Here is a 263,007-nt window from a genome sequence, read left to right as displayed (position 1 = left end):
AAATGCAAGAAAATAATGAAAAAAGAGAATTAATAGCTTGATAAAAGGGGCACAAAATGTGGAAGAATGCCATTTAAAAAAAAGAGAGAATTGGCCAAATGGTAAAAGTGGTACAAAAACTCTCTAAAAATAATTCCTTAAAAATTAGAATTGGGCAAGTAGAAGCTAATGACTCCATGTGACAACAAGAAATAATAAAACAATGTCAAAAGAATAAGAAAAATAGAAGAAATGTGAATTACCTCTTCAGAAAAATAATTGACCAAAAAAAGTAGATCAGGAGAGATAATTTAAGGCATTATATTTCAAGAAATTATGAAGAAACTGCCCCAATATTTTAGAACCAGAAGATAATTGGAAGAATCTACCAATCATCTCTCAAAAGATACCAAAATGAAACCTCTCAAAAATTTTATAGCCAAATTCCATCACTCCCAAGTCAAGGAGAAAATATTGTGAATTGTCAGAAAGTTGCCATTCAAATATTATGGAGTCAAGATCACATAAGATTTAGCAACTTCCACATAAAAGGGGAAGAAAATTTGGAATAAAAAATTCCAAAAAACAAAGGAGCTAGAATTACAACCAAGAATCACCTACTCAGAAAAATTGAGTATAATCCCTTGGGGGGGGGGGGAATGGATATTTAATAAAATAGACATCTTTCAGATATTTTTGATGAAAAGGCCAGAGTTGACTAGGATATCTGACATTCAAAAATAATATTTAAGAGAAACATAAAAAGTATACATGAAAGAGAATTCATAAGGAAGTTAATAAAGTTGAACTGTTTATACTCCAATATAGGGAGATAACACATGTAACTCCTAAGAACTTTCTCATTATTAGGGCAGCTAGAAGAAGTCTACATAGAAAAGGATCATGGTTGAGTTGATTTTGTTGAGAAATGGAGTGAGAAAGTAGAAGGGAAGGAAGAGAAAAAATGAGGGCAATTATCATACATAAAAGAGATGAACAAGAAAGAGCTTTGTCTAGTGGAAGGAAAACTGAAGGAGTGGTGCTTGAACCTCACTCTTATTGGAATTGGTTCAAAGAAGGAAAAATGTGTGTGTGGGGTGGGGTACACAGTGGCTGGGTCTAAAAACTGCCTTACCCAACAGAGAAGTAGAAGGGAAAGGGAACAAGAGAAAAGGGGAGATGGTTGATAAAATGGAAGATTGATTAATGGAGACAATGGTCAGAAGCCAAATGGACTTTGGAAAGAGAACAGGATAAAAAAATAGAAAGAAGGATAAACAAAAGATAATAGAAGGAAGGAAAATACACAATATCTTAACAGTTCATGGAAATGGGAAGAACTCACCCATAAAACAGAAGCATAAAGAAGAATGAATTAAAAACTAGAAACCAATGATATGTTCTTTTCAAGCAACAAACTTGAAAGAGATAGTCATACAGAAAGTTAAAATAAGTAATTTGGGCAGAGTCAATTATTCTTAAACTGAGGTATAAAAAAGGGCAGGGATAGCAATCATGATCTCAGATGAAGCAAAACAAAAATAGACCTAAATAAAAGAAATAATCATGGAATCTACATTTTGCTCAACAGTACCATAGACCATGAAATAAGAACAATAGTAAATATGGTAGAGCATGCAAATTTTTTTAAATAATATTTTATTTTGGGGGCAGCTAGGTGGTGCAGTGAATAGAGCACTGGCCTTGGAGTCAGGAGTACCTGGGTTCAAATCCAGCCTCAGACACTTAATAATTACCTAGCTGTGTGGCCTTGGGCAAGCCACTTAACGCCATTGCCTTGAAAAATCTAAAAAAAATAATAATATTTTATTTTTCCAAATACATGTAAAGACAATTTTTAACATTTACTTAAAATTTTTTTGAGTATTGTATTTTCTTCCTCCACTTTTCCCCATCCCTAAAATGGTAAGCAATTTGATATAGGTTATATACAATTATATATACAATTATGAAAATTATATTTCCATATTAGTCATATTGTGAGAGAAGTGTCCAAAAGGAAAAAATATATAGAAAAAATGAAGTCAAAATAATATGCTTTCATCTGTATTCAGAGTATGTCAGTTCTTTCTCTAGATGTATTTTCCATCATGAGTTCTTTGGAATTTTCTTGGATCATTGCATTTTTGAGGAAAGCAAATTTATTCATACTTGATCATTAGAACATTCAAATTCATAAAGAAAAAACTAAATGAATTACAAGAGGAAATAGTAAAATTATGGTAGTGGGGAAACCTCAACTTTTCTTTTTCTTATTTATATAAATCCAACATTAAAATAAATGTGAAAGAAGTTAAGGAGAAGAATAGAATTTTAGAAAAGTTAGATAAATTAGAAAATTGAATGGGAAAGGTTAGAGCACTGGCCCTAGAGTCAGGAGGACCTGAGTTCAAATGTGACTCAGATACTTAATAATTACCTAACTGTGTGACCTTGGGCAACTTAATTAATCCCACTGCCTTGCAAAAACCAAAAAAAAAAAAAATTGAATGGGAATAGAGAGAAGTACTCTTTCTCAGCTATGTGTGACATCTTCATAAAAATTGAACATTAGGGCAAAAACCTTACTCACAAATGCAGAAAAGCAGAAATATTAGAGCTCTTTTCAGACCATAATGGAATAAAAATTACATTTAATAAAGGGCCTTAGAAGCATAGATTAAAAATTAATCAGAAACTAAATACTCTAATCCTAAAGAATGAATGAGTCAAAGAATAAATCATTGAAATAAATCAATAATTCCATTAAAGATAATGACAACAACGAGACAACATACTGAAATGTGTATGGTATAAAGCAATACTTAAGGTACTTCTAAACTCTTCTAAACTCTTACAAAGACAGAGAGAGAGTGAGAGAAAAAGAGTGAGCAGACCAACAATTTGGGCAAGCAGTTTAAAAAAAAGGAAAATAAATCAATTAAATGTTAAATTCTGAACATCAAAGGAGTCAGGAGAAAACCAATGAAGTAATAAGTACAATTAGGAACTGTTTTTGTATTAAAAAAAAAACAACAATGACATAGATAACCCATTGGTTAATTTGATAAAAAAAAAATCTCAAGTTATCAGTATCAAAACTGAAAAAGGTGAATGCACTACCAGTGAAGATGAAAGTAGAACAATTATTAGGAGCTATTTTTCTCAATTTCATACCAATAAAACTAGCAATTTATGTTTAATGGATGAATATCTAATATATACATATTAAATATCCATATATAAGGATCATGCATATATACATACATACATACACATAGATATATAGCCAGTCCAGACAGAAGAGGAAACAAATAACATTATCTTGGGAAAAAAAAGAAATTGAATAAGAGTTTTTGCAAGGCAATGGGGTTAAGTGACTTGCCGAAGGTCACACAGCTAGGTAATTATTAGGTGTCTGAGGTCACATTTGAACTTAAGTCCTCCTGTCTCCAGGGCTGGTGTTCTATCTACTCACCTGTTCTATCTGCACCACCTAGCTGCCCCAAATTCTACCAAAATTTAAAGAAGAATTAATTTCCTATACAATATAAATTATTTGAAAAAATAGGTAAAGAGCTACCAGATTCTTACTATGAAACAAATATGACTCGCAAATGATGCCGTTATCACATTTGAAGATGACTCAGATTTAGAAAGGACGACTAATATATTTGGATAGTTCAGAAGCCAAAGGGGACATTGGGATTAGAATATAGGGATAAATTCAATAAGATAAAATTTATTGAAGATATTTAGTATACTTAAGCTAAATATGAATTTACAATGTAATAAGAACCTAAACATCTTAGAGTTAAAAAGACAGTGGATCTTCCTGCTCCTTTGTAGAATATAGAGGTTCACAGGTCTGGGCCCATCATAAAATGTTAGATTTTTTTCTCCAGTTGACTTTGCTGAATTTCTTTTCTCACTTTCCTTTTTTCTTTCTTTTAAAAATAATTCTTTTTCATGAAGGATGACTCTTTGGAAAGGGAAAGGGAAGAACACAAGACAAAATTTAATTCCTATAAAAACAAAAATATAAATCAATTTTTGAAAATAAGGCTTTGTATCTAGAACTAAGGAGGTAATTGTCTACTTGTACTCTGCCCTGATCACACATTATATAGAATATGGTTTCCAGTTCTTGGCATCACAGATTAGGAAGAATATTGAAAAGTTGGGAAGTGCCCAAAGGAACACCACTAGAATCATGGGGGGGGGGGCTTGACTTCATGTCATATAAATATGTAGTGGTGGGAGGAGACATGATAACTTGTCTCCAAGTACTTAAAAAGGCAGCCACATGGAAGAGGCACTAGACTAATTTTTGGTCCCAGAGGGAAAAATAGAAGCAATATATAGAGATTGCAAAGAAGTGATTGGAACCTGGGATAAAAGGAAATTCTTAAAAATACTGCTGCCATTCAGTCATTTCTTTCTTTTTTTTACCCATTTGGATTTTTTTTTTTTTGGCAAGACAATAGAGTGATTTGTCATTTTCTTCTCTAGCTCATTTTACAGATGAGGAGATTGAGGCAAACAGAGTTAAGTAGGGGCAGCTAGGTGGTGCAGTGGATAGAACACTGGCCCTGGAGTCAGGAGGACCAGAGTTCAAATCTGGCCTCAGACACTTAATAATTACCTAGCTGTGTGACCTTGGGCAAGACATTTAACCCCATTGCCTTGCAGACACCCCCCCCCCAAAAAAAAACTAACTTGCCAAGGTCAAACAGCTACTAAGTGTCTGAGGCTGAACTTTAACATAGGAACAGGAGTCTTCTTGACTCTATCCAACTCTGCCATTTAGCTACTCCTTAACAATGAGTTTTCCAAATGTAGACTGGGCTTCCTCAGAAGGTAATGGGTGCTCCTCACTAGGGATCAACAAACACTTGGGCCACAAGAACCCTTTAAGGGGGTATTTAGATTCTTCTTCAGTCCCATGTTAAAACTGATAGACTCTGAGGTCACGTCTCAGATTCTTTGATTAGTCTAATTTCCTAATTTTAGAGTAGAGGCAGTCTTCAGAGTAAGTGTCTTGACTGAGATGACCTTGCTAGTGAGAGGAAGAACCAGTACAGTATTTGGGCTCAGATCTCCAGCCTCTATGTCCTCTGACTCTTAGAGTCAATAGACATTGATTAAGTACCTACTAAGGACCATGCACTAGGAATACAAGTGCAAAAAAAAAATGATCGTTTCTGCCCTCAAAGAACTTACAGTCTAATGGGGGGAGGAGGGATGGAGAGAAAACCAAAGAAACCTAAAAGTTGGAGAGGGGGAGTTATCCAGCTTGATGGCATACGGAGATAGTTCTGGGTATCCTCCTTAAATGGAGAATCTTGGAGCTCATATCTTTGCCCTCCAATCAGAGGGGCAGAGAGTATTGATGAGATGTGAATACCAAAGTTGATTTGATCTTGCAGGATGGTGTAGTTCCTGGGGCATGATGAAGAAGTCCAAGTAAGTGCAGATGGGTAGGATAAAAAAGCCTAGTGTTTTTTCCAGTAAAATTAGTTTCCTGGTTCACCCACAGTTCACTGACCTACTTACTACAAGAGACAGAAGTTGAGCAATCCACAGAGTCATAGGGTGTCAGAACTCCTCTAATCGTTTCATTTACCAGAGGAAGAATCTGGGACTCAGTGGAGATAAGGGAGTTACCCACAGTCATCCAGCAAGATCCCATTTGAACTCAGCTCTTCTGATTCCCAGACCAAGATGCCTTAAGTAACCAAGTCTTGGACAAGGAGAGAAAGTAAGGGGTAATATCGCCTGAAGTTCTAGACAGGACAAGAGCAGCACCTCCACATGGTGTGTGGAAATAGCTAAGGAACCCAGGGAAGGGCTGGATCTGAAGTTGTTTTTATTGGCCTGAGAGACGCTCTGAAAGGATTCTTCCTGCCTGACTCAGTTGATATAGAAACACCTGAGCATGGGGGGAGGCAGAGTCCGGTCACTGCAGGACTCTCATTATTTTCCCAGCCAAAAAGAGGAGGTGGCACAAGGAATTCCAACCGTTGCCTTAAAAATTGATTGTAAACCAGCCCTCAGGCAAGACCCAGTGGAGGAAACAGGAAGAGAAGATTCTAGCCCCATCTCAGCCACTGGCATGTGCATTGGGCAAGTCAGCATTCCTTTTTGTACTTCAGTTTTCTCTTCCACAAATGGTGGAGATGATACTTGTACCACCTTAGGAACTCCTTGAATATAGTGATAGTTTTTGCATTCCTTTGTATCTACAGAGTACCAGCCTTGTAGTCAAAAGGTCTCTCACTAGTTGTGTGATCTTGGGCAAGTCACTTAATACTGATTGCCTCACATCCTCACAGGGCTATCTCCAATCATCCTGATTCATATCTGGATGAGAAATTGAGACTGGTGACTTAGCACAACTCTTCCTCACTCAAATCCAATTCATGTGCTTGTCATGGCATCACCTCCCTGATGTCATAGTCTTCTTCAAAAATGAAAGACAAACATCATCACTATGTGTCAACACTATGCTAAATATTTTCCTTTTTACAAGTATTATTTTATTTGACATCAATCTTGTTCAGTGCTATTATTCTATCCATTTTTTCTGTTGAGAAAACCAAGTTAAACATAATTTAAGGATCTTGCCCAAGGTTATATAATACAAAGTGTCTAACACTGAATTTGAACTCATCTTTCTGATTCCAGGTTTATGTTCTACCCATTGTGCTGCGAGCTGTCTCAAATTAATAATTTTTTTTTGCTTACTACCTGCCTCATACGGCTACTGTGCAAATTAAATGAGATGATATATGTATAGCAGGTAACTAGTCAATGAGAATCCAATTCTTGGAGCATGCCCCTAGGATGAGCATGTTTGTGGATCTTCCTAATAAGGTAGGATGGAGAGGGTCAGGACTTCTTTTTGGAGCCTAGGACTGAAACCCTATTGACCATGCTCCTCTTTATATATGTAAAGGACTATGTAAACTTCTAATTATTTTTTCATTATATATATTACATATCACACATATATTTATATATATATTACATATGAGATGATGTTTGTCCTTGAAGAAGACCATGACACCAGGAAGGTTATGACAAGCACATATACTGGATTTGAGTGAGGGAGTTGCTGTGCTCAGTCACCAGCCTCAATTTCTCCTCCAGAGTCATCTGGATCTAGTGGCTATATAAGAATCAGGATGACTGGAGATAGCCCTGGGTGCAAAGCTATCTGGTTTAAGTGACTTGCCCAAGGTCACACAGCTATTATCACAAGTGTCTGAGGCCAGATTTCAACTCCTGTCCTTTTGGCTTCAAAGTCAATGCTCTATCCACTGCACCACCTAGCTGCTATTATATATGTAATACACTATGTAAACTATTAATTATTATTATAATATTATATGTATATTACCATATAAACTTATTTGTTTTATTAATTACATCTGTAATGCAAACTCTTAATTACTATATAAATTCCAGTTATAATAATGGTTACAAATAACATTTATTTTTTAAAAATATATTTATGTTTTATTTCCAGTTATAAATAACATATTTATATTTTGCTTTTAAGGTTCAAGAAGCATTTTCCTTATTACTCCGTAAAAAAGAGCATGCATTTTATAGATGAGGGCATAAGTCTTAATTAACAGCAAAGCCAGGATTATGATTCAGATAGTCTAATTTTAAGGCTGACCCCCCCCCCCATTATCCCACATTGTAATTATAATATGTCAAGAATCAGTGATTTCATTAATTGGGATTCCTTCTATTAAAGTAACTCAAGGCCCAACTCTAACTCACTAAATATGACTGAGATAGCTGCTGAAGCACAGAGAGGCTGAGTGATTTACCCTTGGATACCCAGATAAAGAGTAAGGGAGACAGGACTGGAATCCAGATTTCCCAGACATTCAGGTCAGCCAACTCTTCATTATGCTGTGCTATTTGGTTATTGTTGCTGCTATCCTGGCCATATTTACAGTTTCATTAGGATGTTTTGACACATACAAAGGCATTCAGCAAGAATGGCCTATTCTGCCTAATTCTTCTATTAGCTACTGATAGGGAAAAAAGAATTAAGGTCTAGATTAATTAAGACTCAAGACTCTTAGTCTAAAGAGAATGAAGAGCATAAACCTGAGAGCTGCAATGTGGTATAGACAAGAAGGAATTCAGAGACGAGAGAAGTCATTGAAGGTTAGAGTAAATATGGGGGGTAGGGGTGATAAGGGGGGATGGGAGGATGTGGGGGGGTTGAGCTGGGCATTGAACGAATCAGAGAGGCAGAAAGGACATGAAGGGAAATTCCAAGAAGGGAGAATGCTGTAAGGCAGGAATATGCAAGGCCCATGTCAGGGATAGTGAAAACATTTTCATCTGAGATCAGAGTAAATATAGAGGGTACTTGGGAGTTTATCTAGGGAGGACAAGACAGACTTTGGAGGGCCTCAGATACAGAGGATCATGGAATGATTAAGATTTTAGCATTAGCATCTGTTATGAATCAGATGAAAAGCAGAAGCTAAGTCTCAGATTTAAAAAGACATGAGTTTGAGTTCTACTTTTTGTATATACTGGCTACTTGATTCTAGGTAAATTATTTAACCTCTTACTGCTCTCAGACAACTCTTTAAGACTCTTAGATTGCAGATTAGTCACTTTTGTACTGGTGGAGGAATATTTCTTTCCAGGAGATCCAGATACCAACTAAATCAACAGACTAATAAAAAAAAATGGCAGTCATTCTGCTAGGGATTGGAAATAAATAGAGGAAAAAAATAGTCCCTGATCTCAGCTTAAATTTTAGTGTGGGGAAGAAGGTATGTAGAAAATCAGAAACTGAGATGAGAGGAAAAGTGAATAATCTTCTAGGCAAGGGGGTACCTTCACATATTTAGGCAATGTCATATAATGGAAAGTACATTCATGGCATTGAAGGACAGGAAAACAGGACTAGAGTTCCAACTGCTTCATAGGTGACTGATCATGGGCAAGTTGATCCTCTCTCCTTGATAAAACAGGAGATTGGACTAAATATTCTCTACGGTCCATTTCAACTTGAAAATTCTAGGTAATCAGGATAGTATTGTGCATATTAACAGCAGCATTGTATGATTATCAACTATGATAGACTTAGCTCTTCCCAAAAATATAGTGATCAAAGAAAATTCCAAAAGACTTGTGATGGAAAATACCATCCACATCTAGAAAATGAACTAAGGAATCTGATTGCAAAACAAAGCCTGCTATTTTCACCTTTTCAAATAGGGTTTTTTGTTTTTGTTTTTTCTTTCTCATGATTTTTTCTCTTTTGGTCTGGTTCTTCTTTAGCAACATGACTAATATGAAAATATGTTTAATACAACTGGCCAAATATAACCTATATCAGATTACTTGATGTATTAGGGAGGGAAAGGGAAAGAAGGAAGGGTGAAACATTTGGGGCCCAAAATCTTGCAAAAAGAAATGGAGAAAACTGTCTTTACAAGTAATTGAAAAAATAAAAGAAAAAGAAAATTTTAGGTTCTGAGATTTATTTGCTTGGTTGAATGCTTATTTTTAGGCACCTAAATGGTTCAGTGATTGAACTGATAGAAATTCCTGACTTGGCGTCAAGAAGACCCAAATTCAAATCCTGTCTCAGACTTTTACAAGTCACTTAACTTCTCTCAGTCTCATCTGTAAGATGGGGACAATACTATAATTATAGCACCTACTTCTCAGGAATCATATTTATGCATATTTGTGTGTAAACTAGTTTTTATCATTTAAAGTGGAGAAGTTACAGTGATTTTGTTTTACAAATATCAAACTGGTGATATGTACAGAATAGATTGGAAAGAAGAGGGAGAAACTGGCTGAAGGGGAAAAAACAGGAGCAAGCAACAGACTGAGAAAGATATGGAGATATCAAAAGAGAGAGTAGGAGGAAAGGAGAGAGAGACAACCAGAGGAGACAGAGAGGGTATGGATGGGGGAAAGAAGGAATTTCTTACTTTCAAGTCATCATATTTAATAGCTATAGCCTATGTATATACAGCAAAACTCTTCCCGTTGATCTCTAGATCCTTCACAGTTTTGATTTTTCTGAGGTTCTATTTTTCCAAAAGATCTTCAGAAGGGAGAGAGAGAAAAGAAGGAAGAGGGGAGAGGAAGTGGAAAAAAGGACAGGAAAGATTGAAAAGAAGCAAGCTGAGAGAGATGGACAGAGAAACACAAAGGTAGGCAAAGAGATAAAAGTGGGGGACTTTTTTTGGACAGCAAAATAAACAAACAAAAAAGGAGTGTACTAAAGGGACAATATAGTGGGTTAAAATCTCAGACTTATTATTTATGAAAGAATACATTGCAGATTTCTAGAAAACAAGTTTCAGTCTTGCATCATTGAGCAAGGAAGGCAGTAATATAATCACCTCCTGAAGTTACAGGACAGATGAGGCCAACTCTACTTGGCCTCAGTTCCTTGAGCCAGGTCAGACAGTCAAAGAGCTTAGCTATTAGTCATTAGTCACTTTGAATGTAGCCTGGAATAGGAAGAAAAGAAGAGAGAGAGCCAGAGAAATTAGAGAGGGCTACTTCCCTGTGGAGGGGGTGGAGATTAGGTAAGGGGAAGTCAGACTGACTCTCTCTCTCTCTCTCTCTCTCTCTCTCTCTCTCTCTCTCTCTGACTATCTCTCTTTCTCTCTCTCCCTCTCTTTCTGTCTGACTGTCTCTCTCCTCTACCTTTTCCTTCCTTTTGGGACACACACACACACACACACACACACACACACACACACACACTCACATGCACATACACACACAAATATGTTGTACTACACAAACATATATATGTTGTAATGTCAGTGCACACACCTTTGAACAAATATCAGTCAATAATCTGGTTGAAGGAATAGATGGCATGCTAATCACACCTGCCATTTATACAAAACTGATAGAGATGGGTCATAATCAGGATTCAAGAAAACTAGAATGGTGTGAAAAAACTAATAAGATAAAATATAATAGCACAGGGTGGCTAGGTTGTGCAGTGGATAGAGCACTGGCCCTGGAGTCAGGAGTCACCTGAGTTCAAATTCGGCCTCGGACACTTAATCATTACCTAGCTGTGTGGTCTTGGGCAAGCCACTTAATCCCTGTTATTTGTCACTGTGTGACCTCAGTAAATTCATTGCTTACTAGTTATCGCCAATTGAATGTGCCATAGTCATCTAAAATTTAATATGGCCCAAACAGATCCTACTATCTCCCCCCGCCTTTTTTTGTTCTGTTGAGGACACTAGGGCAGTAAGCTAGGATAGAGCACTGGCCTTGGAATCATGAGGACAGGAGTGAGAATGCAGCCTCCGACACTTAGTAGCTGTGTGATCTTACTTAACCCGGATTGCCTGTCCTCCAGGACCTCTCCAGTTACCTTGATTGATTTCTGTCCACTGGACCCAGATATCTCCGGAGGAGAAAGTGAGGCTGGTGACTTGGCATAACCCCCCCCCACTCAAATCCAATTCAAGTGCTTATCATGGCATTGTCTTAGGAAATGAAGGAAATGGACAGCCTTGATGGAAGCAACTCCTCTCGACAGTCCAGAGAACTATGACAGCTGCATTTGACTGGTTAGGGGCTATATTATCCCCAACCAGAGGAAGAAAAACAAAACAAAACACACAGAAAAAAAACAACCCTTTCGAATCTGATGAACACTTTATAAAAATTATCTCTTATGGAATCTTTCCCTTAATCCTAATTGCTCGTGCCAAAAATTATTAATTTGAAAATGTTTAACAATATATGTATGTAAAATGCCAAAAAGGGGAAGTGAAGGACAAACTTGAGGGCATTACCATCTTTCCAGTCACTTAAAAGTGAATCTTGACTCTTTTCTCCCTTTTCCCTTCATATCCAGTTTCAAAGTCTCTGATTCCAGCTCCACTCACATTCAGTCCTTTCTCTCAATTCATATAGCCACTGACCTCATCTAGCTCTCTTCTCTTGTTCTCTAAACTAATGCAATAATCTCCTAATCAATCTCCCTATATCCAACCTTTCCCCCTTTCAATCCATGACCTGCCAAATAAAGTATGAGTCAGATCATATTCTTTCTCTGCTTACAAAATTATAATGGCTTGCTTTTACATCTAATTTAACATTCAAGTTTTAGTTTTTGAAGTCTTCCACAAATTGATCCCACCCAGTTTTTCTAGGTTTATTTCACTTTACTATTGACTTCTTTAACCTGGTCTTACTAGTTTTAGGTAAGATGGCATAATGGATAGAGTACCAGCCCTAAAGTCAGGAGGACCTGAATTCAAATCTGTCCTCAGATACTTGGTAGTTGTGTGACCCTGAGGAAGTCACTTAACCCTGATTGCCATGCAGCCAGGACTATCTCCAAACATCCTGATTCATATCTAGCCACTGGATCCAGATGACTCTGGAGGAGAAAGTGAGACTGGTGACTTAACACGGCCTCACTCACTCAAATCCAATTCACTTGCTTATCATGGCATCACCCCAATGTCATAGTCTTCTTTGAGAATGAAAGACAAATACCATCATCAATGAAGGAATGAATGATTTTTATCTTCTGAGCTTGGTCTCTCTGATTATAGTCAGGCTCCAATTAGTATGAATAATAAATCCCCCTGAAGTGGTCAAATATATTTGAATTGTATTATTTATAGTTATAATAATGTAAAATATGGTAATTAGTTCCAGAACAAAGGAACATTGTACATTTAAATAATGCGATCATATTAAGGGATACAATATTTGCGCTAATTAGGACCCTACAATAAGTGATGGATTGGATTAAATGATGTTTGGTCTTGTCTAGTTCAAAGTCCTATAAACTTATGATCCTTTGGCAAAGTGGTGGCAATGTGGCTCAATTGAAAACAACCTGTATATTTTAATATACAATACTGACTACCCTGACTCCCACTGCTATATTTCACCATTCCTCCATGGTTCTCATGGTTCTTTCTGCAAATGCCAGAACCCACAGACGGGTCTTCCTCAAGTCTAGGTCAGGGTCCTTGGAACTCCAGTTTCATTTAAGTATTAACAGTTGGATTAGGGGCAGCGAGGTGGCTCAGCGGATAAAGCACAAGCCCTGGAGTCAGGAATACCTGAGTTCAAATCCAGCCTCAGACATTTCATAATTACCTAGCTGTGTGGCCTTGGGCAAGCCACTTAACCCCATTGCCTTGCAAAAAAACTAAAACAAACAAACAAACAAACAAAAAAAACAGTTGGATTAGTTTTGACAAAGAAATATTTACTTCTCCAGGTAAAATAATAAATATGCAAATAACTTAACTCAGTTCTAACAAAACAAAGTTCCATTTCCAAGTCCTGGGCATCCTTGCTTCCCTGCTGGTTTGGATACATCATTCATCCTGGAATCTTGACTCTAAGATCATCATAACTAGAACTCTCTGGTGGGATTTATTGCTGGCACCTAAAACTAAGGACAAATAGAATGGAATAGAAACAAATATCCCTAGACCCATATTTTAGAATCTGAAGGATCTTTACTGTTTAGCTTCAGGAGAAAAGAGAGAGATGTTCTCAATCTGACCAGTTTTAAAGATGCAGTCTGTTCTAGCTAGGTAGTTGACCTCAAAGGAAGCTAACTCCACCCATGTGGTACTTAATATATGCTGGGGATACTGTGGAAGTTGGCCAAGTAGAGTGTCTCTCTTAGGGAATCTGGGCATGAGCAAATCATTACAAAGAAGTTATAAGTTCAGTAATGTGACATGGAAGCTAAATATCCTATTGTGATATTTAATATATTGAAAGATTTATGATTTCATTCATAGATGTACTTCTTTTATTTTTTAAAGACTAAGTCTCCCTTTTCCAACCAGGCTAGAAGTAGAGAAAAGCTACTCTTGGCCTGATCCAAGTAGTGATTACCAAAGAAGATTTGACCTGTTCTATTTCTAATCTAGCCCATACACTTCTTTAGGCAATCTGATATCCCATCCTCATGTCCCTTTGGGCTTACCATACTGATGCTGAATTTAGTACAGATACCCCATTGGCAAAACCCATTGCAGTTCACAGTTACCCCTTCAGTTCAAAAGATCCCTCAGTCAACAACAAGTCAACAAAACATTTAATATATACTAATATTTATGGTACTAAGGATAAAGAAGACAAATGTTGCTAAATTATTTTTCAGTCATGTCTGATTCTTCATGCCCTCATTTAGGGTTTCTTGGCAAAGATCCATTTTTTGAGTAACTTTAGAGAATCATTTTTTGGCAAATTACAAAACTTTGCCATTTCTTTCTATAATTCATTTTACAAATGAGGAAACTGGGTCAAATAAGGTGAAGTGACTTGCTAAGGCACTAAGAGTCTGAGGTCAGATCTGAATTCAGGAAGAAGAGTTTTCTTGACTCTAAGCACAGCACTCTGCAAGTGTATGCATATGTGTATGTGTACATGCATATGTATACACATATACATAAACTTGTGTATATATAATATATGTTTCTATGGGCATAATATATAATTTTCACTAAGTTCCTTTGCTTTTACCTAGATAGACAGATAAGTAAATGGGTTGGTAGAGGAGTGGATGGATGGATGGATGGATGGATAGATGGATAAATAGATCATTTATTAAGTGCTAACTATGTTCCAGATACTATTTAATGAGACACTGTCACACCTATTAAAGTAGCTTACATCTTTTCTGGAGAAGGGAATGGGGATGTCAAGCTAAGGTATGTTGTGCACCATTTTGGAAATTAATTTGACTCATAACTGGGCACTAGGATTTTAATTGATGTTTCCAGGATTCAGTTTATCAGGCCTAGAGCCAACCCATGCTGAGCTGTTTACTGTCGAAAATAAACTGAAGAGTTCAGGGAAGCAGGCAAGGACAGTTTCAATAATGATTTATTCGAGCACGAGGACTAGATTCTTTTTTTTAATCAAGATTTTCATGGAGTTCAATGATTTAAATTGTTTTTTCTCTCCTTGACCTGTTTTCCAAATCATTTTTTTTCAGTGTAAAATCTTTTGATTTTGATCTAATATTTCTTGTTGCGTCATGAAGTCAGTGCTTTCTATTTAGTTGATTTTAGTTTTAGGAAATTCATTTCTTGGGTACAGTTTCTACTTCCTCTTCTAAGGTCCTTTTTTCCCCTTTCAGTTCTTTCCTCAAGAGATTTTATTTCATTAAAAAAAAACCTCTTGCTTCATTGTTTTTTAGATATTAGTGTAATACTTATGGAAAATACTTTTCCTCCTTTGTGTCTTTGGAGTTAGATTTGCAGTAATGATGATACTGGTTGGTGTTTTCTTTGATTTACTTCTCTCTCCAGCTTTAGTCCATGAATTGGGGCTTTGTGCCCAAGACAGATTTATCCTGTTTGTCCTTGGATCCCCTGGGTTCTTGCTGTGTTCTCTATCTCCAAGGTCAGAACCCCTTGGCTCATTAATATTCAGAGCAATGGTTCTTTAGGGCCTTCTTTGAGGTGTAGGACAAGGTCCTGAGCCCTTTCAATCCTAATCAGCATTGTGCTGAGCCTTCCACCTAGGTCTTCCTCTGGGTGCCTTCTGCTCTTTGGCCTTTGGGCACAGACTTGCAGGAAACATTTGCCCTTTCTGGTTGCCCCAATTCTCTCTTTGCTTGAATTACCCATAGGCTTCTGGATGACCTTTTGAGCAAATTAGAGGTGGAAGATAACATTTGCTATAATTTCTTGATGGATTATTTGACCATTAGTCCATTTGGTGTGAAGGGAGTAGATGTCTGGGAGCTGGGCAGTATGCTTCCTGGTTAGGTAGTCATCTTGGCAGGAAGTCATCTCTCTCTTTCATTAGAAAGTATTCTTTTTTTAATTTAATTTTTTCAATTGATATTTTATTTTTCCAATTACATGCTATAAAAGTTTTTCAACATGCATCCACATATATATATATGCATATTTTAAGTTCCATAATTTTCTTCCACCTTCCTGGCAGTGAACAGTCAGGTAATTATTGTACATACACATTTGTATTTAGCATGTTTACAGATTAGTCATTTTTGGGATGAGGAATTAGGATTAAGGGAAAAGAAAGAAAACCATGAGATAGGAAAGAAATACATAAGAGGAAATTTTTAAAAAGTGAATGTAGTGTTCATTCAGATTCTGTAGGGTTTTTTTTTGTTGTTGTTGTTTTTGTTTTTCTTCCTCTGGATGAGGATAGCATTGTTCATAGCCATTCTCCTAGGGTTGTTCTAGCTCCTTGAACTGCTGAGAGGAGTTGCATCCATCAAGGCTGATCAACTCACAATGTTGCTGTTAATGTGTACAACATTCTCTTGGTTCCACTCCCTTCGCTCAGCATCAGATCCTGTAAGTCATTCCATGCTTCTCTAGAGTCTGACCATTCATGTTTTCTTACAGAACAGTAGTACTCCACAGAATTCATAAACCATAACTTGTTCAGACTTCCCCAATTGATGGGCATACTCTCAATTTACAACTGTTTACTGCTACAAAAAACCTACTATGAATATTTTAGAATATGTGGAACTTTTCCCATTTTTATGATTTCTTCTGGATATAGGCCTAGTATTATTATTATTATTGCTGGATCAAAGGATATAGTCAGTTTTATTGCTCTTTGAGCATAATTCCATATTGTTCTCCAGAATGGTTAGATCAGTTCACAACTCCACCCTCAATGCATTAATGTTCTAGTTCTCCCACAACCTTTCCAACATTGATCATTTTCCCTTTTTTTGTCATCTTAGTCAATCTGATAGGTGTGAGGTGGAACCTCATAGTTATTTAAATTTGAATAGAAAGCAAATTCTTTTAGGGCATGGATGTTTGCTTTTTTACTGAATTCCCAATGCCTATCACAGCCCCCTATATATAGAATTTACTTTAAATATTTTCTAAATGAATATGACAATTGTTATAAGATTAAAGACATTTGTGGTATGTGAATTATAATGAAATATTACTTTGAAGAAATGATGAATACAAAGAATTTAGAAAAACATGGGAAGATTATTTGAACTAGTATAGAAGGGATCCAAGAAACGATACATACACTGTATACATAATGTATATAGTTAGATGTTGTGCATGTCCATATGGAGGTATCCATATGGGAGATGGCTAGGATTTGCTTCTGTGAGAAGGCCCACTGTGCTACCTGTAGGTGGGAATAGCCTCTTTTCATTGGCTGTGTCTTTAAAACTATACAACTGGAATGGTTGAGCTCTTCGATCACAGCTCAAACACCATGAATTGAGCAGATACTAGGGCTTGATATGAAAGGCTACCTTGGTTCTCTCCCATTTAAGCCCTGAGGTCTTGGTTTGTTTATTGTTTTCAGTTCTAAGTTCAGACCATAGAGTCCTTGGACCAGGGAGCTCAAATCATGGTGATGGTGGAGGAAGTATTCAAGGCCAGATGTTGTTTCTAACTCATTCAAGAAACTCTGAGAAGTCAGCATATCAGGTGACAGTTCTAAAACTGTATTAAAAAAAACCCTCAAAAATATTGGGTTAAAATAAAAATGACAGAAAATATAGATTTTAAGTTTTATTCTCTAAGATCTTACTTCTAGATCTTAAGGTGAAGGCCATTATGGTAATGACCACACCTTCATTTGGGAAAGATTTTTATTTTTTTTACACAGAAACAGAGAATAGGGAAAATCATTAATCTCCTTTGTGGCCTAACCATGAAAGTTGCACAATATCTCCACCCAAAATTACTCCTCAAAGACTATCATTCTTGTATTTTACTATCTGATCTCTTATTGTTTCTTCCTGTGGGACACCCATCCTGACAATTATCCTCCTGAGTTTGTAAGTAATACAGTGAAAGATAATCAGGAGTCTTAATGTCTTACTTACAGATATGTGACTCTCTAAAGAAATCAATCTCAGGGCAGTTAGGTGGGACAGTGGATAGAGCACTGACCCTGGAGTGACCTGAGTTCAAATCTAACCTCAGATACTTAATAATTGCCTAACTGTGTGACCTTGGGCAAGTCACTTAGCCCCATTGACCTAAGTAAAATAAAAAAAAAAAGAAATCGATCTTTTACCAGGATCTATAGTTTTGAGAAATTATTATGTTTTGATGTAGGATACAAGGCTTTGGAACTGGAACTTGATGGGTCTATGTAATATGCTGTACTTTGTTGTTCAGTCCTTCAATTTCAGTCATAATCCAACTCTTCATGACCCCATTTAGGGTTTTCTTGGCAAAGGTACAGGAGTGGTTTGCCCTTTCCTTTTAGATAAGAAAACTGAGGCAATAGAGTTAAATGATTTGCCCAGGGCCACACAGCTAGTGATCATTTAAGGCTAAATTTGAACTCATGAAGATGAGTCTTCCTGAGTATCCACTGCGGTACCACCATGCTATACAGGATGTGAGTTAACTTGTAAATCACCTCTACCTTCCCAGAAACACAGAGGCAGTATAAGGGGGAATTGTACTTCCCAGGTGCTGGGATGTGTGTTATATGTTGAAAATTATTTTGCAGTTAATATTCCTTTGTAAATGCTTATCTGACTGTTAAGTGGCTAACTGGAACTAGGGTGCAAGAGACCCTAATATTGAGTGAACATAGTTGGTGAGGGTTTGAGCCAAAGGCCGTTATTACATTCTGCCAGATCTTCCTTAAGGTGCCAGAGAGCCCTGCGCGAGGAATGAAATATAATGTATCGTGCCTTCGGGATGTGGGAGCCAGGGTAGTTATTCTAACAGATATAATAACGCAAGTAGAACAAAAAATGAAACACTATAACAATAATAACTAAGGTTGGTCCCAGAAAAGAATTGAGAAAAGGTAACTCCTTCCCCTCTTTGCAAAGATACAGAACTGTGGAAGGAAAATGCTGCATATACTGTGAAAACTTGAACATAGTGTTTTGGTTGTTTTTATTGAAGTTTTTCCTCTTCCTTAAAAGCCTTTGTTAAAAGAATAGAGGGCTGAATGGGAGAGGAGGAGAGAGAGAGATTTGGAAATGAAAATGATTTAAAAAAAACTAAAGAGACCAATGAATTTTTCAATAGTTTGTTGAATTATAGCTAGGCAACAGGCAAGAGCTGCCTGGGTGTTCTCATTCCCTATTTGGGCTGCCTGTAGACATGCTTTCAGTGAGGAATAAAGCAGGCAGTAGCCCCAGGGAGGAGATTTTCCTCCACAGAAGAACCATTTGTGAGAGGGGGCTGGGTGGGAGCAGGGAGAGGGAGGATTGAGTTACAAACAATTTGCACATTCTTTTCCCAGCCAGGAGATGCTTACTTAACTAGCTGACCTGTAAGGCCTGGTGTTGGTCTGTGGCAGCCACCTCACAAACCTTTCCTTTCATAAATGTAGACTTTTGGCAGTTTCTTCCCACCCTACTCTGCCTCATCTCAGAACACCTTGGCTTGACTATTTCCTGAATTACCCATGAAGGACTGTTGGTGAATACAACACACACACACACACACACACACACACACACACACACACAAAGAGACCACAAACACAGACTCATGGATGCACACAGACACATGCTAGGTACACACATAGAATCCATCTCAGACCCATCTCAGGCCTCCTTAACTTGATTGACCATTCCCTGAGCTACTTGTAAAGGACTAAGTTTATGAATACACAAAGTCAGACAAATATACACAACACATAGAGTCTCACAATTATACACAGATAACACATGTGTTCAGATACCCAGTCACAGATGTTCTCAGAGACAGAGGGACCTCCCCTCCCCCATCTCCTTCTGGTTTGAAGCTCCAAATGCCTTGGAATAGTATTTGCAAATAGGACCTCTTCCTTTGCTCCTGTTTTAGGTCACCAGGATTAATTCTCTACACCTGGTTGGCTCAGAAGGACTTATCTGAAGTGTGTTCATGTATGCATGCATGCGTGCATGTGTGTGTGTGTGTGTGTATGTGTGTAAAAGACAAAGAGTAAAAGTATTGCTCTGTGTTCCCTCTCTTTCCAACTCTCCTCCCCATTCCTTTTATTAATTTGAGACCCAGTAGAATAGAGTATAGAAAAACTGTTGTGAAACAAGACACAATCTTCCTGAAGGGAATGCCAAAGCTCACCACATTCTGTCTCTTCTTCTCTCCCATCAGATGCTGTCATTGATCTTAGGAAGAATATGAACCACAGGACTAGAGGATAAAATGTTCTGGGTATCAAAAAAAGGGAAGAGTGTAGATTCTTTAAACTCTTTCCCAGGAGCATGATTCTGATTTCTGGCAATGACAGAGAAAGGTTTGGTCAGGAACATTTAGAAATGAATGTAGTGATCACTAGCAGCCAGTATAGTTTTATCAAGAAAAGATCATCCCAGACTTACCAATCTTCGTTCCTTTTGGGGATAATATGAAAAAACTAGTGAATGAGGAAAATTCTATATGGACACTGATTCAGGAGGCAACTGATAAAAGTCTTTCAAGGTATATTTAAGGACAAGATTGAGACTTGAGATCTGGGTGACAAATCATGAAATGATGTGAAATTAGATAGTGAAACACTTCCTGGGGAGCTGTCCTTGAGTTTTGTATGGTTCAATCTTTTCATCAATGACTTGGATGCAGGCATTGAAGACATGGTTGTAAATCCACAAATGACACAAAGGCGAAAGGAATAGAATAGTTAACATGTTAAACAAGTGAAATGAAGTTCAAAAACACTGGATAGGTTTGTATGATGAATCAAATCTAACAAGAAGGAATTGAACATTAATAAATGTATAAACATGGAAAGACTTGCACAAAATAATAAAGAGCAAAATGGGCAGAATCAAGAGATAGTAACAGCAATAGTGTTTTAAGAATGACTTGGAGAGAATAAGTTATTATTACCTATTCCCAAATTAACTATAAAGGATATATGAAGAAAGGTGCTTCCTTTCTTCTATTTCTTCAGAGAAAGAATAGTAGTATGTACAGAATAATTTTACATGTATAATATACATTTACCTATTTGTGTCTATTGGTAACTATTTCTAGGGCAGAGTGGGGGAGGTAAGAAAAAATAAATTTGCATGATTATTTTATTGTATATTAGAAAGGAATAGCAAGTTGCATGTAGTAGATTTACAGTTGTATTTACAATCATTCTTTTATTGTCCTGTGTTATGGAAATGCTTGTTTTATTCCTTAAATTAAAAATACAAAAAAACCTATATTTGAATTTTTTAAAAAAATTTAAACACACAAGTACAAATGGGAAGAATCCATGGCTAGACAGCAGTTCTAGAGTCAAGGATTCTAATGATCTGGAAATTAAATAGAAATCAACAGAGCAATGAAGAATTTTTAAAAGCCCAACATCCTAGAGCAATTATATTATAGTAAATGTAACCAAAATAAAGGCCATGAATAATAGCACAAAGTTCTGAACCTGTAGTTCCAAAGCCCTGGATTAAAATCCTATGTTTGCCATATTATGGCCATGTGACTATGAACAATTTACACCAATGAACTTCATTATCCTCATCCCTACAAATGGAAAAGCAGTATTTGTAGTACCTTTCTTATGAGATTGTTGTAAGACTCCATTTAATATATTAAAAACTCATTATAAACCACATAAAATTTTTACATAGATGAGAAGTGGGCATATTTGGTCAATAGTTGTTAATGTTATTTTTTGCCATCTTTTTGGTAATAGGAAAGTTTATGTATTCTATAAATGTCAACTTTTTATTATTTTATAATTCCATTATATTCTGCTCTGGTCAGACCACATGGGAATACTGTGTAAAGCCACAAGGGAATATTACGTAAAGTTCTAGTAGCACATTTGAGGAGACATGTTTACAGCAGTAAGTTAACAAATGTTTAACAATTATTCTCAAAAATATGTACCCAAAACAGTTTTAAGTACTATTGTCATTCCCCCCATCATTTTCTTAAGGTGAGACAATCAATAAAATAATAAACCAAGACCCAATTTGAAGATTTACCTATTCCCAAGGTGTAATTGTTCACACTGAAAATTTAACAACCTGCTCTCTGATTCCTGCTACACTGGCTCCAATCCACACCTGAACTGAGAACCTCAAGTGTGTCCAGCAAGGCAACCAAGATAACAAGGGAACTTGAAATTGTGTCATATGAGAAACAGTAGAAGAAAATGGAAATGTTTATTCTGGAGAAAAAAAATATCTTAGGAGAGATATGATAGTTGTCTTTTAAGTATTTGAAGGACTATAACAGATCTATGTTCTCATCACCCTTCTAGTAAGGTAGAGGTACCATATCCTGACTGTTCATTCTGTGCCATACTTGCCCATATCATCACATGATTCCCAATAAGAAGTCTATAGATTCTCTTGACATCACAAGAGTCTCAGTGGAGCACATAATCTGTCCATCAACTATCTTTCACTCTTACCATGTGACCAACTAGTCAGTCAGTCTATAAACATTTATTAAGCTCCTTAAGCGAAGGAGTTTCAAAAAGAGGTAAAAAACAGTCCTGCCCTCATGGAATTCATAGTCTAATGGTAGAGACAGCAAAAGAACTCTACAAGCTACAGGCAGGACAAATTGGAGATAAACTACAAAGGAAAGACTTCAGCTTTCTTTTTTCATTTGTTCATTTCTTGAATGACAACCTCTTTTCTACTTCCTCTTTGTAATTCCTTGTTTGGGACCCATGTGGAAGCTGACCATGTCCATCATGTCCATCTTCATTGCTCTTTGGGTGATCCTCAATTTCAGTTCCTGAGAGCTTGAAACATTCCATGACTTTCAGACATACAATGACATTGGAAGATTATCCGTTGAAAATATATAGACCTTTGTTTTAGGGAGAAAGTTGGGATTGTTAAAAAGAACTTTGTAATATCCCAAGGTCAACCTGACTGTTCTTCTGTTGGAACCAAAGTGTGGATTGTTCCATTTAACTATAAGTCATAGCCCTTGATCAATCCATTTGATATTTTTTGTGGGGATAGTTAGACCAAATCCTTGAAAGTGATTATGCATCCTATATAGGAGACTTTGCAATATTCTGGAGTATGATTCAATTAATATCAGGAGTACCTCCTCAGAAGGAAATCTGCACTATATCTCCTTCATGACATAGAAAATACCTTCCATGAGTCTATAGCTTTCTATGTTTTTTCCTCGTTTGAGATTAATGATCAGAGAGTTGTTGCCCAAGACTAATTCTGTTGTTTTTTCTTTCAAATAATCTTGGGTAATTTTGACATAGAAGACATCTTGTAGGATAATTATAACAATAACTATCATTTATATGGCATTTAAGGTTCACAAAGCATTTTTGCAAAGATGTATAATCTAATTTGATCTTCCTGACAGCCCTGGGACAATGGAGCTACTATTAAATCCCATTTTACCATTGAGAAAACTGAAGGAAAGAGTTTAACTGACTTGCTCAGAATCACACAGCTATTATGTGTCTTAAGATTGCACTTGAGGGGCCGCTAGGTGGCGCAGTGGATAGAGCATTGGCCTTGGAGTCAGGAGTACCTGAGTTCAGATCTGACCTCAGACACTTAATATAATTACCTAGCTGTGTGGCCTTGGAGCAAGTCACTTAACCCCATTGCCTTGCAAAAAAAAAAAATCTTAAAAAAAAGATTACACTTGAACTCCAAGTTTAACATGCTATGACTTAGTCCAACTTGCTGCCTCTAAAGCATAGCCTTTAAGGTAAAATGTTTTTCTACAGAATCAAATGTATTTGAACATAATCAATAAACAACAGGTTCAGCACTATCATGTACTGTCCAAATCTTTCAGGCACTGGTAAAAGTAGAGATGTTTTCTGTGGGATGTCATTGGTCAAGACTGATTGTTCCTTTCTAATGCCTCCTTCAAGAATGCCCTCAATGTATTTGCTGATTCTTCTCCTAATAGTTATATGTAGAAGAAAAAATTACTCTGTGGGTTTTTAATTTATTGATGTTGTCTTAATATTTTTGATAATTATATTTAATATTTTGTCCATGCTTTGGGTATCTTCCCTTCCTTTGAATACTTTATGAACCCATTCCTTGACATTGCCATAATTGTGTTGGTACCTCTGGCCTTAGAACGTTTTTGTCTTGTTTGTATTTAGTCCAGTCACATTGCTTTTCTCATCTCTGTTGTCTCAAGGGCTATTTCCCTGTCCTCCATCAGCACATCTGGGTCCTGAGATATTAGTCGTGTGGTTGTGCCATTCTTTTTGCTGACTGGAAGAGGCTGTAACAGTCTTTACAGATCTTTTATCTGCTTGTTACTCTAGTTTTTACTATTATTCTGAAAATTCTTAATAATTAAAGACATTCACAATATAGAATGCATTATGTCTTTTATTGATGATTTTCAAGATGTAGCTGAGTAACCCATGGTGTCAAACTCAAAGCAATAGAGTCATTAATACAGAAATAAGGATCCCCTACCAGTTGCGTAGTAACTTAAATTTAGAAAGTAATGTTAGTTTGGACAGTTAGGCAGGGCCTGGAGTCAGGAAGACTCCTCTTTATGAATTCAAATGGTGTCCAACACTCATAGTTGTGTGATTCTGGGCAAATCACTTACCACTGTTTGCCTCAGTTTCCTCATCTGTAAAATGAACTGGAGGAGGAAACAGTATACTCCAGAATCTTTGCCAAGGAAACTCAAAATAAAGTCAGACATGACTGAATAAAAGCAATGTTATCTACCTTTTTATTGTATTTTTACCTCTCTTCTTAAATATTTCCCAATTACATTATAATATGGTTCCACTCCTTGATTGTTTTGGGGAGTGTTGTGGATCATATGGGATCAACTAGGAACATGTTTATTACCTTTGTTTATCATTAGCATTCTTGTTCAGGCTTGAGCTGATCTCTGAGGTCACTTTTTTTTTTTTTGGTTTTGTGGGACAATGAGGTGAAATTACTTCCCAAGGTCACACAGCTAGCATCAAGGGTATGATGCTAGATTAGAACTCAGGGCCTCCTGACTCAGAGTTGTTGCTCTCTCTACTGCCCACCTAGCTGCCCCTGAGGTCACTTATAAGGCTGAAGTTGTGTGATTCTGAGAAAAGTTGAGAGTCTGAGTTGCAAGCCTTCTGATGATTCTTTCCACTAGAAAGGAAATTCTTGATTCACCCTATACATAGTCCCTGGTACTGTTCAAAGTGCTTTTTATAAACTATTAATCTTCACAACAACCCTTTGAGGCAGGTTATTATTATCATCCCCATTTTGTAGGTGAAAAAAGTAAGGTAAATAGAGGTAAAGTGACTTGCTCACCATCACCCAATTAGTAAGTCTCTGAGGGCAGATTTGAACTAAGATCCCTTCAGATTTTAAATTTAGGGAGAATGGATTTTTTCTTTTTAAAGTAGAATGTCTTAGGGGCAAAGGACACAAGCAGAGAATTATGAGAAATCTGAAAAGAGGTAAGATCAAATTTATTAGGTGCTTGGGAGCAAGCAGGAATAGGGACAGTGAGATGGCACAGTAGAAAGAGTACCAAGGTAGGAATTAGGAAGATGTGAATTCAAATTTAACTTCAGACACTTGTTAGCTGTATGTCCTTAGGCAAGTCACTTAATCCTGTTTGCCTCAGTTTCTTCATTTGGAAGTTGAGCAAGAGATGGAAATGGAAAACTACTCCAATATCTTTGCCAAGAAAAACTCTATACGGGGTCTCAAAGAGTTGGACAGGGCTGGAAAGAAACAAAAAAAGACCAAACATAGAGTTGGGGTAGGGGTCAGGGATAATTCCATGGAAGCCACTGGAACCTAATCTGGACCCTAAAGGAAGAGAAGTATTTCAACTGATGGAAAGGTGGAGGTAGTGCCTCCCAATAGTGGCAGAAGTCCTTTCCAAATGCATTCAGGCCGGAAGAGGTCAAAGAATAGGAAGAGAAGAAGGAAGGAACTTGTTTGGAGGTAATTGGAAAAGAAAACCTGGAATAAGCCATTTATTGAGCAAAAAGTATCCATTTACAAGACAAAGGATACAAAGAAAAAAGTATGCTCCTCCTTGTTCTGGTTCTAACAAAAATGAATCAAGCAGGGCTTTGACCCCGGGCACTAAGATTTAAAGGATATCACTAAGAACTTAAATTCTAGAAATACCAGGGAACTGCCTAGTTCTCGTTTGCTTTTAGACTGGCCCTGATAGCACAGATATCAGGAGCTTCCAAAGAGAAAACTCCCCCTCCAGTTACTGAGTTACCACTGGTGGTGGGAAGGCAGGGAGAGTTGGCACTGAGATCTTAGTTACCAGAAATAATTACTTTGTTGCTGTTATTGTTGTTGTTGCTGGGGCAGCTAGGTGGCACAACGAAGAGAACATGGGTTCTGAAGTTGGAAGACTCACTTTCCTGAGTTCAAATCTGGCCCAGACATTAGGCGTGTGACCCTGGCCAAGACACTTGTTATGTGACCCTGGGGAAGGCACTTAACCCTGTCTGCCTCAGTTTCCTTAGCTGTAAAATGAGCTGCAGAAGGAAATGGCAAACCACTCCAGTGCCTTTGCTAAGATAATCTCAAATGAGGTCATGGAGAGTCAGACACAAATGAACATGACCAAAAAATCCCCCAAACTGTTATATCACAATGTAAAAAGAGAATTTAAGACACCAGCCCCTGGAATCAGAGACTTTCAATACTTAGTATAGGTTTGGGAGGTGGGCAGAGACTGGAGAGAAAGAAGGCTTCTTATTTTAACTTATTTCTACTCTTTGTGACTTCATTTGGGTTTTCTTGGCAAAGATACTGGAGTGGTTTGCCATTTTCTTCTCCAGTTCACTTGACAGATGGGGAAACTGAGGCAAACGGGGTAACTTGCCCAGGGTCACATAGCTTGCTAAGTATATAAGGTCATATTTGAATTTCAGCATCAGACATCTACCCACTGTACCACCAAGATGCTCAATATCTTCATTTAAATTTGACTTAAAAAAATTAAATGTCCAGGTTTCTTGCCCTCAGACTGTTTTTGTACAGATTACCCCAAAGGCCCCAAAGACTAGTTTTGACTCTACCTAACCCTCAAGGAATTTACATTCTACTGGGGAATACAGCATGCGAACAGTAAATAGAAAGAGCTCTGAATTTGTCATCAGAAAATCTAGATCTGAATTCCATCCCTGAATATATTAGTCATATCATTTACTGCAAATAGTCTTCCCTCTTTGGATCTTGATTTTCTCCTTTGTAAATATAGGCAGGTAGACTTCAAGACAAAAAGCTGAGAGTAGTAGCTTTTATAATGGATGACAGAATTCAAAAAGATTTTTTAAGGTTAGAACAATGGGCCAAGTTGAAATTGAATTGGAATAAACATGGTCTTATACTTGGGTTCAAAAAAAATTTAATGTCACAAAGATAAGATGAGAGAATAGTAGTTCCACTAAAAAAGATCTGGGTTTGGGGGGAGAAAAAGTTGGGTTTTGTTCATTTATTTTAATCAATACTAAATATTGCATCCATACTAGGAAGCTAATTCAATGCCATGAAGATAGGCATAGTCCAGAAAGAGGGAAGTAACAGTCCTGCTGTAATCTGCTCTGGTCAAACTGCATCTGAGGGGGGCCAGAGGTGGGGTGGAAATCTGGGAACATTTTAGGAAGGACTGTAATGTTGTGTTCCAGAACCACCACCTCTGAGGTTATGTGGACCAAGATCAAGCTTAGAGACTTCTTAAAAATTCCTCTTTAGCTCTTGCTTCTTCTAGGGTTTCCATTGAGGGAAAGTCTCTGAATTAGAACATTGTATATGAAGCAAAAAAACACCTGGGTTTACATTCCTTTGCTGATGTTTACTAGTTGTGTGACCTTGGGCAAGTCATTTAACTTTTCTTAGAATCTGTTTTCCCTAACTGTAAAGGGAAGGAGGTGGTAATAATGGGTTATAAATCCCAGAATGGTAAGGATCAAATATATTATTTGTAAAATGTCTTGCAAATCTGAAACCCTCTAATAATAATAGCTAGCATTTATATAGTCCTAGTATGCCCTAAGTTTTTTAACAAACATTATTTCATTTGACCCTCATAACCTGATATAGTGATTATCCCCATTTCATAGATGAGGAAACTTAGGCAAGGGGAGATTAGGAGACTTACCCAAGGTCACACAGGATCTGAAGCTAGATATGAAGTCTGGTCTTCCTGACTTCAGACCCATTGCTCTGTCCACTGTGCCACCTAGTGCCTCGTATTACTAACTTACCCATAACCAGGGTGGATAAGAATATCAAGAGGGAAATCCAACTGATAAAGGGTCTCAAGTTCAAGCCATCTTGGGTGATGATGATGATGATGATGATGATGATGATGATGATGATGATTATTCATGCTTGAAGAGTACCAAAAATGACATCACGATATTGGGGTCAAGGTTCAGTGTGTCCTACTGTGTGTAATCAGATCAGTATGAGCTCGGAAGGCTCTACCACAGGTTGAGCACAAATAGTCTGTATGAACACTTAGAATAGCTGTATGATGATCTATTGAAGGATCTGGGGATGCCAGATGTGAGAGCTGTAAGTATTTGAATGTCTGTCGCACAAAAGAGGGATTGATTTATTTTGCAAGACTTGGGGTGGAGTGGGAGGAGAACTAGGACCAGTGGGCAGAAGTTGGAGAATGAGAATATAAGCTAGACATCAGAAAATACTACCTAACTACTGGAGTTGTTCAAAAGTAGAATGGGCTGCCTCTCTGCTTCCTGTCTTGGGCAGCACCAACAGCTGGTGGTGGGGCTGGGCTGGGGACCACAGGCAGGCACAGGCACTTTTCTCAGTGGTGGATGGGTTCCCCTAACCAGAAAGCTTCATACTCTAGTTCATACTGTTTGGAAATGTTACATTGGGGATGTATATCTAGAACAGATAGACTATACTAGAAGGCCTCTGTGTGATCCTGAGCAAGTCAGTTATCCCCATTGTCTTGCAAAAAACCAACCAATCAAAAAAAGATCCTCTGAGCCTGTTTCCTCCATGGAAATGGTGATCATATTTCTAAACTTATCTTCCTCCAAGTATGGTTCTGGTTATACTGGTGAAGTACTTTTGTAAACCTTAAAGCTATAGATTTGGACTCATTCCTAATATTATAGGAAGTCCTGACCTAGACTATAAGCTTCCTCAGGGATGGGTCCTATCTATGTTTTCATCTCTCCCAAAGTAGTCATTGAACCTTTTCTGTGGTTAGAACTTGATATGACTGCTGAAGTGAATTGAATATAGGTGAAAAGCTGGGGCAAAGAAAGATGATGGTTCTGATGTAGGCAGGCAAGATTGGGGCTGAGGGGAGAAGGCCATACTCTAAAGTGCCCAAGAATCCCTTGTTCTCCAATTTCTGAATCTGAAGCTGTGTGTGTGTGTGTATTGTTGGGGGGGAGGGCAGTGACAGGGAGGTGATGGGCCAGGGCTGTGGCTTCTGGAGGCCCCAAGTTAGGGGGTTGATCTCATCAGGATCAGGATTGGTTGTTGGGAGACTAAAGAGAGAGAGGGGAGGGAGGCGCCAAGCCAGCTGTCTTTAAAGCATGATTCTATTAGGAGCTTAGGGGACTACCTCTCTGCTTCCTGAGGGACCCTGTCTTGGGCAGTACCAACAGCTGTGGTGGTGGGGCCAGGCTTGGGGTCTGCAGGCAGGCAGACTTCTCCTGGGCCACACAAGAAAAATCAGCCAGACAAGCGAAGACCTTTATTTTCCACACCCCACCCTGCTGAAGCCCCAAGGATAAATTGGCCATGTATTTATAGATACAGAGACACAAACAGATATTGGAGGCATAAAAAAATAATGCCAAGATCTATTTCTCTAACTTTAAGGTTTACAAATATACTTCACCAGTATAACCAGAACCAAACTTGGAGGAAGACAAGTTTAGAAATATGCTCACCATTTCCAAGGAGGAAACAGGTTCAGAGAATCTTTTTAAATTTATTTCTTATTTTTTGCAAGACAATGAAGTTTGCCCAAGATCCTATAGTTAAGTATTAAGTATCTGATCTGTATTTGAACTCAGATCCTCCTGATTCAGGGCTGGTGCTCCATCTACCTAAATACCCTTGACTCAGGGAATCTAAATGTCTCCTTAAAGGTCATAAAGTTAGTACTTGTTGGGTCTGGACACTTGAAACCCAGGTCTTCTGAGGACTCTAACTCCTAGATCCTTTCCTCATAATGTTCTATAGATATACCTGGCAGCCTGTGAATTCACATACACCCAATAGACACGCAGACACAAACTCCCAAGGAAATATAGCCCAGAGGAATGGACACCCAGCAAAAGCACAGCCCCCAAGAATCCTGCTAATAAACATGAGCTCATGATTTATTTATTCAGTTCAGAAATATTAATTAAGCAATTACTATATCTCAGAGCCGGTTTATAAGAGGAGCACTGGGACTCCTGAACAGGAACAACCTCATAAAAACACTCAAAAAGGTGCAAACGCTCCTCTTGTGCTGTTAATTCCTTTCCATTGTTGGCCCCTGTCTGCCTGGGCTGGGGTTTAACTGAGGATGGATGGGGCTGGCTCTGGTCCTCATCAGAGAGAATGGGGGAGGCAGCTCCTTCTGGTGGCCACAGTAGTAACTGCAGCTGGAGTTTCCACCGGGGCTTTAGAGTTGGGAAAGCGTGTGTGTGTGTGTGTGTGTGTGTGTGTGTGTGTGTGTGTGTGTGTGTGTGTGTGTGTGTGTGTGTGTGTGTGTCTGTATCTGTGTGTCTGTGTGTGTGTATGTGTGTGTCTGTGTGGTGCATTGTCACCCCACCCCCCTAAACAACACAACACACACACACACACACACACACACACACACACCCCAATCATCCATCATTAGCCTCCCAAGCTGGGGCTTCCAGAAAACTGAGGCCAAAGCCTAGGTTCCTAGATCTATCACTTCCTTTTCACTGCCTTCCCCGACACTCACACCGCTGCAGCAGATCTAGTCTTCAGAGATTTACCTGGAGCCCAGAAAGAAGGGATTTTTTTAAAAAAGGGATTCTTGACTTGGTGGGGTTTTAGAGTATGTATTTTTTCACCCTCACTCTTCCCTGCCCCCCACCCCTTTCCTGCCAGCCACCATAGGAATCTTTGTCCCTCCTGCTCTGTCCTGGTCTTCCTTGCCCCTTCTCTACAACTTGGAGTTGCCTGGTCCCAATGACTTGCCCATCTTCAGGCTCTCTCAGCTTTCTTTTTTCTCTCTCTCCCCAGTTCTCATAAATACATATAGAAAAATAATACAGAAAATTGCGTATTAAAACTATATGTACAGCGGTGACTAGGTGGCACAGTGGATAAAGCACCGGTCCTGGAGTCAGGAGTACCTGGGTTCAAATCTGGTCTCAGACACTTAATAATTACCTAGCTGTGTGGCCTTGGGCAAGCTACTTAACCCCCCATTTGCCTTGTGAAAACCCTAAAAAAAAACAACTATATGTACTGTGAATTTTTTTTCACATTTTCTTCTTATTTTATGTAGAGTCCCTATTCTGGACTCTTATGTTGAGTCCCAGTTCTAGATTCCTTCATTCTTCTCCAGGAGAGCATTGGAGATGCGGGAGACAAGTACTCCATCAAGATCTCCAAGTGTTCCGTTAACTCACCAAAACACCAGTGCCTTTCTAGTCTCTAATTCACTCCCACTCCCATGGCACTTAGTAAGATAAGACTCTGGTGTTCAGGGACACCAGGTGAACAAAATTCACAATGCTCCCATACACAACAATTCCAAGCAATTTTATTTTTCCAGTTACATGCAAAGGTAGTTTTCAGCATTTGTCCATTTGCAAGTTCCACATTTTTCTACCACCCTTCCTTTCCTCCCTCCTCCCCATGGCAGCAAACAATCTGATTAAAAGTTGTACACATACAATAGGGTTTGACATATTTTCATATTATATACTATGCAATTTAGATAAAAATTCCAGCTTCTATAATCTACCACTAGTGTGACTCCTGGGTTCTAGTGGGGTCTTCAAACATATAATATTTGCTTCTAATATTATTTCTTAGCTACTACAAAATTGATATAAAGTAATGATTTTTGATTGAACATGTACAACATATATCAAATTACTCTCTATTATGTGGAGGGAAAGGGAAAGGTAGGAAGTAGATAAAGTAGAATTCAAAAATTTACAAAAAGATGAAAGTTAAAAACTATCTTTGCATGTAATTGAAAAAGTAATATTAACAAAAAAGTAATGACTATTTTTTGGCATGTAATTGGAAAAATAAAATAAAATAACATTAACAAAAAAAGTAATCATTTTATTTTTTTTGGCAAGGCATTCACATTTAAGTGACTAACCCAGAGTCACACAGCTACTAAGTGTCAAGTATCTGAGTTCACATTTGAACTCAGGTCCTCCTGACACCTGGGCCAGTGCTTTGTCCACCTAGTTGCCCTGTGAAGTAATGATTTTAAAACAAAACAACAAATACACCAGAATCTAAAGGAGTAATGTACACAGTATGCACCCTGGGAAAATGCCTTCTTATTGCAGAAATGTTGCCAGAATTAAAACAATTCTGGAATTTGCTCTTTGAAAAATGCTTTTAATTATTAAACACAGCAGAAAATCGATGATTACTTCAGGGTCAGCACCTTGTGTTGAAATAGATAAGACTTAAAAAATAACCATCTCTCAACAGGCCAGGGTTATTGTGCTAATGCAGAGACAGCTCTTTCTGTGAGTGTGAATACTTTTCCCAGGCCCTCCCAGATGGTGTGACTTTCTCATTAGTAAGGAATGGGTTTCCTTTAAAACCAGACAAATAATACTGTACCTCCTACCTAGGTTATTAATAACCTTGCCCATGACCAAGGCTGCTGTTTTTGTTATCCTGGATCCACCTTTTGGGGAAATGAGTCCCCAACCCCCCCTTCCTAAGAATGAATAATGACTTCCAAATAATAATTCCAAATAACTTTCCTAATAATGAAACAGCCTGGAGTGACAGAAAGATTATTTATTTAACATTTCCTGCGGGAAAAAGTTACCCTCGCCCCCAAAGAGAAGAGCCCCGTATAGCAACAATATATGATCTTATCAATTAGGGCTGTCCAAAATGTGACTACTAGCCATATGTGGCCCACCTGTGGGTTTACTAAATGCTTTAGTAAAGAAAGCAGAGCTGTCACAGAACTCTCACTAAAACGACAAATCAAAATATTGTCTATTGTTTCAATAAAAACGTTTAAAAGTAAGGTTGGACATCTCTGTTAGATATGGTTTGAAAATCTTTTCCCCTCCCTTCTGAGCCAGGTATTGGTTCCAGTCATCCGGGGTACAATCTAATCAATAGGTCCAATCCATATCACCCCTTAATATGTTCTCCCCTCCCTTGTCATGTGAAACACATTATGCTGATGAACCTCAATTGTCACAGAGCATGTGTAAGTTAATATGCATGAAGTTTATTAAGCATGCATCCTTGTGAAAGGTCAGAGACCCTTGTTGACACCCAATTAGTTTGAGTTGGGTTTAGGCACGGACATTTTCAAGTTGGACTTAGAAAATTCTTTCAATTCAGTGATTGGTCAAGGTCATTTCTTTTATCACCTTTCTTTTTGTGTTATTTCCACATTCCTGCACTTATGCTTTTGTCTTTTGGTCTAATCAATAGCCCAGAGACCTCTGCCTTTGTGATGTACTGTTCGGATAGTTACCTGGGAAATCCTAACTGACAACATCCTCTCACATCCTGTGGAAACCTAACACAATAATTTCTCACACACTGCTCTGGGAACTTATAAAATGTATCTTAATTATCAATAATTTTCCCTTTCATTCAACTCTTAACCCCCCACCTTGCCAGAAAGGATTCCACTAATTATAAAAATCTTTCTCTTTCTCTTTCATTTGTTTCTCTCTCTCCTCTCTGTCCCTCCCCCCCCCATAAGCTTTACCTCCTGTGGTCCCTCTTTGTGCCACCATTTATAAAAGGACACACACACACACAGAACAGCAATTCAATGATTATTTACTTTATTTTTAGGATAAATAGTTTCTTTTGTTATCCATAATTTTCTTAGTCTAAAAATGAAATAACAAAAAGTTAGCTTCATCCAGAGTTTCATTCTCCAAGATCTTACTCCATCTATGGGTGGATGGTATCATTGAAGAAACCAACCAAGAGCTTAATGAGGAAACACTATTTATAGAAATCTCACAAAGGATCATAAAATTTTGGCAGTCAACTAATCAGGTTACACATTAGCATATAAAGGTCACTGATTACTTTGTGATTCTCTAACCCATCCATATGGTCTGTTCTATGTCAGAATTAACAAAGATCCAATTAGTCCAGAACTACTGTCTCCTCTTCTGACTTGATATTTTATATTATAAATTTAATATAGACATATAAAACATTGAGATTTCTCCCTTTCCAAAATGTAAGCATAGAATAAGTGTAAGAATTTATTCAGTCTCTTAGAGAGATAATCAGGGAAGTTTCCTATCTTCTCAGGATGGCCATTATTCTGATTGCTTACACAACTGTGAAAGCCTAATTGCAGGTGCAATTAGAGGACAACTAGGCTGTTTCACACAGAGCCTGGCTTCAGATCTATAATTGGAGAAACACACACCTTGAGGAGGGCAGAGCTAACATTTATATTTACAAAACCCAATTAGAGGCTGATTTTTTATAAGTAATATAGGATTAAAAATATAATACTTAAGACACTTTTAAAATAATAGAAAAACAGAAAGGTAAAAGCAATTAAAGATTGAACATATAGGCTAATTGATCTCCCAAGGATGTGAGAAAAAGAGATGGGAATGAAACAAAGGAGGTAAAATTAAGAAATCACTAGTTTTCTGTTCAGCATCATAGAAATGGTGTCAGACACTCTGTACTGCCCATTTACACACCTTTATGTAACACTCCAATACAGTCTTTATTTTTTTGTCTCAGCTTTTGTTCCTCAGCTAGTTTTTGTTCCAGGGGTGGTGGTGGCAACAGCAATGACTCCACCAGGAGGTCCCTCTTCTCTCAATTTCCCTCCATGCACGTGTCCATCTCCTGTTTGCCTCTAGTTCCACAAAGATTTCTTTTTTTCTCCCTTAGGAATAGGGAGGGTCTATTCCATCAGTCACAAAGTAAGTTCCAAAGGCTCCCCACAGGATAGGGTAGAGGACTATCTTCCTTCCTATTGCTTCAGAAGGCAATCCTCCCAGTCCCCCAGGCTCACAGTCCAGGAGTCATCCTGGGTTCCTCATTATCTCTCACCTCTCTATAGTCACACTGTTGCCAAGGCCTAGTGATTTCACCTTTTCAACATCTCTCAAATAAGCCCCCTTCTTTCCTCTGACACTGCCACCACTTTGGGGCAGGTTTCATCCCTTTATTCCTGTATTATTGCAATAGTCTTCCTCAAGTATTTCTGTAATCTAATCCATTCTCCATTCAGTCACTGAAGTGATTTTTCCTGAAATGTAAGTCTGATCTTGGTTCAATCTTTCTTTCCCTGGTCAACAAGGCAAAGTCAGGAAAAGAAAAGTCAGAAAGCCTATTATCACACCAGGACAGTAGCAGTAGAGTGCTACTGGTCTGAATTTCAAACTGTTTTTATAGACAGGAGTAAACAGCTTCCATATGAAAACAAAAGTTTATTGATTAGTACAGGTGGGGAACAGCTAGGTGGCACAGGGGGTAGATACCATCTATTCAGTGGCTTCCGAATACCTCCAGGAACAAAATATTAAATTCTCTTTTGGAATTCAATGTCTTTCAAGCCCCCTCCTACTTTTCCAGTCTTCTTTCACCTTGGAATTGATTGCATAACAATGGATACTCTTAGGACCTCATTGGAGAGGGTGCTGTGCACTATGAGCAAGGTAGACTGGAAGTTGCTCAAAGGAAACATAAGATACACAAATTTAGGGAATTCATCCCAAGTATTCACATGGACTATTTGAGCCCAATCTGTGGTAGAACATTTGAGCTTGTATTGGTCTGATCAGACAGACTGTAATTTGTCTCCAACATAGTAATGTCATTTTGGTCTTCTTCAGTAATGAAGAACAAGAACCAATACTATCTCCAGCATTTTTTTGAACTTCTTGACCAAGCTGCTGACTTGGTTTTCTCTCTCATTTCTCTTCCTAATTTTTCCTCTACCTCCATTATCTGATTTTCAGAATCTTTTTTTTTTTTTGAGCTCTGTTATAGTCTGAACCCAACTCCTATATTTCTTGGAGGTTTTAAATGCAGAAGCTTGAACTTTGTCATCTTCTCAGTGTGTGTTTTGATCCTCCATGGGACCAAGGTAATTGTCTATAGTCAGGTTCCTTTTTTCTATTCACTCATTTCCTCAGCCTGTGTCCTAATTTTGGGGTACTTCCCAAGCTTTTGAGTGTTATTGGGACACCCCTGGAAGGATTTCAGTTCTTTCAAGGTCTTATTGGAGGCTTTGACTACCCATCCTGGCCTGTGCTCTGGTCTGTGAATGACCACAAACACATCCCTCTGCCTTGGAGCTGTGAGGAGGATCCCTGCTCGACTGTGGCAGTATGGGGGCCCAGACTGTGACCAGGGTCTGAATATGGACAAAGCATCAACGTCCTGTCCCAGGGATAGTGGAGAGACCTCGATAGTCTCCGCTGGCCCCCTTACCTTTCGGGGTCAGGTGCTCTCGAAGCAGCTGCTGGCATCTATCTCCCTGCTGGGCAGCTCTGTGGGCCTGCGTCCCTTTCTTGGGATCTGATGGCCATGGCTGGGCTGAGTGCCACACTGGTTCCCACTCACTCTGGCAGAGGTTCCTCCCCATTCTTCCAAGTTGTGCTTGGTGTTCCCTGGGTTGGCAGGTCAGGAAACTGCTCCCCAGGGACACAGGCACCCTGTTCCCAGAAGGCTGGAGCTCCTTTGCTCCAGTGTTGTGAGCCTGGCTGCGTTGCCACCTCTTCCAACTCCATGGAACAGAGCCTTCCCATGATTTTCCAGGTTACCTTGAGCTGGAGAATTGCCTCACTTCATCTTTCTGTTGGTTCTGTCTCTTGAAAACTTAAAGTGGTAATTTTAAAGGGTTTTTTTTTTAATTTTAAAGGTTTTTTGAAATATTTTGGAGAAAGCTCCTTGGAAAGCCTGCTCTTGTGCCGCCAGCGTGGTCCCTCCCTCAAGAAGACTTAAAACAAAAGAAGAGGAAGAGAAAACTACCTACAAGTATTTGCCAATAACTCCCAGTCTAGGGAGTTGCAGACAATAACTAATAAAAAAAATAATAATAACAATAATCTTTTATATAGTGTTTTAAGTTTTTTGAAGTGCTTTACAGATTTCTTATTTAATTCTCACAACATTTCTGGGAAATGTGTACTTTTATCATCCCCATTTTACAGATGAGAAAACTGAGACAAACAGAAGGGAAATGACTTATGCAGGGTCACACAGCTAGTAAATGTCTGGAGGCAGCATTTGAATTTGGATCTTCTTCATTCCGAGTTCAATATTCTTCCCCTGAACCACCAGTTTCCTTCCATCTAAGCTTTATGTCTTTCTTAGTCACTTAGCCCAGTGTACACAGGACCAGGGACAGAAAACCCTTGGCTGATTGAAGCCTCCCCTACAACTCTGGTCTCAGGTAGTTCCCAGAGTTGTCTGTAGGTGGCAGCAATGCTCTACAATGAATTTTCATTCCGAAAGTCTGGGGCATTCACTGTGAAGTACAGGGATGAGACTGGGGGCCCTGGTCATGCCAGACACTGAATTTTCTTTTTCCCTTCCCAGACACTTTGTTAATGTATCTCCTAGTCGTTTAAAGTCCTAATGGACCTTAAAGATCAATTATTTCAACTTTATAATTTTACAGATGAGGAAACTGACATCCAGAGGGAGGAAGTGATTGAACTGCAAACACACTGTGAATTCATGGCAAAAGAACTGAGGTCTTCTGGCTCCTCGCCAGGGCTCTTTCTTTAAAAAGGGCTGCTTTGACCCTGTTTATGATTATAAAGAATTGGAAATTAAGTGAATGTTCGTCAATTGGGGAATGGCTTAGCAAACTGTGGTACATGTATGTCATAGAACACTATTATTCTATTAGAAACCAGGAGGGATGGGAATTCAGGGAAGCCTGGTGGGATTTGCATGAACTGATGCTGAGTGAGATGAGCAGAACCAGAAAAACACTGTACACCCTAACAGCAACATGGGGGTGATGATCAACCTTGATGGACTTGGTCATTCCATCAGTGCAATATTTGGGCACAATTTTGGGATATTTGCAATGGAGAATACCATCTGTATCCAGAGAAAGAATTGTGGAGTTTAAACAAAAACCAAAGACTATTACCTCTAATTTTTTTTTTCAAAAAAGGTATCATATAACTTTGCTATTTCTTATATCTTATATCTTTTCCTTAAGGATATGATTTCTCTTTCAACTCATTCAATTTTAATCAATGTATAGCATGGATACAATGTAAAGACTATCAGAATACCTTCTGTGGGGGTGGAGGAAAGGAAGCAAGATAGGGGGGAATGTAAATTCAAAAAATAATTTAAAAAAGCAAAAAAAAAGGGCTGCTTTGGACATGAAGTTGGGAAGATCTGAGTTTGAATCTTGATTCAGACATATTTACTATGTGACCCTGGGTGAATCACTTGTTTATCTCAGCCTCAGTTTCCTCATCTGTATAATGAGAATCTTTGCATTTAAATCACAAAGTTGTATCAAATGAGATAACCATTAAATCAGGGGTGTCCAACCTTTTAACTCTTCTGAGTTGCACTGCCCAGCAAAACATTTATTAAGGTTGCATATGTGGCCCTTGACAAGTTTTTGTTGGGTAATGAGGTCCAGAAGTTTGGACACCCATGCTTTAAATGGTCTTGATCATCCCCCCTTTTTTTAATGGCAATGGGGTTAAGTGACTTGCCCAAGGTCACACAGTTAGGTAATTATTAAGTGTCTGAGGTCACATTTGAACTCAAATGCTCCTGACTCCAGGGCTAGTGCTCTATCCAATGAGCCATCTAGCTACCCCATGCCCTTTGGATGCTTCTCACCAAACTATCTCTTATGATAATGAAAAACAGGCAAAAGAAGTTGATACCATGACCATCATCAAAAACACAGAGCATAATCTCTTCTGAGACCACAGCATTCGTCAAGGAACTGGGAGTGTCTAACTTGCGGACATGAAGATTAATAGGATGGGCGCAGCTAGGTGGCCTGGTGAATAGAGCACTAGCCCTGGAGGCAGAAGGACCTGAGTTCAAATTTGACCTCAGACACTTAATAATTATCTACCTGTATGACCTTGGACAAGTCACTTAACACCATTACCTTACAAAAAAACAAAAAATAAAGAAAAAAAAGAAAAGCAGAAAGGAAAATATTATCCATATTCATAGTCTGAATGCAGATCAAAGTATCTATTTCACTTTATTTTTTTCCCATTGGATTGTTTCTTCTTTTACAACATGACTCATATGGAAATATAATTTATATGACTGTACATATATAAGCTATATAAAATTGTTTGCCATTTTAGGAAGGGGAGAAGAGGAAAGGGAGAGCAAGGATGGAAGGGAGAAAAATCCAAAACTCAGAAATTTTAAAAAATGAATGTTAAAAATTGTCTTTATATATAATTATTAAAAATCTATTTAAAAAATAAAAGAAAAAAGAAAAGCACGAAGGTTTTGTTTGAGAGTTTTGAAGGGTTATCCTGTGGAAGGAATAAACTTGTTCTTCTTGGGTTTAGAGAGCGGCCCAGAAGGTAGATTTTGGCTCAACATGAAAAAGGCAATAATGTAATTTCATTGGCATTCTTCAATTCTCTTGTGTGGAAACACCCTTCTTACCAATGCCCATTGGCACCATCTCTAAAACTTAAGTCTTTTTGCCTTTTGCCTAGAGTAGGGGCAGGGAACCTCTGGCCTGCATAAGGTTCTCGAAATCTTTTGGTCTGGTGCTGCCAAGGCAATCATAGGCAGGACTCACAATTTAATAAATCTAGGAGCTTTTTATGGTTGGGGGTTTTTTAATTGATAATTTTATGTGGTCTTGGAATTATGTTATGAGTATCCAAATGACCCTTGACAGAAAAAAGTTTCCCCACTCTAAGCCTGATATGTGACTTTGGGTAAATCATTTCTCAGGTCTCAATTTCCTCATTGATAAATTGAGGGAATGGAATAAGGCCAGTATTTCTTAGAGAGGGTACCACAGCACAGCATAGGAGTGTGTTCAGCTAGATTCTCTTAGAATTGTAAGCAACTTATATTTACAATTGTATGAATTTTCCTAACTCTAGTATTCAAAGAATAAAATGTTGTGCTATGAAGTTTTTTTTGATAACCACTAGATGAGGTGAGCAGTCCCCTAGAGTATCTTCCAGTTCTAAATTGATAATTCTTAAATCATCTTAGCTAGTTTGGAGGTATAGACAATTGAGTGCTGGGCTTGGAGTTAGGGAGAACTGAGTTTGACTCCTGCCTCATACTTTCCTGTGTGTCATGAGACTCATACTTACCTCTCAGGATTATTGGGAAGATCCAATGAACTCACATATTTAAAAACCTTTGTGAACCTTTATATGTTATATCAAGATGGTTATGGGTATTATTTAAGTTTGGACCCACTTTCTTCTTGTACATGGTGTGTATTTGTGAGAGAGTGTATCTCAAATTTGGGGAGTGGTTTGTAACTGTTTTCACAATTCTTTTTAGTAAATGCTTTTTAATTTTTTAAAACTGAGTTAAATGAGTTAATTGATAGATGGTTAATAAGAAACACACCAATGGAGGCTTGTGAGTTTTGAGAGCAGCCAGCTGTAGGTATTCTTGACTTGAGATAGTGGTTACCTCCTGGTGCAAATGTAAGTTGGGAAAATGCCCACAAGGGAGTATTACATATATAAAGATGAAGACCCCATTAGATCATAAGTTCCTTGAAATAAGGAACTGTTTTTTGCTTTTCTTTATATCCCAACACTTAGCACAGTTGTGGACTTGACTTGAAACCCAACATGCAGGGGAGGACAGTCTTGGGGAGTAGAGCCACTAAGAATTGACAGCACTGTTCTCTAACCTCTATAGACCCTATGTTTCAGTCGGTTTCCAAAAAATTGTATTTTCCCTGTGGACAGCCCCATCACTCTTCTCCTCTTCTTACACTGCCTTTCCCCCTGACTGCTCCCTTCAGAAACAGTTCAGTCTAGGGGATCTCTCTCCTTGGGTGGATCAAAGAAGCCTGCACAGTCACAATGAAGCCTCATTGACTGCTCACACTGCTTTATCAACCCAGTATGGGAGGGCAGATAGTCATCTAGGGCTAGTTTGTATGGTGGGGTGGTGGTGGTGAAGATAGCACCATAATGGGGAAATATACATGTACAAAAATATAGGGATAAACAATAAATACAACGCAGTTTGGGAGGGAGAGTGTGGGCAGTAGAAGATGGAGAGGTGAGTCATGGAGAAGGTAGCTTTTGAACTGAGTCATCCATAAAATGAGGATAATTTTATCTTCTACTTTCTGCATAGATTTGTTTTGAACATTAAATAAATTTTATGATGTATGTGAAAGTGATTTCTAAACTATAAAGTACTGTACCTACTCAAACATTGTGAGGATTATCTAGAACCCCATTCCCCGAAACATACATTATCTATTCCCTAGATTAGAGGTGTCAGCAGCCTGTACATGCAACTACACTCCCTAGTGCAGCCTTATCTAGGTTAAAATGGAATTAGGAGATACTTAACAAAATAAATAAAAATATAATAGAGCATAAATAATAAAAATGTGGTTTTCTAGATCAATATGTGGCCTTTAGGTTTATTGCCTACTTTTGTTGGAATTTGACACCACTGCCCTAAATCTCTTTCCCCACTCCCATCTTTTACTCCCTTTCCCTGCATCTTTTCTTTCCAAATCATACCATTTCTATCCCTCAGCTCCATTTCAGATTTTATTACTTATACAGTACAACTATCCATAAGCTGTTTTCTTTCTTTTTTCTAACATGATGACTATTTTCAGGTATACTCTTCCATAGAGTTCTAATTTGAAACAAAGAAAAATACTTTAGCAAAACTTGACATTGACCACTCTGTCCCTCACCCAAAACTGACCACCTCATGTTTCCTCATCTTTTTTTCAAGGACCAAGAATGACCATTAAAACTTTATAACATCCAGCTTCACCTTAGTGTTCTTTTAATTTAAATTGTTGTAGTCCCTGTGTTTACAAATTCCAAAGTTTCTATGAAATTTCTCATAGTCGTAATTTCCTAAAGCACAGTATTTCATTACATTCATCACAATTTGTCCAGTCCTTGACCTAAATGATAAGCACCCATTCCCCCTGACCCCCTCCCCTGTCTTCTCTATTTCCATCCCTGGAGCTAACCTCTTTTCACTCTGTGTTGACTTACTAGCCTTCCTTTCCATTTCAATTCCACAATACTCAATCCTTGTACTTCCTTTCCCATCTTTATCTCCTGGGCTTATCTTTTACTAATCTCTCCCTCCCTACCCAAACTCTTTTAGGATCTACCACCTTCCTGGGGTCCCATAATCTCTGCCTACTCTTTTCATAAACTTATGTTCCTTTCATAATTCCCATCCCTGGCTTTTTACCTCCCCTAATTCCTTGGGACCATTTCTATGTCTATTCTTAGGACTCTCATCAAACCCTGGCTTCAACCCTTTTAGACTTTTGAGCTTATGCTCCTGAATTGAATCTTCAGTCATCTTTTGAAGAAAACTGGAATTTCAAGGGTGCAAGAAAATTTTGGGCATGGGGGAACACTTATTGAAAGGTTATGACAATTGGAGATAGTGTGTTATCTTCAGGGAAAGAAGAGTGCATGGCAATGTAATTAGAAATGACTAAGAGTTTTCAGTAGTCAAGATAATGGAGACATTTAAATACTAGGGTTTTGTTTTATTTCTTAGTGGCAACAGGGAGTTGAAGATTTTTTGAGAAGAGGTATGAAAGGGTCAGATCTTTGTTTTAAGAATATCAATTTGGCAGTGATGTGGAGAATGGAGAGAGGAGAAATTATAAAGCAAGGAGCCAATAAGGAGACTAATGGAATAGTCCAAGTGAAAGAGAATAAGAATGAACTTGGGAAAGACTATGTGAATGAAGAGAATGAGAAAGATATCTGATATATGAACCAAGATAGAGAGTGCACAAAATCTAGCAACTGATTTGAGATGGGGAATAGGGAAGAAGGAAGAGTAAAGGATCACTCCAAAGTTGTCTGAAACCTTAGCATCTAAAAGAATGGTGGTGTCCTCAAGGAAATAAGAAGGAAAAGGATGGGTTTGAAAAGAAATAGATTCTATTTTGTCAAGTTTGAGGCATCCATGTGGAGATGTCCAGTAGACAGTCAAGTCATAGCAGTGCTTTATTCAATTCAGGAAGCATTTATTTAGCTCCTATTGTTTTTAATACCTTTTGCTCAATTTGTTGCTGTTGAGTTTTTGGGTTTTTTTGCAAGGCAGAGGGGTTAAAGTGACTTGCCTAAGGTCACCCAGCTAGGGTTATTAAGTGACTGAGGTCAAATTTGAACTCAAGTCCTCCTGACTCCAGGGCTGATGCTCTATGTTGTTAATTTGTTTCCTTGGAAACTTATTACCAGAACTCTGTAGCAATGGTTCGAGGGACAAAAATTCCCCCTGGTATTATATAAAACTAAGCACCATCATATCCATGTTTATATTTCTTCAATGAAGTAAGATAAAGGGAACATCATTGAACATCTTATTTAAAACAAAACTTTAATAATCCAACCATAACAAGATGCTTCATGTAGGAATGTAGCATAACAAGTAGATTAGATAAAAAATACACCAACATAAATTTATAGGAAAACAATTTTAGCTCTTGGCAAAATAAGGAATAGGTAACCTGTACTTTTGTGATCAACCAGCAGTTGCTGCTTCCCTGTAAAGGCAAGTGTTCTTTATAAACAAATATAATAAAAATCACCTGAAACAAAAAAAGATAATTGATTTAGTACTAATGGATGATAAAATTGTCTAAAGGTAATCTTGGAACAGAGGCTCTGGGTTATTAAGGATTCATTCTTTCTACTAGCTGGAAAGAAGAGTGTGCTGGTAGGACACAGAATATCAAGGTCACAAGCAATGTAAGCAGTGTTCTAGCCCAACTTCTTATTTTCTAGATGAGATTTACATGTCTATAATTGACAAGTGGACTTGAGCCCTCCTGGGATGAATATTGTAAAGATGTGACCCTGGTGGGAGCCCTATTTATGCGTTTTGTAATCTTCAGGTGTACTTAGTGCTTCAATTTCCTTCTTGAACTAAAAATGTTCATCCTGCTACTCTTTCACTCTTTTTGTTGCCATTAGTGTTTCTAAACTTGAAAGTCTACTGACACTTTTGTGAATGCGTGAAACAATAGCTTTGGAACTCATTTAGCTCTTCTGAACAAGGGAAAAGGAACACATGAGAGTTTAAACATTTTCAGTAAAGCAAGCTGGGATCTGGCTATACCTCTACCGAGTGACCTTGGGTAAGTCCTTTCCCTTCCTCATAAGTTTCCTTATTTGTAAAATGATGAGGTCGAACTAAACAATTTCTAAAGGCTCCTTCCAAGTCTGACAGTTGATGAGCTCTCATGACCGGAAGTCATAATATTAATTGTTGAAATGAACAGTGCAGCAGTTCTAAGATCTGTTTCTGGTCCATAATTGAATTTCTAGAATCAAGCTCCATACTCTGTGGCATTCCTCTTAGCTAATATTTTCTATATTAGCTGCCACTACAATCTAGTGTCATCATATGTAGTAAGTTAAGGGTACTGGTTTTGTATTGCATATCATCTGTTTTTGTTTGTCTTGTTTAACTGCCCTTTCCCCTTTTCTCTTTTTTATTTTGTTACAAGGGATGGCTATTTGAGTAGGGATGCAAAGGAAGGGAATTAATCAGAAATGAATGTGACATAAAAACAGATAGCCAGCAGGGCTAAAAATTTTTTTTCTAAGACTCAACGCTTAGGCTTGAAACCCAGTGCTGGCATTTATTAGGAAACTGAAAAAGGTATTTTCTTTGAGTCTGTTTTCTCACCTGTAAAACAGGGATAATACTACTTTAACTTTCTCTTAGAAAGTAGCTTTGTAAATCTTTTCTTTTAATTTAAGGGGCAATGGGGTTAAATGACTCGCCCAGGGTCACACAGGCAATTATTAAATGTCTGAGACCACATTTGAACTCAAGTCCTCCTGACTCAGGCAGGAAAAAAGAGTCTATGGCAGACACCCAGAATGTCATGGAGCAGATAAGCAAATATTGTTGAGGTAGCTATGAGGTCTCAAGAAGCTTTTCTTCACCTACTCCTCCTGCAGAGCCTCTTGTCCATGTTTCCTTCTTGAAAACTGTGTCATTGGTTTAATCAGAGGACCAGACACATTTACTCGTTTCAGGCAGCAAATGTTTGATTAATGTGCCAACTCAAAACAGCAGCTGTGTGTGGTACTGAATCCTACAGGAACAATGGTTAGGGGAAAGGGAATATTAAGAATGAATGATTTTCATTTTAGGAAATAGGAAACCCCAGAGCAGGGGGAAAATGGATTACATTAAGGCATTGATATTGTGCAAAACACAAGGCAGAGGTAGATGCAAAAAAAAAGAGCTATTTTACTCCTTCACTGACTCGAGTTTGAGATTTTCAAGGAGGTGGCATTACTAGTTAGAACTGAACATCTTCTGTCATGCAAAAACCTGTGGTTATGGAGATGATTAATGCTGTAAACTCAGATTGGAAGAATAATGTAAGTGACCAGGTCCTGCAGCCAGTATCACACCTGGCTCAGCTCACCTCTGCCAATTACTCGGATGACTTGGGCAAGGCTCACCTGAGCCAAGACTCATTCTGTCTATATACTTGCAATGTCTACTTCAGAGTTTCTATGGGGAGAGTCTTTTTGTAAACTAGAACTTTGTCAATATGAGCTATTATTTGTTTCATGAGGAACTATAGTCTTTCTATTCTGGGAGGCAGTAATGAACTTGGTTCAAGTCTGATACAAAACTTGCACACTCTTTGGCAGGGGCAAATCACATCATTTCTTCTCTAAAACAGGGATTCATATTCAAAGTACAGAGGATGATATCAGAAAAACAAGAATTAAGAAGGTCATCAGAGAGACAAAGGATAGAAAAAAAAGGAGTTGAGCCAGTCATGAAGGCAATATATATCTATACTTATATGCATATATATATAGACCCTATGAACTCCATTGGTATAAATGTCAAGAGATCTAGAAGCCTCAATAGGATGGATTGTTAATCTTCTAATCTTTGCTGTTACCTAACAAGATAACATCCACCCCAAAGAATAGGCACTACTCTATAAATGGGGTTGTGATGCGATAAAAGGCTTTGTGGCCCTTAAAGTATTATAAAACTGGGAGCCAATATTGTTTCAAAGTCAAATACGGAGGTCTTTTGAAAAAAAATCCCAGAACTACTGAATATATTGACTGCCATCTAAAGTCATTGTTGATCAAAAAGAGCCAAAATGGGTAAACCAATGTGGTGTATGGAATGAGGAAGGGCATAGTGGTGCTGAAGCAGGAAGAATTTGTTTTCTCTCTCTCTGTAGTAGTCACTACCAAACTTTTAGTAGCTCGGGGATGGATATTGGACTTCAAGTCCAAACCATATTGGAGAATGTTGAAAACATCACATTTCTGCAGGTGGAGGTGGTGTTTGGTGACCCTTCCTGATTCTGAAAAACCTCACACATTTTGGAAATTCAAGTCCATAAAAGTCAATTTTGGCATAGAAATTATGTTAAGCCTAGAAAATAGCTCTTTGAATATCCCTATGATGGTTTTTATGTTTTGGTGGTGACATGTGCATCTGGGCTCCTCATCCATTGATGGGAGTCATTCATAGTGGGCCTCTTAGCATATGAACAAAAAGATATTTTACTCAACAAGACATGGGTTTTTAAGTACTGGGGTGCTATGGATCATGCAAATAATCTCCCTGAAAGCTCTACTTACGCCTAGAAAAAGAACTTAATCTTGCTGAAATATGGAAGCACATATAGTATAGTATAGCAGTTAAGGTGCTGGGCTTGGCGTCAGGCAGCAAGACAAGTTCAAATTTTATCTCTGACACTATCTACTTGCATGTTATCTAAGTCATTAAATCTCTAAGTGAACCAGACAACATCTTAGGACTTATCCTATGATCCTATTAAGTTGGACAGGTTGGGATCTGAACTGGCGAAAGGAATTGCCACAGTAGAAGTTTACCATGATGGTATAAACCATCACTCTGCCATGTATTCATATAGGGACCAGGACTTCATGAAAGTGAATAGGTTCTCCTATCAAAGCTGATAAATTTTTCTATGCTTTAGTTTCTACTAAGAATAAGATGATGGTATTTAGGAAATTAGTTGCAAAAGCTAAAAAATTCTCCACCAGGAAGTCAGTCTTAGGATGTTGTTAAATGGATAAAAGGCTGGTTGGGAAGCCCTTTAGTTGGGAAGTACTCCATGTCTTTCCATCTTGAATTGCTAGATCTCTTGTTTTCCCAGCATAACCTAGCTGAAATGATTACCTCAATACCAGAAGTGACATTAGAGGAAGGTTTTAATGTAGGATTATCATATTTTGATTGTCTTCGTGACATAATGGGTTCTTCACTCTCCTCAAATTCCATGATATGGACAGTGCCTTGATGAGGAATCCTTCCTTGGTCTTGGTTTCCAGATCATACCTATACATACACAATAGTCTCTAGCTCTCTGCTTTAAGCCTTTCTGGCTTGGTTGGACTGGTCAGAATCTCTGGGGAACCTGGAGTCCTTTTAACAATATGGTGAAAAATCAGTGGAGTCATGGGATTTAGGGGTGCTAAACACAACACAGCCAGAGGCACAAACTGATGTGGAAAATAACAAGACAACCTCCTACAGCCACAGGCTTTAATCTTTCCTTTATTCCCATTAATCCAAAGGTCTCTTAACAATCCTTAGACAGAGGCAGTCAGACAGAGAGATAGAGGTGAGTAAGATGGATGGGAAGAGATAGAGGTAGTGGGAGAGAGAACAGTCAGAGACAGAGGAGCCACAGAGAGAGGAGGAGGGAGAGAATGAGAGAGAAAAAGAGAGACAGAGACAGAGACAGAGACATACATACATACAGACAGACAACAGACAGCTCTAAGGACAACACTGTCCCATTGTGTATGACCAGAGATGATAAGCAGATTATATGGAATGGCATCACTTAGGCTATCTATAAACAACTCCATAATGTTAAGATCACAGTCTGAAGGCCTGGACTTGAATGTTGGTTTTTTCTTATGAGTAGCTGGGAGTAATAGGGTTTCTATTACCAGCATTTCCCTGTCAAAGCTTCTTCCCCCCTCATCCCCTCTCATCATGGGTTAGGCTTAGGCACCAACTTCTCTCCTTCAACAGGAATGACCTTTCCCTAAAAGGAGACAAAGTGACCTCTGGTAACTGATTTGCTCCAGCTTCCCTTATCTGATCACCTAAAGACAAAAAAAAGTCTCAGTCACAGGCAGTGACTTTGACTTGGTGGATTTATGAAGACCAAGAGTTATCCTATTCTTCATCATATTCTGACCTGATGAAGAGACACATTTCCATATGGAGATTAGAGTCACATCCTGTGAAGTGCTGCTGTATCCTTGTTGCATATCCCTGCTGTTAGGGCAAGTAAACCCTTTGTTAACAGGAGGATGACCAGGCGAATCAATTGATGCAAAAATTTTATTATTATTTTACTTTGAAATAAAAATTTTCATATTATATTTATTTTGCTTTATTGATTAAAAAAATGTTCTGCATCAATTGCAGCAACTTGGTCCTTGAAGTATTCTGAAATTCCAGTACTTCTAGTGTTGATTGTTCAGTAACTTCTGAGTGCATTTCAATCTTAAAGCATGCTTTAATTAAGAGAGTGCTGGCATTTGAGTCACTTCAGGTAGTGGGTAACACTGGGAATATCACTCGAGTCTCAGTTTGATCCTCTGTAAAACAGGGAAAATGCTATTTACATTGCTTACCTAATTCAGTCATTTTAGCTTGCAATGGGTCAGGCTAGGCACTGGAGATGCAAATGATGGCTACTGAATGGTTCTTGCTGTTGTTTATAGCATTTGAGATTTTCTATGATCATGAGAGGTTGTGTATCATGGAGGCAGAGGAGACACAGTCTAAGTGTCCTCTCAAAATCTCCAAAGGATGAGATCTCTATAAGCTGAAGGATTCAGAGGAAGCTTCATGGAGGAACTGCACAATCAATAGATGGTGAAAGGGTGAAGGGGGGAGAGTGGGGGAGAGAGGGAGAGGGAGGGGGGGGCTTAGAGGATCATCCCCTTGTAGATTGGAAACTGCTATGTAAACTGAATTACCAGTAAACTGGTAAGTTTATGAAGGTTCTCATTGTTTCCTTGATCACAGATATATAACACTGTTATGTACAGAAGAGAGAAGAGAGTGTAGAGAAATGTTAGATGATCACATTTATATGGTGCTTTACTACTTACAAAATATTTTCCTCAAAAACTCTGAAAGTTAAGTAGTGTAATCATTATTTCCATTAAACAGAAATGAATACTGAGGCTAAGAGAATGAATATGATCTGTCCAAGGTGACATTGCTAATAACTGGCAGATCCATTTTTTTTACTCTTAAGTCCAAAGCTCTTCTCAAGGACAGATCCATGAATTAGCCATATGCTTAGCTGAAGATGGGTTGGAAGAGGTAATTTTCAGAGTTCCTAGAAAGAGCAAGAGAAGTGACTTGTGGTAAGTGGAATTCTTCAACATCCCAGTCTCTTAAGGCACAGAGAACCAGAACCAATGCTTCCTCTTACATTCAAGTTTTGGTCTCCTGAAAGGAAAATGAACAAAATCTAGACAAGACTCATAACCTGTTGATGAACTGGACCAAGAGAAGTAAAGCAGCATTGATGTGCTGAAGGGCAGAAAATGAGAGCCACTGGGATGGGAAAATAAAAATTTTAAAAGCAATAAAAGGTCAACCAATAAAACATTTAAAATTAGTTCCAAAAAACCTGAAACAGGTTTATTTTTAAATTTGTGTTAAGGTCACTTTTTAATACTGTAAAAATGGTCAATATCTTTAACAACTAGATTGCATAAGAGAAACTAGAACATATTCTTTCTGGGAGTAACAGCTTGAACTAACAAAGGAAATACCACAGAGGAAGCAAGCATGTTAACATTCATTTGCTAACACTCTTTTAGGCAAAGGTGCCATGGCAGGTGAGCCTTCTGCTGATTTTGGATGTCACATCTTCAAATCCACTTTAGAACAAGCTGCCTGGGGACAGAGCATAACCGTGTCTGAGATATCAATTTCTGTTGAATTCAGAGCTGCCCAGGGCTGTTCTCAAGCTTGTGGCCTATATTTCTCAGATACAAAGAGGAGCAGACACATGGTGGTGTTTTCCACACAACAGTCTTATAATTTCACCCCTTGCAAACTTCATTGTGAATCTCAATATCTTTTAAAGAATTTACAATTATGGAATACTTTGAAAAGTCAATGTATGTCAAGTTTCTGGAACTGAAAATAATGCGTGTACAGGAATATAATTGGACAGAGCAGAGGCAGACTTGCTCCACATTTGATTAGAACATAAACAGGATGCACAAATGAAGAGGATCTACAAAGATTAGAAGGAGCTGGAGGCAACAGTTGTGGGGACTTGTTAGAAATATCATCTTTAATTAGTTTGAAGAAGAATAATAAATCCCCGTCCAAAATTCCAGTTCCCACCCTGATTTACTGGGCTTTGTTTGGCACACCCTCCTCAGAGGTTTCAGAAAATGTCTTGTCTAGTATCATGAATTGGTTCCTTGAAAACAGAGTAAAAGGTGAAACCACATTCCCAAGGGTTATGGAAAGGTCACTAACATTGCTGGGGTTAAGTACTGTAGAGGAATGTCAGATAACTGATTTGTGACTTGGGCCACAGGCCAAAATAACATGATAATGGGTGTCCCCAATGTTATGGTGGATGCTGGCTGTGATGTGATTAGCAGTACAGTGACTCTGTGACCCAGTATGGGTCAGGGATATGCGGAAAGAGCCTGTATAATGGGCTGTAGGGGGTGAAGTGATGGATGTCAGAGACTGTAGTGGCAGGACTGGGCTAGTATGTGTGGCTCCCAATGAGAGCAGGGACAACATGTGCCACCTTCTAGTCATGAGGCAGAGTTGAACCCAATCCTGTGGTTGGACCCTTTCACCTTGGCAACAATTTTTTAAGTTTCCTTCAGTAAATATCTGAATGAAGAGTGATGTAGCTAAGTATTATATTCACTATTAGGTATCTAGATAAATACCTAGCCTGGCTTCACCCCAACCAACAATTTCCATCATTCAACTGCATATTAATTTAAAATCATAGAGAAAATGACATATTTTCAGATTCAGCCCACATCAAAGAGGAAAAAAGTCACTGTCCAGTGACCACTGGACTAGTTCATTAAAGAAACCCAATTTCTGCAGCACTTCAATATTCTACATGAACATTATATTGTGTCCCTTTAGACATCATAAGGGAGAAAGAGACACACTAAATACTCAGTAAGTCCACTTCTCACTCTGTTTCTGGCCTGGTGGCATTGGTCAGATGCTCATCTTTTCACCACAATACATTATTTAAAATGGAAGCTTGAAGAATCTTGGGATGATTTTCCCAAGGCAATGAGGCCACTAGTGGGCAGTTGTGCTTTCTTCCTGGAACCCTTTGCTCATAAGTGCTTCTTGGGTGGCTCCACCAGGATCACAGGCCATATCCCGAATAAAAACTAGTCAGGGAAGTGAGGAGAAAAAAGAAAAATAGTTTTTTAATACAAGACCTAGAAAACTGTGACTTAGAACATCCTAGTCTAGAACATCAAGGGATCCTGAGTGAATCTTAAGAAACAAGCTGTAGTTGAGAGCAATGGTCTGTCTGGAGAGCAGCCTTGCTGGGATGCCACTGTCTCCAGCCAGGGTAGATGTATATGAAGCTTCTATTCTTATTGTTGGACCCAAAGCTAAAGGGCATTCTTGTATTCAAATGCAGACAGAAAAGAGCTTACCTTCACCTTTGGTCTATACCTCAGGTAAAGTGTCCTTGTATATAAGCTGAAAAGGAAAGAAAGGGACATTTTAGAGTCAGAATTACAGAAAAATCTCAATTCAAAAGACACCTCAGAGGTTAGCACTGCTACTTTACTTCCCATATGATTTTTGGACAAAACCCCTTTCCTCTTTTATAACTTAATCCAATCTATAGCTGAACAGCCCTCTATAACAGCCCTCCCAAATAATCATTTAGTCTTTGAAAACCTCAAGAGATGGGAAATGCCCTGCTTCATGGGGCACAATCCTTTCCATTTCCAGACAGTTCTAGTTGTCAGGAAATTTCAGTTCTGATAGGAAATTTTTCTTTATAGTGAGTTGATATCTATTTTTCAAAAAGTATCCCCATATGAACATATAGAAGTATATGCCAAATTAACTCAAAGGTGATTTTAGAGGAGAGAGGCTGAGAGTAGGAACAAGGATCAGGAGAAGCCTCAGGTAGAAAGTGGCATTATGCTGAGCTCTGAAGGTAGCTGGGCACAAGTGAGGATGAATTCTATTTGAGGTACAGTGGTACAGCTTATGCAAAAGCATGGAGAGGAGAGATTGTATTTTGTGCATGAAGAATAGTAAGAAAGTCTGTTTGATTGGTAGACTTTAGGCAAATTGTCAAAAACTTTAAATTAAAGAGGGATTTGTATCTGATTTTAGTGGTCAAAGGGGAGCTCGCTGAGTAGGGGAGGAAGATCAGTTTGGTGGATCAGTGTAGAGGATGGGCCAGACAGGAGAAACTTGAGGCAGGGAAACTAATTAGAAAGAACTGTAATTGTCTGGGTGAGAAGTGCCCTGAATCAGAATAGGGTGGTGGATTGTGTGAATGGAGAAAAGCGTGAGATGTGAGGGAAGAATCAATAATAAGACTTGGCAACTGATGTTTATGTGGAATGTGGGAATGTAAGATATCAAGGATAATTCTCAAGCTGTAAATTTGGGTAACTAGAAAGATGAATGGTGAGGCCCTTGATAGAAATCAACCCAGGCAATCAGAAGTGGATGGAGATAAATATACCAAATTATATGATTACATTTTGTAGTTAAGTCATTTTCAGTTGGGACTGACTTTTTGTGACCTCATTTGGGATTCTCAAGGCAAAGATACTGGAGTGGCTTGCCATTTCTTCTTATCATTTTGCAGATGAGAAAATGGAAGCAAACAGGGTTAATTGACTTGATAACATTACAAAGGCACAAAATCAACTATTTCTAAATCACCATTTCCATTATTTCACTCCTCTGTGCTAAAAAAGTCCAGTGATTTTCTTTTGCTTCTAGGTTAAAATACAAATTCTGTCATTTAAAGTCTTGGGTGTAATTGTATTCACTATACTGAGGATTCTTCATAACCCCAACGTTAAACTTAGGGCCAAGGTCAAAGCCCACAATGTTTAATGAAGAATGACTCAAATATCTTGCTATTTGGCCCCAATTTATCTTTCAAGCATGATTTCCCATTTTTCTCCTTTATGCATTCTTTGTTCCAACATAACTGGGCTCCTTGCTCTTTCTATCTCCATGCTTCTAGCCAGATTTCCCTCCATGTTGGGAACACTCTCCTTTTTCATTTTTCATCCTTGGAATCTCTAGTTCAGCTTGAGGCTTGCGTTATTTTCTTCACAAGTTTTTTCCTGATCCTCTAGTGGACAGTATTCTCTTCCACAAATATAATTTTGCACATATTTTGGTGTTGATTTCTCTGTGTACATGCTGTAGGGGCATTTTCATGTTTGGGTTGTTATCACCAGTGCCTGAAGATACTGGTCTGCACTGGATATTGGATGAATTAAAGTGAATTTAAAGGAACAAGCTGTTATGTGAAGTTTGATGGAAAATATGAAGAAGGTCATTAGAGCACTGGAATTGAAGTTAAGAGTCCAGGAACAGACACAAAGCTGTGTGATTATGGGCAAAGCTCCCGCTCTTTGTTTCCTCCTCACTCCTGGGCTTTTTGGGAATGATTTCAAGCTCTTTTCCTCATGTTCCCCCACATTCTGCTGTGTTTCTTTGGAAAGTTGGTCCCCATGTATGGAGCATTTGTGCTTGCCTTTGTGCAAGAAAACTTTGGCTTCAAGTTGTGTGTCTGAGCTGTTCAGAGCAGTTAACTTGAATGCCTGCTGCCTAATAAGAGAAGTTTACCACAAACACCAAGTACAGGTTACAACAGGGAGACATTGAAAGTAATTTTCCTATGAATTCAAAGTAGAATTGAAAAACTTTGTTGAGCTCTACATCTTAGAGTTGTTTTGAAGATGCTGTTAAGTGCGGCAAGCCATCAAGTGAAGGTGCCCCAAGACTAAACAACCCCATCTGTGCCCCCAATGTGCTTGTCCTCACTTGAGAACCTCAAATTATCTTCAAAGAGGGCCCAACTATTGCTAGCTACCACTGATGCCTCCAGTGCCATCTCCAAGAAAGCACTGAGGGGGAAGAGTACTTTTTCCACCTTGGAAAAAGATACAGAAATTGGTCTTCATGTAAAAGAGTGCACTGTACCTCTCTGGTGCACCTAATGTATGTTGTGGCATTTCAAACATCTGGGTCTGTGTCCACACCCTTTGTGGATTCCCTCATCATACAGAGCAGGGCTTTGTATGTATTAGGTGCTTAATGTGTGCTTCGTGAACTGGAACTGAATGAAGTTCACCATAAATGTATGTGTTATAGGAATCAAGGCAACCTGATATCTACTTTATCATCCTTTCCATATTCTTGGTGTGTCCTCTGAGTGAGACTATGAACATTTGAGATAAAGTGCTCAGTCCTTCCTCTTCCCTTTCCATGTTAACTTTGAGCCAGACTTTAGACACAACTAGTAAACAGCTGAGTCGGGTACTCGGGTTTTCTGACTGTATAAAGAATCACGGACTTACAGTGAATCAGAGTTAGAGGGATCATGGGATTGTAAATTAAAAGACAGAAGCAATGTTAAGATATTTTGTTCAATCACCATCTTTTATAAATGAGGATACCAGGACTCAGGAGGATAATAGAAGTAAGCAGCAGCATCAGGATGCTAGTCTTCCCACTGGGGAAGCTAGGTGGTACAGTGGCTTGAGTACTGGGTCTGGAGTCACGAAAATTCATGCTCCTGAGTTCAAATTGACTTTAGACTGTGTAACCCTAGGCAAATCACTTAACCCTATTGGCCTCAGTTTCCTCATCTGTAAAATATACTTGAGGAGATGGCAAACCCCAAGAAAACCCCAATTGTGGCAAAGAGTTGGAAATTGAGGGGATGCCTATCAATTGGGGAATGGCTGAACAAGTTGATGTATATGAATATAATGGAATACTATTGTTCTATAAGAAACAATGAGAAGATGGATTTCAGAAAAACCTGAAAAAGCCTTGCATGAACTGATGCTGAGTGAAGTGAGCAGAAGTAGAACACTGCAGATGGTAACAGCTACTCTGTGTGATAATCAACTAGGATAGACTAAGCTCTTCTTAGCAACACAGTGATCAAAGACAATTCCAAACGTCTTGTGATGGAAAATGCCATCCCCATCCAGAGAATGAACTATGGAGTCTGAATGCAGATAGAAGTATACTATTTTTGCTTTTAAATTTTTTTTTGCTTTTTTTTTTCTTGTGGTTTTCCCCTTTTGTTCTGATTCTTCTTTCACAACATGGCTAATTAGGAAATATATTTAACATGATTGGTCATGGATAACCCATATCAGATTGCTTGCTGTCTTGGGAAGTGGGGAGGGAAAGGAAGAGAAAAAAAATCTGGAGCTCAAAATTTTCAAAATGAATGTTGATGATGCTGAGCTAAGGGAGCAGAACCAAGAGAACACTGCATGTATTGTATAACAATAACAATTGATCAACTATGATGGATGCAGCTCCTCTTAGAAGTTCAGAGGTCTAGGACAACCCTAGGGGACCTGTTATGGACAATGCCATCTACATATCCAGAGGAGAACAGCAACAAAAAATCATAGAATGTGAATGGATACTAAGTTCACTTAAAAAAAAAAAAAACTTCTCTTATGTTTTTCCTTCCTATCCCACGGTTAGGAAAATGATTAATATGCAAATATGTTAACCACAAAGGTATATGGACAATTTTTATCGGACTATTTGCCACGGAGGGGAAGATGGTGAAGGGAGAGTAGTAGAAAAATGTACAATTTATAAATATGCAAATGGATGAGTATTGAAAAACTTTTACAACACTTAATTGGAAAAAATAAAATATCAATTAAAAAAGGATGTTGAAAACCATCTTTATATATAATTGGGAAAAAAGTACTGTTAAGATGAAAAAAAAAAGAAAACTCTAAATAGGGTCACAGGAGTTGGACACAATTGAACAATAAAAGTCTTTTTTTTCCCCTGTGCAAGACTGCTTCTGAAACGTGATCCATAATAATCAGACTTGTGGTATTCCTGTGTATTGAAAGCAGTTAGTCTGCAGAAGATAAGGATTTCCTCTACCCTTCTGTGATGAAGACTTATTTTTCATTTCCCCAAATCCTTGAAGTCACCGGGGCTGGAAGGGGAAGAAGTGCTCACACTGAGGTTTTGGAGGAGGGAGTGGTGCTGACCATACAAGGGAGGGGAATACTGGTCTTTCCTCCCCTGGAAACTGAGAATACAAAAGCTGGAAGAGGTATTAGAACACAGACTACCACAGATGAAAGTAGCCTTAGGTGATAGAATGTGAGAACTGGAAAGGATCTTAGTGTTCCTAAAACCCTGTTCCTAAAACCCAGCCCTGACATTTTATGGAGGAGGAATTGGAGGACAGCAAATATGGGGAAGCAAGGAGCTTTGGGTTGGAAATGTTACATATGCTGCCACAAGTGTCAGATCTGTTGGTTATTCTTGCTTAGCTTTTTCTTTGCTAAAGGGGAGGATGACTGGAGGCATGAGGTAAGACATATCTTGAAGTGATTGTGATGTACAAAGAAAAATAACCTCAATAAGGAATTATAATGACAGAGGAAGAGAGAGTACAAGAAAGGCTAGGAAGAAAAAGATCCAAGTTTTACTTTTCAATTTTGAATCCCATTTCAAAGGGGATGGGACATAATTGTATTATGTAGACATACAGGATAGGGGAAAGTGAAGAGGGGGCGAGGGGAGAGAAAGTCCTCCAGGTCTTCGACTTACAAAGCTGAGGAAAGACTAACTAGGGTGGGAAACACCATGTAGCTATTTTAACCAGAAATTCCCTAATGCAGAAAAGAGGTATTTGGAGATGCACCAGCTCTTAGATGAACTGATTTCAAAAGTTTCTTCCATTCTCCTGGGAAACAGGGCCTCCTGTGTGGAACATGTCTCAACACTAATTAACTTCTGACTTGGAGGAAAATGTTGTTATTGAGACATGGGCTACTCAAAGCAGGAGATTAAAAGAAACTGTTTCCCAATTGAAACTGTTTACCAGAACACCCTGTTCCATCAAGCACACTGAGGCTACTGAGGCTATTTTTCCTAAGTATACAAAGGAAAGTTGGCCAACCCCCCCCCCAACCTTTCTAAATTGGAGTAGAGTAAAAATAATAGTGAGAACATTTTCAAAAATAAAGATTTTAGGATTAACTAGAACTTTTGAAATAGTCAGAAAAATGTATTTCCAAAATATTATTTACATTAATAGAATTAATTTATTGATAAAATTTTGTGAGGCAACAGGGAAAGTCTTGCTACCCCATTCTAAACTGGCCCAGTACTAGTCCATGGGATAAAAAGGCAAAAACTATCCTTATACTCAGGAAATCTGCATTCTAATTATAGGAGACAATGTTTAAACAAATAGGCACATACAGGATACATACAGAATAGATGAAAGTTAGCCTTAGAGGGGAAGTCTTACAGATGGGGATCTGGAAAGGACTTCCTACAGAAGGTGGCATTGAGATAAGTCGTGAAGGAAGCCTGGGATTCCAAGAGACAGAAGTGAGGAGGGAGAGCCTTTCAGGCCTGGAGCACTCCCAGTACAAAGGCGTGGTGATGGGAGATGGAGTAGGAGAGACAGCAAGCAGACTGGTTGGGTGGCAAGTAGAAAGTGTGGAGGGGACAGAATTTAAGAAGACTAGAAATGAGGCTGTAAGAGAGCAGGCTGTGAAAAGCTTTACATTTCAAACAAAAGACTATTTAATCCTGGAGGTAATACAGAACTACTGGAGTTTCCTGAGTAGGGTGTGGGTTAATCTGAGTGAGCCTAAGTGACTGGAAGGATGGTGGTGTTTGCTACAGTGGAAAGGAGTCTGGGAGAGGAGGGGTTTGGGGGACAGAGATAAGGACAAAGCAAATGAATCAATAAAATGTTAAGTAAGAACCTCTAAATTTGGTTCTTTGCCCAGAGTCAGCTTTAAAGAAGACTGTGAAGCAGATGAAGTTTACCAGCTTTCCTTGTCCCCTTTTAGTACCATTATTTTCTCTTCTCCTAAGCAGCTCAATGCTCTCCAAAAAACTTGGTTTGGTTTGTATCAAAGTTAAGAATACCAGACCTAGATTTGCCATTCCACCTAGATTCAGACTTCCAAGCCATTCCATCTTTGGCAATGACTAACCTTTTTTTGCTTCTAAGGTACCTCATTTATGCTAGGGATAATCTGATTTCCTAGTTTATGTAAAGTTATTAAAGGAAGCTAAGTAGCCAACCAAGACTAGGTAATTCAAATCAATCAATTCATCCTAAGCTTCTGCTCTCCAGGTGTTGTATTTGGGTTGAGGATTCAAAGTTCTGGTCCATAAACACTAGGCTCTATAGAGGAAATGCACCCACATCCACACTCAACTAATGCTATATTGATTATGGTTCCCCCCTTCCACACTTCCCCAATTTCTACTTCATACCTGAAAAGGATGTGAAGATAAGAGCCAAGGCCAGTAAGAATGTGCCACCAAGCATGTAACTGTGTAAAAATGCCCACAAAAGGTGGCACCTTTGTTCGAAAGTTCCTATTAGGAGGAAAAATGGAACAAACCAATTTTTGTATAACCACAAAAACATACAATTATAACACCTGCTGATACAGTTCTGGGACTACCAACATGTTTTTCATACATAGTAAAGTATGTAATTCTTTAGGGTTGCTACAGATTAGTAACATAAATGTTCAGGACTTTTGACACATTTTTTACTCCTGGAATGAAAAATGCATTAGTCTTATTCAATAGAGGACACAACTAAAGTAAAATACGACAACTTTTCTAGGATATTTCCATTAATTCATGAGAATAAGGCTTTATATTCCCTCAGATACCTTTGTATTTTCAACCTGGATCTTAGTTTTCAGACCAAACTACATATAATATAGACTAGAATCTGGATGCCAGAGTTTGCATTCTAATTCTGTGACCCCAGGCAGGTCATTTCTAGGGCCTCACATTCCTCCAGTACACATTGGAGCACAAATTTTTGCAGTACCTGTGCCTCAGGGTAGTTGTGATTACTCCTAAACTTTGGCCTACATTTAAATTAGGATTCTCCTTCTGTTTTTCTATCATTAAAACTGCTTTGATCTGCTGTTATATTTTCCTGGCAGATTTAGGGGAGGTGTTATTTTTTGTTTTTTTTTTCAAGGCAATGGGGTTAAGTGACTTGCCCAAGGCCACACAGCTAGGTAATTATTAAGTGTCTGAGACTGGATTTGAACTCAAGTACTCCTGACTCCAGGGCTGGTGCTCTATGTACCACTTAGTTGCCCTTCCTAGTGGATTTAGAGTAAAACATTTAAATGACATTATAAAACATGACAGATGTGTGGGTCAAAAATGTATATGCTGCATGATGATCAGGTTTCTTTAGTTCTCTGAAGCTTCCAAAGCCCTTTCCTCAGATCAGTTCTATGAGGTACAGGATACATATATCATATTTAAAATTACATATCAGGGCAGCTAGGTGGTGCAGTGGATAGAGCACCAGCCCTGGAGTCAGGAGTACCTGAGTTCAAATTCTGCCTCAGACACTTAATAATTACCTAGCTGTGTGGCCTTCGGTAAGCCACTTAACCCCATTGCCTTGAAAAAATAAATAAATAAAATTACATATCATTTCACATTTGCCATGCTTCTGGGGGAAAAAAAAACTAAGTTTTTCTTACCTCAGTGATTCACAAAAGATATTGTCTACATTCCAAAGGAAAAATCCCATTAAAAATATGCCTAAGGATGTATAACCCAGTCCTCTAAGCCATGGATATACCCTGTGGAAAGAAGGAAAAGCAAAATCTATCAGTCAAATCCACTCCTCAAAAATTATGAGTATCTCTGCAGTCTTCAGAATAAAGTATACATTTCTTAGTCTGGCATTTAAGGCTTTCTGCAATCTGGATTCAACTTATCTTTTTTTTTTTTTTAAGGTTTTTGGTGGCTTTCCTAACATCACACAGCTAAGTAATTATTAAGTGCCTGAGGCTGGATTTGAACTCAGGTACTCCTGATTCCAGGGCCTGTGCTCTATCCACTGTGCCACCTAGCCACTCCTCAACTTATCTTTAAAGCATTATCCCCATGGTCCATATGGATCTTTTCCCTCCCCCTCTAATCACTTAAGAGGAAGGGAGAGAATTCTGAAGTTTATGGAGTAAGAGGCATTAACAATGATCTTGAAAGAATGAGTGTGGATGTACCCGGGGCTAAGAGAGAGAAGGTCCCCTAGGCAGAGGAAACAGGATTAGAAAAAAAGGAGGCTGAAAATCATCAAACATGTTTGGTGAAGAACATGTTAAGTATACAGTGAGCCTGGAGAAGTGAGCTAGGCCCAAATTGTTGAAAGCCTCAACTGGACTATGTTCAGTAGGGAGGTACAAAATTCACTAAAAACCAACAACCAAAAAGTAACTCCTTAAACAGCAGAATTAACCAAATGGAAAAATAGGTACTAAAGCTCACTGAAGAAAATAATTCCTTAAAAATTAAAATTGGGCAAGTGATAGCTAATGACTTCATGAGACAACAAGAAACAATTTTTTTAATACCTAACACAACTTTAAAACTTGAAGATAGTAAGCTTTGGTCTGCATTTAAACTCCACAGTTCCTTCTTCAGATGAAAAAATAGAGGACAAATGTGAAGTTCAGAAAAGCAACTAATTTAGAAAACAGAGAGATAGTTTAAGATAGTTTAAGAATCCTGAAATTCATGATCAAAGAAGAGCTTAGACAGTATATTTCAAGACATCATATTACAAAGGAGTGGTGCCCTGATATCCAGTGGGTAAAATAGAAATTGAAAGAATGCACATATCATCTCCTAAAAGAGATCCCCAAATGAAAACAAGCAATATTATAATCAAATTCCAGAGCTTCAAAGAGATAATACTTCCAGAAGTCAGGAAAAAAAAACCAAGCCCAATCTCTTGGAGCCAATATTTAGCAACTTTCATGTTTTATAAGGGCAGAGGACTTGAAATATATACCAGAAGCAAAAGAGATAGGATTATAATCAAGAATCAACTACCCCAAAAGAGATGAGTATAATCGTTGAGGAAAAAGTGGATACTTATTGAAATATAGAACTTTGAAGTATTCCAGGTGACAAGATCAGACTGAATACAAAATCTGGCATACAAACAGAAGACTCAATATAAACATAAAGAGTGAAGAAAAGGGACTCAATAAAGTCAACTGTTTACAGTCCCATAAGGGAAGATGATACATGCAACTCCTAAGAATTTATTATTATTAGGGTAGTTAAAACATAAACAGAGGGCATAGATATGAATTGATTATGTTGGAATAATTTCTCCAAAACATGAAGGAGTAAGAAAGAGGGATGCAGTAGAAGAAGGGGGAAGAGAGAGGCAAAATGGGGAACATTTTCTCACATAAAAGAGACATGCAAGGAAGAGTTTTTTATAATGGAGAGAAAATGAAGGGTGGTGTTGGCAGGCAGTGCTTGAACCTTACTTTCATTGGAACTGACTCAAAAAGAGAATTACATATATGATCAGTTGGGATAGAACCCATTCAAGAGGGAAATGGGAAGAGAAAGGTCTAAGAGAAAGGAGGGAGGGATTGAGGGAGCAGGAGTCAGAAGTAAATAGACTTTTGGGAAGGGACAGGATAAAAAGAGAAAGGAAGAAAAAAGAAAATGGGATGAAGGGAAATACAATTAGTAATCATAACTATGATTGTAAATGGAATGAGCTCACCTATAAAATGAAATCAGATAGCAAAATGAATCAGAAACAAGAATCCAACAGTATGTTATTTACAAGCTGAAAGACATATTCACAGAGTTAAAATAAAGAGCTGGAGCAGAGTCTATCAATATACTTCAGCTAAAGTAAAAAAAAAAAGGCAGGGGTAGTAATCATGATCTTAGACAAAACAAAAGCAAAAATAGACCAAATTAAAGGACATAATCTGAGCAACTATATTTTTCTAAATGAAGTAATATCAACAATTTTTATAGTAAGTTTTTCTAATAAAGACCTCATTTCTCAAATACATACTGAGAATAGAACTGAGTCAAATTTATAAAAATAAATGCCATTTCCTAACTGATAGATGGTCAAAGGTTATTAATAGGTAGTTTTCATTAGAAGAAATCAAAACTATCTATAATCATGTAAAAATATTGTAAATTACTGTTGAATAGAATAATACAAATTAAAACAACTCTTACCAGAAGTGATAAATGCTGGAGGGAATGAGGGAAAAATAGGTACACTAATGAACTGTTGAAGTAGTGAACTGGTCCAACTATTCTGGAGAAGAATTTGGAACTAGGCCCAAAGGGTTATAAAACTATGAGTATCTTTTGACCAAGCAAATATATATATAAAACATTTTTATCAGTTTATTGTGGTGACAAAGAATTAGAAATTGGGAGCATATTTCTTGATTAGGAAATGGCTTAAGATGTGGCATATAATTGTAACGAAGTCTTTTAGTGCTGAAAGAAATAAGGTAAGTGGCTTCAGAAAAACAGCAAGACTGATGCAAAGTGAAATGAGAAGAACCAAGAGACCACAGTGCATAACTAGCAATGCTGCAATGACAATCAACTTAAAAGACTTAGCTACTCTGATTAAAACAATGTTCCAAGAGAATTCCAAAGGATTAATGATGAAAAATTGCTAAACACCTTCACAAAGAGAAAATGAACTCTAAGTGCTAACCAAAGCATAATTTTCTCACTTTTAAATTTTTTCTTGCTTTTTAAAAAATATAGATAATATAGAAATGTTTTGTATAATTTCACATGTATAATTGTTATATTGCTTGCCTTTTCAGTGGGTAGGGAAGGGTGGAAGGGAGAGAGAGAATTTGGAATTCAAAATTTTAAAAGATATAATGCTAAAAATAACTAAGTAATAATTTTTTTAAAAACTAAGGCAAAACAGATTTCAAATTCTAGCTCAGGAATTACCAGCTATATGAGCCTACACAAGTCACCTGAATCTAAAGTCAGTTTCCTCATCTGTAAAATGGGAATAATAAAACTCTTACCTAACATGATTATTGTGAAGGTTAAGCAAAAGAAGTCTGGTATAGAGGCATGAGATAGGAGTAGGGGTATATTCAATTATCAAGTCATCTTCTAGAGCAAGGCTGTCCAACCTTGCTTTTAAAAGTTTTTATTGAAACAATAAACAATATATTTTGATTTGCAATTTTAGTGAGAGCTCTGTGGTAGCTTGGCTTCATTCATTAAGTAAACCCACGGGGGATGCATCAAATCACACTGCAGGTGGCATGGCCACATTTTAGACAGCCCTGTTCTATAGCCAGTGTACTCTCCCACCCCCACCCCCCATAAAACAGTTAATAGTTCCTAAAACTTCTCATTTGTCTGAGTGTTAAATTTCATCCTTTAAAAGGTGGAAGATCCCAAAGAGGAAAATTCTTTTCTAGAAATGATGGGAACTTTAGTGGGAAGTGACTTTTCTCTCTTAGAATTTGTGATTTGGAAGAGGAGATAATCTAGGCATATTCTAACATCTAGTACCCCGAGATTTTGGGTTCCAATGGTTTAGAGGAAAACTGAGTAGGGGAAGTCACCCTAGGATACATGGGTGATTCTCAAGAATAGAATAATGAAAAAAATAGGAGGGAAACAATTCCAGTAAGAATGAAAATTGGATTTACCTGAAGAGACTGAAGTGGCAGAAATCTGTGACTTGTCTCATGCTGGTTTAACATTTCTATTAATGACTTGGATAAAGGCACAGATAGTATATTCATATTTTCAGATGATGTAAAGCTGGCAAGGATAACTAACATTAGCTGACAACATATCTTTGCAGGTTAGAACATGATGCTGAATCTGATTAGAAGATATTCAATAGGGTTAATTGACCTCTAGGAATAGGCACATTATACTGCCTATGTTGCACCCTGTTTAGGGCCCAACTGTATTCATTTCTGGGCACTGTAAGTCTAAGGACAAAAAAAAAGAGCAATCATGGTGGTAAAGAATTTTGAATCCATGGTGGCTGAGAAAAAGTTGAAGGATTTGAAGCTTTGTTTAGCTTGGAAAAAAAGAAGACTCCTGAGGGAAAGAGCCTGTCTTTAAATATTTGGAAACTTGGCATGTGGAAGAGGGATCAGATTTGTTCTGTTCAGTCCCAGAAGACAGAACCAAGAACAATGGTTGCAAGTTGCAAAGTCTTCAGGCTGGGCAACTGGACACACTTCCTAACAACTCAGGGAGTCTAAAAGTGGAGGGACTTCCTCTGGAGGAAAGAGCTCCTCTTCCATAGAAGATTGTAAGCAGAAGTGGAAGGATCACATATTGGTTGGATCAGTGAGGAGGTTTCTTTGGTTTGTGATTGCTGAGATACCTTCCAACTTTCTAGTTCTGTGATTTAGTGATATAAGGCCAGGAAGAACACTTTCAGTTTGGCGAGCAAGGAAGATAAATGGAGGAAATGGTGTAAACCAGGACTTGAAGGAAATATTAAATGGGTAGAGATATGAGAGAATTTTAGGCCCGGGGATGATCTGTGAATGTGCATGAAGGGAGGGAGGGAGAAAAATGTGGAACTCAAAAATCTTACCAAAAAAAAAAATGAATGTTGAAAACTATTTTTGCGTATCATTGGAAAAAGAAAAGAAAAGAAAAGCAAGTACATGGAGTCAATAAAAGGTAGAGTGAGATCAGGGATCACTTAACAGTTTAGTTGCGGGTAGACTGTGGAAAGAAATTACTGTAAAGTAAGACTCAAAGGGAAGAATGCACCCAGGTTGTGGAAGGCTTCTTCTGAGAGGCTAAGGAATTTGCATTTATCCCAAGGATAACAGAATTACTGCATGCTACAGTTAGGAAGGGACCCTGTGGGCCTTATATCTTTTACAATATCCACAATACAAAAAAATGAACAAGTAGTTTCCATGAGAAGGTCTCCAGTTAAAAAGAACCCACCACCTTCCATTTCACTTTTGGGCTGGTAGGACAAATATCCTTAGCTTGCACATAAAGTTAGTTCTTTTTGTCTTTCACATACTGTTAATTAATTTGTCTTTTGGTAAAACCAGAACAAGTTATTATTTAGTACAAAAAATGACAGTGGTGGCCTAGGAAAACATCTAGAAAACTATCAATTTTGTCAAAAATTATCAATGAGGAAATTAAGCCTGAAGGCCTCAGTTAAGTAACTAGGTTATAGTCACACAGCTAACTGGTATCAGAGGTAACACTTGAATCCAGGTCTTCAGAAATTCTAAGTTTGAATGTCCAGATACAAAGAGGTCATTAATTATTTGATATCAATATAGAAGTATATCTCTAATGAAGTTCTCCAGAGATCTGTGTATGCCTTGGTGTTATTTAACATTTTTTAAAAATCAGTGACTTGGATAAAGTCTTGAGAATATGCTCATGAAAGTTTTAGATAATTCTCACCAAAAGCTGGGAGAGAGAACAGACCAAATAAGAGTCAGAATCCAAAAAAAGATCTTGACAAGTTAGAACACTGGTTCAGTGGAATAGGATTTGACTCAATAAATTCAATTTGATAATATTCACTCAGTGGCAAACCCTTTACTAAGGGCTGGGAATACAAAGATACTCCCTGCCCTCAAGGAGCTCACAATTTAATGGGGGGAGGAAGGAATAACATGAAAATAAACATATACAAATAAAGCTTTATACAGCATAAATAGGAAAGATAAACATTAGTAGAGTTATCTCCAAATGTGGGTCTCCTTCAAGTCTCTGCCCCAGGTCCTCTTTATTTTTTCTATGACTTTAAGGCACAGAAACGATATTTATCATATCTGCAGAGGACACAAAGCTGGCACGAATAAGTAATACATAGGATGACAGAGTTCTCTAGATTTGAGAAGATCTTCACAGGCTCTTAAAGCATTATTACATTCTCCCTTAATGACCCCATCAGTTTCAATGACCCCTAAATTCATATGTCAAGTTCTAATCTCTCAAATGAACTCTAAATCTGCTTTAGCAACTGTTGCTACCAATAAAATAATGCTGATAGGTAATGTTATAATAATGTTTGTCCTTCATTTTCGAAGAAGATCATGACATCAGGAGGTGATATCATGACAAAGCACATGAACTGGATTTCAATGGGGGGGGGGTGCTGTGCTAAGTCACCAGCCTCACTTTCTCCTCCAGGGCCAACTGTCCAGTGACCAGATATGAATCAGGGTGACTGGAGATGACCCTGGATACAAGACAATCAAGGTTAAGTGATTTGTCCAAGGTCACATAGTTATTAAGGGTCAAATGTCTAAGGCTGAATTCAAACTCCCATCTTCTTGACTCTAGGGCCAGTGCTCTAACCACTGTACCACCTAGCTGCCCTGGAGTCGGGAGGACCTAAGTTCAAATCCAACCTCAGACACTTAATACTTATTTAGCTGTGTGATTTTGGGCTAGTCAGGTAATCCCAGTGTCTTGCCTTGCTGCTAGGTGATGCTGTTAAGAAGGCACTAGGTTCTGGAAGATCTCATTTCAGATCTTACTTTAGACATGAGTTAAATGATCCTGGACAAGTCACTTTACCTCTCTTACTCAGTTTCCCCATCTTTCAATGACGGGATTGGACGTGATGGTCTCCCAGGTTCCTTCTAGCTCTAAACCTATGATGCATGCCTATCATGATTTAGGACCCCATGGCCCCTTCTTTCCATTCATTCTTTGATTCATTACAATGTTAGTTCAGGTCCTCATCCACTCTCACCCATATTACTGTAATGATTTCTAATTCTCCCTGCCAACCCAGTCCATTTTACAACTGCTGCCAAAGTGATCTTCCTTTAGTGCAAGTCTGACTATGTGACTCACTACTCCATTAATTCTGGGGGTTTCCCTATCATTTCTAGGATTGCCTAGAAATTCCACTGTTGGTTTTTTCAAGTCCTGGACAGCTTGGTCCCACCTATCTCTCCAGCCTGCCTGTGCCTGCTCTCTGTGCATCAGCCACACTAGCTTCTTTTCTGTCCCTCACACTTCACTGTCCATATCTGTGCAGGTGCATCTGCCATTCCCTAAGCTTGGGAGGCCTGGCCCCCTTCCCTTCCTTTCTCCTCACCACCTCTTCCTTTAAGTAGCAGCTCAAGGACCAGCTTCTGCAGTCTGTAGGAAGCCTTTCTTAATCTCCTGAATGCTCCCTCCCTGACTTGTATGTAATGACATCATATTTATCTTTATTCACTTCAGATTGATGAAGTCGGTCGGTCATTATCTATGTGCTTGTTTGGTCCACCCTAATGAAATGTAAATTCCTGAGTCCTTTGTACTTGTATCTCCAGGCTTGACCACAATGACCAGTATCTAGTAGTAATTAATTAATGCTTGTTGATTGATGTTGTGCACGTCTAACTGCTTGCTCCAAAGGCATACATATAAAACAGAATTCATTATATTGTTCCCAAATCTCCTCCTCCTCCAAATCCTCCCCATTTTTGATGTGGAAACCCCCTCCTTCCAGGCTGGGGCATTATCCTCCCTCCCTTGGCTGCTGAACCTGGATGAGTCTTCCTCCTCTCCCTCTTGCATAGGCTACATCAAGTTTCCTCATCACCTCCCTGATTACAGACTGTTTTCCAATTTCATTGTTATCAAACTGATTATCTGCAAAACACAAATCTGACCATATCATTACCCTCCACAAAAAACTTGAAACTTAGTGATGTCATTAGGCTAAAATGCAAACTCCTCAGCCATCTATGAAAAACTTGTTCTAATACTCTCTTTCACGCACTATCTATTCCAAACTGGCTCCCCCAGTGTTCTTCCTATCTGACCATTTGTCTCCTGCTGACTCTGTTGTGCCTTGGAATACTGAAGAGCTTATGTCAATACCTGGAAAAGCCCTTTCCTGCTTAGAACTAGTTGGCTCCTCTAGGAAGCCTCTACCTTCCCTAACTAATAATGATCCTTTCTCCCTATTTCAATCACTTTGCATTACACCTTGTATTTACTGCATTATGTGAAGATGTAAATTCCTTGAGCTCAGGGACTGTCCTCCTCAGCATTTTGTTTTTGAATCCCCAGGTTCTTGGGTACTTAAAAAATGTCTACTGTTGAATAATTGTAATCTTTTAAAAAATCAACTTCATAAGTTGATGGGGGAGATTTTGTTAAACAGCAATCTGAAAAGGATCTAGAACTTTTAGCAGAATACAAGCTCAAAATAAATTAAAAGTATGATAGGCAACCAAAAAAGCTAATGCAATCTCAGGCTGCCTCAAGAAAAGTTTATTATCCAAGTTTAGAGAGGAGTGGGACAACTGCACTGGGCTTGAAGTCAGGAAGATTTGTCTTCATGAATTCAAATCTAGCCTCAGACACTCATTAGCTGTGTGATCCTGGGCAAGTCACTTAACCCTGTCTGCCTTAACTGTAAAATGAGCTAAAGAAGGAAATGGCAAGCCTCTCAGTAAATCTGCCAAAAAAAAACCAAACAAACAAACCTAAATGGGATTACGATTTAGACCCAACTGAAATAACTGAATACAACAGTAAGGTTCAATTATATTCCATCCTTATCAGACTACATGTGGAATACTGTGTTTCATTCAGGCAAGAAGGATGTCAATGATTTGGAAAGGGTTTAGAGCAAGTCAATCAAAATGATGAAGAGCTCTAAGTACATGTCAAATGAAGAGAGAGAGAAAGAAACCAGAAAGAAAGAACTGGAGACATTTAAAGATTAAGGAAGATTTAGATAACCTTCATCAAGTAAAATGTTATTTCACAGAAGAAAGAATAGACTTGTTCTACTTGGCCCCATATAACAAAGAGGCAAAATTAGGCTTGATTTAAGAACTTTCTTAATCATTAGAGCTTTCCCAAAGGCAGATGGGCTAGGAGGTGACAACTTTCCCTTCACCAGTGCTCTTGAAGTGGACAGTTTTTTTGGTATGATGTGAAGGGGATTCTTTCTCAGGCATGAGTTGGATCAGATGACTACCAAGATCCCTTCCAACTATAAAATTGTATGACTTTTGGAATAGGAAATTGAAGTTTCTATGAATAAAAATGTGAACTTATAAAAAACTATATTAAAAAGTTGTTTTCATTTGCACCACATCATGCATTGCATCTCTTCCAGTTATAACATTTAATGAGTAGAAGCATACATCATGTGTGTGCTCATCTATAAGCTATTAGCAGTTTGGAGTTATTGGAGTTACTTGAGAGTAGGAACCATATATATTTTTTTCAATTTAATTTAAACAAGTAGATATTAAGTGTCAAAAATTGGGGAGGCCCTGTGGTTGGTATAGGAGCTAGAAATAAAATTGTGAAAAAAAAACCCCAAAAAGGAAATTGTGACACAGCCTTTCCTCTCAAAGATTTAAACTATAATGGCGGAAAGTACAAATACACCAAAACCTCTACTATAGATGAGATGAATCTTGGTAGGTTTGGCCAAAGCAATATGAGAAATTTGAGGAGAGAGAGATAAATTACTTTCAGTTGGGGTTCGGTATGAAGAATGGGTAGGGAAGGCTTTATGCAGGCATATCCTGATTCAACAGATGGGGAAAAAGTTTGTGGCGGGGAGAAGAGTTCATTCTAGGAACAATGGATGACACTGAGTAAAGGAATAAACAAGGAAAGCTGGATGAGAACAGGGGATAGAGGTATAGGAAAACAGTATGAGATAAATTATCTTCATCTTCACATTCTATATAGAACTTAGCACTCAAATATTTGTTGAATGACTTTTTGTGTATGTATAAGTCCCCAGGTTTAAGAATGTAAATTATTATTTCAGGAGCAAAGTACAAATTTAAAATTTGTGCAAAATACAGCTTAAATATTTGTTGACACAATAGGAACCATGACAGATTTCAGGAGATCATTCTAATTCTATTTCTCTGAGAGCTCAGAGCTTTTAGGGCCTCATGCAAGGAAAGGTATTAGGGTCACCTCTCAGGACTGTTTGTTGTCAAGTCTTGATCAGTTCTGATAAACGTCCTGATATCTATACCTCTGAACTGAATATCTCTTTTCCTCAGATGCTGCAAAAATGGGGTGGGGAAGGATAGATTTCCTATTTTTTTCCAAGTTGTTTAAACCATATTTTTAGAATGGCTAGGGGAAGGAAACACAATCTAAGACATTGTAGACAAGCTCAGGCATAAGCAGAGTCATAAGATTACTAGACTAAAAGACCTTAAAGATCATATATAGTATGCTAGTGCCTAGGGGATCATCAGGAATGCCCAAGGAGCAATCAAATTGGGCATTCCACTCATTTTAGTAATAACACTGCTAGGTCTGTATCCCAAAGAGAGCACAAAAAAGGGAAAAAGGATTCACATATGTCTGGCACATATTAAGTGCAATTTAATTAATGGTTATTGATTTGAAATGGAATATTGTATGTGAGGATCAGCAAATAAGCCAGTGTCTGTCCACTGGGTCATCAGGTGCTTGAAAGGTAGGAAAGGGAAGGCTAGAGAGGGAGGAAGAGGCCAGGTGGTGAAAGCTTAAGGGATTCTATGGTGGTTTTTGTGGTGACTGGAAGCCACTGAAGTTTACTGAGCAGGGAAGTGTCACAGTCAGACCTGCAATTGAATCTCACTTAGGCAGTTGAGTGAAGATGGATGCCATGAAATTTCTGAAAGGATCCTGGAGGTTTAGTTGGTAATGTGTTCTTGCCAGTTCTGCCTCTTGTTAGCTGTGAGCAAGTAATTCTCTTTTCTGAGACTCAGTTTCCTCACTGGTAAAAATAAAAATCCTTTTCTAGCTAGAGCATTTTATAGTCTTTTTTTTTTAGGTTTTTGCAAGGCAGTGGGATTAAGTGACTTGCCCAAGGTCATGCAGTTAGGGAATTATTAAGTGTCTGAGGCCAGATTTAAATTCAGGTTTTCCTGACTTCAGGGTCAATGTTCTATCCATTGTGCCACCTAGCTGCCCCAGAGCATTCTATAGTCTAAGGCCCCTTGAGCTTCAATAACTGTGTTTTAAGTTTGCTGATGGGCAGGGACAGAGAGGTGTATTCATTAAACAAATGCCTTTCCCCCCCCTCCCCTTTTTGCATTTCTGTAGGCCTCAAGAACAACTCACTATGTTCATTAGTGAATTAGAAAAAGAAAACTGTTAAAGAACAGTCTTGGAATATAAGATTGTATGCAATGGTCATAATTCAGTCTACCTGGCAATATAGTGTTCATGATGTAAGACTCACCATGTAACAATATAAATAGAACGCAGTACTAGAGTGAAAACCAGTAGTCCATACATGACCTAGAGAAAGAGAAAATGTCATGTTAGTACCATTTTTAACAGTTTTTTAAAAAAGAGAATTTTTTTTAGTTATCAGAAAAAAATCATACTGGATTTGTTTTACCTCCTCTATCATTAAAAACCAAACAAAAATGAACTATTTTTCCTTTGCCAGAATCCTAAAAAACCAGATGTTTGCTCCCCTGTAGATCCATAAGTTAGTCAACAAACATTTGTAAGTGCCTCATATGTGCCAGACGCTGTGCTTAAACACTGGAGATTCCATTAGGAGACCAATAGGAAGAACTAATATTAGAAACCATATGTCAGTTTGATTACATTCACCTGCAATTTAAAGTACTTGGACTAGGTTAAAAATTTGCTTAAATGTGAAAGAGGATACAAGTTTGGTATATTACAATGAGACCTGAACTGGGATTCAGTTTGGCCTTGCCATTTACTCAATATGACTTTGTCTGTAAAATGTGGTTGCTGGGTCACATCCTTTCCCCACCAGGATCTATTCCAGCTCTAAGACTGTGATTCAGTTATCATAATCTTCCTTTCATCTTGGGTACCTGATTCTGGGAAGTGAATACATCTGATTCAATTCAATTTATAAGAGCATCTCCAGGGGTATGAGGTACAGAATAAAGGGAATGGCTTCTGCAGAAAATTGAAGAAAGCTGAAGCTGGAAGAGATCTTAAAGTGCATCTAGTCCAACTTCTTCATTCTATAAAGGTGGGAAACCAGCCTAGGGAGGAAAAGTGATTATCTGGGGTCACACAGTAATTTCCTGGTGCCTCCTGGACCAGGATCTAGAGCTCTGGGGTTATTTTAGGATTCTTCTTATGATGCTATGCCAGCTCCTGTAGAGATCATGAATGGACCAGTCTTGCTATGGTAGTGTTAAAGTTGAACCCTATGCCATTTTCTCTGACCTACCATGATCACAAGCCTCTCAAGTTTTCTGGTCAGTACATAGTATTTTATGCCTACAGTTCATACAGTTTACTTTCTACATTATTTCATGATCCTTAAAAGTGAGGAAAGAGCTTTATCTGGTCTGGATCTGATGTCATCTTGGAGCAGGGAACTCACAGCAAAGAATTTTCTCTATCAATACATCAGCACTTTCTTGGCAAATTAACACTCTAAGTCTAGAAGAGAGCAAAGTAGGCACTATAAAGTATTATTATCCTCATTTTACAGATGAGGAAATTAGCTGAGAGGGTAATTAACTCCTCTAGTCACACAGGTTTCCTACTGAAGGGCTGAGTTGAATACATGGCTCTTCCCAGGCCCAAACAGGTGCTCTTTCACTATGTATATCTGTCTTCCACTGAACAAAAAGTTCAGTGTCCTTCCCATAGGACAATAGCATTGAAAAGTCAGAGTTGGAATGAGGTGACATCTGCCACCAAGTTAAATTCTCTCATTTTATAAAGGAGGTAACTGAGACCCAGAGAGTTAAGTTATTCACTCAAGAAGACCTAGGTGATAAGTGTGAGGCAAAATTTAAACACCCTACTGTGACTCCAGAACCTGTGAACTTTGTCAGGTTCTAAGTCAATGCACTTGTTTCTCTTTGCTTAACAATAAAAACGCCAGAGGACAGCCTAGAAGAGACCTAAGAAAGGATAATGGTTGGGTTAGGAGAAGCCTTAAGAGCTCATCCAGTCCAATTTTTTCATTTTACAGAGGAAACTGAGATCCAGAGAGAAGTGGCCCTGTCAAAGTCATAGGGCAAGCCAGTGAGTTCCCTATATTCCTTTTTTTCTACACTCTTCTCTAAGATTACTAAACTCCTTGTTGGCCAGACTGATGATTTCTGTGTTTGTGTGCTGGCATACGATGAGTGCAGTTCAAAAACTAAATATTTTTGTAGTGGTTGGAGCTTAGGAACAGGAAAAAACATGTGAAAATAAAAATATGTCAAAATCCAGTTTTCCAATCAGATTCTTTTTTTCCATCCCTTCCAAATTTCCATCTAAAAAATCCAAGAAATCAGATGAAAGGACTCTAATTCCTAAGCTAGCACTAATAGTAGCTCACTCATTTATATTTCTATGGCACTGTTTGGTTTAATGGTGAAAGCCTTATTATCCCCATTTTATTATATATGAGGGAACTGAAGTGATATCCATAGTCATAGAGCTAATAAGTAGGAGAGATGGAACTCAGACTCAAGTTCTGTGATTCAGATACAGTGCTTTCTACCACATCAGCTGCCTTCCTTTGTTTAAAACATTTCATCCCATCTGTAGAGTCATGCTACTTACTAGCTATGTTTACTCTCTAGTTCCAATATATTACAAAGATGCCTTCTGGCAAATTCTTATTATAAAAAAAATTTCACCACCACAAAATCATTTGTAGTACCAGGGTCAAGGAAAGAGCACATACAAGAGTGGGGGGCTTTGTTCCTGGTGGTCACTTACTGCTCAAGTGACTTTAGCAAGTCTTTACTGGACCAATTAGCTCAATTTTAAACTCCCTTTTAGTTTTAAATCTATGATTCTTGCTCTGCCGGACTTCATTGGCTCATTGTGAGAGGATCTTGTGAGATGATGGTTAATAAAGTGCTCTAAAATGTACAAAAAACAACTGTCCACACTGGAATGTCTCCTGTGTCAAAAGGTACACAATACAATACTGGATTCACATTCTAAGAGGAATTTAAGCTTTACAAAGCATTTTCCATATAAAAGTCTACGGATACCATACATAATCATCCTTTAGGGTCTGTTATTTAAATAGATTTTTTTCTATATCACTTTTTTCTCAAATAGTTATCTATTGGCTACCTCTCATTCCACTCCCACCCCGCCCCCCTTGAGTAGCCTATATTATTTTTCATTCTTATGTTTCTTTCTTAGACAGAGATCAGAGATACAGCTCTATATAGTTTATAGTCTATTGTTGGGGATAAGGATAAATATACAACTACAATACAAAAGAAAATGTGTTAAGTTTAGAAGAGAAGTTCTAATTTCTGTGAATCAGAGGACAGAGAGAGAGATCAGTTTCAGTTTTGAGGGGGAAACATTTTCATAGAAAAGGTGGTATCTAAGTTGGGTCTTGAAGGAAGGAATTGCCCTGAAAGAGATAGAGGCAATTATTTCAGGGGGATGCTATAAGCAAAGGTCAGAAAGAACAGAACAAGAATAGGGGTGGAGTGGAGTGGCAATAGCTCAGTTTGGCTGAACTTTAGAATATTTGATAGGGAATAGTATGAAATAAGACTAGATAGAATGGCTGGAGACAGACTGTGGAAGGCCTGAGTCAGATGTTTGGTTATACTGATTTGGGAGATAATGAGGAATCAAATCAGTTTAATAGAGGAAGCAACATTATCATAGGGGTGAATATCATGAAGATTATAGAATAAAAGATTCTCAGAATGGGAGGGGTCCTGAGATAATCTAATTCAACCAGCTGTCTAAACTTTAAATTATTTGAACAATTGATGTGAAGGGGGAATTAGAGAGAGTAAATAAATTAGAACCAAGGTGACTAGTAAGGAGGTGTAATAATTACAATCTACTAAAGGAAAAAAAATAGGATCTAAATGTACGTGGTTGTACTGGGTCTGGAAGGGAAGCACTTGATGTGAGAAATGTTGTAGAAATAGAAATGTCAAAATTGACAACCGACTGAATATAAGATATATGAAGTTAATAGGTTATTAGAAAAGATACCTTGGTGAGCCTTAGTTTCGTCATCTGTCAAAATGGACACAATATTTGAACAAACTGCTTCACAGAATCACTGAGGAAAATATTTTGTAAATATAAAGATGGTATAAAAATGTATGTTCTGATCATGGAGTTAGAACAGAGACCCTGGAGCTTGGATCCATGTCCTTTAACTCCAAGTGATATTTCTTTCTTTTTCCTCATAATTCTTCATAAATTCATCTTATCTCTGGCTACAAAAATAGAAATCTGAAAAATATCTTTGTATTCCAAGATCCCCCCCGCCCCAGAAAATCAGTGTGAGGAAAAAGAGGACAGATATGTACATGCACAGGAGGGGTCTCAGAGATTATCCAATTGTGTGGGAGGCAGGGGGCAATCCCTACTAGCTGGCAGGAATAGAACAAGAACTATCCTTAAGAATTGACATGAGCAATATTGCAGAAGCTCCAGACCTGGACGTTGGAACCCTGGTACAAGAAAGGCGATGGTTACCTGATGACAGGGTGAGGTAGAGGGAGCAGAGAAGGTTTTTCTCAGATTTTGCTTTAGGGCAGCTGGAAGAAGAATTTTTAAGAGGGGACTGGAAAGGAAGGCTCCAAGAACAGGCATTTTCCTTAGCTCTCTGAGGTGCCACACTCTCATATCTCACCCTCTAAGGATAGAGGGGAAAAACACTTTATGTTCAATCCCTAACCTCAATGAAGTCTGCCTGTTTCATGCCTGGCTCTGCTGGGGTCCTCTGGTCTAGTAGCTTCTATCTCCTGGATCTCATTGCTGTCTCTTAGTGAGATGTCAGTGTTCTAAAAGGAGTACTCTGTGGGCACAGTGACCTTGAACACCTGATGTTTTCTTTTTCCTGAATTAGGAGCTACAGTTTCTTACCTGTCTGTTTTGAGAACTCAGAAGTCTAGACAGGACTACATAGTCAACCATTCTAAGCATAGAGTCTTCTAGGGTGGATCTCAGAGGAAATTTTACCTATAGAAGCAGCAGAATCTTGGGCAGGACTACATGTAATCCACTTTGAGAGGGAAGAGTTAAAGGCTTTCCCTAAGGGTATCCTTCATCAAAACTGTTTCATCCTTAATGTTCTGAGGAATGTGGCCCATGGATAACAAAAGCAGAGTCTGTAAGTACCTTATTTCCCAAGGGATCTTGGTAATTTCCTGGACAGATTACTGGATCTGGAAGAGGGGAAGGAGGGGAAGGGAAGGTATCCCGGACCAGAAACTTCTCTTCCTTTTCATCAATAGTTCTTTGATTCATTTCCCAGGAAGAGAATGGGTCCAGAGAGGAAACACTTAAAATCCAAATCCAATGCTTCCTTGTCAGGGACTCAATTGAAAGGTGGTATCATAAGATCTTTGGGGAAGAACTGGTAGATGCTCTTCACCTTGTCCTAATACATGGAGAACATTTCCCCTCAAATGTTTTCCTCCCCAACATTAAAGCTATCACTGTGGGATCAAAAGCTAAGACTGCAGCCACTGCCCCACTTCTTCACTGATACTTTCCCTGCTGTGGCCTCTGCTGCCACTTTTTGAACAGACCTGCCCATGGTACCAACTGTACAGGCTCCTGTGGATATAAGGAAGACAGGTTTTTGAAGCCATCAGCCTCTAGGCCTGACCTTCACCATAGCACAGTCTGCTATTTCTTCTCTGACATACTACATCCTTTGAAAAAGGGGGAAAAAACCTCTCACTTTTTATCTTTGTACTCAGCACTAAACACCAGACTATACAGGTAAGTTCTTAAAAATATTTGTTGAAAAAAGACTGTTAGAAATTAAAACCATAATAACAGAAATTCAGAAATGGAAAGATTTTCAGAAGCCATCCCCAACATGTCATCCAACTTTTGCTTGACGACTTTTGGGATTCATCCTCTCCCAAGACTGTACAATCCATTCTTGGAGAGATCATTTGTTAATGAAGTTTTCCCTTTTACTGAGCCTAAACTTGCTTAAATTTTCCCTGCACTCCTGTAGCTTTTCTACCATGTCCCAGAAAGCTTTGTGTCTTGGAAGATCACTTCAGCTCTGGAGCTCACAAATTCACTTCTCAAAGTAGCCTCTGCCCATGATAAGAAGGTGAAGGCTCCTTCCAGAACCTGGAGGATGCCTGGCCAGCCTGTACCCCTGGGCTCTGCCACACCTTCTCCCACCTGCATCCTTTTTGTTTTAGCACAGTGCTGAGCACACAGTGGGCACCTGATACATGCTGGTTGATTGTCTCTGCAACTTCCACTCACTGCTCTTCATTATGCTCTCTGGCCAGTCAGTGTGGGATACAAAGATAGGTGGAAAAATAATCCCTGCTGTCAAGGAACTTGTGATCTGATGGAGAGGGAGCATGCAAATAACAATGCATAAACATGCTAGAGACAAGACAACCAGCAGAGGGAAGATGCTAAAGTGAAGGAGGATAGAAAGGCTTCCTGTAGAAGCCAGGAAAGCAGGGATGAGGAGGGAGAGCCTTCCAGACAGGGAGGACAGCCAGAAAGAAGGTGGAGTTTCTTGTTCCAGGAATGGCAGGGAAGTTATGACATCCCAGAATACTGAAAAGGAGTAAGATGTAAGATGAGTAGAAAGGCATTAAGGGTCTTCTATAGTTTATTCTGGAGTAATAAGAAGCTACAGGCCTGTGCATAAGGAAAATTAATGTGACCACCATGTGGAGAATGGTCAGGAGAGGGGAAGGAGCTGAGACAGGGAGACCAATGAGCAGGTTGAAGTGATAAAGGCCTGCACCAGGGCGATGGAGTGTCAAGAGAGAAAGGGGCAAATAGGAGAGAGGTCACCAAGATAGAATGGCAGAACCTGATAGAAGAATATGGGGAGGAGTTGAGGGTGACCTCCAGGTTAGGAGTTGGAGTGACAAAGAAGGAAGTAAAGGCACAGGGAGCAGACAACCTTTTCAAGGAGTTAAGACATGAAAAAGAAGAGAGATGTAGGATGAAAATTAGTGGCAAAGAAAGGATCAAATGAGGGTTTTTTGAGGATGTCTATAGGCAGGAGGAAAACAGCAGTAGGCAAGAAGAGACTGAAGATAATTGAGAAAACACAGATGATGGGGGGAGACAATGCGCTAGAGAAGATAGAATAGAATGAGATCACTTGCCCATGTAGAGGCATGTATGTCTTAGCTGGAAGAAGAACCACATCTTCATGAGAAACAAGTGGTGATAGAGTAGATGAAGGCATCTGAATGATATGAGATGAGAATGAGGAGAAAAAAGGATCTGGTGAATAGCCTTAATTTTTTTCAATGAAATATGAAGCAAAATTCTCAGGAGAAATGATGGGGGAAGAGATAGAAATGAAAAAGTTTAGAAAAGTGGCTGTGAATGGAATAGTAAGTCAATTAGGGATATGTAAAAGTATTGCCATGCTGCAATGAAGGTCAAGTTGAGATAATGTAACTTAAATTTGTAGTGAAGAGTCAGTACAGCTTTCTTCAGGACCAAATGGGTAGGAGTAGGATAGATGGTAGGAGTAATGCAAGCCTGTGGGTTGGTAGGATAACATCTTTGAAGGGATTAAAGGGCAAGGGACTTGAGGGAAGAGGACTAAGTATAGGTCTCTGGGGTAGTCCACCACAGACCTCCAACTAAGTTGATATCAAATGTCCATGCACCACTTTCCTTCTACAGAAAAGAAAGTTAAGTTCCAGAGAGGACAAGTAACTTGAGAAGAACTGAATTGAATTAAAATTGAATTAGAAATTTGGAAGATATAATAAATTAGAAAATTAGAAGGTAAAACAAAAGGAGAGGAAATAATAACCTATAACATTATGTTTTGAAACAATCTTCCAGAGACAATGACAGTGGCTTTAGAAATTCATAAAGGTGTATTTTTCAATGGTGATACTTATCGCTGATCTAGGTGAGTCCCCTATTGAAATATTCAATTATTGATCTGATAAAGGGCTCTTCATAAGAGGCCTCACTAGTCTACTATACATCTTTTTTTTTTAGGGTTTTGCAAGGCAAATAGGGTTAAGTGGCTTGCCCAAGGCCACACAGCTAGGTAATTATTAAGTGTCTGAGACCAGATTTGAACCCAGGTACTCCTGACTCTAGGGCCGGTGCTTTATCCACTTCACCACCTAGCCACCCCTTACTATAAATTTATTACCAACTCCTATGTGTACTTTCTTTTTATGACACCTGGTGCTTGATGAATAATGTTCTTGGTAGTAATGTGACTAAGGACTGTCAAATTAAGTTGTACTTTAGAGGCCCCAAACTGAATAAGATATAGTAGGTTGTCAACCTGGAAATGGGCTAAAATTATTCTGAGGCCAAGGACATCAGTAGGCAAGACTTTTTGAAAGGAAGACCAAAACTCATACTATTTCACATAGCCATCGACAAAACAGCATGGTATCAACAATTTGTCTTGCAATACCTAAAGTAAAACTTCCAACAATAAGAGTTCATATTTGATAAGCCATATAGAAAAGGTATTGTGGTATGGGGAGAAGAATAAAGCTTTCAAGAGAGAGAGGATCTGGAGTTGAATCCTGATTCTGCCAAAGTGGATGAACAGATATAAAGATAAAATTTAACTGTGTTCAGGAGTCTGAATGCAAATCAAAACATTATTTTAAATTTTAAAATTTGCTTGATATTTTTTCCCCTCTTGTGGTATTTCCTCCACTTTATTCATCTTTTACAACTAATTTGGAAATATATTTAACATAGTCATACATATATATAAGATTATTTGTTGTCAAGGGGAGGGGGACGGGAAGAAGGGAGAGAGAAGAATATGGAACTCAAAATTTTATTTAAAATGAATGTATATATCTTTGCCTGTAATTGGAAAGAAAATTTAAAAATAAAGTGTTTAAAAATTTGTTAAATGTTTAATATGTATTGACATCAAACAGGAAGAATATGCTCATTAAAAGTATCATGTAGGATGTCTTATGCAAAATCCAAACTGAAGAGGGATTTCTTATAGATAGTGGCTGAGATGTTGCAGAATATGGTATTTGTGGGTCACAGTGGATTGAAAGTCTTCCTTAATGCAACAGCTGAAACTCAAAAAATCACCTAAGTAATTTATATGGGAAAAACATGGATGCAAAATATATGTTGCTCAAAAGACAACTTAGGGGCGGCTAGGTGGCGTAGTAGATAGAGCACCAGCCTTGGAGTCAGGAGTACCTGGGTTCAAATCTGGTCTCAGACACTTGGTAATTACCTAGCTGTGTGGCCTTGGGCAAACCACTTAACCCCATCTGCCTTGCAAAAAAAAAAAAAAACAAACTAAAAAAAAGAGACAACTTAACATTCAACACTTTGAATTAAGCCTATAGCCTTCCCAGTCTGCTCAGTTCTCATCTTTCTTCCTCCAATCCATTCTATGTAGGCTGCCAGATTAAAATGCATCACTCTGATCATATCACTTTTTGCTCAGTGATCTTTGGTAGTTTTCCACTGTCTTCTGGATAAATTGAACTATTTTCCATCTCCTAGCTATGTCTTACATTTTACACTTTTTTGATATCTCTGTCTTTGTTTACATCTTTGCCTGAACTCACATCATACCTGGTTGTGTCATCTCTTACCAGAAATCTTCCTTGTGTTTCCTGGTAGAAGTAATCCCTTTAAATGATCTCAATATTTTATGCTACATTTATTCTAATTTTTTTTATGATTACAGTGGACAGACAACTGACCTCAGGCCCTTCAGACAATGGTTGTATGGTCCAAGAAAAAGTCATTTAACCTTTTGCTGCCCCCAGGGAACTCTTTAAGACTAGAAGTGGAAGGGTAAGTATTGGCCTTCATTAGTAGAGGAAGATCTTCATTTAAGGTTACTCACACCAATGAAATCATAGGTGTGTTTGGTAAAAAACAAACAAACAAAACCACATTATGTTTAATGTATAAACTATCTATTTGGGTGCATATCCCTTCAGCCTCATTATATGGAAGCTCCTAGAAGGGAAGGATTGGGCTCTTCTTGTCCATGTTAAGCACATGCCCTGAACAAATAAACCCTTTAAAAATGTTTGATGCATGAAGGGAAGTTAAACATACAATTTCTGGAGCAAGGGAAGCCCTTATTGAGTGGTGGAAATATGTCTTGCTGATTCCTCATCTTCAGCCTGAAAGAATTGTCTGCAAGTATTGGTGGGGGTGAGGGTGGGGAATAAGCAATGATTATCTTGCAAAACATTTAATGTTTACCAAATTGTCACCTTAAATCCTTGAAAAGAACAAATTTGATCTATTCTGAAGTATATTTTATGCCTAAGTCTGGTTAAGGTTAGAAAAATAAGCTATAAAGTATTGCCTTATGGCCTTAACTTCATTAAAAAAATATCTTGAATTTGGGGAATCTTTAGAATCTCATAAATCCCAAAGCTAGGGAATCAACAGAAAAAACTTAATAGAGAAAGTGCGAAAACAAAGCTTAATGAGGCTACAGAAGATCTGGATTTTGCTATTGACTTGATGGTCCATGGGTCAAAGTTGCTTAGTGTGGTAGGCCTTATTTTTCTTTTTTTTTTAAGGTTTTTTTTTTGTAAGGCAATGGGGTTAAGTGGCTTGCCCAAGACCACACAGCTAGGTAATTATTAAATGTCTGAGGCCAGATTTGAACTCAGGTACTTCTGACTCCAGGGCTGGTGCTTTATCCACTGTGCCACCTAGCTGCCCCCTAGGCCTTATTTTTCTCTTCTGCAAAATTATACAAATGGACTAGAAGATCTCTTTAAGGCTCAAGAACTGTACTTTAGCATCAAAAATATCTAGATCTGAATCCTGTCTCTGATACTACCTATGTGATGAGTAAGTTACAGAATTTCAGTTAGAAAGCACAGTAGAGGCTTTCTTCAACTCATTCATAATGTGAAGATGATGATAGTGAACATTTTAAGGTGCTTTACAGGTGATATCTCCTTTGCTCCTCAAAACAGCTTTGAAAAGTAGGTATTATTATTATTATTATTATTATTATTATTATTATTATTATTATTATTTCCACTTGATGAGAAAACTTAGGCTAAGAAGGTGAGAACTGATCATACATTCCCTATTGAAGCCCTTTAGTGAAAGGAAGTTACTACCTTCTGCTTAGGGAGGTCCTTTCTCTTTTGAATAGTTCTAATCAGTAGAAACTTTTTCTTCATATCATACCGTCCTACCTAAATTGGTATTTTTGTAGATGCTTTTGGTTCTTTTATGGCAAACACCAAATCTAATCCCACTTCCTTATTAGAGTTCTTTAAACAGTTGAAAAGAGACACCATGTTCCCCTTAAGTCTTTTCTTCTCCGGCTAAATATCTTCAATATCTTCAACTGGCAAGAACTCAAAATCCTTCACCAGTCACTGAGCCTTCTGACCTCTCCAGGCTTGATCAATGTCATTCCTAGAAGGTGGTGCCACTCCTAATGAGGAATGAGCAGCAGAATATAGTAAATGGACTCTATTTTTCTTAGGCTGTCTAAGCTGGTCACTAACTAGACCTCTCTGAAGGTTCCATTAGCTAACTCATTCATCTTCAGTGATAGGTTCTTCTTCCCCTTTATGTTCAAATATCAAGCCTTTGTTTTGGCATTTAAAAGTCTGTAAAACTGAATCCCTTCCTGTATTTTATTCCTTTACGTGGATTCTATGACATAGTTCATTACACTATTTGTTTCCTCACCCATGATGCTAAGGCTCATGAAAACTGGAATTTTCTCTGCCTAGATATACTGTATTGCTTTTCTAGAAGGGAACCTGTTATATATATTTTGGGAAACTCTCGACATGAACCATACCTAAGTTTTGTATTAGAGATTTTCCATGAGTTTCTCTGGAGTGGGGATAATGTACCAGATATAAAGAGAAAGCCTGATCTCTTCCTCTTTGTGGTTAACTCAACACTGTGGCTTTTGGTAATCTACTATGGCACCATCTAGTTGCCTGACCTAGATGAATTACAATTCAATCAGTCAATCAATGGATAAGTCAATAAACATTTATTAATTACAGCTTTGTGTCAAACATTTTGGATCCAGAGACAAAAATGCTCTCAATGAGTTTATATTCTATGGGGTGGGAATGGAGGAGGAAAGTATGTACATGTGTGCACACACATATGGGTTCATGTGTACATATGAATATATGTACACATGCATATATATGTATATATATATATACATGTGTGTGTGAATACCAAAAATGTAGGTCATAATTATGACTGATTAGGTTCCTAACAATGGATTATTATAAAGTCACAAACTCACAGAGACCCTGCCCAAGTCCTTTCCCTTCTGTGGGTCTGTTTCCTCACCTATAAAAACAGGGAATTGGTCTAGACAGTTTCAAAGGACTCTTTAATTCTAATCTTCTGTTGTCAACTTTTCTCGTTTTCTTATTCTCCCATTCTCTGTTTTAAGAGCTCAAGTCAGTTCTAACATTGTGTTCTCAGGGCCTTTACTACCTTGACATTTACAATTGATTCTTTATTATACTGGAAATTTCTGGATTTCAAGAATAATTTCAGTCTTTCAATAACAGAGGGCTCTGCAGGACTACTTGCTTTTATATCATGAAAGCCAGATGATTAGAAGAATTTTAATTTGGAGGTTGTTGAGTAAACAGGACTTCCAAGATAATTCCACACTGCTGTTGATATTTAAAACTATAATTAGCAAGGCATAAAATCATGCCCTTAAAAGAATTAATTCATGTCTGTTCATGATTGCCAAGAGGGCTTGATCCCCCCTTCACTTACTTATGTCTTGATTCAACCTAGCCTTCTTTTCTGTAAATCCTTTTATAGGAATGAAAAAGAGCTTCTGTGTGTATAAAATTCATACATGAGGAAAACAACTTTGGGAGGGAGGGAAGTGACTCACCTCTCTAGAGTTAACCAACACATTTACAGCAGAACTAGCCTAACCTCTGATACTCTCTTCCTTGGATGGTACTGGTTCACTAAAAGGAATATGGAGAAGCCTAGAAGAATCAGAAGGCATCAGAAAAGGGAGCTTGGAAAATTCCAGGCTGGTTGTTTTCCCCCTGTAATTATTGGAAAGTCACTTTTTTTTCCCTCCAAGAGATTCAAGGAAAACAGCACAAAATAGAAATGGAAAGATTCTTTTCAAATGGCTCAAAGTTGTTATCTGCATTCTACAGAGATAATTGAATCCTGTCAGTTCTAACACCTTCTTTCTCAAAGTTGGTGAGAAGACTTCTAGAAAACTCCCACTGAGAAGATGTGCAGAGAAACACATGGTAGGAACACAACCAGGAGCTATCCCATGAGTTCTCATGCAAAAACCATGTCCTACCATACTGGGGATTTTGCTCAAGAAATTCAGTTCAATTTATTTGGTAGGATCATGAAACTGGAGAGTTGGAAGTGACTTCAGAGAGCATCTAGTTCAAGTGGCACCTAAGATTAAATCTCTCCCACAATCTCCTTTCTGAAAGGATTCATTCAGCTTTCTTTTGAAAGCTGGACTTGCCAAGTTATACATTAAAGGTCTGCTATGTCAAGGGCATTGAATCTCAAGGAGCTTAAAATTTAATACAGTTTGCACAAGGATATAAATAATTACAATATAAATTTGACACAAAGTAATTGGTGCCTCACACTGCTATCTATAATTAGATCTAGCTTCAGTCACATTTCACTTACTCTGCATCCATCCTCTTACCAGCTGCCTTGCCCACAAGTCCAGAAAACAAGACTTAAGTTTTTCTGCATTTAGAGAACCATAGAGTAAAGGAGTAGGCAGGAAGAGTCAGTCCATGGACCACCCAGAAGAGGGCAATTAGGATAGTGAAGAACTTCAAAACTGTTCTAGGTGAAGACTGACGTGGAAAGAGCACTAGATTTAGTTAGAAAGACTTGGGTTCAGATCTTGCCTTTGACAGTTATTATGTGGCTAAAGAATCTATAAAACATAGAACAGAATCTGTAAAATAGAGACAATATGGGATTGTTGTAGCAACTGATGGCATAGGGGAGAAACGCCTGACCAGGAGTCAGAAAGACCTGAGTTCAAATCTAATCCCAGGCACTGACCAGCTGTATGGCCCTAGTCAAGTTACTTAACCTCTGCTTCTATTTATCATTTATAAAAGGGAGATAAGGAGAGCAGCTCCTCTCAAGGCTGTTGTAAGGACCAGATGAGTTAATACTTGTAAAGGGCTTAACAAGTGCATGGAACTTCATAAATGCTTATTTCCTTTCTTCCTTGTTGGATCAAGTGAAGTTTATAAAGCAGTTTATACAATTTTTGCAAATTTTAAAGCACTAGATAAATTTCATATTATTTATAGTTGTAATTATTATTTAAAGCACTTGGGGATGTTTGAATCTAGAACAGAAGACTTAGCAAGGACATCTGAAGGAAGCAGATTCATTCTTCTTGGACTCAGAGGCCAAAACTAGAAGCAAAGGACAGAAGTTAAAGAAGACAATTTAGATCTTATATCAGTAAAAACAGTGAAATGAACTGCCTTGGGAAGTAGTGGGTTTTCTTTCCCTAGAGTTCTTTTACTTGGTGGTTTCTTATTCCAGTTTAGGGCTAGATGCTCTCTGAGGAACTTTCCAAACTGGAGAGTCTATGATGCTATGGTCCTGACCCTGAGCAGCCTCACTTTGACTAAGTTTTCTAATCTGTAAAGAAGTTAGAGGGTTGAACTATTTTAGCTTCATAGTTCTGAAATTCTATAATTTCATCGAAGAGATATTTATAAATGAGAAAACATATATACTTAGGTGGATATGAAAAATTACTCCCCAAATCCATTTTGACAATGTGATTTTCTACTATCAAGAAATAATATTATTTTAGTAAGTTCTGTATACCAAATAAGAACACATAGGCCCATTTATATAGAGATGAACATATTTTTCAGTAACACTGTTCTGGCTAAAAGTACCCTATTCTAATGGTTTCTCATTCCCAGTCCTGTTGAGTACTGCTTCATGCCAATCTTAGCAGTGTAAACCATTTGAGAAAAGAAAATTAAAATTAAATCAATTTCGCTGGACAATGCTGTGAGTTTTCATTTCAGCAACCACAGTAGAAAGATTTGCAGTTATAAATCACTTGGCACATTATTTTACTTGATTTACATCCCTGTGAGGATGGTAGGGTGGGGGATATCATCTCCATTTTATAGATGATTAAACAGTCTCAGAGAGGGAAAATGGATGCCCCGGCCTATGTGACTAGTGAGAAAGCCAGAAGGAGTGGAAGGAAATGAGGCCTGAGAGGTGATTTTTGATTTATTCAGGACTAACAAGCACTATGGATTAAACCAAAACTACTATTCAGTAGGGCTAGTTTCTTCTCTCATGAAGTGACTGGCTTCCTTTTGATTCTTTTACTCTATGAACTATTGTGATGCTGAAAAAAGCACAGGGGTTTCTACAGGGTGAAGGAAGTTCTCAGAGGAAAGGGGAGAAAGCTATGATTGGCTATGTTCCACAAAAAAGTCCTTGAGGGGGGTGGCTAGGTGGCATAGTAGATAAAGCACTGGCCTTGGAGTCAGGAGTACCTGGGTTTAAATCCGGCCTCAGACACTTATTGCCTAGCTGTGTGGCCTTGGGCAAGTCACTTAACCCCATTTGCCTTGCAAAAACCTTGAGAAAAAAAAAAAGAAGAAAAAAGTCCTTGAGGAAAATGTCATCTTTTTATCCCATTGTAGGCAGGGTTGTATCTATAAAATTCTAGTCAGTTGCCTATCTCCAGGGGAAAGATTTTTTCTGGCAGTTCATTTTACTATTTAATGAATTCTCAGAGATGTCACTCATCCTTCTCTTGTATCCTAAATATCAAATCAGACAACAAGGTTTACCTTTCTATTTCCTCCCTCCTCTGTTTGTATATTTGCCCAACTGGTGAGCTTGCCCCTAATGGCTCCACTCTTTTTTTTTTTAAATCAATCCAGCCAGGACACATGTCTGATTTAAGATCATAGATTTAAAGTTGTAAGGGACCAGAGAGACATAGCCCCTTATTATAGAAATGAGAAAATTGAGAACCTACAATGGTTAAGTGATGTGCCAAAGATCATATAGGCAGTATTAAATAGGGGTCTTCTCACTAGGTCTAATCATATCAATCCCCACTCTCTTGCAATAAACTCCAGTGGCTTCCTATTAGTCCAGATCAAATTCAAAATGCTCCATTTACCATTCTTAATCTAATCCCCCCTTCTACTTTCCTAGTCTTCTTATACCTTATTCCCAATACATACTCTTCAATCCAGTGATACTAGCCTTCTGGCTGTATAAACCCTGCTTCTCTTGGCTCTGAGAATTTTCTCTTGCTGTCCCTCCCCATGCCTGGAATGTTCTTCCTCTATTGATATGACTACTGACCTCCTTGACTTCCTTTAGATCCCAACAAAAATCACACTTTCTATAGGAAACCTTTCTAAATCCCTCTTAATTCTAATACATTTCCTCAATTAATCATTTTCTATTTATCTTGTATGTAGTAGCTTGCTTTGTATTTATTTGCAGGCATGTCATTTCTTTCAATAGACTGCAAATTCCTTTAAGACTGGTGCTTTCTTTTAGATTCTTTTAGTTTTCTTAGCACTTAGGGCAATGCTTGGCTCATAGTAAGAACTTAGTTAATATTTACTGACTGATTGAGATAGGGGTTTGGAGGTTTTGTATATCAATATTTAACCACCTATCTATAAGAAAGGAAAGCTATACCTAGCTGGTTTCTTTGATCATTTGTGGTATATTTTTATATAGCTAACATGATTTGATCATTAATTTAATCTATACCAGTCAGAATGATAGTCATTTGTTCCACTCAAAAAATTAAAGAATTTGATGGGATAAAGTACAAGAATTCTCTAAGAGTTCTTCAGAGTTCATCCGAAAATCAGTTTCTTTACAGTAGTAATATTATTTCCAGTGACATTTATCTCCAAAATGTTCACACTTTTGGTTCCAGAAAAGACAGCTTTGTTTCAGCCCTCCTCTTATTTGGGGGATTAATTGGAGGGATTCTTTATAGAACCATAGAATTTAGAACGGGACAACACTTAAAAGATAACATTCACACTTGTCAGGAGAGTTAAGGATTGATTAATGTTTTCTTTGGCCCAATTCTAAAAGTAATCTAAACAAGTAGTATTAAACTTTGTCATTCTCCAATAAAAAAAAAATTACACAATGAACAATGCCACTTTTCCAACCTTTTGATTGAATTTGCCAAGAAAAACTTTCAGACAGTTTTCCATTTAGCTGTGGCATCTCTTTATCTTCTGTTTTCATTTATATGGAGAATGTCAAAATGCCTCTGGCAGGAAGTGTGTCACCCTATATGTAGAGGACAAAATTCCCTGACTGACTCTAGTAAACAGGCGACTAATAACGAATGGCTAAAAATTGTGTCTTAGTGCTCCTGATCCCTGTTTCTGCCACTCTCTGTGGCAGAAGCAGAAGGGGATCACACAGTACTAGAGACCACTTTGTATTTTTGACTGTTTCCTGGGTTGCTAGGATCAAACCTATATCATCTGATGACAATCTTTCAGAGAATGAGTTTTTGAGTACATGTGAGGGCTAATCCTCACATGATGATGACAACCATGCCATCACTCTGCCCTGACTTGAAGCCTTTCTAGAATCAAAGGACCTATCAGAGCTGTACTGGCATGTGTTCCAAAAAGCCAAGGCATGGAAGGAAGAGTTTAGTGAGAAAAGGGATGCATACTGAATACTGATGGAAAGATGTCATGATTACAATGATTCTGAGAATGACAATTTGTATGGTTAACATATTACAGTTTTTTGTTTTCTCTTAAAATATATATGTGTGTATACACACACACACACACACACAGAGCTATTTGTTACAGGATCTCTAAGACATTTGTTTCTGATGGAATGAGAAGGCCCAATGGTCAGTCAGGTGTCTGATCCAGACACTAGCAGCTGTGGTCCCTTTCTAATTCCTGGCCTGGAGGTTCCTAAATAGAGATCTATTAGGATGTAGAGAGTTTCTCCTCTACAACATTTCTTAGAAGGTATTAATCCTGTCTCTGTCATAAAATTTGCAGTGAAAGGAAACTCATTGCCTTTGGAGGCAATTAATTCCACTTGTGGAAAACCCTAATTACTATGGACATATATAAAGTCAAAATCTTGACTTCTCAGCTCTCTAGAGCCAAGAAAAGCAGGTCAAATGTAGTGATAAACATCAGCCCTCCTCTACTATACCCCAATCTTCTCTTCTCCAACTCTACAGTTCCTTGAACCAATCCTGGTATGGCATAGTTTCCTATTCCCTCTCCATCTTGGATAAGATCTTCTGTGCTCCCAGTAAAGTAGGTTAGGGAGCCAGGTGGTGCTGGGTGAAAAATGGAAGAAGTCTTTACTGGCTACTCTCTTTCCTGAGGGGAACAGCTGGTATGAAAGCCTAATGGTGTCTAAGTTTCTGCTAAACTATTTAGGAACTCTAGATAGATGGAAAGGAGTTGGTGATTGTGGAAACTGCTTTTTACATAGGATGGTGAGAATCAGTTGAAAATAAACAAGAGTATCTCAAAAGCCTTTGTTCACTTTTAAGCTATTAAAGCTTAACTATTTTGGGGACATATTGCATATATTCAGGAAAGAAGTTGGTGGGAGGTACGTAGCAGTTGATGGCGCCTCCTTCCTTCCCCCCCTGCACTGTGGACTAGGGATGTTTATCAATCAATCAGTGAGCTTTTCAAAGCTCCTTGTATGTGTCAAACATTGTGCTAGGTGCTCCAAGTCATTCTTCAACTGCCACCAGGATACTGTCATTCTAATTTTCTGCCTAACAATCTTCAGTAGTTTTCTCCTTTCTGCAGAATTCAGAGCATTGAGTGCCAAGCACTATGCTAGGTCCTGGGTATACCAATAAAAGAACCAAAAAGTTCCTGTCCTTCAAGAGGCTTATCCTCTCCTCCTGTCAGGTTACAATTTATTGACAGCTAAGTAGATATGATACCACTGGAGGAAAAAGAATGCATCAGTAAAGGATTCACAGAAAAGATGGCCCCTGAGTTAAGCCTTGAAGGAACTAGGGATTCTAAGAGGTGGGGTGGGGAGGCAATGCATTCCAGACATGGGGAACAGCCTAGAGAAGGCAGCTGAGTATGGAGACAAAACAAATATAATAGATAAGGCTTCGCAAATGATTAGATATGGAAGATGTGAAAGAGAATTAATCAAAGATGCTAGCAGAAAGGGACAAAAGCAGTGTTGAATTTAGAATCAGAGGACTTTGGTTCTTCCATTTAATACCTGTGCTGCCTTGAGTGGTTATAACTTCCTCTAGGTTTCAATTCTTTAGCTATGAAAGAAGAATGTTGGACTAAATAACGTTTAAGTTTCCTTCAGCTTTAAATTCTTGATATTATGACTCTGGGATTATAAACCTAGATGACTGAAGGATGGTGGTAACAGAAATAATAGGTAATAATAGAAAGCAAAGTTGGAGGAAAGGAAATTTTAGGGCATAATGTGTTGAACATGAGATAATATAGGTAGAAATATCTTGTAGTTGATTTGGGATTGGAGCTCAGAAGAGGGAGTAGGGCTTACTCATAAAGATCTAATTTCTCTTGTATGTCCATATTAAGATATATATATATCATAGGCATCTTTCCCCTGAACTCCTAGTTCTAGATCACCAACTCTCTACTAGTTATGAAGATGATTTCTAAAAATATTATATTTTATATGTATTTGCATAAATAATATACAAATAAAATATGTACAGCAATCATATGCAAAGGGATGATCAGTGAACTCATGGGAGCTAGTAAGAAGCCTTGGGGGAAATGTCCATATTTGGGGGATAGGAAAGGATGATAATTTAGCAAAGGACATTGAGAAGAAACAATCAGACAGGTAAGGGACAAACCAGGTTAGAAAAGTGTAACAGAAGATTGAGTTTCTAGAAAGAAGATGAAGTCAACAGTATCAAAGTAGAGTTTTGGAGGGGTCAAACAGGATGAGGACTGAGAAAAGTTCAGTGGATTTCACAGATTTCATTCTCAATCAAGTCAAAAGTCAGATTTGAAAAATATTGAGAACTTGGTATGAAATAAAGAAATGGAGTCAATGAGTATTGACAAATCTAGAAGTTTCACTATGAAAGGGGAAAAGAGATACAGAATGACAACTTGAAGGGATGACAGGGTCAACTTAAGTTTGTTTTGTTTGTTTTTTGTTCAAACATCTTTGGGATTCAAGGATTCCATAATTTGAAACCCTCCTTTCTTTTTAGTCTAATCTTTTCCTTTCAGTCTTTTATTCCTTTCCTTATATTCAATATTCCCAGTAAACTATATTCCTACCTTCCTCCTTTTCAAATATGCCCTAGATTTTCCTAGCTCTGCTCCTCTGCTCATCTTATTTCTTATGCCTATGGAATACTATCCTTTCTCTTTGCCTGGTAAATATCTTAAAAGCACCAACCTTTAGAGAAGGGAGTGGGTCATGTTAGAAGAGTTGGATATATGTGACACAAGCACAAAAATAGACCATTCATCACTTGTTAAACATTTGACCACTTATACTAAGGGTAGGGCCACTTAATAGTGTTTATTTTTTTTATATTCCAAACTTAGCATAAAAGCTAACACATGCTATAACAAACTTGGAACTTCGTGGTAAGAAGCCAATAAAAGCTAAGCAAAATGTCCATACTGAGCTATCTTTGGTATGATGCTGAAATTTACAAAAATAGATGCAATTTTTTTATTTGCAAGAACTTCTGCCAAGTCTTCTTCAGTTCCTTCATAACTATTTTTGAGCATGATATATTAAATCGTTATGTCATTCATAACACAGCATTTCAGAATGGGAAGGGTCTCAGAAAACCTCTTGTCCAACTCCTTCATTTTACAAAAGAAGAAATTGACTCTGAGAGGAAACGGATCTCTTGACTGTTCTTTTCCAGTTGTGTATGTATGTATGTATGTATGTATGTCTTCCAGCCATCTCTTCTTTCATTTAGTTTCGATTACCTTACTGAGGGTCTGTCAGTGTCATATAACTGTCAAAACTTCCTCATTATCCCTTTGCCTTAGCCCCACTGAGAGGAACGAATGGGGTGGGCAGTTTCATTTCAGTAAACTAGAGCAAATTTATATATTATGTATAGATCTACATAATTAGAATTACAGAACACTGAAGCTAGTTAAAAATAGAGAGGATGATCTGTGGAATAGATTAGGTGCAACAGTCAAGTCAGACAAGTTCTAGTTCTCTCTGCAGAATTTGCTATTGTTGATAACTCATTTTTTCTTAGTTACTCTATTCTCTCTGGGTTTTCATGATTCTGTTCTCTCCTGATTTACATCCTACTGTGCTAGATCTTTAGCCATGTTAGACCTATAATGGCCGTTTAGGTTCTCATCTCTTCCCCTCCCAAACTATTTTGATTAGTAACCTCATGTGATCCCATGGAGTCAATTATTATTTCTATGTAAATGATATTTCAAATCTTCAACTGCTATTAAAGAATTCTAAATGGATGCTCCATAAACATCAAATCATTATGTCTAAAATAGAATCCATTATCTATTCCAAAGAAACCCCTCTCCTCTTCCAAAATTCCCTAATAGTGTCAAAGATACTATCACCACCCTCCCAATCATCCAAGCTGGACACCTTTGATTCTTTACTATCATCTTACATAATTAAACTTTTCCCAAGTCCTGTCAAATCTACATTCTCAACATCTTTTTTTTTTAGGTTTTTGCAAGGCAAATGGGGTTAAGTGGCTTGCCCAAGGCCACACAGCTAGGTAATTATTAAGTGTCTGACCGGATTTGAACCCAGGTACTCCTGACTCCAGGGCTGGTGTTTTATCCACTGCGCCACCTAGCTGCCCCTCAACAGCTCTTGTATTAACCCTTTTCTCTCCAGAGATATAGCTATTATTCCTGGGCAGATCTTTGTTACTTCACATTTAAACTATGATAATCGTGTGTCTGTGCTTCAAGTGTCTCCCAATTTCAGGCCCACTTCCACTCAGTTATTCAAACAACTGTAAAGATAAGCAACTCTGAAATATTAAGAACTCTATAATCAATGTAATTTCAGCCATCACTTCATGGGACAGAAGAAGAAATAAAATAACATAAAATGTCAGAACTAGGCCTTAATAGATCATCTAATTTTATTTAAGGTCATATAAGTTATAATAGTAGTTTCTATTTCTAAAGTGCTCTAATGTTCACAAATGCTTTTCTCACAATGGCTCTTAGAGTTGGTAATCAAAATTTTTCCATTTTGGAGATGAAGAAATTGAGGATTGAAAGTATAGTATCTTGACCCTTGTCACAGAACTAGTAGAAAACACTTGATCTGGAATTCCAATGAAGGCTTCCTAAGTCTAACTAGAACTATACCAACACTGTACCATGTAGGCCATTCAAGCCATAACAGGTAGAAAAGAGGTGTTATTATTCAGTTTTTATCTTATTTCATGCAACTGATTTCAGATGTCCCCATGTGGTTTGAAGTTTACATTGAAAAATGAATAAAATTTAGGATTTAAAATTTGACAGGATCTTGGAAAGCATTCCCGTGTTTTACAGATTAAGTCCAGAGAGAGGAAGTTAACTCAAGTAAAGTCACAGGTAGTAAGAAATAGACCTAGTATGCAAATTCAGGTCTTCTGATTCCAAATCCAAGGCATTTTCCCTTTACTCTCTCTATCTTCTATTCTTTTATCTTAATATTTTGAATTTTAATGTTTTTTTCAGCACTAACTTTATATTTTAAAAACTAACATTCTGTGCTCTAAAATTTCTTTCTGTTCTAATATTCCCTGTGCTGAGGTTTCTATTAGCTAACCCATTCTAGTTTCTAACATCTTATTTAGTTGGTTTTTAAACCTTTAATTCCTTATACTGAGTCTTCAGTTATTTTTCATAGTCTGACCACCAGATGGCACAGAGGATATAATGCTGGGCTTGGACTGAGTTCGAATCTGTAACCCTGGGCAACTCATTAAAACCTCTGTCTCAGTTTCCTCAACTGTAAAACAAGGATTACAAAAGTATTTATTGCCCAGCTATATACTGTGAAGATATATTGAGATATTTGTACAGTACAGACTGCTTAATAAATACTTATTCCTTAGCCCCTATTATTTCACATTCATATTTCTGACCTTGAGGAAAAAAAGACAATATAGTTAATGAAATGAGCAGGGGATTTGGAATTATTGTTAGAGAATCCTGAGTTTACATTCTAGTTCTTCAACTTAATACCTGGGTGGACCTAAAGTTATTTCCTTTCTTTGTCTTCTGTTTCCTAATCTGTAGAATGACAGGAGTGAATTTGATGATACTAAGACCCCTCTCAATCTAAAATCTATAGACTTTATGATTCTATACATCTTAAATAAATTCTAACAGTACAGACACAAAGCTAAAGAAAACCTATAAGCTCCATCAACATTTTCATGGATTGAATGAATTATCAAAGTTGAAAGGAGACTCGAATGGACATCTACTCTAAATATGTCAAAGCACCCAAGATTTGGGATCCTAGTCATACTATACAGCTTTTTGTCTCTTTGTTTCAAAAACATAACCAGATTTAAATACTAGAAGTACAAAAAGAAGAGGATTATAAACTTAATTAACATGCACCTTGAGTGTGAAATCATTTAATGTCGCATCATAATAATAATAATCTCTGTATTAGAAGTATGGTAAAGTTTAGTTTATTCCAATCCTTTCTATCTAATCTCTACTTGAAGAAAACTTATTCCACTTTCAGACATCTGTCTAATGGTTAGGATACTATTTTTAATAGAACAAAAAGAAAAGCAAATTTGGAGTCAAAAGACTTAAGAAATTCAGACTTTATTTGCATGACTTTGTTCAAGTCACCTGAACTCAATTTGCTCCCCTTACAATGGCCAAACCATTTTTCCTATCATGGGTTCTTGTGAGGAAAGAATTTTGCAAACTGTAAATGGTCATAGAAATGAGTTATTATTTCTTACAATAAGCTACCATCTGCTTTCTTGAAATTTCTTCTCCATTAGTCCTAATGCTGTCTTTAAGGAGTCACAAAGAACACTTCTAAATCTCCCTTCCCCACGAAGCTGTGATTCTTAAATTTTGTCTACTGAAGCAGAAAAACAGGACAAATCTCAAAGACTTTCTTTATGGCATGGTTTCCTGCCTTTGTTAATAAATAACCTCTCAGCTCAATAACTCACTCAAACACTTAAACTAGATAAAATCAGTTTTCAAGGCATTAAAATGAAATGTTTTCAAATTTTTCTTTCAGATCATGCTACCACATCAGATTTTGAATTGCAGACCACATCTTTTGAAATGGGAAAAATCTAAAGTTCTGATTGTCACTTACTCTATAATAGGATCACAGACAATTTGGGTCTCCTAAAAATGAAGGAGTTGGACTAAAGGGTTTTCAAAGTCCTTCCTAACTAATATTATGTGATTCTAGGAAGTGCTTGAAAAACTATTCTAATTGTCAGGAAGCTTTTTCTGTATCTTTCCAAAGCTGTCTCTCAGAGGCTTCCCCCATTGCTTGGAGGGCTTGCATCAGGGCAGACAACAAATCCCCAGAAGAATTCTTCAAACACTTGTGATTTTGCTGATCTTCTAAGTCTTTTCTTAAGGGTAAACATTTCCTAATCCTTCTACTGATCCTATTTGTGCATGCATTCAAGATCTAATCATATTCCAGTTTGTCAGTATCCTTCAAAACATGTGGTACCTAGACCTAAGCACAAACTATTTATGATCTGACCTGAGTAAAGGAAACTTAGGCAGTTCAACATTATTCCACAGGAAATGGATTTTCCCTCCAAGGCATCTGTTTTAAAACATTTCTTTCTTTGTTCTGTCAATAAACAGCACTTAAAATTGTTTAGATGTAATGGAAAGTACTCTTTGAATTGGAATTGGGTTTTGGTCCAGTCCCTACCCCTGCCCCTAACTCATTATGTGACTTTTGATAATTCACCCCCCTCTAATTTTTTTGTTTGTGTAAACTTAAAGAGTTGGTTTAGGTAATCTCTAAGGTCTCTTCTCTTGAGAAACTACAAAGTGGCACAGTGAATAGAGCTGGGACTGGAGTCAGAAAGATCCAAGTTCAAATCCAGCCTTAGAAAATTTATTAGCTGGTGTGACCCTGGGCAAATTATTTAGTCTCCCTTAAAAGTCTTTTATTCTCTAAGTTAAACAGTCCTTCAGTTTATTCTCACATAGTAGAATCTCAGGCCCTTTCCCATCCTTGCCATCTTCTTCTTCTGAATGCATTGCAGGGTGTCAAGTTCTCGCTAAAATGTAGTACCTAGAACTGAACACAGGACTACTGATGGGTGATTTCCCTAATTATGTTGTAATTATGTTCTTTCTTTATTCTTGTTGGAATATTTTTCCCCAACAGTTGCTTGTTGCTAGCTGTATTTCCCTCCCCCACCCCATTTATTCCATTTTCTCTCTCTCTCTCTCTCTCTCTTTCTCTCTCTCCTTTCACTCAGTCCCTCCTCAAAAGTGTATTGTATCTGACTACCCTCTCCCATCCCTTTTCTCTCCTGTTTTCCTCTAGGCTAAGATAGATTTCTATACCCAACTGAGTGTGTTTGTTATTTTCTCTCTGAGTCACTTCTGATAAGCATAAAGACTCACTCACTTCCCTCACGTTCCTCTTCTTCCAATCACTGAAAAAGCTTTTTTCTTACCTCTTTTATGTGAAATAACTTCCCCCATTCTACCTCTCCTTTCCTTTTCTCCCAGTAAATTCCTTTCTCCCCCATTAACTCCTTCTTTTAATTATCTTATCTTCAAATTCAACTCCTTCCTGTGCTTTGTCTATATAGGCTCCTTCTGACTGTCCTAATAAATGAGAAGGTTCATATAAGTTGCTAATATCATTTTCCCATGCAGAAATATAAGCAGTTCAACATCATTGATTAGCTTTCCCTGGTTCCCTTTTTTATGCTTAACTTGAGTCCTGTGTTTGAAGATCAAACTTTCTGTTCAGCTCTGGTCATTTCATCAGGAAGGTTTGAAAGTCTCTTATTCCCTTGCATGTCCATCTTTTCCCCTGAAAAAATATTTTCAGCTTTGCTGGGTAGTTGACTCTTGGTGTAATCCAAGCCCTTTTGCTTTCTGGAATATCATATTCCAAGTTATATGAGCCCTTAATGTAGAAGCTGCTAAATCTTGTCTTATCCTGTTTGTTCCACGACATTTGAATTGTTTCTTTCTAGTTGCTTTCAAGTTCTGAAATTTGACAATAATATTCCTAGCATTTTTTCATTTTGGGATCTCCTTCAGGAGGTGATCAGTGTATTCTTTCCATTTCTATTTTACCCTCTGCTTCTAGGATATCAAGACAATTTTCTTTAATATTTTCTTGAAAAATAACATCTAAGGCTTTTTTTTTTGGTCATGGCTTTCCTGCTTTCCAGGTCAGTTGTTTTTCCAATGAAATATTTCACATTTTCCTTTATTTTTTCATTCTTTTGGTTTTGTTTTATTGTTTCTTAATTTCTCACAAAATCATCAGCTTTCCTTAGCTCTTCTACTTTTTTTTAGTTCTTCTACTTTTGAAGGAATTTTCTTCAGAGAACTTTTGTATCTCCTTTTCCATTTGGCCAAGTCTGTTTTTTAAGGCATTCTTCTCCTCATTGGCTTTTTTCCATTTGACCCAAACTGGTTTTTAAGATGTTATTTTCTTCAGCTGCTGAAGGAATACTGGGTCCTAACTTTTCTTACAAAATCAAAAGAAGATCAGAAGGTTTTAACCAATAATTTCTGAACTGAGTGGCTCATATTTATAGAGGATTAGAGGTCATAGAATACCAAATTTAAAAGTTGGAAGGGACCTCATTGACTATCTAATCCAACCCCTAACCAAACTATAACATGGATCTACATATACATCACTTGTACGAGATTCTTCCTAGGATACTCTAGAGGAATATGAAACGAGATTAGTTTTTTTAGTCTTCATTTCCAGAGTGCTAAGACACTGTTTCTTCCAGCTTCTGCTTCTTGGCTTGATACTATAATAAATCACTCCAACTTGGCTGTATCATCTGTGAAGTAGGAATATGAGTTCTTGTACTAACTACTATTCAGTGCTGTTTCATGGGAAAGGACACTGGAAATTATAGTTATGTTCTATAAGCATGAGTTATCATTAATGATTAACATGAGTAAGTATAAGTAAAATAAAGGGAAGTGGACCAGTAAAATAGCAAGGGTGAAGGAAAAAAATGGACCCTCTAAATTCTATCCTGGTATCCATAAAACAATAATAGAATCAGGTCTCTTCTAAGACATTATGTAGATTCTTCAAGGAGAATGAAGAGAAAGACATGAAAAAGAATTGTCCAGGCTGAGAAGACTTAGATAGTTTGCTTTATGCACTGGTGAAAAAACAAAGAGACCTTGATCACTGATACAAGTAAATTTGGAAATCTTATTAATAATAAAATTTATACTCTTGAATATATTAGTGATTAAAAAATCACTCTTTGCTGGTAAGATATATATAAGTAAAAGGATGAGCTCATAGAACTATATTTCACTTTAAGAACATTTAATACACAAAAGATCAAACTTGCAGAACAAAAAGGTAAGGGAAAGAAAAATACACACACACACACACACACACACACACACACACACACACACTTTAAAATGATTCACTACAACATTCCTTTATCCAGAAGTTCTCCCTGTAACCTAGAATAAAAATTTCTCTTTTATAACTATTTTCATCACCATAATCATGATTATGATCAAGAACATAAGGAATAGGAATTCAGGCACTTACTGTGGTCAGATACTCTGCTAAGCATGGGAATACAAAGAGAGGCAGAAATAATTCCTGCTCTTGAGAGCTCACACTTAATGGGGAGACAACATGTAAATAATTATGTACTCCTAAGATATGTCTCTGAAGAGGCATTAGCAGTGGGAAGACATGTTGTAAAGGTAAAAAATGGCAACAGATTAGATATGAAGGGTGAATAAAGAGACAAGTCACAGATGATGTTAACATTGTGAATTTCAGTATATATATTTATATAGACATAAGTGGATGAAAAAGATAATTTAGGCTCATATTAAATAATCAAGTACTAAAAGGGAAGAAAAGACTTACCTGATGGAATATCGGCTCTTTAACTTTTAGGTAAACCTGCAAAGAGTTAAAAAAACATGCATTAATAGAGTTCATCATAAAACACCCAACAATCCAAACTTCATTCACACGCCACTCCATGTTTTATCTTACAAATGCTATTTATTTCCTCAATCCTGACTAGTCCAGATCATCTGAAAGAGTATTGATCCATGGGTCAAAAGATCTAAATTTGAGTTTTGGCTATCTGATTTAATTCATGACCTTAATAAAGAAGGCATTTCCCTTCTTTGGACTTAGTTTTACTAGCTCTACAATAGAAGAGAAAGACTATTTGTTTTATTTTGAATCAAAGAAAGGGTGGGAATTTGGCAATCTAGGTTTTAGCCTTTGTCCTGCCATTAATTTGCTGTGTGACCTTGAGCAAATAAATGTATCTTTATGATCTATTTTCTTCTTTGTAAAATAAGAGGGTTAGACTAGATGACCTCACAGCCCTGAACTGGTGATGCTGAGAAATTTGGTTTAACACAGTTTTTTTTTTATCAAGTATAAGCTGCCTGATGCTACTTTTGAAAAATGGTAAATCCATTCGCAGGGAAGCTAGGTATCAAAGACGATAAGAGTATCAAGCCTGGACTCAGATTCATCTTCCTGAGTTCCAATTTGGCTACAAACACTTACTAGTTGTGTCATCATGGGCAAGTCACTTAACTCTGTTTGCCTCAGTTTTTAAAATATGGTGAAGAAGGAAATGGCAAACTACCCCAGTGTCTTTGCCAAGAAAAATCCAAACAAAGAGTTGGACACAATTGAAATGACGGTTCAGCAACTAAAATCCATAACATACATGATCTTATTTCATTTACCATTTTGGTCACTCTTTTTTGCACAAGCTTTAGTTTGTTAATGTCTCCCCTAAAATGTGATACCCTAGATGAAGGTTAATGAGAGCTTATTTAGATGTCATGTGATCAGCATTGAAGAGGGTAGTCCTACACACTAGTTCTGCACACTAGTATTTTATCCATGTAAGAGTTATGTTAGTTTATTTTTCTGCCAGAGCACATAGTTGGCTCACAAAGAACCTGGAATGTGCTAAAACTGACTGATATAAGTGTTTTCCTGGCACTTGGATAACAGATCGATACCAAATTCATTCAGAAAAAGCATTTTTTTTGTAGATGGCAAGCTATAGTTGCTATAAATTCCCTGATCCTAGAGATATTTAGACAATGTAATAGCACTCATGCAATTCTTTTTAATTTTTTTTGGATTACTATTTTGCCCTTTAAGCCTGGAGGAAAATTATCATTAAAAAAAGGGTGATATGGATGAGAATTGTCTTTTTCCTCTTTACTCAGTGTATGATTTTGATGGTTTCCCTTTTTTGTTTGTTTCCCTCATGAGGGGGCAATACATCCTTTCTCTTATGCAATCTAGCCAATTCATACCTGAAGCAGAATTCTCTCTACAACTTACTCAATAGCTAGTCAGACATTCCCATCTTCGATAAACTATCTCCAGTAATAGGAAATCTATTACTTTCCAGAACACTTCTACACAGCTCATATGCTTAGAAAATTTTCCCCCCCTCCAAATCTACACTGACCTCAGCAGCTTTTTCTCCCTGCTCTTAATTTTGACTTGTGGAATAAGCAGTACAGGTGTAATCACTCTTCTATAAGAAGAGACCTCCCAATATCATGGCCATTAAAATCCTTCTGCCATCTTGGTTGTATCCTCTGGAGACCATAAATTTATTTATTTTTTTTCAGTGTTTTCTCTTTTTTATTTTTTTTTTGAATTTTACAATTTCCCCCCAATCTCACCCCCTCCCACCATAAAGCAGTCTGATAGTTTTTACATTTGGAGACTGTAATTTATTAAAGGCTCTCCTAAAACTGCCATCCAGAACAGAAAACAATATTCCAGGTGAGATCTAATGTTCCAATTTGGACTGTTATGTCTAATAGGAAGAAAGGAGAGGAAAAAAGTAAAGAAACAAGCATTTTGGTCTATTTTGTGTCTGGCACTGTGCTAAAATAAGCATTTTATGAATATCTCATTTTATTCTCACAACTAAGCTAGGAGACAGATGTTACTTTTTCCCCATTTTACAGCTGAGAAAACTAAGGCAAACAAGTTAAGTGACCTGCTACTCAGGAAGTCTCTGAACCCTGATTTGAATTCAGATCTGTGCTCTATCCACTGTACCTCAAAACTATCATATCTATCTATGTGGTCTAAGAGTGCAAAAGTTAATACCAGTTTATGGTCTCTGTTCTAGCACCTACTTTGTACCAGGAAAAAGGTATTGGAGGACTTTATAAAGGAAGTAGAGAGCATTTTCTCAATGCAAATTGACTTGTACTGGAAAACAAAGACTCAAAGTCTTAGAAAACAATTGCTACAGTTTCATCTTGATGATTACTAAGCCCATGGGATATCAGGGTTAGTATTTTCTTTGAAATGAAATATATCATTAAGTTTTATTTAAATATAACATTAAAAACAGTAACTTTCACTTAAACAGAACCTTATGCTTCTTAGATCTTATAAATGATTTCATTTGATCCAACCACCCTTTGAGGTTGACAAGACAAGTATTATCTCATTTTTACAGACTGAGGCCAGAGAAGGGAAATGACTTCTTCAGGACCATAGTTGGGAGATACAGCATTGCAGGATGTAGTTAGTGGTGGACAGTGGACTAGATTGGGAATCTGAATTCTGGGTTTAAATGACAGAGCAGTTATTTAAAAAAAAAACACCCTTTTTATTGATGCCTTCTGTCTTTTCATGGTTTTTATCTCAATTCTTTCTTCTAGGATGATAAAGGAAAACAAACTAAGGAAAATCTTGATATAATGACAATACGTCTTCAAAGATGGCACAGGTGAGAGAGCAAAAGGACTGGAATCTAAGTTCAAATCTAGCCTCAGATACTTAATAGCTTATGACCTCTGCAAGTCATTTAACTTGTCTGACTCAGTTTTCTCAACTGTAAAGTAAGAAAATCATAGCCCTTATTTCCTCAGTTATTATGAAGGTCAAATGAAATAAAATTTGTAGAGTGCTTTACCAATTTAAAGGTGTCATATCATATCATCATCATTATTTCTATCTATAACTTTGTTGAGTCATATGTCCACAAAAAAAGGATTACAGGGTCAGAGTATATACTTGATTTAGTGACTTTTTCTTGAATAATTCCAAGTTGAAGTTCAAAATGGTCAAAAGGCTTCACCACTCTCTTAAAACTGTAGTAGATGCCTGCCCTCTTATAATTTCTCAAATATTCTCTGGACTCATTTTTTGATTAACTTTGCTAATTTGTATAGTATGAGGTAAACTCTCAGACTTGTTTTAATTTTATTTATTTTCATGTTAATAATTAATAGTTGTAACTTCATATCTTCTGACTACTTATCTATTAGAGAATGACTCTTGGTGTTTGATATTTACTTCATATTCCTATATATTTTATATATCAGACTTTTATCAGAGATATTTAATGCAAATATTTTTCCTGCTCTATCAGTTCTCTTCCAAGTATGCAAAAGCATTTTGTATTTTGAAGTTAAAATTGTCTCTTGAATCGTTTGTGATTCCCTCTCCATTTATTTGGCACCTTTGTTGACTTTCCCTTTCTGAGACTTGGTTTTCTTCTCTATTAACTAAGGGAGTTGAACTTGAGTTCTAAGATTCCTTATGAATTTAAATCCTCTGATGCTGGGAGGGTTTCATTTAGTATTTGAACTTAAGTTATTTGACTATAAATCCAATGCTCTTTCCTCCACTGTACAAAATTTAGAATGATTCTTTTTCTTGCTACCAAAGATTTACTTTCACCCTCCCTTCCTTAAAAAAAAATAAAGAAGTGCTTTTATAAGATATTTCATTTAAAGCAAGAACTGCCATCTGCACAAGAAATAGCTTTTCATACTATGATCTCTCTAAGTTAGGTCTCTATCTTTGATCAGAAAGATGCATTTGATTGACCCAGTATGATGTGAAATTTGGGAAATGACAATGTTCCAACCTAAAATGGCATGAAAATTATTCATCCACATCTTTGTAGGACATAAAACAGGACTTACTGTAGTTACTATTAAGCTGAATAGCATTAATATAAAAATCAGGTGGTAATTGACTGTGTTCTTGGCCTTGAAACTTTCAAACCTAAAAAAGAAAAGAGGCAAATTTCAAAAAGCAGAATTATCATAATAAAAAGAATCGTGTTATTTTAGACTGCATTTAATAAGATTTGTGGTTATAAAAGAATATCTCTTTGGAAAATTATTTTATAGCATTCAAATAAATTGGGCTTAATAACCATTGATAAGATACAATGGACACACTAGGTTAGCAGACAATCAGGGAGGCAGGGAGTTTGAGCTTTGGGCAGAAAAGCACTACTTGTTCTAAGGACACTGCCTCTCTCATTCTCCATAAGCTTTGGATATAGGGAAGAAAAAGAGAAAAGGAAAGCCCAAAACTCAAGGATAATGTGCAATTAATGAGTCTTGATAGTATATGTGACCACAGAATCAAATGTGCTAACAAAAGGACAAATGGGAGAGCCCTCTAGCTCTAAAGTTATAAATTCTAGTTATTGGGGTGTCTGCATGTGTTTTCTCCTGTGCTATATATGTTCTGGAGCTGTAATATAAAACTGTGAAATGGAGAACAAAAAAGGTCTGGGCAGAAATGACTATCACAAGGTCAATGAGAATCCTTAGCTCAAATGCCACTTAGTACAGGAATTTTGTCCTAGCCCATACACTCCTGCTTCTGATGTCTTGCTCTCTCAAACTATTTCTGTCTATTTTGTGTATATCTACTATGTCCCTCATTGTTTGCATGTTTTCTTCCACATTGGACTGTGGGGTCTTTGGAGGCAGGGATTATAGTTCTGTCTTTCTGTGTATCCTCAGCACTTACCACAATGTCTGGCGCACAGCAGGCACTTAATAAATACTACTGATTTAATTTGTTGCCCTACTGGGGCAGATATCACAGGCTACTGACAAATTCGACTTAGATCAAAAAACCTGGGCTTTCTAGCTTTGTCACTGACTATGGGAAAGTCCTCAGGGCCTCAGTTTCTTGTGTTGCTAAATGAAACTACTGGATGCCCTGTGTAGAAAGAAAAAAGGGAGAGGAAAGAAAAGGAAAAAAGAAAAATAGGAAGAAAGAAACTTGTTGAGAAATATATACAAATTATAATAGGGTTGATGGAAAATAGCAGAGAGGAAGCACTGGAATTGAGAGGGGTTGGAAGAGATTTTTGTTTGGAATTTAAGGGAAAACAGGTATGTCAGTTGTCAGAGTGAAAGAGAGAGACTATTTCAGGAATGGGGAAATTTCAGAAAATTTTCAACTGGAGAAAATGCCTGGAGTGGAGAGATGGGGTATCTTGTTTGTGAAATAATAGGAAGGCTAGTGTCACTAGATCAAGAGTAAAGGAGTGAGAAGGATAAGAAAACTGTTGCGGGGGGGGGGGGGAGGTTATAAAGTTCCAATATTTCCCTGAGTAAACTTCATTTACAAAACCCATTAGCTAAGGAGTCATCTAGTCACTACTTGGAGACCTTCAACAAAGCAATTCCCATTGTAATATAAGACAGTCAGTACATTGTATAGCTATCGTTTGGATAGCCCTAATCACTAACACAGTGGAAGATGACACAGATGTTATTAGCAGTGATAGGACTGAAACTCATGTCTTATGATTCTAAATGCCTTACTCTTTTCAAAAACTTCCATCCCTTTATCAAAGCAATCAATGAAATATTTTGAAAAGGATTCCTTTCACTCAAAAGTGACTCTAAAATTTAGAAGCCTTCCCCAAATAAATCTTTGTATAGTGTCAAGCCCCATCTTCCCAGGCAATATTCTGCTCACTCTCCTTCATCCTTCTCATTTTCTAGCATCAATGGCCATCCAAAAATAGTGTCTAGGTTTCACATGCATACAACAATGAGGTTAGCATAATGGCTCTAACAGATTTTTAGTTTGGTAGTCTATAATAACTCTTCTCTCCCACACTTGCCTTTGGAGCCTCCCAAATACTGAACTAGTTCTGGCAATATATACATCAACTTCATCATCCATGTGCATATACCTGAAAAGTATATTGTCAAGGTAAGTGAACTGATCCACATTGTTCAAAATTTCTCCATTTGCTGTAGCATATGGTTTCATGTATGGATGGTGTAATGATAGTTGGTGGAGAACCTGTGTTTTCCTGGTGACTATTGTTAAGTCAAAATTAATACAAGCAGCAGAGAATGGATCCATATCCTCTTGCATCTCAGAGAGAGGTGAGGCAGACAATTTTTTGGATACTTTTCTTTTTTTCCTCACTTAATAGTTATTTTATTTTTCCAATTACATGTAAGGATAGTTTTCAACATTCAATTTAATAAGATTTTTTAAATGATTTTTTCTAATTTTTTGGGTGGTAATTATTAAGTGTCTGAGGCTGGATTTGAACTCAGGTCCTCCTGACTCCAGGGCTGAGCCACCTAGCTTCCTCCCACTTTGATGTGTATTTTTTATTGATGTTTTTAATAAGATTTTGAATTCCAAATTTTTCTCCCTTGCTCTCTCTTCTCCCTCCCAAAACAGCAAGCATTCTGATCTAGATTATACATTTACAATCATGTTAAACACATTTGTTGCAAAAGAAGAATCAGAAAAAAAGGGGGGAAACTATTAGAAAGAAAAAGAAAAACCAAAACAAAGTAAAAACAGTAAGCTTCACTCCGCATCCAGACTCCATAGTTCTTTTTCTGGATGGGAACAGCATTTTTCTGGATATGGATGAAGCTTCTGGAATTGTCTTGAATCATTATATTGCTGAGAAAAGCTAAGTTTATCATAGTTGTTCATTTCATAATGTTGCTTTTACTGGGTACAATGTGCTCCTGGTTCTGCTTACTTCACTCAACATCAGTTCATGTAAATCTTTCTAGGTTTTTTTGAAGTCATCCTGTTTACAACATTTCTTCCAGTACAACAGTAATTCATTTCATTCATACACCATAACTTGCTCTGCCATTCCCCAACTAATGGACACTCCCAGAATTTCTAATTCTTTATCACCACAAAAAGAGCTGCTTATTATTTCTTTGGGTAGGACACCTTTTCTGGTCCCTGTTTCATGCTAGGAGATGATCAGTACAATCCTTAAAAAAAAAAAAAGGATGCTCAGATACCTGGGGGTCTGTTAATTCAGTCCTGTGAGAAAATGACACTATGGCTTAGGCTGCCTGTATGCAGGGTTATGACTACAACTCTCAGTTTTATGATCCCAAAATGCATCTCTTGATGTTGAACTAGTTAGTGAGGAGCCTCTCTTCCCTTAGACATTTAGACACCCACAGTCAGTCTCCATGACCAGACTTGAAGCTTTTTCTGCTGGTTTGGCTCTCCCTTTATATATCCTTGATACTATAATACTATATATCATATATATATATATACATATATGTATATGTATATATATATATATATACACACACACAGACACACAGACACACAGATATATATTTTCATTCATATATATCATATAACACCTCCACATCATGATGAGGATGCTTTTTCACTTGCCTGCTACCACATAACTTTGAGGTAAGTGAAAATGGTAAAATGGTATGGATGATATCTTTTGACTTGCATATAAACCATGTTCAAGTGAGGCAGAGTTAGGTGAAATTGTTGGCTTCACTCTCTCTTCCAGAACAATCAAAGTCCAGTGGCAAGACAAAAGTCAAGACAACTGGCAATGGGTCAGGATGCAGTAGATGATGTTGGCATCTTTGTTGTCTAACCCAGCAACTTTTTCAATCACCTTCATGATTGTAAGAACAATCCGTTCTCATCCTTCTAATCTGATGGGGAAATCTTCATGTGCTTGGGATAGATAACCCCCTAACTCATCAATAGGTTATCTTAAACCTGGTTAAGTCCAGCTGCTGAAACAGTTTACCAGGGAGTGGCCACTGCTCATGCTATAGCTTCTTGGAGCCACAGGAGAGTTGGGTGACAAATGGATACCTAAGGTGGAAAGCAGTCCTAAAAGGGGCTTGGCAGCCTTACAGAAGAGGTATTAGTCTTTCTGAACACCCATATATCCTCAGAGCAGGAACAATGTTGAAAAAGTAGTATAGGGAGGAGTGACTGGAGATCTCAATGAGATGGAAAGAATAGGTTTAAGAGGGGGGAAGGCACAGAGAAAGAAAGATAGAAAGATGGGTCAAAAATTTGGTGAAATTCTGAGTAATCCCTTCAAAGAAAAGAAGAGAGGCAAAACAGCTTAGTAAGAAAATGTTAGCTATTTCCAATACCACAGATGCAGTATTTTAAACTAGGAAGGGAAGGATCAAGTGGATGTGTCTAGATACCTCAGGGCAATCAATTTTAAACCAACAATGACAACTCCTTTCTAAACTAGAACTATAATTTTGAGATAATATAAATTCATATTCAACAGGATTAATACTTTTACCAACAAAGTTCTTCTTCAGTTCCTCATCATGATGTGGAGATGATTCTGGGTTGTTAAAATTCAACCCAACTAAAAAATTTCAAGGCTGGCCATGGAGACTAACTGTGGGTCTACATGTCCAAGGGAAGAGAGGCTACTCACTAAAAAGCTCAACAACAGGAGATGCATTTTGGGGTCACATAAACTATGCTACAAACACTAAAGAAGTGTTTATAAACATGTTAGAAGCATTCATACAGGTATGGAGGTAATGAAAGCTCCATTAGTAACCATTTTACCATTTTTACTTACCTCAAAGTTATGTGGCAGCAGACAAGAACAAGGACATCATTGAAATCATATAGTAAAGTTATACAACTTTATCAGTTACAAATTAAGTATTATTTATTCAAGAACCCCAGAGTGAAATGAAAAGTAACCCCTACATGGTACAAATGTGCATGAAGCTTTGGAAAGGGCCATCCTCTTGGGCTCAAGGCTTAGCTCTCCTCATCTGATAACAGGAAGAGTGTATGCGTATCCTGTGGGAGCAGAGACAGTGTTGTGTAGTGTCCCAGTACTATCTTTAACTGTATGACCAGAAACAATTCTCTCATGTGTAACATCTGGATGATAATTTTTGCACTCCTGACCTCCAGAGGGGAAAAGCTTTAGAACATCTCATTACAAATCAAACTGCTGGGTCCTCTATCTTCTAAATGCAAATACTTACATGCAGTAGACAAATATACAACAGCTGTAGATCATGGGTAATTCATCCAATAGCTACAAAAGAAAAAGACAAAATTTTAAACCACAAAGTTATAATAATCATGTCAAAATGAAAATGATGACAAAAATAGAGAAATACCATCCCAAATTGACGTGTGTGTGTGTGTGTGTGTGTGAGAGAGAGAGAGAGAGAGAGAGAGAGACATAGTAAATGGAAGGCTACTTTAGGGAGGGATATATGGCTGTTAAACTGAACCCAGTAATCATCTCACTTTCCATTGAGGGTTTATACTATTTTTTAAAGGTGAGGATAAGCTTTTAAATAATCTTTATGGGGGGGTGCAGCTAGGTGGCGCTGTGGATTGAGCACTGGCCCCAAAGTTAGGAGGACCTGAGTTTAAATCCAACCTCAGATACTTAATAATAACCTAGCTGTGGGACTTTGGGCAAATCACTTAACCCCATTGCCTTGCAAAAAACAAACAAACAAACAAACCCCCCCAAAAACCAAACCTCTTAACAGTTCAGCAAATAAAAATTAAACAGCTATTACACACAAAACCCTGTTAAGTGTCAAATAAATCCTCACTTTCAAAGAATTACAATTTAAAAGGAAGATATATAATCCATAAATAACTGCAATACAACATGAAACTTAGGAAACAAGAGGAAGAAAGTGCTGTGCAAAGTTTGAGGAAAAAAATTATTTACTGAGAAGACCTGGGAAGACTTCATAGAGGATATCCCATTTGAGCAGGGTCTTGAAGAATGCTTAAGATTTGAATCAGTGGTCAATGTATACCATGGAAACAATGTAAAGACTGGCAGATTGCTTTCTGTGGGGGGTGGGGGGAGGGAGTAAGATTAGGGGAAAAATTGTAAAACTCAAAATAAATAAAATCTTTAAAAAAATATTTTAATCACTGGAGAGAAGAATGGAGGGAAAAAGCTTGAGCAAAAATTTAGAGTCAGGAGGACCCAGTTATATATGGGGGGAAGAAAGGTAGACTACTCTGGAACTTCAAGCCCAAGGAGAGGAATGTTTGCAATAAGAACAGAAAAGTAAGAAGGTATTTGGTTGTCAAAGAGTCGGAATAGAATTTAAGAGATTCATCTAGAACAGAGTCTCCAAACACACTGTTCACAATAATCCTGAATGCAGAACCAGATTAACATGTAATTGGGAGGTATTTAACAAAACAAAAAAAAAATGCAATGGAACACAGATAATACTAATGTGCTTTTCTAAGTCAGTATGCAGCTGGATACAGTTTTTATTTGCTTTTGACACCACTGATCCAGAATCTAAATTCTAGACAGGTTCTCAGTGTGCTCTGCCTTAAAGTCCCTTTTGGAAGGGTGTCTCAAAACTATTTCCAGAGGAAGAAATAATAATAATAATAAAATTTAAGCTCAGGCCTTTTGACTTTAAGTAATACAATGCTATAAAGAGCATGGAATACCAGGGGAGGGAGCAAGACCTTAATTCAATATGAAAAAAAAGAACTACTGAAGTGTTTTGAGCTATGTAGAAGGAAGATTAGTTATTAGATATTATGGGTGATTGGAATAGAGAGGAAATAGAGGCAGGCAGGCCTCTGAAAAGGCTACTATACAACTGTTTAAACAATGTTGAAAGGGACCTTAGAAATCAATTGTTGCTCAGGGAAAGCTAGGTATTATTGAGAGTCTATGCAATTAGATTAGAAAGGGAGTTATTATATAACAGTATTAATTTTATGTACCTAGAAAATGACTGGATCTAGGGAAATATGGCAATCTTGGGAGGAAAACTGTGTTCTTTACATCAGAGGTGTTTGCTTGACAAAACACATGGCTCTGCAATAATCTTCAGTATGCCAGAACCAGATTAAGACACAATTGCAAAATATTTAACAAAATAAAAACATAATAAAACAGAGAAAATCAATTTGTGGTTTTTCTAAGTTAAAATAAGGCCAGTTTAGTGGCTGCTGGTTTTGGGTTTTACAATGACCACAATGTCTTGTTAATTATGTCAGTAAAGAGAAATAGTTTTCCCTAAAAAGCAACTTTTAAAATAAGAGTTTAAAAATCACCTAAATGGCACTTAGATAGACACAATCTCCCAAAGCTTCATTTAATTATTAAAATGAAGTAGAAATAAAGAAATTATATAGGAAGTCATTATAACAATAAACAGACAATTACAAAAAAATGTAAGTTTTTGTTTTGTTTTAGTTACAGCAACTCATAAACCCACCTACAAAGGTGTAGTAATATTACTGAACATTTGCCCTAGGAGATGTTATCATGGGTTATTTCAAAATACTTAAGTGTACTTTTCTAAAATGCTATTTCCAGATTGTTACCTGGAAATGCAATGTCTCTGATGTGCTGCATGAAGAAATTGAAATGACATTAAAGAGGGGAGACACAGAAGACAGATTGGGCAAAAACACAAGAAATTCATGTTCAAAAATGTGAAAGCACTGGGAAACTGACTTTCAAGGTATCTGACCAAGGACTTGAAAATGAAATATTGGAAAAAATTTTAGATTACATTACTATTTAAATAGGTATTAGAGAGGATTTAAATAACTGTTAAATTTCATGACAACTGTTAGATCTCTATAAAATTATTTTAAGAATGACCTATATATTTATTGATGGAAATATGAAAAGGAAACAGGCATGAATGACTTCTGCTAGACAGTTTTTCTGTCACATGAATGACTGGAAAGGTGCAAAGATTATTGTTTATGATTTGCTAACTTAAATAAACCTCACCTCATTTTAACTCAATAGAGCAAAGATAGCCTTAAAAGCTTTTCAATAAAATGCTCTACCATTAAGATGATATAAGATTCTTTAATGAGACAAAATGTTGTTTATTGGGTCTATGATTATTATGATCATGTGAGGTACAGAATAGTGAGCTGTATTCAGATGAGGCATTTGCCATTATTATTACGGATGATGTCCCGTAGGAATTGTAAACAGAAGAGATATTCTTCGTAGAAGGTGAGGTCCTCCAGATGCTCCTATTTGTGAATGGCAATCTAGTCAACTCTCCAGGGCTACAAGTTGCAGAGGAGATGCTGACTGCACAGGTGGAGGGAGTTTCCTCACATACAGATTCCCTTTACCTAGGTCGGTTTCATCAAGGAACATTGCAGAGATTCTTTAATGAAATCTAGAAGGACTAGAAGCATTTAGTTTACCTTCACAGGAAAAACAAAACAAATCAAATAGATAAAGTGTGGCTACTGTCCATATTCATTCATGAAGCACCTGCAATGTACTAGGCACTATCCTGCCTTCTAAGAGCTTACATTCTAATAAAGGAGCCAACATATCTATGTGTATGTATACAAGATAAAGAATGAGCTGACACCAGCAGTTGGAGGGATCAGCAAAGATCGCTTATAGGTCACCTTTGAGATTAATCTTGAGGGAAACCACATATGCAGTTGGATGGGCAACCAAATGAGTCAGTCAATCAACACATATATTTGGACAGAAAATGCAGGTAGATAAATAATGGGCTGAGACATGAACTGGAGGAGAGTAGGTGAAATTCTATTAGGAACACTGAATATATTACTTTTAATGATCCCCATCTTCTCATAACAAACTACCTTTTTTAGACACCAGTACTTTTTGCATATTATATATGGCTATAAATCAAGGAATAACTATCTCTAAGAACCAAAATTGTGGGTGATCCCAAGTACAAACAGATAATTTACTGTGCACCAAAAGTGTAAGATCATTCAGGTCATATGATTAGAAAAGGTGGGAGATCTGTCATTAAATAAGGTCAAAGGATAACAAGGACAGACTAGAATTATGCATCCTTAACCCTGTGATATTTAAAGATCTGGAATAAATCTTCCAGTGATTGGGGCAGATTCTCTGTTGGATTTTAGGAAGGATATGGGCAAGGGTCTCATAATATAAAAGAGTATAGATGGGTTGCAATCAGTGTCACAGGAGAGGGCTTATGGATTCATTGAATAAAGAATACCCCTTCAAAGTAATTTTACAGTCATAAGGCTCACACTATCAATTCTTAGCAATACCAATGAGGTCAAATTTGCCTCATCCTTAGTCCTGTGTAGTCCCCTTCAGCATCACAATGATAAGAAGGAAACTGGCAGAAAAGGAAGAAGACTATGAATCACATGGTTTGTAGACTATTCATAAATTTTAATATGACTGTACTTTAAATGTGAGGTTCTTGTTTAATGACTGACAAGTGGGCATGCTTTTGGAGGAGTTGAATTTAGGAATTCTGACATTCATGCTATAAAACCAGAACAAAGAAGGAAGTGACAGCTAAATAGAAGGAAGAGTCACAGATACCTTTTGGAGGCACAGAAAGAAGTTAGTGTTTTTTAATATATATTCAAAGGCTACAGAAACATTTCATGGTATTTATAATATTGTGATGCAACATTGATGTTAAGAAATTACACAGTACAACATCATAAAGTACCAACATCAGTTGCTGTAGATTTGAGAAGCAGAAAAATTCTATAAAGAACTTAGTAATACCCTCAAATTAAATCAACATATACTCTAATATGGTGGGAAAGGTGAGGATGGTGAGAAGTAAAGAAAAAAAGCATAGTTCAGGTAAAAGGAGAGTCAAGTTAAAGACTTGTAGATTATTAAAAAAATCTCAAGCTTTTAAATCATAAACTTTTTTTGAGAAAAGAAATGATAACCATTCAAAACAGTGAGGACCAAAGAACACCCCAAGAAATGAAACTGGCATGTTAACTGATGGGAAAAGATTTGTTATTTATGTGGTGTTATATCCTGAATCAAGCTGTCTGTGTGTAGACTAACTTTTCAGAGTAAATATCAGAATTAGTAATAAAAGCAAAAAGAAAGAATAATGAAAAAATGGCATATAATTAAAACAATTCAATCCTGGAATAATTAGATAATTAGCAATAAGAAATACGAAATGGTCTCAGAAATTTACAATGTTCCAGTTTAAATACTTTTACAAACATATTGCAAACATAATGCCACCAAAAAGGGACACAGTTCAGGAAGGAAGAAGGAATAAAAGGAAGAAGGAAGGAAAACCATTTATATAAGGCCTATGTGTTTTACAAATATCATTTCATTTGAACCTCACAATATTCCTGGGAATTAGGTGTTGTTACCATCTCTATTTTATAATGGAGGAAACTGAAGGAGACAGAGGTTAAGTGACTTGCCTAGGGGGTCACACAGGAAGTTTTTGATGACAATTTGTTGACAATTTTGATGACAATTCCTGACTACAGATCTAAATGAGATCTCTACTCATTTTGATGCCCAGAAATTGCTTCAGTCAGTAAACAGCTGCCTTGCTCGCCAAGTAGAGAGAACTGGTGGCCAAAGGAAAAGCAGATTTAGAATAAATCTGAGGGGTCACTAGGTGGCACAGTGGCACTGACCCTGGAGTCAGGAAGACCTGAATTCAAATGTGACCTTAGATACTTAACAATTACCTAGGGATGTGATCTTGGGCAAGTCACTTAATTCCATTGCCTTGCCCCCCCAAAAAAGAGAGAGGGAGAATAAATTTGTTTGCAAAATTTTACAATGAAGGAAAAGTAGAATAAAGTAGTGAAGCATAAACTCAGTTTAAAGGAAGTTTTACAAATGATCCAAGTAAACTCATCTCAAAAGCACCAAAAAGCTGAAAACTGAAGTAAGTCAGCATGAGAAAAATGGCAAAGATCTACAAAGATTACTAAAACAAACTGATTTCACTTATAAAGGACAATGGAACCACCATACTTGGACCCTAATATTACAATCTACAGGGTAAGTAAAATAGTACTAAAAAAATGAACACAAGAAATGCAATTAGACTAGACTAAATATATACTGAGGAAAATCATGCTGGAGGAAATATAATTAAACAGTGGCTTTTTTTTTATCTTTCTGTTATCCTTGATTCCTGTATTTTTTAATGTCAAATTTTCTATGCATCTTTGGTCTTTTCATCAGGAATTTAATTAATTTAATTTCCCCTCTGTTAGATTATATTCAATTTTCCTGGGTAGGTTATTCTTAGTTGTAAGACTAGATTCTTTGCCTTCTGGACTATCATATTCTAAGTACTTAGCTCCTTTATCCCTGAGACTCCATAATACTTTAATTCTTTCTTTCTGGATACTTGAAGTATTTTTTCCTTGAATGAGTTCTGAATTTTTACCATAATATTCTTGAGAATTTTCATTTTGGAGTTTTCTTCAGGAAGTGACTTGTGGATTCTTTCAATTTCTACTTTGCCTTCTGGTTCTAAGAGATCTAGGAGTTTCATGATTTTTTTGGAAATATGAAGTTTAGGATCTATTTTTGGTCATAGCTATCAAGGTAGTCTAATGATTCTTAAATAACCTCTCCTTGATCTTTTTTCCAGGATAGTTATTTTTTCCCATGAAATATTTTCCATTTTCTTTTTTTCTTTTTGCAAAGCAATGGGGTTAAGTGACTTGCCCAAGGTAACACAGCTATGTAAGTATCTGAGGCCAGAATTGAACTCAGGTCCTTCTAACTCCAAGGCTGGTTCTCCATTCACTGCACCACCTAACTGTCTCAATATTTCTTATTTTCTTTTCTTTTTTTTTTCAATCTTTTGGCTTTTTTTTTGTTTGTTTTTTAGGTTTTGGCAAGGCAAACGGTGTTAAGTGGCTTGCCCAAGGCCACACAGCTAGGCAATTATTAAATGTCTGCGGCCAGATTTGAACTCTGGTACTCCTGACTCCAGGGTTTGTTTTAATATTTTTTGATGTCTCATGAAGTCATTAACTTCTATTAGTTAATTCTAATTTTTAAGGAGTTATTTTCTTCAGTAAGATTTTTCTACCTCATTTTCCAAGATATTACTTCTCCTCTCATATCTTCCTGTTTTCTCCCCTAATGTTCTCATTTGCTTATAGATTTTTTGATTCATTTTCTTCTTCTGGGTTTGTCTCTTGACCTTTCCTGTTGTCATTAAAAGCTCTCTATGATGGGAATTTTTTCTCATTCTACTATCCTACTTAACTTTAGACTTTATGTTAGTGCATACTTTGGGGGCGGAGGGGGGGTTGAGGTGGGAAAGGAAATGATTTGCTTGAGCTTTTGTCCTTTTATAACCTCCTGCTATGTTAACAGCTCAGGCTGGGAGACTGCAAGCTTTTAGTGCTATCGAAGTGATATGACCTGGGGTGAGGTCTGTGACCTCTGCAAGCTCCTGATTCAGATGTTTGTGTTGGCTTATCTCTGGTTAGGAATTCCTCAGTAGATTGCTATTGGATTAAGCCACTACTAGCTAATTATGAGGTTCTGTAAATTCAGAATAACTGAAACTACAGGTCCCCCTTTAATCTGAGTCTCTTGTTTGGTTTATTTCACTGCAGGCTTCAACAGTAGGTTTAACTTCAACTTTGAATTCCTATTCTGCTCTTGGGATCAGAGCCACACTGTGAATACTTGCTTCTTAAATTTATTTGTAGCTCAGTACATCTCCCTTGAGATCATCTCCACATCCAGACTGTGTGACCCAGAGCTATGTAGTTAGCAAAATACTTTCCAGATGGCACCTGCTTTTCCACTCCTAGCTTGTGAATCTCTTTTTGCCCCAGTTCTGCCCTGGAACCTAGTCTTAGACCTCTTTTAGCTCCTGAGTATTGGAATACTCTAGAAGCAGTATGCTCCTGTCAAATTCTGTCCTGTATTCATAGACCTCTCTTTCTGTTTCCCTAAGCCTCTCTGGGCCAGAAAAGTTACTCATTATAACATGTTCTTGGTTTTCTTCATCAGAATTAGGATTGGGTGCATTTTCTAGATCTTTGTGGAAGAGATTTAATGGGAAGGTATATTATATTGCTACTAAATACTCCATTATCTTGACTCTGCCTCCAGAGACACAACAGAAACCAAGGTGTTTTAGGATCAGTATGCAAAGAATCTCAGGGAAGAAGATAATAAATGAATAGAAAAAACTTTGCACCATATTTTACCAAAAAAAAAAGAGAAAATTAAGAACATTAGTAACTATTTAACTATACATTTATATCTAATAAATCAATAGGGCACAAGGTGGCTTTCAAAGTGATATCCACCAATTGACTGCTTGAGGGTAGGCACTGCTTTTTCCTTTGTTTCTTTAGTATCTAGAATAGTACCTTGCACATAATAGGCTCTAAATAAATGCTTGCTAATTGCCTGAAAGATGTTGATAATATAAGATCACATTATTTACTGTTTGATTATGAAAAAAGTATTTGATTTAGTAGTGCAAAAATGCTACTTTAAATAAGGCTAATTTTTTTAAGGTTTTTTTTTTTTTGCAAGGCAGTGGGGTTAAGTGGCTTGCCCAAGGCCATATATAGCTAGTTAATTATTTAGTGTCTGAGGCCAGATTTGAACTCAGGTACTCTTGATCCAGGGTCAGTGCTCTGTCCACTGTGCCACCTAGCCACCCCATAAATAAGGCTATTTTCTAAGAAAGTATCTCTTATCCATATACTTCAAATTCATTTAAGATTCCTTGAAAGATACAACAGAAATAAGCTTTTTCAATGACTTTGATCTTAAATATAAAGTAAAAACTAAAATAGGGGGCAGCTAGGTGTCACAATGGAGAGAGCACAGGTCCCGGAGTCAGGAGGACCTGAGTTCAAATCCGAACTCAGACACTTAATAATTATTTAGCTGTGTGACCTTAACCCCACTGGGGACCCTTAACCCCATTGCCTTGCAAAAATAAAAAAAAAAGAAGAAAAAAGAAAAAGTCTGGCCTGATCATCCCCACAGGAAAAGCCAAATAGATGAATTGCCTGTATTATCATCTACATTTGGATGGAAACCTGTAAAGCTTGTATATCAATATGCATAATTAAGACATATAGGACTGATGGATGTTAAGGTGGGCTCAGAGTTGAGCAGCAAACTATCTTTAGGAAATTACCCAGCATCTTTAAGGAGCATAAGCTTCTCACAGAAATAAAGACCTATCTTTTTATGCTACTACTCTATTCATGTTGTTGTGACATAAGAACATGGAATCCTGAGTGATTTTCATTGTTAAAGAGACCCTCCCCCCAAATTAATGAGCTCACAGACATCACTGAATATTTAAGGATGTAAGAGCATTTTTAGTTCACCTTGTTTGTAGATTTTATCATCTGTGTACTGGGTATTAATTTTTTCTTCCATTATAACTTTCTATGCTATCTAGCTTGGTGGATCTGTCTTATGTTTTTTTTCACTCCCTTTCTCTTCAGTTTTGAAAAATAATTAATAACTAAAATCACCCAGAGTAGAATGAAAAGTATGTAAGAGTTGAACTAATGGGAATTATAGCTAAGATTTTGTGATATTCATTCAATTTATTTAATTAAGAAAGCATTTAATGAGCTAATAATTATAAGTGAAAAAATTTCACATTATTTCATGATTAACAGAGTCTAATAGTGCCATTTCATTCACTTCAATTCTTTGAGTATAGGTAGGGTGTTTACTATTTCTATTTTATAGATGAGAAAATATTTATGTATTTTTGAATACTCGTAATGAGGTTAAAATTGAGGTTCACATTTTGGATGCTGTCAATTCAATGAACATTTATTAAGTGACTGTAATGGGCCAGGCAATGTCCTAAGTGCTGGGCTCAAAAAATGGCCAAAATAACAGCCCATGGAGGACCATGATGATACTAGGTGTATGCAACATATACTAGAAATTCAAGAAGGAACATGGATAGAGAGAAATCAATTGGGAGATTATCATAATAATTCAGGTCAAAGGTAAGGAGCCTAAAGCATAATAGTAATTTTATAGGAGGAAAAAAGGGGATGGATGCAAGAGATGGATTAGTAGCATCAACAAGATTTGATCATATTTGGGATATGGAATGAGATAGAAGGCAAAGTAAAGGATAACAATAAGGTTGTGAATAAGGTTAACAGGAGAGTGAAAAAGGGAGAATTCAAGAAGGAAGACATGCAATTCTAATTTGCACATTTTAAATTTCAAGTGCTAATAGAACAGTCAGATAGATATATCCAGCATACAACTGATGCTATGGGATTGGAGTTTTTGAGAAAGATTGGATGTAGAAATAAAGATTTGGATCAATTTTTAATATTAATGTCAAATGACTTAAGAACAGGGGACAGGGATGTTTTTAGTATTAAGAACTCCTGTGATATATCTATATCTATATATCTTACTGACATAAAAGTTGGCCCCTGGAGATTATTGAGTAGAGGAGTGACATAGATCTGCTTAAGGAAAATCAAATTGGCAGCTTTGAACTTTGAGGCATTTCTACATCTCTATTAGAACAAAGAACATAAAAAGTGAGAACCTGATGGAACCCAACAACATAGAATGTCAAAAGTGGGTTGGCCTTTGGAAATCAAAGAATACCAGAATTGGAAAGAATCTTAGACTGAACCAACTTTCTCCTACTCTGTGTTATGCACTAGGGGTAGGTACTGGGAATACAAAAACACAAAAGTGAAATTAGTCTCTGATATCAAAGAGCTTGTAGTCTAATTGAGAGAAACAAGATGTATATAGGTATAAGTATACAAAGTAGATACAAAGTAACCTAGAGCTAGTTAAAATTCCACCCCTTCCCCAACCCCCCCCCATTCTCTAGATGGTGAAATCCAGGTTGGGGGGGGGGAGTGACAAGATATCTCTTTACCTCCCTATCCAGAGCTCTAAACACAATAGCTACCACAAACTGGTTTGTGGAATTATCTAATTTGCTTTTCATCCCTTCCACTCTGTCAGTCTCACTTTTTCCAGAGATACAAATTCTCCAAAGAAGTTTCAACTGACAAGAAAACTTGGCTGCTGGAAGTGGAGGTTGCAAGGGGAGAGAGTGTGGAGATGCTTTTCCTTGGCTTCCCCAGGACTCACCACTGCTGTGCATTAAGGGAAATACAATGCCATCTAGTTGGCGTACTGACCTGCATTTCATACTGCAGAGTCATGTGGAAGCACCACGATCCCAATCCTACCACTGAAATTGAAACAAAGAAAAACAACAATTAGCATAAAATTTGAGTTGGATGAAAAGAGGATGTAGAGGGACTTGGGAACAAAGCAGGACACCATTACTAGGATTAGTTATTTTCAAAGAAAACAAATTTCATGTAGAACTTGAAATTTCTACTGTAATTAGTAATACGTTAATGGAATTTTTGTGAACAAAATACTCTTATCAGTTAACCCACTGGTTAAGATGAGTTCCTGAGTTAGGCCTAGTATAAAAGAGACCAGGTTGTGTGACGAGTACCAATGTAGAAACAATTTTGACCTTTTTGGCATGATGAGGCATTTCAACTGGTTTGTAAATCATACAATGAACCTTTCCTCAGTGACTTGAAGAGTGATGATTGGAATATATTCTAACTGGAGAAATAAGAAAGTGGATTGTTGGTATATTTATTTAACTGTAAATTGAAAGAAATATGTTGGTATATTTTTTCCCCATTTACAAAAATAAAGAGGTATGATGGTGTTTTGTTTTAACTGGAATAAGGAAGTGGGAAAATTGGTGTCAATGAATTTCAGAAGGATCAGTGTTAATTGGAAAATAAAGAAGTGGAATCTTTATTTTCTATGGTTTATATAACTTTATATATATATATATATATATATATATAAATCTATGGTTTATAGATTTTTTTCAAATGAAGAATGAAGGAAATGGAAAGACAGGAAGATTTCATTTGGAGAAATCACAAAGAGAAAATAAAGAGTGAAGTAGGATTTCACTGGAAGAAGTATGGCAGTTTTCTGACATTCAAAAAAGAAAGGTGTAAAAATTAAGAAAAAAGAAGAGAGATAGATCTGAACGACTCTGAAGGGAATAGAATGAGAATTTATGCCCTCATTCTACACTGCTTTCAAATTTTCTCTATAGCAACTGAACTTAGTAGCTACAATCCCTTTTAATTTGAAACACATGTAAAGTACTATGTCCATCATAAAAAATATATGGAGCATAAATCCCTGTCAACTCTTTCAATGCTCAGGAGAAATCTGCAAATCATATACAAACCTGACAAAATTAGGTAGTATAGAAATAACTGCTGATTAAATGTGCATTTCAAATTATATATTTTGCCATGAATTTCAATTCTGCATTTCCAGGGTCTGTTGGGTATCTCCATCTAAATGTCCTGAAAGCACTTTAAAGTCAACATATCTAAAATCAATCATTATATCCTTTCTCCAACAATCTGCTCCTCCCTGACATTTTCCTGTTTCTGTTAATGATTCCATCTATATGCTCCCAATTATTTAGGTTGAAATCTCCCTAAGCCTTTCCCTAACACCATACTGTCCTCTACCCTGGTTACCTTCTGAACTGAGGACTCCACCTCAGACTTAATCCAAAAAAGTAAGACCATTAGCCAAGAGCTTTTGTCTTCTATCATTCAGATGTCTTCTTCCACTATTTCCTCTTTCATACCTTTCTCATATACCTTTGATCACATCTCTTCCTATCTTGTTCACAGAGTGATTCCACTTTAATCCATTCTCTCTGTAATTTTCAATCTTTTTCTTCCCACTGGTCCCTTCTCTGATGCCTACTAATATGAGAGTATGTCTCTCTCTTAAAAAACCTCACTTGATCTGGTCACAGCTATCTATATCTGTACACTAGCTTTAGTTTTCCTCCACTTCTCTTTTTTAAAATAGTATTTTATTTTTTCCAATTACATGTAAAGACAATGTTCAACATTAATTTTTTGAAAGATTTTGAGTTCCAAATTTTTCTCTCTCCTTTCCTTCTCTTCTTCCCAAGATGGCAAGCAATCTGATACAAGTTATACGTGTGTAATAACATAAAACTTTCCCACATTAGTCATGTTGAGAAAGAAGAAACGGAACATAGGAAAAAATCATGAAAACAAAAACCAAAATAAATGAAAATAGTATGCTTCAATCTGCAAAAGTCAGACTCCATCATTTGTTTCTCTGGATATGGGCAGTACTTCAGTTAACCTCCTTGAGAAACTATCTATACTAGATGCCTCCAACTCCCTTTCCTTTGACTAGATTTTTTTTTAAAACTTCAGTTTCTTATTTTTTCCTGTTCCAAATGATTTTCCTTTCCCTTCCCCCATTCCATCACTTATTGAGAAGACAAGAAAAAGAAAAACTATTACAAATATGTTTAGACATACAAAGCAAATTTCTACATCATCCATGTTGGGAAAAAACTCAAAAAGAAGTTAATAGAAGAAAACACTTTAATCTGCATTCTAAGTCCATCAGTTCTCTTTCTGGAGATAGACACCATGTTTCATAATTAGTCCTTTCAAATTATGGTTAGTCAATGAGTGATTAGTTACCAATGCTTTCAAAGTTGATTATTTTTGCATTATTACTATTACTATATATTCTTCTGGTTCTGCTCTCATTTTTCATCAGTTCACACAAGCATTTTCTGGAACGATCCCATTATACTTTCTTACAGTCAAATAATATTCCATTACATTTAGTTACAATAACTTGTTAAGTCACTTCCCCATTGATGATGAGCATCCCCTCAATTCATACCCCCCAAAAGAGCTGCTATAAATATTTTTGTACATATGGGCCCTTTTCTTCTTTCTTTGATTTCTTTGGGATACACATCTAGTGGCAAGCTCAATGGATAAAAAGAGCATGTATAGCTAAATAGCAATTTGAGCAGAGTTCCAAATTGCTGTCCAGAATAGTTGGCCTAGTTCACTATTCCACCAACAGGGTATTCATGTACCTGTTCTCTCACATGCCCTTCACATTTGTCATTTAGCTAAACTGGTAAGTATGAAGTGGAACCTCAGAGTTAGTTTAATTCCTCTAATTATTAGTGATTTAGAGCATTTTCACATGCTTATAGGTTGCTCTGATTTCTTTCTCACAAAACTTCCTATTCCTAATCTTATTAGAATTTAAAATTTTTGCAACAATATTTATTTAAGAAACTGATCTATGATTCTTCTTCTGTTTTTATTTTTCTTGGTTTGAGTACCAAGTCCATTTGTGTCATAAAAGGAATCCTACTTACCTTTTTTCTTTCTTTTTTTGCTTTATGAATATTTATTTAATATTTTATTTTTCAATGTAAATGTACAATTTTTCAATGTTTGTTTTAAAATTTTGAGTTTCAAATTCTCTTCCTCCCTCCCAACCCCCTCCCCCACCTCTTTGCCTCTTTTTTCAAACTATTTAGTATTAGAATTCACTTCTAAGTCCATCTGATTTCTATGTTTTTTTTCCTTGTATATTTATCGTTTGTTCAATTGCTTTTTGTAAGAGAAGATTATGTAGGTAGTCTATGTTCTGTTCTGTTAATCTATGCAATTTTGTATTTTTGTAAAATATATATTTCCTTAAGATTGTCAGCTTTATTAATATATCTTTGGGCATAACAGCTTCTAATAATTTATTTTATTTCAATCAAACAGCTTCTAATGATTTCTTTTATTTCAATCAGTCAACATGTATTATCTTCTATCTTTCAAAGATTACAATCAAATTCATCTTTTTATTTTTCATTTTTATTACTGATCATTCTGTTCTCTTCTATTTTAAAATAAAATTAGACAATGGCATCTATTTTATTGGTTTTTTCCCTTTCAATCAAAACAACTCTAGTTTTATTTTAATTATTCATTTTTTTTAAACTTTCAGTTTTGTTACTCTCTCCTTTGATTTTTGGAATTCTATTTTGGTATTTTATTAGGGGCTTTTGATTTGTTGGTTTTCCATTTTTTTCTACCAATTCCTTGATCTGCTCTTTCTCTCATTTATTAAACAAAGTGTTTAGCAAAAAACATTTTTCTCCAAGTACTGCTTCAGCTATATTCCACAAATTTTATTGTTTCTATGATTTTTTTGACCCACTCCTTTAGGATTAAGTTTTTAGTTTCTAATTAATTTTCAATCTTTGCTTTAAAACTCATTTCCTGAATGCAATTTTTATTACATTATGGTCATAAAAAGATACATTTATTTAATTTTTTGCTTGATTTTTATGTAATAATCCTCGATTAATTTTTGTGAAGGTGCTGTGCACAGCAAAGAATAAATTGTTTTCTATACCCATTTAATATTCTACATTGGCAGCATATCTAACTTTTCTAAAATTCTGTTTATGTCCTTAAATTATTTCCTGTTTACTTTGTGGCTAGATTTAGTTTGAGAGCGACAGATTGAGGTTTTCCACTATTATAGCTTTATTATTTCTTTTTGTAACTCATTTGACTTTTAATTAGTTCTATTTTTTCTTCTGCTTTATCTGAGAACAAGATTATCCTATCTTCTTTTTTAATTAACTTCAGTTGGAACATTATAAATTCTGTTGTATGCATAGTTTTGTTTCAAGTGTTTCTTAATATATTGTTGGATACTGATTGCTAATCCATTCTAGTATCTTTTATTTTACATACAAGTTCATCACATTCACAATTATGACTGCTTACTTTACATTTTTCTAATCTTATTCACTATACTTATCCTCTTTTTTGCACTTGTCCCCTCTTTAAGATTCCATTTTTCTTCTTATCATTACCTTTCTTAATCTACTTTCCTTTTATTCTCTGCTCTTAACTTTATTCCTCTGACTTTTCTATTAAGATGAATTTCTATATTAAACTGTTTGTCTATATGTATTTTTCCCTCCTGGAACTAGTTCAGTTGAGAGAGGCAGGGATGTGTGGTCAGGGGAGGCAGAGGAGACAGATCTTCCCTGACATCACAAAAAGTAAAAAAAAAAAAAAGACAAAATAATACTAATATTTGTTCATTGATCTGTTATATATGTAATTTCTGTATGATTTCAGTCATTTTTCATAAACAAAAACAGCTGAATTTGCATATGTTAGGGTCAAAATCAGAGAAAGATGCGAGGTGAGGTAGTGGCAAGATTGCACTAACCCTCCCAAACTGAATTGAGCCTGTACAATAAGCACAAACCTGCTGCCATTTCCCTGCATGTCACTAACATAATGTTGTACTCCTTTTCATTATATAGGTTCATTTTTCGCAGTCTAGTTGACACATTTCACTTATGTGTATAAGATATTTAGTACTTATGATCTTGATTTTAATCACCTGAAAAACCACCAAGTGAAGCAATTAGATCTGCCTTATTGAAGGGGGTATACTGTGCATGTGCTACCTCTGTTAGGCTCAGACAGTACAAATCCTGACTCTGCTACTGCGCATGCTTTCCCCATCATGGACCTCACCACAAGTCACTGGAGTGAGGGTTAAGTGTTGACAACTCCCCCTACCCATTGCCCCTTCCACTAAACAAATTCTTCCTTATTATATAAGGTAACTTTCTCCATTCTTCCTTATCCCTCCCCTCCAGTGAATTCTTTTTCCCCTTTCATTCCATTCTTCTTTGATCATTTAAACATAAAAGAATCACACCTAGGCTTTCTGTCTAATTAGATTCCTTTTTAGAACCACAGTGATGATAAGATAAAATTCTGAGTGGTTACATATAGCATCTCCCCATATAATAATATAAATAATCTTTTTCAGTCCCTTATGAATTCAAATTCACATTTACCTTTATAAAATCTTTTGAATTCCATGGTTCAGTGTCTGATTTTCTATTCACTTTTGGTCTTTTAGTCAGAATCCCTGTAGGATTATACCATTTGCTGGGTAAGTTATTCTTGGTTGTATTCTTAGACCCTTTGCCTTCAGGAATATTACATTCAAGATCTCTGTTCCTTTATGTGGTTTGCTATTAAAGTACTTTAATTCTTTCTTTCTCATTCCATGCAGTATTTTCTCCTTGACCTGAAAGTTCTGGATTCTATGAATTTTCTGGGAACTTCCATTTTGTAGTTTCTTTGAGGAGGTGATTAGAAAATCCTTTCAATTTTTACTTTCCTCTGGTTTTAAGATAGCGGGAAATTTTTTCTTTATTTCTTTAAATATGTTATCTGGGCTGTTTTTCCGGTTCATGGCTTTCAAGCTAATTTCCAGGTCATTTGTTTTTCTTATCTGATTGAGAATTTTTCAGTCTTCTAATTTTGTTTTATTATTTCTTAATGTCTCATGGAATCATTAACTTTCATTTGGTCAATTCTAATTTTTAAGATGTTATTTTCTTCAGTAAATTACTTCTTTTACCTAGTTGTTAATTTTCTTTCTCATAACTTTCTTGGCTAGCTCTCATTTCTTTTTCCATTTTTTCCTCTACCATGCTTATTTGGTTTAAAATTTTTTTGTTGTTTTTATCTCTTCCTTTACTTCTTGCTTAAATCTTCTAGGAGTTATAGTTGGACTTCTGTTTAACTTGCATTTTTCTTTCAGGTTTTGCTTGTAGATAAGTTTTGATTCGTTGTCTTTTCTATTTGTGTCTTGAGCTTCCCTGTCACCAAAGTAGTTCTTTATAGTTGGGTTTCTTTTTTGTTTGCTCATTCTTCCAACCTATGTATTAATTTTGACTAAGGATTTTATTTTAATCTTGAACTCTACTCACTTCTGGAAGGGGTAGCATCTGGGCTTGCAAGTTCTGTGCTACCAAAGTAATGTGATCCAGAGAGATCGCGCCACTCTTCTCTTCTGATCTGAAATCTCTAAGTTTCTGCTCTGATTATGAGTCTTGTGGACAGCTGAATTTCAATAGATTATTGCTGAATTCAGTCACTGTTAGCTCAGGTTCAGAGTGACTGGATTGGATCCCCTTTGGTCTTGGTCTCTTGTCCAGACTTTTCCACTGCAAGTTTATATACTGAGCTAGATGGCACAATGGCCTAGAGTAAGGAAGACTCATCTTCATATGTTCAAATCTGGCCGCAGACACTCACTAGCTGGGTGACCCTGGGCAAGTCATTAACCCTGTTTGCCTCAATTTCCTCATCTGTAAAATGAGCTGGAGAAGGAATGTGACAAACCACTCCAGTATCTTTACCAAAAAAAAAAAAAAAACCAAATAGGGTCATGAAGAGTAGGACAAGACTGAAAAACAACAAAAAGGTTAGAACTGAATCACTGCTCTGCTACTGGGCTCAAGAGTCAAACAGTTTATTTTCTGGAATTTGTTTTATGCTCAGTATTCAGCCAGGGTCCCACATTGTGTCAAGACTGTTCCTGTCTGCCCTAGCTCTGTTACCCAGAATTCCTGCTCCTAGTGGTAGTTCAGGGGTCTCTTGAGCTTTCTTCTTGTCTGGTGCTGTATCTCGGGCTCCCTTTCAGACCCTGTGCTCTAGGATGCTACTGGTCTGTTGCTGCCACCACTGCCACTTTGCCTGCAAACCTTTCTGTTTGGCTTCCTAAGCTGCCCTGGGATGGGCAAATGATTCCCTTTTTATTGCTTTATCACTCAGAATTCACTCTAGCCTGTTTTCTAGATTGTTGTGGAGATACTATGTTGGGAGAGCTAGGCAAAAATAGTCCTTCCTACTTTGCCTCTCTCCCTCTAGATTCTAAACCCTGGATATGAAATCTAGTTTTCAAAAGACCTCATCATTCAAATGAAACTGCTCTCTGAAAGTTATCAATGATTTCTTGATTGTCAGATCTGATAGCCTTTTCCTTAATCTTCATCATTCTTGGCTCTGCAACAGCTTTTTATACTGCTGCTCACGATCTCCTAAATAATCTCCTCTAAGTTTTCATGATATTGTTTTCTTCTGGTTCTACTTCCATCTGTCTGGCTACTCCTCAATTTTCTTTGCTGGATCTTCATCTTCAGGTGACATCTACCAACCACGTGGCACTTCCAAAGTTCTGTCCCTAATTCTCATTTTCTTCCTTTATACTTTTTCACTTGGTGATCTCGTTAGCTGTTATAGGTCTATTTCTATTTCCCAGATGTATAGATATAGTCCAGGTCTCTCTCTTCTGAGCTCCAGTTCCACAACATCAAAAGCCTCCTAAACATCTCAAACTGGATTTCCTGCAGGAATCTCAAACTCATCATGTCCAAAACAGAGCTCATTCCCCCCACTGGAAAAAAAATCCTCCCTTTTTCTCAACTTCCCTGTTACTATCATCACCATCTTCCCAGTCATTCAAGTATCGTCCTTGACTTTCCCTGCATTTACTTACCAAATGACTATTAAATATTACCTATTTACCTACATAAAAATCTCTCCTATATATGTTCCCTTCTCTTCATTCACACAGTCACCATGTTAGTATAGGTCTTCATCACTTCTCACCTGGATTATACTACCCTTCTAAATTGTATTCCTTCTTTGATTATCTTCCCTTTCCCACTCCTGCTTTTCCCAAAGGGTGAGTTTTACCATGTTACATGACAATACCACCTTTGATCTTCAGGAACAAATATAAAATGCTCTTTTGGATATTTAAAACCATTCATAACCTAATTCCTTTATCCCCTTCCATTTTTCTACTTACTGCCCTAGTCCTGCTCTATGATCCTGCTGCACTGGGATACTTATTCATACATGAAGCCCTCTCCCAATTCTAGGTTGCTTCACTGGTGATACCCCAGGCCTGGGATGCTTTCCCTCCTCACCTCTGATTCCTAATGTCTGGTCTTTTTCAAGATTCAGCTCAAGGGGCGGCTAGGTGGCGCAGTGGATAGAGCACTGGCCTTGGAGTCAGGAGTACCTGAGTTCAAATCCGACCTCAGACACTTAATAATTACCTAGCCATGTGGCCTTGGGCAAGCCACTTAACCCCATTTGCCTTGAAAAAAAAATCTAAAAAAAAATCAAGACTCAGCTCAAACTCTTTATAGGGCCCTCCCCCCCACCTCCACCACGTAGGCCTTTCCTCTGAGATCACCATCAACTTTCCCTAGTATATCCATAGGTTTTCCTGGGTTGTCTCCCCATTAGAATGTGAACCTCTTGATGTCAAGCATTTTTTCCCTCCCTTTGTATCCCCATCACTTAAACACAGTGCCTCACACAGAATGACTGCTTAAAAAATGTCTGCTGCTTAACTCTCTGTTCCTCAGTTTGAGCCTCCTTTCTCCTACTTCTGTGCATTTGTGTGGGTCATCTAATATGCCAAAAAAATACCCTCAACAATTTTGCTTCTTGAGATCCTTCACTTCCTTCAAGGTTCAATTTATTGCTTTCCTCTCCATGACCATTTCTGATTTCTCTAGCTCAAATAGTTAATTTTCCCATCTTAAGTTTTCTTATTGTATTTTCAATTTTTTTCAGTCAGGAGATAACAGAGCCACTAGCTAGTCAACTGACTAGTCACTAACTAGTAATTGACCTCCCTAAACCTAGGTTTTCCCTTTTGCAAAATAACAGGTTTAGTTATAATCAGTCTTTAAGTTATCTTTCATGTGGCCATTCTATGTTCTAACATCCATTTTAGCTAACTTATTTTTTAATGATACAGTTTAATAAAAGAAATTTATAAGTAAATGAAATATTGATGCTCCAATTTTAAAAAGTCTAATATACTTTAATAATATCTATTTTTTTCTTCCAGAATTTGGGCAGTACATCAGCAACTGTACCCTAATGCGGTGAGGCTTATGGTACCTGCCATTTGAACTAGCAGGAGGCATTATGCAAAGCCTTAGGGGGTGAGAAGGAGTTGACTGGAAGGTAGGAAAAATTTTAGCAATCTGCTAAAACTAGAATGAAGAACTGCTTCTAGAAAGATGAAACAGAAAGAAAATCAAGTGAAACAGAAAAGGAAAGAAATTAAGTCATTATGTTTATCAGGCCTGTATCTTAGAGAAATAGGTATGTTCCAAAGACAAGGAAATCTTTCAAGTTGTCCAGTTAACAGTAACAAAGAAATGAAAGCAAACCACCAAAACAGCAATTGAGAAACTCTACCAAAGTCATTTAAATATGACTCATTTTAATAAGTGTAAGTTTATTTAAGTATCTTACAAAGAAAATGAAGCTATCATTTAAGGCTGAAATAAAATTTATCTTCAGAAGATTTTTAACATTTAAAAAATCATACTTAAGAAATCACCTTTACATTTAGACTTCTATATTTTATAAAAGTTAACTGAAATGCCTGAACTTAGAAGATTCAACAAGGATCATTTTAGTATTGACTTTAATTACAGAATATCACAACTGGAAGAAACCTCAGAATAAAGAATATCAGAATTAAAAAAGATTTAGAAAAAGAATCTCTGAACTGGAAGAGAACTAGGGATACAGTTACAGTTTTCCCTTCAATATCAGGAAAAACTTCCTAACTTTTAAAATTATCTAAAACATGGAATGTATTTATTGCTTTGAAATGTAGTACACTTCCTAGACAGATTTCTAGACATCTTCATGTGGAGATCAGATTACCACTGACTAGGAATGCTATAGAAGAAATTTCTACTTCAGGTAGGTTGGACTTTAAAGTCCCTGCCAGATGAAATTCTCCATTCTATTTCTGTGCTACAACAGGAACCACAGATAGAAAAAAAAAATCAGGCAATTAATTTTTTTTTTTAGTTTTTGCTAGGCAATGGGGTTAAATGGCTTGCCCAAGGCTACACAGCTGGGTAATTATTAAGTATCTGAGGCCGGATTTGAACTCAGGTACGCCTGACTCCAAGACTGGTGATCTAACCACTATGCAACCTAGCTGCCCAAAGCAATTCATTCTTTTTGGAGAGTATTAGAAGTCTGACTAACATTCTGAGTAATACTCTTGCTTGAAGCAACAGCAGAAGAACATCAACTTCACTTTCATTTCATTCAGAAGCATTTATGAAGTGACTCCAAAGTGCCAGGCACTAAACTAGCTGGTGAAACACATGCACCAAGACCCCAGATCTCTTACAAAGCATCACACCACTAATGTAAGACAGACTAGAAATCAGAGATGACAGCTCTTACAGACCTTGGGATTCTAAGACAGTTGGATCTTTGTGCAGGTGCTAGAGGAGGCTGGACCCCCTGGGAGATGCAGGAGCAAGTCACACAACTTTGGGAAGATTTTTCTGAAGAGGTAAGCTCTGAGTCAAACTTTGAAACAATGGCTATAGATAGTAAGAAGTGCAGAGAGTACAGAGGAAGGACAGAGAAGTCAGAATTTGGAACTTTTGTACAGGGAATATTTAATTTCATTTTGGTTTTCCATTTCAGTAATCATTTAGGCACCCCCTATGGTCAGAGCTTTGATGCTAGGAGAGATATATAGTTTAGATAAGACATGGCTCTTGTTTTCATTGAATTTAAAATCTTAAGAGAGGAATAAGACTTATCCCAGAAGACTATAATATACAACATAAAAAGTACATTAAAGAAATAAAGACAAAGTAGTGTATGAATCTGTAATGAGCAGGTGATCACTGACTAAAAGATCTAAAAGGCTTCAAGGAGGAAGAAGGCACTGAATTGGGTTTTAAATGTAGAAAAATTCAGTGGTGAGGGGGACATTCAAAAGCAAACTGGTATAGGAATTCTTAAAGCTTTAAATTAACAGATATATATGTATATACATATACATCATATATATGACATATACATGATACATATATATATATCTCACTTTAAGATTTACAAAGCATTTTGCTTATAACAAACAAAGTATCATGATCTTGTTCAATGAATGAGGAACCTTGGGGCTAGGTGAGAAAGTCATTTGTCTGAGGTCCCAGAGTTATTAAGTATTAGTGTCTCTTTTGATTATAAGTCCAGGAGCTTTCTTTCCTATTATGCTTCATTTGCTAAGACAGATGCCAGTTATATGCAAGGTTTTTCTGTCTGTATCTTTCCAACAAAGAGGGTGGGATCTGTTCTGCACTTTGGGCCAGTCAGGAAAAAAAACATCATCGAGGACTGAAGAGCAAGGAAGTGCTGGACATCCACAGGACTTGTATCAAGGACCACATCTTCTGTCTGGTTTTCAGGCCTCCATTCCCTTTGGAATCCACTTCTGACTCTCCAGACTTTTTTTCTTCACTGTGTCAACTAGATAGCTCCTCTCACTGCCTCTGCTTTTCAGCTCTCTTTTAAGTGTTGTCTTCCCTGTTGTATCATAAACTCCTAGAGGGTATTTGCTTGCATTTTTATTCTCACTGAGTGCTGAGACCCATTGCTGCTGCTGCTGTTCAGTTGTTCAGTCATGTCCCACTCCTCATGGCTCTGTGGACCATCACTCACCAATACTATCCAGAGCATGGGAATTAATGACGTGGTTTGTCATTTCCTTCTCCAGAGACAAACAGAGGTTAAATGACTTGCTCAGGTCAAACAATAGTAAAGGGTTGAGATTAGATTTAAACTCAGGTCTTCCTGACTCCAGGCCTGGAATTCTATAAGTTTATAAGTACTTGTTGACTTACTGACAACCTCAGGCCTTCACTCCAAGCTCCTCTTATTGCCTACTGTTGCTCAACAGTTACCTAATTCCTCTCCCCTTCATTTATACAAGATCCAGGGCCCAGGACTGCTGTGAGGATCTAATGAGATAATTATTGTAAAGGGCTTAGCCTGGGCCTGGCACATAGCTAGTTATTCTCATTATTATTCAAGGCTTCAAGGCCAGCTCTCCATCCATTAGGTCATACTGAAATTGTTCTTATATACTAAATGAATGATGTGGAGCTAGAGGACATGTTAGTCACTGTCCCTCTCTCTGGGCTGCAGGCTTTTATTAAAAAAAAACCTTATTTATTTTAACATGTTTTTATTTTTACATTGTGAGTTTCAAATTCTGTCCTTCCCTCTCAACTCTTCACCATCTACTGAAAAGGCAAATAATATATCAATTATGCATCTGAAATCATGAAAATATATCTTTATTAGTCATTGCAAAAAATGAGAAAATTAAACTTCAATTTGTACTCAAGAGTTAATTAGTTCTCTGAAGGTAAATAGCATTTATTTTTTATCGTGAGTCCTTTGGAATTATCTTGAATCACTGTCTTTATTGGAAATGTCAAGAATTTCCCAGTTATCATCATTACAGCATTGCTAGTATTCTACTTAATGATGTTCCAGTTCTTCCCACATCACATTGCATCAGTTCATATAGGTCTTTCTATGTTTTTCTGAATCCACCCTACTCAGCATTTCTTATAGCACAATAGCACTCCATTTCTATCATATGCCACAACTTGTTTAGTTATTCCCCATTTCATAAGCATTTCCTTCATATAGAGTTCTTTGCCACCACAAAAAGAGCTGATATAGATGTGTACATAAAGGTCATTTTCCTTTTATTTCTTTGGGATACAGGCCTGGTAGTTGTTTTCCTTTTCTTTTTTAAAAAATTTACTTTGTTAAATATTTTCTAATTATATATAAAAAGTTAGATAATCATTTAAAAAAATTTTTAAGTTCCAAATTCTTTCTGTCCCCCCTGCCTCTCTTCTCTCCCTGAGTATTTTGATATTCTACATGGGAAGTCATATGAAACATTTCCATATTAGCCAAGTTGCAAAAGAAAACACGAACAAAATAGAATAAAAATAGAGTTAAAAAAAAGTATGCTTCAATTTGCATTCAGTTTCATCAGTTTTCACTCTGGAGTTAGATAGCAGTTTTCATCATGGGTTCTTTGGAATTGTCTTGAGTCATTGTCTTGATCAGAGTAATTAAGTTTTTCACAGTTCATCACCCTTACAACATTGCTATTACTGTCCAGGGGAACACTGTACTCAATAATTGCAATACTGTACAATGATCAACTGGGAATGACTAAGGTATTCTCAGCAATACAAAAATTCAAGATAACTCTGAAGGACTCAAGATGAAAAATGCTATTCATCTCCAGAAGAACTACTCATGAATCTGAATCTGTACCTTTTATATTGTCTTTATTTTTCTTAAGGTTTTTTCTCTGCTTTTTTTAATGACATGACTAATGTAGAAATGTTTTGCATTATTGTACATGTACAACCTGTATCTGCTTGCCTTCTTGAAGAGGGGAAAGGAGAGGGAGAAATGGGAATTCAACATTTTTTTAAAAGATTAAAAATTTTTTTTACATGTAATTGGAAAAATAAAATATTAAAATAAAAAATTCTTGTTACTATGTACAGCATCTACCTGATTTTGCTCATTTCACTTTTTATAAGTTCTTATAATCTTGCTGTGTTTTTCTGAAACCCTCCTCCCTTGTCATTTCTTAGAGGATAATAGTATTCTATCACAATCATATACTAGAACTTATTCCCAATTCATTCTCAACTGCTGGGCATTCCCTCAATTTCTAATTCTTGGCCACTACAAAAAGAACTGCTAAAAATATTTTTGTTATAAATATGTCCATATCCATGTTCTTTGACCTCTTTGGGATATGTTATTTCTGGCAAATGTACACACAGTTTTATAACTCCTTGGGCCTAATTCCAATTTGTTCTCCAGAATGATTAGACTAGTTCACAATTTTACCAACAGTGCATTAGTATTCCTATTTTCTCACATTCTTTTCCACAAGATTCTCTCTCTCTCTCTTTTTTGTTTAAGTTTTTTTGCAAGGCAATGGGGTTAAGTGGCTTGCCCAAGGCCATACAGGTATGTACTTAATAAGTGTTTGAGGCCATATTTGAACTCAGGCCACCCTCCACAGGATTCTTAAGAACTTTTGACCACTTTGGGACTGTCTTTCTCTGTAAAATTCAGTCAGTGAGACTACCTATCCTCTCTATGAAGCAGGACTCAAGATCATCCTAACAGTGGGAGGAACTAGGTATGCATGCACAGCCTAGAGAAGGGAAAAGTAAAGATGGGCTGTCATCAAGTATCTGAAGGGTTACCATTTGAGATAGGAACTACATTTTTATGGGATAGGAATTAGATTTGTTCTTTTTGGCTCTAGATAGTTGATATAGGAAATCTACAAAGAGGTAAATTTTGGCTTGATATGAGAAAAAAATTTAATGATTAAAGCTCTACAAAAATGGAATAGGAGGCCAATAGACAATCTATCAGATATATTAAAGAAGGCATTCTTTTAATTTATTTCTTTTAAATTTAAGGCAATGGGGTGAAGTGACTTGCCCAAGGTCACACAGCTAGGCAATTATTATGTATCTGAGGCCAGATTTGAACTCAGGTACTCCTGACCCCAAGGCTGGTGCTCTATCCGCTGTGCCACCTAGCTGCCCCTAGAGGGGATCTTTGATCAAAAATGAGTCAGAATAGAGAGCCTTGGAAGGTCCTTTTACTAGAGATTGTGTGACCAGGTGATCTATCCCTAAGATTTCTGTCAGCAATGATTTTCTGATTATTTCTCCAAGTATTTTTCCTCAGGTGCTGAATGAGTGAAGTGTTGTTCACTGATTCAGTGATCAGAGGTCAGAATTAGATCAGAAAACCTCAAAAACTACCTCAGAAGGTTCTGACCACCACAGCACACCTTTATCTTTCATCATTAACAGTAACTGTTGCAATTTATAAAGGTTATTACTTTCTTATGCTCTGTGCTAAAGTTTCTTCAACACCTTCTCTGGACAGAGGAGCATAGCACATTAAGATCATCTCTGATTAGATTTATATTTGTCTGATTCAGTCAAGACAGTGGCTGATCATAAGTTACCATTAGACTGAAATTAATCAATTAAAGTTTCTCCATTTAAAAAATTTTCCAATAGTACTCATTCAGGAAATTACTAAGACTTTATTCCTTTATTCCTTCAATGCCTTCTTGCTTTGGTTTTAAATTATTAAGAGGCACCAAAATTTTTGCTGTTTCTTTTAGCTTTTAGATTTGTTTGTCTATTTTATAGTTTAATTTATTTTCCTGGTTGTTAGTTTCATTTATTCACTGAAGGGATGTTGGAAGAGGAGTTAGAAATGACTTCTGAGTAGAATCTGCAAATTGGAAGGGACCCTAGATCAAAGAAAATTAGCTGTTAAAAAAAGGAAGGGGCATTAGAAATGGAGCTTATACACAACTCCTGAGGACTAATCCAGAAAGAAGAGGTCACACACATCTATGTTGTGGCAAAGCAGAGACAAGAGCCTGAATCTCTGGATTTTCAAGGACTTTGGGGAAAATAAGTGACTACTTATCAGGGCTTCAAAGCCTTCAAAAGAAGGCCTGGAATATCTTTTTTAGTTTATATCCCCATTAAGACCATACCTACAAAGAACTATATGACTTTAGGACTGTTCCTTCAAACTATATTTTAGATTTTTTTTAGATTTTTTTTTCAAGGCAATGGGGTTAAGTGGCTTGCCCAAGGCCACACGGCTAGGTAATTACCAAATGTTTGAGGTCGGATCTGACTCCAAGGCCAGTTGCTCCATCCACTGCACCATCTAGCTGCCCCCCCAACTATATTTTAATAAATACTTGTGAAAAATTCTATTGACCTTGTTCTCTCAGAGGGGAAGCACTACGATTAAGGAGAATTGGCAAAGGATTTTTCTAGAAGGTGAGACTTTTTTCTGAGATTTTTAAAAATTTAATTTAATTTTATTAGTTTTTGCAAGGCAATGGGGTTAAGTGACTTGCCAAAGGTCACACAGCTAGGTAATTGTTAAGTGTCTGAGGTCAAATTTGAATTCAGGTTCTCCTGACTCCAGGGCTGGTACTCTATCCTCTTCACCATCTAGCTTTTACGTGAAATTTAAAGGAAGTAGAAGAAGTCAAGATGTGGAAGGACATGAAAAGTATGGGAGTCTGCCAGTGAAAACACTTGGAGTCATAAGCTGGAGCATCGGTCACTGAGGTCAGTATCACTGGATTATATATTATATGGAATAAGGTATAAGAATACTGGAAAGGTAAGAAGGGGCATGGTTATTAACCCAAACTGGATTTTATACTTGATCATGGAAGTAAAGGAAAACTACTGGAGTTTAATGAACAAGGAGGTGAGTCAGATCTGCATTTTCAGAAAATTAATTTGATAGCTAAATAGAAGATGGATTGGAGTTGGGAAAAGACTTGAGGCAGGGACATCAGCTAGCAAGCCACTGCAACATTCAAGGCCTGGGGTGATCATGGCCATGGTAGTGGTATAGAGGGAAAAGAGGATCATATTTGAGAGATGTTGCACAGGTACAAATAATACAATTTGACCACTGACTGAATATAGGCTGGGGGGAGAGGTAAGAGAAAGAGGAGTAAAGGATGACATGGAGGTTGTAAGCCTGGGTGACTAGGAAGATGATGGTACCTTGGATATCAGAAGAAAAATTAGAAAGAGGAGAGGAAAGATAAGTTTATTTTTTTAACATGTCCAAGATATACAAAAGGTAGGTGGATTTGAGAGATGAGAGATAAGAGATCAGGAGAGAGACTAAGGACAAGATCTGAGAAGTATCTGCACAGAGTTCAATGAAACCATGGAAAATAAAGGAATCACAAAGTGAAATAGTAGGGAAAAAATAGAAGAGGGTCCAGCATAGAGCTCTGAGAAGACCACCACTGTTAGTAAACATGACATGAAGATCATCAAAGGAGATGATGAAGGAATGAAATGGACACATGGAAGGAGAACCAAAAAAGAGTAGTGTCATGAAAATTTAGAAAATAGTATCAAGGAGAAGAGTGTGATCAAAAATGTCAAAGGCTGCAGAGTGGTCAAGAGGATGAGGAATAAGAAAAGCATTTTAGATTTGGCAATTAAGAGATCATTAATAATTATGGAGAGAAATTTCTGTTGATTAATGATATCAGAAGACGCTGCAAAAGAGTTGAGAATGAGAGGAAAGGTCATGGAGACAGACATCTGTTGTAGATGGCCTTCTCAATGAGATTTTACAGCAAAGGGAAGAGATATAGGATAAAAGCTACAAGGGAAAGAATAAATGAGGATTTTTTTAGGAGACAAGACCATTGTTGTAGGCAGTAAAAAAGTAGCTGGTATAATGGAAAAAATTAGAGTAAAAGAGTAGGAATCTTTGGGAGAAAATGAAGTAGAATGGGATCACTTGTACATGTAAAGGGGTTGGTTTTGGCATGTGAAACAGGAGTGAAGGAAAATAGAGTGGCAAAAACACCTGAGTGCTATGAGATGGAATAAAAGACAGAGATCTCAGTGAATGGTTTGTTTTTTTTAATGAAATATTAATTACAGTTCTTAGCTGATATGGTAGAGGGAGAATAAACTGTGGTTTGAAGAGAAAGAAATATCTGAAAGAGCTGTCCCATAAAGGAATAAAGGACTGTGAGTCTCCATCTGGGGGTCATGAGGTTGATAGACTGGCTCAGTTCAAATAGACTTCTTACGATAAGGCTGGACACCAAACTTAGTCAAGAACTGTTGCCACTTTTGGGGGATTTTTTTTTTGTGTGGATTGGGGGCTCCCTTTTTGAAACAGATTGGATTATTGCAATAGCCTCCTAATCATTTTCTCTGCCTGAAGTCTCTCTTCTTTTTCCTCCAAAACATTTTCCACAGAGCTACTGAAGTAATATTCTTCAAGTAAAGGTCTGATCATGTCTCTTTCCTTCTCAAAAAAAGCTCCAGTAGCTCCCTAATACATCCAGAATGTAATTTCCTAATCTGGCTCCAGTCTACCTTTCCAGTGTGATCACACATGATTCCCCTTCCTACACTATGGCTAAATTAGTCTCCTTGCTATTCTCTTTACACACATCACTATAACTCCCATTTCCTTGTCTTTACATGCCTGCAACTCACTTTCTCAAAAATTAAAGCTCAAGTGCTCCTTCCACATAAGACTTTTCTTTAGCCTCTCTCCCTGCCCCCTCATTCCTCTATCCCCCCCTTCCTTATTTATGTGCCTATTTGTATTTACTTATATGTGCAAATGTTCTTTTCCCAGTTAGAAAGCAAACTCCTTGGGGGGGGGGGTCTTTTGTTGCTGTACCTCCCAGCAGGTAGATAAGAGCCTTGTACATGGTAGATATATGCTTGTTGACTGATGTCCTTGAGACTTTTCCAGCTCAGAGTATATAATTATGTGGCTAAACCTAAAAGGAGACACAGTAGCTAGGAAAAAGTGTCTTACTGACCCAATTCCTCTGAAATTTTTATCTTGTTTGTTTATCTGAATACATGCCACAATTTTAAAGCTGGAATGGTATTAAATTATTTGGTAGTGACAGAGGACTTCTCAAGAAGGCTTCTGTGAGTCTTCTAAACTCAGGTTGTGCTGGGTCAGGGTCTGAAGGCCAGAAAAATGTCATTTTACTACCTTAGAAAGTACCTTAGAATACAGGTTTCTATCTATTAAAAAAAAACACAAACCAACAAAACACAAAACTCAAACAGACCATTCTATCTGTAAATCCATATTAGGGTTTCCATTTAGGCATATGAAAACATGAGCCTTAGATTCTCTTAATAGGTTCCCAATGCCAAAGTGTGACCATTTACTTTCATAGACTGAGAAACAAAAAGGACATGCCTAATGCTGTGGATGATCATTTTGTGGGAAGTTCCACCCATACCTGAAATACCCAAATATACCTGTAATAGCCAAATAGGAAGCTGTGTACCGCCTTTCCAGTCCATCTTTGACTGTCTGAATGGCACCATAGATTGGAGGTAGAATCATAATCAGGTTACTCAGTGTGTTCCCTGTAGCAGAAAGACCAAAGAAGAGATTTAAAATTAAATCAATAAAACATTATATAAAAATAATGATTCCTTCACCAAATGTATTCTATGGCTTTAGAGGGGATGGGATCTTATGGTCATACCACTAGTCATCTCAGAAATGAAAAGGACCTATCAGAACTCATCTAGTTTACTCTTTAACTGAAGCATGAATCCTTTTTGCAAAACCCTTGACAAATCATCATTAACCTATCACATTGCAGCTTGATAATATCCAATAAAAGAACTCTCTTCTTTACAATTTTGACTTTATCATTTAGGAAATGATCAAATTTAGGAAATTCCTGGCATAGAATTTCCTACACTGAAGTGGATCAGCAGTTCATCTCTAAATTATCTTATGGAGTTAAGTGAGACATTATGAGAAGTAACTTGTCCAGCCAGTACAGGAGAAATACAGAAATACAGAACTTCAATCCAGGTCTCCCTGATCCCAATTTCACTCCCTTATCTATTCTTCTCTACCCCTCTGCTCCACCAAGCCTATCCATAGTCATTTTTCAGTTCTTCCTAATTACAGTACTGGTAAGCAAGACTCCTCTTACAACATCCCTGACAACTGGCTATGTGGCTTCGACCTGGAAATTTCCAGGTTCTGGGGACTTGATGTTTGTTTGTCTTTCTTTCTTGAAGAAGACCATGACATCAAGGAGGTGATGCCATGACAAGTACATGAACTGGATTTGTGTGAGGGGATGCTGTGTAATGTCACCAGCCTCACTTTCTCCTCCAGAGCCATCTGGGTCCAGTAGCCAGATAGAAATGAGGACAACCAGTGATGGCCCTGGATGTGAGACAATCTGGGTTAAGTGTCTTGCCCAGGGTTACATAGTCAGTGCAGACCTCATATGAACTCAGGTCTTTTTAATTCTAGGTCCAGCAATATCTACTTCTCCAGTAGGTGCTTCAGAAGATAGCCCATTCCATGGAGATGGAGACCATCACCTTTTTCCAAGGTTAAATTGACTTTCTGTAGACATTTCCAAACATAATCCATTTGTCAGATAGTAAACTATAATTTTAAAGATAAGAAATGCTGATATTATATAATATTAAGAATTAAAAACTATTTTACCAGGAATTTCTTTTTTTTTAAATTGGTTTTTGCAAGGCAGGGGGTGGTTAAGTGATTTGGCCAAGGTCAAACTCAATAATATAACTGTCAGGATTAGGCTTTTCTTTTTTGATTATTATTCAAATAAAGTATAATGAAAGATTTCCTCACTCCCTTACCAACAATTTAAAGAACTCCTGGTTGAAATAAAGGATTTTGTCTGTCACTTGATTAAATGATTATAAAACAGCTAAAGATTCAGAATTAAAGAATCTACATTCAAATGCCTTCATGTAAGTGCTTTAATAAAGAGGAAAACTCTATTATAACTTGGATTGTTGAACCATTTTATTCATTACTAATTTGATACTTTAAAATTCACTTCAAGTGTAAATTTGACAGTTACTGTTATTGCCTTTCATTATCAAAGAAGACCATGACACCAGGAAGGTGATGCCCTGACAAAAACATGAGGGGGTACTGTCCTAAGTCACCAGCCTCACCTTCTCCTCCAGAGACTTCTGAGTCCAGTGGCCAGATATAAATCAGGACCACTGGAGATTGCCCTAGATGCAAGGTAGTCAGGGTTAAGTGGTAGTTAGTAAGTCATATATAAGACACCTATTATACCATATAATGATAGACATTCAAAGCTAAATAAGATGTTAAGACTCACTCTTTGACCTTAGTGGAATTAAAATTTGATGGGAGATTATCAAAATGAAGAACAATTTGATTTTAGGAAAACCACTACAAAAGATCTATGAAGAAAGCTGCTATTCATCTCAAGAAAGAACTGATAAATAGAAATATGCATAATATGGTTTTGTATGTATTTATGCACATATGCACACGTGTGTGTGTGTGTGTGTGTGTGTGAGAGAGAGAGAGAGAGAGAGAGAGAGAGAGAGAGAGAGAGAGAGAAAGAGAGAGAGAGAGAAACAGTGGCCTTCTCTAGTACAGCATGGGACAGGAGAGAAAAGTTTGGAAGTTAAAATGTATCAAAATTAAATTAAATTAAAATTTTAAAAATTAGGTGAAGGGGGAAAAGATAAGAACTCAAATAGCTGTAATGAAAAGACTGTTAAAAGTATACAAAAGAAACTCAAAATATTATGAAAGTTCAAAGGAAGAAAAGATTATTTCTGATTGGAGGGGAAGGATCAAGAAGTGGTATGATGCTGACAAGATAGTAAATAAATTTCCAGTAATTAGAAGTGTTCAAGCAGGGTCCAGATGATCCTTTGGCAGGGAAGTCATGTTACAGAAGGATGCAGGTGATTCTGGCCTGAGTAACCTTTGAGTTTCCTAACAATTCTAAGATTTATAATAAATAGTGTGACATAGTGGGAAGAGTACTGGATTAGGTAGGGATTTGGGGTATGATTTTGTGTGATAATTTCCCTACTTCTTAACCTCAATTTCATTTTCTGCAAAATGACAGAGTTTGGAGTATATTATTTCTATGACTGCCTTCTATCTCTACCAATTCTGTAGGCAGATATGGGGATACAAAGTATAACCTAAGACAAATCATTTCACTTCTCTGGGCCTCAGTTTCTTCAGCTGTAAAATGAGAGTATTGCTCTGGATGATCTCTAAGTTCCCTTTTAGTTCTAAATCCTATGATCCTATAAAAATGAGAAAAGCTGACATTGGAAAGAAGCAAGAGGAATTTCCTATATATGTAGAAATTTAGAAAAAAGATAAAGAGAGGGACAGCTAGGTGGTGTAGTGGATAGAGCACTGGCCCTGGAGTCAGGAGGACCTGAGTTCAAATCTGATCTCAGACACATAATAATTACTTAGTTATGTGATCTTGGTTAAGTCCACTTAACCCCACTGCCTTGCAAAAAACTTAAAAAAAAGATAAAGAGAACATGTGGTCCTCATGGATAGGAAGGAAAAGCTAATAATAGAGAAGTCCTTTGAAAGTCAAAGGTATTTAATCTCTTTTTCACTTCTGCCTCTACAGAATGGATAAAATGTGAATGGTTTATGAGAATAAACCTTGTTGTTCATAAGGAGAAAATAAAAACTCAAGGAAGCAGGAGACTGAGATGATGGGGAAGGCCAAAATAATAGGAAAAGAGCACAACAGTATATTAGTACAATGGGACAGAGCTATTCAGTAGAGTCTAGAGACCAACAACAAAGGGGAGAAATTTTACAATCACTTTTCTGAGGAAGCATTAAGGACAAGAGAAGGTCTTGAGCTCTGGAGAAAAGAGATGTTAAGCCCCTCTAAAAAAATTCAACAAAAACACAAAACCTTGCAAAAAAAATTGGTGAAAATTATCACATTGTTGGAAAACAAATGAATAAAATTATTTAAATTAATATTAAATTAAAATTAAAACCATTCAGCAAACAATAAAATTAAAATTGCATCATTTACAAAACTATTAAGTGCTAAGACTAACTCTACATACAAGTATATTTCACTACAGGTGACAAACATTTACTGCACGTCTAACATGTAGTTTGAGCTGGGTATACAAAGACAAAAAAACAGCATAAACTTCAAGAATTTACAATTAAGTACAGATGATTAACTACAAAATAAATAAGAATGTGATAAACCACAAAAATAGCCAAAAGTATTATGAGAAATTTAAGGAAACAAAGATTACTCCTAGCAGAGAAGGGAAAAAAGGGAAGATTTCCTAGAAGATATTGTGCTTGACTTGGATCTTCATGGATGGAAGAGAAGTCAAAGGGAAATTCATTCTCGGCAGTGGTGAAGGGGCCGAAAGGGGCAGGGACAATTGGTGTAACAAACTGGCCAACAAAGAATGTCCTAAGTGAAGCAATGTAAGATGAGGCCAGAAAGGTAGCCTGGGTCCTACCTAGGAAGAACCTTGAAAGCTGGACACGGGAGATGAAAGCCTCCCCTTTGGTCAGTGAGATGGCCCTGCAGATTTCAGAGCTGAGGAGGGACATTGCCTTGGCATTAAGATTATTAAAATGGTGGCTGCCATGGGAATTAGACTTTCATGTCTGTGTTGTGATGATAGCTTCCTAAGTTAAGTGGGAAAGTAAAGGAGTACTTAACATGAAAGTCTGGGAAGATATTAGCTCAAAAAAGTCAAACAATCAATTGGCCTAGCTCTGAAAAGGACATTGGCAAAATTTGGGGAAAGCAAGTTTAATTTTCTTCTGTGTCAAAGTAGTTAAGGAACTAGTTTTGGGTAGTGGTTTTTTAAATCAGTCAGCAGAGGGCAGCAAAAATCTGCTCTTGGAGGCAGGAAATCTAAGGATTCAGTTCAAGTTATAGAACATTCCCCAGTATGGTTAGGGGAAAAATCCCAGCTGTGGCAAATGAAAATGAAAAGTTGGATGTGAATAAATGAAAATTGGGAGTTTTGACAAGAAAGGGAAATAAGGGTCCAAAATCAAGGGCCTATTTGCAACTCATCAAACATGACTTCATCTCTTGCCATCTTCCCACTGGCTAACCATGCCTCCAATGTTGTGCCCCTTCACTTTAAATTCCTCAAGGTTCTGCTCAAATCCTACCTTCTGCAGGCCTTTCCTAGTCCCCTCCAGCTTCTAATACCTTTCGCTAACAGACTTCCTCCCTCTATCCTGGACAAGTGTTCTGTGCATCTTGATATTTATTTACATGTACCCTATAGGGATGGTTTTATATTCCTTGAAAGGAGGGACCCTTTTCTGTCTTCCTTTCTATCTCCACATTCATTATAGAACTTGGCACTTTTGGCAAACAAGCAGGATAAGGTGTTGCCTGAGATTCTGGAACCTCAGTCAGTGCCAGCTCTGCACCTGCAAGTACAAAGAGTCCAGGCTGAAACTAAGTTAGAGGCTCAGAGCCACAGAATCTTAAGCTTAAAGGGAACTTTGAGGTCATCTTGTCCAAGCCTTCCAGAGAATTTGAGCCAGTGAGGTTCCCATAACATGAACATCAGTCTAAGGACATAAGGGGTGATATTCTTTCTGATTCTTAAAAGGATGGACACATCTCAACTGACTGCTGATGTATGGCCTGTTCTGGAGGAGGTGATAAACTAGTTGAAGGGGATTTCCGCACTGGATAAGAGGCAGATCCTCTAAGGTCCCTTCCACATTGAGATTTTACAGTGCATACATAAAAAGATAAAGTTATAGCCAATAAATAGTAAAGGTGAAACAAGACACAGTATAAGAGTTCCAAGAATTTTCAAAAAGAAGGTATGGTGGGTTCAGACAGTTTAGGAAAGCTTTACAGAGGTAGTTTTCAATTGGACATTAAAAAGTTGGCTAAAATTTAGATAAGGAAGAGTATTTTAAAAAAAGACACTTCTGGGAGGAGGAAGAATAGTATAAATAAAGGAATAGTTCTGTTATGCTTCAGGTTAGGAGGAAAGCAGTAAAGGAGACCAATCTGGCTAAAAGTAAAAGGTTTATTTGCTGAAATATAGCAAACATTTCAAATTCATGTTGCATATTCATTTGAAGTTTATAGTACTGAAATATTTTCACTAATAGTATCAAAATCTTTTTTATCCACAAAGTTTCAGAAACATTACATTTTAATTTGAACAAAGGGGTGAAATCTCTACTTAATCTAACAAATCTTATTAACTACTAATCCTGTGCAAAAGATACAAAGACAAAAAAATGACAAGAGTCCTTAGTTCATAAAAACTAACAACTTTGAAGTGGGCAAAATGAATGAGAAATGTACACTAATAATTATAAAATAAGTACAATTAGATATATAGGAAAGACCAAGGGGAGTATATGAGATAATGAGAAGGGAGGGATCACTTTTAGCTTGGGCAATTGGGGAAGGCATCATGAAAGAGGTGACCCCTGAGGTGGGTTTTGAAGGGGAAGGATATATAAACAGGCAGAAATGTTAGGGGTTTCCCATAACATTTAGGTATTTAATAAGTGTTTGCTAAATTAGATACAGCTTTCCTCCTTTGTTCATTTAACAAATAATATAATTATTAAGATATGAAGAAGAAGAGATTTGGATTGTTGTTTAGTCATTTTCAGTCATGTCCAACTCTTCACAACTCCATTTGGGCTTTACTTGGCAGAGATTCTGGAATGGTTTTCCCTTTCCTTCTCCAACTCATTTTATAGACGAGGAAACTGAGGCAGTCAGGATTAAGGGACTTGCCCAGGGTCATACAACTGGTAAGTATCTAGATTGCAGATTTCAACTTAGGTTTTCCTGATTCTAAACCAGGCATTTCTATGTATTGCACCATCTAACTGCCCAGTACAAATTTAGATAAGTATAAGAGAAAACAGATGAGTAGGGAATGGCATGAGCAGAGGCAGGAACAGAGAAAACTGAATTGCTCTGTAAGGTTCTTGTTAAGTCCCCAGTTTGTGCTAAGACCTGGGACACAAAGAAAGGCAAACAGTCTCTGCCCTCAAGGAGCTCACAATCTAATAGGGGGAGACAGTAATGCAAACATCTAGAAATAAATAATTGGAGACTGAAGGAAGTCAGAAGATGGAAATGAGAAGAGAGAAAACTGAAGCATAGGGATCAGCCACAGAAAAAAACGGAGCTGGGAAATAGTGTTGAGGATCAGCAAAGAGGTTAGTGGCACAGGTTGTAGAGGATGTGGAGGTGAGTAGATTAGAAAGGTAGAAGAGTTTAGATCTGATTCTAGAGGTAAAAAGGAGTTACTGGAATTTACTGAATAGGGAGATGAAATCCTGAGATCAGACTTGAGCTCTTAGGAAGATCATCTGTATGAAAAATGGAGAAGAGTGAGGAAGGACTTGGGTCCACCAGCAGGGTACTGAGATAACCCAGGCAGGAAGTGATGAGGGTGTGCTGTATCAGAGAAGACAATAGGGCACATACACAGTAGAGGCTGAAAAGGCAGAACGCAATATACTGAATATGAGGGGATAAGACAAAAGTGAGTGAAGCTAAAGAAATCACCAAACAAAATACTATTGAGGGAGAATATCTAGGAGAAAGTCTGGAAGAAAGTCATGGTTAACAGATGTAATCTGTATGAAGATCTAACAAAGAAGACTGAAAGTGATCAGACAGTTAAGAGAAGAACCAAGCAAAAGCAGTGTCTCAAAAACTTAAAGAGGATAAGAGAATGAATGATGATATCAAAAGCTACAGAGGATAATTTTGGGGGGAGCAGTTTCAAATGAATGATGAAGATAGAAGCTGACCACAAAGGGTGTAGTTAAATAGGATGATAGGAGATAAAGGCAGAAGTTTAGCCCTGAAAGGGAGGAGAGATCTAAGATGATAGCTGATGGGATGGACACATCACATGAGGGCTTTTTGAGGATGAGGAGACAGGAGAGAAGAAGTAGTCATGGAGCGATGGAGGATTAGTGAGAGCCTGGATAGTAGAAACAATTAACTGGAGAAACCACAGTGGAATACCATCTATTGAATTGTGTGTGTAGAAGGGTTTTCCTCGACAAGGCAAAGACCACCAATGAAGGAAGGCTGGAAAGGTAAGCCTGAGCCAGATTATTAGAGGCCTTGAAAGGAGGAGTTTGTATTTATTTAATTCAGTGCACAATGAGAAAGTTACTGAAAGAGTTTGAGAGATGTGATATAAATTAGACCTATATATAAGGAAGATTACTTTGGCAGAAATTTGAAGGATAGAGTAGAGAGTAAAGTCCACACAAAGGCAGAAGATCAGTGGGGAGATTATTAAAATTAAGTTAAGAGATATTGAGGTTCTCAACTATGGTCAAGGCTGTGTGAAGAGAGAAGGGAATACAGAAATAATGCAGAGGAAGAAAATACAGGACTTGGAAACTAATGTGGAGAATGGGGAAGAAGAAATAAAAATGACTGAGATGTTTTAGTTTGAATGTCTGGAGGGGATGACAGTGACATCAACAGATCTGGTTTATGATCACCAAGAGTATAGTCAAGTGAGAGATTAGCTCAATCCCAAAGGAAGTCATCAACAATTCAAAATCAACCTTGAGTGAAATATATAGAATATTACTCCACAGGGATCAATTCAAGAGTTGAATTTATTGTAAGACCTTCAGATGACATGGATGAGGGAACTGAAAATATTTTCTAATTAACAGGTTACTGAACCTGTGGGAAAGATAAATGAATTTGCAAATGCTTTAGAAACATGGTTCTACACACTGCAAGGATTCAATCAGGGCAAATGGAAAAGCTTATACAAAAAAGTAATATAACAAATATAGGCAGGATGAGAATAAATAGGAACAAGTATGAGCATAAGATTACATAGCAAAGTTTTATCTGAGGATTATACCTGATAATAAGTTGAATATGAGTGAGAATTTGATCTCTTTCTTTGGAAAAACAAACATTCAACAAGATTCTATAAATATACTTCATTTTTAAAAAATAGTAACTTTTCTGGTATACTCTATATTTTTGTTCACATCCTATTCAAAGGATTTATCCATCTAGTACAGGGCCTTATATATATTTTTTTTCAGTCACCTCAATACCAAAATAGGCGGATAACTGAAGCAGGTACAACTATGTGGTCTGGGTAGCTGGCTAGATGAGATACTAATATAAAATAACTTTATTATGCTCATACACCACAATTTGTTTCGCTACTCCCCAACCAATTGGACATCTAATTTATTTCTACTTTTAAAAAGGCACTATATTTTCAAAGAAAAAAAGTGAAGCTGGAAAGTTTTCAGAAAAAGAATGCAGTAGCGGTGAGGCATAACAAGAGAAGCACTGGGCTAGAAGATAGGAGAACTGAGTTCAAGTTTCAGCTCTGCTACTGATTGTGTGATACTGTGGTAATTCATTACCTGTTACAGGACTCAGTTTCCTAATCTGTAAAAGAAAAGACCTGAGATCACTTCCACCTCTAATATTTTGTGAAGTGGAAAGAGCAATATTTTGAATTTAGATTAACTTTGGGGTGAAATCTGGCTCTAATTATCATGTGAATTTAATCAATTCTCTTAACCACTAGACTTGTTTTTTAATCTGAAAAATGATGAGAGTTTGGATTTGATCTCTAAAGCCCCTTTTAGCTCTAAATCCACTAACCCATGCTGGAACTTTCCTTTGAATCTAATAGTGTATGAGTTTTCTAAGATACCAAAGTGTAGAAAAGAACGTAAGAAGAAAATTGTGGTTGCTTAACTCTTAGTGAAGTGGGGTTCAGGAGGATTATCTAAATATGTAGAAGGGGTTTTTGTGCTTGTTCTGTTTGTTTTTAATAAGCAAGAACTTGTTCCCTTATTCATGGAAAACCAAAAAGGAATGGGTTTAAATTAAACTAAGGTGTTTTTCCCCCTAGGTCTTCACTCCTAGATTTGTCATCACTGAGTCTTCTATGAAAAGAATAGATGAGCAATAATTCTTGGGCAACTTGGTAGAGTTTAAAGAACACTAGCTGGAGTCAAATCAGAAGAGAAATTAGTTGTCATGGAATTTCAAATAGACCCACCCAATATTTTTTCTTTTACATCCCTAACAAATAATCAGTCAGTTGGTTGGTCAATAATTATAAAGTTTTCCAGTTAAAAAAAATATCATTATTTCTCACATGGCAGTCTCTTCTACTTTTGGACAGTTCTATTTGTTAGGAAACTTCTCTTTATATAAAATTGAAATCTATCTTGTAGTAGTTCTTCATTTGGGAGTTAAGCTGAATAAGTTTAATGCTCCTTTACAAAACAACCTTACAAATATTTGAAGAGCCCTGATATCCTCTGCATGTTTTGTTTCTATAGGTAATATATCCTCAGTTCCTTCAAGCATTTATTGCCATGGAAATTTTATATAGTCATGAATTGTGTAGAATCCATACCTCTCAGCAATCTCACCATATCACTTCTCTGCTCAAAAAACTTCAGTGACATCTTATTATCAATAGGACAAATGCAATTTCTTTTAACTGGTTGTTAACCTCTCCACATAGCTCTAAATTACCTAACTTTATTGCATAACATCCCCTGCACATAGTTCTCCACTCTTCATTAAGCCCTTCTTTCATTTCATTCTGACTCTCCCACCTGTACTGATATAAGCCATACTCTTTGCATGGAATGCACTCTCTTCTACATGAAGCCTATGGAGATTCTTTCCCTTCAAGGCGCATTTCAGGCATCACCTCTTCTATGAGATTTTCCCAGAAAACTAGAGTACTCTGGCTAGATATACTCCTTCCTCTTCCTGGAATTATGTACCACACTTACTTACTATGCATATCACTTCTAGTAAACTAATTATTTGAAGGAAAGAATGATACCACTTTCATCCATAGCCCAAGACCTAGCACAGAATCTTAAACAAAGTAGATGTTCAACAAACATGTGCCAAATGAGTGCATAAATTCTATACTATAATATTAAATACTCAGGTATTAAGGCATTCTAATAAAAATCATAATAAAATTTCATAGCAATTTTAATAAAAGAAAATAAAAGAGTACTTTTAAAATGCTTTATCCCTCAAATTTATTTTTCCTATATTTAGTAGTTCTACTTATATGATATACTTCTGCAGAAAAATGTTCACAACACTGCACAAGTGCAATGAATTTTTAATGGAGAGCATTATTTATTCAATATAACAAGAGATTCAAATGTACCAAAAGAAAGAGCAAAGTATTCATTAATCCAACAAATATTTATGTGCAAATTTATATGCATAGGCACTTAATACTATACAAAGATACTACATCCTGAGCAAGAATTTAATGACCGTAGGGACAAAGGTGATGTTTTCATTACTGTTGTCTAAAACAAAACAAGGGTTTCAGAAGAAATATGCAGATTTGGAAAGTGAATAGCAGATTAATAAGTGCTATCTGATATAAGGATGTGAATTTCTAAAACTACAACTTATATGCAACTTATATGACCAGGGATAAAATGCATCTATCAAAGACTGGTAAGGATATATTTTCTTGAGCTTTGTAAGTATAATTAAAAGGACTTTTAACTGGAAAGGAAAAAGGGGAAAGAGAAAGATGAGTGTGTGTCTATCCATTAAGTAAGATATCACAAAGTAGTTAAGACGGAAGAACAGAGATAACCAGACATTAAAAGTGCAATAAAGGAACCAGAAATAAAAATCATGATCTTCAGAAGTCTATACAGAATTGCATGAAGGGTAATAAGTGAGATAAACTAGAGATCCTAATGCAAAAATGCAAATTTGGTACCCAATATCAACGAGACTTGACAGTTCAGTAAGAAATACTCCAGTACTGTGATTTGATAAAACAATTCTGGAGAACGATTTGGAACTATGCTCAAAAGACTATAAAATTGTACATGTTATTTGTTTTTTATCTAACAATACCACAATCAGACCTGTATCCCAAAGAAATCATAAAAAGGGGGGGATGTACAAAATATTTAGCAGATCTTTTTGTGATGACAAAGAATTGAAAACTGAGGGGATGCCTATCAATTCGGGAATGGTTGAACAAGTTATAGCATAAGAATATGATGGAATACTATATTGTTCTGTAAGAAATTATGAGCAGGTGGATTTCAGAAAAACCTAGAAAGATTTATATGAACTGATGTTGAATGAAGTGAGCAGAACTAGGAGAACACTGTATGTAGTAACAGCAACACTGTGTGTTGATCAGCTATGATAGACTTAGCTCTTCTCAACAATGCAATGGCCAGTGAAAATTCCAAAAGACTTGTGATGGAAAGTGCCATTTCAATATCCAGAGAAAGTCTATGAAGTATGAATGCAGACTGAAGCATACTATTTCCACTTCTTAAAAATTGTTTTTTGTTTTTTCTTTCTTAATATTTTTCCCTTTTGTTCTGATTCTTCCTTCACAACATGATTAATAAGGAAGTTCTTGTAACATGATTGTACATGTATAATCTATATCAGATTACTTGCTGTTTTGGAGAAAGGGGAGGGAAGGAAAGGAAGGGAGGAAACAAGAAAAATGTAGAACTCAAAATCTTACAAAAAATGAATGGTGAAAGCTATCTTTATTTGTTATTGGAAAAATAAAATAAAATATGTTTGGAAAATAAGTCCTTATGTAAGGAAATATAAAAAGTAACAAAAAAGAAGAAATATAAAGGAACCTATTTGAAGAGTTAAGAAGAGACTGAAATATAAGAAATATCCTAATTGGAGTAAAGTACATCCTCCTTAGACAGAAAGAGGTGAAGATGAAGACAAACAGATCACAAGCCTGGTAAGAAAGAATGATTCAAGGGGCAGCTAGGTGGTGCAGTGGATAGAGCACTGGCCCTGGAGTCAGGAGTACCTGAGTTCAAATCCGGTCTCAGACACTTAATAATTACCTAGCTGTGTGGCCTTGGGCAAGCCACTTAACCCCATTGCCTTGCAAAAAAAAAAAAAAAAACTAAACTAAGAAAGCATGATTCAGTAGTGATAAAAGGCTTCAGTTATGTGTTGGAGTTTCAATTATCTGACAAAAAGCAGAGCAGCTAAAAATTTATTGGCTTATCAATTATAATTTAATTCTTCAAAAGGTGGTGGCACCAATGAAGGAAAACTTCATTTCTGGACCCAATTCTTACCAACAAAGATAACTGATTGTTGGAGTAGCAATGATGTGAACTTTGAGGACAGGGGAAAATAACTTCTTCATCTTAGCATCTGTGTGTTAGATTTTTGAGGAGTAAATTTAAAAAGGTTTAGAGAAAGGACAAAGCAGACTCATATGATGCAGACAGAAGTCTCAAGGAGTTTGGAAAGAATACAGCATAACGATTATTATCAGGGATGAGCAGATAAAGTACAAGTTTTGGGGGCAGCTAGGTGGCACAATGAACAGAGCACTGGCTTTGAAGTGAGAAGGACCTGAGTTCAAATGGGACTCAGACACTTAGTACTTACTTAGCTGTGTGACCTTGAGTAAGTCACTTAACCCCATTGTTCTACAAAAACAAAGAAACAAATAAAAAGATAAGGGAGTCATGGGTATATTTGAAATCAGCAGGGAAGCTGCCAGTAGAGAAAAGGAGACTGAAAATTATAGAGATGGTGGGCATGAGAAAAGAGACAATTTTCTGAAGATGTGAAGGGATAAAATCAAGGATGAATTTTCACAAAATTTTGTTGGCAAAGAAAAGGGCGATCTCTTCATGTGAGACAGGAATGAAAAAAAGAGATCATGAAGGCAAAATTGAGTGAGATGAGGAGGAAGAGAAAAGAGGTGAATGACCTTGATTTATTCAGCAAAGTATGAACCAAGGTCCACAGAAAGAGAGAATGCAGGGAGGGATACTACAGGAAGAGAAATGGAAAGATCTAAATGCCCCTGTGGTAAGTGGAATCATGAAACAGAGAGGTATAAAAGGTATTTATATCTATACATACATACATACATACATACATACATACATACATACATATATATATATATATCTTCATTTATATCTCTATCTCTCTCCTCTTGACTATTTTAATCATATCCCTAGTTTAAGCCTCTAGCCTAGTACAGAAGTCTAACTATAGTCTGTCTATTCAGCTACTTAAGATGATTTTCTAAACCACAGGCCTGTCCAAAGGCCCCTTCTCCACCAGTTCCCACCCCAGATCAGAGAACTTCTTCAGGGCCTCAATCACAACAACAAATTTACTAGAATTGATATAAAGTTTTATAAAGTACAAAACACTTTATAAATATGTTCTCATTTGATCTTCACTATTACCCTTAAGAGTGCTATGACTGGGGGCAGCTAGGTGCCATAGTGGATAAAGCACTGGCCTTGAAGTCAGGAGTACCTGGGTTCAAATTCGGTCTCAGACACTTAATAATTACCTAGCTGTGTGGCCTTGGGTAAGCCACTTAACCCCATTTGCCTTGCAAAAACCTAAAAAAAAAAAAAAGTGCTATGACTGTCTCCACTAAGAACAAAACTTCCTGCCTCTAGCACTCTATCCATTTCAACACCTAGTTGTCTGTAGGATACTCAATGCTTTGCATAATCTGATCCCTTCTTAAATCTTACACTTTTTGCAGTTGTTCAGCCATTTCTTTCATGCCTTTCACTTATTTTTCCTCATACTTTGAATGCTTTGCCCCTTTACCTCTGCTTCTTAGTTTCCCTGGATTCCTTCAGACTCAGTACGAATCCCACCCTCTGTAAGAACCCCTCAGCTAATTTCTTTCCCTTTGAGATTATTTTCATACTTTGTTGTCATTGTTCAGTTAGGTCTAATGCTTCATGACCCCATTTGAGATTTTCTTGGTAAAGATACTGGAGTGGTTTGCCATTTCCTTCTCAAGCTCATTTTCCAGATGGGGAAGCTAAGGCAAATAGGGTTAAGTAACTTCCCCAGGGTCACACAGTTAGTATCTGAGGCTGGATCTGAACTCAGGAAATGTCAGGCCTGACTCCAAGTCTAGTGTTCCATCTACTGAACTACCTGTCCACTTTCATACTCTTTCTCTGTATTTACATACATACATACACACACATACATAAAAGGTGTGTGCATATATGTATGCACTTATATATTTATGTTTTGTCTCCTCCAGTAGAATTCATGATCTTTGAGAACAGGGACTATTGCTGTTGTTTTTGTTTTTTACCTTTCTTTGTATCCACAGAACTAAATTCCTAAGAAATACTTGTTGAATGGTTGATAATAGTCAGGGTCCCGTTGAAATTATGTTGACCTAATCTTTTTGGTTTCATTCAGCAGCACATGAGTTAAGAGCAAAGGAAGAGAATGGTTAAGAGAATCTAAAGGCCAGGGTTTCTCAAAGTATGATCAGTTTGAGACAAAAGACCAAGGTGATAAAGGAAAATATAGAGTTGAACAAATTCATGGCAGGATTTAGATAGGGAGGGAAGAGAGCAGTCAGAGAATCAATAAGCATTTATTAATTGTCAACTATATACTAGACACTGTGCTAAGCATGAAAAAAACAAAAAAGAAGCAAATGACAGGCCTTGCCCTCAAGGAGCTCACAATCTAATGGGGAAACAATCAACAAATAAATATGTATAAACTATGTACAGATTAAATAAGAAATATTTACTGAGGGAAGGCACAGGAATTACAAGGGTTTGGGATAGGCTTCCTGCAGAATATGGAGGGTTAGATGAGAATAGAAGAAAGTCAGGAGGCGAGGATGACAAAGGAGAACATTCCACATAGGAAGGATGGCTAGAGAAAATGCCCAGAGCTAAGAGATAGAGGGTCACAGAATAGCAAAGAAGGCCTTTGTCAAAGCAGCAAAAAGTGTGGGGGAGGGTTGGTAGAGAGTGAGTTGTAAAGAGATTGATAAAGCAGAGGGATACTTCATGAGAGCAGGCCAGATAAGAGCGATTTGAATTATGTGAGGACAAAGAACAGGTTAGGAGTCAAAGGAGTCAAAGACAGAATGATAAAAGATTATGGTAAGTGTTTCAGAATTCATGAACTAGTCTATACTTAAAGGTAATGGCCTAATCAAGGCATGTACTTGTTCCTGGCACTATGTCTCAAAGGGTTCCCCAAGCCAGAAACACTCTCCTCCTCCACTCTTAATTACTTACTTCCCTGGTTCCCTTTAAGTTCAAACTAAACTCCCATTTTCTACAGGAAACCTTCCCTAACCTCTTTTAATTCTAGTGTATGTATTTGTTTGTCTGTAGTCTCCCCCATTATATCCTATGATTGATTAATCATATATGTCAGGTACTATGTAATGTGTTTGGAAGAGAAAAAAAAGTCAATGCCCCAAGGGGACTTATTTTCTGCTGGACTCAGACCAAAACTGGTTTATCACACTTCTCATTTTTATGAGCTCTGTTAGAGTATAGAATAGTCTATTTTAAATTTGATATCTATGATATCGTTTATAAAAAGAGGGCAGAGTCCAGATGTAAGGCAGGATTCCCCAGAAACTCCTTCCCCCCAAAAAACTCCAAAAGCCATCAAATTATGACACTAGTCAAAATTTAGGGGGCAGAATCCACAGAAAGACTGAGTGATACAGTTTCCCAGACCAACTTGGAAGTTCTGCAGGAAAGGTTTTTCACGGGGACCAGCCACATAGCGCAACACAACCTAGGGATCACCCGGAACAGCTTGAAGGGATGGTGAGAGAACTCTGCTGCACCAGAATGAATGTGGAGTGAGGAACACCAGCCTCAAAACAGTCCTGCAGTGAGAACTTTCAGCAGGAATAGGGGAAGCTAGCCTGCACCTCCAGAGCACAGAGCATCCAAGACAGTAAGGGAGTGGGGGGTGGGGGAGACTGCAGAAACTTCTCTGCTCTCCCTGGGGCAGGACTTAGCTGTTTACCCACACTCAGATCCAGGTTGCAGTTTGGGCTTCCATACTAAGGTAGCAGGGCCTCTCCTCACAGCTCCAGGGCAGAGGGGAACACCTGTGGCCATCTACATATCAAATTACAGGCAAGAGAGCATGAGACCTTGGAGCAATAAAAGTTCCAGAAGGGTGTCTCAAAAAAACCCCTAAAGCCCTTGGAAGTGTGGTAAATTAGTCTTAGGGTGAGGAAATGAGCAAAAAAAAAGAAAAAAGAAGAATCTGTTCATAGAAAATTAGATTCAGAAGATGACAAATTCGACACTTCTGTATCCAAAGCCTCTAAGAGAAATAGAAAATGGGTTCAAGCTATGGATGAACTCAAAAAAAAACTTTGAAAAGCAATTGGGAGGTGGAGGAAAAATTGGGAGGTGAAATGAGAGCGGTGCAGATAAATCATGAAAACCAAATCAGCAGCTTGGTGAAAGAAAAACAAAAAAAGTTGAAGAAAATAAAATGTTAAAAACCAGTTTAGGCCCAGTGGAAAAAGAAAAACAAAAGGCAAATGAGGAGAAGAATGCCTTAAAAAGCAGAATGGGGGGGGCGGGGTGGCTAGGTGGTGCAGTGGATAAAACACCGGCCCTGGAGTCAGGAGTACCTGGATTCAAATCAGGTCTCAGACACTTAATAATTACCTAGCTGTGTGGCCTTGGACAACCTACTTAACCTCATTTGCCTTACAAAAACCTGAAAAAAAAAAAGCAGAACTGGCCAGCTGGAAAAGGAGATAAAGTTCTCTGAAGAAAATAACTCCTTCAAATGCAAACTGGAACTAAAGGAAGCTGATGACTTTGTAAGAAATCAGGAAGAAATAAAACTCTTCCAATAAAGCCAAAAATTAGAAGAAAATGTGAAATAATATCACTGGAAAAACAACCAACCTCGAAAACAAATCTAGAAGAAATAATTTTAAAATTATTGGGCTACCTGAAAGTCATGACTAGGAAAAAAACCTAGACTTAATTTTTCAGGAAATAATACAGCAAAATTGCCCTGATATCCTAGAAGCAAAGGGTAAAATAGAAATTGAGGGAATTTTACTGGTCACCTCCTGAAAGAGATCCCAAAAGAAAAACTTCCAGGAATATTATAGCTAAATTCCAAAACTCCCAAGTCAAAAAGAAAATACTAAAAGCTGCCAGAATGGATCTGGCAGCATCTACATTAAGTGCTCATAGGGATTGGAGTATGATACTCTGGAAGGCAAAAGATCTTGGTTTGCAACTGAGAATCAACTACCCAGTAAAACTGAACATTCTCTTTTGGAGAAAAGATGGACTTTCAACAAAACAGAGGACTTTTTAATTTTCCTATTGAAATAACCAGAGCTGAACAAAAAGTTTGATCTTCAATCTCAGAACTATGGTGAACCATTGAGAGGGTGAATGAGAAGGACTAACTATGAGGAACTTAATGATGTTGAACTTCTTGTATTGCTGCATGGGAAGAAGATACTGATATTTCATATGAACTTTTTCATTTATAAGAGCTGTTAGAAGGAGCATATATAGACAGGATATAGGAAGGAGTGGAATATAATGGTATAATATAGTAAAAAGATGGAGTCAATGGGTGATAAAGGAAAGTACTGGGAGCAAGAGAAAGGAGAGAAGGAGGAGCTAAGGTATTTCACATAAGAGTCAAGAAAAAGCTTTTTCAATGGAGTGTAATGAGGGAAGGCAAGGAGGAATGAGTGAGCCTTCATTCTCATCAGGAATGGCTCAGAGAGGAAATAACATACACACTTAATAGGGTATAGAAATCTATTATACCCTAGATAAAAATGAGAAGAAAGGGATGAGATAATGGGGAATGAGGGAAGGGAAGGGGGGGAATAGGTGATAGAGGAGAGGGAAGATTATGAGAGAGGGTGCTCAGATATAACACACTTTTAGACAGGGCCAGGATGAAAGAATAGAATAAATGAGAGTAGGGAGGAATAGAGTAGAGGGAAATATAGCTAGTAATAGCAACTGTGGGAAAAATATTGAAGCAACTATGCTTTGGTGGACTTATGATAAAGAAGGACACTCACCCCCAAAGACAAAGCCATTGGAATCTGAACACAGACTGAAGTATATTTTTTTTCTCTCTCTTAATATTATTGAAGTTTCTCATCATCTTGGGGGTGGGGGAGGGGGGTTATGTTTACTCTTATAACAAGATTATTGTAATAATATAAAATAAATAAACCAAAAAAAAAAAGAATTCAAAGAGACAGAAAAAAACTACAAGGTTCCTCGAATCATAAACTGTCAAAAGATATGAACAGGCAGATGTCAGAGGAAGAAAACTGAGCTATCAATGGTCATCTAAAATGCTCTCTACAGAAATGTAAATTAGGGGCGGCTAGGTGGTGCAGTGGATAGAACACCGGCCTTGGAGTCAGGAGTACCTGAGTTCAAATCCAGCCTCAGACACTTAATAATTACCTAGCTATGTGGCCTTGGGCAAGCCACTTAACCCCATTGCCTTGCAAAAACTAAAATAAAAAAAAGTAAATTAAAATGACTCTGAGGCTCTGCCTCCCATCCACTAGATGGGCAAAACTGTCAAAAACTGAAAATGACAAATGCTACAGGGACAGCTGAAAAAGAGGAATGCTAATTACTTGTTGGTGGAACTGCCAACCAACTAGCCATTCTGGAAAACAATTTGAAATTATGCCCCAAATCTATTAAACTTATATTCCCTTTGACCCAGTTACAGTGCTAGTAGAGATAAAGATCAAAAAAAGGAGAGAAGGACTCAATGAGAATATTATTTATAGTAGTTCTTTTTTGTGGTAGCAAACATTTGGAAACTGAGAGAATGTTCATCAACTGGGAACTGGCTGAAGAAGTTATGGTATGAATGTGTAGAAATACTATTGTACTGTCAGAAATGATGAAAGGAATGGTTTCAGGGAAAAAAAACAACCTGAGAAAATATATATGAACTAACGTAAAGTGAACAAAATCAGGAGAAAAAATTATATCCTATCAACCATATTGTAAAGATTAAATAACTTTGAATGACTTAGGTCAGCATAATGACTAAGATGACTAGATGGCATTTGTCCTTCTGCCCTTCTTCTCAAAGAAGACCATGACATCAGGGAGGTAACATCGTGACAAGAACATGAATTAGATTTGAGTGAGGCACTTGTTCAGTCACCAGTCTCACTTTCTCCTCCAGAGCCACCTGGGTCCAGTGGCCAGATATGAATCAGGTTGACTAGAGATGGCCCTGGATGAGAGATAATCAGGGTTAAGTGTCCTGTCCGAGGTCACAGAGCTAGTAAGTGATAAGTATCGGAGACTGGATTTGAACTCTCGTCCTCCTGACTCCAAAGCCAGTGCTCAATCCACTGCACCACCTAGCTGCCCAGCGACTCAGCACAATTTTTAAGGACTCATGATGAAATGAACTAATCACTTCTAGAGAAAGAAATGCCAGACTCAGAGGAAATCGAAGCCCCCCCCATCTCTTTCTCCTCCTCTCTCAATCTCTCTTTCCTCTTTCTCTGACTCTTCTTTCTCTTTTCTTCTCACTCTCCCAGTCACTATCTTCTCTGTCTCTCTGTCTCTGTCTCTGTCTCTCTCTCTCTCATGGGCATGGATTTTATTTTCTTGTATTCTCAAGGAGTAAAGGAGGAGGAAGTGGGAGGGATAGAATTTGAAACTGAGAATAACATAAAACTGAATATTTAAGATTACATGAAAGTTTATAAAATAATAACTCTACAAATAATATATTCTTGTTCCTATAATGCTTACAAAGTATATAAACATGAGTTATTAAAATATAATGGTCCATAAAAGTATTACAATGAGCTTTAAAAGCAGATGTGAGAGAAACAGTCTCTAGATGGGCCTTCAGGGAAAGCTCCAGGGAGGAAATAGTATTTGGGTTGGGCTTTTCAGGGCTATGGAAAGATAAAATTCTAGTGGGGGGAGAATGAGGAAAGATAGTTTGAGGAGGTAAACTTAGGGGCAAGGTGTGCAATTCTGGAATGGGGAATAGCATAGGAAAATAATCAAATGTGGGAAAAAGTGTTAAGAAAAAGAGAAAAAATATGTGAAATGCATCTATCCATCCAGCTCCCAGTGCAGGGTGGTGTTAGCAGTTCCACTTTACTAAAGAGGTAGTGTGACATAAATATATAGGATTTAGAATCAGGACCCTACATCCACATCTCACTTCAGACTTAGCAGCAGTGTGATTCTGTGTAACTCACTTTATTTCTTTCTGAGCCTCAGTTTCTTCATTGTAAAGGGACGTGGTTTTAATAACATTCAATTCAAAGGGCTGTTTGAGAAGCAAATGAAATAATACATGAAAAGTACTTTGCAAACTCTATATAAATGTGAACTAAAATTTTTGGTCATGAGACTATGGATAAATCACTTTCCCTCCCAGCATCTCAATTTCCTCACCTATAAAATGCATATGGATTTGTATACAGCAATTTGGTCTGGGCAGTTTGGTAAGAGGCAAGGATCTACTAGTCAATCAATGAAATACTGAGTGCCCACTAAGCTATGCTCAGTTCTGCAAATTGTTTTTTTTTTTAATAATTAAATTGTTGTGACACTCACTAAATCTGCATTGGTCCTTTTCAAACTGACAAAAGGAACTTCATTCTTCTTGCCTATCAGCACATCCTTCCAGAGTTTCCCATATTTGAAAAGAATAGAATTATATGCCTGCAGCAAATAGCACTGAGATCTCCCATAGAGATTCCAATGAAAAATAAATGGGAAGAGCATATTCGATTTCACTCTGTGAACCTTAGGTCTGGGCAGGAATTTGCAATCTGCAGTTGAAATGCATAGTTTCACATCTGAGATCTAATCTGATCTTCCTAAGAACTCTATGAGGTACATATAGTGCAAGTATTATCACAATGGAGGCTCAGAGATGAGGGATTTTCTCAGTCACAAAGCTAATAACTGTTAGAAGCAGCACTGAAAACTGGAGCCTCAGATTTCAAGATAGGTCTTCCTGCTTTCCCAGTCTTCCATGAAGCTCAGGTGAGATGATAAAGGGAGGAAGCATGGCCTATCCAAAAGAGCTGAGTATTACTAAAAGCATTGAATCTATGTCTTGGTTCCTTCAGTTCTTTTCTCAGTGACAAGCAGTTATGCTTTCCAACCTTCAATTTCTTTATTTGTAAAATAATGACAATAATATCTGTTCTCAAGTCTGTTATAAGGAAAACACATATAAATGTAAAGTACTACAGAAATATGAATTATTATTGCTATTATTTGGAGAAGCATCAAAAGGTGGTGGAAAGAACCCTGGACTCAGAATTATTAGTCAGGACCTCAAATCCAGGTAGCTCTCCTAAGTACAAATGATGTGACCCATAGGCAAACCATCTGATCTTTGAGTCTCGGTTTTCTCATATGTAAAATAGAAATAACACACTTCTGATACCTCACCAGGTTGTTGCAAAGTTAAGTGTTCTAGGAATGTGAACTGTCATTATTTTTAATCATCTTTATAAACATGGGGGGGTGGTTTAGCAGAGTCACTATTATATTTACAGCAAGAGAGTTCACAAAGTCTTCTTAATCAGGAGCCTGCTGGTAAATGTTTACCAGCTCTCCCAGGATACACTTCTTAAGTTATCTGTATCTTTAACATTTTATCCATCACTTTCTTAAATCTAGACAATCAACAAAACATTGGATCATTGCCTCTTGGGGCAGTTTACAACATGATAATCAGCACTGTGACCCTGGGCCCATTCCCCTCCCCAGTCTTCTTCCTCTATGCTGCTCATCTCCCTCCTCACATCTTCGTTACATAAAGAGTGACTTGCCCATACAGTTTTATAGATCACAGGTGGTAAGTGGCAGAGTTGAGATTCAAACTCAGTGGCTGAGACTCCAGGAGCATCAGGATTTTCACTGAGCCATACTGCCTCTTCACCCTTCACTCCACACTCTTTTATGACAACATATTTATTAGAAAGAGTAGAAGATAGAATTCTAGGTCTTTTTCTGCCACTTTCTCGTAAACATTTTGTAACTCAGTTTCCTCTTCTGTAAAATGAGATTGGACTGTATTAGGATTTCTTAACTTTTCTTTAGGATTCTCTAATTCTCTGGAGAAGTCTAGGAATCCTTTCTCAAAATTATGATTTTTAAATTCAAATAGGTGAAGGAAACAAGTTGTATACTGAAATACAATTATTAAAATATTAAATAAATTCTTAAATTCCAGGCTAAAAACTCCTGGATAACATAATAATTATTCATACTTCTAAGTGCTCTATAATTTTCAAAAATTTTCTAAGGGAGGAGTTGCAAACAACTAAAATCAAAATGTTTATGTTTTACCCTCCCACCCAGTAAAATGGCAAAGATGACAAAAGAAGAGAATAGTTAATATTCAAGGATATATAGTAAAAAAGACAAGCATATTTATATGCTGGTGGAGATAAGAATTAGTCCAACCTTTATAGAAAGCAATTCTCTAGGCTGAGAGATAGATAGTCATAGACAGTCATAAGGTTGATAGAACAGAGAATATCATCAGCGTTTTATAAATGAGGATGTTAAAGTCATCAAATGACTTGCCCCTTACCATAATTAATAAGTGAATTAGAACTTAAACCCACAATTCCAAGTCCAGTGTGCTTTCTGTTATACACTGCTACTTCTCATATAGTGGTTAGAATGCTTTTGCTGCTGTCATTGTTCTTTCTCAAAGAAGACCATGACATTAGGGAGGGGATGCCATGACATACAAGTGAATTAGATTTAAGTAAAGTGGTGGTGGTGGCGGGGGGCTGTGCAAAGTCACCAGCCTCATTTTCTCCTCTGAAAGCATCTGGATATAATGATATGAATCACTATAAACTGGAGATGGCCCTGGATGCAGTTGACTGGGGCAACACTCATTTAATGATTAAGGCAGGTGAGAAAGAAATGAAGCAAGGAATGAATAGAATGCTAAAATAAATATAATGTGAATGGATGTGAATTTAGGAAGAAATTGGGTTCAAATTCCATCTCTGACACTAGCTTTGTGACCAGGGGCAAGGCACCTATTCACTGAGTCACAGTGGTTTACTCATGTGTAAAATGGGAATAAAATATTCAAATCATTTATTTTCACTCTTCTGCATCACTCATATTCAAATCAGATGCTAAGAATTATTGATTGTATCTCTACAACTCCTTTCATCCATCTTCTTTCTATCTCCTCACATGGCCACCACCACTCTAATTCAGATTTTCTTACTTGGACCACTGTACTTATTTCTTAATTTTCCCTTCTGCTTTAAGTTTCTTATCTCTCTAATCAATTCCACACATAGCAGCCAAGGTGGTATTCCTAATGCACACATCTGATCATGTCACTCTATATCTCAAGAAGCTCCAGGGATTCACAAGTTCCTTTGAGATCCAATATAGTCTGTCATGTTTTGAATTTAAACTTTATCTTTCTCCAGGTTACTCATCACTCCCCTTTATGCAATCTACCTTCCAGTTAAGCTGAGACATGTGGTGTTCCATTTCCCATCTCTAGACCTTTTTACAGGCTGGTCCTCTTTGCTGATATCTCAGAAACTAATTTTCTTTAAAACTTCAAAGCTCAGTTCAGATGCCATCCCTCCCATGAGCTCTTCCTGACCTCCCTCTGCTCACTGAGCTCCTGCCCTTGAGGGTATTTGGTATTTACTTTTCTTCTTTTGGGGGTGGGGGTGGGGGACAATGGGGCTAAGTGACTTGCCTCAGATCACATAGCTAGTAAATATCAAGTGTTTATGGCTGAATTTGAACTCAGATCCTTCTGACTCCCAGGGCCTCCTGGCTCCACTTTATCACCTAGCTGCCCCCCCTGCCCAGATATACTTTTAATTTACTTATAAGTACATATGTTATTTCCCCTAAAATCCAGGACAGTATGTATTTTTGTCTATAGTTCCCAGGCCCAGGATGATGCCTAGAATATAGTATGTGGACTGATATGATCAAACACTCCAGTCTACCCTTGCTTTCCTATCCCTCACAAATTGCTATGAGCATCATATAACCCAATATAAATAAAGCTATGCGAATGTCTATAAGAGTCAGCCTTAGTGTAGTGAAAAGTGGTTCAAGCCCGTTCTCTGACATACTGGCTAGGTGATGCATAGAATTGCAGAAATTTATAATTAGAAACAAATTCTATATCTTTTATGCTGTTGAATATTGTTAATGCTCTCTCTGCTCTTGAGATGTAACTAACTTCTATTGTAACATTGTTAGATGTAAAATTTGTACCCCCTCCTCATTCCTCCTTCACCCAGCTTCCAGGTTAACTTGGAGGTCACTCACCTTGGGACAGGAAGGGCCAAGCACCAGCCTACTACAGAAAACAAAAACAGGGACAATATTGCTCTCTTCTTGACTCAGCCTTCTACCCTGCCAGATAGCTTTCTCTCTTTCCTTCCTAGGCCATGTGCTCCCAGGTTAGACTCTGGTGGTTCACCATGGGCCCCCATTCTACGTGGCCTGGGCTGGTTATCTCTGTCTCTGTCTCTCTGTCTGTCTCTATCTCTGTCTCACTCAAACACCTCCTAGCTGATCCACTCTTTGGCCCAAATCAGCTCTGCTCCACTATTCTTTCTCTCTGTCTCTCCTTATCTTTCTCTCTGTCTGTCTCTATCTCCCAAGCAATCTCATCTGAACTTTTACTATTCACCTTGTCCTAAAGTGCTTGTTGACTCTCCTAGGAGAAGTTTTAACCTGTTTACTTTACAATATTTTACAATAAAATCCTAAGCAGTTTTGAAATCCCACTAGATCTCTTATCTTCATTTGCAACAACAGGATGACACTGGTCAAATCACCTAACAATTCTAAAAACTGTAAAGGCCAGTACTCATAGGAAGAGGGAGTTTCTCCATCTTAAACATGCATCTGATTTCTAATCGCTGAGAATTCCTTCCTATTATGTTCATCACAGTTCATTCACACTTGGTCATTCTATGTGATTCTTATTTGTGCTTTCCAAAAAAAAAAAAAAGTCTGTAACAGGAGAGTTCTAAAAGAGCTAGTTCTCCACCCCTTTGCCCAGCATTCCAGAGCTCCAGAGTCTTGTGGCTTCCCACCTTTCATTTCTCTTTCTTGCCAGATGACTGGCTCATCTTCTCATCTTGTCACACCATCCCTAAATTAAGCAGTTAGCACCTAATCCTTCTTCTTCCACATCCTCACTGATTGTATACTGCAAATTGTTCACAACAATTAAGGGATTTTTCACTGCCTTTTCTGTATGAGACTCTTTAAGTCATTTGGAGATGTTCTATCTCTTGCTGCCACTGAGCAACATGTTACTATTATACCGAGGAAAAAGAGGGGCATTTTTATCCAATTTCTCTGAAACAATCAGTCCAGTTCAGTATCCATCTATATTGCTTATCCTAGATATACACACTATTGAACAACTACTATAAAGTATATTGAGATCTGGGCAGTAGACATTTTTATCCAGTTGGTCTTTCTTGTGTGTATGAATGGGTCAACTTCCTTTGAATGATTACAGATTTTTTCCCTAGAAGACTGCAATATCCTGGATCTTCATGCAATCAGAACACTGTCACCTACAAACAAATAATTCATCCTTAATCTGAACACTACACTAGATATCTTTGATCACAGCAACAAATAAACTTTGGCAAACAATATCTTCTTCTTTTGCATCTTGCTTGATGCTTATTATCTAAGGGTCACTGGTCATTTTTATATTTTCCTAGGAGTCCTATGATTTTTTAAGCTTGGATCGGATGTACCCCTCCTGTAAAGCAGTATTCTGTTCTAGTCAAAGTTTTTTCCTAGTCGATAATAAGTGCAATGGTATCTTATGTTCGCCACATCTTTCAATTAATTGTAATATGATAAAGATGTAGTTTATTGTTATATATGTTTCAGAAAGTCTCCTTTTGCAGAAAAGGAGAGCAAAAAGAAAAACCCCAGTGCATAGTCTAATACTCTCATCAAGAATGCCAAACAGAGTGAGATAGCTGCCAAAGATTCATGAATAGATGACTTTCATAAAGATTTTTGGATAGGTGGGAGATTAGGCGTCTAGGTCAGTGGGTACTTGGTCACGTTTTGGGGGTAAATTAATAAGGCCCAAGTTTTTTTCTATTCCTTTAAGATACTCTATTTCTTGGTTCCCCCAATGACCTCATATTGCATCACCTCCAGTAAGGATTTCCTCTATATTTAATGTGATTCAGTCTGGATACTTTTCTTGTCTTTGTTCTCCTTGGTACTATTTCCATCCTTTAAAAGCTCCTCAGGGATTATGTTAGGGTCCAAATATAATAATTACATTGCTTTTGATGGAAAAAATAACTCATTAAATTGGTTTTGGCCAGTCTTTTTACATTTTTCTTCTGCTTGTAGTACTCCTTTCATTTTCATCCTTGAATGCCCATAGGACAACTTTGCTTAATTGGATATTTTACCAAGGTTTCTTTAAACTGGCTTTGCCCTCTGTTTCTTTCTGTTTTATGAGACAATATTGCTCATAATTGTCCATCATCCTCCTTCATAAAATTAACAAGGATGAGGTTATATCCTAACTCAATACTGCCTTGAGCAACTATCTCACTTATTCTGTCAGGTATGTCAAATGTTTGTTAACTAAAATGCATTCTGGGATTGTTCTTCTTGCTGTGCCAATTAACTTATACTGGTTAAACTTCTGGATGAAATTATTAGTACATGTCAATGTCATTTCTGTGGCTCACTTAACATTTTTGATTTTCAATTATCCGCTTACATAATTCAGGATTAAGTCTTTTTAACTATATGCCATATTTGTTTTCACTATTAATTCTCCCTTCTGGTCTTTATACAAATTCTGAACTTAGCTCTGCTGATTTGGTCTAATAGTATACAGACTCACAGATAACTGCCAAAGAAACAACTTAAGTCTTTTCCTATTCCTTAAAATACAATGTGTTTCATCCTCTGTGGCATTATTAAGTGCTTTTTATGTATATTGCCTACCCATTGCTTTTCTAAATATGAAAGGCTGAAGTTTCTGGGTAATCTTCAAGTGTCTGACCTCTCTCTTTTTTTTTCCCCCCTCTTAACAATATTTTCCCATTTTTTCTTCCTATTCTCACATTTTCTCTGACATCACCAAATATCAGAAAGTATGTTGATTTGATCTGGAAGATCCTATTACATTGTTTATGAAATTTCTCTATTATTTCTTTCTTAGCAATTGATGTGGATGCAGAAGCAGCTGACTTTTCTGGTTGCCTTCTTTACAAATATTTATTATTAATACTGCAGCATATAGTGAGGTTGGAAAAGGATAAAACCTAGTCTACAACTTCCTTCTTTGCTTCTCCAGTGAGAACATATGAGTAAAACTAAATGGATCTAACTGTAACTTTCTTCTTTCTTCTGGTTTCATTTATAGTAGGAATGTCAAGCTAGATATGATTTAGGTTCTCCAAAAATTAATCAATTTGTTGGTCACTGGACCACATTTAGAGGATCAAAAGTCAAGTAAAAATTTCTTGATGGTCTAAAAATAATGTGATTCTTAAACATCTTTTGTTCCCATTCCTGCCTCTTTATTGCTGCCACTGCAGAAGCAGAAAGGGGCACTACAAAGGACTGGAGGCTATTTGACATTTTTTCTTTGTTTCTTGGGTTTAGCTATGACTTAAAAAAAAATAGAATTCAACACTAGGTAGATTATTCTTGGTCAAGTACCTCTCTATTTACATAACTTGATTCTTGGAAAAGAGATCTGATCTGTCTTTGGGGCTCAAAGTTTTCTGGCATAATAGAAATGGTCAGAGTTTGTACTCCTTTTGAACCTTCAAGAATCCAGGGTTATCTCCACACTAAGATAAGACATTGGAGTAAGATTTGGTAGGGGAGGAATTCTCTTCACCAATGAAATCACAAGACTTATTTCTATCCTGATGATGACTGTGGTGGTAGCACTATCATCATCATCATCATCATCATCATCATCATCATCATCATCATCATCATCGATCACCAGATAATTTCTAAATTCTCCTCTAGTTCTGTGATTTTATATCTGTGGAATACTCAAATAAAACAAATTTGCTAGGACTAGAAATTGTCTTGCACTATACAAGAGATAATGGAGTCATTTGTTAAAAGTCTAAGTATCAAAACTTATACAACCTGATAGCCAACAACAATTTCATATATAACCTAGCTTCTGTAAGCTTGCTTTTCTGGAACTGAAAAATCAAATCACAGATGTGCAATGGCAAATGCAATATAAAAATAAATGAGAACATTCACTAAAGTCAGCTGCACATAGATCATGGAAACATCACAATGAATTCATAGTTAAATCTGCTGCTAACATATGCAGAAGGCAAGCAGCAGCACAGAGACAAGTGATCCAACCAAATAATCAAGGGATTGTGATGCATATTAATAAATTGTCAGATAAGAGGCACAAGCTGTAAAAAAAAAAGCTTAAAAGTGACCCACAGAGTTTCAGATCACAAAGTGTTCATCAGAATATTAAGAAAGCAGTAACTGAGGTAGCGATATGAGTTTAACAAACTGAGCCTACAAACTAGCAACTTACCTCACTCTAGTCACCTTTCTATTATTTTGTCTCTGTTGATAACTTTACCTCTCTTCTTGCCACCTGTTTCCATTTGTATGATATCATGTAAAAAATATTAAACATAGAGTCAGGAGACCTCTCTTCAAATTCCATCTTTTAGAGTTACGTAATCAGAGACCTTAGAAATCAACCTCTTCATGTTATAGATAAAGAAAGTGAGACCCAGAGGAAAGGGGAGTCATTTGCTCCATAGGAATTCAGAAAAGTCCATGGACTAGAACCAAAGTCAACTTCCCAATTCAATGTTTTTTTTTTACTACATTATAATGATGCCATCCCTTCTAACCAGGTTTGCCAATTCATTTCCCCCTACTTTGATCTCTAAAAGAATTAAAAAAGGTATAATGACTTTCAGGTTTGTTATTGCTTAGCAGCAGGCATTATTTCATGACCTCTTTGGCCTCCCACCTCCACCCCCCTCCAACATCTCTGTACTTTCTGATTGCTAACTGGAATTCTCTTAATACCTGATTAAATAACTGGATAAAGGCTTAAAATTTACCATCCAGTAAAAATAATACATTAAATAAACTCCTTCATTTCAAGTATAATCACTAAATTAGCATGGATGAATAAACTAGCGTTTTTTTTCCCTTCTGTTACTGCTTTTGAAGGGGTTAGAGGTTTCAAGGGTGAAAGGGGAGAAGTACATGATGTAAGATCAGATAATGTCAAATAACTTTTATTTCCTTTTTGTCAAGTTTACTAAACTGCTAGAACAGGGAAATGTTATAAAAGTTTAACCAAAATTTTAATGAGGTATTTGGTAAATCTTATGTTATTCTAGTGGAAAATATGGCAAGATGATACCTAGATGATAATACTTTTTTAAAGAAAGATTTTATTTATTTTGAATTTTATAATTTTCCCCCTAATCTTCCTTCCCTCCCTCCCCACCATGATAGTACTTTTAGTAGGACTTGGAAATAGAACAATAAGCAGTTAATGTTTCAATATCAACTTGGAATGAGTTCTCCAGTGGCTTGTCCCAGGAATGTGAGCTTGGTTTTCTGCTATTAAATTTTTATTAATAAACTGGATAAAAATAGAGATAACATGATTAAAATTTGCAGATGATAACAATAAATGGGACACAAATACAAAAATAAAGAAATCTCTACTCTCAAGGAACTTATATTCAATCAAGGGAAGATATATGCATCCATACTGTATCCATAATAAATTTTTAAAATTACAACATATAAAACAAGGTAGTTAGGAAAGGAGGACATTTAACAACTGAGATCAGGAAAAGCTTTCTGAAGGATGCTGTTTGAGTTTTATCTTGAAGAAAGTGAGAGATTCTATGAGGTCCAAGTGAAAAAGGGTTTACACTATCTTCTAGGCAGTGGGGGGACATTTCATGTAAAAGCTCAGAGAACAGAGGTGGAATATCAGTAGTGAAAAACAGAGAAGGTCAATTTGACAGTATTCTAGAAGTACCTCTATCCCACTGGACAACAGAATACAGAAAGATTCCATCAGATTAGACCACTCAGACAAATCTTAATACAATGAAATTTAATAGGGATGAATGTAAAGTCTTACACTTGAATTCAAAAAATTGATTTTACAAATACATAATGGAGAGGCATAGTTAGATGGCAGTCTATAAAAAGATATAGAGATTTGAGTGGATTGAAACAATAATGTGATATGGTAACCAAAAAAGCCTAATGTGACCTTAGGTGGAACTGAAAGGCACAACTTCCAGGCATAAGAAGGTGTTAGTTGCACAGTAGTCTGTTCTTATCAAAGAACATTCACTGCACTGTGTTCAATTCGGAGCATTATATTACCATTTTTTTTAACTTCTTACTATATAAGGATCTGCTGAAGGAACTAGGGAAGCTTCGTTTGAAGAAGAAAAGGTTTAGGGGGCACAAGACAATTGTCGTCAAGTATCAGATGCCTTGTCATGTGAAAGAAGGATTAGGCTCACATGACTACAGGATTGATTGTTTGGGTTGCACAGGATCTCAGAGAAAGCCCAGTTCAAATTTTACATAGGAGCAAACTAGCTTATTCTTCCTGGCCCCAGAAACTAAAATTAGGAGCAATGTTAAGTTATGAAAAAGGTAAATCTTTATATAAGGTGAAAATTCCAAACAATTAGAGCTATTCAAATATGAACTAGGAGATGATGGAATGGAGATATTCAAGTACTAATTCTCAATTCAAATCCCAGTCCTGTCACTTACTCCCTGAGTAATTAACATTAACCTCTCCAGGTTTGAGGTGTCTTACCTACAAGATAAGAATTTATCAACCATCTTTGGACTGATTCCAAAAACGATTATTCCCTTTTGAGATTTAAACCTGTATTTTATGATTCTATGGTTTAAAAGGTTGGCAAACTAAGATGAAAACAAATTCTCACTAACATGTGATCTACTGAACCAGATCCAAAGCGTGAAATGTGATGTCTGAAGCCGTAATAAGTGTCTGAAGTCTCTTAATAAAATTACTAATATTTCTTTCCAGGACAGAAAAGAAGAAATGAACTCTTCCAACATTGACTTCTATTTTCTAAGTCCCTTCCAGTTATATTAGTCTATATAATCTTATGGAGAAGAAATAGCTGCTTAGTATTTCAAAGCTAGGGCCACAATCGTTAAAGTTCATAAATTATAGGGTTCTTATTATAAAAGGAAACAAAAAGGAAGGCAAAGGGATTTTTTTTCTCATAGAGATCTATTTGTTTTATACTGACAAAGAGGCGGGCATCCCTTCCTGACATTTTGGTTTGTTTGTCTAGAACAGGAGCAGTTTCATTCAAACCAAGTTAGGGGGTATTTAAGAAGAGAAAATAGGGAAAACTGTTCGTGCTTTTTAATAGTTGCAGGAAAAGTCACCCATGAAGATTTCATGCATGCTTGCACATGGCAGAGAACCAAGTGGTCAAACACCTTTATACCTATTGATGAAATTTAATTCATTAAGCTCCTCTGAGAAGTTATTGCCTGTAATATTGCATAGGGAAAGAAATTAAACTTCAGTTAACCTGTAGAGTGTTACCCTACAGATTTTTCTAAGTCTACAAAAGGGTTCATGATAATTATCCTATTCAATAACAAAGCCAAAGTTCTATTAAATAAAAATAGGATAGTTTCTTCTAATACATTTACTACTACTATGAGGCACTTCAGTTCAAGGGTTTTAAAATACAAAAAGAGTATAAAACACTATTAAAGCTGGTAAAATCTTATCTCTGAGGGAATCAGGAAAGGTTTAATGGAGAACATGGGGTTGGACCTGCATCTTGAAGGACAGAGAGGATATCAACAGGCATATATAGGATATGCTGACTAAGCATGAAAGGACAATCTCATTTATCTATGACCTCTACCATAGTAAAGAGAAATAAAGAAGGAGCATTAAAGGTTCTAATTCCCTAGAATAATGGAAACTCCTGTGTATTTCTTATGCAATCTGAGTTTTTGTGGGCCTCATTAAAGGCCTCATTTTCTTGTACTACTGTATATTAAAATGAATGCATGCATCTTATCCCTCTACTAGATGATGAGCTCCATGAGGGGAAGGGGTAGTTTATTTAAGCATTTATATTCCCCCAGACTAGGCACACTATTGTCTACATATGTTTCTTGAATGAATGAAAGCAAAGCAGTATTGTAGAGTGTAAAAAAGCATTTTGTTTTGTAATTAGGGAATCTAGAGTGAATTGTCTGCTGTCTTCCAAATAGGTCCCATGGGTTCCTGCCTTGATGTTTTTGCTCATATTTCCTATTCCTAGAATGGCTTCCTCCATATCCTAACCATGCCTGTTGATATCCTCTTTGTCCTTCAAGATGCAGAACTAAGTCCATGTTCTCCATTAAGCTTTTCCTGATTCCCTCAGAGAAGAGACTTATCTGCTTTAATAATGTTTTATACTCTTCTTATAGTTTAACTTGTATTTAATTTGTGTTGTAATTTTATTTGTATTGTATTATAATTATGTTAAGTCACTTTTTTTTAGACAGTGAGCTCCTTATGAAAAAGGGCCAAGTCTGACTTAATCTAAACTTTGTTTCTACTTGGAGTTTCATGAACTTTGATGAACTAAATTGTGGTTTCTTATGGTTGCATCACTGATTTACTCACAATCACCTCATTAAAAAAACTCCATATAATGAAGCACTTTTGGAGATCCAAGAAAGGACATCTGGAACTAAAGACAGGTTCAAATCTCAGTTCTGCTAATTACTTCCAGCATAATAAGTCAAGTCACTTCCTGCTCTGGGCCTCTCTCTTCTCCAGTGTGAAATGAGGGAAATTAGGATAGATGCTCTCTTAGGTCCCTTCTAGCTCTAGGTTCTATAATACTGTAATTTAAAATATGAGACAAAGAGTGCTAGAATTGTGTGGTATTCTGATCATCTCCTTAAAAGAATCTCCTTATTTTTTATAAGAAAAACTCAGACCCATAAAAGGCAAATAACTTTCAAAATAAGGCATTAGATCAGGAAGACGGGAACAGAGGTATTCTGATTTTTAGTGTAATACTTTCCCCAGTATATCATTTAATATTTCTGAAACTGAGTGAAAAATACATTTCCTCCTCTGCACTTGGAGTCTGCTTTCATATTTAGTGAAAAAGGAAACATAAAAATATTTCCAAAATCTAATTCACAGTCAACATATCATATTTAATTACACTTACTATTATTACTTTTAAAAAAATCTTTACTACAAGCCTGTGGAGATGATCAAACCTTGGACCACACAAAGTCAAATATCCTGTCAGTCTGTAATTAAAGTTTTACCTCAGACTCATCTAAAGTGATTAACAAAGGGGCATGGGGCAGCTAGGTGGCACAGTAGATAGAGCACTGGTCCTGGAGTCAGGGGGACCTGAGTTCAAATCCAACCTCAGACACATAATAATTGCCTTGGGCAAGCCACTTAACCCCACCGCTTTAAATTAATTAATTAATTAAGAAAGGGGCAGAGTTCAGAGCAATTGTTTTACTCCTACAGATAATGGAGGTTTCAAGGGTAGTTGAAATGGACCCAGTCAGCCAGTGAGGCTCTCACCCTCTGGTGACACTTTCCAGTAACAAATGAAACAAGTCCCCTAGAACAGAAGAATCTCCTAAATAAAAAACCTTTTTTTTCCTCTCCTCCTAGCCGATTCCAAAATGAAATATGGAAGACAACAAATTTTCAGAGGTCCAGCATGAAGTTAAAACTTCTATTAATAAGGAGTATTATTATCATATGGTTTCTTTTTAAAGGAGTCTCTATTACTGAGCTCACTGGACACTAGAATAAAACAAAGTCATTAGAAATTATAAACTGAACTGAATTCAAGTCAGCTAAAGAGCTGAGAAGAGATTCAAGTTGCAAAGAGACTTCATTTGAATGCTTGCTAATTCATTTATAAAACACATTTAGAACACACCATGAAATACCCAAACTCTAATATTAAAATGTTGTTATATTCATAAATTCAACCATACACATTTTTTTTTAGTTTTTGCAAGACAAATGGAGTTAAGTGGCTTGCCCAAGGCCACACAGCTAGGTAATTACTAAGTGTCTGATGTCGGATTTGAACTTAGGTACTCCTGACTCCAGGGCCAATGCACTATTCACTGCACCACCTAGCGGCCCCTGAATAGGTAGTTGTAAAGGACAGTTCCTTTTTAAAATGGAATTATGCTAGATAAAAAAAAGTCCTCTATAAAATAAAAATAGGTTAAATTCATATTATATATAAAATTAATTTTTAAAAGATATAAGCTACAGTATTTAAAGGAAAACTATACAACTGCAATTTAAATTTGGGGACACTATTGTGAAAGAGAGCTAAAACGAAGGAAGAACAACAAATTCAGAGAAAACCTCAATACAGCAAGTTATTTTAAAATAAGCACTTGAGCAGATAGACACCTTGAGCAGAATATTAGAGAGTCTATGGTATAGTGGAAAAAACATACTTTTGAACTTGGAAGACTTCAAATGCTACACCTTATATACTACTACTATCTTCCTGATGACCTTGGTTTAAGTCAAATTTCTCCTTCCTGGCTTTCAATGTCTTCAGCTGGGCAATTAAGGGATAGACTAGGTGGCATCTGAGGCAACTAGAGGGTACAGTGGCTATAGGTCAGGGAGACTCATCTCCCTGAGTTCAGATCTGGCCTCAGACACTTAACTAGCTTAACCCTGTTTGCTTCAGTTCTTCTCCTATAAAATGAGCTGAAGAATGAAATCACGAATCATTTTGAAAAATCCTCACTTTGAAAACCCCAAATGGCATCACAAATGGAAATAGGACTGAACCAATTTAACAATTAACAAAATGGATTTTATTAACATTCTCTGTTCTTTGAATTATATGCTTGATTCTAAGGTCCCTTCTAGTTCTAATATTCTATATTCTTTGTTAGACCAGTCTATTTTTCCTTATTCCAGTGAAAACCTTAAGTGTCTGAGGCCAGATCTGAACTCAGGAAGATGAGTCTCCCTGACCTCTAGCCACTGCACTCCCTAGCGCCTCTTAGAAAGGAATCTGATACACTCCATTTCTGACCTGGGCAGGGAGGCAGTCTAGTCTTCACCATCACCCCTCCAGAGGATTGACCATATTGGTGTGGTGAGTCAGCCCACTACATCTCAGAACCTACTAGATTCAACCTCCTATCAGCATTGCATCACTGTACCTGGTGACCAAATAGGAAAACACAGATTGTATTTTCTCCTCCTAGTCCTGGTTCTACTATTCAGAGCCTTAATTCATTTTTCAATTACTCAGAAGAACTCTAAAGAATATTCCAAGGAGCAGTCAGTCAGTCAAAAAACTTTTATCAAGTGTCTACTGTATGCCAGTAGTGTGCTAAGTGTTGGGGATACAAATAAGGAAAAGGAAAACAGTCCCTTTCCTCAATGGCAGAAGGCAGGCTGGGGAACTGAGGAAGAAGGAGCCTTCATAGATGGGCTAGTGGAGCACAATAGGTAGGAAATAAAGGAGTGCTGCCTGGGAGCCCTCCAAGCAGGGACAGCAGGTACCTGTTGCATACTAGACACTATGAGGCAGTCAGGAATAAGTGGAAGTCCTAGTTCCTATTCAAGTCCTTAAGGTTCTGTCTCTTCATGAAGAAATGACTAAAGTTTTAGAGCAACATGCCAAAAAGAGAAAATTCAGTGCATACAAAGAGCTATGGAGATATAAACTAAAGGAATAAGAATTACAGAAGCTCTAACTTTAGAAAGTTTTCTTGAAAGTACATTTCATGTCACATTTTGGAAACAGGGCAAGTTGGTGGAAATAAAAGCATATTATTGTAGGTAGAGGGAATTACTAGGAATTCAGTAAACCTAATAAATTAAATTGGTGAAAGGATGGAGTAATGATTGCTTCCATTAATGAATGTGTAATGAACATCACATTATACATGACATGCTTATGACAATATTATCTATTCAGGGATGCATAGATCTTAGTACCTCAAAATCTCACAAGTAATCTAGTCTAGCAGTGGCTTATTGAGCACATATATATTTATATGTTGACTGGATAGGAATAGATTGAATTCACTTTTTTATTATTGGCTTTCATTTCCTAAATTTTCACGTCCATTTTTACTGCTCCAAGTTGCTACAATGGCTAAATAAGAAACACAGAAACCTGACATAGCATCAGGCTCTTTGAACTTCAGAGTACTTGTAAAACCTTCCAGTTCAATGAAGACCTATTACTGAACTCCAGAATTCTTGTTGCAGAGGTCAGTAAGACACAGTAGAATGGAATGAACCAGAAGTTGGGCAGAGGTGGCTTGAGTCCCTCATTGGCTTTCTGAACTAGGTCAAGTCACTTCTCTTCAGCAGGTCTACCAGCAATGACCATGTTGAGTGTCTGCACAAAGCTAAGGGATGAAGTGGTCATGTAAGGAGCAGCCAGGAGGCCAGTGGAGCTGGGTCCTAGAGTTCAGGAAGGCAAGTCAAGTAAAAGAAGACTGGAAAGGTTAGGACAAGACCAGGGAATGAAGAGCTTTAAGTGACAAACTGAAATTTGTTTTCCTCCTCCATAAAATGTTAGAATTGATCATCCATTGTGTAATCACTTTCAACTCCAAGCTCCTAGGTTCCTTAAGGAGAATTTCCTCTCATTCTATCACTTGGGTCACTACATTTAACAAAGTATTCTTTCTTTTAAACTAGTAAAAGTTTATGCTTGTAAAATGGTAAGGCAGTCATAATAAATCTGCTGACTCTGCTAAAGAGATTAGGTAAACTTCTTTTAACATGCAGGAGTCGTGAGTGGTTCATTGGTAACTTTAAAGGTGAACAGAGGAGGGCTATACAGAACTGTATTTGTTACTGGAATTGGGGGCCAAATACACACACACACACACACACACACACACACACACACACACACGTCTCAAAGAAAGAATGTCTTCTAGAGTAGAGTACCTGTGGCCTCTGAGGTCATGATAGGATAAATAAGTACTTTATGTGGAAAAGGAAAGCATATTGGGTTAAGTACTTAATGAAATTTCTTTCTTCCACTTAGATTAGAAGCAATCACATATAAGAGATTAAAATTTAAGTGAAAAAGTTAATGGCCAAACCATCTAAAATTAACAAAGATAGGCATGATCCAGCTGGTGACTTCAATATCACTTCAGTACCACCAGTGTCAGAGAATTCACTACTCTCCATGGCAGCCCATTTTACCATGGAATAGATGGAAACTGTCATGAAATGTTATTCTAATATAATCTAACCTACCTCCCAGAAAAATTTCCTCTTCCCCATACTCCATTTGCTTCTGTTTTTGCCCTCTGGGGCCCACATAACTGATTCATTTATTTCTGTGTTGCCAAGAAAAAAGAAAAAAACATCCTTTGTAGTTAAGATTTGGCATTTTGATAGGGATAGGATTAATTTTAATCATTAAATATTTTGATTTAATATTTCATTACACTTTGCAGAGTCCCAAATGTAGAAAAAGTTTTGTTACAGCTGACTCTATAAGCAGTTTAGAGACTTTTTTAAAAATTCGCTTCTTTTAAAATACATATTTCCACATAACCTGGACTCACTGTACAGTCTGACAAGTACAAGAGTTTAGATTTATTGTAAAGAAGTCATGCTGTTGTTGTTTAGTTGTTTTTCAGTCATGCCTGACTCTTTTAAGACTCTTTATGGGGTTTTCTTGGAAAAGATACTTGAATGATTTGATATTTCCTTCTCTAGTTCATTTTACAGAAGAGGAAAACTGAGACAAATAGAATTAAGTGACTTGTCCAAAGTCACTCAATTAATAAGTGTCTGAGGTCACATTTGAACTCAGGAAGATGAATGTATCTGACTCCAGGCCACCTCTAATTACTGTCACTTAGCTACCCCAATGGAAGCTTTAAATAAATTAAAAAATACACTTTCCAAAATACTCGATATTATTTTCAACAAAGCAAGTTAATACGCCCCTAATAATTTTAAAGTCAAAGATAATCTTTATGTTTCTCCTTTCTCTTAAAGGAAATCTGGGAATTCATCTCCTAAGCTGCTCTCCAACTATATCTACCTTCTCAAAGTCAGAACTACCTAAAGATATGCAGCTTATTCTGGAAGAAAGCTGTGAAGAAGGGCTAATGAGGCAGGAAACACTGATGGGGCCTGAAGAACAGACTGTGCTGAGCTATTCAGCTTTGCACTTGAGTTACAAGGCCTTCATTTTGGCCCAGTTTTAACAATTGTGTTGCACAAAATACTCTTGGTAAGTCATCTTAATTTCTGTTGGAGAAACAATTGTTACCAATCTCAAAAAAGTCCAAATGTTCCATATGTTCATGAAAACAAACAGATTTCTGTCTGCTAAGATAGATTTAGAGAAGACAATGACAAATAACAAAAATGCAGACAGAAGACTAATTCCAGGAGCCAAGATGGTGGAGTAAGCAGGATGTCACTATAAATCTTCCATATTCAACTCCAAACAATTATAAAATGGAGCCCCCCCAAAATTTTGAAACAGCAAACCAGAAAAAAAGATGGGATGAAATATAATATTTTTAGCCCAAAAAACTTGGAAGAACCTTAAGAAAGGTCTGTCTCACTTTGGTAAAAGGAGGGGAGTACAAAGTTAAAAGATAGGAAGCATCCCAGCAAGCCAGCAGCTAGTCGCACGCACCTCAGCCAAATAGCAAGAGACCCTGAGCCCTGGTGTGGTAAAAAAAGGCAAACACCAACATCAACAGACTCCAGCTCCAAGAACTGCCATGTGCTTCAGTGCAGTCCCAGGGAAACATAGAAACACCCCCATGGCCTCCACACAGGCCAGACACCACCACCAGGGCCAGACTCCTACAGCCTCCAGCAATGCCACCCCACCACCACACCCCCATTTTAAAAATGCAGAAAGGAAAAAATCATGCTGAATAATGCAGCACCAGAAAAGTACATGAACAGGGAGGGATAAACTGAAGTGACAAAGAAGTTAATCACCAAATGTTAGAGCTTTTTAGAGTCTTGGAGAACAGTTAGTCAAATCCTTTCATTTGATGCCAGGGAGGTTAAATGATTCTCATGCTCAACACCACACTATGAAACAGTATTAGGACTGGGAGGAGATTGTACAGGAGGAATGGCATAGGTGAAATGGGGCTGAATTTGGAGTCAGAGGACTCAAGACTAAATCTCATCCTGTGTAAACCCATGTACTGCTTTTGTGAACTTGGCTGGATCAACTAACTTAATATGGGCTTGAGTTTTCTCTATAAAATAAGGGAGTTAGACTAGACAATTTTTAATGTTTCACAAAGCCTCCATGGTTCAATGAACCTGTGAACATGGATATGCTCCCAGGGCTGGCAATGGACAAAAGTTTTAATTTTCAAAATACAGAAGGTGAATGACAATAAACTTGATTTAGGTTCCTGGAAAAAGACAATTATGTAAAATGGGCTATCCCATTTGGGAGGAAAGAAAACTGGACAAGGAGAGTCAAAAGAAATGTATTCTAGTACTGGCTTTGTTGCTAATTTGTTATGTGATTTTAGGCAAATTGTTTCTCTCCTTGGGGTCGCAACAACTTCATCTTAGATATTGGAAATTCCAGTTATGTGGTGTTTGAGGTTCCATACAGTTCAAACATTCAATCCTATGAGATAATACTATAAAGTACTCTGGAAAACCAGAAGAAATCTATGTGAGTTATTATTCTCTACAGTCCTCTGTTCTAACTTCTTTTAGCTCATACATTATAGCTGTTGTGAGGAAAGCTCTCTATAAACTGAAAAGCTTTATATAAATATGAATCACTATGTTCTGAGGTCCCTTTACAACTCTAACGTTCCATATTTTATGTTCTAACATGCTCCATACTAAGGTCTCTTACAGTTCTGGTATCTGTCCTAACATTCTAAAGGTTTATAACTCTTAGTTTTTCTAAAGACACTCACACATACTTTTTCATAGGACTACCAACCAGAAATATTTGGGAGGAAGAAGAAAATGCAAGAAAATGCCATGACAAAACTTACTTTAAAAAAGAATTTCATGTGATAAGACTATTTCAAACAGAAAAATATTTTAATCAACCATACATCATTTTAACCTCACTGTTTTATTTCCCTCTTATATCATGAAAATGGTAGAAGACACACAATTAAACTTCTCTTGGTTTATCACACAAAGAAACTCTTTAGAAATGCTTTCTGCCAATCCATAATCCCTCTAATTCTTCATTTTTGTTTGAGCTTTGGTTCCCAGAATCCTTTACTCCTAAGCCTGGCATGCTTCGCCACTCTGCAACCTTTCCCCTACTTTGCTGTTGCTGAGAGTTTCAAAATCACTCTTGATTTCTTAGCCACAAGGCATGGTTTTCCATTGCTCAGGCCATTGGGTGTAAATCCTTCAGAAAAGAGAGTGCAGAGTCACTGCTCCCTGCACAGAGCAGCCCTTAATTCATTCTGCTGTGGGACATCCTGACCTTTAGGTACCTAACCACTTGTTTCTTGAATAGACAGCTTGAGTTAGCCAAAGTGCTAATACACTCGTAGGCTTCATTATTAGAAGTCTAGTGTACAAAAGGAAGGAGATCCCACGACCCTCTGGCCTGCTTTTCATAAAAATAACTTAAGATAATCATGATTGCCAATTCTATGATCTCATCCAGAATACTCAGCCCAGTTCTGGGCTCTACATTTTAGGAAAGACATCGGAGAACAGGATGGCAGGGCAGATTTCAATTCAACTTTATAATTTTTAGAATTGTATAAAGTGAAATGGACAGAGTAAGCTGTCATTGGAATGTTTTAAAATGAAGGCTGGATAGTTGCTCATCAAAGCTATCAGGGTGGGAATATTGATCTGGCCAGCTGTTAAGGTTAAATAATCTCAGAGCTCTTCCAACTGAGAGATCCTAGGATTCCTTGATTGACCCAGAAAGCCTAAAGTTCTTTCTTTGACCTGAAGGCAACAATAAAGGAACTTCAGCCTTGTTAAAGTCAGAATTTAAGGTTAAGCAACTGCTCTCCCTCTCTCCTTTTCACTTTCCAGTTTTAACATTCTCAGTTACTTCCTTCCTTCCTATGTGACCCTGTACTTCACTTTGGGATTCCTTTTCCTCATCTGTAAAAATGAGGGGGTCAGGAAACAGGTGTGGACTGGAGGAGAGCCAGACACTCATGTAAGGGACTATTACTGTGCTGCAGGATAAGAAGAATAGTCAGAAGCTTGACAAGACTTGTACGACCTGCTGTAAAGTAAAGCACTCTGGACTAGGGAAATAATGTACACAATGACTAATGAAAGCTCCGAAAAATTCAAATTGAATACTGTCCAATTATAATGACCTAAAGAAGACATGGGAAAATAAATTTCCCTCCTTTTTAGGTGTAATTAACCTAGCTGGTGTGCTGTTAAAAGGAAAGGCTTCCTAGGTAGGGAGAGAGGAGGAAGATGTTCAGCAATGAAAATGAAAGTGAACTCTAAATGCTTTAAATGAAGGGTTTGGACTAGATGATTACCTTTACTAGATTACCTAGCCCTGATGCTCCCTAGAAAGTTCAGCACATTCCTGATCATTTTATGGTTTCTTTGGTCATTTACAGTTTAAAGAGTAAGTTCATACTTTTATTCATTTAATCCCTCTGTAATTCTATGAAGGAGACAAGAATAAGAATTATTACACTAGCTTTACAGAGGAGGAAAATGAGGCTCAGAAAATTTATATGCCCTTTGACCAAAGTCACATAGTAAATATAGAAGGTTAAGTATTCTGAACCCAGCATTCTAATACACCATGCTGCTTTCACAGATGAAGGGACAGCGTGGGAAAGGTATAAACAGAAGTTAGAGGGATACTGAACAAAGTCAGTTCAATAAATATTCATTAAGTACTTAATATTTATAATACACCATTCTAGTTACTGGGGATATAATGGCAAAAATGAAAAAAATCCCTGCCTTCAAAGAATATGTATACAGACAACTACAAAGTGGCATATGGAGAGAGCTGTAAAAATTTGTGAGATGAAAAATGGTTTCATAGATGAGGTGGCACCTGAAATGAGCTTTGAAGGAGACTAGGGATTCCAAGGCAGGACTGGAGAGGCAATGCACACTAGGAAAGGCAAACAAGCAGACATCTTCCTTTTCTTTTAATTTATGAACATTATTGAAGATCAAGACAAGGCATTCTAAAGCAACTTGTAAGTGATGAGGGTTTCAAAAGAAAAGAGAATATTAGAAAGTCAATCTCTTCACAGGCTGGAAACAATAGTATTAAAGTGATGTGTACTGTGACTAAACTGTACTTTTCTTCACAAGCATGGAAACTGTGCTGGGATAAAAGGACCTGACCCTGAGCACTAGGTACATCTGGGTCTCAGATTTCTGAATCTATATAATGAGAAGATTGAACTAGATGATATCTGGAGTAAAACAAAACCAAAACAAACCATGCGCTTCTAAAAATAAGACTAGGCAAAAAGTATTTAAATTCCCATTTTTGGAGAGACAGAGAGACAGGGCTAAAACTCAAATTATTCAGGGGAGTAAGAATTAGCAAAGATTAGATTCAAGTAAATCATGATTAAAGGCAGTTGCTCAGTACTAGCAATCACTGATCTCTAATTGGACTCTTACTTCCTTTAACCTTTGCAACCTGCTATTTTTTAAAAATTATTTATTTAAGGCAATGGGGGTTAAGCAACTTTCCCAAGATCACAGATTAAGGTAATTAATAAGCGTCTGAGGTCAAATTTGAACTCAGGTCCTCCTGACTTCAGGGCCAGTGCTCTATCCACTGTGCCACCTAGCTGCCTCTGCAACCTGCTCTTGCACACCCCCAACTTCTAAAGCTGTCTTTCATATCTTTCTCAGCTATGCAGAGAGCTCCCAGGGGTCTTTTTCTCTAGAGATGACCAAACTAGTACAATCAGCAAGAGGAAGCAAAGTGTGTTCTCAGCCAAGTAGATTTCATAAGAAATGAAGCTACTTCTTAGCTAGTACAGTCAACTTCCCAGGCCAAGTGCTCACTGGCCTTCACAATATTCTATCTCTGCAGTCCTGTGCTAGCACAGAAAAGGCTTTGTACCAGTTTGGAATTTGAATACTCTCCTCCAAGAGTCATGAACTTTTGCTGCTTCAGATTGTCTCTCCTCTGTCCCAAGAAGGCTGTCTTCCCCAAAAGATCTTTGAATAACTGAAATGCCTGTCTTTCTCACTGATAAAAATATTAAACCACACAAGTTAAAGAAAGATTCATGGGGCACTCCATTAGAGACATTCTGCCAAACCAACACTGATCAATTAATAAAGACACTTAGTAGTTGTATATCTACCAAAGTGCACTTTTTGTTTTAAATCATATCTCCAAATGTTTTCAACAAGAATAGTATGAGGGGGGCAGCTAGGTGGTACAGTGAATAGAGTATCATAGTCAGGAGGATCTGATTTCAAATCTGACCTTAGACAATAATTACCTAGCCTGTGTGAGCTTGGGCAAGTCACTTAACCCCATTGCGTTGCAAAAAAGAAAAAAAACTCAAAAACAAAACATAACAAAAAAGAATAGTATGAGACTTTATTAAATAGCTTGTAACAAATTTGTTTACTGAATGAGTGAATTACTGCAATAGTTAAATATTTGAAAGTATGCCTGCTGTTTTGTTAAGCTAATTAAAAATTTAAAAACACTGGTTAAATAAAACATACGTTTGTATTTGGTTATAGTTGCCATAGTATGTAATAACAAAAATAGGTCATTAATAGCTATTAGATTGGAGATCATGGACCTCCTAATGACTGAGTATCTGCTTTAGTTTTGGTAAGCAAAATAAGAAGATCATTATTTTTGAGTCACTGATTTGAACAGGTTGTGACATTCAGAATTAGAGAGCTAGATCACGTTAATATCATATAACAGCTATTCCCCAATTGATACAGAGTTCAAGACTATGAAGAGGAAGTTGTCAGAGAAAGAAATCAAAGATACAAACAATCATATGAAAAATGCTCTAAATTACTAATTAAAGAGATGAAAATTAAAATAATTCAGAGGAACTACCTCACATCCATTGGGTTGCCTAAGATGACAGAAAAAGAAAATGATAAATGCTGGAGAGAATGTGGAAATATAGCTACATACCAATGTCCTGTTGTTGGAGCTATGAACTAACAATCATTATGGAAAGCAATCTGAAACTATGCCCAAACAATTATTAAACTTTTCATACCCTTTGACCTATCACTACTAGGTCTATACCCCAAAAGATCAAAGAAGGAGGAAAAAAGTAAAAATTGTACAAAAATATTTATGGTAGCTCTTTTTTCACAGGGCAAAGAACTAGGAACTGAGAGCATGCTCATCAAGTGGGGAATAGTTGAACAAGTTGTGATATACGATTGTGACAGAATACTTTTATGCTATAAGAAATGAAGGGGATGGTTTCAGAAAAACAATGGGAAAACTTCTTTCAGCTAATGCAAAATGAAGAGAGCAGAACCAGGAAAACATTGTAAACACTAATAGTCGTATTGTAAAAATAATCAGCTTGGAAATACTCAGTTAACTCTGATCAATACAATGACTAACCACAATTCCAAAGAAGTCATGATGAAACATGTTATCTACCTCTAGATAGAGAACAGATGGACTCAAGAACAAAGTATATTTTCTTCTATTTTTTCTTGCTTACTTTTTAAAAAATATGACTAATGAGTAAATTTGTTTTGCATGTCTAAACATATTTGTAATGTGTTTTATTTTTCTTGCCTTTTCAATGGGTAGGGGGAGAGAAAGAAGGAAGGGAGAGAATTTGGAATTGAAAAATAAAATAAAATAGAACTTTTAAAAAAGATTATCTAATAGTTTCATTTTATAGAAAATGTTAGGAAGGTAAGCATGAGAGGTGATGTGAAATATTAGTGGTCACATAATATATAACGAGTGGGTAAAGCCAGGGCTTGAATATAGGTTACCTGTTCTTTCTGCTACACCACACTGCCTCTTTTAGATTAAAAATATTTTAAATTAAATTTTAAAAAAAACCCTGCCTCCTAATTTAAAGCAGTCATAAATGGAATACAAGATCAAACTTTCCAGCTTTTATTTGTGTCCTATTCTTGTAGTTCTAAAATGAGTGGCTCTCTGCGTATGCCAGAATCTCTGGGTCAAGTTCCCAAGAACAGGGGATGTATTTTTCTAGGGTGTTCATTGTCTGAGGGTTGGCTTTCAAGTGGCTGAGAAAAACTCCTTTAAAGATGACTAGAGGGAGTGGAGTAGGGCAGCCAAAGGGTGTAGGCGGGGGAAGCAAACAGAGGCTTCTCTGTGATCCAGTTATGGCAGCTGTGCTGCTGTTAAGCCCACACACAACTAAAACACTGCCCCGGGGTGGGGCACCTATAGTCATTACTGCAGCTGTGATTATTTTGGTTTGGTTTGGGGTTTTTGCCATCAATCCCACAATTAAAAAATGGAGCACATATTTTCAAAAAACTTAATTAAACCTGAAATTTATTGAAAGAAGTAACCAAAATGAGAAATGGAAGAAGGAAATCAGAGAATGCAGAATAGAAAAAGAAAATGAAGAAGCAACTAGTAAAAACAGATTAAAGAAAAGACAAAAGAGAGGAGATATAATGAGTGAACAATGAATCCATGACTAGTATTCAGTAGTAATTTTAAGTTAGCAAGCAGCATATTTCTGACCATTAGGTTGGACTCTCCTCTTTCAACAACTCCAACATCTACTACTTCATTTGTCGACCACTGTAATATTTCTTATACTGCTAAATTAGTATGGTTACTTTGATTACTATTTAATATTTCACACTTTATGCAAAGTTAAATAATTTTTAAATGATAATTCACACACAAAAAAGATAATTCACATGTTTTCTTGTCCTTTGAAAAGTCCTGTTCATGGCCTCATCATGGCATAGTGACCAGTGACTTGGGGTCTCGGATTTAAACACGAGGAGAGTGCAAGAAAAAAGCAAGTTAATTCATGTAAGAAAAGACACAGCTGGGGTAGCTAGGTGGTGCAATGGATAGAGCACTGGCCCTGGAGTCAGGAAGACCTGAGTTCAAATCCAAACTCAGATAGTTAATATTTGCCTAGCTGTGTGACCCAGGGCAAATTACTTCTCCATTGCCTTAAAAAAAAGAAAAAGAAGACACAGCTACAGAACAGAATAAAGCCCACTTTAGTAGGTATAAAGAAGTTCATGCTAGGCTGACCACTTAAGTGATAAATTCTTTCCATAGTTACTCAAGAAATAAAGAAAAATATAAAATAATCCTCAGTTCCCTTTACTTCTGTAATGAGAGTAATAGAAAATAGGATAGAGCGTGCTAAAAATCATAATTTTAGATCTATAAATTTTAGATTAGCAAAAATTAGCTGTTGGTTCTCTAAATGTGATAGCCTTGATTCAATGACTAGTAAGTAGACATATTAAAGACGAAAGAAAATCACATCAATCTTGACATTTTTGCTAAAAGTAAAACTAGAAAATACAAAAAGTTATTTAAATCAGGGGTGGGGAACCTTTTTTCTGTCAAGGACCATTTGGATAGTTACACTATCATTCACAGGTTATATGCAGCCAAATATTTACTTAATTCACTCCTAAAAAGCTCTGGATTTATTTTATTCTGAGTCACTGCCTACAGTTGCCCTGAAAACACCAGATCAATAAGGCCATGGACCAGAGGTTCCCAACCCCTGAAAAAAAGAACTCATAGGTCGTCCTTCAAGAGATATATAATGGAGTAAACTGTGTGTCCAGGAGCAATAAGAAATATCACTTCGTGGAAACATCATTAGTCATTTGGCATCAAAAAGCTTATGGTATTTGCAGAGGACCTATTATAGCTTATACATCAACATCCACTGCAGGGCTAAACAATTCTATGAAAAACAATTAAGACCTCCAAAATAAATTAACAGATACACTGATATTCAAGTGATTTCAAACTAGAAACTATAAATATAAATCAAGAATAAGGATCAAAAAATTTGCACTACAAGGAAACCTTACACCAATATATGATGAATGTCTTCTTCAAGAAAAGCATCATATAGGAGCCCGCTAGGTGGCACAGTGGATAGAGCACTGGCCCTGGAATCAGGAGTACCTGAGTTCAAATCCAGCCTCAAACACTTAATAATTACCTAGCTGTGTGGCCTTGGGCAAGCCACTTAACCCCATTGCACTGCAAAAAAAAAAAAAAAAAAAAACTAAAAAAAAGAAAAGCATCATAAAGATTTGCTAAATACAAACTTCAAAAAAATTTAGTTATATTTTAATAAATTAAAAAATTACTTTTTATTAATGTGGGGGGGGTTAGTCCTAAATTAGCTAAGTCACACCTCAACTTGTTAAAGGAAAGGTTAAAATCAGCATAAAACAAAAATAAAAATAAGGAATTATATAGCAAGCTATTAGACAATTCTATCCTGACCTATTTAAACAGGTTATTGATGAAAGAAAATGGAATATGAATGGAAGAAAGGATAAAAACAGACAATGGTAACAAAAATACCAAAAGAGCCCTTGTCAACACATACTTGATTTGTTTGCCAATAGCAAGCGGGCTTAGCATACAAACTCATAAGTAAAAATCTTGTGAGGAAAGATGATAGAAATCATGGACAGTAATTAAATCTGTGACTTATTTGGTACAGGGAATTCCTGGATAGCAAACTTCCCTCTTAAATGCAGGTCTACACTTTCCTATAACAGGATCATAGTCTTCTGTGTCAGAGGAAGGACTTGAATCCGTTTTCCTGACAGCATGCCTATCTCTATCCATTTGACCAAGCTACCTCATAAAACAAAGGGAAACAGCAGTTGGTAAAACTAATTTTAAAAAAGCATAGAAAGAAACTGGGAAGACCTTTATGAAGAGATATAGAATGAAATGAGTAGCATTAGTAAAAATTATAAAATGACAAATTATAGAGAAAAATAACTTTTAGGGCGGCTAGGTGGCGCAGTGGATAAAGCACCAGCCCTGGAGCCAGGAGTACCTGGGTTCAAATCCGGTCTCAGACACTTGATAATTACCTAGCTGTGTGGCCTTGGGTAAGCCACTTAACCCCATTTGCCTAGTAAAAACCTAAAAACAAAAAATAACTTTTAAAAGACTTTTGTTTTAGAAGTCTGATAATATAAGAATAAAACATTAAGTCCAAAAGTAAGAGGAATCCTCCACTCAACTCTTGACAGAGATAATGAACTTAAAATATAAAAAGTATTAAGAATTTTCAAACACAAAATTGAAAACGAGTTTTGATCATCTATGCAGATAAATAATTATTGAAGAATGTTTGAAATTTGTTAAATGGAGGTGGGGATAGTGAGAAGCACAGATTAGTAAAAATATAGTGAAATAAATAAAAATAAAAGATAGTTGTCTCAGAAGGGGTTAGGTAAAAGAAGTACACATTTATTAAGCCTCATTAAGTGCCAGGCACCAAGCTTTACAATTATTACCTCATTTGATCCTGACAACAATGCAGGGAGATAAATGTTATTAGTATTCATATTTTACAACTAAAAAAACTTAAACTCTGGCTCCAGACTCCGTACTGTATCTACTGCAGCATCTAGTTACCGAAGGATTCAGAAGGGAATGTAAAGACGTAAAAACAAAAATAAAATTTATTTTTAAAAAATATAGCTCAAATTTGAAACTATGCTCAAAGAACAAAAAAAAATGTATACTCTTTGATCCAACAATACCATGACTAGGTCTGTATGCCAAAGAGATCATAAAAAAGGGGAAAAGAGACTTGTACAAAAATATTTATATCAGTTCTTTCAGTAATGGCATAGAATTAGAAAGTGGGAGGATGGCTGAACAAATAATGCTATATGAATGTGATGGAGTATTACTGTTCTGTAAGAAAGCATGAACAGATAGATTTCAGAAAAACCTGGAAAAACTTCATTAATTGATGCAGAATAAAGCAGAACATTGTACATATCAACATGGCAACGTAGGTCCTTTTAACAGTTCAATAATCAAAGACAATTCTAAAAGACATGTGAGGGTAAATAACCATCTACATCTAGAGAAAAAACAATGGAATCTGAATAATACTATTTTCACTTTGAAAAGCTTGTTTTATGTATTCTTTCTTCCCCTGTAATTCTGAATCTTCTTTCACAACATGGCTAATACGGATGTATAACCTATATCAGATTACTTGATGTAATGGGGAGGGGGGAAAGAAAAGAAGGAGGTAGAAAAATATGGAATTCAAAAGCTTACAAAAAGTTGAATGTTGAAAATATTGTTGAATGTTGAAAATGAATGTTGAAAACTCTCTTTGCATAAAATTGGAAAAAATAAAACAACATTCAAAAAATATAGCTCAACAAGAGACCCAAATAAGCAAAATGATTCTGACAATTATCACAGATGAATATGGAAAGCAGGACAACAAAAATAAGAAAACTGGAAAAGATCTCCTAAGATTTTTAAAAATAATTTATTTTTAACAATCAAAGATCATCACCATTTTAGATATTTGGATGTAGTATGCATATATATGCATATGTGTGTGTGTGTATGTGTGTGTGTGGTGTATCAATATATATGATAGAAAAGACACTAAAAAGAAAATAGATGAAAAAAATATTTTTTAAAAGCTTGATCAAAATAAGAGAAGTTTTATACCAAACATAATTATAAGACTGAGGGATCTGTTCTCTACCTGAAGGAAGAGAAAATATCAAAGGCTTGAAAAAAATTTCAAATCTTATCAGTACTGAAAAGGAGCTTTGACAACTATGAACATATAAATCTACCATCATATAAATTCTGGTGAGAACCATCTAACCATGAAGTAAGGCCTTTTGAACATAAAATTCCACAACTGACTGAAAGATATGAAGATTCAAGACTGTAATGTGCTTATTTTGTTAATAATGAAATAGCATTTTTTTTTCTACAAAGTGTTTCTAACCCAAAATTGTTCAAATTTGCTGAAAGATAGAACAAGATCTATAGTCCTGTTTGAGGATCCTCCAATCATTAATAATAGATAAGGTATAAAACAAGGTATGGGTTGCCAAATGTTCCCCACTGTGACTGAGGAGAGAAAGCAGTTATTAAGTATTTTCCAGGCATTGTGCTGATTCAGTACAGAGTTCAAGCTGAAAACAAACTCCCTACAAATGGGGAAATCTGTATCAAGGCCCCACAACAACCCCAAATGAAAGGAGGTTTATTCCTTTAGAACAAGGATTCTTTTTTTAAATATAAACATTTAATTTGCTTCCCAATTATATACAATAGTAGTTTCTGCCTATCATTTTTGTAATGTTTTGAATTTTACAATTTTTTCCCAACCTCCCTTCCCTCCACACTAGCCCCCCATAGAAGGTTGTGTCCATGCTATACATTGATCAAATTTGAATGTGTTAAGAGAAAAATCATATCCTTGAGGAAAAAATAAAATATAAGAGATAGCAAAATTATATAGTACATAAGACTTTTTTTAAATTAAAGGTAATAGTCTTTGGTCTTTGTTTAAACTCCACAATTCTTTCTTTGGATACAGATGGTATTCTCCATCACAGATACCCTAAAATTGTCCCTGATTACTGCACTGATGGAATAGGAAAGTGCATTAAGGTTGATCATCACACCCATGTTGCTATTAGAGTGTACAGTGTTTCTCTGGCTCTGTTCATCTTGCTTAGCATCAGTTCATGCAAGTCTTTCCAGGTTTCTCTGAATTCCCTGACCTGATATTCTGGAGGAAAAGGGTAAATAGAAATTGAAAGAATTAACCAATCAGCTCCTGAAAGAGATTACAAAATAAAAACTACCAGGAATATTAAAGCCAAAAATGTCAAGGAGAAAGTGTTACAAGCAGCCAGGAAAAACACAACTCTTGTATTGTGGAGAAGCAGTCATGATTACACAAGATTTAGCAGCTTCTTCATTAAAGGATTATACGGCTTGGAATATGATTATAGAAGAGCTTAAATTACAACAAAGAATCAACTACCCATCAAAACTTATCATACTCCATCAGGGGAAAAGATGGACATTCAATGAAATAGGAGACTTTCAAACTTTCCTGATGAGAAGATCAGAATTAAACAAAAAAAGTCAAACATAAAAGGTTAACAGGAAAAGGAAATCATAAGAAACTTAATGATATTGAACTGTTTATCTTTTTATTATTAAAACAGTATATATATATATATATATATACATAGATATACATATGTGTATATATATAAACAGAGGGCACAGGTGTGAATCAAATATGAAGGGATGATAGCTAAAAAAATAAAATTAAGAGATGAAAGAGGAATGTACTGGAAGAAAGAGAAAGGGGGAGGCAAGAAAAATATTTCATAGTGGAGTGGACGAGGAGGAGGGAATGAGAAAAAGCTCGTTCATCAGAACTGGCTCAAAGACGGAATAATATACATACTCAATTGGATAGAGAAATCTATCTTACCCTATAGGAAAGTAGAAAGGAAAGGGGAAAAGAGAAAGGGGGAGGGCTAATCAGAAGTAAAATACTTTTGAGAAGGGACTTGGGTGAAAGGAGAGAGAAAATAAAATAAATGGGAAAGGGGGAACAAACGGGAACAGAGAATAAGATAGAAAGACAATTAGTAATAGTAACTGTGAAAAAAAATTTGAACCAAGTTTCTCTGATAAAGATCTCATTTCTAAGAGAAAAGAGTCAAATTCATAAAAATAAGAGCCATTCCTGAATTGATAAATGATCAAAAGATATGAACAGAGGTGGCTAGGTGATGCAGTGGATAGAGCACTGGCCCTGGAGTCAGGAGGACCTGGGTTCAAATCCAGCCTCAGACACTTAATAATTACCTGGTTGTGCGGCCTTGGGCAAGCCACTTAACCCTATTTGCCTTGCAAAAAAAAAAAAAGATATGAACAGTTTTCAAAAGATTATCAATGTTCTTTAGTCATATTAAAGAATGTAGTAACTCATTACTGAATGGAGCAATTCAAATTAAAACAATTCTGAGGTACTACCTTATTCCTACTAGGTTGGACAGCAAAACTGGAGGGGCTGTAGGGAAAATAGGCATTAATGCATTGTTGATGGAGTTGTGAATTTATTCAACCATTGTGTAGAGCAATTTGTAACTAAGCTCAAAGGGATATAAAAATCATGCCTACCCTAGCAATGCAACTACTTAATGTATTCCTTGATGTAAGGTCTGTATTCCAAAAGAAATGAAAAAACAAAAAGGGGGGGCGGCTAGGTGGCGTAGTGGATAAAGCACAGCCCTGGAGTTAGGAGTACCTGGGTTCAAATCCAGTCTCGGACACTTAATAATTACCTAGCTGTGTGGCCTTGGGCAAGCCACTTAACCCCATTTGCCTTACAAAAAAAAATATTTCAGAGGGAAAAAACAAAAAGGAAAAGGACCTATCTGTATAAAAATGTTTATAGCAACTCTTTTCTGGTGGCAAGGAATTAGAAACTGAGGCAATGCCCATTAGTTGGGGAATGGTGGAGCAAACTATGATATGTGATTATGTTGGAATACTATTCTGCTAAAAGGAATGCTGAGCTCTCAGAAAAATCTGGAAAGACTTACACGAACTGATGCAAAGTGAAATGTACTGTGTACAAAGGAACAGTAGTATTGTAGGCTGATCAACTGTGAATGACTATTTTTCTCTGAATACTGTGACCAAAGACAACTCTAAAGTACTTAGGTTAAAGAATGCTATCCATCCCCAGATAAAGAATTGATGGTGTCTGAATACAGATTGAAGCACACTTTTTTTAACTTTATTTTTCTTGAGGTTTCTGTTTTTTTTTGGGGGGGGTCTATGTTTTTGTTCTGAACATGACTATTGTGGTAATGTTTTGCATGACTACACATTTATAGCTTATATCAAATGTTAGTTTTCTCAGTGGGGGAGGCTATGGCAGGAGGAAGTTTAAAAACGAATGCTAAAAATTGTTTATACATGTATCTGGAGAAAAAATAAAACAAAGACAAAAAATAAAATAAAATTTTATGGGGCGGCTAGGTGGCATAGTGGATAAAGCACCGGCCCTGGAGTCAGGAGTACCTGGGTTCAAATCCGGTCTCGGACACTTAATAATTACCTAGCTGTGTGGCCTTGGGCAAGCCATGTAAACCCCGTTTGCCTTGCAAAAACCTAAAAAAAATAAAAAATAAAAAAAAATAAAATTTTATTATGTTGTGAAAGAATCAGAACAAAAAGGGGGAAAACACACACACACAAATATATTATATACACATCTTTCTCTGGATGTGGATGGTATTTTCCATCATAAGTCCTTCTGAACTGCTGAGGAGAATTAAGACTCTCCTCATAGCTGATCATCACACAATGTTGCTATTAATATGTACAATGTTCTCCTGGTTCTGCTCACTTCATTCAGCATCAATTCATGTAGGTTGTTCCAGGCTTTCCCAAAGTCCACTTGTTCATGAATTTAAAAAAAAATTTTTTTAGGTTTTTTTGCAAGGCAAACGGGGTTAAAGTGGCTTGCCCAAGGCCACACAGCTAGGTAATTATTAAGTGTCCGAGACCGGATTTGAACCCAGGTACTCCTGACTCCAGGGCCGGTGCTTTATCCACTACGCCACCTAGCCACCCCCATGATTTCTTACTGAACAATATTACTCCATCACATTCACATACCATAATAACAAAAATTATTTTTAAAAATTAAAAACTTGTTCTTTTTCAATTATTAAACCTTTAGTCAAATTGATTTAAAAGGAAGAAAAATTATAAGAATGTAAAACACAGTTACATGACAATAAAGTTGAGAGCACATGATAGCTTACTTAGAAAATCCTAGAATAAGCAAAGATGCTAAATAAGATAATTAATGACTTCAAAATTTCAGGCCACAGTGGCAATAATAGAAATGAAATTTATTCCAAGTAACTACAAAAATGCATAAAATATTTAGGCATTAATCTACCAAAGCTCACAAAATACTTATATAGTTTCATTTGCAAAATCCCTCTTTAAAAAAATTAAAGGACAGGGCAGCTAGGTGGCGTAGTGGATAAAGCACCGGCCCTGGAGTCAGGAGTAACTGGGTTCAAATCCGGTCTCGGACACTTAATAATTACCTAGCTGTGTGGCCTTGGGCAAGCCACTTAACCCCGTTTGCCTTGCAAAAACCTAATAAATAAATAAACAAACAAATAAATAAATAGTTAAATAAATAAATAAGATTAAAGAACAATTCAATAGCTAAAGGAATATTCAGTTCTCATGTCTAGGACATACCAATATAATAAAAATGTCAAAAATTAACTTACAATATTAATGCTATACAATCAAATTAACACAGTGATGGCCTGTGGAGTTAGATAAAACAATAACAAAAATTCATTTAGAAAAATAAAAGACTTAGAATATTGAGGGAAATAATGAAAAGAGGCAAGGATGAAGAAGGTATAGTATTTCTACAGACCTCAAACTACAGTATAAAGCAGTAACTATTAAAATCATTTGACACTGAATGAAAAAGAGAAGATCACTGAACAGACTGGGCAAAGAAGAATTAGAACCAATGGAATTCAGTAATTCAGTGTCTGATAAAGTAGAAAGTATAAATTATTTAGGAAAGAACTCCCTATCTGATGATAAATGCTGGGAAAATAGCCCAACACCTTATAACATATTTCACAAAACATTCTAAATGGATACAATGACCTTACTATTAAATATCATAAAAAAATTTAAAAAGTTATCATAAAAAAGTATTCTTAATCAAACAAGACATAGACAGAATCACCCCCCCCAAAAAAATAACTCATTGTATGAAACTGAGAAGCTGTTGTAAAAACAAAATGAATGCTTTTAGGATAAGAAGGAACCTGAGAGCCATAAACAATTAATAGAAATATGTAAGACCAAAGCAAACAATTCTTGAAAGAAAAACTGCAAATTATTAAGAACCACAAGAAAGAATGACCCAAATCAAAAATAAAGGAGAAATACAAATCAAAACAACCCTGGAGTTTCACCTCACAACTTGCTAGCAAAATTATCAAGCAGAGATGACAAAAGAAGGGAATAGTCAATACTGAAGGAGTTGTGGAAAGAGTGGTACACTATAGGTGGAGCTATGTATTGATGGTGGAATTATGAATAGGGGGAAAAATTATTGTGGAAAATAATTTGGAATTATACAAATTAAATAACATGTTCATATACCCTTTGACTCATGGATTCCACTACTAAATTATTCACCAAGGAGTTCACTGATAAGAAGGAAGCCCCCATAAACACTAAAATATTTCAAAGTATTGGAAACAAAGTGGATGCCCATCAACAGCATAATAGCTAAACATACTGTGGCACATTAATTTATGATGAATACAATGAACATAGAAGTATGTAAATATTTACATAAATCAATGAAGAATGAAATTAACAGAGTTAAGGGGGAAAAACATGACTACAATCATATAAACAGGAAGAGCAACATCAAAAGTGAATGCCGCTAAATTATAGGAATCAGTACAGCTCCAAAGAGCACTTTCTACACCTTTGTAAAGATGGGAAGCCCATGTACATAATGTCAGATTGTTTTACTCTCTTGATCAGTTTGTTAATTTCTTTCTTGTTTTTCCTTTAAAATATTATTTGTTAAATAGGAAGGTTATCTGGGAAGGAGAACGAAGAATGATAGGGAAAATTTTGGTGATGTATTAAAAACAAAAGCTAACAATAAGATTTATTTTTTAAAATTGTCACAAGACTTTAAAGTTGATTTCAGAGGTAAAAGGAATCAGTGGACTTTATTAAGAAGGGGCATGCCATGGTCAGACATATTTAAGGCAAGTCACTTTGACAGCTGAGAAGGAAATGTACTGGAATAGGGAAACTTAAAGACAAATGAGGAGTCTTTTGAAGTTCAGATGAGTAATGAGGGTGCCCTAAGGTAGTAGTTGGGTAAATAGAGAAAAGAAACATATAAAAGAGACGCTGTGAAGTAGAAAAAGACAAGATAAATTTTTGAAGTACTGAAGTACTTAAATGTTTTTCAGTCATGTCCAACTCTTCACAAATCCATTTGGAGTTTTCTTGGCAAAAATACTGGAGTGGTTTTCCATTTTCTTCTCCAGAACATTTTAAAGATGAGGAAACTGAGGAAAAAACAGGGTGAAGTCACTTGCCCAGAGTCACACAACAAACAAGTGTCTGAACTCAGGAAGAGGAGTCCTCCTGACTCTAAACCCAGCACTCTAATCACTGCCCCACCTAGTTGTCCTAGGAAGGACTTAACAGATTCCTTTCTACAGGACTCAAAATCTTAGTTAGTAACTCCTTTTCTTCCTCATTGACCACTGATGTAAAGACTCTAATAAGCTACAATATGATTCTTATTTTAGTCCTTGTTTTTTTTCTCTCGTGGGTGATCTCAATCTCACTCTTCAAATAACATTAAGTAAATACTATGTTTACTGATTTCACCTGTAAAACATCACTTGTTACCTTAGCATTCAAATTTCTTATCACAGAAATCCAGAGGCATCATGGGATGGTGGGTAGTACAGCTAGCCTTGAATAGCAGTGGACAGAAGGATGGCATTTAATTGAGGAAGCCCTGGGTTTAAGTCCTGCCAATGACACACACCAGCTGTGTGTTCATGGATAAGCCACTTTACTCCTCTCTGTCAAGTCTCTAAGACTCTAGGTTATAGACAAATTGCCTATGAGTTATTAGGACATTCCTCTATCCATGAAATGATGAATCCAATCTTGGCTCCCCTTCCCATATCCTTTCAGGGAGTGGGGACCTGTGACTTCACCCATACAATGCTCTTTTCTTCCAGATCTAGTGTTTGACAGTTTCTGAGCTGCCTGGAAACACTGTGAGATTATGGCCCAGAGTCACCAAGCCTGAACTCTGAATTCTTGATTCTTAGCCTGGCTTTCTAGCTGCAAATGCTGCTCCCACACATGTAGGAATGTGGATCTACTCTGAAGGATAGCTGACAAGGTAGCCATCCATCTTTGCTTGAGGATCTCAATGAGGGGGAATTCGTTGCCTCCCAATGGAACCTCTCTACTTCCTGGAGGCAGTCTAGGTCTCTTTTTGGAGAGCTCAAAATGTTAAATTTATCTTCACATCAAATCTGAACTTTTAGATATACTCTTACATTATTCTTAAGACATTAATTCACAGGGCAGCTAGGTGGTGCATTGTATCGATAGAGCACCTAGCTTTGTGACTTTAAGAAAGTCACTTAATACCATTACCTTGCAAAAAAAAAGATATTAATTCACCATTGATTAGTGAGGTTAGGTCTATCAGCTATTCTCCAAAGGCCCTCTGTGGGCTGGTTCTCACTAGCAGGCATGGAAGTGGCCTTGATGGTCTGTCTTCCTTGCGGAGCATGCTTAATCATGCCAGCTACTTCCAAAGCTAGAACTAGGCACCCTGCCCCTTCCTGTTTCTAAGCTCTCCTCCTCTTTGGGACTCTCCACAAAGTTGCTGTTTCCTTTTGAGGGATGCCTCTGAAATGATGGACAGGTACTGAGCACGATGAGCGAGCACGCCATTTTAGACTCCAACCACTTCCCCACACATACTTTGATGACTCATACTTCCTTACTCAGGGGATACTTTCCAGAATTTATTTAGTCCAAGTGGATAAGTCAAAATTATTTTGTATAAATATAATATATATATATAGTATAAAGATAATATATATAATACATATTTTGTATAAAGATAATATATATATATATATATTTTGTATAAAGATAATTTTGACAAAAAATACTAGAAAGCTCATTACTTCATTTTTTAAAAAGCCAAATAGGAGGTTCAAGAGATAAGAGAATGGACTTACGAGTCAGATCCTGCCTCAGACAGAAGTTGTGTGATTGTGGACAACTCCCTTCACCTCTCTGTGCCTTAGTTTCCTCACCTGTAAAATGAGGATTATAATACCTCTCTCTAAAGACTGTTTTGAGGATCAGATGATAACAAATATTATACACTTTACAAACTTTCCAAAGTGCTACCAAAACACTATTATTATTAGCTGTTACTAAATGACAATTTCTAGTTTATTACAGAGGAACTGCATTTCTATCCATTCTCCCTCCAGCCAAACATTAAGTACAGAAACAAATAGATGCATAATCAATGATATTAACTGATCCTCTGAAATTTCCATTCTAGATTTCTATAATTTGGGTCTTTCTTCTTAGGCAGGCTACTAGCTAAAACAGGGATAATCAGCCTTAATGCTCATAACAGATTTTTTGCATTAAATGAAACTTCAGCAGAACCTTTGAAGCACAATCTTTTAAAATCAAAATACAGAAAGAGATGCATAATGCAGATGGCATACAATAATAAGTTATATTTATGGAACATCTAACAGTTATAGAGAAATTTATATACATTATCTCATTTGACCTTATACTATCATTTTCTTTGAATGTGAAAATAAACCCAATGTAGCATAATGAAGAGAGTTTAAGTCAAAGCCCAGAGAACCTGGATTCAAATCTTGTTTCTGATATATTTAGATTTCTTGACCCCATCCTCTTGGTGCTTTAAACAGCTGACTATGATGAGTTGCAGAGAAAGTAATGGCATACACTGGTCTAGGAGTTCCTGATATCAATGAAAGCACAAATGCTTTCTCATCCCTTATGAAAAGAAACTGGTCTATGATAAGATCTATTAATGAGCATTAAAACTTTCTCTTGACACCAGTAATCAATGGAATGGGTGTCCCAGAAAGTTAGCCCCTGGGTGTTTGTAAGCAGTGTTGAGAAATATAGAGTATACAACATAAAGAACAGAATATTAAGGGAGAAAATGTTTACCCAAGTAATTAGTGGTATGAGTCAGAGAATAATTACTGACGCAGATGCTGAAGAAGTATGAGTCAGGGCATATAAACAGAGGGGAGATCAGGTTCAGATTCCCCAACGATTTGATGAATGTTTCACACATTCAGGTGTGGCTTCCCTATGAATTCCCTTCATCTGGACATTCATTTGAGATTAGGAAATCATAGATTTAAAATGGAAAGAGACTTATGACAGAATGAAATTACACAGAGTAAATAGGTATGGATGACCTTAATTGTACATAATAAATCACACTACATTATTTTTTCTCCAAAACTCTTCCTATCTTTCCTATTTCTATCAAGGCACCATTATCCTTCAATAGTCACTATTCACTCTTCTTCACCCTACACAAATCATAAGTTACCAAGCTTATCATTTTTGTCTTCACAACATCTATTCTTCTTCCCTCTACTCACAGTCATCATCCTTATTCAAGACTTCATCACCTCTGACCTGTACTACTGTAATAGAGAGGTGACAACTTGATATTCCTAAAAGACTGTTCTGACTATTTCACTTCCCTACTCATTAAAATTATAGTGAATACCCACATCTAGAATCAAATATCACTTCATATTTATCTCATCTTTTATAAACCTTGATTTTGTATAAGTTCTCCAATACACATAACTGCAGTTGCACAAGTAAATACACATATGCTATGATTGTGTTGTCAAAAATTTTTGGTCATAGACGTTGCCCACTTTAAAAAAATCTGGAAACTACTGAAGAAAGACATGAAGCTCTTTGGACCATATGGATCTATATTTTTCCTGGACACTGTTGTTGCCACTGATACAGACTAGTTCCCATGATGATATGACCTAGGGAGCTTCCCTATCAATGCATAACTTTGGAAGTTGTTTATATCCTCATTTCCATTATCCAGTAAAAGAGTTTGTTGTCACTACTGTTGTTTTCTAATCGCCTTGTTGACTTGATTTTACCCAAAGAACCAGTATACACTTCAGAATGGAAAAATAAAAAAGCCTGAATTCAGATTCTGGTCCCTGCCTTCAAATTCTCTGTTTGGGGATAGTGAATATTAAGAGATAGGTTCACCCAGTCTTCAATTACCTAATAAAGCTGAGTGTCTCCTAGGTCCTAGGGTCAATCACCATGAATCAGTTCTAACATTTAGGAACAATGATGACAAATCCCTGATAGGTGGTTATATAACTAGATGGTTCTGAATCCCCCTGTAGCATCTGTATGATAAAATGATGTGTATGTTGGGGAGAAGGAACTGTGTAGGCAAACTTATACTCAAAGCATTTAAGTATGTGAATGTGTAGGTGTCATGGAGACCAGGGATCATGTCATTTGAATATTAAAAAAATAATATTTTTAGTTCTTCACAACTTAAAAAGCATTTCTCACAACTCTACAAACTGAATATTTAGAGAAAGAATAGAGCCTAGAGAGCCCTTATATTATATCTAATCCAACCCCCTATGTTATACCATCATTTTACGGATGAGGAAATAGAGGTCCAGAGAGGTTAATCGACTTGCTGAGGTCCCATGTTCTGTCCTGATGGCAGCATTGGCATCTGAAATAATCTGAAATCAAATCAGTGATATTTCTACAAGGTCAGGCAACTCTTTTCATTGTTGTATTTCTCGTAATGCCACACTGGTTTCTCATATGTAATAGGTATTTGACAAGTCTGAATGACATCATTAGCACGTCCCTAACCACTTTCTCCACCTAGTTAATTTATGGTACCATAACAAAGAAATTAAGTACTAAAAGGAATCTCATAGGTAATTTATATGAATTTTATTTGAAAAGGAATACATTTATAGTAGTCATGACTGCCTCTAATTGGAGATCTGCAATAATGGGAAACTTACCATCTACCGGAATAACCTATTTTGCTTTAAGACAGTTCTAAATGTCAGGAAGCGTTTCCTTAGATCAAGGAAAATTCAGCTGTTTTGCAACTTGTGATCTGAAGACTTATTTGGTTATATCCCAACATCTAGATTTTCATCAATTTGAGTAGCTACCCATCTACCATGTTAACCAATTCTAATAGTCAGTTGTATTTCTGGGTCGGCCCTGAAAATTCTTCTATTAGTATTCCCCATCTGGTTTCAGATAGATAGTGCTTATATCAAGGAAAGCTTAATGAATTCTCATATTTTCTACTAGTTTGAATAGGAATTGAATGGGAATTGTATCTTATCAAAAGCTTTTTCTAACATCTATTGATATAATCAAATGATTTTTGTTGTTGTTACTCACATGGTCTATTAAATATATAATTTTCCTAATATTAAACCAACCCTGTATTTCTGCTATAAACTCAGCAAAATAGAAATCTTCCAAGCATTCCCAATGAAAAGACCAAGACTCAGAACAAGCGTAGGAGTCATGAGAAATATATAAAAAGGTAAATATGAGTAAGCAGTAATAAGGGACTAAACATGGATTAACTGTTTACTTTCTATTATGAGGACGGGATTCATGTAGGTACCTAAGAACTTTATCATTATCAGGGTTTATAGAGGGAGTTTAATTAGACAGAAGGCCTGGGAGTAGTTATGTTATGCTTTAATAACATTAAAGGAACAGAAAGGGAGAGGGAAGTTAAATACCTGATTGAGGGAAGAAGCAAGAAGTATAGAGAACATTATTTGAGATAATTGAGATGTGCAAGTACAAGTCTTTAAGAACAAGGAAGAATCACATATGAATAGAGTGCAGAGTAGAGAAGAGAAAGGAGGAAACTAGAAGAAGAATAGTTTTAAGGAAAGGCCTAGTCTTAAGCAAAAGAAACTCTAAGGAAGGTGTATTTTGAAGAAGAGCTTTAAAAAAAGAAAGAATGTTACTGAAGTCTAGATTAATGAAAGAGAAGACAGGCAGGGGAGCAGAAGCAGATTATACCAAATGTAGAACTGCTGCTGAACTCCTTTCTCTGTCACCACCCCCTTCTTAAAAAAGAGAAAAACTATGAGAATTGAGGAAATACACGATTAACAATCATAATTGTGAATGTGATTGAAATAAGCACACTCATAAGATGGAAGAGAATGGATAAGAAATCAAAATTAAACAATATGCTGAACACACTTAAAAGCACGTGGAGTTTAAAATAAGGGGCTGAAGCAAATCTGTAATCCATAATGGAGATGAATAAGACCCTTTCCAATGAGATGAGGGGTAAAACAAGGATGCTCATTATCACCAATATTGTCCAGTATAGTGTTAAAAATCTAGCTATAATAATGGGAATACAAAAAGAAATTGAGGAATTAAAAAGAAACATAATTATCATTTTTTGTAAGTAATTTAATAGTATACTTAGCCCTATAAAATCAATCAAAAATAATCAAAACAATTTAAAGTTGTAGACTAAAAACACCCTCATAGATCATTTATATTTGCTATTGCCAACAAAATCTGCAGGAAGAAATAGGGAAATTTCATTTACAATAACTACAGAAAATATAAACTATTTGAACATAAACACTCTTTACACAAACATAGTTAGATATAAATGACTGGATAAATATTAATTGCTTATGGATGGGCTGAACTAATATAATAAAAATGACAATACCTAAATTAATCCACTTATTCAATGCCATACAAACCAAACCATCAAAGGATTCCAGAGCTTGAAAAAAACAAAATTTCTCTGAAAGAATAAAAGTTAAGGAATAATAACAAGGAAATAAATGAAAAAAGAAAAGAAGCCTAGCAGTATCAAATTTCAAATTACACTACAAAACATAATCACTGAAACAATTTGGCACTGTTTAAGAAATAGGAAGGTTGATTAGAAGAATAGACTAGTTACACGATATAAAGAAGCAAACAACCATAGTAGCCTAGTAACAAACCGCAAAATCCTAGCTATTTGGGCAAAAGCTCAATTTCAGACAAAACTTGTTAGAAATACTGGAAAGAAGTCTTTCAGAAATAAGGCTTAAGAGTCCAGAGGTGGTGAACCTTTTTTCTGCCAAGGTCCATTTGGATATTTATAACATCATTCATGGACCATATAAAATTTTCAACTTAAAAATTAACCGCTAAACATTTAATCAATTCACCCCTAAAAAGCTTCTAGATTTATTGGATTTCAAGTCCCACCTGCAGCTACCATGGAGGTACCAGACCATATGATTTCTTGGGCCTTTTATGAACTATGGAGCAAACTTTCCCCACCCTGGTTTAGCTCAACATTTTACACTGAAAACCAAAATAAACTAAGAAAGACAGAGTTACAGAAAAGAAAATGGATAATTTTGATTTCATAAAATTAAAAAGTACCAACAAAATCAATGCAATTAAAATTAGGAGAGAAGCAGGTAAATGGAGAAAAAAATCTTTGCAGCAGGTTTCTGATAAAAATCTCATTTCTAAAATATATCAGGAACTGAATAAACTGTAGAAGGATAAGAACCATTTCCTAAATTATAACTGTTCAAAGTATGTGAACAAATAGTTTGGGGAAGAATTTCAAGCTATAAGTAGTCACATGAAAAATTCTCTAACTCACTAATAATCAGAGAAATGCAAACTAAAAGAAATCTAAGATCATCCCCTTCATACCTATCAAACTGGCAAAACTGATGAAAATAGAAAATGACAAGTGTTGGGAGTTCTGTGACTCCTGAAAACAGGTTTAAAAAGATTCAAGTATTACTGATGGAGTGTTTAATTTGTCCCATTACACTGGGAAGCACTTTTGAACTTTACCCAAAAAGTTATTAAACTTTAAATCCAGTGGTACCTTTACTAAGTCTAGACCTAAAAGTGATCAAAGAAAGAGAAATGTAAAAAAAAAAAAAATTATAGCAGCTCTTTTGACATGGGGAGGAATTAGAAATAGTCTCCCATTATTTGAGGAATGACTTGCATGATGAAATGTTGAGGATAATGGTTTCAGAGAAACCTGGTAAGACTTATTTGAACTGATACAGATTGAAGTGAGCAGAACCAAGAGAAAAAAAATTTATATAATATCAACACTATATTGTAAAGAAACTAACTTTGAAAGATTCAGGAATTCTACTTAATGCATTAACCAAACATGATTCCAGAGAACTTATGAAATAAACTATTAACCTTTTGAAAGAGAGGTGATGGACTCAAAATGCAAATTGACACTTTTTTGGACAGCCAATGTAGGATTTTGTTTTGTTTGACTATGCATATTTTATTTATTTATTTTTTTATCTTTTTTAGGTTTTTGCAAGGCAAATGGGGTTAAGGGGCTTACCCAAGGCCACACAGCTAGGTAATTATTAAGTGTCTGAGACCGGATTTGAACCCAGGTACTCCTGACTCCAAGGCCGGTGCTTCATCCACACCACCTAGCTGCCCCCAACTATGCATATTTTAATGGCAGAGAGGGTTTTGTTTTGTTTTTCTTGCTTTTATCGAAAAAGAGTGAATTTTTATTTTAAAAAATTACTTTTAAATTTTAAAAATCACTACTTGTTAACCTTTCTGTAATGAGCCTTCCTATATTTGTCTAGGTTCTATCATTGGTTATCAAACACATCGAAACTGCTCAAAGGTTCCTTTGTTTGGTAGGATCTGTCAGAGCTACTGTTACAAGAGCATTGTTTTTGAGAGTTCAATGACACCTTCAATATGATGATGAGGAACAGAAAGGTTTTGAATGGAGCTTTGAATATACTCAAAAGGCAATGATAATGAGGGAATATGTATACTAATTTGAAGCAAACAATTATGCTGAAGCAGTGAGAAGACTGTATATCACATAATAATAAATCCTCTAACAAATAAAGATATTAAGTAAATTAAATAAATTTGGGATTCTTTCAAGATTTGATGTTCTATGATAACCTTATAGTAATATAAATACATTATAGTATTTCTGCCAAATAACATCTGCACATTAATTCAACAAACCCCAATCTTCAGATTTTTAAAAATACCAAAGCATAAAACATTCATGAAACTTTCCTATCACTTCAAAGAAGACATGTTCAAAAACTCTGCTCTTATCTATCATGGGCTAGTCTGAGCTTGTATGGGATATAGGAAACAAGCTTCCATAGCAAAGTAGCAGAATCCAAGTAATTAGAGAAGATTCTCTTACTTTCTAGCCTCTAAACCAAACCTCTGTTAACTGGCACTGTTTTTGAGACAGCATATTTTCTTCAATAATGCAGATTACACCCCAATCATGCCTGCCTATCCTTTTTCCTGTTCTCCTATGTTTGCCAAAGTATTGGCAACTTGCTTGGACCTTGCTCATATACTCTTTTGACATTGCAGAATATCAATGGAATACATGGGCTGTCCATTAGTTTTCCCAACTTCTTTTCAATCATTCTATATTTGTCTAGCCTGAATTTTCCTGCCCTCAAAGTTAATGGCATGGAAAAGTGATGATGATGGTATTGGCTTATAGCTATAACCTTCTTCTGTTCAAAGATAAACAAGACAACAGGGAGCTCAGGAACCTTGGGTAGTGTGCCCTGCTTATATGGCTGTAAACACTTCTTCACACACTAAATTCTCACGGCAACTATGCCGCAAGATGATCTCAATTACATTTTATAATGAGTTATAGCCACTTTAATGCTTCCAACCTTTTTGGGTGTTCCTTATTTTCAATTCTTCAGAGGTCATCATATAATATAACTTACAGCTGTACAACATCACTTAAAAAGTGCTAATGTAAGACAGTGGTCTAGCTTTGTTGATTGCCCCCCAAAAGGTCAATATTTAAATTTATACCAGAACTCTAATTTGATAATACCAAAGAATTAAGTCACACTAGAAGAAGGGCTACAATGCACTGGGTGGATTGGATCCTCAATGTGGGATTTTTTGGAAGACATGAACAAGAATTTAATGGGATGAAGAGTAGTAGAAAAAACCACCAACATGAATTAGATTATCTTTCAAAGAATAGAATAAAGTGAAATCAACAAAGAAAACATTACTTCTTCCAGAAAGAAGCACAAATAGGACAGCTTTGAAAGGTAGAGGGTAAACTTATATACTTAAAAAAAAAAGAAAAGCAAGATATAAATAACAGAGACCTTCAGTGTCGTCTATAAATCTTTTTCTATTCTATAATGTAAATGATAATGGTGGTGGAATGGGAAAGGAAGCTAACTTTAAAATAATTTTTTTTAAGTTGCTTCTCAGGGGGTGGCTAGGTAGTACAGTAGATAGAGCACCAGCCCTGGAGTCAGGAGTACCTGAGTTCTTGGGCAAGCCACTTAACCCCATTTGCCTTTCAAAAACTTAAAAAAAAAAGTTGCTTCTCCGAACTTGATCTGAAACAAAGATTTTCTTAGAAGAAAAAATTATTTGAAGATTTCTCAGTTAAGTCCCAAAGACAGAAACATGTTGATTCTCTTCATTTAAGATGCAATCAAAATCCTAATAATAAGAGCTCATATTTCTATGGTTCTCTAAATTTTTTTAGGCTTTTGCAAAACAAAATTTCTATAGTTCTCTAATTTTAATAGAGTTTTCTTCCATACCTCAGAGAAGGCAGGGCAGTACCTGTCTCCGTTTTACAAAGAAAATAAAACCCAGAGAAATTAAGCGATTTGCCCAAGATTAAAGGATTACAAAGTGTCAGAACTGAAATTTCAATTCATGTATTTTGAACTCCAGTTTTTTTAAATGCAAATTTAAAGGAAAAATTATATTTTTCATATAAGAAACAAGAGCAGGATGCTCACCTTGCAGTAAAATTGCCTCCTTAAGGAGCAGCTAGGTGGCGCAGTAGATAGAGCACAGGCCCTGGAGTCAGGAGGACCTGAGTTCAAATCCAACCTCAGACACTTAATAATTGCCTAGCTGTGTGTCCCTGGGCAACTCACTTAACCCATTGCCTTGCAAAAAAAAACCCAAAACAAAAAAAATTGTTTCCTTACCACATTAAAAATCATTTTGAAATATTTAAGGGAATTATGTTTTATCAATAATGTTGCTGTGAAATAATAAGACATCCTTGAACCCCCTACAAATCCTCCCACAAAAAAAAAAAAACATAAGCCACTACATTGAGAAGTCCTAGCTTTGAGTCCTAGCTCTGCCACTAATTAACTTTATGACCACAGGCAAGTCATTTACCCTTTCTTAACTTCTGTTTCTTCATCTATAAAATGGGGGAAGCACCACCTGTCCTATGGCTACTGTGTGGATCAAATGCTATAATGTAAAAATACTTTTTATCTCCTCAAGTGCTCAAGAGAGGCAAACAAGTATAGCAGACATAGGACCAGTTTTGGCTTCAGGATGACATACTATTGTAAGTAAATCCAATAATCTCTGTTCTCCAGTTAATAGCTCTAAGAATAAGTTAGAGTTGAGTTGACAATCTCTATCAACTCTATTAGTTAAATCTTGAAGTTAAGTGAGTGTATATGTATCTCCTACAATTTACAGATCAACAATCTGTACAGATTACTGTGTGCCTGTCACTGTGATAAACACAAAGAAAAAGTCTCAAGGCTACATGGGTAAATCAAAATATAGAAGTTAAATGCAGAATAGATGGAATGTAACTTTAGAGGGGATGGCAGTAAAGACTGGGAGAACCAGGAAAGGACTTCTGAAAATGGTACTTGACCTAGTCTTAAAGGAAGAACTATAAGAAAAAAGTGTTATAGGAGATATTACTATTTGGGGATTTTTGTTACTTCATTTAATTTTTTGAGAGAAGATTTCCTGATTTCACCCAAGCTGAGAGTACAATAGTCACTAATAGTCACTAACTGACTAACCCTATTGATGATCAGTATGGGTCTTTCAAGCAGTCCCTTATCTTCAGGCCTCCTCAGGCAGCTAGATGGCTCTCAGGGTCTCAACATATTTGTGTTAGACTTTGTGAAGAAACCTGATAGACTTTTTTCCTAAGGTAACCCCGGACTCATGAGCTCAGCCTCCCAGTAGACAAGACCATAAGAATGCACCACCACCATCAAAGCTCTATTTGGGAGATTTTTACATCTAATTCGATTTTTTCAGATAAAAAAATCAAAATGTATGTATCAGTGAATTTCAGACCTATATGTATATCACAAATCCTAGCCAACAAGTTCACAAATAAATTCATGCTGGGAAAAATGGAGATAATTGTGCAAACCCATCAGTACTACTGGGGTGGGGAGAAGTACCTTAAAAGTATGACTAATAGTCAGTTAACAGCATCTCAGGATTATCTACAAAAGACAATACTCAACTGAAAGCAAAAATATGCTTTGGAAGAGAAAGCCTTGATGATAAGGTGATGGGTAAAACTCCATTACTAAATAACTTCTTATAAATTTATCTCTCTAAAGACTTTCTGATCTTGGCTTTCAAATTTCTATCAGAGTATCCTTAAGTTGACATGACCTCTTCCTCTTAATAACCTTGTGAAGTAGGAAGTGCAAACAGAAAAAGAATCAGATGCTGAAAGAAAAGTCACTAAGTGATGGGATCAGACTGAGGTGTGGCCCGACACCAGGTCCAACAATCTTTGTTATCATGGGCTACATTTTCCAACAATGTCCCATAACTTCTAATTCATGAAGAATTGAAGAAGAAGCATCTCTACATTCCTCCTTCTCAGAATCACACATTGAGAACATTAGAACTGGAAAGGCTCTTGGCACCTAGCCCACTGGAGTTGAAAGAGATCCAAGAGACAAGGCCTTTCCAGACAGAGGAGCTTACACTCCAGCTCTCAAAACTCTCAGATTTGAACTGAGGGCTTCTGATTGCTAGTTTTGGGCTTTTTCCCCACTCTGTATCAAGGCTACTTCTGTGAGGCTACTTAGTAGGGTCTTCTTTTGGAAAATGAATATTATAGTTCCTGGCACCTAGAGGGCTAAACAAACAAAGAGAAAGAAATAATCAGCACTAGGCTCAGACAAGTAGTAAAACCATCTTTCTTAAGCAACTATAGGCATATCTTGTTTTACTATGCTTTGCTTTATAGCACTTCATAGATATTGCGGCTTTCTTGTGTTTTCTATTTTTACAAACTGAAGATTTGTGGTAACTACATTGAGCAAATCAACATCATTTTTCTTAAAGCATGACCTCATATCATGTCTCTGTCACATTTTAATAATTCTCACAATATTTCAATTTTTAAAAATATTATTATATAACAATGATCTCAGATGTCACAATTGTAAATTATTTTGAGGTACCATAAACCACACTTGTATAAGACAGCAAATTTAACTGCTGTTGTATGTCTTCTGACTGCTCAAGTGACCAATATTGAAATCAGGTCAATTAATAACTCTACAGTGAACTCTAAGTGTTAAAGTGAAAAAATCTATGTAGAAAACTACATTACTGTCACATTTTTAAGAAATTGGCCAGTCACTCCAACCTTCAATACCACCACCCTAATCAATCAGCAAACCAGTAACATTGATCATTGCTTGGTGTGAGAAATACATACACAAATATTACATGTTTTGTGTAATAGCCTTCTGAATTTTGTATTTTACCTTTAGCAATATTTCTCACACCTGTTCCCTTCAGAGCAACTACATATGCTTTACCTCTCACCCAGTCTATTACAATCATTCGCTGAACCTAACTCTTCCCTTACTTTACTTTTTATTTCTCATTTCTCATGTATATGCTATCATAGTCATCTTCTTAAAACACATACCTATCACAGCAGTCTGCTCAAAACCTTTCCCTGGATCCCTCTTTCTTACTTCAAGGTCTGGGGCAGATATTATCTCACCCATTAAGCTTTCTCTAATTCGTTTTTAAATCTCTTGTATCAGTCTGTTTGGACCTTCTTGCACTTAACTTCATTTGTATTATGTCAAAAATCACACATTTAATCATTAATTGGAAGGTACCCTAGACCTCTGATATAAGTCACTTAACCTTTTTTAAGCTTCAGTGTTCTCACTTGTAGGATAGAATAATAATATTCGCACTGCCAACATCACAATGTTGGGAGAAAAGCACTTTGTAAACTTCAAAATGCTAGAGAAATATGAATTAATAACTGTCTCAGTCCTTTATTTTTTTAATTTTTTTTAAATTTATTTTTTATTCTCATTTTGTACAAATGTTTTTCTTTACATTAATAAGATATACTTGTTTACAAGTAAACAAAATACCCCTCCCCCCATTGAATATAGATAGACCTGCTTGGGCAAAAAAGTAAAGGGGGGAGAAAAAAATTAAAATTAAAAAAATAATAATAGTAATAATTGTAGGTATGGCCAGGTGGCACAATGGACAAGGCACCAGCCCTGGAGCCACGAGCACCCGAGTCCACATCCAGCCTCATAAACTCAATAATCACCCAGTCATGTGACATGCAAGCCACCCAATCCCCACTGCCCTGCAAAAACCAAAAAGAAGAAAAAAAAAAGACCCAAAATAAAATAAAATAGTAATAATAGTAGGGGTGGCTGGGTGGCCGACAGAGCATTGGCCCTTGAGCCAGGAGCACCTGGGTCCGAATCTGGCCCCAGACACCCAATGATCACCCTGCTATGTGGCCCCAGGCAGGCCACCCAGCCCCACTTGCCCTGTACCCTCCCCCAAATAATAATAACAAAAAATGTGTTTCAGTCTTTGTTCCAACACCATCCACTCTGTCGTGAGTGGATCACATTCTTTATGATAAGTCCATCACAAAAGTTACTTCCATATTTTTCCAACGTTGCCATTGTTGATTGCAACTCCCTCCTTTCTTATTTCTCCACTACCATGTACTATATTTTCTCTCTCCTTTCACTCTGACTCTGCTGTAGGGTTGTTAACTGGGTCAGCAGACAGATCCCTGGTCCTGGGGCCAAGAAGCCCTGAGCCCCCATACCACCCCTGAGGCCCAGAATCCACCTGGCCCTATGGTCCTGGGCAGGCCATCCAATCCCAGCCCCTTGCAAGAAGTAAAAAAAGAAGTGTGTTATATCTGACCACTGTCCCCCCATGGTCCATCCTCTCCTCCTTTATTCACATCCCCACCCCTTCCCCCTGCTCCCCGCTCCTTCTTACTCCAGATGCCTATACCCCATTGAGTATATATGCTGTTTCCTCTCCTAGCCATCTCTGATGAGAGCAAATGTTCCCTCATTCCCCCTTGCCTCCCCCCTTCCATATCATTGCAATAGCTCAATGTAATAAAAAAAAATCTTATTATGTGAAATAGCTTGGACTATTCCCCCTCTCCTTTTTCTTTCTCCCATTACATTTCCCTTTTTTTCTTATTGACTCAATTTTTACACTATATTTTATCTTCCAATTCAGCTTTCTCCTGTGTTTCAACTATAAAAGCTCCTTCTACCTGCTCTATTAACTGAGATGGTTCATATGAATATTATCAGTATCATTTTTCTATACATGCAGTTCATCCTCATTAAGTCCCTCATATTTCCCCCCTCTCCTCCAATCTCCATGCTTCACCTGAGTCCTGTATCTGAAGATCAAACCTTCTGTTCAGCTCTGGCCATTCCAAAAGGAACCTTTGAAATTCCCCTGGTTCATTGAAAGTCCATCTTTTTCCCTGGAAGAGGACATTCAGCCTTGCTGGGTAGTTCATTCTTGGCTGCATTCTAAGCTCTTTTGCCTTCCGGTATATTGTATTCCAAGCCCTACGAGCTTCCAATGTAGCTGCTGCTAAGTCCTGTGTGATCCTGACTGCAGCTCCATTATATTTGAACTGTGTCCTTCTGGCTGCTTGTAATATTTTCTCTTTGACTTGGGAGTTCTGGAACTTGGCTATAATATTCCTGGGGGTTGGTTTTTTGGGATCTCTTTCTCGGGGGGGATCGGTGGATTCTCTCCATTTCTATTTTGTCCTCTGCTTCTAGAACATCAGGGCAATTTTCCTGTAGTAATTCTTTGAAAATGATGTCAAGGCTCTTTTCCTGATCATGACTTTCAGGTATTCCAATAATTTTCAAATTATCTTTCCTAAATCTGTTTTCCCTATCAGTTGTTTTTTCAATGAGATATTTCACATTTTCTTCTAATTTTTCATTTTTTTAGTTTTAAAGTATTGATTCCTGATTTCTGTTAAATTCATCAATCTCCCTGAATTGTATTCTTTGTCTGAAGGATTTATTCTCCTCAGAGAGTTTTCTTATCTTTTTTCCATATGGCCAATTTTGCTTTTTAAAACATTCTTCTCAATAACTTTTTGAACTGTTTTATCCATTTGACCTAAGCTGGTTTTTAGCATGCTATTTTCTTCAGCATTTTTTTGGATTTCCTTGACTAAGCTGCTGACTTCATTTTCATGTTTTTCCTGCATCTCTCTCCTTTCTTTTCCCAGTTTTCCTTCTAACTCCCTCATTTGATTTTCAAAGTCTTTTTTGAGCTCTATCATAGCCTGAGCCCAATTTCTGTTTTTCTTGGAGTCTTTAGATGCAGGAGCTTGTGCTTCCTCATCTTCAGACTAGTTTGATCCTTCTTGGGCTCATTTGCAAAGTATTTCTCAATGGTCTTCCTCTTGTTTCTTTGTTTGTTCATTTTCCCAGCCTAAGCCTGTTTTTGGGGGGTGCTTCCTGAGCTTTTGGGACACTCCCACAAGGGTCTCAGTGTGTGAGGCTCTGTCCTCTGTGAATGACCATAAGCGCCCCCCTCTGCCACGGGGCTGAGGTGGGGGGGGGGGGGGCTGCTGTTCTATGGGGGGGCCTAGACTGCGATCAGGATCTGAATGTGGTCAGAGCTCCAGAGTCCTGTTCCAGAGGCAGGGGACAGAGCTCTGCCTGTCTCAGTCCTTTAAATCACTTTTATATTCTCTGCCCTCTCCTTTCCTCTGCCCTTTTCCAGTCTCTTTCACTCTCAAATACAGAAATAAAGTTAAGAGGAAAACAAACATGTAAATCAAGTGTGAAAATAACTCCTTGGTTATTATGCTATGTTACAAAGAAAGAGAAGTTTTAACTCTTAACTCCAGAGGTTAGAAACTTTGTGCTAAAACACTGTTAGCAAACTTCATTATTAGAATTCCTACACTCCTCAAATCAAATTCTTTCTCATTTCCTCATAAAGAAGAAAAGGCAAGATATTCTTACCTTCCAAAGATTTAGAATATGGATAACATTACCCTAAAACATTATGACAGTATCTTCAAAAATAACTAAGTGATGGAATGAGACTAATAATTGACCTTTGTAATCCTGTAAGTCAAAAATTAGACTAGAAACTAAAAATATCTTAGTATTATTTCCAAATCTGATCTCTCAAATGTTTTTATTTGAATGTTTTTATTTCACAGACTCATATGTGCTATGGGAGATCTTAAGAATTTTTAAGTCCAATTCTCTCATTTTGCAGATGAAGAAACTAAGCCCCCATGAGAGGAAGTGACCAGATCTATTTTTTCCATTTACCAGTCTTCTGATTTTGAGAAAGCCACTTACTTTCTTTGAGTCTATTTCCTTGACTGTAAAAAGCAGATAAATAAATCCAAATAATATCAATCCAATCAGGGTTGTGAAAAAAAATTTATAATTCTTAAAGAATTATATAAGTCTAATCATAGAATTATGGATTTGGTGCTCAAAGAGATTCTATAGTCCATTCGGTCCTACTCAATTCACAGATGAACAAATTGAGACACGTTTAGACTGATTTGTCCTAGCTCACATTCATAGAAAGGTAAGTCACGTTCCAAACCCAGGTCTTCTGACTCCAAATCTAAGACCCTTTCCACTGTACTGCACTATCAGTCTACATAACCAACTGCCTTCTGAACATTTCAGATTGAATAGGTGTGCTGTAGACATTTTAAATTCATTATGTCCAAAACATAACTCACATTTTTCCCAACTCCTATGTTTTCTTGAACTCCACACTCTCTCATTCCACATATTCAATAAGTTGTCAAATACAATTATAGATTGATTTCAGTTTTTGCCATGGGAAAGGCATTTCAAAGATGAAAAATATAAAATCTCATTACAGATTTTAGCATTGACAGATAAACATTTGCAGTTTATTTTAATGAATAAGAACAAGAACTTTGAACTGAAATGAATTGTTATCCTAAAAAAAGAGTTCCATTCTTCTCATTAGTAGATCTACATTATGAAAAGTGGTATTCAATTATTATTAATATATTTTGAATTTTGTCAATAAAAGGGTGGAAACCTTTCTCTCTTGTCGTTTAAGTAGCTACATAATATCCTTGATTTTGTCTTTTACTCTCAAAACCTAAAATATTTATATCTAATCTTTACAGATAAAGTTTGCAAACCCCTGAACTAGAAAAAGATGATTCACATGTCATTTTGCTCAGTTTAGCATAGGGAGGGAGCTCCCTGTTATCATTTCCTCATCAGCTTCATTTTGTTCTAGCTGGCTTTGCAGAGAGTGAAACTGCAGGCAATCATGAAACTATGCTATGGGGGATCAAGTAAGAACAAAGCCTGAAAAGCAGGGAAGGTAAAACAGAAGCATCTTAGTGATTAGAAAGACAGAAATAACTGGGAAAGGAGAGACAAGAATGAAAGAGTCAAAGATAAAACACAGGGCCAAATTTCTTAATAACAAACAAGGAGATAAGAGTTTGTGGAGAGCCTAAGAGAGGAGGAAGAATTGTAAGTCACATTTCCATAGTACTTTAGTGTTTCTGCACAACAATTCTGTTTGGTAGTAATACTTGAGACCATTTTACAGATGAGGAGGCTAAGAATCCAAGAGATTTTTTATCATTTGCTCTTCAATACATAATTAGTAAATGTGAAAATATGAAATGAGGTCTAATTCTTTCCACTATACCACACTGTTTTCCTTTACCTATTTATAAAGCAATTTATATTATCTCTCATTTGATCTTAACAACACTAAAAAGTAGAAAAGACTAAGATCATTATCTCCATTTTACAAATGACAAACTTAAGCCTAGAAGATGCATGGAGTAACCTATCCTAAATCACAATCATATTAAGAAGAATCGGGGGACAGTTAGGTGGCGCAGTGGATAAAGCACTGGCCTTGGAGTCAGGAGTACCTGGGTTCAAATCGGGTCTCAGACACTTAATGATTACCTAGCTGTGTGGCCTTGGGCAAGCCACTTAATCCCATTTGCCTTGCAAAAACCTAAAAAATAAAAAAAAGAACCCAGGAGGGGGTGTTTCAAATCTGTTCCACTTCTCCAGAGGTTCTGCTAATGACCCTCCGTGACTGCCATGGGATTTTATTTAGGAGAAACAATGGAATTCAAAGGGATCCACATTGTGTTCACAGATAGAAGGAGCTATATGACAAAAGTCTTGAGAGTCTGAATTTGAGCCTCAATAAGTATAAATGGGAAACTACTTATGTATCTTAGAAAACTTAAGTTGAACACCATGTGAGGTAGACAAGAGTGATAAAAGTAAAGATAAAAAAAAATCAGATGGTCAAAAAGATGGAGATATTTTTTTTTTTTTTTGCAAGGCAATGGGCCACACCACTAGGTAATTATTAAGTGTCTAAGGCTTCATTTGAACTCAGGTACTCCTGACTCCAGGACCAGGGGTCTCTCTACTGCACCACCTAGCCACCCAAGAGGGATAATTTTTAAAAATATTTCTGAATGTCTTTAGTTTTTATTCTAACAGAAGAAACACATATATAAGAAAAAATTATTACCTAATGCAGACAAAAGAGAAGGAAGCATCTTTAAACAGGAAATTAAGCTCATACTATGTGCTAACTGTAAATACTAAGAAAAATAGGGTGCAATTTGTATTAGAGAAACATTAGCTAGCAAACAAGTCTACAGGGATGCTGCCATGAACCCTAAGGTCAATACAGCTCAATACAGGAAAATGACAATGAAAGGAGTTTTTTTTTAAATTTTATTCAAAAGAGATTATAGACAGACTTGTACAGAGGCATCAACAAAATATTCCAATAAAACATTTCTCCTATAAGAAAAAGTAGGGGGAGTGAAAGGAAAACTTTTAAATGAAGCTGATGAAAGAGAAAAACACCTTGTTAATGAAAGGCTATATTATAAGCTACCTGACCAGAAGAATGGGTTAATCAATTCTGAAAGGAGTTCACAAGACTAGCACTGAGATTAGAGACAGAATTTAGGGGAAACTTCAACTACCTGGAAACCTGCTGAGGGTTTTCATTACTAAAAGCAGAGTAATTGATGAATTCTTTCTAGGTCTTGCTCCTAATTTCAGTCATCAGCTGCTGGAAGAAGTATGGGAAGCTTCTTACTTGTGACCAATAAAAAGGGAGTGATTTTTAAAAAGGGACTGCTGAACTGAGTAGAAATGCTGGAATGTTACTATTACCAAACATTCTTAAGAGTTTCCATTAGCTAAAGGGAGTAAAGCTTAGCACAATGATATGCAAACTGAAGAGCTAATTTCAGAGTTGTGTGACCCTGAGCAGGTCACCTAACCTCTGGTTTCATAATCCGTTAGTGAAGGAAATGGCAAATCACTCCAGTATCTTTGCCAAGAAAACCCCAAATGAGGTCATAAAAAGTCAGATGTGTCTAAAATGAGTGAACTACTTCCTGACTGCTGACACTGTCTAGTGTGCCACCTAGTGCCCTTTAATGAGTAAAGGCCTTTTTTCTTAAAGGAACTTCAAAGGGATAGAACAAAAATGGTTTACAACAAACTGAAACAAGAAGAATAAGATATTAAGACAGCACTCAATTAGATCAAGTTGCCAGACTAGTCAAACTAAATCCCAAGGTTTTGAGCACATGTGATTGCTGAGCCACTGACAGGAATTTCAGAAATATGGCAAACAGGAGATACCTCAGGAATAGAGATGAGGAAACACTTCCAATTTTCAAGAGAAAGGGAAAAGGGTAGATTCTTTAAACTTACCTTTCTGACCTGGAAAAAAAATTAAAGAAAAATTTTTTAATAGAATTGTGTTATGGTAAACAATGTTTACTATAGCCAACATTGATTTAAGACTCTTTTCTGACACGTGGATTAGGCAATCTTTGATCAAATTAAAAAGTTTTCTGAAATAATTCAGTAACAGTATAAAACTCATAACATTATAACATATTGGCCACTGAATAATACAACTGATAGACACACAGATCTCCAGAAACTGGATGGCTACAGATCAGCTATGCCCCAATGGGCTTCCTTCCTTCTTTTCTGCCTTTTTTCATGAGGTAATGGGATTAAGGGACTTGCCCAAGATCACACAGCTAATTAATATCAAGTATCTGAGGCTAGATTTGAACTCAGGTCCTCCTGACTCCTGGGCTGGTCCTCTATCCACTGCATCACTGAGCTGTTCCTTGATAGGCTTTAAAAAACAAAGTGACCCCTCTCTGAACCAACAGGCAATTAGGGATCAATTTAGGATTGAAATCTTTTAGATGGCAGCAAGGAAGGAAGGGTTTTCCTCTCTTCTCCCCTCCCCTAGCAGGATAATGGTACCCTTCAGAAGCACATGACCAGAGAAGACTCATGCCAGCATGATGCCTGACCTAAACCCTAACCTTTGGTATAGACAGTCTGGTAAATGGAGTTAGAATCTCACAGCTCAAGAGATGGCCAACTTCAGAGCCAAAATTCTAAGGGTGCAAAACTGGGCAGTTCCCATTAATATAGGGGCAAGGGTTCCCTTTCTTTTCCAAATAATTTAGCCACACCCTAACCAAGGACATTACCTGAGTCAGAAGTTGGAATTAATAGAGATGACAGCAAACTGGTAAAAGTAGATGACCTGCAGAAAGCAAACCCAGTGAACCTCTACAGCAACATAGCCTGCAAGGATGAGTAGTTCAATAAGTCCATAACAAAATCATGGCCACTCAAAAGCAATATGGGAATATGGAGTGTTCCTGTGCAGTGGATTTGTAAGGTTACCCTCCACACAGTTCTCATATGTAGGCCCCAATTATGCACAGTCTGTATCTAACAATTCTCCTACTGATAGTGTGTATGTTTGTGGGAGACTACTTACTAAGTTTATGATGGAAATATTCTATTGTAAATCTTCCTACTAATTCAGTAAATGCTTTTGCTTTCAGTTGACAATGTATTCTGGTCTAATATTAAAGGTGAATACATTGGTGAGGGTTCATGAGCTATATTTGAGGGAGGCAGGTTCACAGAATTCTTTTAACCAGGAGTAGTCCTTCAAAGTACCCAATTTATGAGCCTAAATAAGAGGTCATTTCAAACAAAATGACTTGCACGAAGGCATAGGTGACATACCTAGCAAATGCATGAACAAAATATGCATTAAAGAATAGCTAAGAAAATGACCAAAAAAAATGATTAAACTTGTTTAGTTTGTTTCTTACTTCAAACTGTTATAGAGGAATTTCTGTTTCAGGTATGGAATGGATTAGATAGCATATATAAGATCTTTTCCAACTTAAATTGTTTTCTTATGATTCTAAGATTTACATAGATTTTTATAATTCTAAGTTATACATAGTTTAGTGGAAAGAGCACTGAACTTGGAGTAAGGGGATCTGATTTCACTTTTATCTAAAATACTTACTAGTAATATATAACGATGGGCAGGCAAATCACTTCATTTGAGTTTGTTTCCTCAACAATAAAAATTTAAACTGCAAGACATTATATAAATAAGCTGTAGAACCCCAACACTGATTTAATAATAATCATAATTTGAACTCATATCCTCTAAATTCTCAAAAAGTTGTAAGAAAGTCATATCATCTTTGCCCACAGTACAAAAAATGGCAGCTTTAATTGATTTAATCATAGGTTTAGATCAATGTCTGTCCCTTTCAAAATTCAAGCTGAAAGAAAAAAATTAATTTTGCCCCACCAGTGAGGAAAAAATAAAATGTAATTCCTCCTTTGCAAGCAAAGAGAGACTATCCTTCATTTATACTCCAGATAGATAAGGTTTTTGTTTTTTCTTTTTCTTTTTTGCAAGACAATGGGGTTAAGTGACTTGCCCAAGATCACACAGCTAGGTAATTATTAAGTGTCTGAGATTAGATTTGAACTCAGGTCCTCCTGACTCACCACCTAGCTGCCCCCTCCAGATAGATAAGGTTTTAAGAAAACCTTGCAGTGGAATGTAAGAAGCATAATGAAGAACTTCCAGGTCATGTGACACCACACAGACTTGGATCCAAGCATATTCCTGAGGTTCCTCTTTGCCTAAGTCTTTTTGCAGGGTCGTAAAGAACTCTATACTATGGAAGTTTGTTCTGGCTTTGATAGTTCAGTGATGCAAAGCTCTGAACTGCCTATACTGGAGGATAGGTCAAATGTGAAAAACAGTCTTTGTATAAAATTTCTCTGATAAGAACTTAGGGTACAAGATATATAAGTAATTAATAAATATATATAATAAGACCAACAGTAATTCCCCAATAGATAAGTGGTTAGGAATATGAATAAATAGTTCTCAAAAGGATAACAATAGATAAATGCTCAAAGAATATAAATAGGTCTCAAAAAAATTAACTAGATGAAAAGAAATGTTCCAAATTACTAGAAGAGAAATGAAAAATAACCTGGAGACTTCCCCTCATACCACACAAATTAGCAAATATTACAAAAAATGACAACATTCAATATTGGCAGAGCTGCTAAATTATACATTTTAGAACCCAATTTGGAATTATGCAAATTATGCAAATAAAATAACTAAAATGCTCATTCCCTTTAATCCAAAGACCCCATTAGTGAGCTTATACCACAACGAACCCTTTGATGAAAAAAAGAGCCCCCAAATACTCCAAAATATTTATAGCAACACTTTTTGGGATAGCTAAAAATCATTAAAAAAAAAGCAGATGCTTATCAAATGGGAAACTGGCTAAATAAACTGTGGCATATGAATGTATGGAATACTACTGCAACTGTGATGAATACATAAACATGGAAAGATCTTTATGAACAAATGTAGAATAAAAGTATGCAGATAAAGAAAACAATATACACAGTTAATTTTTACTTAATTGTTTTTCAGTCAGGTTTAACTTTTCATGATTCCATTTAGGGTTTTCTTGTCAAAGATATTGGAAAGGTTTGTCATTTCCTTTTCTCCAGCTCATTTTACTGATAAAATGGAAACTGAGGAAGAGTTTAGTGACTTGACGAGGTTCACATCTCTAGTAAGTATCTGAGGCCAGATATGAACACAGGGAGTCTTCCTGACTCTTCACCCAGTACACACAGTACCACCTAGCTGCCCCATACACAATAACTACAACAATATAAATGGAAAGAATAAAATTTTAAAAATCAAAAGTAAATGTAACAGAATGATAAAGATCAAATTGGCCTCAAATGAAAAGATTTGAGGAGATACTCCCAAACTATTCCTTCAGGGAGATGGGGGAGGGGGGGGAAGAGGACCACAGGTATTACAAATTGCACATGTTTTCAGACTTTGTTCAATGTATTGATCAGTTATGCTGATTATTCCCCCCACCCTTTCCTCTCCAAAAAGCACTATTTGTCATGTGGGAGGAGAAACAGGAAGGATAAATATAAAATGAAATATTAAAAAAATTATTTAAAAAAGAGTAAAGAATGTTATTAAAGAAATGAATACAATATAAAAAAGATGATGAGTTGGTAACATAAGGAGAGAAAGGGATAAGCAAATGAGAGTCTGTGTACTTTCCAAAGGCATTCTTTTTACATCCTTGTGGCAAATTTATGGGAGGATATGGATGACATGTGTGACTGAAGATATGAAGGGAAAGGGAATGCCCACAGATCCATTTGAGTCCTGAAGTAGAATGTCAGTTCTTTCTTCAATAGATTTAGCTTCTTAATTAGAATCAGGCTCACATTAAAACTTCTTTGTGTTACCTGATCAAACACTGCTGGATGACAATGATAGCCCCTGGAGAAGAAAAAACAGCTCTGGGAAAAAAACACCTGAGAGTAAAAGTGAATTAAATCAAACTTCCACTAGAATGTCTGTTTCAGAGGAACACCTTAAAAAATCATCTTAAATCTTTTCTTCTCCCTCTTCTTCTGTCTTACTAAACCAAGACTGTCCCCTGATGACAGTGTCCTTGCCCAAACATTCTAGTACTGGCTGCCCCTTTACTCATTTATGGCTCACCAGTCTAGGTGGAGGAGTTGAAATATTCCCTGCTTCTCACGGTCATCCTCAGGTTTCCCACTTCCTCCATCTCTCAGTAACTTCTCTTCCTTTAAGGTTCATGCTATTCATATATTTATATCTACTAACCAATTAAAACTCTGATAGCTGCTTCCTTTGGTCCCCTAAGTCACTCCTTTTCCTTCCTCAATGAATTTGGAACCTAGCTCACAATTTTTTTTTTCTCTCCTCCCCAATTCCTGCCTTCATATTAGAGAACTTCAACAAACATATGGACTCTCCCTCAAATACCCTAATCATTCAGTTTCTCAACCTACTCTTCTCCCATGGGCTTCTCTTCTAACCCACCTCACCACACAAAGAAATGATTATACCCTTGGTCTTTCCATTCTATAAATGTAGCACTCCTATATTCAGGAATTCCGAAATCCCCTCATCCAACTATTATCTACTGCTTTTCACCTTTCTCTCTACCCTCCCTTGCAAAATTCTACTCTTTATCCACACCATACCTTTAATCCCTTGACCCCTTGATTCCCTCCCACATCAACTACCCTGCCCACTCTCTCCTCCCCCTCTTAACTCCTTGGTAAACCAATTCAACTATATAGTGTTCTCTTCAAATTTCTACATATTGAATCTTACCATATAGCTAATTATACTTAGCCAAGCCCCAGCCTTGAATCACCCTTCCACATGTGCAAACAAATGGAGAAGAAAATCGTACTACAATGCTGACTGGTTTGTACAACCTCAACTGGGCCCTCACTGCTGTTGGGCACTCCTATCAAACCTCCTTTATCAACTCACTATCCAAATCTCTACAATAGCTCTTCCAAATCTTTTCATCCTTCCTCAAACCTCCCATAGCTCTCGCTCTCACCTACTCTCAGCTGAGAAACGTGTGTCTTAGGTTTGAGGCCATTTACCATGAGTTTTATCTTCTCCACTGTTCCTCATCTCCTACCCCTCAAGCGCCTTCTACCACTATCTCCTTTACTACCTATGAAGTGCTCTTACTAAAGATCTCTATTTCCTCTAGAATCAAATATAAATTCCTCTGATTGGCATTTAAAGTCTTTCTCAACTTGGCTCCAACTAATTTTTCAGACTTATTACCCACTACTTCCTCTCATATTCATGCACTCTGCTATTCAGCCAAATTGGCCCCCTTTTGTCTTTACCCCCCACCCATATGCACCCTAGTTAAGTACCCTTCCCCCACCCATATGCACCCTATTCTAGTGCCTTGAGCATAGTAAATACCTGAAAAAGGTTTTTTGACTCTCATGTACTCCCCTTTTGTGCAGTTATAATATTTTAATTTGTATTTCATTTATCTGTGTACATATCAGCGTCTCTACATCTCTCACAGAAATAGATTTTAAGCTCCTGGAGGGATGAGACCTTTATGATAATTGTCTTTTGGTTCCCTCATATACTAGCAGAGCCTATTATCCATGAAAAAAATACATATATGAAATTTAGAAGTCATTTAGTCTATCCCCAACCTGAACAAGAAGCCTCACCCTCTTTATTTGACTTGAAGTCTTTAATGATGAAGAACTCACAATAGCATGCAACAGTGCATTTCTTATTTGGAGAGTTCAGATGATTACCAAGTTTTTCCTTCTACCATACTGAAAACTATCTCCATTTCCACTTATTTTTCTCTAACCCCCCGCCTTTGTAATCAAGCAGAAAAAAATACAATCCCCCTTTCATATGAAAGGTCTTTAAATATTTAAAAAGTGTTCAAGTTTTCCCCAGTATTTAATTTTCTTGGCTAAATTCTTTATGTGGCATGGTGTCTAGATCTCTCAGCATCCTAGGAACACCCTCAGTTTAGGAAAGTTCTTCCTCTTCAGAATATCCAAGAGTACTTTATTTGTATCTCTCCTTGACCTCCTCTCTCCCTCTACCTTGTCCTGACCATTTTATGTTACTTCATTGTAGAACAGAAGGTCTTTGAGGGCAGGGCTGTCACTTTTTAATCAATGTATTCCCAGTCCTTAGCACATTAAATTGCACTCTGGAGATATCAAATTAGGTTTGTAGGTTTTGAATCTGGCATATTTCCATCTTGCTAAAATCTTTCCTAAAATGTGGTGTCTGGTTTTGAAATGGAAACTGATAGGAAGGAAAGGTAAGCTTGGGAACTTGTTTTGGTGGCAAGTCCAGTTTCCCTTTCACCATCACGGAAAGTTCACAAAGTTGAGTGAGGCAGAAAAGTATATCTAAGGATAACTTCTGACTTTTTGCCACTCCATGTCTCTGTAATGTTTCACTTGCTATTTAGCAGTCTACTGAATTTTACCAACTTTTTCCATGCTTTTCCTTAAAAAAAAAAGATCCCTTGCCCCTTCTAAAACTCTGCAGGTACAGCCTTTTTCCTCTAACTGGGAGGCAGTTGATAGGGAGGAAGCATCCATGGTAGAAGCACCCATGGTGGGAAAAAAAAAGTGTTATTATTTGGGAGCATATTGTTACACGCTGAGAAAAAATGTATTTTATTCTTTAAGGCCTCATATGAGCCAACACAGTAAAATTTCATATTTTTTCAATAATTCATAAAGGACCACTGAAAGTCTGTCACCCTTGTACCTCCCAAGCCCTATCCAGTACTCTGGACTCTTGTGTTTAAATTTTAATTCTCCAGATGCCCATTATTTACTTAATCAAACAATCCCATATTCTTTCCTCTTACTACCTCAGAAGTTACTACAAGATCATGGTTCATATCAGTTAAATATCTTGGAAAGGTATTTGGGCAAGTACTCAAGTTCAGGTAGACATGAAAACAAAGTCAGTCTTCGGGTTGGTTTTAAGCTCCAAGATGCCCATGCATGTGCCCTCCATGTACAGAGATATAGCTTCTGATGGTTAGTGGAAGTATAAAGTTTACAAAAGGTCTGTCTAGATTATTATATTTAAATTATGGAAATAATATTTGAGATAAAAGATTGACAGAATGACAATCTGTCCTCCAATGCATCAGAGCAGAAACAATTTGGCCCAAGACTTGGTTTACAGATGAGGAGACTAAGGTCCACCATCTCAGAACATCTAAATCCTAAGCAGACAAACTGGAATTTCAGCCCACATCCTACATAGACAACATCAGTTCTTTTGAGTATCAACTGAATAAGTACTGACCAGGTTGATAAATAGTAAAGAGGAAAGTAACTATAAAACAGTCAATATTTAGTAAGTACATTTTATATAATGCATTCACTATAAGAATTGAAGAAAATAGAAATGTTAACTTCTCCAAAGATGTGGGGGCAGAGATGAAAAGGTGAGTGATATTTTCAAATATTAGAAAGGATATCATGATAAAGAAATTAGAAGTATTCCACCTGGCACCAGAGGGAAGAACTAGAAATAATTGGTATAAATTAAGGGGAGCCAAATTTTGTCTTCCCAACAATTAGAAGTGCATGCATGCCTCAAGACTCTTGCTTCCTGGAGGTCTGTGAGCAGCAGTCCAATGAGGACTTCTGGGAGGAGGTAATACAGAAAGCAATCACTCTTCAAAAAAAATCTCAGAATGTAATAGTTATAAGGAACATCAGATCATCAAGTCCAGTATGTACTAGGGTAGAGTCAGATTCCCTCCTACAGCTTCCTGCAGTCATCTAGCCTCAACTTTAAGTGATTAAAAAAAAAAACCTTACAATGTTCCTCAGCTAAACTACTTCACTTTTGGATAGTTTTATTAGGATAACTAAAAGCACTTTTAAGTTCCCAGATCACTTTTATATACGTTATCTTATTTAAGCCTTACAAAATCTTGTGACATAAATTGGTACAGGTATTATTATTCCCATTTCACAGATGAAGAAAGAAGTTCACAGAGGCTGAATTATTTGTCTATAATCTAACAGTGTGTAAAGTGAGTCAGAACTTCCTCATTTCAAGTCCAGTACTCTTCTACATGGAACGAAAACATCCTTTCTACATCCTTACTGCTCCCAGTTCTGGCCTCTGAGGCCAAGAAGAACATGTTGCAGAATCAAATCTAAACCTCTTCCATATAACAGGAAGGTTTTTTCCTCTTTGTTTCCTCAGAGTGTAGAATAGAGGGCCCTGTAGCTTTTCAAATACTTAAAAGATATCCATCATTTCCCCCCTTAGTCTTTTCTTTTCAAGGTCCAGTTCCTTTAGTCAATTCTTAGATGACATAGTCTTCACTTCCCTCATAGACTTCACTTCCCTCTCTTCCCATGCTGGTCGCCATCCTTTGAAAATGTTATAGTAAGTCAATGTCCTTCCTAAGATGTACTCAACACCTGAATGATTACAACCTCTCCATTTGAACATTATCTCTATAGTTACATTCCAAGAATGCATTTTGGAATTATACCTCCCTCAAAATTGACTAAAATGTCCACACCTTTTGAATCAGAGATCCCTCTGTCAAAGACTATCAAAATTTTTATAGCATACTTTCTCTGGTAGCAAAGAACTAGAAAACAAAGTAGACTGGGAAATGGCTAAACAAGTATGTGATGTAAATAATGTAATATTACTCTGATATAAGACAACCAACAGGAAGAATTCAAAGAAGTTAGAAAGACAGATACAAGGAATATATATGGAAAGAACAATGAAGCAAAACTGAATGCTGTTTGGCTCTAAAGGCTAAGAAAAGCAGTAAGAAAATGAATCTTTCATTAGAAAGGTGGGACTAAAGGTAGAATGTTGCATATGCTGTCAGTGTATTAGTTGGGTTTCTGGACAGTTTTTTTTAACCTATTAAATAAGGGAAAGTTTATTACTGGTTCATATAGGGATCAGGAAAGAAGAATATAATTAGTATGTGATATAAAAACAAAATGCATTTATTTATAAATTTTAAAAAATGGGTTGAGACAGAATCTATACCATAAATAAGAGAGTAAATAAATTCACTACAATACAATTTAACATTACGTGTTGGTGATTCACATGGAGTTGGCAGCACATAAAAATCACTTGATCTTTTTTAAAGGAACCCCATCATGGAGTTGTAAGGAAGAAAGGAAGGAAATAATTAAGCAATTATTATGTGTAAGGTACTGTGCTAAGCAGTTTTTACAAACATTAACTCACCTGGTCCTCATAACAACCCTGTGAAGTAGGTGCTATTTGTGATCTCCATTTTACTGATGAGGAAACTGAGACAGAAGAGAAGTGACTTTCCCGGGATCATATAACTAGTAGTAGTGAAACCGAACTGAACTCTGGTCTTCCTGACTCAAGTCAAGAAGCATAGGTTTATTTTGCACAATAACCCCTAAGTTTCCTTTCACCTCTGCTAATTTCTGAAGCAATTTTCATTCACATATGAATTACAACCCGAAAGACTACACAGGACAGTCCTGCTGTCTTACTACCACTTAATTTGAGCCCAAGGGTTAGGACACTTCTGCTTTTTCTAAGGCCATAGATTTGGTAACTCCTTGGAAGATATGTTCCTAGTTACCTAGATTATTACATTTTTACCCACAAAGAGGAAATATGATTGCCCTTATTTGGAAAGATCACTGGTTTTAGAATGAAAAGATCTGGGTTTGAGTTGATACTTTAAACTAAATGCCTATGATGGTACCAGAGGATACAAGTATAAAGAATGAAATAATCCCCATGAACTGATGAGGTTGCAATCTGACACTTTACAACTATGTGAGGTTGGACAAATCCCTTAGCTTCTCAGAGCTTTGATTTTCTTAGTTGCAAAATGGTGCTCACCACTTGTACTGTCTACCTCCTCACTTGAAGTACTTTCAACTCAAATCTCAAGTACTTTTATTATGTTCAAATACTATTTTGGAAAAGAGTAGCCTTTCTTAAGTAAATCATTTCACCTCAACATATTTATCTGTAAAGTGGGAATGATTTGTGCTAATTTTCATAAAGTTGTAAGGAAAGCTTCCATAAATCAGTTTAGAAAAGTGAGCTATTTAAGCCACTCCAGAAAAGCAAACATTCTAAATGGCATGTGATTAGTTTAGGAAATTAATGCTGCTTCTACTTGCAATGGTTTGCAAGATAGGAGAATGATAATTAGAACTGGGAGGAACATAGTCATTAGAGAGATGGCAATAAAAGGATAAGTGAAAATTGGCAACATTTTTTTTTCCCATATATACCAGAAGAACTATTAGCTCATTAAAAGGCTGATGAGGTCAAATGAAAGGGTTGGAACAGCTGGAGAGAACCTTGAAAAACATCTAGTCTTCATTTGACATAAGAGGAAACTGAGAGGTCAGCCTAGAGACAGGAAATGATTGGTCCAAGGTTCAAGGGCAGCCTACTTACTGTGATTCCTAATACACAGTATCCTACCTCAATAATAACACAGTTAAGAGCCTGTCACTGATTTTCATTTAAGGCAAGCATTCAAAAATCATCTTTAAGGAAATAATAAGAAAACAGAGGATTAATCTGGCATGCCAGAGTTTATGGCTTATAGCAATTTGTGGGGAAGGTATACATTGAATATACCTACTCTACTTTAATTCATAGACTCTTCCTTAAAATTCCACCTGTAGAATTTTGTTTCTACTGTGTTAACTTCTTTATGCTTCCATCATTTGCCCAGAACCTAAAAATCACACTTTCCTCACACTTTGCTAACTGGAGAGGAATGGGAGCTTTTGATCATTGTCCAATTTTTCCTTAGAACTTCTCAAGCTGAGCTCAGGATCCCTGCAAGGCATTAGATGGAAATACAAGTATTATTCATTATTCCTATTTATAAATGAGGTAGATGAAGGTCCAGAGAAGTAAGAAGAATGTCCTGAGATCAAATAGTTAGAAAATGGAAGAAAAAAGTTGAAATCTGAGGTCTTATAAATATTTTAAGTTCATTTTTCTATCTATTTGTCATCATGATGTAAGTTCTTTAAGGCATTCAATATTTTTTTAAAAAGTCTTATCTGTCCAAATTTCTTTATAAAGGGAGGGGAAGAATTGGAAATGTGACACTTCTATTATCTAAAATACTCAAGGTAACTTTGCAATGTAACATTATGTCACAAAGAGCTATGTGATATGTTCCAATAGAAGCCTGGTAAGCCACCTTTCAGATACGTCCCAGAGAGTTCTGTGGACATGAGTAGAAGGTTAAACTAGGTATTCTCTCAAGTCACTTCCAATTCTGAGAATCTAAGACTATTAAGCACATCTTACAATTTGTTTTTCTACTTAGCCCATCTTCCACACTTTTCTAGTTATCTCCACAGTATAAACTTCCATCTCTCTTTGAGAAAACTAATATTTCAGATGTACACATAGCTTTAAAAAAGTGTTAGAATTGGAAGGGAACCTAAATATTTTATAGTCGAAAGCTGTCATTTTACAGAAGTGGAATCAAGAACATGGTCAAGAGGCCAGGCCCATTAGGGGCAGCAGACCTGAAACTGAAATCCAGCTATCAAGCCCACATCTAAGGTCCTTCTACTCGCTTCCACACTCCCCTTACTTCATACAAAAAACATGACAATGGGAGGCTGCATAGTAAGTGATACTGCTGTTATTTTAGAGAAGGAAACTGTAATTAGTTCAGAGAGAAGAACTGTGACTGGCCAAGCAAGAACTCAAACCTAGATTTTCTGACTCCCAATAGTCTTTCCATCCCACCATGCTATATTCCTAAACCTAACCTTAACTTCCTCCAAATTAAAGTTTCCCCAGGATACTAGGGCAAAGTGCTTGCCTGTCTTTCAGTTTATCTTCTTAGTGAAAACTCAATAGATGCCTGCATAGTGTTTTCTAATTATGCAGAGAAACCAGGCCATTTGCCACCTTTAAGAGCTCTCTTTCACCCTCTCTCTCCCTCTTTTGTGGCACTCATGGAACATCTACTTAGCTACCTCCTTTGGTTCCAGCCCATGAACCAAGGTACTTGTTAGTATAATTTGCAATTGCTTCCTCTGACAAATATTGAATTTTCCAAGGTCATTTGTACAACCAACCAAAAGTTTTTTCCTCAGCTGTATTCAGTCTGATCCAATAATACTCTAACACTGCTGAATAAAATCTGATCCAAGACTCCAATACTGCACAAGCACAATTTTTAAAAACCTAAGTGATAACTTGGTCCTTTAAAAAAATACAGAAACTAATAGCATTTAGCTTAAAAATAGGCTTATAGGGCAAGAGATTGATGACTAGAAGATCCAGAAAGGCACTTTTTTTTTTCTTTGAGGTCAGAATGTTTGCCTAGAATGAATCCCTTTGCCTTTCTACTGAGAATAGGAGCCTTAGGGAGAATAGCAGGAATAATCAAAGAAGCTGAGGGATGAAGGGTGACCTTAAATGGGCAAAGATACAGGAGGGTCATGTATCCTGATAGAAGCTTGAAGGAAAAAGATAACCAAACAAATATGTCTAGTGCCCTCAAAACTGAACAAGATGGACCATGGAAGTAGTTGTGGAAGATTTTTCCCTTGGCCTTCTTGGGACAGACCAGAACTAATCACTGGAATGGAAAAGCAGAGTCTCACATCAACCTTTCCAGCCCACTTAAAGCATGGTCTGAGAGGAGCAGTGATCTTGACCATTGTGACCTGCATCCCCAAGGAAGAATAGAAAAGTGAGGTCATATCCTCAGATGGCCAAGGCACTTGGAAGGGCAGCTGAGTCAGGAATGGTTTCCTATGACCTTAGGGGCCTGAAATAATCAGGAAACCATAGTGATTGGGGGAGCAAGAAAGGAGGGTGAGTTGGTCTGGGCTAATTCAGGACATGGTCCAAGTGGGGCATAAAGATAATGGATGGAGATGGAAGGTTAGGCCTAGAAGAAATATCAAGAGCTCACAGCAGAGCCAGGTATGGATCCCGCCTTCTATCAAGTTAAGGAACACGGCTGTCCTCACCCTGATCAAAGGCCTGATCAAAACAGATAACTGAAGGCAGTAGAATGTATTGTGCCTTCATAACTGAACAGCTGGCAGAGAGGGGAGGGACGGAGCTGAGTGCTAGCAGTGCCTAAAGTAATCGTGTTGGGAGGAGAGAAATCTGCAATAAACTCATGGCAGCTTATTAATTAGATCTGCAAATAAGCTCATGTGAGAATTACTGGGAGATGAGTGGAGGGAGGGGAAGGGAAGTTTCATGGGAAATGATCCCCAGGCCCTTGAGAACCAGCAGTCAGTAGGGGTTGAGGAGGGCAGAGAAAGATCAATGCTGAATCTGCCTTGAGTAGATAGTAAATGATATTGAGAAAACAGAAGAAAAAAGAATAGGGTGTAAGGTGGTGGCTAGGTGGCGCAAGCGGATAGAGCACCAGCCCTGCAGTCAGGAGTACCTGAGTTCAAATCCAACCTCAGACATTTAATAATTACCTAGCCCTGTGGCCTTGGGCAAGCCACTTAAGCCCATTGCCTTGAAAAATCTAAAAAAAATAAAAAATGGGGTGTAAGGTTCATGGAGAAGAAGAGCAAAAACAAGCATCCCTTGCCCATGGGACCTGGTCACCAGCAGAGAGCTAAGGGTGGCAAGGGTGGCAGCACCTGGTACAAATATGCAGGGAACTGATTTTTGTTTGTCCCTGAGGGTGGAGTTGTGTACACAGACCTCTAGTCTTTCCAGGGTGTTAGGAAGGACCAAAGGCCCAGATTAGCCCAGTTGTCCGACTCTAAGGGTGTCCCCAAGGTTCAGGTCCTCCAGGGAGCCCGCTCATCTCTGTGCAGGGAATTCCCTCCTCTCCCATTCTCTCCCCCCGACCTTTACTACCCCTAGCCCTAGGGGATGGTATTGGGGGGCTCATTCATTCTCTCCCTCCCTTCCTCTGCCACCCCCAGGGTGGCTGCCCCCTTCTCTAGCTTACGCTGGCCCAGGGGCTGTTCCCCAAATTCTTGAGAGTCGGAGGATTCAGCCCCTCCTCTTTTTCTGGCAGCCCCGGCAAGTCCAGGGGTGCCAGGGAGCCCCAAGTCCTCCACTTCCCCCTTTCCCCGAGGCTGGGGAGGGGCTGGGTGTCCCACAACACCCCTTCCCCGGCCGGGGAGAAGGCAGTGGTCCCCATCTCCGCCTGCTGAGGAGGGGTCTGGCCCCGCTCGGGGCGGGCACCCCGCAGCTCGCACCCCCCGGCCTGTGCGGGAGGCCCCCGCTCCGGCGCATCGGGCCGCGGGGGCCGGGACGGATGGGGTCCCCGGGGCCGCCGCGCTGGGCCCCCCGGCCCCGGCCCCGCCACTCACAGAACTCGGCCACGTAGAAGGAGACGGCGTAGTTCTCCTCGCACCAGTCCAGGGTGGAGGTGGTGGGGCCCCAGTAGCCCACTCGGTCGGCCCCCAGCGGGGCCATGGCGCCGCTGCCTCCACGAGCCGAGCCGGGCTGGCCGCAGCCGTCACTCGGGCCGCCGGGCCCCGCCCCCGCCGCCGCCGCGGGCTGGGCCCCGCCCCGGGGGGGAGGGGCGGCCGGGGCGGGGCCGGGCGGAGGGGGCGGGGCCGGCGGCTCGCGGTTGCCGGGGGAACCGGGGACGGGAGGAGCGCGAATAGCGGGAGCCGAGGGGAAGGGCGCGGGGCGGGGCCGGATCCCGCGGGAAGTCAAGGCCGACTGCCCCGGGGCCGACCTTGACCGCCCTCCCCCAGGCTTGGGAGCGACCCCCGGGCAGGACCCCGAAGTGCGGCTGCCCGGAGCCGACGTCATGCGTGGCGGCCCGGGCCGCGAGCGGGCCCTGGGGCTGGGGGCGGCGCGGGGCTGCGGCGCCCAGGACCCCTGCAGGCCGGCCCGGCGGCCCCGCTGGGGGCTTCGCCGCCGCCGCCGCCTCCTGGACGGAGGGGAAACTGAGGCGAGCAGGGCGGCGCGATGGCGAATGTCTGCGGCCCGGGGGGAGGGGAGGCAGAGCAGAGCCAGTGGAGGCGCCGGGCCGGACCCCCCCGGGCCGGACCCTCCCAGGCCGGACCCCCCGGGCCGGACCCCCCGGACCCTCCCAGGCCGGACCCTCCCGGGCCGGACCCCCCCGGGCCGGACCCCCCCCGGACCCTCCCAGGCCGGACCCCCCAGGCCGGACCCCCCGGGCCGCACGCCGCCGTAGGATCTGCAGGGCCGGAGAAGGCAGCTTCTGCCCCAGAGAAGCCTATTGGGACAGAAGGACCCGTGCAGCTGGGTCCCTGGGGCCCGCGTTGGCACCTCTGCCCCGCAGGCTGGACTATTCCCTCTGGATCCAATTTTCACCAGTTGTAAAAAAGAAGGGGTTGGACTAGCACAGGAGTCCTCAACCTGGGATCCATAGACTCATTCCTGTTTGTTTGCTTGGGAATTAAATCATCTTTTTTCCCCAAATTACATGTAAAAACAACTTACTACATTTTTACTTATTTTGAGTTTTACAATTTCCCCCCCCCATCTCACTTTCCACCCCCCACCCCCCACAGAAGGCAGTTTGTTAGTCTTTACATCATTCCCATAGTCTGGATTTAATCTAAATTGAATGTGAGGAGAGAGAAGTCATATCCTTAAGGAAGAAACATAGTATGAGATATAGTAGAATTACATAATAAAACAACTTTTTTTTGAACTTTGAAGATTTTATTTACCTTGAGTTTTACAATTTTCCCCCAATCCTATTTCCCTCCCCCCACCTTCACAAAAGGCAATTTGCCTGTCTTTACGTTGTTTCCATGTTGTACATTGATCCAAATTGAGTGTGATGAGAGAAATCATATCCTTAAGGAAGAAACAACAAGTATAAGAGATAACGGGATCAGACAGTAAGATATAAGTTGTGTTATCTTTTGTTTTTTTAGGATTTTTGCAAGGCAATTGGGTTAAGTGGCTTGCCCAAGGCCACACAGCTAGGTAATTATTAAGTGTCTGAGGTCAAATTTGAACTCAGGTACTCCTGACTCCAGGGCCGGTGCTCTATCCACTGCACCACCTAACCACCCCAGTTTTTTTTTTTTCTAAATTAAAGGTAATAGTCCTTGGTCTTTGTTCAAACTCCACAATTCTTTCTCTGGTTACAGATGGCATTCTCCATCACAGACACCCCAAAATTGTGCCTGATTGTTGCCTTGTTGGTATGAGCAAGTCCATCAAGGTTGATCATCACCCCCATGTTGCTGTTAGGGCATAGTGTTTTTCTGGTTCTGCTCATCTCACTCAGCATCAGTTCATGCAAATCCCTCCAGGCTTCCCTGAATTCCCATCCCTCCTGGTTTCTAATAGAACAATGGTGTTCCATCATATACATATGCCACAATTTGTTAAGCCATTCCCCAATTGATGGACATTCCTTCAGTTTCCATTTCTTTGCCACCACAAACAGAGCTGCTATGAATATTTTGTACAAGTGATGTTTTTACCCTTTTTCATCATCTCTTTAGGGTATAGACCCAGTAGTGGTATTGCTAGATCAAAGGTTATGCACTTTTCCAATGACATGTAAAAAACAATTTAAACATTTAAAAAATTTTTGAATTTTCTATTACCTTCCTCTATTTCCTATGCCCTCATTGAGAAGACAAGCAAAAGATTTTTAAAAATATATTTTAATTCTATTTCAATATAATTGGTTTTCTTTGTGGTCCTATGGCTTATATTATTCTAAGACAGGGACTGTATGATTCACCAAACTGTCAAAGCATTTTTCACACAAAAAAAGACAAAAATCTCTGGACAAAATGGTCTCAAGTTCTCTTCTGGATCAAGATCTATATAATAAACTAGTAAAAATTAACATTTAGCTTGTACTTACCATTTGCTAGGCATTATGCTTAGGGTATAACAATTATTACATTTGATTCTCACAACACCCTGGGAGATAAGTACTGTGACCACCACTTTAGCTGAGGAAATTGAGTCAGAGAGAGGTAAAATGATTTACTCAGAGACAGAAGTGATTTTCCCAGGCTCACACAATATGTCTGATGTTAGATTTAGAATTCTAACCTATCTTGAATCCAGGTAGGGATCTTGGTCAGCTGCTTAGCTGCCTACTAGCTGTGATAAATACAAAGTATTTTGAGAACTCTCCAATACCTTCAATGGAAGGTGGGAATCAGAGAAAGTTTCACAGAGGAGATAACACCTGAAGAACTTTGATGAAAAAATAAGGCTTCTAAGAGACAAAAATACAGAGGGAGCAGATTGATTACAAGCATAAGAAATGACAGGCAAGGAAATAGAGAGTTCTGGAACAGCTGATAGACCAGCTGTTCAGACCATGTGGCTGAAATGTAGAGTTCATGAAGAAAACACACATAAGACTGGCCAAGTACATCCCAGGCAATCTAAGGAAGGCCTTAAAGCTAGTTAAAGGATACCTTTTGTAGAGGTAGGGATTATGGAATGGTGCATATGCTTTCATATGTGGTAAATGTATCAGCAGGTTTCGATGAGATTAAAAATAAAGTAATCAATAAAATGATTTTAGTGAGATGCATCATTGCTTAGCCCTAAACAGATTGATTGGGAAATATTTAACAAAATAAATACCATAAAGCATAGATAACCCTAATAGATGTTTTTTTAAGTATCTTGCAGGGATCCTTAAGTAAGCTTCAGTGGCTCCTGTTTTCATTTGAGTTTGACACCACTGAACTGGAGGATAAAAATGGCAAATAACAGAAATAAAAGTTGTTAAGGTTTTAAAGTAAATTGTAAAGAAGTGTGAAGACTTCACTAGACATTTAAGGGAGGCAGCTAAGTGACACTGTGGATAAGTATAGGACCTGGAGATAGAAATTAAATCTGGCATTAAGAATCCAGACTCAGATACTGAACTAGGTTAAATGACCCTGTGAAAGTCACTTTGTTTACCTCAGTTTCCTCACCTGTAAAATAAGCTGGAGAAGGAAATGGCAAACCACTCCAGAATCTGCCAAGAAAACCCCAAATGAAGTCACAAAGAGAAGGATGCATCTGCCAACAGCAGATATCAAGAAACCTGAAACATTCTCTTCTTTCACTATACCTCTAGTAGCCTTTAAGGACAAAGTTATTTGAGTCTCTGTAAAGGAAAGTCAGTCAGGAAAAGTCTAATTATGAAGAAGAAAGCCAACTAGAGGACTAGAACTCTTGATCCATATCATTTCTTTGCCTTTTTCTTCCTACCTCTTCCAGAGTCTAACAGAGAGTGTGGGGAAGGGACATCTCCCCACCTCTCTGTATGGCAGCTGATTCAATATTAAGGAGTAGGAGTGAGAATTCAAGCATGACTCCAAAGTTGCAAGCCAAGGTGACTAGAAGGGTGGTGGTGCCCTTAGTAGAAACAGGAAAATTTGGAAGAGTGGCAGATGGCTTTGGTTGGTGGGTGGGGAGTAGATATAGATTGAATTTTGTCTTGATTGTGTTTAGTTGAAATTCTCACAGGTCAAACAGTTTAAAATATCCATTAAACAATTCATGATATGTGACTAAAGTTCAGGGAAAAAAAATTGAGCTCAATGTATATATGACTTCCCAAAAAGGCTTATTACAGTTTTAAGCAATTATATGTATATGTGTGTATACATATATACCTATATATGTAGCTATAGACATTTATTATGTATATGTAAGTGTATATTTGTGTTTTCATGTACTGAATGCGTATGTGTGTGTGTGTGTGTGTGTGTGTGTGTGTGTGTAAAATGGGACCATAGTACATGTGCAGATCATTTAAGATGGCATTTGTATGGGAGATGTCAGGGACCTACTTCTGGGTGAACACATTTTGGAATCTTCCTTCCAATGTCTAAGTATTGCCATTTTAAAATGTTCAGACTGGGAGAGTCTTGTTCTCATTTTCTGGTGGCATCTAGAGGTGAAGATTTTGTTCACCCCATGGCATGGATGCCATGTAGTAAGCTGGATGAGGGGACAGCCGTTTCCTTTTTCCTCCGGCCCTGTGAAATTGACCTAATGTTTTGGTCTTGGTAAATTTGAATTTTTCAGTTCAAGATGGAAGGAGACCTGGGAGATGAAGCACAGTGACCTTGGAGCTAGTATTCCTAGTGCTTCATTGCTGCCAGCCCAGTAGGGAAACCCTGAGAAGACAGGGTTCTGGGAGTCAAGCCCAGGAAGGCTTTGGACTTCAAAATTGGTGGAAGAAAGTTAAATAGAAATTGAACTAAATGGTGAATCTAATCCTTCTCTTCTCCATAGAAACTGAAATTATGTGCCCTAGGAGTTGTGGGAAGTATTTATATGTTCTTGGTATACCTTTGAAATAAATATTCCTTTGTAAAAACTAAAAAAAAATATTCCTTTGTAAAAACTAAAAAAAAAACCCTACTGCTAAAGGGTTAAATGCAACCCAGGTACATGGACCCCTAAAAGTAAAGCGGCTTAAGCCCATGTCAAAGAATAGATACTTTTTTATTCCTAGGGGAGGGTGAAATATAACACCTGAGTTTTGGTGAAAAGCAAGATTTGGCTACGTGAAGGCTTTTTTCTCTCACCTTTGGCATAGCTATATTTCCCAAATCACACCATTTTTTCCTCAAAGCAGTTTTGAAAGGCATGACCTTCCTTTATTCCATAACCCCATTCTATCCCTTACTTAGTGTCTAAAGATACTGAGAGAGCTGGTTCTTTGGAGCTTTGGTGTCCGATTGAAATAGAAAGTTACCACTAAGCTATACATGAGGATCCCAGTAGTTCCTGTACTGACAGCTTTAAAATATGTTTTGTTATATTTTCATTTGTTTTATTAACTATTTCCCAATTATATTTTAATCTGATTTGTGCAGCATTGTGGCCCATGCCTACAACTTTCTATTTAGCATCTTTGCTCTAGACCCTTAAATCTGATTCAATCTGGCCTCTTTTTTTTTAACTAAGGAAACAGGCCTCCTATTTTAGAGATTCATATAAATCTTAATTTAGCTTAGAAATTCATAAAACATTTAATAATTTTATAATAAGTAGTATTGATACAGTACTTTAAGATTTGCAAAGGGCTACAAATGTTATTTCATTTACATCAAAACTATAAAAATCTTTACTGCTTAGAGCCCTCTAACCATCCTAGCTATTTTAATTAGTCAAACTTATTAAATCTTATTAAATAGCAAAATGGAACCAGGGTGCTTGGACATCTAAATTCTGTGTATTTCCAAATATTCACTGGAATCTTCCATTATGCTCCCCTCCCCACCAAGATTTTAGACATCCACAAGACATCAAGAAGTTATGATCAAACTTTTTTTTTAAATATGTGAAACAAAATCAGGAAATTGGCCACTAATAGACACAAGGTAGGAATCTGTAGAAATTTGTAGTTTTTACACAATTCTCACCCTCATCAGAGTTTTGTTACTAGGAAGAGTGGCAAATGGGGGTGATGGGTTAGTGGAGGAAGACTATAGACGCAGCAATACCCCATTGTTAATCTCCATTCAAAGCACCTGCCTTCTCAGGAACAATGATTGGAAATTGTGAAGTGGTAAATTTAGACTTGAAGTCAGAAAAATTTTTTTCCCAATAATTAGAGCCCCACAAGGATTTAGGCTACCTCAGGAGGTAGTGGATTACTGGACCCTACCCACTGCCCCACCTCTATACTTCACTTTACCACCTAGCTAAAAGATAGAGCCTCCCTTTGAACCCAATATGTGGTGTATTTTTTCCCCTAGCAGCTGGAAGATACTTAGAATCATTTGGTCCAATCCTCCAAAGCCAAGAAAGGTTCAGGGAATCCTTTATCTAACTTCAAACAGGTAGCAAATAACGGCAGGAATTTGAACTCAATTGATCTAGAGTTTTCTGATCGTAACTCAGTGTTTTCCTAGGTAGGGTGAGAGCATGGAATAGAAGGAAAGCTGGAAAATTAGATGATGATCAGAGCATGTTAAAGTTATTCAAAGAAAATTTAGAGGCATGGTGTGTAATGGGAAAATAAAAAAAAAACCCAAACCAGTGGATTTGTAAAGCAAAGAACTTAAATTTGAATTTGGACTCTATTGCTAAACTGAATGACCTTCATGAAGTCACTTAACCTATCTAAACCTCAGTTTATTCAAAGGCAAATGATTCATCTGTAAAATGAGAGTGGTAGAATGATTTCTGAAATCCCTTCCAATTCTAAATCCTATGAGTATTTAGCAATGCCTATATTTATTTATTTTTTCCCAAATGAATAAATAGATGACTCGGAAACTTTCAGCCAATATTTCAGACTAGAATTCTTAACCTGGGATCTGTGAATTTTTAAAAAACATATTTTGATCATTGTATTTCAATAGTCAGTTTATGTATTTTATTTTATGTTTTAAAAAATTATTCTAGAGAGAGGTCCAGAGGTTTTATCAAACTTTCAAAGGGGTCCAAAGAGGAAGAATTCCTTTTAGATGGTTTTATATCCTTTCAACAGTTATGAAGATGAAATTAAGGATCATGAATGAAAGGTTTTGCTCTGTAGTATTGGTTTATGTAAAAACTCCCAAGAAGATTCAGAATCACATAGCTTTAACAGTTTGTTGCAAATGAACCTTTTGATTTTGATTTTTTTCCAATTCTCTTTATTAAGGTATAATAGCTAACATTTGTACAAGTTTGCAAAGAATTTTACATCATAACTCATTTTATTCTCACAATGATCCTTGGAGGTGGAAGCCATTATAAATGAGACAAGCAGATTATGTGAATTTTTTTCTCAGTTCTAATAACTGAGGGAGACTTAAGTCTAGCATCTCTCTCCCATGAAAGCTCGAGAGTCATATATTTGAAGGACTGGCATGTAGAAGGCAGCCCCATTGTGTTTGGTCCTGGATGACCGAACTGAGAGCAATCAAAGATTTATTAAATCTCTAACTTTATGGCAGACACAGTGAGACAATTCTTTCCCTCAGAGAACTTATATTCTCAAAAAATGTACAAATGGTGAAAATTACAGATAGGAAATGACAGAATTCCCTTGCATGAGGAAAAACTTAATGAGCTTCTTGGGAAGGCAGATCCACAAACAGAACTTATCAGGAATGGTACCACAGGTATTCTATAGGTACAAGTTGAAATTCCATGTTATTTTCCACTAGTACATGACCTTTTAAGTTTTATTTAATGTATGCCTTAGTCCATGCTCACCAAGAACATAAGAAGATAGCTGCCTGGACAATGAGATAATACCAAAATCCACTAGCCCATCTGTTGGATGCCAACACTCTTAGTTTTAGTTTGATATTGAGACAAAAATGAGACCCTGGTTTAACAGTTTGAAAAAGGTTTATTTTGCACCAATACAACAGGGATATACAACAAAGATACTGGGCACTTAATCTGGTCTACAGGATTGAATATAGTGAAGGCTATGATGACTTGAATGATTTTCAGAAATCTACCAAGTCCACAAGGGGTCTAGATTATGAATGGCTAGAACTTTTTGTGCTCTTACATAGATAAGAAATTGTGTTAGCAAAGTGGGAACTAATCCATGGTGCAGGAGAAAGGGAGGGACCCATATCATGTTATAGAGTAGAGGAAAAGAAGGAAAGTCTTATTGCACCATTTCGGTAGGCAGGAAAGAGATGGTGAAATAAGTGGTTGTTCACAAATAACAGCCTGAAAAAAAGCCTTTATTCTGGTATAGATAAAAATTTCAGTGTGAGTGACTGAAAGAAATCAATTAGGTGTGAATATAATTAATATCAGGAGATATGCAGGTCCCCTGCAGGGTGCCCACCTGCTGGATTAAAACATCACAGCTATCTGGTGGAAAGAGCCAGATGAGTCCTACTACTGGTATTTATTATCTATATGAAATCATGTAAGTTGTTTAAATTCTCCAGGCCTCAGATTCCTCCTTTGAAAATGAAGGGGCTAACTTTATTTAACCATCTCCTAATCTAGGAATGTCATGACCATCCCAGCCAAAAAAAAAAAAATTACTCTGGCATGTTCTTCAAAGGAAATGCTATCAACCTTTTACAAATTGAGAGGTTGAATTGTAAAAACTGAGACCCAGAGAACGTCTAGTTGCATTGTTACATAAGTTTAGTGTACTTGAAGGTCAGTGATGAAGAATGAAAGAATTTATGTTCATATATCAGAACTAGAAAAACAGAAAACTATTTAATAAATATCAAGTTTTTTTATTGTCTGAAATTTTAATACCTATCCATATGATGGCTATAAGGAACTCACATAAAAGAACACAGAGCCACTGTTTAAATGTGAAAATATTAAAAAATAGTGCATTAAAAATAGACTAGTTCATCATTATTGATTTTGTTGGTTTGATTAATTGAATAGAAAGAACCAATGACTTGTTTTCCTGAGGGAGACTTTTGAACACTCTCAAATGTATAAAATCCTTTTCACCAACAAATGGACTTCATAAAGTAGATTCCCAGCAACCATTTAACTTTTAAGTTCCAAAGCCTTAAAAATTTTCTCTTCAAGTTGTATCTTTTACATCCGGCAATGTGCTGTGCTTTAGCCATGGTGGGTTTGGCAATTGAAATTCCTCTGCACATCATCCTTGCAAGTTCTGCAGCAGATAGAGTGAGGGGTGAAGGGATGGATGAAATGAAAACATCTGAGAGGTGAAACATTTTTATGACTCAGAGTTTGAATTTGAGGAAATTGATTGATCTGTTTATAGTACTCATTTTCCCCCCAATTACTAGTAAAGGTTCTTCCAACTTTCATCCATTTGCAAGTTTATGAGTTCCACATTTTTCTATCACCCTGCCTTCCCTCTCCCATCCCCATGGAAGTGAACAGGATGGTAAAAGTTGTACATGTACAATTGTCTTTAATATATTTCCATATTAGTCATGTGAAAGTGGAATTAGAACTAAAGGGAGGGGCGGCAAGGTGGCTCAGCGAATAAAGCACCAGCCCTGGAGTCAGGAGTACCTGGGTTCAAATCCGGTCTCAGACACTTAATAATTACCTAGCTGTGTGGCCTTGGGCAAGCCACTTAACCCCATTTGCCTTGCAAAAACCTAAAAAAAAAAAAAAAAAAGAACTAAAGGGAAAAGAAATCATAATAAAATATATAAAATAAATTTTAAAAATTAAACCCAGTAGGCTTTATTTTGTATTCAAACACCATAGTTTTGTTTTGTTTTTCTGGATGTGGTTGTCATGTTATATAACAGGTCTCTCAGGATTGTCTCTGATCCCTGAACTGCTAAGAGGAGTTGCATCCATCATAATTGATCCACATCACAAAGTTGCCCTTAATGTATATAATATTCTGGTTCTGCTTACTTCATTTAACATCAGTTTATGCAGTTCTTTCCATGCTTTTCAAAAATTCCACTGCTCATGATTTCTTTTTTTTTTCATCCAACAAGAAGCCATAACTTTATTGATAGAAACAGTACAAATTTCAAATGAGGTTGTATTTAATCTTCTCTGAAACACTGAAAAAATATCTTTGTCCACGGATTGTTACATCGTTAACTCCATAATAGCATTTACAATATCATTATTGTTGTTCTTTAGGGCTTGGACAGCCTTTGCTCTGGATATATTTGCCTGGGACATGACCAATTCTATGTCCTTAACTTCCACACCTGTTTCATCAACCTCTTCTTCTTCACTTTCTTCTTGTACACTTGGAGTCTGTGTATTTTCCTGTATGTTTGAAACAACTTCATCCTGAACTTTGAATTTTTCAGCAGCAGCTAGCTGTGCCTACTGAGAGAGATCCTCAATCTTGGCTTCCCCAAAGACTATGTAGGTATCTGAAGCTGGGCTCTTGTAGCCATCTGGCTTTGTGATTACAAAGAGGATATTCTTAGATTTCCGAATGGTGACTCTAGTAACCCCTGTCACTTGTCTAAGTCCCAGTTTGGACATAGCCTTTCATCCTTTCTTTTCACTTCGACTCTGTTTTGCTTTACTGACTGGCTCCTAATCAATCTCAGCAGCTGCTGCCAACTGGGCCTGTTGCATAGTTGCCTGTGTAGAATCCTGTTCCTCAAGCTGTGGTACTGATTCATCACTATCAGACTCTGTTCCAAACCCTTCTCAGCCTGGGGCTGTGGCAACTTTTGCTCTGTGGCCGGGATGGTTTCTATCGCTTCGCTGGGCATTTTGTGAGAGGAACGCGGATCCAAGATGGCTGCAGAAAAGCTGCTCAGGATTTCTTACAGAACAATAGAATTCCATCACATTCAGATACTAAACTTGTTCAGCCACTTCCCAATTGATGAACATCCTCACAATTTCCAATTTTTTGTTACTACAAGAAGAGGTGCTGTAAATATTTTTATACATATAAACCTTTCCTTTTCTTTATGATCTCTTTGGGAATATAGATCTATTCCTGGTATTGCTGGATCAAAGGGTATCACAGTTTTATTGCCTTCTGAGTATAGTTCCAAATTACTCTCCAGAATGGTTGGATCAGTTCACAACTTTATCAATAGTGTATTAGTGTCCAATATTCCCACATGCTCTACAAGATTGACCATTTTACTTTTGTTATCATTGTAGTTGAACTGATGGGTGTGAAGTGGTACCTCAGAGGTGTTTTAATTTGTATTTCTCTAATCATTAATGATTGAAGCATTTTCATATGACTATAGATGGCTTTAATTTTTTCATCTGAAGATGTCTATTCAAATTCTTTGACCATTTAATAACTGGAGAATGGCTTGTATTCTTATGAATTTGACTAATTTCTCCATATATTTGAGTTATGAATCCTTTATCAAAAACATTATCTATGAAAATTGTTTCCCTGATTTCTGCATGCCTTCTAATCTTGGCTGCATTGGTTTCTGTAAGATCTTTCCAATTTAATTTAGTCAAAATTAGGGGGCAGCTAGGTGGTGCAATAGATAGAGCACCAGCCCTGGAATCAGGAGGACCTGAATTCAAATCTGATCTCAGACACATAATAATTGCCTATCTGTGTGACCTTGGGCAAGTCACTTAATCCCACTGCCTTTCAAAAACCAAACAAATGGATGAAAATTTAGTCAAAATTATCCATGTTGCAATTTATAGTCTTCTCTGTCTCTTGTTTGCTCATAAATGCCTGCCCTCTCCTGTAGATCCAACAGATTATTTCTTGTTCCTTTAATTGGTCTATGGTATCTCCCTTTATTTCTAAATCCTGTAACCATTTCAACCTTATTTTAGTATAGGGTGTGAGATATGGGTCTATGCCTAGTTTTTTGCCATATTATTTCCCAGTTTTCTCAGCAGCTTTTGTCAAATATTGTCTTCTAATCCCAGAAGTTAGAATCTTTGAGTTTCATTGAAAGTTCATCTTTTTTTTGATCAACCTTAATGGACTTGCTCATTCCATCAATGCAATAATCAGGGATAATTTTAGAGCACTTGAAATGGAGAATACCATCTGTACCCAGAGAAAGAATTGTGGAGTTGAAACAAAGACCAAATTTTATTACCTTCAATTTTTTTTTAAAAAGTGTCTTATGTGTTTACTGTATTTCTAAAGTTTTAGGGGGCTCAGTTTCCTCCAATGTCTCATGAATAGCTCTGTTTTACTATCTCTAATGTTTTATTTTCTCCTGCAGGACAAGATTTCTCTCCCAACACATTCAATTTTGATCAATGTATAGCATGGAAACAATGTAAAGTTTATCAGACTACCTACTATGGGAGGATGGAGGTAGGGAAAGAAGGATGGAAGAAAAATTGTAAAATTGAAACCTTGCAGAAAATGATAGATAGAAGGGGTAGAGCCAAGATGGTGACAAGAAAGGATCATGTCTTAGGCACTCTCTCATTAAACTTATAAGCTAAGAACTGTAGCTAAATTTTCCAGAGACAGAACCCACAGAGTTACCCAGTGAGGCAGTGCTCCTACTCAAGGTAACCTGGAAAAGAGCAGAAAGGCTCTACTCCCCTAGGTTGGAGGGGTGGCCCGCCAGAGTGAAAGAACTTCAGCCTTACAGAGGCAGCCCCAGGGTGCTGGGAGCCACAGCTCACAGAGTGGGGGAGTTTCCTGAGCTACGCCCCGGGGAGCACCCGGCACAAATTGGGGTAACAGCGGGTGACCTCTGCCAGAGTGAGCACTTGAAGCCCAGCGCTCAGGCACACAGAGAGCAGCATGGCCAGTGCAGCCCAGCTGCAGGAAACAGAAGCAGGCGGAGCTGGTAAGCAGGAGCCCCCAGGGCATGAGCCCATTGCACCTAGGGAGGGAAGTAAAGAGAGACCTCAGAGCTCTACCCCTAGAATAGGACTCTGGGGCTCTGACCATATTCAGATCCTGATCACAGTCTAGGCCCCCCCAGTAGAACAGCAGGGCCCCCCCACCTCAGTCCTGTGGCAGAGGGGGGGCACATATGGTCATTCACAGACCAGGAGGGGGGACAGAGACTCACATACTGAGACCCTTGTGTGAGTGTCCCAAAATCTCAGGAAGCACCCCAAAACCAGGCTCAGGATGGGAAAATGAGCAAGCAGAGAAACAAGAGGAACACCATTGAGAAATATATTGCATATGAGCCCAAGAAGGATCAAAATACTCAGTCTGAAGATGAGGAAGCACAAGCTCCTGCATCTAAAGACTCCAAGAAAAACAGAAATTGGGCTCAGGCTATGACAGAGCTCAAAAAAGACTTTGAAAATCAAATGAGGGAGTTAGAAGAAAAACTGGGAAAAGATATGAGAGAGATGCAGGAAAAACATGAAAATGAAGTCAGCAGCCTAGTCAAGGAAATCCAAAAAAATGCTGAAGAAAATAGCATGCTAAAAACTAGCTTAGGTCAAATGGATAAAACAGTTCAAAAAGTTATTGAAGAGAAGAATGCTTTAAAAAGCAAAATTGGCCATATGGAAAAAGAGATAAGAAAACTCTCTGAGGAAAACAAATCCTTCAGACAAAGAATAGAACTCAGGGAGATTGATGAATTTATGAGAAACCAGGACTCGATACTTCAAAACCAAAAAAATGAAAAATTGGAAGAAAATGTGAAACATCTCGTTGAAAAAACAACTGATAGGGAAAACAGACTTAGGAAAGATAATTTGAAAATTATTGGAATACCTGAAAGTCATGATCAGAAAAAGAGCCTTGACATCATTTTCAAAGAATTACTACAGGAAAATTGCCCTGATATTCTAGAAGCAGAGGGCAAAATAGAAATGGAGAGAATCCACCAATACCCCTGAGAAAGAGATCCTAAAATACCAACCCCTAGGAATATTATAGCCAAATTCCAGAACTCCCAAGTCAAAGAGAAAAATGTTACAAGCAGGCAGAAGGACACAATTCAAATACCATGGAGCTGCAATCAGGATCACAAAAGACTTAGCAGCAACTATATTGGAAGCTCATAGCGCTTGGAATATAATATACTGGAAGGCAAAAGAGCTTAGAATGCAGCCAAGAATCAATTACCCAGCAAGGCTGAAAGTCCTCTTCCAGGGAAAAAGATGGACTTTCAATGAACCAGGGGAATTTCAAATGTTCCTTTTGGAATGGCCAGAGCTGAACAGAAGGTTTGATCTTCAGATACAGGACTCAGGTGAAGCATAGAGATTGGAGGAGAAAGGGAAAATATGAGGGATTTAATGATGATGAACTGCATGTATTCCTGCATAGAAAAATGACACTGATAATACTCATATGAACCTTCTCAGTTAATAGAGCAGGTAGAGGGAGCTTTTATAGTTGAAGAACAGGAGAGATCTGAATTTGAAGATAAAATATGGTGTAAAAATGGAGTCAATAGAATAAAGGGAAATGTAATGGGAGAAAGAAAAAGGAGAGGGGGAATGGGCCAAGATATTTCATATAATAAGATTTTTCTTTATTAGCATGAGCTATTGCAATGATATGGAAGGGGGGAAGGCAAGGGGGAATGAGGGAATCTTCCCTCTCATCAGAGGTGGTTAGGAGAGGAAACAGCATATATACTCAATGGGGTATAGGCATCTGGAGTAAGAAGGGGGGGACAGGGGGAAGGGGGGATGTGAGTGATGGAGGAGAGGATGGACCATGGGGGGAGAGTGGTCAGATATAACATAAAATGAGAATAAATATTAAATAAAAAATTTTAAAAAAAGAAAATGATATAGAAACTACTATTGCATATAATTGGAAAACAAATAAAATATTCATAAAAAATGTTGAATAAAAAAAAAAAGAAAGTTCCATTTTTTCCCCTGAAAGAGGATATTAAGTTTTGCTGGGTAGTTGATTCTTGGCTGTAATTGAAGTTTCTTTGCCTCCCAGAATATCATATTCCAAGCCCTACACTCCCTTAATGTAGATGCTGCCAAATCCTGTTTAATCCTGACAGTGGTGCCATGGCAACTGAATTGTTTCTTTCTGGCTGCTTGAAGTATTTTTCTCTTTGACTTGGGAGTTCTGGAATTTGGCTACAGTATTCTTAGGAGTTTTCAGAAGGTGATCAGTGGACTCCCTTAATTTCTATTTTACCCTTTGCTTTTAGGATCTCAGGGCAATTTTGCTGGATTATTTCTGTAAAAATGAAGTCTAGGCACTTGTCCTGGTCATGACTTTCAGGTAGCCCAATAATTTTTCAATTATCTCTTCTGGATATGTTTTCTAGGTTAGTTGTTTTTCCCAATGAGATATTTCACATTTTCTTTTAGTTTTTCATTCTTTTGCTTTTGTTTTATTGTTTTTTGATTTCTCACAAAGTCATCAACTTCCTTGACATCCATTATGCATTTGGAGGAGTTATTTTTCTTCAGAGAACTTTTTTTAATCTCCTTTTCCAAATGGCCAGTTCTGCTTTCTAAGGCATTCTCCTCATTAGACTTTTGGACTGTTTTTTCCATTCGACCTAAACTGGTTTTTATCATTTTTTTTTGGTGCTTTTTGGTATCCCCTTCACCAAGCTGCTGATTTGGTTTTCATGATTTTCCTGCACTTTTAAAAATGTTCTCATTTCTCTTCCCAATTTTTCCTCCTTTACTTGCTTTTCCAAGTATTTTTTGAGCTTTTCCAGAGTTTGAAACCAATTCCTATTTTTTCTTGGAGTCTTTGGGTGCAGAAGCTTTGATTTTGTCATCTTCTGAATTTATATTTTGATTCTCCATAGGATCAGTCATATGCTATGGTCAGCTTCTTTTTTTCTGTTCTTTGCTCATTTCCTCAGCCTATGACCTTATTTACTGTATTTCTAAAGTTTGGGGGGGCTCAGTTTCCTCCAATGTCTAATGAATGGCTCTGTCTACTCTCTGGGCCTGTGCTGTGGTCTGTGGATGACCACAGGCATACCCCTCTGCCCTGAAACTGTGTGAGAAGGCTCCCTGCTCTGCTTGGGTAGCATGGGCCAGACTGAGCCCTGGAGTATGGGTAGAGTATGGGCAAAGCAGCAGATTCTTCACTCAGGTACGGCAGAAAGACCTCTGAGGGGAATGACCTTCAGTGAAGTTTTCTCAAGCATTATGGATACACTCATCTTTATTCACTCTGCATACAAGGCCTGTCTCATTTCCCTGGTTATCTATGATTCTCAGAAATGAGGTAATTTCAAGAGAAACTGAATTAAATTTCCTTTTGATTGGATGCCTCCAAATTTGGTCAGAGGAAATGCATTATGAGGTTTTGTAAAACATCACTCTTGATAGGGTATAGGTTAACTATGAATAGTCATAATATCAAGGGATTGAAAATTATAACTTTTAATAGAATAGAAATTAGTTATGAATAAAGATAATGAGGCTTGAATTTTCTTTGTGCAGGTTGAGTAGTATTAGTAAAATGATTGTGAATTTGTCTTACTAGCCAATGGCGGGATAAGACAGCATTTAGAGATAGATTATTATATTAGTAGTAGTAGTAGTAGTAGTAGTAGTAGTAGTAGTAGTAGTATAAAAAAAGCCTGTGAGCCTCTATTTTTGGACACTTCCTGACTGATACTGATTGAGAAACAGAGGCTGTGCCTATTTCTCATGAGATGGAATAAAAAAACTTTCCTGCTCTCTAACTCAGACTCCAAACTCTTTATTCCAGTGGTCGTCATACCACAGAGTTTGTAGGTTCCACCAAGATTCCTGGACTCCTCTCTGAAGGGGGAGGAATTCTCCAGCCTTGTCTGATAGGTAGGGACATCCTACTTTAAATCTTGTCTGTGGCCCTCAGCAGGGTGGGGGAACAACTCTCCTCTAATGAGAGTGAGACCCAAGGGGGGGGGGGGGGACTGCAGCTGAGAGCAGAAAATGACCAAGGAGGAAATAGAAAGCCATTTACAAAGTCCCAGTGAGTTTGTGTGCATGGACTTAGGTTAGGCACCTGAGGGATAGAACAGGCTGGTCCAGTGGAGCCTTGAGGGTTGAGGAGACCAGGTGACTTAGTATATGTGGCTGAGAAAACTCAGATGAGAGTTTCCCCTTGCAAGGGTTTCTTACTGCCCTAGGACTTGGCACAAAGATGCCCTGAGGCAAGAAACAGGAGGAAATTGGCAGATGCTTTGTTGAAATGTAGAAGCACGCATCCTATAAAGGATTCGAACTGATGGCGCTGAGTTCGGAGATGCAGTACTCTGCCAGCAAGACACAAAAAAGGAACAATTTCACTCTTTTCCCATGAGAGGAATTAGGGACTGAGATGGGAAAGCCCCAGTCAAAATTAGATGGTGAAAACTCCCTTTCCAAAAATATTCCCCCTGAGGAAAATTGGATGGGCTAAATTTTAATAATTTATGTAAACAAGACTCAAAAACACCCTTTCATATGGCATCCCGTGTTTGCTTTGTCTCCTCCACTTCCTTCCTATAACTCTCTGCTTCCAAACTCCCCTCCCCTCCCCTGCTTTTCTCCACAGCTTGCTTCCATTCCTATCTTGCCGCTGCAAGAGGAGTAGAAAGGAGGAACTGAGAAAGAAGTCTAATTAATAGTAGAAAGAGGAAATTGTTTCATGAAGACTTGGTAAGACAAGTGTTACCAAATGAAATTGTAATAGTGCATGGGAAGGGGACCCTAGAAAGGAAATTCCTTTGAAGCTAAAAGAAATAGATTAGCTGATGAAAATACATGTCAGGATTCCTCAGATTCCTAAAATTGAAATTATGCCAACATTGTCTGAACAAGAAAAGAGAAATCTAACAACATTAAGAATTATAGCAACAGAACAAAAGGACAGTGGGAATTACCAGATGGGAAAGATATTTTAAATAAACAAATCATGAGAGAAATGTTATTTTTACATTAAGAAAGTTGAGGGAAGAACAGGGGATATTCCAATTAGGCTGTGGGATTATTGAGTGACTGTTTTTCTTTTTTCAAAGGTTATACCAGTTAAAGTCAAGGAGTGTTAAATATTAAATCCTTTGAATGAAAGGTGTCTTGTGAAAAGTAGAATCATGTATTACAATGTGGTTTATATAGCTGTAAAAGTAAGGTTTGAAATAAGTCATTGGATTTGGTAAAGAAAAGTATGTACTAAAATCAAAAAGAAAAAGAAGAGAATAATGAATACAGTCTTAAGGAAGGTTAAACAGCATATTAAATGAAAATGCAAGTTGTGAGGACTGAGTAATGAGTTTGAAAGACCTGTGAAGAGAATAATAATAGCATTGCAAGGAAAAATGAAAAGACTTGGGAAAGGTTGAGTGTTTTTGAAGTTAAAGTACATAGAAAAAAAGGTAAGAGCAGATTTAACTGACTGGCATAGGTAAAAGTTTACATTAGGGTTTTGAAATTATCATATGTATAAGATTAAATTCTCAGAGAATCTCATTTTCTTTTTGAAAACAGAATTGTATTTGGGATAAGAGGTAATTAAGCATGTAAAACAAAAGTGTAAAAGATTATGTTATAAAGTTAATCTTAATTTAAAAAACTTGATTTTTTTGTTTGTTTTTGGATTTTGTTTTTTTTTTTTTTAGTTTTTGCAAGGTAATGGGGTTAAGTGGCTTGCCCAAGGTCACATAGCTAGGTAATCATCAAGTGTCTGAGGATGGCTTTGAACTCAGGTACTCCTGACTCCAGGGCTGGTGCTCTATCCACTGTGCCACCTAGCTGCCCCTTGTTTTGTTTTGAAAGGATTAAAATGTTTTAAAGAAGTCAAAATTGTGGATTCCTTCTTCCACATTAATTACAAACTCAGTGGACAGTGGATAGAAAATTTGAAAGCATATTCTGATTGCAAGATACTCTTGTAATAGTACTAAATATATATGAGGAGCTCTAAAGAATGCAACCCCTAGTTAGGTAACTTATTAGGTAAGAGGTTGAAAAGTCTTTATTAGTTATGTGATCTACTTTTGTAATATAAGCTATATGAAATTACTGTAATGATGTCGAAGCCAGGAAGTAATAATTGATTATTTTGTAGGGATAATGAAGGAAAATATCAAAAGTCATGACCTTGGGATCCCTGAAAATTTTTAAGCAATATGTTGGAACTTGCTCTAGATCTGTAGATTTATATATAATGTAATAATGGAAAGATTGTTTTATAAAATCTAGCAATTAATGGTTTACTCTTATTAGTGTTTTGTTACATCTGGAATTAATAACACATGTGTATATATGCAATTTGGGATTATTGTGGTTTTATGTATATATGTATTTGTGTGGCTGTTTGTTTTTATTGTGATATTTATTTATACAGATATTTGCCAAAATTATGGTTGTCTGCTTTGAAATAAAAGCACCTGAATAACATGAAAAAAGATAAAAACAATGGAAATAATATGAGACTTTTTTCCTATGACAAGCACTAGCACATTGTTATGTGAGGATTGTGGAGGTAATGGACAATCTCCTAGCCAAAGGAGGTGTTTATTTATTGTATAATACAGCAGGCTAGAAGGAGGGTCTCTAGCCAAGAGGCATATGATATACCATCTTTATATGGGAATAGAACAGATATGATTTCAGACAAAGGGATGTGGGTCTGGAGATCAGAAGTTAGTGCCACCAGAGGGACAGACCTTCTAGTTGAGTATGAAACATACTTGTGATGGGAATACTCCAGATACTGGGGGAACTTGACTGCTTTTTGCATAGGTTTGGAAGCTAACCCTATTTAGTGCATTATGATAACAGGGACCCAGGAGGGATGCTCAGAGTAGATTTGAGTGTTGGGGAAAGGGTTCATTGATTGGGACCCCATCAAGATTATAATTGGTTTTTAGTTCTTGGTGAACTGGATTCATGTAGAGGTCTAATTAGATGAAGTTACTATTTAAGATTATATGGAATTGTTAATTGGTTTCTTTTCTGTCTGGTACTAGGTGTGATCAGCAAAGGAAATGCTGTTTAGTTTATGCTTTTCTGAAACCAAGAAGCCCAATGGAGGTTCGAAGACTACAGGTGATAGGTGTATTGGGATGAAAAGTTGAAGGGGCAGCTTTTCAGTTCAGTATGAGGTTGGACCCTTTCTGACTTAATTTCTCAAATGTGACATTCAGATAATGTCTCACTGGGTAGATTTAAAATTTGGCTTAAGGCATTGACTAACTCCATTCAAAATTATATATATAAAGGAGTTTTCCTTTGATATTCTGGATCTTTATAGTAAACTGCCACAAGCAAATATGATATAGAAATTTTAGGTCATTTAGAGTTTAATAGATAGGCTAGTGTGTGGTTTTGATATCTGTTGTTGGATATATGTTGTGACAAGAATTATGATCCCTTGATTTTTATATTAAAGGTGATATTTAGGTACAAAGAATAAAAAGTTTTTGTAATCTCAAGATATAATTCTGTGCAATAGCAGTTTCAAATTCTACTTTAAGGAAAAGAATGTAAATCAGTTGAGCATATCAGGAAAAATAATCTATGATATATTTAGAAATATTTTGGGAAGAGAAATTCATTGTAGCTAAGGATGCTTGAGTCCTTATAATAAGAACAAAAGATTAAAATTGTAAGTTACTTGCTGGGTACTTTTTGTTCTAAGATGATTGTAAGTTTATTGGGGGTTTTTTTTGGGGGGGGGCAGGGAAATGGGGTTAAGTGACTTGTCCAAGGTCACACAGCTAAGTAATTATTAAGTGTCTTAGACTGGATTTGAACTCAGGTTCTCCTGACTCCAGGACCAGTGCTCTATCCACTGCACCACCTAGTTGCCCAAGTTTATTGTTTTAAAGTGAAGTATGTATGTCAACATGACAGTAAATAAGGCAAAATGCAAATTGTAATAAGGTCCAGAATTTTATTGTCTCATGATGAAAACATGAGTTGTAGTCTGAGTAAAATGCTATGTTAAGAAGTTCCTTTGCTAGAAGAAATCTCTATTTGTCACTTGCACTGGAGAGGACTTTTTGGAACAAACTCAGAAGATGCAGAAGGACATCAGATGTCTCCAAAGGAATTGAGAGAGAGAGAGAGAGAGAGAGAGAGAGAGAGAGAGAGAGAATTTATTGTCTCCATCTTACTCCTCCATGTATGGTTCAAGGGGATCTGCCCCTTTCAATATCCATAAGTATGTCCCTTTACTCTATTAGTATGTGGTTGGGTACTATTAGTAAAAAAGATGATGAACTTTTCTTACCAGCCAATGTTGAGATAAGACAGAGTTTAGAGGCAGGATTATTGTTTTTGTAAAAGAAACCTGCGAGTTTCTATTTTTGGACACTCCCTGGTTGATGCTGATTGAGAAACGGGGACTGTGTCCACTTTTTATGAGGAGGAATTTAAAAAAAAAAACCTTTCTTGCTCTCCAACTCAGACTCTAAACTCTTGATTCCAGTGCTCATCATTCCACACACCTCTGCAGTCTTTCCCCACCCCTTTACCATTTGTGAACTGAACACTCAGGGTGGCTTGGGAGGGTCCTGGGGCTGCCCTGAGGCCTGCACTGGTTGGGGCTCATTTTGGTGTGGCAGAGTTCTCCCAGTCAATTCTCCAAACCATCCCCACTAGTCCCTGAGCTAGGAGGTCTGGGAATTGCTCCCACTGCCTCCACTCTGATGCGGTTTGGCTGTGGCCCATGCTGCTCTGCAGTTCCTTCCAAGCCTGGTTTTGGTGGAACAGACCTTTCCCGCAGGATCCACCAAGTCATCTTGGAAAATTGCTTCATTGCTTCACTCAGTCTCTCTCTGTGGGTTCTGCCCCTCTAGAATTTGGTTAGAGTCACAATTTTATGGCATCTGGAGTTTTTTGGGGAAGAGCTTCTGGGAATTCTTGCCTTCATACCACCATTTTGGTTCCTTCCAACTTCTTTCTTTTAGATAAAACTAACTTTTAATTTACTTTGGCACAAAAAAGTTAGTATGCTTCAAAATATTGTCACAGAATTTTGCAATGTCTTCCTTTAATGGATTTTAAAAATAAAATTATTTTTTAAATGTTGTTTTATTTTATCCAATTCCATGCAAAGATAATTTTCAACATTCATCCTTTTGTAAGATTTTCAGTTCTACATTATTCTACCTCCCTTTCTTCTTCCCCCCATGATGGCAATCATATATGTTACACATGTACAATTATGTTCAACATATTTCCACATTAATCATGTTGTGAAAGAAGAATCAGAACTAAAGGGGGAAAGTTATGAAAAATAAAAAATAAAATAAATTTTAAAAAGTGAAAATGGTTTGCTTTGATCTGCTTTCAGAATCTATAGTTTTTTCTTTGGATGTGGATGGTATTTTCCATCACAAGTCCTAAAGAACTGTCCCTGATCAGTGAACTGCTGAGAGGAATTAAGTCCATCATAGCTAAATTATCACACAGTATTGCTATTAATGTATACATTGTTCTGGTTCTTCTCACTTCACTTAACATTAGTTCATGCAAATCTCTCCAGATTTTCTGAAGTCTACTGGTTCTTGATTTTTTTTTACCTAACAATAGTATTCCTTCACATTCATATGCCACAATTTGTTTAGCCATTCCTCAATGAAGGATATCCCTTCAGTTTCCAATTCTTTGTCACTACAAAAAGAGTTGCTATAAATGTTTTGGAACATGTGGGTTGGAGGCAGCTTGGTGGTACAGTGGATAGAGCAACAGCCTTGTAGTCAGGACTGAGTTCAAATCCAGTCTAAGACACTTAATAATTACTTAGCTGTGTGATCTTGGGCAAATCACTTAAACCCATTGTCTTGCAAAAAAAGCCAAACCCAGAACAAACAAAAAAAGAAACATGTGGGTCTTTCCTCCTTTTTTATGATCACTTTGGAATATAGACCTAATATTGCTGAATTAAAGGGTGTGCAGTTTTATTGCCATTTTCCCACATCCTCTCCAACATGGATCATTTTCCATTTTTTGTCTCTTTTTTGGCATTTTGATAGTTGTTGGGTGGTACTTCAGAGTTCTTTTAATTTGCATTTCTCTAATCAATAATGATTTGGAGCATTTTTATAAAACTTTAGATAGCTTTAATTTCTTCATCTGAAAATTGTTTCTTCATATCCTTTATCAATTAGGGAATGACTTGAATTCTGATAAATTTTACTCAATTCTCAGTTTTCTAAAATATACATTTTAGACATGAGTCCTTTATCAGAAACACTGTGAAAATTGTTTCCCAACCTTCTGTGTTCCTTCTATTCTTGGTTGCATTGCTTTTATTTGTGCAAAATGTTTTTAATTTAATGTATTCAAAATTATCCATTTTGCATAAATTGACTACTTCTTTAGCAATTTGGAAAACTCATACTTCTCAGTATAAGTAGTGGTCTATTCAACAAGCAATGTGTTCATATTACAAGAAGATCATATGTTTTATTTGCATTTTCTTGACATTAATTTTACTCAATTGATAGAGTACTTTATAATTATCCCACATTTCACAATTTGCATAAAAATCTTTCCAATTTTATTGAAATTTATATTATTTATATTTATTTATATTTATATTTATATTATTCAACATTTCTAAAGCATCACATCTTCAGCAACATATTCAGGTGAGTTCCTTTGTCTCTGTTTCCAATCACAATGCAAAAGAGGAAGATTTTAGTCAACTAATCATTTCAGTCAATCTGCAGCTATTAATAAGAGCAGAATAAAGCTTGGTAAATCATATTCAAAGCAATTTTGAATGATTCAAATTACAGGTAATATGATATAAAGAACAATTAGACAGTATTTGTTATTCTTCAAACTTTTGCCATTCTCCAGAATCTTTCAAATATCAATAAGATAGCCCAACAATCTTTCAGCATACTTGGACACAGTCCATCTGGTTCAGGTAGCTTCACTTCATCAAGGGCAGCTAGATTCTTTCTTACTATCTCCTTATCTTGAGTATCAAATCCTCAATTGTTATGTTTATTATTTTTCAGTCAAAGATCACTTTCCTTGGCAGAAAAAAAGAGTTGAACAAGCCTACATTTTCTCTGTCACTAATTATTATCATCCCATTTGTGAAAAGCAATAGTCCAAATCTTCTGTTGACCCCACTCTTTCTCCATGTGTAGCTTTCTAAAAAAATTATTTTGTTTTTCCAGTTACATGTTGTGGAAGTTTTTCAACATTCTTCTACTTGCATATTGTTAATCTAAACATTTTTCTACCACTCTCCATTCCTACCCCCCCCACGGTGGCAAATAGTCTGGTAAAAGTTGTACATGTACTTTCGTGTTTAACATATTTACATATCAGTCATTTTGTGTATGAGGGACTAGGTCTAAAGAGAAAGGAAAAAATGGGATAGAAAGGAAAAACATAAGAGAAGTTTTTAAAAAGTTCTGTTTTGTTTTTTGTTTAAAACAATTTTTAAAAATTCTGTTTTGTTTTGTTTTATTTTCCTATGGATGTAGTTGGCATTATCCATAACACATCTCCCAGAGTTGTGCTAGATCTCTAAACTGCTGACAGGAGCTGTACTCATCATAGTTGATCAGCTCACAATGCTGTTGTTAATGTGTACAATGTTCTCTTGGTTCTGCTTCCTGCTCTTGGCATCAGTTCATGTAATTCTTTCCATGCTTCTCTAAAGTCTGAACATTCATGATTTCTTATCACATTCTATCACATTCATATACTATATCTTGTTCAGTCATTCCCCAATTGATAAGAATCCACTCAATTGCCATGTCTTTGCCACTACAAAAAAAGCTGCTATGCATATTTTTGAGCATGTAGTACTTTTCCCTTTTTTATGATTTCTTTTGAATATAGGCCTAGTATTGGTATTGTTGGATCAAAGGGTATGATCAATTTTATTGCCCAGAATGACTGGTTTAGTTCACAACTTCACCAACAATGAGTTAATGTCCCAATCACAGTCTCTCAAACATTTTCCCATTTTGTCATCATAGCCAATCTGATTGGTGTGAAGTGATTTCTTTAATGAATAATAATTTGGAGCATTTTTTCATATGAGTATAGATGCCTTTAATTTCTTCACCAAATGTGGCTTTTAAAATTGGGGTTGGAGGTATATGGATTGTGGTTATACTTGATTTTCCTTGCAAGGTTCAGCATGTTAGAAATTTTATCTTTTGTGACACTCATTATTTAACAATATCATGCCCTTATTTAACATCCATATTCCACTTCTGCCCTTGTTTCTATCTTCTATATATGTCTTTTAAAAATTGAAGTTGATTGGTGAATTTCCATGAATATGTTGGTCTCTTTAAACAACTTTCCTTTTTCCTCTTCTTAGGAATTTTCCCATGTATTTTCATGTTTTCATTCTTGAGAGTTTCCTATGCCTCATGATCTGACTCCCTTTGCAAAATTTTAGATCAGAGAATGTTATCTAGAATTCCTTCTGATTCTTGTGAAATCTATGCTACAAATCAGATTATTCTCATATTTTTCTTATAAATTCTAAAGTGGATTGATTACTTTCTTCTAAAGATCCCATAATTTTCACTCCAGGAGTAAGTCTTCTTGCTGCTAAGAATCAGATCCAAAATAAAAGTTCTCCCTCATAGTTTTATAAATTTAGGACTGGAAAAGATCTCAAAATTCACTGAACCCAACCCCTTAATTTTATAGATGAAGCAACTGAAGCACAAAAAGATTAATTGTATTGAACAGGGTCACACAGTAAGTGTCTAAGGCTTTTTGTTGTTGCTGTTATTGGATGGAGGGGTTGTATCATGGTTTCCCCTCTCCAGGGTCTTATCCACTATATTGTGTTATTCCTCATCCTTGTTGGTCCCCCACCTTTTGGAGGGTGAAATTAAGACAAATCAAGAAAATATTAGCTGTTTGACTATTATAAATGTTTGGCTAATTGAAATTCCCCATCAATTGCCTTGGTGCCAGATTTATGAACTATTTCCTAAGCTCCTCATCAATTTACTTTTATTGTCCAGGTGTATATCCTTCCAGAGCCACAGTTCAGTCACAGGTCTCATTCCATTAAGTCTCAATAATTTACTACTTTGCATTATGATCTCCAATTCATACTGCTTGCTGCACATATTTTGGGCATTTTAATATAAATCTATATACAAATATGTGCATTTGTATATAGATTTATATAAAAAATATAAAAGTTTGATTTTCTGATCACAACTATTTATTTTACAATGCATGCCAATTAATCGCATAAGGAACTGGAACCAGGACTCCTTAACCTGACACTAGATGCCAAATACTGGAAGTGACAGATTTTTATGCATAAAAAGAAAACAATTATCTTGACATAAATCAGAATATAAGATTAGGTAAACTATTTCTAATTGGAAGAAAGATTAGGAACTTTTCAAGTTGACAGGGATAGAGTGTTTAAACAGGTGCAATTCCCTGAAATTAGAACACTCCCTCCCTCTCCCCCCCAAGTATCTTATTCAATCAAAGAAACATGAAAACAGTAACTAACCAGTATGGGGCCAGTTTTCAGAGTATGACTGAGAAAATGCCTTGCAACACTCTTAGGATCTGATTGGGTTTCTGGTCAGTAAAACTTGGGTCCTTAGTTAAGTAAGGGTTCCTAAGCTTATATATTTATATGTGTATAGAATATCAGACCTTTATCAGAGAAATTTGCTGTTAAGATTTTACCCCATTTGTTTTCTTTGAATTTTAATTGAATTTATTTTACTTAAAGAAAAGTTTTTGATTTTATGTAATTGGAATTGTCCATTAAAATGGATAAAGGGATAGAACACAAAGCTTCTGTGACTATCACCTCTATGTCTTGTTTAGTTAAGAATTTTCCCCTTAACCATAGTTATGAAACTATCTCCTGGCCTTTTAGTCTATTGTTATGACATCAATTTTTGCATTCAGGTAATTACTAATTTAGAGTTTGTTATATTATAGGGATAATATATTATTATTATAGAATCTGTAAAAAACTCACTGTGCTTTCCTCTGTTCCCAAATGCCATTGCCTTGGAGTCCTGGATTTGAGAACACTCCTGGATGGATAAGGGATATGGATATCCAGGAGTGGGTACTAGTTATGTAGACATATTATAGGGAAAGCAACCCAGTTTCCAGACTCCTCACTACAACTACAACTACTATTCCACCACATAGACGTCTCATCTGGTTCTCTTGTTTTTCTAAACCCATACTTAGTTAATTAACTGAATAGATTAGAAAAAACGTACTTAAAAGTCAGGGTTAGTTCTGCCTTTCTAGGTAGGCTATATGGCAGTCTTAGAGTGGTGACACATTGGTAACAGGCAATTTGCCTCTGCCTTTCATAGAACAATATATTGTCCTTCTTTGTTGCAACAGCAATGACTTACACAAACACAGAAAGATATTACCTTTTTGACCTCCAAACAAAAAACAGAGTTAAAATAAAGGAAAGGAGAAATAAAATCTGCAAAGAGTAAATATTGCACTTTGTAGAGAGTTCAGGGAATATGTCATTTCTCTATGAGTTGTATCAGCAAATACTCTGTGAAACAAGAATACTGCAAATGTTGCATCTGAACTAAGCACTCAAGTCATTGTAACATAGGGAATTGTTAGCTTCCAGAACATAGTGTAAGACATGATGGAGAACATAGAATGTTAAAGAGTTATTAATGAAAGAAGATAAAAGCTATTTGGCTTATCAGAGAAAGGAAGTTTCTGAAAACTATATAAAGCATTCATTCATTTATTCACTTTGAATATAAACTGAATCTCCTAGAGGTGGGCTACATGAGCTCACCTTTCTAAAGGACTTTGATGTTCACAGAGAAATTGATATTACCATTTAATCAGTCCAGTCCTGTGAGGTAAAAACTATGAGTATAATTATCCCCATCATACAGATGAGAGAGATGAAAAGACTTGCCTGATGTCATCTAGCTAGTTGATAAAGCCTGAGTAGGGATGCTGGAAAGATAATAAGTAATGTATGATAAGTAGTGTATAGGCAGGAACTGAAAGTTGTCCATAGCTGCCATTAATGTGAAGAGTTTCTTTAAGCTGCAAGGATATTCACTTAAAAAAATAATCATTTAAGGTACAAGAATGTTTGCTAGAGCTATGGTGGCAGAAACCAGCCACTTTGAATCAGTATCTATGGCAGATTCAACAAAAGAATGTTGAGGATAAGAGAGATAGAGGGATGTTTTCAGGGTTCTACTGTCCCTCAATGTACAGTGACTAATTGTAGCTGGCTTTGACCCAGAGCACATCCTATGGAGCACATATGGGGATGAACCTATGGGAACCAATCTAAAGAGTATTCTGGGACTGAGCCAAGTTCCCATAACCACTTCTGAAGATAAATGTCCTCTACACCAAAGGAATTTGGTTTGGTGCCACAATCCCTTGTTTCCTATGATGGCAAGAGGAGGGAGTTGCCTTAAAGAAAACTGACTACTAAGCTAGAAGGAGCCTCCTATTCAGTAAATGACTTCAACTTTTAAAGTTCTCGTTCCATCTGCCATGCTTATGCATATATACTATAAACTTTTTTGTATGACCTGTTTTGGGGAGTAGAGGAAGAGATCTTCCTCCTTTTTCTTCTGCCTAACATCATAGAGGCTGCTAGTATGTGACAACAAGTTCATTTGTAGCTTAGGTAAGTGTAAGCCTAGAACTGGGGCCCCTGGTTACCTCTTCTGCTTTATATTTCTTTCTCTGAAGAGAAGTGACTGACAACATTTGGAGGTAACCTTTAGTGAGGGTTCACAAGAAGTAGGAAGATGACAACAGGAGAATGACATCAAACTATTCAGTAACCCCACAAAATGTCTCCTGTTTCAATCTTTGGATAATTAATCTCCCAGGAAACTGTATTAGGAATTAGGAGGTCCTGTGTCATGTTGTCAATGCATTTTGTGTTTTATAGGTTTTTTTTTGTTTTGTAGTTGAAATAAATAGCTGCCCTACCCATGATCTACATTATACATTGAATATCATTCTAAGTTCTTTAGGAAAGACTATTATAACAACCCTTCCTTTGGGGGGTAGGTCTTCAAACTTAAAGTGATTTCTCTAAGCTCTCCAGAATGAGGGTATTTAGAGTCAGAGACAATTAGAAAAAAGGGTCTGACCCTTCTTTTTAGAAGTCAGATGCTCCCATGATTGAATACAATCTGAATGAGCACAGTGGGAAAGCAATAGTAAAGAACCTTGATAAAATTCCATATATCATTATGGAGTTTCTGATTTCCATAAAAGCTCTACAAGGGAGGAGAAAGTGGCTGGGGAGGGGGGATCTCATGAACTTAGAACTGTGAGTCCATGGCACTAAAAAATTCAAGAGGACCTCAGATTCAAACCCAAGTCCTTTGACTCCCAAACCTGTGTTCTTTTCATGGCCCATTGCTAGGTTTTATCTACACTCTTTATGTCATCAGTACCTAAGATAATTCTTTACTTGAGCAAATGATGTGAGTAAAAGCTAAGGGATGTTATGTGCAAGTGAGTGCTTAATAAATTTCTCAGGTTGTTGAAATTGATTGATTATGATGCATATCCACCAAATAGCAAAATTGATGATCCTACACTACCCTTTCCTACTTTTGTCCTCACAACCAGATGTCTCATTGATTCATCCCACTGAGTTTTACACCTCTTAGTCTACTGTGCAGCAAATTAAGAGATCCAGTCTGGAAGTTGTATGTTCCATTTGCTGTCCATCATCATTTCTATGTGAATTATCCAACATCTTTCTGCATGAGAAACTGCATCTAATAGTCCTGGGCATCTGTGAAAATCTCCATTTGGCATGAACTAAAACTGAATTGAATAGAATTGAAGTCAGATACATGCTGAGTGAATATCAGCTTCTGTTCTTCAAAAGTCATCTACACCCTAGGGTGCACATTGTCATGAGCAATTCTATTATAGTTCAATGTTTTTGGCTTAACTTTTATGGGTTTGTCACCATGAACAGCAGTCAAGGTCCTGCAGTTGAGGTTAAAAATAATTCAGATTACTTAGCATCTTCTGATCCATTCACCATTTTTTCCTGCTCCTTATCCTGGTGATACTTTGATAATGTGCACTGTTGATCTGTGATTTCCACAGTAGGTGAATTCTCTCTATCAACATCACTAGATCACCAGATCACTAAGCCTTATATTTCATTAGTTTTTCAGTTCAAGAACCAATTCCTCAATTAGTGACTGATTTTGGTGTTACCCTTGTGCACTTAGATTGGTTGGTCCTTGAATGAACACAAAGTCCATTGCTAAACTAATAATAGTTGGAGACTTTCTAGACCAGTAGTTTAGTCATTTTCAGTTGTGATTGACTATTCCTGACACCATTTGGGGTTTTCTTTGCAAAGATACTGGAGTGGTTTGCCATTTCCTTCTTCAACTCATTTTATAGATGAGAATAGTGAGGCAAACAGGGTTATAAAGCTAAGAAGTATCTGAGGTTGGATTTGTGCTTAGGAAAATGAGTCTTCCTGATTCCATGACCATTGCACTACCTAGTTTCTCTTTTATTAACAAATCAAAGGCAATCAGATTTTCTCTTAATATAAGGAAGAATTCTCTAACAATTATAGCTATCTACAACAGAATAAACTGCTTCATGAAGTAGTGAGCTTTGTGGAATTCTATAATCCAGGCAGTAAATTACTATTATTGTTTTTCCTATTTCCTTGTCTAGTTATCTCAAAAGAGGAGAGCAATGACAAAATGCTTAGAAGTGAAGCCTCAAAGGATTTATAAATTGGTCTCAAATCCAAAAAAAAAGTCTTGGAAGAACACAAAAAGAATTTTAAAAACCAAAGAAAGAGGAAGAAGAAAAATTGAGAAAAGAAATGAAAATCATGAGGGAGAATTAAAAAAATGACTGAAGAAAACAAAACCTTTAAAAGTAAAATTGACTAAATAAAAAATAAAACTCCTTTAATAGCAAAAAATGGCTAACTGAAAAGGAATATATCTCATCAAAAAGTAAAATTGATCAACTAGAAAAGGAATTAACTAAAATTGACTAACTAGAAAAGGAAAACAACTTATCTAAAAGTAAAATTAGCTAACTGGAAAAGGAAACTAACTGAAGAAAATAGAACCCTAAAAATTAAAATTGGACTAATTAATTAGAAACTAATGACACTATGAGACAACAAGATTCCATCAAACAAAATGAAAAGACAGAAAAAATAGATGAAAATTTAAAGTAACTCTTAGAGAAAATGACCAACTTGGAAAATTAATTCAGGAGAGATAATTTATGAATTATCGGTCTATCTGAAAGCCATGATAAGGAAAGAGCCTGGACATTATCGTCCAGGAAATTATTGCAGGAATTTATCATGGGAAAATTGTCCTAATATCCTAGAATAAAAAGATAAAATAGTCCTTGAAAGAATCCATTGATCACCCCCAGAAAGAGACCCCAAAATAAAAGCTCCAAGGAATATTGTAGTCAAATTTCAGAATTCTCAGTCAAAGGAGAAAATACTGCAAATAGTAAAAGAAAAAGAAGCAATTTAAATACTAGAAAACCATAATTAGGATTACTCAGGACTTCTTAGTTTCATCATTAAAAAACTGGAGGGCCTGGAATATGATTTTCCAGAGTCTAAAGATGTTTAGATTACAACAAAAAATCAACCACCCTGAAAAATTCAGCGTATTCTTTCAGGGAAAAAGAGGGATTTTCAATGAAATAGAGGACTTTCAAATTTACCTGATAAAAAGACCAGAACTGAAAAGAAGATGTGATCTTCAAAGACTCAAGATATTCATAAAAAGGGTAAATGGAAAAGGGAAAAAAATGTTAGTAAGACTAAATTTTCTACATCCCTATACGGGAAGATAATACTTTTTACTCTTGTGAATTGTATTCCTCTTAGGACAACTGAAATTAGCATCCTTAGAAAGTGTGGGTAGAAGTTGACTGTGATCAGATTTTTAACTCTTGAGGGTGGTGTTTTTGTTGCCATATAACTAACTATAAAAAGCTACTGTTCTGATAGGGTAATTAAAATGTCCTCTGAGAAGAGAAAAGCAATGACAAAATCCTTCATGTGAAATCTTAAAGAGAAGATAATTGGAAAGAATGTGTGGGTATGAATTGATTTTAATTTTATGATGCTTATGAGTCTTGAGAATTGTATTTTTTGGACCAAGGATATTGGTATGGAATGATCATAATGTGATGAAGTTTACAAATCAATCAATCTATCAACCCTTGAGAATTGCACTTCTATCAGATCAGATAAAGGTACTTTGACAGAAGGTGTGGGTACAAGACAAGTATAAAGCAATTAAAACACGAAAAAGAGGATTATACCAAGAGAAGAAGACATTTGTGGATAAATAATACCACATGATGAGGTACAGAGGATCTATTATAGTAAAGGGAAAGAAGAGAATTTGTAAGTAATAAACACATAAA

At 37.0% G+C, this 263,007-nt stretch overlaps 1 protein-coding gene and 1 pseudogene across 3 annotated transcripts; both read right to left on the bottom strand.

Annotated features, from left to right (window-relative positions):
- Positions 1 to 47,881: 47,881 nt before the first annotated feature.
- ACER3 (alkaline ceramidase 3) lies at positions 47,882 to 230,888 on the bottom strand. Of its 3 annotated transcripts, XM_074216936.1 has the most exons (12): positions 230,694 to 230,771; positions 176,904 to 176,986; positions 139,081 to 139,191; positions 119,729 to 119,781; positions 108,769 to 108,821; positions 103,642 to 103,723; positions 99,560 to 99,595; positions 71,673 to 71,731; positions 60,157 to 60,258; positions 58,907 to 59,011; positions 52,051 to 52,096; positions 47,882 to 51,774 (listed from the first exon to the last, which is right to left on the bottom strand). In XM_074216936.1, exons 2-12 carry the CDS (start codon positions 176,935 to 176,937, stop codon positions 51,718 to 51,720), a joined length of 738 nt encoding a protein of 245 aa, XP_074073037.1. In that variant the 5' UTR covers positions 176,938 to 176,986; positions 230,694 to 230,771; the 3' UTR covers positions 47,882 to 51,717. The 3 variants fall into 3 exon arrangements, with proteins under 3 accessions (XP_074073037.1, XP_074073036.1, XP_074073038.1); XM_074216935.1 differs by lacking the exon at positions 176,904 to 176,986 and having other exon boundaries at positions 230,694 to 230,888; XM_074216937.1 differs by lacking the exons at positions 119,729 to 119,781; positions 176,904 to 176,986; positions 230,694 to 230,771 and having other exon boundaries at positions 139,081 to 139,159.
- A 9,898-nt stretch (positions 230,889 to 240,786) lies between these two features.
- On the bottom strand, positions 240,787 to 241,498 carry LOC141488669 (nascent polypeptide-associated complex subunit alpha pseudogene; annotated as a pseudogene).
- Positions 241,499 to 263,007: the final 21,509 nt, after the last annotated feature.

Source organism: Macrotis lagotis, chromosome 1 (assembly GCF_037893015.1).
Source record: "Macrotis lagotis isolate mMagLag1 chromosome 1, bilby.v1.9.chrom.fasta, whole genome shotgun sequence".
Classification (NCBI taxonomy): domain Eukaryota; kingdom Metazoa; phylum Chordata; class Mammalia; order Peramelemorphia; family Peramelidae; genus Macrotis; species Macrotis lagotis.
Note: the sequence above shows the minus strand (reverse complement) of the source record. Positions and strands in the feature narration are given on the sequence as shown.

Excerpts from the sequence above, each read along its gene's own strand:
- ACER3 (XM_074216935.1), bottom strand. The coding sequence starts at position 230,799 with ATGGCCCCGCTGGGGGCCGACCGAGTGGGCTACTGGGGCCCCACCACC. Across the intron at positions 71,732-99,559 it reads AAGAGCCGATATTCCATCAG|GTCATGTATGGACTACTGGT; the intron begins GTAAGTCTTTTC and ends CTCTTTCTCTAG. Across the intron at positions 60,259-71,672 it reads TCTATTTATATTGTTACATG|GGTATATCCATGGCTTAGAG; the intron begins GTGAGTCTTACA and ends TTCTTTCCACAG.